The sequence below is a fragment of the Pleurodeles waltl genome, chromosome 4_1 (assembly GCF_031143425.1).
Source record: "Pleurodeles waltl isolate 20211129_DDA chromosome 4_1, aPleWal1.hap1.20221129, whole genome shotgun sequence".
Classification (NCBI taxonomy): Eukaryota; Metazoa; Chordata; class Amphibia; order Caudata; family Salamandridae; genus Pleurodeles; species Pleurodeles waltl.
The window spans coordinates 228,143,717-228,432,074 of record NC_090442.1 but is presented as its reverse complement, the minus strand read 5'-3'; the positions used below and the strand labels follow the sequence as shown (position 1 = coordinate 228,432,074).

Genomic DNA, 288,358 nt, shown 5'->3' with positions numbered 1-288,358 from the left:
AGACAGTCCACTGGGATATTTGAGGAGACCACCACCTGTTTCAGGCCATTGACCCCTCCCCATTCTAAAGTAACCATTGCCATGGGATGTACTTTTCTCTGATTGTCAGCGTTGGTGACTGTGTAAGTTTTTCCAGTCAGGTATTGGCCAGGGGAAACCAGTTTTTCTGTCACCATGGTGACACTGGCACCTGTATCCCTCAGGCCCTCTATTCTAGTCCCATTAATTAAGAGTTGCTGTCTGTATTTTTGCATGTTAGGCGGCCAGACAGCTAGTGTGGCTAAATCCACCCCACCCTCAGAAACTAGAGTAGCTTCAGTGTGGACCCTGATTTGCTCTGGGCACACTGTTGATCCCACTTGGAGACTAGCCATACCAGTGTTACCTGGATGGGAGTTTGGAGTGGAACCTTTCTTGGGACAGGCCTTGTCTCCAGTTTGGTGTCCATGCTGTTTACAGCTATGACACCAGGCCTTTTTGGGATCAAAGTTTTTACCCTTGTACCCATTGTTTTGTGAAGAGGCTCTGGGCCCACCCTCCTGTGCAGGTTTTTGGGGGCCTGTAGAAGACTCTTTACTATTTTTAGTTTTGGTTGTCTCATCACCCTTCCCCTGGGGAGTCTTTGTGACCCCTTTCTTTTGGTCACCCCCTGTTGAAGTCTTGGACACCCTTGTCTTGACCCAATGGTCCGCCTTCTTTCCCAATTCTTGGGGAGAAATTGGTCCTAGGTCTACCAGATGCTGATGCAGTTTATCATTGAAACAATTACTTAACAGGTGTTCTTTCACAAATAAATTGTACAGCCCGTCATAATTACTTACACCACTGCCTTGAATCCAACCATCTAGTGTTTTCACTGAGTAGTCTACAAAGTCAACCCAGGTCTGGCTCGAGGATTTTTGAGCCCCCCTGAACCTAATCCTATACTCCTCAGTGGAGAATCCAAAGCCCTCAATCAGGGTACCCTTCATGAGGTCATAAGATTCTGCATCTTTTCCAGAGAGTGTGAGGAGTCTATCCCTACACTTTCCAGTGAACATTTCCCACAGGAGAGCACCCCAGTGAGATCTGTTCACTTTTCTGGTTACACAAGCCCTCTCAAAAGCTGTGAACCATTTGGTGATGTCATCACCATCTTCATATTTTGTCACAATCCCTTTGGGGATTTTTAACATGTCAGGAGAATCTCTGACCCTATTTATATTGCTGCCACCATTGATGGGTCCTAGGCCCATCTCTTGTCTTTCCCTTTCTATGGCTAGGAGCTGTCTCTCTAAAGCCAATCTTTTGGCCATCCTGGCTAACAGGAGGTCATCTTCACTGAGAGCATCCTCAGTGATTTCAGAAATGTGGGACCCTCCTGTGAGGGACTCACTAGTTCTGACTAACACAGTTGGAGACAGGACTTGAGGGGTCCTGTTCTCCCTATTTAGGACTGGAGGAGGGACATTGGCCTCCAAGTCACTAATTTCTTCCTCTGTGATGTCATCATCAGAGGGGTTGGCTTTTTCAAACTCTGCCAACAGCTCCTGGAGCTGAATTTTGGTAGGTCTGGAGCCAATGGTTATTTTTTTGATATTACAGAGAGACCTTAGCTCCCTCATCTTAAGATGGAGGTAAGGTGTGGTGTCGAGTTCCACCACATTCATCTCTGTATCAGACATTATTTTGCTAAGAGTTGGAAGACTTTTTAAAGAATCTAAAACTGTTTCTAGAATCTAATTTCAAACTTTTAACAAACTTTTAAACTCTAAAAGAAAATGCTAAACAGGGACTTAACACACAAGGCCCTAGCAGGACTTTTAAGAATTTAGAAAAATTTCAAATTGCAAAAATGAATTTCTAATGACAATTTTGGAATTTGTCGTGTGATCAGGTATTGGCTGAGTAGTCCAGCAAATGCAAAGTCTTGTACCCCACCGCTGATCCACCAATGTAGGAAGTTGGCTCTGTATGTGCTATTTCAAAGTAAGGAATAGCATGCACAGAGTCCAAGGGTTCCCCTTAGAGGTAAAATAGTGGTAAAAATAGATAATTCCAATGCTCTATTTTGTGGTAGTGTGGTCGAGCAGTAGGCTTATCCAAGGAGTAGTGTTAAGCATTTGTTGTACATACACATAGACAATAAATGAGGTACACACACTCAGAGACAAATCCAGCCAATAGGTTTTTATATAGAAAAATATCTTTTCTTAGTTTATTTTAAGAACCACAGGTTCAAATTCTACATGTAATATCCCATTCGAAAGGTATTGCAGGTAAGTACTTTAGGAACTTCAAATCATCAAAATTGCATGTATACTTTTCAAGTTATTCACAAATAGCTGTTTTAAAAGTGGACACAGTGCAATTTTCACAGTTCCTAGGGGAGGTAAGTATTTGTTAGGTTAACCAGGTAAGTAAGACACTTACAGGGCTTAGTTCTTGGTCCAAGGTAGCCCACCGTTGGGGGTTCAGAGCAACCCCAAAGTCACCACACCAGCAGCTCAGGGCCGGTCAGGTGCAGAGTCCAAAGTGGTGCCCAAAACACATAGGCTAGAATGGAGAGAAGGGGGTGCCCCGGTTCCGGTCTGCTTGCAGGTAAGTACCCGCGTCTTCGGAGGGCAGACCAGGGGGGTTTTGTAGGGCACCGGGGGGGACACAAGCCCACACAGAAATTTCACCCTCAGCAGCGCGGGGGCGGCCGGGTGCAGTGTAGAAACAAGCGTCGGGTTTTCAATGGAAGTCAATGGGAGATCTCGGGATCTCTTCAGCGCTGCAGGCAGGCAAGGGGGGGATTCCTCGGGGAAACCTCCACTTGGGCAAGGGAGAGGGACTCCTGGGGGTCACTTCTCCAGTGAAAGTCCGGTCCTTCAGGTCCTGGGGGCTGCGGGTGCAGGGTCTCTCCCAGGCGTCGGGACTTTAGGTTCAAAGAGTCGCGGTCAGGGGAAGCCTCGGGATTCCCTCTGCAGGCGGCGCTGTGGGGGCTCAGGGGGGACAGGTTTTGGTACTCAGTCGTAGAGTAGTCCGGGGGTCCTCCCTGAGGTGTTGGATCGCCACCAGCCGAGTCGGGGTCGCCGGGTGCAGTGTTGCAAGTCTCACGCTTCTTGCGGGGAGCTTGCAGGGATCTTTAAAGCTGCTGGAAACAAAGTTGCAGCTTTTCTTGGAGCAGGTCCGCTGTCCTCGGGAGTTTCTTGTCTTTTCGAAGCAGGGGCAGTCCTCAGAGGATGTCGAGGTCGCTGGTCCCTTTGGAAGGCGTCGCTGGAGCAGGATCTTTGGAAGGCAGGAGACAGGCCGGTGAGTTTCTGGAGCCAAGGCAGTTGTCGTCTTCTGGTCTTCCTCTGCAGGGGTTTTCAGCTAGGCAGTCCTTCTTCTTGTAGTTGCAGGAATCTAATTTTCTAGGGTCCAGGGTAGCCCTTAAATACTAAATTTAAGGGCGTGTTTAGGTCTGGGGGGTTAGTAGCCAATGGCTACTAGCCCTGAGGGTGGGTACACCCTCTTTGTGCCTCCTCCCAAGGGGAGGGGGTCACAATCCTAACCCTATTGGGGGAATCCTCCATCTGCAAGATGGAGGATTTCTAAAAGTTAGAGTCACTTCAGCTCAGGACACCTTAGGGGCTGTCCTGACTGGCCAGTGACTCCTCCTTGTTTTTCTCATTATTTTCTCCGGCCTTGCCGCCAAAAGTGGGGCCTGGCCGGAGGGGGCGGGCAACTCCACTAGCTGGAGTGTCCTGCTGGGTTGGCACAAAGGAGGTGAGCCTTTGAGGCTCACCGCCAGGTGTGACAACTCCTGCCTGGGGGAGGTGTTAGCATCTCCACCCAGTGCAGGCTTTGTTACTGGCCTCAGAGTGACAAAGGCACTCTCCCCATGGGGCCAGCAACATGTCTCGGTTTGTGGCAGGCTGCTAGAACTAGTCAGCCTACACAGATAGTCGGTTAAGTTTCAGGGGGCACCTCTAAGGTGCCCTCTGGGGTGTATTTTACAATAAAATGTACACTGGCATCAGTGTGCATTTATTGTGCTGAGAAGTTTGATACCAAACTTCCCAGTTTTCAGTGTAGCCATTATGGTGCTGTGGAGTTCGTGTTTGACAAACTCCCAGACCATATACTCTTATGGCTACCCTGCACTTACAATGTCTAAGGTTTTGTTTAGACACTGTAGGGGTACCATGCTCATGCACTGGTACCCTCACCTATGGTATAGTGCACCCTGCCTTAGGGCTGTAAGGCCTGCTAGAGGGGTGTCTTACCTATACTGCATAGGCAGTGAGAGGCTGGCATGGCACCCTGAGGGGAGTGCCATGTCGACTTACTCGTTTTGTCCTCACTAGCACACACAAGCTGGCAAGCAGTGTGTCTGTGCTGAGTGAGGGGTCTCCAGGGTGGCATAAGACATGCTGCAGCCCTTAGAGACCTTCCTTGGCATCAGGGCCCTTGGTACTAGAAGTACCAGTTACAAGGGACTTATCTGGATGCCAGGGTCTGCCAATTGTGGATACAAAAGTACAGGTTAGGGAAAGAACACTGGTGCTGGGGCCTGGTTAGCAGGCCTCAGCACACTTTCAATTGTAAACGTAGCATCAGCAAAGGCAAAAAGTCAGGGGGCAACCATGCCAAGGAGGCATTTCCTTACAACGCCTCTTTATCTAGGCCAATCCATTACTGTACCCACTTTTTATGCACCCCCACCTCCTTCTAAGGAAGCGGAGAGACTCCACTGTCTCGACTCAAAAAGAGCATTGACTTTCTACCTTGATTGTACAGAAGAGTTCTGTGTGGATGATCAACTGTTATGTGGGTGTGAAGGAAGGTTGGGCAGTGGAAGTGGTCATAAGAACGGTGTGGTGTCCCTGAGGGTCGTCCGCCCATTGGCTACCACTGGCACTCCCTGTAACACCCACAAATTTAGTATTTAGGTGGCACCCCTGAAACCTAGAACTTACTTCCTGACAACCTGAGAAGAGCTGGACACTACAGTTGCACCAGCGACCAACTGACTTCTCCCCAGCCTGTCTGCAGCCCTTGATGATCCTGCACCAAAAGACAACCTGTCCTGCAGCCCAGTGATCCCCAAAGAAGAAACCAACTTTAAAAGAAAAAGAACTCTGCCCTGAGGAACCAGGACACCGCTTCTGGACCCACTTCTGCACCAGACGCCCAGTGCCCAAGTCCAAGTGGCCCACCGGTCTTGTGAAGGTTCCCCAGCGATTGAGTCTGAATCCACCGTGGGCTGACCTCTGCCAGTCCCTGCTGCAAAGCCTGCAGCCTCAAACCGGAGACTCCCCTCTGACCACAACCTACCTGGTAAGCTGTTCCCAGCACCAAAAGAGACTTCTGCACCAGGAGCCCCTAGGCATTGGGCAGCTGGACCTACGGTGTTCCTGCATCCCCTAGCATCAGAACTTACGTGGGTAGCTATGGGTGTTCTTCGTTCAGCTTCCTGGCCCGGGCTTGCAGCCTCTTTTCAAAACTGATCTCCCCCAGTGATTTGCATTGGGTGCCTGATGCTGTGTAGGCGCTCTGCACCCGGCTGCCCCTGTGCCGCTGAGGGTGTAAGTTTAATGCTGCCTTATAGCCCTCCCTGTTCTTACGTCAACCTCAGGAGATCGACCCCTGACACCACTTTACTCAACTGTTAGCAGCGCATCTTCATTCACCCCCAGTCTCCATTGGTTAACATTGGGCACCTGACTCCGAATTTTACCTCTGCAGCCGGGTGCCGCTTTGGGGTACACTCTTGGTAGTGGTTTGAACCTTGCCTGGTGTTGTCCTAAAACCCTGAAGAATGGGTTTGTAGGTCGTATACTTACCTGCAAAACTGCATTTTTGTTTTCCTCCTATAGGCTAACATTGCTGAACTGAAAAACTGCACTGTTGATTTTTGAAACTGCACAGTATTTATGCTTGTAATTCTACTTATCTGATTATGAAGTTCTTGGGTTTGAAACATATATAAAAAGGAATGTTATTTTTATAGATTGGTCTCAGATTTATTCTGTGTGTGTTCCATTTATTGCCTCTAAGGGTACAACAGATGCTTAGTACTACACTCTAAGCCTAACTGGTCGCCCACACTACCACAAATAGAGCATTAGTACTATTTACTTTTGTCTCCCCAATACCATTTGGGGATCTACTGGACTCTGCACAATGTACTTCGTTTTAGTGCATTATATAGAGACCCAGCTTCCTACAGTCTGTATGAAAATGTGCTATGCACTGGCCAAGAAGCAACACCCTGAGGGTTTGCGTGCTCATTCTACCAGAGCTAAAGCTGTGACCACTGCGTTAGCACGCAGAGTTCCAGTTCTTGATATGTCAGGTAGCAATGTGGGACTATCTGTACACACATATCAAATACTATGCCTGTACAGTGAGCTCTGCAGGGACGGGCACTTTGCCCGCTCGTTCCTGGATGACTTTCTTCTTCGATCTGGGATCGCAGACCCTCCAACTGAGATGGTATTGCTTTGGTATCTATTCTAAGGTAAGGAATCTGCAACTAGATGTCTTTCAGATGGACATGTTTCTTATCTTTGATAATGCCCTATCTGGCAGAGACAATATCTAGTTGCAGATTCCTTATCAACCCACCCATCCTCCACACTCTGCAAACTGATTTTTAGGGCCAGGGATTCCCCTTTCAGGGCATTAGTTTGATGCAGCAGTGGTCAGTGTTCTTCATGGCTCTATGCTTCTGGCATTGAAAGTCATTAAAAGAAGCATATGTCAGCGCACCGGGTGGCAGTTATGTAGGCCCAGCGACGCCTTATCCAGTGCGGATGGTGCTGAAAATGGGCACAGAGCCAAACAATGCCACCGGAAAGCGTGCAGAAGCACTGCTTGAGAAAAATCTCTAGGTCCAGACTGACGCCTGGAAATTCTAGGATAAAGAATCTGCAACTAGATAGTGTCCCTACCAGAGAAGGCGTTGCCGAATGTAAGTAACTTATCCATTGGGAGGAAATGAGCAAACCTGAAGGTTCTTATACACGACATGCTCGCCAGTAAACATAGTGAACACACCATGTAGCATTCCTGCTCTCTGGACACTAAATTGCCAGGGGTGGGTGCAAACAGGATTCCTTTCCATACACCTGCTCAGCATCCTACCTAGATGAGCATTTATCTATTGCCCTGTCAGGTGGAACACGCCGGCCACAAAGTAAGAAAGTGATCCTCTCAAACTTTAAGTCCTACAATGTCTACAGTCTTGGCTGGGGCACAGCAGTAAAATTTTATATTTACTGATTACCTAAAAGCACGCTTGCAAATGAAATAAAACTCAACAAGGGAGATGCTTCTGGATGCGAACAGGAAATGTAAAATTGCGCTCCTAGCAAAATACGAGGAACAGCAAGAAGAGGTGAACAATGAAGGGATACACAGAGGTTTACATGTCTGATAGCATCTCTCTTGTTCAAGCCACCTGGGAAAGGGCCTATTAAAGTGCCAGGGACCCACACTAGAGAGCTAGTGCTGCAGGGGTACTCACAGTACACCCTCTTAGACAACGATTGCATTCATTCAAAGGTACAGTAGAGTGGCTTACAGTAGAGTGGCTTACAGTAGAGTGGTGATGACTAGAGTGCTGTAGAGTGACAAAGCGGAATGGAGTAGAGTAGAGTGGAATGGAGTTGGGTGGTGTCCTATAGAATGCCATTGTGTGGAGTGGTGTGGAATGTTAGAGTAGACTGGAGTAGAATGGCATGGAGAGGCATAGAGTGCTGTATTCTACCATTGTGTGGAGTGGCATGAAGTGGGGTAGAGTATTGCATTGTGGAGTGCAGTGGCATAGAGTGGCATGGAGTGGTGTAGAGGAACAGAGTAAAGTGGCATAAAGTGGAGAGACATAGAATACCTTACAGTGGAACTGAGTGGGCTGAAGTGGTGTGGAGTCGAGTAGCATGGGATGCAATAGACTGGAATGCTGTAGAGTTAATTAGTGTTGATTAGTACAGTTGTGGCTGGTAGGGTGACAGTAACATAAATAAGAAGCCTGTATGCCTAATTAGAAAAGCGCATTGCACATCCAGGATTAATAATAAATGTTTATCCCCCCAAAAAAAGAGTAATAACCTGTACTTGGTCCATGCTTCCAGGACGAGCTAACACTAGAAAGGAAGCTAAGCCTAAGGGAGCTAAGCAATCAAAAGATTGCAAATGAGTGACAAGAAAAACTGATGGGATGTTGTGGGTGGGTTGTAAGCCCACTGAATTATAAATAATGCCTAGTGCATGAGTTGCATAGACATGACCTAATCATAGCGGCCATATGAATGTAGTAGCAGCTGACGTTTTGGGTGCCATAAACTAAAAAATAACTAACACCATGCTATTACTATTTTATAGCATGCCTTATAATGTTTATAATCTGTGCGGTTTTTGAACAGCATTATGCAAAAAAAAAAAGTGGTGGTACAGTTAGTAGTCTCATACCAAATGTATTTCCTTTCTTAGTAAAGAGGTGTTACATGATTAGTAGTCAAGCCATGTGTTGAGGCATTACGGTCATACTTGAATGCAATACTACCTGGTCCACTGGCGTATACATATGTCATTGAATGTGCAACTGTTAATACACACAAATACTGTACATAGAACTGTACCAATTAAGGCATACAGCACTGCTTTGTGTGTTTTTTTATTTTCCTCTGTATAATGAAATGATACTTTGAGAATGAAGTCAATATTGGTGCACTACATTTCATGTGGGCATTCTTTATTAGAAGAACTGACACAGTTAGCTAAAATATAGTTTAGTAATTAGTTTGCAAAGTATTTCGATGCAATTAGGCTTAATTAAACTAACAGCACAACTTGCACTCAGTGCAGGGCACCATCATGAGGGAAATAGTGTTTAGTCAGCTGCGACTTAGCACACATTAAGGAAAGGTGAGTGTTTACTTGGAATTATGCGTGAAAGATCCATGCTTAGACATCAAAGGCAACAAGCATCATTCAGCAGTTAACCGATTAGTAAACTTGAGAATTTCCCACTGGGCACCAACATGTTGTCTTTGTACATAATAGTTGTGCATATGTAGGAAATAGGTTCTTCCCATTTTAGTACCCCTGGATTTTTCCCATTTGACTTCACAATTTTTGGGCTTCTACTGCAAACAAGTGGACTGAGCATGCTGACTGCCATTGTCCACCCTTTAAGATAGGGTCACTGCTTCATAGCTAGAGTAAGAGGTTATAGGTTAGTTACATATTAACACGTATGCAGACTGCATGTGTGTGACTACAGACTTGCTCAGCCCATTATCTGTGCACAGGTAACCTTGCGCGGAAGGTGCTTTACAGGTATTGGTAGGCCTTCTAATGTGGGGCATATTTACAGTGTACTTCTGTAGCAGTTTCACTTTAAAAAGACCTTACAGGGTCCAGAAGGGTACCAATCTGGGGTAAAATATGTACCAGAGTATGAATTGACAGTACCCAAAGTACCACTATATACTTGTAATTTTTCCCTGGCTCAGTTCAAAATCACATTCCAAGCCTTTGTCTGACTATTGGGTGACATTAATTACTCACCTCCCTAGCAGAGGGATTAAAAAGGCTTCCCCACACAATAGGGCAAGTAACAGTCCTTACCCCGAGAAAGGAAGGGATGGGAGGGAAGCTGCATCTATTAATTAGTTTTTCACATTGCATCTGAGCTGGGAGAGCCTAAGCCTACTGGAACAGAGGAGGAGGGCCAAACCCCTAGAGCCAACACAGGAAGGGTTTGCCTTAGATTTTTTTGGTGGGAAGAGATCAGGCAGCTGTATCATCAAGGGATGGAGCAGAGGTTCCTCGGGGGAGCTCTTTCCACATGCAACTTGAAGTTGCCATTCTGGATTTTCCCAGAATGCTGTGCAGGAGGGTGAGGATGGGTGGGAGAGATAATGTAGCATCCTACGATTGGCCAGCGGTCCCTCCTTCCTAGATCTCTGGCCTTTAGCTTTGTTCTTAGGATAATTTGAAATACTACTACCATATGCATTACATCAGTCTTCTTGTATCTGCCTGTGATCATATTATCTGTTATCATATTACCATACTACTCTGGGCATCAAATGGGGCTTTGACGTCCATTTTTAGCATCTGGTAGTGAAAAATGCTTCGGGCCTTTGTGAGGCAACTTCTCACATCCCATTGCTGTATCAAGTTTGTGCAACATAAAATGGGATTTCCTACATTTGCATGGTACTGTGTCTCAGTGGAAATAAGGGAATGATTGTGTACCTGAGCAATATTAAAGATGCATGCACACCGATAAATAAGTCGTAGATAAATACTCTGTGCGTCACTTAGGAGATATCTAGCAGTTCCCCACTGTGTGAAGGGGGTTGAGGCTCAGGTGAGCAAGCCATTAAAACCTTGAGCCAGCTTTAGGGACCTGCTTGTGTATGATCATGAAGATCCTTGTGCCAAAAATGAGCCAAGCTTTCTTTCTTCTCCCTACATCATGCCACCTTCACACAACACTTCAAGTTCCTTAGGTACAGCTGTGAAGGTGCAGTTCAACTTTTTGCATTTTGGTTAATATTCGGGGAAAAGAAGCTCAGGCCTCTGGCTTATTTGTATTTTGATTATGCTGGTAATAAAGATTGAGAAAGTCCATGGTACTGGCCACTCATCTTCTACAGCACCCAGGGGGCTTCTCCAGCACAACATACTTTTTGCAACACTGGGAAGGCAATGTATATCACAGAAAGAAGCAATGTAGAGTCTGCATGGTTTATCCTGTGTTAAACGGAATTCCCAGTTTGCTATACTACAGTCCATAACCATAGAAGACTAAATGTGTCTGGGATCCCTTTGAATTTTGTACAGAGGAGTAAATAGAAAGGAGAAGAGAGAGGGGAGAGAAATAGAGGTTGAACATAAAGTTAAGGGGCAGCAAATGGGAAATATCAGAAAAGGAGATAAGGTAATAGTTTGTGGAATGTGAGTGAAAGCAGTGCTTAATTTGTAAATAAGGTGCCGGTGCCCAAAACACACGGCTGCTGCAATTAAATGTGTGAACACGGAATATTGAGGCGGCGTAATCCTGAAGCCTTCTCGGCCCTCTTTAATCCATTAAAGACACTCTCTGCTCCTTCAGCTCACTCTTGCAGCTTTCTACTTTCTCCCTTTGTTACGCTTTTTCGTTTTTCCCTTCATCAGTCTTTCCCATATGTGTCTTTCCTCGCAGCAAATGTTTGAGGCAGAAGAATAAGCTCCAGCCCTAAAAAATAACTGCCAATGCTCAGCACCCGAAACAAAAAGCACAAATTAAGCACTGAGTGAAAGGCAATATGGGCAGTCTTAGATAAGTACTACTTACTATATCCAGACACCGCAGTTGGCTCTGGCTCTTCCTATGAATTCTCCGGATTGCCTTCTAAGCTAGGTTCCAGTTCCCCCTGCCAAAACAAGGCAGTGATTGCCCAGTAATAATAGCAGTGCTGAATTTCAGTGGTTTCAGGAAGTATATTTTTTCAGGGTGGCACACATTGGGCCACAGATAAATGCTGTCTGTTAATTGCTGTGGCTACTAAATGCATGTGTGTATATATATTTATGTATGTGTATATGTATATGTGTGCATGTATATAAGTCTGTATGTGTATATAAGCATGTGTGTGTATATGTATGTGTATAAATAAATAAAACCCAGAGGTGGCCACCACTGGGGAGTTATAGTTAGGATTGCTCTGCCATAGACAAGACTTTTTCGGTAATAACTTTGTGCCATTTGATGAAACTTTCCATTAAAAAAAAATTGCTTCCTAGAAAGTTTTGGCTTGAATAGTCAAGCAGGAACCAAAAAAAAAAAGGGGGAAGGGTTCAAAAAAGCAAATGTTCCCATGCATTTTTCATAGATTTTCTTTAGGCAGTTCTACAGCAAAAAGTGCTGAACGGAATTACACCAAACTTGACAGGAAGCTATTTCTTGATTCACAGATTGTGTATTTTGTGATTTGGTGTAAATCTGTTCAGCAGTTTTTGAGAAATTAAGGGCCATAAATATTTGTATATGGTTGGGTTTGAGGGACTCTCCTGAGTCCCTTGAACCCAATTTTTAAAAAATACAGCATTCTGAATGGGACAGGGATCATTATTTCCCTGTGTGCCACTTTGCGCTCAGTGGAGATACGCTACTGCGAAGCAAGTGCTTTGATTGGATCCAGCAACATGAGGAAAATATTGCTGGTAGCCCTTACAGGACTCAGGGACTTAGTCATCTGTCCTGAAGTTAAAACAAATTATATAAATAACATAAAGGAGCAGGGTAGGGATACACAGAATTAAAAAAACAAAAACAAAAAAAAAAAACTGAGAAATTCACTTTTAAAAAAACAAAGGTTGCACAGGTGTTTTTTTTTTGTTTTTTTGCAGTGAATGTATACTTTTTTACGTAAAGTAATTTTCATTACTATACGTTAATCCAACCACTATTGGGCACGGCCTTCGTCCATGCACAGCACTGGTTAGCAGCAAGGCTTGCTGCCAACCCCTATAACCACCCAACCCCCTGCTGCACACAGCCTTCGGCCATGTGTAGCAGCATTACATTTACACTGATGCCCCGGGGAGGTGGTGGCCCTCTGCATTACAATTACTTTAAAGCCCTGTAGAGGTGGCGGTTACTGGCGCTGCGGGGGGGCCAGGCGCCCCCGCTTTGTATTTACTGTGATGCCCTGGAGAGGTGGTATCCCCTGGGTTGGGGGGCATGCGCCCCCCATTATATTTACTTTGATGCCCTAGGGAGGTGGTGGTCTCAAGGACTGCAGGGGGGGGTGAGTGCCCCCTATGCATTTCAGTAGAGACAAGCCCTGGGGAGGTGGTAGTCCCCGGGGCTGCAGGGCAGCCAGGCGCCCCCCCAGATTCAAAATTGTAATGCCAGCAGTACCTGGCCCACCTGGGGGCTGAAGTTAAACCAGACCACTTGTTTTTTCTTTTTTGAGTTTTTGGCAGATCCGCGCATCTCCTGATGAAGATTCCACTTCCTCCATCAAACTGAGCCAATGTTTATAGCAACAAAAAAAAAGAACAAAAAAAAATGCCTTTTCTATAGAAACTAGGTCCTAACTAGGTCTAGTGGCGACCGCCACTAGTGTGTGTATGTGTATGTATGTGTGTGTGTATATATATGTGTGTGTGTGTGTGTGTGTGTGTGTATATGTATGTATGTATATATGTATATATATATGTATATATATATAAAATAAAGTGTGTGGGTTTTTGTTTTTTTCCCATGGAACCCATGCTGGAGGGATGCCAGGTATGCTATTGCAGGGAAGGTTGGCATGCAGGGCCTTTTTGGAGCCAGGGACCCCATCCCATAAGGGTTGTATTTAAATCATAAAGGTGAGGCGGGTCACAAGGCACCCTATCCGTAAGCCATAAAAATAATAAAGCCCTGGAACCACATCCCCCAGGGCCGTATCTTTAATCATAAAGGAGGGGGAGCACATGGCCCCTGTCCCTCAGCCTTTAATGGTTCCAGGAACTCCACCCCTGCCAGGGCCAGCTCACGTAATGTGTCTGGGGCACAGTAGTTTACCTGCCTTCATTGCCAGGGGCAGGGAAATGTGGGTGCTCCTGTCTGGAGCATTTTTAACTGGGAGCAAATAGTAAGTCTGCTCTCAGCTGGCCAGAGAGATTTAAAAATGTTCCTGCTGTCTGGGAGCATATTGTGTTCTGTTTCCCACATAACATATATTGCTCCCACCCATGGAGCAGCATAAATAGCTGCTCCCTCCAGGCAGCAGGAATGCTGTCTCCCCCCACCACGTGGACAGCCTGCTGGGGCCATGGAGGTCCTGGGATCACCCCGCAGCTCCAATGTGCTTGTAGGGGCCCTGGACGGGCACTGGGGCACCCACCCATTTATAATACAGGCACCAGTGGATGGTGTCCACAATGTCAAAATATGCTGAGTGGAGGAGGGCTGCCTGGCCCCCATCTCCTTTAAATAATAAAAAAATAATAGAAATTCACTGGAAAAAAAACAAAGGTTAATAAAATAGGTGAATCTTGGTAACATTAGCGTTTTGAACTGGAACAAACCCACAAATTTACCAATGGTGGTTAGTTGAGCTAACTATAACTTTAATGAAGCCCCACCATGCACCACTTATGACCTCACATATTACATCACTCATGACATGTTCTATGACATCACTGAAATATTGGATTACATTGTTGATGACACCATCCAATTAGTTTGTTTTATAGATTGTTATAATCTATAAATCTCCATATTCTCCTGGAGGTCGCCAGTATGTAGTTATAGTTGTGTCTGTTTTTTTTCATAAATAGAGCGCTTTTTGGCTTGCTAATAACTTTGGCCCTGTTAGACGAATCTCCACAAAACTTTCCAAAAAAAGGTTCATGCACCCAAGTTTCTTCCTGGAAAGTTTTGGGGGTCATTTGTCAAGTGGGACTGAGGAAAAAAGGGGGGCCAAAACGTAAAGTCTCCATGCATTTACCATAGACTTCTTTGAGACAAGTTTTAGCAAAAACTGCTGAACAGAATTATACCATATTTGGCAGGAAGCTAGATTGTGGTCCAAAGATTGTGCCTTTTGTATTTGGGTGTAAATCAGTCAGAAATTAAGGGTAGATATAATTGTATAATTTTTGGCAGTTGAGCTTGCGAGAGACTTGCTGGAAACGTTTTCTGCAGAACCAAAATACTTGTGAGGAACATAATGAACACAAGTCCACTGCCACTTTAAAAAAAAAAAAAAGATTTATAGTGTGTTCAATATGTCTGCACACCAAAGATGCATTAGTAGCACATGCATTTTGTAAACGTTATACTTATTAGATGGCCACAGGCGGTACAAAAGTAGGTAGAAAAGCAGCATGGTAATTACCTGCAATTGTGTAAACTATAAAACACACTCGTTGGATGGTGTCCTCAGTGATGTCATTTGAGATGTCATCAGTGATGTCATAGAACATTTGACGATGCACCACTGCTCCTTGTTACTGTGCTGTGGGGCTTCACACCAGATATTCTAATTCCCTTGGTTAGCATATATGTTGCACACACTGTTAATTTGTTTTATACGTGGCTCACAGCCATGAGCTGAGTTTGGCATCCCCACTGATGATGGTGGGTGCACTAGAGTGCAAATCGGAGCAGTCCTCATTGGCATTTGGGCCCTTCGCTTGCAATGTTTATCTGAAATGAATAAGATAAACACATCGTGGCTTTATTGTCTATTGCCTTATTAACAAAGCTTCATATGGTATGCTGAATGCAAACAGAGCACTATCGTACATTTTCATGTTAGTCACCGTAAATTAGCACTATTGCCCTCTACATCTAGAATATTGCTGAAGCGGTACTGGATGGATAAATACCTATTTTTCTTTTTTGCAGGGAGATTCAGGGGGACCTTTGATTTGCAAGAGCAATGGTTTCTACAAGGTTGTTGGAGTCATAAGCTGGGGTAGTAGTAAATGCGATACAGGAGTACCAGCAGTCTATACCAGAGTTCGTCCGTTCTTGTCATGGATCGACGAAGTTATGAGTAATTCACAGAGTGCTGTCGGTCACCATTGAAAACAGTGAATGCATTGTGCTAAAAATATACTCTGCTGGAATAAATATTTGCTTTTAAAGTGTATGAATGTGTGTAGATCTGTTATTACTCTACGTATAGGGTTTTGACTTCAACTTGGGAACTTTTTTTTTTACCCAGACGTCATTGTATACACCAAAATGCAGGCATTGTGCGCAATTTAATGCAGTACCACGCTTAACACTCATTAAGCCTTGAACTTCGGCAGAGGTTATCAAGTGAATTAATCTTCATTCTGAGAATAAGTGGTTCAAGCATTTCCACAGGATCCCCTTATCTCACTACCACAACGTATTGGCACTTGAATGTAAACATATGGGCAGATTATGAGTTTGGCAGACTGAAACATCTGTCCTCCAAACTCCTGACGGGGAGGTCACCGCTGTGCTGGCGACCTCCCCACCGGTCCCATTACGACTTTCCCACTGGGCTGACCGACTGAAACAGGCTAGTGGGGAAGGTGTGTCAGCATTGCTCATAATGAGCCGGGGGCAATGCTGCCGCACACAGGGGGCACCAACACTGTTGAAATGTGCACTGTCTGCCCAGCAGACAGTGCACATTTCAAGGGTGCTGGGCAGGGGGACCCTGGGCATGGGCAGTGGAGGGGGTTCCTCCTGTGACCCTCCTGCACCTGTTCTCTGCCAGCCTTTTTTTGGCAGTGAAACAGCTATGAAAACCCTGGCGGAGAACAAGGTTGTAATCAGCAGGGCGGTGATGAGTTCAGTGCCATCCTGGCTGAGCCCTGCCATCAGCCCATCTGGATCTAGGCGTGGACGGCAGTAGGTTGACGGGTCTGCCTGCCAACCTTGTAATGTGGATCTCTGACCGTCACAGCAGTGGCGGTCTGACCGCCACCGCAAGTCTGACGGTCTTAGGTCTGCCAGACACGTAATTAGGGCCAAAGTCTCACTTCTGCTTCTAAATAATATAGTTTATAATAGTCTTCTTTTTGAGAAACTCTCACTACTAGGAATCATTCTAAAACATAGGTTCTTGCCATGCTTCTGACCTATGAATGGTATCCATGTGTAGTTTCAAACTAAGGTGGTGGTAAGTTCTGCATGTTTTGTACTCGCTCACTGGATCATCCACTAATGAGACACCAGTTTCTTAACCAGAAGAAATTAACAGGAAAGATCAAACTACCAGGAATGACATTATTCATGTAGTGTAGTCCCTCGCAGTACACAACACATTTCCTGATTTTAATGGGCTTCAGCATTATCATTGTCTTAAGGATTTTTGTCACCCTGGGCTTGAGGTATTTTGAGGCCCATCGTTCGAAAAAACTTTGGATTTTGTTACCTATACTGCCAAGCATTCATGATGCCCAACAATATACTTTAAATTTTAACTCAAAAATATCTGAAATAGGTTTTGTCCAGTGCCCAGAAATAATTTAAAATGACACTGGATCAAGAGAAAGTCGGAGGTAGAGGCAAGAAGATTCTGATAGGGAACAGGAGTTAGACTCAGGGAGAGAACTGAGAAATCTCACCTTACCAGGAGTGCTATGAGAAGGTGGTCGTCCTGGGCAATTGCCCACTTTACTCATGCCTTAAAACATCTCTGGTAAAACAAAACATATCAATCTTTCAAAGCTGCAGGAAGCTTGTTTTTATTTTTCTCTAATATTTGTGCACAGCAAACCAATAAGGTGGATGGCCGTGTCACCCATAAAGTGACAGTGAGCATCCACTTGATGATTTACATCAGCTGCTTAAGGTATGTATTCTGTGGCCACCCAAGAGAACCTCCCATCCACCCAGTTTTACGAGCAAGAAGTAATGTTTTCAGTATTGCAGGTGCGGTTGCAGGGTAATCCTAGTTAAGTACAAAACCCACAAGAATGAAAGATGGCGTTGAAAGTTTGACAAAAGGTGTATGGGACTACGCTTCAATGTAAAAGTACTGTATATGTGGGGAAACATTCTTTACAATGCTGTCTTCAGCCCATGCATCCATTACCAGGCATTGCCTTTACCACACAAGTCTTTACCACACATATGCCTTTACACCAAAATAGTATATATCAGTAAAGTGTGTGTGTGTGTGTATATATGTTTATATGTACACCGGGTATACAACAACGACACATTAAACAAATTTGAGTCCTGAGAATACACTAGCTATAAAATGTTGACACAATGAAACTCAAAATAAAAACGAATTTTGGATATAAAAAAATGCTAAATGGAAACTGATCCATAATATGGTAGTTTGTATGCTGAAAAAAGAGTAAATGGATATTGAGAATTGTATGCCTAAACCTATGAAAATGGTGATTAAACCTTGATTTATATGAATATATTAAAGCGTGGGCAATAAAAAACTATTTCAAATATTAAAACTAATATGAGTACCAGAGAGGCTATAAAATATATTGTTAAAAAATTTGTAATTATAAACAGCCGCAATCGGCCCCAATAAAGAAAACAAGCCTTGGAACAAGAAGAAAAAGACAACATAAGTCCAGAATCATTACATATGCATAGCATGCATTTCTTAAACTGGAAAAAGTTGTAATATAAGTTAAACATATTCATTAGTTTTACACAGTAAGTACTAGACTAAATTCACAAAAAGTTGCAAATCTTTACATGTGTGGCATGCTCATACTCATTTAAGGCAGTTTACCCAATTCCAAAATGCTGGACTAAATGGATTGGAGGGGGGAGGAGGTGGTGGTTTAATGATCAATGGATACAAATAAATCACTTTGGAAGTGAGTGGTCAAAGTTCAAAATAAAAGAACAGGGCATCAAAAGAGTTACCCTGTATGCTCCTAATGGCATGGGTAATGACTGTAAAAGCTCATGTCCAAAACTCACCCTGGTTAAAATACCAAGGAAAGTGTACTCATTCAAATGGAATGAAGACCTGCATGAATGAATTTAAAAAAAAAATAGATACCTGTGGTAAGTAGTGTGAATAATCACTTTAGGACAAGCCCCGTATAAAGACAATTATATCAAGGCACTTGCCTCTGAGAAGAAGAACCTGTGATGAATAGAACGCGGTGTTACAAGCAGTTTGATGGGGATCGCGGCCTGTGGTTTCAGGTACACAGACCCACCCGGGGAGAACTGTACTTCTAATCGGCGCAGCACGAGGGCAATCACTGTCTTCTGCCAAACTAGGGAGTTGGCACGCGCTACTTCGGAGAGAGAAAAACTGCTCCAGAATGAGGCTTGGAGCCTTGCATGCATTTCCGCCATTGTTAGTATCACATCGGAATAAATAATGATGGGTCATGATGGAAATGAGAGGAAGCTCAAACATGAGGGTGAAGAAGGAAAGGGTCATACAGGTATATACAGAGTAAAACTAAGGATACACTTCGGTACAAAATCCAAATGTACAGCCAGGTACATGAACAATGCTTATGAAAAGTACACAAATAGAATATCTTTTTTTTAAAGTGTGGTTTTCGCCGATGCAGTCAGTTGACATATCGGCCCTTTTTGAATCCTTATTGCCAGTGAGGAAGAGAGTTGTCCATATTCATGACAATAATTTGTCCCTTCGATAATGACACTACATTGAAGCCAATCTCACAGCCAGTGATATCAGGTGGTCAGTACTGGATGTGGTGCCGGTACCAGAAAGAGAGGAAGTAACATTATCCTCATTCTACAAAAACTGGAATGCAAATGGATAATGTTGTGTGGTTCAAGTGAACAAGGATTAAACTCCCATAAACAATGGTGTGGATTTGTCACTGTGCCGCGTAAATCAGTATTGGGCCAACTGATGTTATTGCCATGAATATGGACATCTAATACTATCTGGCAATAGGAGTTGCATTTAACTTTTCAGCCACATGTCAATTGAATGACAAGTTGCCTATGACAATGAAGCCAGCTTTACACGTGTGCTTGTGAAGGAATTTAGTTGCTATGTGTGCCATTTACACTGCATATTTGGAGTTGGCAGGTTCCCTATGTCAGTGGTGTCCTGGATTTCCATTCCACTGATCAGTTTCAGGGCAATAACTGGCTACTTTCTCTTCTATGTCACTGAGCTGGTTTTGTATTTCAGGACTGCCATGGCTGCTGTGAGAAATTGGGTTACTGGTTGATGTGTTGAAACCCTTCCTGAAAAGGAACCACAATCCTTGTCGTGGTGAAATCGCAAGCACCAAATTAACCTGTGCTCAACCCTCTGGTAGCCTGGCACATGGTAGTCAGGATTAACTCAGAGGCAATGTGTAAAGTATTTGTCTAACACTTCAAACAATAATAAAATGAAAACACAAGATAAGGATAGCCCCACACCAATTAAAAAAAATTAGAGTAAATTGTAATAAATAATCAAACCAAAATGACGAAAATCCACTCAGTAGTACTGGGGATAGGCAATTTTAAATATTTAAGTGAAAATGGAGCAAAAATGCACAGAGCACCAACTGTGGTTATTTGGTCACACTGCACCTGAACACAGTCCCAAGTTCAAGTCGACCGTGATCCAATACAGACTGGCTACTTGGACCCACTTAGACCCTCTGCACGCAGTACCTTAATCTGGTTGTGAAGAGATGCGGAGTCCTGTGTTGGAGCCATCATGCAGCAAAGGCAATGCGATGTCCTTGCGTGGATGTCACACAGCGGCGGTTCTGATGGGCTGTATTGGGCAACACTATGTCTTTGTGTGGAGATGCATCAGCTCCGATGGGCGATGCAAAGTCCTTGTTTAGTGGAAGTCCACACAGCAGGCAATGCGTCGGTTCTGAGGCCAAAGCGTCAAGCAGCAAAGGCAATGCGCTGGAGGAGATGTGTTGGTTCTGCTGGATTCTCAGGTGGGTTGGCAAAGCATCTTCAGGCCAACTTCTGAGGGTACAGGACTGGGGCAGCACCACTTGGGAGGGAAGGACTTGCAGATGGCAGAGTCCAGCTGCTGGGGTCAAGGTTGTTGGAAGCCTGCTATGTCCCTGAGCCATCTTATCAGAAGGCCAGGCAACTAGGCCTTGAAGTCACTCTGGTGCCCTGGGTTTAGAGATGCAGGTCCAGTCCTTCTCACCCAGGCAAGAGGCCAGAAGGGCAGCAGTCCTTCAGAGCAGCAGTCCAGCAGAGTGGCAGTTCTTTCAACAGCACAGCCCTTCCTAGCAGAGTCCGGTCCAGACATTTACGGAAGAATTGGGTTAAAAGGTCCAGTGTTTATACCTGATGCCTACTTTGAGGTTTCAACCCCACTAAAGTGTCTGGCATCCCCTTCCTCCCTGTCCTGGCCCCAACATGTCTAGATTCACAAAAGACTAGTGACAAACGATCAAGAAGAATTTAAGTTGATATGTGGATGAAGTCAAGTTTATTGTTACAATAAGTGTGCGCCAATGTCTGCTCGGGAACTTACAACTGCCTCACTGATCACCTTAGACAAACATTCAATTCCAGCCTTCCTCCCAACATTCTAAACGGTTATGCAACTAACTAATGGGATATGAGGGAAAGGGGCACAAAGGGAGGATTGTACCATTTGGATATTACGTTACAACACATCTACTTTTCCAAAATGAAATTTGCAATGACTGGATGCAATGCAATAAATTCAATCCATTTTGTAGTCCTTTTGCCAAACAGGAGATTTTCTCTCTATTACATTCATTGCTAGGACCAGCAGAAGACACACGGTTTATGGGGGTGGGTGGACTTACTGCTTTCGATTAAATGATTTTGGACATCTAGCAATTGTATCCATACTCCAGGTACATCCATCTTCTAGAATTACCATATTTTCTTTCACTTGTTTAATCCTTATGGCATCAGAATAGGATTTAAATTTGTTCTCTGTAGTGCACAGGTTTCTTACAACTATCCACTGGTTGAGTAGTTTAGTTCAGCCCCTTTCAATGTCTTTAATGCAAAAGCAATAATCCTTTCCTCCCCATTGACAATTTAGGTTACTGAGGTACCTACTCCTTTGTTACTGGCATAAGTGTTTATTCAAGTTTTGTAGTGAATTGCCTATGTTAGGGTCATTGATAATAGCTTCTTTGATCTTCGTAAATGTTACTTGACATTCATCAGCCCATTCAAACGAACTCCTTGTCTTAAATAATTTTTGTAAAGGTTGCACTAAATCAGCAAAATATTTTAATATACTTAGACATATACTGATTTCAGTTCTTCCTTACGTGTAGGAGATGGTTCTAATTTTTACAGAGTCTACTAAACTGTATTTTGGTTTAATTCCTTCCTCTGTAATGGTGTGCCCTAAGTATTCAACTGACTTGACCCCTATTTTGCACTCAATTTTTATGATGAAACCTGCATTCTTCAGTTTGTCTAGAATTAATCTCAGGGTGCATGTGTGTTCTGTTTCAGAATCCCATAGTTCAAAATTTCATCTTGGAAATATAAATCTTTATATGCATTGTAATGCTTGCTGGAAACCTGCAGAAGATAGCCCAAACGACATCCCGTGAAACTGAAATGTGACAAATAGTGTTACAAATAACTTAAGTGATCTAGAAATAGGATGGAGAGCTACTTGGTGATAAGCTGATGACAGATCTAATAGACTAAAATGTTTGCTCCAAGAATTAGACTCCACATTTATATTTGGGAATGGGTGTCTTTCCACCCATATTTTAAAACTTAAATCTCTGGGATCCACACATAAAACACATGCTACTTCCTCCATTTAAAAAAAAAATTAACTATGGAGGCTAGCCATTCCAAGCACTTCATTTTCTGAATTACTCCCTGAGATTTCAATCTGACCTGTTCCCTGCTTAGATGTTCTTTGATCAATAAAGGTACAGGTCTCACCTTGTGCACTATTGATTTAGCATTCAGTTTCAGTTTGATTTTGTATAAAAAAATCTTTGAGTAGACCTAGTTTGTCACAGGAAACTTTTCTCACAAACTTCCATTCCTGTGATAGATCTATCATCTATGCAAACTTGCTCTACTGAATTAGGATCCAGTTTGGTCCCTGATAGAAATGGGGTCTCTAGTTGACAGATGTCTACAACCTTGTCTACGTAGGGACCACAATTCTAGTCGGGGTAAGTCACACACCATCCAAATTATCCTGTGCCCACCCTCTGGTAGCTTGGCACTGAGCAGTAAGGCTTAACTTAAAAGGCAATGTATAAAGTATGTGTGCAATAAATCGTACAGTGACAGTGAAAACATCACAAAAATACACCACACAGGTTTAGAAAAATAGATATTTATCTGGATAAAATAAGGTCAAAACGACAAAGATCTAAAAGGCAAAAGTTGAAATAGCGCTTTTTAAAGGTTTAAAGGAGTCTTAATCCTTAGAAATGAACAGTTGTCTCTTTGTTACATACAGTACCTGGTGTGCGTCAAAAATATCACGCATGGAGAACGGAGAGGAGGGGATGCGTGGAAAAATAGGGTGTTGCGTCGAATTTTCCAGTGCAACACAGACGATGTGCCGTTTCTTTTCACGTTGCAAGGGGTTGCATCATTTTTCGGCATGCAGTCTTGGTTCCTCACTGCAATGCAGGGATATTTTCATGCCCAAGGACGATGTGGGGAAAATCCTTGATTTGCTGGAAGAAGATTTGTGTGCTGTGTCGATCCGGTAGGTGATGCTTTGAATTTTCCTTCGCAAGGCAGGCGCGGCATTGAATTTCCGGTCAGGAAGTCGGGGCTGCGTCGTTTTGGTTGGCTGAGGGGATTTCTTGGTTGCAAAGCAGGCTTCACATCATTTCCAGCAGGTGGTGAGTCAACTTTCCTGAAAAGATGAAGTATTTTTGGCCCCGAGACGTCAGAAAATAGGGGTCAAGCTCAATTCAAGCCCTTTTGGGGAGGGTAGAGTCCTCAGCACAGTCAGAGGCCAGCAGGGCAGCAGTCCTTCTCAGCAAAGCAGTCCAGATGAGTCCTTTGGGCAGCCAGGCAGTTCCTCTTGACAGGGTGCAGGTCCAGAAGTATCTGAGTTGGTGAGGCCAGAGGCCCAGTTTATATTCCCAAAAACACCTTTGAAGGGGGGAAAACTTCAAAGAGTAGTTTTGAAGTGCACAAGTTTCCCTTTCAGGGCAGTCCTGTCTGCCCTTGTCCGAGTAGTGGGTTTGGCAGTCCATTGTGTGAGGGCAGGCCCCTGGTCTTTGAAATGTAAGTGTCAGGCCCTCCACCTTTACAGCCCAGGAAGACCCGTTCAATATGCAGATGAATGCAGGTGTGACTGAGTGTCCTGTGTTTGTGGTTGTCTGCACAAGGGAGCTGTCAACCAGCACAGATCAGACGTTGATTGGAGACCAGCTGTAAGGCACAGATGGTTTTAAGTGCAGAGAAATGCTCACTTTCTAAAAGTGGCATTTCTAAAATAGGAATATAAAATCCAACCTCACCAATAGGCAGGATTTTCTATTACTATTTTGGCCATACTAAACATGAACTGGTTACAACTTCCAGATCAGAATCTACCACTCAAGAAGTATGAGGGCTGTCCTAATGCTCTTCTATAAAAGGAGCAGGCCTCACAGTAGTGGAAAACAAATGTAGAAATGTTTCACTACCAGGACATATAAAACACATATGTACATGTCTTGCCTTTTACCTACACAGCACCCTGCCCTACGGGTTACCTAGGGCCTACCTTAGGTGTGACATATGTAGAAAAAGAGGAGTGTGAGGCTTGGCAAGTACTTTTAAATGCCAAGTCAAAGTGGCAGTGAAATTGCGCACACAGGCCTTGCAATGGCAGGCCTGAGACATAGTTAAGGGGCTACTTATGTTGGTGGCACAATCAGTGCTGCAGGCACACTAATAGCATTTAATTTACAGGCCTTGAGCACATGTAGTGCCATTTACTAGGGACTTATAAGTAAATCAGATATGCCAGTTGGGGATGAACCAATGTTACCATGTTTAAAGGAGAAAGCATATGCACTTTAGCACTGATTAACAGTGGTAGAGTGCGCAGAGTCCTAAAACCAGCAAAAACAGTGTCAGAAAAGTGGAGGGAGGCAGGCAAAAGGTTGGGGGATGACGACCATAAGGCTGTCAGGTCTAACAATCCCCAAGTCTTTTTGGTGCTTCCACCTAAAAAGGTTTGACTCTTGTTTGAAGATGCATCTTTTCCCTAAACTAGTTCTGTCTTTAAAGGCTATATGGATTACCAACACTCCCACTAAAGGAATAGGATCTTTGTGGTACCACCCCCCTCCCTGGGCTTGATATCCAGTGACAAAGTATACGCTTTATTGGCAATTTTTTCTTATATATTTCTTCATCAATCAAGGTGCATGCAGAGGAGGAATAAGCAAAAACGTTAAAAGACCTCCTGTTAGAACTTGGGTCTCTAGTTTCCAGAGGTATGCACCCTCTCCAAGTCGGGACCACAAACCTTGTCAGGGTAAGTCAGATACACACCCTAAATCAACCTGTGCTCCCCCTCTGGTAGTTTGGCCTGGAGTAGTCAAGCTTAAGAGGCAACGGGTAAAATATTTGTGCAACACATAATTACAGTAATACATCAGAAAACACTACAAAAAAGACTCCATCAGTTTAGGAAAATAGAGAATATGTATCTGAGTAAAATAAGATCAAAACAACAAATCCAATAAGTAGAAAATGAAATACAAATTTTTTAATGTTAAATGTGTAAACAGTGCTGGCGCAGTGCTAGTCACTGGCGATCAAAAGGTCACTTGAGGTAGTCAGGGACCGGTGCAAATCCAAAGTTCAGGTCAGCTACAGAACCCATGCAGGGTCCACTGAAACAGTACCTTAGATGGGCCAAAGTACCAACATTGAGGGCATGATGTGTCAGCTGCAGAAACTACTTCTGAGGCCCAAGACAGGAGGGTGGCATCTCAGGCAAGGGTAGGACTCAGATGTCAGAGTCCAGCAGCACCTGGAGAGTTGCGGGCAATCATTGATGTCCCTGAGAAAGCAGGAGAAGAGGGGCAAGTCATGACGCCCTTGGAGAATCTTGGGTTCAAGGATGCAGAGAACAGGTCCAGTCTTTCTCACTGCAGGCAAGAAACAGCAGGCCAATACAGCAAAGTGGCATTCACTCCAACAGTATGCTGTAGGCCAATACAGCAATGCAGTTGCAGAGTGGCAGTCCCTCCTGGCAGCGGAGCAGCCATTCTTCCTGGCAGAATGTCCTTGGTTCCAGCAGCATTCTGACTTGGTGGGGATCGGGGTCCAGTACTTATACCCAAATGTGTCTTTGAGTTGGGGGAGGCTTCAAAGAGGCCTTTGAAGATCACAAGGTCCTGTCCCTGGCTCCAGACGTTCTACAGGGGGTTATGCAGCCCTTTGTGTGGGGAGAGGTACATCCCTATTCAGGTGTGAGGCAGTGCTATGCTCTGCCCCGACAGGCCAGTTAAGTCACACCTAAGCTCCTGATGTGTGACACTGTCTGGAGGGAATGCACAGAGCCCTGCAGTCACCAACCGCAGGCATGTAGTCAGACACAGGCAGAGGCGCAAAATAGTCAAAGTAAGAAAATGACAACTTTCTAAAAGTGACATTTTCAGACTTACAATTTAAAATTCAACTTCATCATAATTTGTGATTCAAAATTGTGAGTCTAGAGACACCAAACTCTGAATGTTTATATTTTCCCAATTAGAAGTTCGACTTAAATGCTGCTTCAACTTAATTCCAATGTTTTTCTATGGGAGAGATAGACCTTGCAGTAGTGACAAAAAAATAATTTGAGTTTTTCACTATCTGGACAAGTTAAACCTAAAAGTACATGTCCACCTTTTAAATAAACTGCACCCTGCCATTTGAGCTAGCTAGGGCCTACCTTAGGGGTGACTTACATGTAATAAAAAGAAGGTTTGGACCTAGGAAGTGGGTACACTTGCCTGGTCGAAATGGCAGTTTACAACTGCACACTCAGGCTCTGCAGTGGCAGGCCTGAGATGTTTCAAGGGCTACTGTAGTGTGTAGCACAATCAGTGCTGCAGGCCCACTAGTAGCATTGAATTTACAGACACTGGGCACATCTAGTGCACTTTGCTAGGGACCTAGTAAATTAAATGTGCTGGTTTTGGCAAAGCCAATGTTACCATGTTTAGCGAGAGAGCACAACCACTTTAGCACTGGTGTTAACAGTGGTAAAGTGCGCAGAGTCCTAAAGCTAACAACAACAAGGTCAGAAAACGAGGAGTTGAAAGTCAACATTTCTAGCGGTGACCCTGCAAAAAGGGCCATTTCCAACACACCCCAACAAGAAGAATAATAAATCTGATATGAGGTTTCTACTTTTGTTATTGACCTGGAAGACAAACTTTTCGTTAGTTTTAGCCTCATTTAGAACCACTTGCACACTTTCATTTTTTAGTCGCATTTCTCTGCATACGGACAAGATATTGTTTCTTGTTACATTTGCTGCATACTTCTACGTATGTGACTAATTAGGGTTGTTAGCCAGCTGTTTACTGTTGACAAATCAAAAGCATTTATTTTATCATTCAGGATCTTTTTTTTGACATTTCAACCACAATTACTTTGCCATCTTCTTTAGGATTTACAATATTATTTACACTGACCTGTCATTAGATATAGTGTCATTAATTTCTTATCTACACAAAGCAGTGTATTCTACACTCCATGCTTTGTGCACAGCTTCATTAAAGTTAGAACTTTCTGCTAACAATTTCTCTTCAACTTTCATATCATTTGTGTACCTTACTAATTGTTTCTCGTTAGAGTCCACTAGTGGTTTAAACTCACATGTGACTGATAAACCTCTAAGAGCTACAATATAATTAACAACTTTCTCATTCTTCCCTTGAGTTCTAGAACAAAATCTGTCTAACACAGCATTGACAGCTTTCACTGAACTACTGTTCCAATTTTTTTTTTAAAGTACTCTGGAAAACATCTGATAATCCATCACCATGAGATTCATCACCACTTCCACCATCTTCATGATCTGTCAGATCATCAAATATTTGCCTCACATGTGTCCCTGTAATGTGTAATATGTGCTCCTTACATAAGGGCGAAAAAACGTTCTGTTTCTATGGCAGTTAAGTATGATTCAAAGAGTCTTACACCTTTTCCAATGTAGGAAAGGTCCACCGCTTTCATTAAGGAATGGTGGTGGTTGGGACATACTGGATGAAGCATAGTGAGGAAACAATAGGTTATTATAACCGACCTCACAATTATGAAGAATTAGGATTCTCCATCTAATCTTATGAGGTGTACTTGAGTAATATTTGAATGAAACCACTCCACAGCAGACTGAATAATTACTCAAATTCTACCACATCAGGCTAATAATCTTGTTAATTACAATTTCAAGCAGTGTCTATCTTAAAATTCTTCAGTGTTGTACGGCCCAGTGTTGATCAGTTTGTTAATAATAAAGCTCACAAACAGCTGGTCTGTGCTTCCTTTCTTACCACTCCACGGAAGAAGACAGGGTTGGTAGAATCGCAGCCACCAGCTGTCACGATAGTGACTGGAAGGACGCTGTTCTTCGATCAAATGTACATGAGGATGTCAACATGGCGCTCTAATCCCGCAGTGTCGGGTTCCCCTTTGCCTGCGCTGAAACTCAAGTTCACAAAACTCGGGCTCACTGCATTCTCATGTGCTTCGAAATGAAACTTACAATGCGCAGGGGCGACTGGACACCACTTCTCAGCTGTATAAAGGTGCGAGACTGCTTGCAACGTGGAGCTGATATGGGTAGTACTTTCCCTCAGCTGAAGGCGCGGCTGCGACGGGACTCGAATTCTCCTCATCTGTGCTGGGTCCAAGAGAAAGCCAACAATGCCCAGCCGAGATATAATGGCACCTTCCCTCAGCAGCGTCAGGTTCTTGTGCAGAGGAAAAATCTGATTATACTGTCCTTGAGTGGACCAGCTCCTTCTAGCTACACTGTGTTCCTTCGCACTTCAAACTCCAACCAGTCTCCTCAAATCGAACGCGCATCCGTCTCAATGGGACCTAGGGCTTCAGTTGAAGGCGCAGTCACTTCAGCCTCTCGTAGTCTGTGGGCTGCAGACGTGCAACTGTACAGAGTTCTCGGGAAGATTCCCTGTGAAGTTTCAGCATTCATCTGCCTGCTCCTCTCCCGGCGCACCGGAAGGGGTGTAGGTGATGAAATGAGACTATTCGTGTTCACGTAGGGTAAAAAGCTGCCTTCCCTTGAAGAAATCTTGTCAGAGAGTAAAAGGGCAGGGGTGGAAACACACATCTGTCCATGTCTCAGCATCCTATATTTCTTGCCATTTTATTGAGAAGAATGAGAGTCGAAAAAGAGATGAAGGATAGTTTATGAGAAGAATAAGTGTGCTTCAATCTCTGCTCAGGAACTTGCAGCTGCCTCATCGATCAATTTAGGCCAACATTCTATTCCAACATTCCTCAATGGCTATCCAACTAGGAATATACTAATGGACTAAGGGGACACAAAGGGAAGATTGTACCATTTAGCTATTACATTACAACACAAACCCTTGTGAGAATGCTCAGGCAGGACCTTTGTAATGTGCAAGTATGATAGGTGACAGCTCATCCCCTTGTTAACTTAGAGTGGCCCATCCTGCCAACACATATCTTTCTTTTGTCTTTTAAAAACTGTTATAAAAGCACCAAGTTGTGCTGATAGCTTGTGTAAAACTAAACGCAGGACTGTCAAGGTGTATCCAGTGAACACTTGTAAATAAAATAGTGAGCAAACTGTGAATCACTAAACTGTGGCAACACACAAGACATAGCAAAGATATACTAGATACTGCACACAAAACAAGGCATTTATATCCATGTAAAAATAAAGGGCTCTGCCCCATAGATCGTCAGGTGGCTAGACGAGCCTGTAGTAACACACTGGTAAAATAAATTGTTAAAAGTATCTGTTAGCAGTGAAGAACATCCTGTCTCCTTCATGCCCAAATGTCAGCTATGCAGTACTTACTACGCCAAGGTTCAATCACCTACTACTGCATCACCGGAGTCCCAATATTGACTAGCCTCCCATTCCAGGTGCTTTTATCTAGAGAAAGGCAAGAGACCTCTACACACGCATGCAGCACGTGACTGGCATCCATCATGAGGGTGCCGAAGAACTAGACTGCGCGCCTTTAGAAGATGGTGGCCAGGAACAGTACCACTTCCTGATACCTGATTCAATGGAAATACACAATGAAGGGTTCATCACCAGGACCATAAAGGTGCACAACCTGAAAGATCCACGCACCTCTCGGAGGGGTACGGCCTTCAGGTTCACCTGCTCAACCCGAAAAGCCTAATTACAGCCAACATTCTTCAACCCTCTTGATGAATCATTGGGACAAATACTAGCAACAATAACTTGGTTGCCATAATGTTTATGTATTATGTATATGTGCTACTTAGGAAAACACTACGTTGATCCCAACAGGGAAAATAGCCATTAATATTCCTGATAGGTGATACTCAGGTCCTTAAATCTGTATATATGTTGAGTCACTGTCTGTGTTTGGATGCCTAGTATTTGTGTAATCAGCTCTGATATATGGGTACACCCTTTCATGGGAGAATTTACTGGTATCTTTGCGGAGTTTATGAAATTTGTTCTGTTTTAATGTAACCTCAAATTCTGTCATGGTCTTATGTTCTTCTAGCCTCTTTTTTAGGTTAGTAATCGATTACTAGAATTTCTGTTTGTCTTCTGGTAAAAGAGCTGCTGTTTTTATAATCAGAATTATCCAGTCTTGTGTTCAATGCCACAAGATCAGTGACCAAATCATTTTAAATGTTTGGTGCCTTATGTGTCTTAAAAGGGAAGGTTTCGGTCTGGCAAAAGGTTTACTTTGTGAGGTCGAAATGGCAGCTGTAAAACTTTACACACAGGCTACAATTGTAGACCTGAAACATGTTTAAAGGGTACTCAAGCGGGTAGTACAGTCAGTGTTGCAGGCTCACTAATGGCATTAATTTACAGACCCTGTGCACATGTAGTACCACTTTGTTAGACTTTTCATCCTTGGCGTGGTCTCCCTTAACTTTTTTGCCTCTGTTCCCTTGATGTATGCTGGACTCTGATTTTACTGTTTTTTTTTTTTTACTCTGGGCACTTTACCACTGCTAACCAGTGCTAAAGTGCAACTGCTCCTTTACAAAATGTGTATGTGATTGGTTTATCCATGATTGGCATATTTGATTTATTAGTAAGTCTCTAGTACAGTGCACTAGAGGTGCCCAGGGCCTGTAAATCAAATGCTACTAGTGGGCCTGCAGCACTGGTTGTGCCACCCACATAAGTAGCTCTGTAATCATGTCTCAGACCTGCTACTGCAGTGTCTGTGTGTGCAATTTTAACTGTAAATTCGACTTGGCAAGTGTACCCACTTGCCAGGCCTAAACCTTCCCTTTCTTACATGTCAGACACCCCTAAGGTAGGCCCTAGGTAGCTCCAAGGGCAGGGTGCAGTGTATGGTTAAGGTAGGACGTATAGTAATGTGTTTTATATGTCCTGACAGTGAAATATTGCTAAATTCGTTTTTCACTGTTGAAAGGCCTGTCCCTCTCATAGGTTAACATGGGGGCAACCTTTAAATCTGATTAAAGTGTAGATTCCCTTTGGGAGCGGATGGACATGTGGAGTTTGGGGTCTCTGAGCTCACAATTTAAAAATACGTCTTTTAGTAAAGTTGATTTTAAGATTGTGCGTTTGAAAATGCCACTTTTAGAAAGTGAGCATTTTCTTGCTTCTACCATTTCTGTGACTCTGCCTGTTTGTGGATTCCCTGTCTGGGTCAGTTTGACAGTTGGGCTGGTTGCACCTCACACTAGACAGTGACACAAAGGGAGCTGGGGTGTAGCCTGCATATCCTGATGAGCTATCTGTGCTAGGAAGGAGGGGAGGAGTGGTCACTCACACCTGAAAGGGCTGTGCCTGCTCTCACACAATGCAGTCTCCATCCCCCTGGTGAGTGTCTGGGGCCTGGCCTGGGCACAGCAGGATTTCACATTCCAAAGAGACTTTACTTTGAAGTAGGCCTACTTCAAAGGAAAAATTGGGTATCAGAAGGGCACCCAAAACCACAGACTTGAGAAACACTTCTGGAACCAAGAGGAACCTCTGCCTGGAGAAGAGCTGAATAGCTGAGGAAGAAGAGCTGCCCTACCTGTGACTGTGCTTTGTGGAGCTATCCTGCAGTTGCTGCTTCTGCCAGAGTAAGAGGGCAAAGACTGGACTTTGTGTGCCTTCCATCTTGAGAAGAAATCTCCAAGGGCTTGATCTAGAGCTTGCCTCCTGTTGTTTGAAGTCTCAGGGACAGTAAAGACTTCTCTCTGCCAGCACCTGGAGTCTCTGGAGATACTCCTACTCTGCCCTGTGGTGCCCATCCAGTTCCTGGGACCCTGAAAGGAGAAGCTGGCAGCCTAAAGAAAGAAAATCCATGCACAGAGCGCCGTGCGGGGAAAAGATTGATGCAAATCCGATCTGTGGCTGAGAAAAACGACATGCTGCCGGCTCCGCAGATGAGAAACGACGCTCGCAGGAAAGACGACCGAAGAATCGACGCACGCCACAGGAGAAACGGCGCACAGCATCGCTGACGGAGGCTGGGAGATCACAACCTGCACTGCGGGATTTTTGGATCATGGTGCGGCTGGATTTTCTACTCGCGTACCGCCGTGTGGAGTTATTTTTGACGCACACCCGCCCGTGCGGGGTTATTTTTGATGCGCACCAGGTACATTTTCACTCTAGCAGCGCTAGTGTGTATTTAAAACTACTTAAAGACTCTTTTTGATTTTTAATTGATGACTTGTGTATGGTGGATTTTTGTCGTTTTGGTCTTGTTTTGTTTAAATATTTCCTATTTTTCTAAACCTGTGTTGTCATTTTGTAGTGTTTTTCATTATGTTACTGTGTGTGTTGGTACAAATACTTTACACCTAGCACTCTGAAGTTAAGCCTACTGGTCTGCCAAGCTACCAAGGGGGTAAGCAGGGATTATCTGAGGGTGATTCTCTTTTACCCTGACTAGAGTGAGGGTCCTTGCTTGAACAGGGGGTAACCTGACTGTCAACCAAAGACCCCATTTCTAACACACTTTTGTAGTGGTTTACAACTAAATAGGTCAGTTGGGTATAAGCCAGATCTACCATGTTTAAAGGAGAAAGCACAATTATCACTGGTTAGCTGTGGTAAAATGCGTGGAGCCTTAAGGCCACCAAAAACAAAGTCAGCAATACAGGCGCATTGAAGGCAAAAAAGTTAGGGGAGAACCACGCCAAGGATGCCAGGCCTAACAAATGCTCTGTGGTTGTTATTTTGCTTTCCTTATCTTATGACCGAGCTGACAAAACTTCTCTGGAATGCACTTCTTAGTTTAAAGAAGACATTTATTATTATTACTTCACCACGAGGTTCCTGAAAGACGAGATTAGTCACACGTTTTAAAGTAGTCGCAGCAATGAAAGCAAAATATATCAAAGTACTTCTCAATTGCAATGTACCCACAAATACATGTCATTATATTATAGCATAACTTCAAAGCAAAGCATAAAAGTCAAAATTTCATCACCGTACGGCCTATCACTGCTTGTCATCTTTCTCATGCCAGCAAGTTGATGACTCCTGTTCAACTGCGAGAAAGAGATTGTCCACCCAAACGGGAGGCCAGGCAGCTGACGTCCACTCCTGACTGAAGTCCTGGAAAATTTCCCCTTACTGCTGCCCAGGGACACCGTTAAAAAGCCTGGCCCCTTCCTCTCACAGTTGGGAAATAAACAAGCCATTGGAGATTGGCCAGATCTCCTAAGCCTCTCCTCTTCTCAAGGCTGAGTAGAAAGGAAAACACAAAATATACGCTCTCTTATCACGTTAGGGTTCGTGTGAATTCAATTTGAAAAACAGCTTAGTCTACCATGTGGAAAAACACAGCTCATCTGCAATGTCTCAACTGCAATGTCTAACTCCACATTAAAGCCAATAGGCAGCTAAACTGAATACAGAATGTAATGTCTAATGCCATGTTAAAGCCAATAGGCAGCTAACCTAACTACCAAATGTAATATCTAATGCCACGTGAAAGCCAATAGGCAGCTAAACTGAATACAGAATGTAATGTCTAATGCCATGTTAAAGCCAATAGCCAGCTAACCTAAATACCAAATGTAATATCTAATGCCACGTTAATGCCAATAGGCAGCTAAACTGAATACAGAATGTAATATGCTCCTAATGAACATTGAACAACTAATATGCGCAGTGGTGAAACACAAAGTCATTGGTCAAACACAATTAATGGCATAACACTTGTGTGCAAGTTTCTCCTTTGCCCACCTTGTAAGGTCATGCCACCTTCTTGAAATTTCCTTGACTGTCCTGCATATGGAGGCAACATCATTGTCCTCGTACACTGTACTGGTAAAGTGATGCCCCATCTCCCTGCAGAATGTCGAGGTCCCGGAGTCTCCCATATCTCACAAATATTCATTGACCTTGGGCAGATTGGGGTCCTTCTGAAGGGTTTAGGGCCCCTTGAAGGGTTGGAGGTGACACTCTGCACTGCAGGGGCTTGTTTCACCCCTGTCAAGGATACCAGATTACAAAGCAGCCTTATTTACAGGAGGAACTTTGAGGACATGCATAGCTGGTCCTAGAATCTTATGATTTCCAATGTCAACATGTTGACCTCATCCTTTATATGCTTTGTTTAGTGCTTCTTTCATTCAGAGGTTTGGGTTGTCTCCTTATTGTGGCCGTATCCTGCCTGCTGGGATTTGCCATTGTACCTATTTCCACAAATCTCTAGGACAGTGGTTCCAAACCTTTTCACTTCTTTGGACCCCCATTTTATCAATACTGGAGCCCGGGGAACCCCCACTGAATCATTATTGGAACAGGGGGACCCCCACTGAGTCAATACTTATAGCTGGCACCTAATATTACATTTTTTAATCAGCCGCAGACTCCCTGATGAGGTTTCGCGGACCCCCAGGGGTCCCTGGCCCACAGGTTGGGAACCACTGCTCTAGGACTGCTCCTTGTGGTTCAGTATGGTGCTTTGCACAACACCATTTACACACTGTGTGATGCAGAAGACAAATCACACGATTTTTGTAATAGAGTTTAAACATGTTCATCCCCAAAGTGGTGTACATTTGGTGCTGCACGAATTCTCTTGTTCGCACAGCATTTTTTTGCGTGCATCACTGAGGCTGGGATTATCCAAAATTTGCACAGAGTGAATTTTTTTAAATATAATTTATCCCGTTTTGGTACTTATAGTTCTATTGTCATCATTGATACCTGCACGGCTTCAGATGTGATTGTGCCCTCACTAACCAGCTTCAGTTTTCTAACAATCATCCTGAAAACATCTGAGGAGCCATTACAAGCAATAATTAAATGATATAACATATTTACACCTAGCTTGACACCACTTTAGCTGTCTCGCACAGCTTATGCCATCACTACACCGAAAGTGGCGCAATATGGTAACGTCCATCGGTCGCTGCGTCATTTACATGCTAATCAGTTCACATTACTGCCATTTCTTGCAGCTGTCACTAATGGGACGTTCAGCTGCGACTGCACGTACGCTCGCATGTGTTCATCTCTGGTAACGTGTAGAGGGAGAGTTTTCTTCTTCCAGTTTCAATTGACGTTAGCAGCAAAAGCACAACCTCTAGAGCAAGTGATGCGTATGGGTGCTAAGAGTTCATGTGGGGGTGTCAGCTGTCCTGCTTGTGGGCCACTCCTGCTGCTCTGGTGGGCGTACAGAGGTGAGTAGCTCAGCCACTGGTGGTTGCAAACATCATTCAAATATCGCCAGATAGAATGTGTGTAAACAAAGCACTAGAGCGCGTCAGAGCCTTAATAAGTAAACTTACAAGGAGATGCATCTACGTCGAGAAGCCTTTGGACCACGTTTGGAGACTTCCCAGTACGAAGTATTTTCCTTCACAAATCATCAACCAACAATATCAATAAATAATCAATAATGACAATCACTAATCAGTGAACAATCAGTAAGAATCAAAAGTTGAACGCACCATGACCTTTCAGTCATGAATAACCACACCAGTTTAATTTAGTGTTAGGATATTTATTTCCCTATTTGTTACAATCTAATATCATGTCTAATAGTCTCAATAGCAATAACTCATCAGAAAACACTATCGATTAGCAATCAGAGCACAACTTAATCAATGCATCGGCTATATTAATTCAATATTTATGCACATCATTAATATGAATCAATTTAGCAACGTGTCATTAGTACATGAATCAACAAAACAAGATCTCAATCATTTGTCTATCTGCACAAGTGTTAGTGAATGCCTTATCTAGCCACGAATTAGCATTAGCATGTTTTGCTTCATGCAAAACATTTAGTGAACACAAATTTGAAAAACATCTAAACTAAGGCCTCTATCAAAATAGCAGTTGGTACCTAGAAAGAAAAGGCAAACAGACAATCACAATTTGCATCAGATAGTTACCAATCCAACAGATCAGCAAGCAGTGTCGGTCTTCATCCTCAGGACATCAGTCGATTCACCATCAGCAGAGATAGGATGGGCCAAAGTCTCATGATAGCATAACTAAGGAACGGATTACTTCCCTCAGATGGAGAAGTTAGCATCAGACAAGAATGGGGCTGAGGATGGTCTGAAGTGTCAGGACAGGTAAACTATTATATGGAAACTAGCAAAAGTCCTCTAGCAAAAGTCTTATAGCAAATGGCAAGGGTAAGAGTCAAAGTTAAAGTGTAAGTGTGATTGGAAGTGTTCCCGTTTTCCTCGGGTTACGCCGTTAAATCAAAACGATCTAACTATTTCCTAATTCCTCATTGGATAAAGTTTGGTGCATCATTATCTCTGACCAATAATTTGGTAAGCACCTTGCTAGAATTTTCCACAGTTCCCATGTCACAGATTGGTCCATGTTATTGACTTCTTCAACGGTTGGAATGTCAGGTAAAAAATGTTACACTTTGCGCTCCAGTCAGTGTCTTCATTGTCTTCTCCTAGTACGGTTAACCTTGCACCTGTTACAAATTACACTGTTGCATCTAGCAAGAACATTGCCTTGAGCAAGCCGGTTCTCATGAGAAAGAATTTACTACGGCTACACACATAACTCCTGGAAAAATACAGCTTCGTGTCCTTCAGGAAAAACAGCACACTACACGTTAGAAAATGCAATTCAAGATGAGGCCAGGCAGCTAGGCCCAAGCCCTCGCTATTTTAATAAAGCAAATTCTTTAACCCTGATTATGATATACTAATACAAATTCAAACATTATTGCATAATAATTCAGAATTAACAAACCTTTTCATTAGTCTTCGTAAACATTGGTGACCACTCCCCGTGGGCATATTTCAAACATGTGCATTATTTTCTATGTCAACACATTTTCTGTGCAGCTTCATCACACAATATATTGCAAGCTTTTCCGCATTAATATTACTTTTTAAAAGGCACACTCCAGCAGTCTCTTCTGGGCCATTATAACAGTTCTGAGATACAAAACCAGCTCAGCACCATGGAGGAGTAGTGGTCACCGTTATTGCCCTGAGCTGGCCAGTGGCATTAAAAGCCAGGACGCCACTGAAGTAGAGGAAATGCCAACTCAAAATATGAAATTTAACAAGGCACAAGTAGTGACTAAATTCCTTCAGAAGCGCTTGTAAAGCCGGATTCATGCCCATATGTATTTAGTCCCTCACACGCAGTTTACATGTTGCTCTTAATTGCACTCTCCTCGACTACTGAGGAGCACTGCCAGTGAATGGTCTACTTTGTGTTTAGCAACTTCCCCAAAGAAATGGTCAGTTCTTACAAGTATCACCTTATGTATGCATGTACATATTTAAATACAGTGTATACTCACTTATACCTACAAGCATGTAACAGCCATCAACAAGAATACACGCACTCACAGACATAGGTGCACATACATAAAGTCAGACACAGTTGAAACGTTGCCATACACAAACAACAAACACAATAACCCCCAGTTACTCGAGCACAAACGGGCACTAGTATACACCTGGGTATAAAGTATGGCCAAGCACACACACAGGAGAACATGTACACAATGGTACATATTTAGGAAGAACGGGATTATACATACACTGATATAAATGAGGGCCTGTGCACAAGCTACCACATTCACACCCTAACACTGTTTCACGCACAGAGCGGCGCAGGAGCTCATGGACGCATAATCTCATATCCTTCCCTCTGCCCCTTCTCACAGGACCACTAGAACGTGTACAAGCTCTCGACTATAAGTTTACCACACTATACTGCCTTGTTTTTGTGCATTGCTTTCTTTTTAATGTTATCACCGAATGTGTATTTCATAACACAGTGCACACATGTATCCCTTTCTAGCTGATAGTTTTCCTCTGTGCAGTTTTGTGTGAGACTGGCACCGCTACCATGCTCTTATGGGCATGCCACTTGTCTGTTCATTTGTTTTGTTTTTAAAGTGACAAGCCGGCCACGTAAAGTGATGCAGTTTAATTAGAATGGAAGATTGTGCATAAATACCAATGTTAGCACATCGGTCCTTAATAAGTAAACCTACAACGGCATGCATAAATGTTGATGAACCTTTTGACTCATTTAAGATGTTCTTACCATAGCTCCAGAGCAGAAACAATAATCAATACACAATCATTAGTCAAATCAATTGAGTTAATAATTGTCATACACCATGACTTTTCAGCCATGAATAACCAAACCTTTAATGTAACTTTAGTAAGTTTATTTCCCTCATATTAACAATACTAAAGTCATGTAGATTAATCTCAGAATCAAATGAAACACCTAGAAGAACAATACTGGTTGACAAATTATGGAAGAAACACAATCTAATCGAGGCTTCAATCATGACACATTCTAAGGCAACAGTGCAAATCAGTAACAAAGTCAACTGCAACAGTGATATGATACATAGAATTCAGCAACATAGCTCGTCAAACATTTGTCCCTACAATTCGTCAAGTCAATAGTCTCATCTAACACAGATCAGCATCAGCATGTTGGGCTTCATGCAAAACAATTTAGATATGAATTTAGAAAACATCTGGCTAGGGAAAACTATTAAAACAGCGCAGTTGGTACGTAGAAAGAAAAGGCATAATAATACAATTCAGTCATATTGTCATATCTACCTATGCACGATATGGGTCAGCAAGCAGAATCGGTCTTCGTCCTCAGGTCATCAAACGATCAGCAAAACATCAGGCTCTCAGTCATAGAGCGTATGATCCCAATGACAGAATCTCAAATCTCTTCTTCTCCCAAAGTCACTCTAGATCTCTGGTCTTGTAATCTGTCTAAGTTCCCTTTGTTGCGTTGTTATATCAAAGTCACCTAAAATATCTCCTAATTCTCAATTGGTCAATTAATTGTACGTTATTACTCTACCCAATAATATTTCTATACCAAATCTATGAATTCTAATATTTCGCCCATCACACGACATTGATTGATCCACTTTACAATGTTCTCATCATCCGGCTCGTCAGGTATCGAATTTGTTGCATTTCATCTCCAGTCAGTGTCTTCATTGTTTGCATCCTGGGAACGTACTTCTCACACACATTATACACAGCTTCTTACAAGTTTTAGGACACTGTCTCCTGTTAGTTGGTTCTCATGGAAAGCTTCTGCTAAGCATTTTATTAAAACAATGAACATTTCACAGTTAGTTCTCACTGTCAGCATTTTCTATTAAACGCTAAGAAATACAGCTTCTGCATGAAGCCTGGCAAAACTAGGCCAAAAAACTAGCTAAGTTAAGGCCTACAATTAACAAGAAAGAACATACTTCATCTCCCTAAATATGACATATTACTACATTAATCTAATACATTTTCAATATTTCATAAGTTTTAATCATTCATTAGTTCATTCGTGAACACTGGTGGTCATTCTTCAAGGTCACAATTTCAAACGTGTGCATTATTTTTCTCTGTTGTTTGTTTTCTACATAATTTAATACTCAAATACATAAACACTCATTAATAAAGCGCCATCCGCAATTGCTCCAAAATTCTCAAATTGAACGTCCCATTCTCGGAAACGCTGAGCTCCCATTTTTCTCTGTCAACTTGCACCATTGCTTTAGCCAAAGACATGGTGCAACACCTCTCTCCTCCATTGCAATTTAAGCCGGTGTAGGCTCCCCTACATTCGCTCTAATGTACTTATCTCCCCTTAGGGCACTTTTAAACACCTTGAAAAACATAATCTTTTCTACTTTTGTTTATTTGAATCAAATCAGGAAATTACTTTTACTCCCAAGATTTTTCACCCACGTTCCCAACCAATTGCCTCTCACGGACGGCTGCCAATCTGTGTGCGACCCTTCTCCCTAACCAACCTATCCGAGCGCTGCTCAAATGATGTAACACTCACACACACTGCGGCTGACAGTCTTGCGGCTTGTCCTCCTATATTCCAATCCACACAAAACTAATACAAAATATTGCAAGCACTAATCAAAAAACAAAGAACCAAAAACAAATCTGCTGGTTTACTACAGGAAGGTAACACAATCGCTTCAGAAACCTTACGGATTTTCACTGATTTCTGTGCAGTTTTGTGTGAGACGGGCAACGCGACCTTCCTCTTATGGGCATGCCACTTGTTTGTTCTTTTTGTTTTGTTTGAAAGTGACCAGCAGGCCACGGAAAGTGATACAGTTTAATTATAATGGAAGATTGTGCGTAAATACCAATAACAACTTTGCTCATTTGAACAGGAAGAGGTTATTGTGATAAAAGTACCCTGCATGAGCTCGAAAAACGTTGCATCCCTGCCTTTTTATATTTGTCTGGCCCACTGCATTTATTTCACTGCATATTCCCCTGGCAAACCCAATTATTGTGCTAGCTCACTGAGGGTCATCATTTTCAACTGACCCGTGGGTGCCCCTGCTACTCTGAAAACAATATCATGACTGGTGGGCTCTTAGATACAGGCCCCTATTTGACAATAGATGGACTCTTAGGGTGACCTGGTTGAACCCTTAGCTAGTCACAGTTCCCTACTAGCCCATTGCCTTCTAGACTTTGGACTCCAGTGACTCTGCCATCACACGTGGCACTGACTCTAGTTTGAAGTGCCCTGGTATCAGGGCTCTCATGTACCATGCACCCAAGCTCAGAGTAGCTGCATTGTGCTTTAGAGTTCTTCATTCTTTTCGTTAGTAGGTAAGCAGTAGATATTGTCTGAAAGGTGTGCTCCCTTGAATTCATTCAGTCATTCGAACTGTCCCAGAGTCAGTGGACTCCAACTGGCTCATGCAAAAGCGTTCTTTCATATTGCTTTGAAATCTAGTGTTGACTCAGTGTGGATCTCTCTATTTTCAAACCACTTTTTGTCTTCGATACAAAGAGGCATATTTAAGAAAATTGGAGCTACACACAGTGCAGTGCCACTCTTCTTGCATCCCTTAGCGCCCCCCTAATGCCACCATGTGTGCACTGTATTCAAAATATGGTGCACCATGGCAGTAGTTAGGGGACTAGCGTCAGACTTTTTTACGCTAGTCCGGCGCTTTGCAGGATTAGCGTAAAAAATTCTGACGCTAATCCTGCAAAGCACCAAGAGACCCAATGTAAGAAATGGAAGCCTCCTTTTAACGCCTGCTTAAAAACAGGCGTTGAATGTGCCAAAAAAAATGGCGCAAGGAAATGTCTTAGATTTCCATGTGCCATTTCTTTGCCCCCCCCCTCTAACGGGGTTATGCCCCTTTTGCATACATTATGCCTGGCACAGGCATTATATAGCGCAAAGGGTTACAAAGTGGCGCAATGCATGCATTGCTCCACTTTGTAAACATGGCACAGCATTTTTGGCCTTCTAACGCCACATCAGCGTAGAAAAAATTATGCTAATGTGGCATTTGAATTGTGCTAGGGGCTCTTAAATATGCCCCTAAGACTGCTATTTACACCACTGGTTTCTCCATTACCCCCTTCACCAGCAACAACAAACAAAATCCTGCTGACCTCTAAAATCCACAAAACACTAGCTCAGCAGCACATGAAACCAAAACCTGCTACGTCTCCTGTTCTGTATTTTAACAGGTATGCATGAGTCCAATTATCCAGAAGACAGACTTAACATGATACTCTCTGATGTACATCTAAACCCGTATTTAAGAATAAACGGGTAAAATGTGAGCTCTAAGCTATAACACCTGAACCACTACATTTGTGCTCTTTGGAGTCCGAGCACAATCCTAAAAGCCCTAAACTGAGTGTTCTCCAACTTCCAGCGAGACCACGAGAATCCCACAGAGAGATGGCACCAAGCTCTCCTGCCAGGCTCAACATTTCTGAGAGAGAACTTATCCTGCTGAATCTCTTCTTACAGTTTCCTACAAATATTTTAACCTGGTAATTCCACTGCAGTCACATTTACAATAGTTCCTCCAGTGTCTATAGTCCATTACACTGTCACCCTATCCACTGTTAAGCTTTAACATCCCTTGCACAATCTGGAGAAAAAATGTCTTACTTTTGGGAAAAGAACACCCTTTCTGTACGCCACCTACACATCCTGGACAGTCACCTGCAGGTTTTCTGTGCAACAAACAGCTTTTAGGCCCTAACTCAATATGCATCATAATCTGCATAAACAACCAAAATACACCCACCATCAACATTGACCTCAATAAGATCATCTATCAGGATGTTGAATTGTACAGGACTCGTGGTGTCCCATTCTCTGTAGCAAACACTGTGTCTACAGTCACTCCTTCCAAAAAAACATTAATACATGAACATAATAATCACTGCCATAAGAAGTTTAATCAACTGTCCATCTCTCTAACCTATGTCCTACATTTTTTCCATGTCCAAAAACATAACTTACACTTGACCGCCATCACACAAAGCTTCCTCAAGATCTGTAGTCAACCTCACAAACTGGTCCATTGCCAAACCCCACCACATTTACCATCTCCGTAACAACCCCAACAAAGTTCTAGCATAACTTACTGTTCAGAGTACCCCATCATATCTTTACATTTGTCCCATACTTTCCTTGCATTCAATTCATTCCTCTAGTGTTCCCATTTCATCAATCTCATTGTCCCGGGAGCTAAAGCTTTTGTTCACTTATGCACTGGCTGCTTTTAGCCAAGTTGTCACTTTGTTTCATTTCCTCAGCCTGAGCATTAACATTGCTCATTCCACTAAGGCACCATAGCACAAAAATATGGCCACTGTTTCCTTTATTCCAATACCAGACCCTTATTTTGGCACACACGACCTCCCTGCACTGAAGTCTAGCTGAAACTGATTAACCCTGTGCAAACATCAGTCTTCATGCCACTCTTAATATTCAGAAGGTACAGACCCAATTCTTCCACCACCAACAGTTCCAACCTCCTAATATTATTATCCATCTAAGGTCATTGAGATCTCCGCAAAATATGCTAAACCCTTGGGGCACTTCACCACCCATTCCAATATCCTGACCTTTCAATCCTTGCAGGGGTTACAATTGTTCAGAAACAACCTCCCCATCCCCATTTCTGATTACGAACCCAATCAGTTCAACAGATCCAGAGAAATCCAAGTAGCTACATCTGATCCCATCTCAATTGGCCATATGCACTACAGCTCTGATCCCTCTACCTATCTTTCCTCAGCAAGCAAAAATCCCAGAATCTGAAAATTCAGCCTAGCCTTCAACCACGCGTTCAGTATATAGATCAATCCACAAGTCCATCTAAACTCGAGCTTCCGACAATCCGCTAAAAAGCTCCTTGCATTCTACTGCCAAATTGCTAATTCCCTAATCTGTTGTTTCAGATGCAGAATTCATCCTTCTGTGAATGTTCTTATGACTTGTATAACCTACAGTCAGGTACAACTTGAATTCAGTCTGGTTCAGTTAAGAATTTTGCTGCCATGTCGCCAACTGAAATTCTAAAGCACAGGAGTTACCATTTTTTGGTTATATTTCTTTATTGTTCCTATTACAAAGACATGAAGATAAAAATAGCATAAACCAATCCTTCAATCAAGACTCGTTACTGCAGCACCCATCTTCTTGCCTAATCATATATATCGGGGCAGCACAGTGTTATATTGTATTTTAAGATTAACGTTATCAAATTGAGAACATGGATTTTTCCAATCAACTTTGTGTTCCCCTATATTATGCCATATTGCACAATGCCAAACCTATATAAACATCTCATCTCGCCCTTAAATAATAGAAGCACCCATTCACAGTCTCAGGCTTGCCTGTCATCTGAGGGATACAAGAACTTTGGTAAAACGATTTCCAAGACATGTGGTTCTTTTCTCCTGTTACTAGCTAGCCTTTGCAATCTCTGACCTTCACGTTAAGCTTCTGACCATTTTATCATATCTGCCTCCCTTACCGACCACTGAAAGAACTCTCGGTTGTTTCCACGCCACTGCTGTCCGACTCTCAACTAAGGTAAGTCTGAGTGCCACAGTTTTTAGGCCGAGCGTAAGCATATGGCCTGTTGTTTACTTTAGTATACTGCTTATGGACTTTGAGCAGTTGTATTTGTTAGTTGCAGTGTCCTTTAAAAATCCTTGCTTGCTAGTGGTTCCCTTGGCTCTTTGTCCCTCCTTTTTTCTATTTCAGAGCAGTGACCAACTACTGTATAGTTCCACTTTGGTTCTTTATCTCTTGCTTTGACTGACTACTTCATCATTTCTTTGTTGCTCCTGTTACATTGTGGGAGTTTCAGGGCCATAGCTGCTTGAATTTAACTGCAGCATTTGTCCTTCCCACCTCCTCTTAAGCAGGAAAAGACCCGCTGTTGTGCTCCAATCCACGCTGCTGTGATGGTGGTGCTCCTCAGTCAGTGCAGGCACGCTGTCTCTTTTAACGTCTTTTAACTCTGTCTGGCATTTTCAGTTTCAATTCAGGGAACTATTTTCACGCCTTGTTCTACTACTGGGGCACTCAGTCATGGGGTCAAATCCAGACAACTGATCTCGCTTCGCTCTCCTCTACAACGTTCTTTGGAATCTAAACATGATCTGATCTGACCTGCCCCTGCTCTGCTGAAGTGCCTTTCTTAAACTAAGAAAGTTGTCCTTCCTTCTACTCAAATGGGTTTCATAAATAACTTTCCACCTTGTACTGAAAATGCTTTCCGTAGCCTTGCTCTTAGCTGACAGTTGTCCAAAGCTGTATGTTCGATCATGCTTTTTAGGATCGAGCCACCATACGTAATGCACCAGATACAGATCAAAGGCCGACCATTACTATTTATGTCCTGGAACATTGCGGGAGCAAAAGCAATTATTACAGAAGGATTTACAGTAATGTCCAGTTGCAACTACTCGATAATAGTGCTGCAAGAAACATGGCTGGTAGACCCGATAGAACTAGGAGGCTATTCTCTACACCACATTGGAGCTGAAAAATCAAACAAATCAGGCAGGGCAAGCAGTGGTCTAGCCACATACATCTCTACGGCACTTCAGGTCACAACAGAACAGCTGGCCTTCTCATCAACGGACTTACAGGCAATAAAAATCTATTTTAGTTTCAATCGTCACGCTCCACTAATTATCTTTAATGTCTACACTCATCCGCGGAAACATCGCAAAGTACTTCTCTTCGAGAAGTTACTACAAAAGGTAGAAGAGATACGGTGCGCTAATCCAGCATGGGACATCTTAGTAACAGGTGACTTTAATAGCAACCTGATATATACTCCAGAACCGGACGAGCAATTGGCAGCAGAAAACGCAATTTGGTCAGTGCTACCACAGTTACCATCAATACAGATGAAACTGGATATAAGGGGCAAGCAATTGGTCGAGGCCTTAGAACATCTGAGTATGAGGGTGCTAAACGGCAGGGTGAAAGGTGATGTCCCGCCCAGCTTTACTCATCATAGTGCAAAATCTGCAACTACAATTGACTATACTGCCGTCTCTCTTCCCCTGCTTGCACATGTTAAAAAATTCAAAATCATACCTACTCTTCACAGTGACCATTTGCTTCAGCACATAGAATTGACTTGGAACACTCCGTGTTTTCTTCCAGCCATAAATGAATTCGGTACAGTAACCTCTGTCAATATAAACCGCTTGTTTTGGACAGAGTCCTCTTTACCACAGCTGTGCAAAAATATAAAAACCCTGCTTCAATCAACAGCATGCCAAGATCTCTCAGCTGGGGAAGTGTGGGCCAGCTTTCTACAGTTAGTACCATCACTTGGCTCGGCCAGGCGTCAAGCTCCAAATCATAACCGGAGGCCACTAACTATGCCACCAAATATCTTAGAATTAAGAAAGGATCTGAGACGTAAACTCAGATCCACAAAAGATAGACCTCCTACAGAATATTTATGTGGCCAAATAAAAACCCTTCGGAAAAATTATAAGAAACAGCTATGGCAAATACGAACCCAAAAGGAGGAGGATTTCTGGATCAAATTACTTTTCAACTTAAGAAAGGCTAATACTAGAGAATTCTAGATGTCAGTGAATGAAATGGACCGAAAAGCAAGAGTAATGAACTGTACTTCAATTTCAGAAGATAAATGGGTGGATTACCTGTTAGACATCTTTTTTAAGCCAACCCCTCCTGTAGAAAATCAGCAACTGAAGGCTTCACTAAAACCTACAGACGTTCCTCAGAGTGATATGAGATTCAGTGCCAATAAAGTAGCCCAGGTGATCAGAAGGAGCCATAGGGACGGGGCTCCCGGCCCTAATGGTCTCCCCCAAGCCATATTTAAGGCGGATATCGATTATTGGTCAGCCACTCTGTCAATATTATATGCTGAAGTCGAACGTAACAGTACCATTCCTGATAGTTGGAAAAGATCCATCATTAATCCTATATACAAAGGAGGCAGCAGGGCAAACCCAGCTAGCTATAGGCTGATAGCTCTAATTGACAGTGAGACCAAATACTTTGCCTCTTCAATCCTAGCAGACCTGGTCTAATTTAAATAACTTGGTCCCTATGAATCAAACTGGTTTCCGGAAGGGCTACGGCACAGTGACTAACATTCTTGCGCTAGGAGATATAGCCAGCCGAGCAAAGTGCTTAAAGAAAAACTTACACATATGTTTTGTGGATTTCGAAAGTACTTTTGATTGTGTGGACAGAGCAATTCTCTGGAACAAACTACGGAGTTGGGGTTTGCAAGAACGTATTTTGAGGTGTATAGAATTGCTGTATGACAAAACTTGGGTACGAATCAAGGAAGCAGACGGCTCAAAAGTTTCCAGGAGAATACCAACAAATATAGGATTAAAGCAAGGCTGTGTGTTGTCCCCGCACCTCTTTAACCTCTTCATGGCAGATCTCTCTGCAAAACTAGACGCAACCAACTCACATTCTCCAAGGATGGGAAGTCTGGCTATACCACATCTATCGTATGCTGATGACATTGTTCTGTTAAGCCACACAAAAATAGGGTTGCAACGACTGGTTACTGCCTTGGGCGAATTTGCAAAGACAAACAAATTAGAGGTTAACACTTCAAAGACAAAAACAATGTCAATAGGCTGCTCTTTGAATCCTGCAAACAAAATAAAATTGAACGGTTTCACTCTCGATACGATCTGCAGCTACAAATATCTTGGATTTACAGTAGACAATGAGATCAATTTTGTGCCGCAAAACCAGTATATTCTACAGAAGTCCAAAGCCTTGGCGTTCGCTTTCTGCACTCTTGCTAAAAGACTAAAGGGCCCATCATATAAACCACTAATGTTGGTTATGTCGGCTAAATTCCTTCCAGCAATTACATACGGAAGCGCAGCCCAATACGGGAAAGATGCTAGCCTTCTGGAAAGGCAGCAAATAAAAATCTATAAGCAAGTCTTCAATCTTCCTCGCTCTGCTTCCCCTGCACAGATAAGGCTGGAATTTGGTCTAACACAACAGCAGCTCAACAGGAAGGCCCACACAATAAAGATCTGGTACAAAATAAGTAAAAACACTGTCAGCCCGCTAGTAGCGGCACTATGGAGTTCAGTAAACGGCAATCCTAATTCAGTATACAACAGATACCTGAACAACTCCTTGCAAGAGACGAATACAAAGTACCTATGGGATTCCAACATGTTGTATTCCCTTTTGTGTCGAGCGATAAAAAAGGAAATAAGTATCCAATCTTTTCTAGATGATAAAGCTAAACTTGCGCAACGCTCACACGCCTGGCTGGTAATGCACACTTATACCACCATGGCCCCATCACAATACCTGGCCGAAACCTTCGTACTTCATATCAAGCATCGCTTCTTGACTCTGCGTTTGGGAGCATCTCCTGCTAGAGCGGATCAACCATCGTGGAAGAATAGAGGAGAGACTTCCTGCAGGCTATGCAAAGGCCCGAAAGAAGATATGGTTCACCTGATTTGTATTTGTCCAGCCTTAAAAGAAGCCCGCAGACAACTATTAAAACCGCCTTTTATGAGAAATGGGTCCCGTTCCTGCCGGTCAGCGGTGATGTCAATTTTTGATCCTAATGATGCACAATCAATATGCAAATTTATCAAATTCTTGACTACACACACCAAAGACGTAAACCTGCCATCCGGGATGCATACTTAATCACGCACTTTTTTGCATCTTAGAATTAAGAAACTGAATTTAGATCCTCGCATGGTTTCATGGCCAAGGACTTTACGGAATTTTATAGAATTTTAGAGATGTTTTATCTTTAAACACGTTGTATTATGAGATGATTGTTATGGTTTTTATTAACTAAACAATAAAGATTATTATTATTAACTGCCTACATAGCATGCGCTTGCGCATGCCTATCGCTTGCGAGATGCTGTAGTAGTTAGAAAAGAGCTTGGCGCCCCACCCATGTCACGTCAGTGTCCTTCATTGGTTTGTGGGCTTGCCTTTTAAAATCTGCTTGTTTTCATTAGTGGAAGGCATGCATACGTCATGCCTTTTCCGGTGGTTAGCCCTCCTCGAGTGCAGCGACCAAGTACTGAAAACATACGAGGCTCGCTGTTTTCCATCCGGTTTGTGGACTACTTTCTCTTTTTTCGCAGCGCGATCTCGCTTTTTTTTTTCTTTCCATTTAATGAGGCAAGAAAAGTCCGGTTGGGAGTTTACAACTGCTAATAGCTCTAACTCGGAGAAATGCGAGACCCGTTGCATTGCAAATGCTTGTTTCATAGTAAAGGTAGCCTGTATTTCGACATCTCAGAAGCATTTTCCACTCAGCCACAAGAGGGAACCAGTGATCTTTGAATCCATACAGCTCATGGACCAGTTGACTGAAATCTCCGGCTCCATTGTTTTGCAGTAGGCCATTTAAAGGCTGACATACTCTTCCTACTTTCCATAAAAACTAACCCAAGTTAATTTTATTTATGTTAATTACTATAAGGGACGAACTAATGGCCTACAAGACCTTACCATTTCCTTCTATCACTACATATGTGTAAAGCTGACTTTGGTTTACCTTCACGAGCATGTTTAGCATGGTATGGGAGGTGCATGTGCTTAGGAACTAATTAAAAGAATGCAAATGTGATCATACTTTGAGCAAAGCTGCAGAAGAAGGAACACAAATTATGTCGGCAAGCCACTAGTGGCACAACTGTACGACCACAGCTCCTTGACGTCATGGACGGAAGTCTCTTTGAAACAGGCGTGGCCTCGGTTAGTTCCTGCCCTGACAGTATAGACGGGCTGAAAGCATGCCTTCCAAACACTTGTCAGAAATCTGACTGCTCTGACAAGCTTTTATTCAGGGACAGTGACATATGTATCCACCTGATTTACAAAGGACAAGTCACTCACTACACCCACCTGCTTGGGGATCTGTTTGAAATGCTGGCAGGTTTGCACTGTGCACAGTGAAAGGCAGACTGGTGGCTTCAAGCAGCCAATCAGCCTTTCCCTTATGTGCTTGTCCCAGAGCAAGCATGAGTTTGCACTGGGAACCGCACGTTCAATGTAATAGGGGGCACTGTACTGCTCTGTACCCCGTTAAAGGTGCGCTGCAGTGCAGAACGGGGCAGCGCACCCTATTTGCAATACAGGCCCTTGTGACCATTTCTTATCACCTAGATCCCCTTTTACTGGCTAAAGCATTGTATTTACATTTATACCCCTTCCCAGAAAAATATGATCCTTTTTGGTAGTAGAACCCTTCCCTCACCCCCTTTAGGGAGTTGTATAGCGCCTTGGCACTAGGGAGTGAGTGGGCTCAGTTTGTGTAAACTAACCCCCCAAATACAATCTATCTCACTGGAAAAACTTGTACATTAAATCAGGAGCTTCGTATACTGCAGTTCTACCCCATTTGCAGACCCAGGACAAAAATGCAGTTCTGTTCTCGCATCCTTTTCCACATAAATATGAAGGCTCACTTTGTGCTGAGTGCAACACTATATATTTTAGACAATCTATTGACTGTAGAAAGTAGAAGCGCGTGTTTATAAAATGTCTGTTCACTTCCAGGTAAGTCAGTCATTAATTATTGAAGAATAGCGTTTTGGATATGTAGGATATGAACAGTTTCATTTTTTTTATGCATTGGTGTTTCTCTTATATTAATGTGTATTAAAATGTCGAAATAGCTGGAAAATAGTGCCACAAAAGCATAACGCATAATGTGCCTTCATTTAATTTTTCAGATTTTTTTGCACTATGAATTTCTTAAACATGGCATTTTTTTCATCTTGGTCCTTAATTTGTCCATTGTTCTATTTTTTCTGTACTTTGTCCTCTTCACACTTATTCATTGTACCAATTCATTAAGTGTAAGTGAGGTCTTTGGTTAAAAGTGCTATAATAAATCCTGAATCTCAAACATGTACAAATAAAATCCCCTATCAAAACAATGTGCATTTTCCTTCCTTTACATAATATTTTATTACATTTGCATGATGTGGCTGCCATTAATGAATGCGCAAATGAGGGCTTACACTCTATGCAAATGTCTTCATGTACAGTAAAAGGTGGGGTAACAGTTAGCAAGAGGTGGTCACACCTGGATGCATCTATGCAAGTTGAGTATTGACAGTGAACTGTAAAGATGAGGCTAAAGTGGATGTCACTGGCACACTGGTCATGAGTCAGTGTGGGCAAATAAAATATCAACAGGACTGGCACATTCTTTCAAGTTCTGTTACAAAACTTCAAAGATGCTGAGGGTGTACTTCTCAGTTTAGAGCTGGTCTCATAAGAAGAAACTCTAAAGTCGGGTACCATCTGGGTTGTTCTCTGGCACAGCAGTGTCACATCTCTAGCGGAGTAAAAAACGTATCTAAACCACTGAATACCTCTCAGGCGCAATACCGGGATCTCCATGGCACCACCAGGGCCTTCACTTGCAGAAGCAGTGTGCCTCCCTGTGGCACACTGCTGGCCATTACCCTCGCAGACCATTATCTTTCTTCCTGGCATGACTCTAGTCGCCGTCCTTGTAGCACACTAGCCGCCTGAGAAACATGGCATACGACTTCCCAAGCATATTCTAAGGCTCATACGGCTGTGGCACAAAACTATCACATCTGGGCACAACACCCACCCATAGGACTCTCCCCACCAACTCCCTACCCAGTGCTTCCCATGTAAGGCAGCCAGTATATGTTTGATGATTCCATTACTGACTTCAAGACGTTGCACAGCTCTTTCAAGCACACTTTCCAACTGATGTCTATATTCCTGGCTGCCTTACATGTTTCACGTTACGTTACAGTTGTGCCACATGGATGGTTTACTCGTCCTTCATCAAGTCACCTGGCTGGTGTCATCATGAATATTGAATGTTTATACTGTCCTGAGGAAGACCCTGCCCATTGCTGCATAATGGCTCAAACGGCCTTGCCACTGTAGTTACAGGTTGTATGTTTTGTTGAATATTTTGTGCACACAACTGTAACGACCCCCATCTGTTTATTTTATTTTTAATTTTACTTCTGATCACTGAGTTGCTGCAATTTGTTTTGCCACCTTGATTATTCTGAACACAGTATATTTCATATTAAATGGTTAAGAAATGCAGGCTAATTTCGCTATTTTTGCCCAACTGGCACATGTATGCCATGGTATCTGCTATGTGACACTTTTCTGTAAATATCAATTGCCTGACTTAGAGTTTGGTGAATGGGTACTCTGTCACAAACGAGACGGATACTCCGTCCACTTTATTCCAAGTGCATTAAGATGCAGTACACTTGTAGTAAGGGACGACGCAGAATATTCATCACGTTTGTGATGGAAAACCCATCCATCAAACAGTCCATCAGGCCCCACGTTGTCCATAAGGGAAAAGTCTCTCTTTTAAACAGTTCACATAGGTACTCAATTGGAAGACAGAGGTCCTAAACGTGGAGTTACTACTAACAGGAAAGGCCAAAAAATGTGCTCTTTATTTTAAAATATAACAAAACTAAGCTCTTTGGTCCTTTTAAAAAACGAACACGCATACACCCTACTAAATCACAGCTCTTACGCCTCACACAAAGCTCAGCACTCCAAGATTTTCCCACAGAACCTAAGTTCAAATAATCAAACAGAATTAGAAAACCCAGGCCAGCCAAAAGACTAGTCTTTTGCACCCACCCACAGGATCAGCACTTTTCCACCAACATATAGACAGGGAGATCTTACACTAATCCCCAGAGCCACCACTTCACAGACCTCATCATGCCAGGGTCATCACTCTTAGGCCATCCCAAAAAACACACTTACTTCACCCATACATACACACAACCAACATTTTTACAACATCCCTCATAGCATGTACTTTTACACCAATGTGTAAACACTGGACATTTACCAATAAACAACGTATTATTACCCCTTGCACCATAACTACCAACAGTGGGGCTTACACCACCACGCACAACCAACATCCTTATATCACCCTTCAGAACTAAGCCAGAGAGTCAGCTCTTTTACGGATCTATTGCTTTTGCATTATCCCACAGAATCATGGCTAGATTGTCATCTCACAGATCCGGCATTCTCACATCATCCAACAGAACCATTAGCGCTCAGGAACAGCTTCATTTCTCTTTCCTCAATTAGGGTTCATCAACACTGTGCACCCCTACATACCAGAATAGACGTGCGTACTGTCTGCACAGTTATGTGATTTATATACTTTCGTCTCCATAAGAGTGAGAATACCTTGAGGTTTAGAAATCATACAGCAAGCATTGGCATAGCCAATAGGTCTCACCTCTGGGACCTTATGAGTGTTTAACCAAGCGCCCATGTGCTGCATGGTTAAACACTTGCAAGGCCCCAAAGGCGAGACATATTGGCTATGCCAATGCTTGTTTTGGTTTGCTTCCCATTCATTTTCACTGGATTATCGACAACTAGACAAACTCTTTGTGATGTTGCAATATTCCATCTTGACAGTTTTTATAGTATGTTGACGTTTTTTTCACATTATTTTGGATAATCACACAATTCTACCAACTATGAATATGAGTGGCTACGCCTCATGCCACATCTGGGGTACGGATCAGTGTAATCTGCATTGTGTTTGTGCATGAGGCATGGAGTAAAATACATCCGGTGTACACACTCGTATGAAACAGGTTTACCATAGAATTTGTGCCTCTCATCGGCAAAAATAGTAAATTTTTTGACATTCTATGTATTTGAGTGTTGCACCAATATTTGATTTACAGCTATTGTTAATTTTTATCCAGTTGCTTTTTTTTCACTGGAGTGACGGTCTGGCTATTCCTTCCTTATACCAGCCCTTAACCCTGCATTTATCAAAAAACCCACTTGCTTCACCTTTCGCTATGTACAAAACTCTGCAAAGCCCTTCAGCCTACCATCGCTAATTAAGTCGCCCAAACTGGTTGGGTACCGGTCATCTCTAGGCTGAGTGACACAACAGACTTAGTAGTGTGCAACATGGTATACCATATAGCTAAGTGGGGCATCTACATATACTTGTGTCCTTCCATTTGCCTGACAGTCACTGATAATATATGTAGCTGCACTGCACAGTAATAATTCTGAAATCCTGGGACCAGCATCTCCCAATGCCGGGTGTATAACCTTGGTGTTTCCAGAGGTGTTCTGACCACCTCCTTGTTCTGCCACAATAGCATCAGCAACATGGTGTCTAGTTTTCTCAAACATTGCTCAGTAATCAGTGTGGGAATATACTGTAATATGGATTGTACATGGGGTGTTATTATTTTAGAAAGTTCAATACGCCCCAGCAAAGTCATCAGACATGAAAGCCATTGCTTACCAGATTCTTCCAATTTGACCATCATATGTAATACATTGTATTGACATGTTTCAGCTGGGTCTTCACTTACATACATACCTATATAAATACTAGACGATGATGTGCTTACTTTGAGGGGTAAATGTTTCAATTTCTCTGCATTGTAGTTGCGAAGTAGGTATAATGTGGACTTGTTAAGACCAAACTTCAAGTTCAGTTACTTCTTCTCTTGTATTACATATATTTAGCTCTGATGTTGCTGTATCTTTGATGTACAGTCAATCAATCAATCATTGAATTTATAAAGCGCTCTACGGACCCGTGAGGGTTTCAAGGCACTGGGGGGGGTGGGGTGGGGTTGTTACTGATCGAAGAGCCAGGTCTTGAGGAGTCTTCTGAAGGTGAGTAGGTCTTGGGTCTGTCGAAGGTTGGTAGGGAGCGTGTTCCAGGTTTTGGTGGCGAGATATGAGAAGGATCTGCCGCCGGAGGTCTTTCGTTGGATGCGGGGGACGACGGCGAGGTTTGCAGAGCGGAGCTGACTGGTGGGGGTGTAGAAGCTGAGTCTGTTGATCAGGTAGGCTGGTCCGGTGTCGTGGAGTGCTTTGTGAGCGTGGGTAAGAAGCTTGAAAATGATCCTCTTGTCCACGGGGAGCCAGTGAAGGTTTCTCAGGGGGTGGGAGATGTGGCTGCGGTGGGGTACGTCGAGGATCAGCCGGGCGGAGGTGTTTTGGATGCGTTGGAGGCATAGTAGGTCTTTTGCTGGGATGCCTGTGTAGAGTGCGTTGCCGAAGTCTAGCCTGCTGCTGATGAGGGCCTGTGTCACCATTCTTCTTGTTTCTGTCGGGATCCACTTGAAGATCCTACGGAGCATGCTGAGTGTGTTGTAGCAGGAGGAGGAGACTGCGTTGACCTGTTTAGACATGGTGAGGGAGGAGTTGAGGACGAAGCCCAGGTTGCGTGCGTGGTTGGTTGGTGTTGGTGGGGTTCCTAGTGCGGTAGGCCACCAGGAGTCGTCCCAGGCAGAGGGGGTGGGTCCAAGGATGAGGACCTCCGTCTTGTCCGAATTGAGTTTCAGACGGCTGCTTCTCATCCATTCGGTGATGGATTTCATTCCCACGTGGAGGTTGGTTTTGGCTGTGCGCAGGTCTTTGGTGAGCGAGAGGATGAGCTGGGTGTCATCGGCGTAGGTGAGAATGTTGAGGTTGTGTTGTTGGGCCACTTGTGCGAGGGGGGCCTTGTAGATGTTGAACAGCATCGGGCTGAGGGATGAGCCTTGGGGGACGCCGCAGATGATGTTGGTGGCTTCGGAGTGAAAAGGGGGAGGCGGACTCTCTGGGTTCTGCCGGAGAGGAATGAGATGATCCAGTCGAGGGCTTTTCCTTGGATTCCGGTTTTGTGGAGGCGTGTTTTCAGGGTGCGGTGGCAGACTGTGTCGAAGACGGCAGATAGGTCCAGGAGGATGAGGGCTGATGTTTTGCTGTTGTCCATTTGATGTCTGATGTCGTCTGTGGCGGCGAGAAGGGTGGTCTCAGTGCTGTGGTTTCATCTGAAGCCGGATTGGGAGGGAGCCAGGATGTCGTTGTCTTCGAGGTGGTTGGTTAGTTGCATGTTGATTTTTTCAATCACCTTCGCTGGGAAGGGGAGTAGGGAGATTGGTCGGAAATTCTTGAGGTCGTTGGGGTCTGCTTTGGGCTTCTTGAGGAGGGTGCGAATTTCGGCGTGCTTCCAACTTTCCGGGAATGTCGCTCTTTCGAAGGAGATGTTGATGACCTTCCGTAGTTGGGGGGGCGATGGTGGAGTCGGCTTTGTTGTATACGTGGTGGGGGCAGGGGTCTGACAGAGATCCTGAGTGAATGGAGTTCATGATCTTGCATGTCTCTCTGTCGTTGATGTTGGTCCAGGAGGTCAAGCGGTTTGCACAGGTGGAGCTTTCGGGGGTGAGGTCTGGCGTGTATCATCAATGTACATGAATAGTATATGGGATGAAATCCCAACTGTGGCTTCCTTTCTTGTATGTCTGTTAATAATCGGCCTAGCAGTTCGCGAGGTAAGTGGGAACATTAAATGTAGTGTGTGTAACCCTATCTAGTACTCTACATTATTGGCCAAGACTCCGCGATTCGCCAACCTCACGAACCCAGGCTACTGCTCCACTATGTAATAACATTACTTATAGTGTAAAAGAATTGCCTTGCTCTTACCAGCATAATACCTCTACCGTGCGTGATAGGTATGTGCTAAGCGCCATGCGTACACTCAAGCTGGCCATCTTAAAGGTGGTGTAACACTCAGTAGATAATCCTGCAGTGAAAAGGCTCTCCTGATATTATGGGGTGCGGCTGGTTTCCCCTCCTGTGTTCACCTAACTTTGAATAGCCTCTACCCACAATCATCTTAACTACATTACTCATTCATAAAGTGCAACAGGACTTCCATAGTCGCTGGTTTTTCCCATTTTAGGAGTAAGACAACTATCAGGGCGTCTCTCAATGCTTGTAATAACTGTTGTTTCCCAGGTGCTTCATTATGCGTATTTACTAGCGACGTCCCAAGTGTTGCACGCGCTTTATGAGATTCTGCCAGCAGCCCGTCATAACCTGTGGCTTGGACTGAAATTACCAACGCTATGTGCCGCCACGCGCTTCCTGGCTCTCTAGGCTTATTTAGTACCGCTCCTTCCTCGCCCAAGCAGGCAGATCTGCAGGGATTACATTTTCGAAGTATCTGCATTTCCTTGGCCTTTGTATAATTTCTAATAATATTATGCAAATCTGTTATTAATGCCATTGATCTGTCTGCATTTCACCCGTATTATCCACTACAGTCACAACACGCGTGTGATAGCACGTCCAGCCCATATAAATTACTTATACTTGGACACGCTGGAGGTCGGTGAACCTTTTAACTGAGTTGGGCTCTCCTCATCCAAGAATAGTCTGATCAGTCAAATCAATAACCATTGTAATCAATACCAAATACTCAATTAATAGATCAAAATAACACATTAGGAATCAATAACAGTCGGTATTTTGACGCACCATGACCTTTCAGTCATGAATAACCACACCAGTTTATTAAAAGTTAATGAGTTTATTTCCCTATATTAACAATGCTAACACAATATATAGGTCTCAAAATCAAATGATATATGTATACGAACATTACTAGCTGTCCATAACGACAGAAGAAACGCAATCTACGCAAAATCTGGATTATAATGCACTCGGTTATAGCAATGCAAATCACTAATATAAGTAACTGAATTTGACTAATTGCATACATCGGTCAGCATAACAAGATTTCAATTTAGCATGGTGCATCAGATGAAAACCTCAACTAACCTCTAATTAGCATTGGCATGTGGGGCTTCATGCAAAACGAATTTAGTCAACACAAATTTAGAAAACTTCTAGCTTGGGCCCTATAAAATTAGCAGTTGGTACCTAAGAAGGAAAACACAATGCATAATACAATTATCCTTTCATAATTACCAAATACAATCAGCATTCAAGAAAGTCTTCGTCCTTCAGGTACCAGTTCGAACAGCATGGGGCAGATTTCAAGGGGGCAAAGTTAAGGGCAAGTTTCCTTGCGACAGCAAGGAGAATAGGGTGAAAGTTACTGCATGGGCAATGCGGGGCAAGATTAAAGTTAAAGTCTCTAGGGTGGGAATTCTTAAAGTCTCTTTCTCTGGAATAGAGAAAAGGGCATCAAGATGTCGTCTAAGATGGCGTCTGGCATTTGGCTTCAAAAATGGCATCAAGGAAAAATGGCTGACTTCTCTTTGTCCAGTGGGTTTAAGTAAGAAACATTCCAAATTCTTCAGGGTCTTCCATTGGAGGGTTCATAGGGAGGCTTCAATTTGACCAATGAATAGTGTCTTTCTCCTAGTACTCATTTTTGTATACATTGTCCTTGGAGCCTTGGAACACAAGTTGCAACAAAGTTTGCCAATTAATTTTATCTTAGTGCCTTTATTGTCTGCACCTGCAGGAGCTGACCTTGCATCAAAGAGGATGAAACTGGCCTAGCACGAAACCTTAAGATAAGTGTAATAGTCATCTCTACTGGAAAAATACAGCCTTAAAGTAAAATAATGTCTTTGTTAATATAAGTGAAAACCACGCAGTTAAAATTTGAGACCAGGCGACTAGGCCAAAGCCTCTGCTAAATTTAAGCTAAGCATATAACAGTTTCAACAAGAAAATCACAGAATACTTTTGCAATTATGACGGATTACTACATTAGTCAATTCTTCATGATTAAGCCTGTTTATAATAATGGTGAACTACCCCATGGGCACAATTTCCCACGTACATTATTTTTCTTTCCTAAAATCACACTACCTTATATGATTTTGGTTACATGATATATGAATATCTGTTAGTCCTTATTTTTCCGCGTCATCAATCCCTACTCTGATGACTAATTATGTCATCACATCAAATCTTCCACCACAAATTTTATTTCATTAAAATTCTGTTTTAGTAATTTGGCACTTCAGTCAATTCCCTCTTCCTTTTGGTTCCCTTTGATTTTTCTCTGTATATTTCTATCATTTTATTTTGTTCTTTCTCTTCTCTTCTCTTCTCCTCCTTTTGTTTCTTGTTTTCAATATTTTAATAGCTTTCCAAATTCTCCAAATACCTAATAAGCAAATTAATGTTATTAATATTCCTTTTACTATTTTCAGTAATAGTCCGTTCCAAATGTTGCTGAGCCAATTTCCCACAGAACCAAATCCTTTTCCAACCTTCTCCCATACTCCTGGTTCTTTCAATTCTTTCAAATCTGTACTCTCGTTAGTTAAATTTGTAAGCATTTTTCTAATTTGCCCGCTGTTGTCCGGAATATAAGAACAACAGTGACGTGCACTAAGCATTTTGCAAACGCCGCCATCCTTTGCTAAAAGAATGTCTAAAGCAAGCCGATTTTGAAGAGTCATAGCTCTTTCTGCAGCAAGTTCAGCATCCATCAGGATTATAGCTCCTGAGAATTTTGTCAACATGTTATCCACAATAGTAGACAACTTTCGTATTTTAATTGAATTCAATATGACTTCTATAGAAGGAATCATTGCTCCAAATATATCTCCTACCACACCAGAAGCTGTCTCCCTTTTCTGAACATGATGTGATTCAGACAGCTTTGGAAAATTCTTTGTCGTCCAATTGATAAATCTTTGGAAATACGATTCCTAAATAACATCTCCCATACCATCCTTTTGGAAGACGATAATAGGCATCGAGTCCACAGATATAATATATTCCTGGAATAGCTGGATCTAGGCCATTTAACATGAACGTCCATTTAGCTTGAAACAAAAAAGTATGTTTACATTCACTTGTTCCCACAAAGATTGTGTCATAGTATGATTTAGGTCTATATATACAAAGCCTCCCTACGTGTATTGCATCTAAAGCTAATTTCCTTTGTGTCTTTATTGCGGCAAAAGCATAGTTATTTACAGATGTCCTTTTGTGTAATTCCCTTTCTAATTTCTCCTTCCCCACTTTCCTCCTATCGTCAGTGTGATCTAAAAAACTTTTCTCTATCGGTGAAAGCAAGCATGTAAGGTTTTCTCTGCGAGCGTAAGCTGTGGAAAAAGGTGACAATGGCTCAAAGAAACCCCTAACTAACTTTATATAATAATCTCTTGCTACTTTACTCAGGTACTCAATTATGGGGACATATGAAAATACAACATCATGATTGGAATAAAAATAGTGAATATACTCCTGGCCATAAAATCTGGTTAGTAACAAACTACATGAAATTCCATACGTAAGAGTCATGCTATGATATGTCACTCCTATTACTGAGGTAGGTATTTGTGTGCACACAACAATCTTTCGCATCCATTGTCTCGACATACTCATTCAGCAAGCGATAGAAAACATTAGAGGATAATTCTTTCTCGTCGTGTAAGTATTTCTCATCTTGTTTGAGCTTCTGCAAAGGAGTTAATTCAGTAGTAGGTTTAGAAGTAGAAGCATCATTCGCGTCTCTCTCATTCTCTCCATGCATTCCAAGAACTATTGCTATAATGATTAGTACACATGCAGTTGTTAGACCTATACACAACACTTCATTTTATGTCCCTTTGTAGTACTGCTTGGCATGATCTATATAGAATCAGAAAGTTGAAGACACTTTATCAAATCAAATTTGCAGATATATATAAAGCTGAACGAGTTAAATGTTCACACAGTTTTCTTTAGCAGCTTAGTCTCTTATCGGTTTAGCAGCTTTGTCTCAAGATCGGTTTCAAAGTCAATCAAGTTAGCAATGTCTTATCCGGTTCAAAAGTCAATCAGGTTGTCAATGTCTTATTCGGTACGGTTCATGTAATTTCACTTTTCAGGTACCAAAGTGTTGTTCTGCTTCTTCGTTCTCAAGACTGAGAGATAGGAATTTGTCTGACCAATCGTTAGTGGCTATGTATGCCCACTCCGGACCAGAATATCTTCTGCTCGGTATTCTTTTCCTTTTCAATTTTGCATCTCCTTTTGATTCTCTCTCGCTGGTGCCTTGTTCCTTGGCTGGGTCTTTCTCTCCACTTGGTGTTATTGCGACAGACACTTCTTTTCTTTTCTCTTTCAACTTTGGCCCTTCACTTTCGTTTAATATTTCTTTAGTCCTTAATTTCACTGGCGATACGCTTTGTCTCCGTTTCGCACTGTTTTCACCTGATGGACCTGCAACCGGTTCTGGAAGAATTTGAACAATTTCACTCTGTCCTGTCTTGTCTTCTCCCCCTAGGAGGTCAATCAGGTTTTCTTTTTCTTTTCCTGTATCGTCTGCTTCTGGGAAAGCCCTCCTCTGATCAGGCTCTCCTGCTCCTTCACCAGTCGCAGCCTCTTTGTCACCTTCGGGATCTTCGTCACTTCCTGAGGCTTCTCCTCGGTTCTCCTCAAATGGATCATCTGTTTCTTCCTCAGAAAATATTTCCCCTTCCTCTATTTCTGCTTGTTCGCCTTCAGGTTCTCTTTGTCCTGTCTCGGTGCCTGGTACTCTCTTGTCAGTCACTGGTGATTTCAGCGCTTCAACTTCCTCTTCTGTGGGGCATGTCACCCTTTTCGTGTGAGTGGCGTGAATCCAGTTGGGAACTCCCGCACACTTCACAGCGGTGGTAGTTGTCAGAATCACTTGGAAAGGTCCTTTCCAATGGGGTTCCAGACACGACTTCCTCACGTGCTTCTTTACCATGACCCAGTCACCTGCTTTCAGGGCGTGTCCTGGACCTTGAATCGGTGGCAAGGTTGTTGCCTCCACCTGGTGAGAAAAAGAGCATACCACATCAGCCAGACCTTTGCAGTAGTCCAATACCATATCATTGGTAATATTTACAAGAGCATTTGCAGGAACTGCTGGAAGTCTCATGGCCCTGCCCATGAGGATTTTGTGCGGTGATAGTCCAGTCTTTCTATCAGGGGTGTTTCTCATTGACATTAACACCAAGGGCAATGCTTCAGGCCATTTCAAGTTTGTTGATGCACATATTTTCGCCATCCTCGATTTCAATGTGCCATTCATTTGCTCCACTAGTCCTGATGCTTCAGGGCGGTAGCTACAATGCAACTTTTGTTCAATGCTGCACACAGTAATTTGATTACTTCGTTATTGAAGTGACTTCCCCTATCTGATTCTAAAGAGATCGGGAATCCGAAATGTGGTATTAATTCTCTGAAGAGTAGTTTTGCAACTGTAAGGCTATCATTTTTACGTGTGGGGTATGCTTCAATCCAGTGACTAAAAATGCACACAATCACCAACACATATTTCAAGCCTCCATGCACAGGCATCTCAATAAAGTCCATCTGCATCCTGCTGAATGGCCCACCTGCTCTTCCAATGTGGCTCAAATTTACTACTGTTCCCTTCCCTGCGTTCATTTGTTGGCAAATGACGCAACAATGGCAAACTGCTTCAGCAACTTGACGGAATTTGGGATTAAACCAATCGATTTTGAATAATCTAATCATGGCATCCCTTCCAAGGTGGGCTTGTCCATGATACAATCTGGCTAACTGTGTCAAAAGACTGTCTGGCAGAACCAATCTCCCTTCACTTGAAACCCACAAATCATCTGGTTTCTTTACTCATTGTAATTTGCTCCATGAGAGTTTCTCATCTTTACTGACATTATTTTGTAGGAATTTCAATTCTTCAATCATATCTACAACTTTTAAAGCAAAGGCTTCACTTGGTTCAAGTTCTGGCTCATTTATCAGGTTCCATTAGTCTCTGAGCAATATACAGTTCAATGCGCAAAACCTCGTGACTTGATCTGCATATCCGTTTCCCAAAGAAACAAAGTCTTGTGATTTCGAGTGTGCACTGCATTTTACCACTGCCACTTCTCCTGGCAACTGGATAGCGTGTAACAGTTCTCTTATTCTTTCACCATTTTTCACTGGTGACCCTGAAGAGGTAAAGAAACCTCTTTGTGACCACAATTGTCCAAAATCATGCACTATTCCAAATCCGTACTGACTGTCAGTGTAAATGGTGACTTTCATTAATGCGGAAAGTTGGCAAGCTCTAGTAAGTGCTACCAGCTCCGCTACTTGTGCAGAGTAAACTCCTTGAAGCCAAGATGCTTCCAGAACACCTGTTATTGTACATACAGCATATCCTGCTTTCAATATTCCTAGTGCATGTCTTAAACATGAACCATCAACAAAAATAATTTGATCATTTTCTTCCAATCGGGTGTCTTTGATATCAGGTCTTGGTTTTGTACAAAATTCAGTCACCTGAAGACAGTCGTGCTCGATGGCTTCAGCGTTCTCAATTTCGACATTTTCACTGGGAAACAATGTTGCTGGCTTCAACGTAGTGCACCTTTTCAGCTGCACATTAGGTGAACCCAAAATTATTGTCTCGAACCCTGTAAGCCTAGCACCGGTCATGTGCTGCGTTCGGGAACGTGTCAAAAGTATCTCGACTGAGTGAGGGACCATGACTGTTAAGGGATGTCCCATCACTATTCCTTCACTCTGATTTAGGCTTATACCAACTGCTGCTACAGCACGCAAGCATCCTCGTAAGGCTGCTGCGACTGGATCCAAAGTAGCTGAAAAATATGCTACTGGCCTGTTTACGCCACCATGGGCTTGAGTCAAGACAGACAAGGAACATGCATCACGTTCATGACAAAACAATGTGAAAGGCTTTGTGTAATCAGGCATACCTAAATCTGGAGCTCTGCACATGCATTCCTTTAATTCAATAAAAACATCCATTTCATCTCTTTTCAACACTATTTCATCTTGCGCATCTTTCTGGGTCAGTTTCAGTAAAGGTTTTGCTAGAGTTGAGAAATTGGGAATCCATTGGCGACAGTAGCTCACCATTCCCAAAAATGTTCTCACCTCTCTCCTCGTCTTCGGTGGACTCATTTGAAGTACGCTTGTTGTTCTCTCTTTCATAATTCTTCTCGACCCTTTCTCTATTTGGTGACCCAAATATTTCACTTTCTTCTGGCAGAACTGTAATTTTGAAGCCGACACTTTGTGTCCGTTCCTTCCCAAATGGTTCAATGGGGCAATGGTGTCAACCATACAGTCATTTTCTGTCTTGGATGCGATCAGCAAATCGTCAATCTACTGTACCAAGGTTGATTCAAAAGGTAATTCCAATGATTCCAAATCTTTCTTTAGAATCTGATTGAAAATTGATGGTGACTCCGAAAACCCTTGAGGAATTCGACACCAACTTTAGACTCTGTCCAGGAATTTGAAGCAAAAGAGAAATTGGCTGTCCTCATGAAGAGGCACAGAAAAGAATGCTTGTGACAAATCGATGACTGAGAACCATTCAGCATCACAGGGAATTTGAAACATTATCACAGCTGGATTTGGTTCTACGGGACAACATTTGACTATTATGTCATTTATTTTCTTCAAATCCTGAACAATCCGGACCTTTCCACTCGGTTTTATTAATCCCATGATTGGTGAATTACATGGACTACTTAGCACTTCTTTCAGTACTCCCTGTTTCACAAACTCATCAATGAGTTGGGCGACTTTCATGAGGGTGTCTTGCGACATGTGGTATTGTGGTGTCTGGGGAAAATTTACAGTGGGTTTTACGGTCACTTTCACTGGTTCTACTCCTTTGACCAATCCTACTTTTTTCCCTGTCATATCCCACACTTCCTTTTCAACTGTTTCCTGTAACTCGGCCGGAATATCTGCTTCAGTGAACACTGGATAAAGAGTAATCAGGGGATACTCTTCATCAACAGTTTCCACTTCGTCCCCTCCTAAACTGTCCTCTTCTTCCTCATCACTGTTTGTCTGAATTTTAATTCCATCATTTGAGCACATAATCGAACATCCCAATTTGCACAATAAGTCTCTCCCTAATAGTGATATTGGGCTCAGTCACACACCACAAATTTATGTGACCCTTGATAGTTACCAATTCTGACTTGCACTGGATCTGTGATTGGGTTTGTCAGATACCTATTTGCTGCTCCCACTACTTGAACTGTTCTCCCTGAAAGTGGCAAATTTGGTACTTCGATGCTTCTGACTGTAGAGCGTGTAGCTCCGGTGTCAACCAAGAATGAAACGCTGTGACCCATAACTCTTCCTTCCACATACGGTCCCTTTTGATCAACTTCCAAAGATGCTGCAAGCATACAATTTCCCTCCTCCTCTGAACTTTCACTCTCCCACGCATCATTTATTCCATTCTCACTGTGTAACGGTAATTGGTGTACTGTGTCATTTTGGTTCATTCCTTGACCCGCGACCTGTTGAGGAAGCATTACTTGTTGCTGATTCATTGGTGCTAAGGGTATTTGCATTTGCTGATTAGGTACCATAGGAAACTGCTGTTGTATTGGCTGCAACTGTGCCATTTGTACACGAGGCATTTGCACCTGCTGTGGTTGTACGGGTTGTAAACCCTGCATCTGATTTACATTATTTTGAAAATTTGGATTTGGACCTCTCAATTTCGGTCCTCTCATATTCTGAAATGTATTGGCATCATTGTTTGCTGACCTACACCTTCCTGCACCACCATTGGGCACTCCCGTTTCCAATGCCCGACGATTCCGCACGTGTGACATGGCATCACCTTCTTCATTGCCTGTATACCATTTGGAACCACAACAGTATTCAAATCAGGACCATTATTCACAAAACCTCCTCGGCCTCTGCCTCTCATCTGTGGCTGGAACATAGCATTTCCCTGCTGTTGCAGCTGCAGCAATTGTTGTTGAAAACCTTGCAAACCTGTCTGAGCTGCTCTAAGCTGCATCACCATCACTTTTTCCTTCAACTTTTTCTGTTTCGTCTCAATCTCATCACTGCAGTATTTTGCATAATTCAACACTTCATCGATCAACTTTGACTGCCAACAAATCAAATGCATTTTAATCATCTGGCTAATCTCGGGTCTCAACCCTTCCACAAATCTGAACACAAAATGGAGCATGTCCTTTGGCTCAATTGTTTCCGTGCCACTATAATTTTTAAACGCTTTCAACAATCTCTCATAGTATGCATGTATCAACTCTTTAACTTCTTGTGCTGTTCTGTCAATCCTCTGCCAATCCACATTTTTCGACGCAACCTTTGTTTTCAAGTGCTCAATCACCTTATGGTATAAACTCATTACCGTAGGTGATGGAGCACCTGTCTCCCTATCTCTTTCTGGTTCACTTGTTGGCCAACCTACAGCCCTTTTTCAATCTTCCCACAAATCTGCCGGAACCACAATTTCGAATAAAGTATTCAGGTCTTCCCAAAGACATTTAGCGAGTTTCACAAATCTATCTGTTTGTTGACACCATTCGATCGTTTTTTCTCTTAATTTAGGGAAATCATCCGTAATGGATTGAATATCACACCTGTGCCATGGTACATGGACAAGCTTTCCCCCTGCTGTTTCTCTAATTGGTAACATGGTTATCAGGTCATCACTCTGTTGTACTTTTTCATTCCGATCTGGGGTACTTTCTTTCTTCTTATCCTTTTTCTTAACCTACCTGCTTTCCCACTTGTCTAGACATCTCCAAACCTGCGCGCTTTGCAGTATCTCTTTAAGGTGTGTTTTCATTCCTGCAGATCTCATGTGTTCAAAATATTTTGTCTCAAAGTCTAGCCTGTAACTTCTGCTCAAGTGTTTGGTTTTATCTATGTCGACTTTGTTTCTGTCTGCAGTTTCTTGTAACTTCTTATGTATGTTGCTTACTTCTCTTGTAATTCTAGGGCACATGCATCTCAGCTCTTCTTCTGTGTATGATTCTAACCTGTTCAAACCCATCGTTCCCGCTACTAGTTCATCTGCTTCCATGCCCAATCTTATTTTATTCAAATATTCTTCTCCCTTCCCACTGGGTGTACTCTGTGGGGAGTTTAGGCTGTTCAACCACTGTGTTAACTGTTGCGCGTTCAGTCCCATCAATGTAGCACTTACATCAACTGCTACTGATGGTTTTTGTAAAGTTTTTGAAGTTAGCGGTACTATTAGTGGTGGACTTGACCTTATCACAGTTGACGGAGCACAAATTGTAATTGAACTAAATTCCAACAAAGACCCAGATCTATTTAGCAGTGTGCCTACCGGAGTTGTTTCTGGAGTATTTTCTATGCATCTCCTTTCTGTCTCATTTTGTGTCATTACCCCTTGGTCGCATACATTCAGGTTTTGTCAGAGTCACCAGATCCTCGGGGTCTGTGCACGTTCCCAACACTTCCACCACAAGACAGCTCCAATACTCTGATTAGATTTATCACAGAGTCTAAGAGAGTCCAAGTGGGGAAAAGGGGATTAGGACGGCAACAGGGGGAAGGAGACCTGTAGGAAGCAAAAGGTTAAAACACAACATCAAAATTACATCTCATGAAATCAGTTCCATGCTACAACTCTAAGCTTCGTCTTTTCCGAAAAAACATGAACAACCCTAGAATAGTCCTAAAACTGACTAGGCTTTAGATGACCGAATGCCTGAGGAGGAAACAGGAAAAGTTCAATAGGACTTTCAGATTCGAGTACTTTCTTTAGCATGAGAATCAGGAAACACTCTGAGCAATTTCTAAACAACCACATGAATCTCCTTTTAAGAATATATATCAGGAACACACAGCATTATATCTAGAACTCTGGTATTGTTGTGTTCATTTCAGAAAAAACATTGGGAAGTGAATTGCACACATTGCAGATTTTTATATGAGTATTAAACATCATAAAGGATTGTGCACCATGAAATCACACAACGTAGATTCAAGGAATAAATCACGCAACATGTCAACTTGAAATGCTACCAAGAAAATGTCTTAGAATAGTAGCGCACAGTAATTTACATTATTTATACATGAGGAAAGAATTGCGCGTCTTGCCGATTCAAATGCCACCATACAAATGCCAAGAAATGGTAGCGCACAATGAACAACATGAAAAGCACTCAGGGAAAGAATTGCGCGTCTTGCCGATTCAAATGCCACCATGCAAATGCCAAGAAATGGTAGCGCACAATGAATAACATGAAAAAACACTCAAGGAAAGAATTGCGCGTGTTGCTGATTCAAATGCCACCATGTAAATGCCAGAAAATGGTAGCGCGCAATGAACAACAAAGTTAAATGCTCATGAAACGAGTTGCACGTCTTGCCAACTTGTAAAACATCATGTAAATGTCAAGAAATATCAGCACGCAATGAACAACAATGTAATAACGAAGTCAAATCTTTATGGAATAAATTGCGCATCCTCTCTATTTGCAAACCACCATACAAATGTCAAAAAATGGCAGCACACAAGTAATCTGTTATTCATTTAAGAATTAAAATCAAGAATATGAAAATTCTCAATTACGGTGTTTGGAAATGTCCAAACACCGTCTTACCGCATGGAAACTGTGATCACCAATGAGAGATGAGTGCAGAAGACTGGAAAATCCAAATAGGCCGCCGGGACAGGAGCTCAGGAAGAAGCTGCTGCTCTGCACCGGGACCTCTGAATAGTGAGCACTGGAAGTTGGGCTGACTCTCTTTTATAGAGTCTTGGCCCAGCCTAGAACCACGCCCAAGCATGTTGCAGGGAAAGTCTCTAGAAGGCCCTGGAAAGGGACCACACCCTAACAAACTCTGAATGTCTGCAGCAATACATTGCAAAAGTACAGTATTTATAAGCACCTTAAAAATGAATCTTTTGGATGGAATTCTGCAATGCAAAAGGTTAAACAATAACATATCATCACAATGCATAAATTACATTATCTTGCGAGTGTTGGGTTTTTGCATTCTAGATGCCCGTAGAGCCCGTACTGTCCTGGTGTTGACAGGTTTGCCTGTATATACAATGGCACTGGCGGCCCTACAGTGATAGGTAGAGATATTGCGTCTGGATTCTGTCTGTTCCCCGAATTCTGTGGCATGTTAATTCCCACATTATGGTTCATCATTGCTGGCATACTTAACTGTTTTTCTGCTATTTGAGTGTACCTCAGCACTTCTTGCATTTGCTTTTGAGGCATCAAAATTTGTGTTGATTCGCCTTGAATCAATGTCGGTCTTTGATAATTCTGTCCTCCCTGCGTTATTAAATTAGAAGTCATTTCCAGATTATGCTCATCACAGTAGCGCCTTTGAACCTGCGGCTGATAATCATTGACAGGTTTCAATTTAGGCATGTCAGGATATATTCTCTGAACTTGTGGTATTTGTGGTGTAAAAGGCATATCGGAACTGCTCTGCCTCTGTGATATTCTCAAATTCGGTGTCACATTACCTTGTATTGGTTCTGGAGGGGCAGTACTAGTGCTTGAGCCATTTTCGCTTTCCACATATGGTGGCTGGCGATCGTTTAGCAATTGCATAATGAACTCCTCATCGTCTGACTCGTCTGACCTTTTCGAATTTCTGTTGTTTTCTCTATCTCTGGACTGACTCCTGTTTGTTTTATAGGTAGCTTTCCTTCCTTCCGTCTCTGCTTCGTCAGTAATTGCTGGAAACAATTTAATTCCCTGCAATACGTCTGATCTCCAAACCTTTTGTGTGCTATCCCATCTAGCATCCTCTAGTGTCTTTTCTACTTTTCTCACTCTTGTCTCAAATTTCTTTTGTTGTTGGTTTCTAGCCATTAGCTCCCAAATTGCTAATGCTTCAAATTGTGCTGGTCTTGGAGGTACTTTCATGTCGTATAGTGCGAATCTTAGATTCTCCAAAACTCTTAGATTAAACGACCCATGGATAGGGAACGCTACACTTCCATGCTTTTCTGTTAATTTGCACCATTGCTTAAGCCATAGACTTGGTGCGACACCCTTTTCTTCAATCACGATGTAAGCTGGTGTACCCTCAGGCGGTGTTTTGTTTCCTACATTTGCTTTAATATATACATCTCCCCTCAAGGCACTCTTAAATGCTTTGAAAAATTTCATCTTTCCGTCTTTTATTTTTCTAAAATATGTAGTCAATAAGTGACTTTAATTCCCAGGATACTCTTCGCTTGCCTTTCCCCACCAATTGCGCTTCACGGACTGTGTCCAATCCGTGCGCGACCCTTCTCGCCAACCAACCTATCCCAGCGCGGCTCCTAGTGACGTCACACCCACACAATGCGGCTGACAAAGTCCCGCGGCTTGTCCTCCTTCATTCAGCTTCACTCAAAACTAATTTCTGCAATATATTGCGAGCACTAACCAAAAAGAAGAAAACAAATCTGTCGGTTTACTACAGGAAGGGTAATACAATCGCTTCAGAAACCTTAGGGATTTTTCACTAGCCTCGGCAGTTATTTCATCTTTCTCGGTTTCCCACTTTTGCAAGCAAAATTTGACCCGCAAACTTTACTCTCAACTGATCAATGAACTATTCTAGCGCGCCTTAGAATTCGTCAAATCTCAAAGTCGAAAATGTTCTTTCATTCCTAAATATTCATACCGACTTGTTGACCACGCCCGATCAACCTACTAAACCGAACAGATTACAACATCAATCAAGTGTCTCATACACTTTTCAACATACTCAGGAGTCTCTTGACCTCGCAGGGCCCGTCTCAACATCAACAACCACGTGGACAATTTTTCCTGCACAAAGCGCTACACACATATGAAGTTCGACGACTTCCCTACTCTCACGCTTTGGAGTAACACTCCTCTAAAATCTTTTTATTGGAGTTCGTAACCCCCTAGAATCCTCACAAACTTCGCAATTAATCTGCGGCAATAAGCTGTGCAAGCGCAAAACCCTAACTTCTCACATACCGTCACTAGAAACGCCGGAAACATTCTCACACCTCCATTTCCTCCATTCGCAAGCTCTGAGATTCCGGGAAAGTCATTGGGGATTTAGGGCATCATCATCTCTACAACTTGTTTTATCAAAGAAAATTCTAACTTAAATCCGACTATTGTTCGGATGGGGTCCCAAAGGGCGAAACCATCAATCTCTGCTACCATCTACTGGTAGCGCGTCCAGCCCTTATAAATTACTTATACTTGGACACGCTGGAGGACGGTGAACCTTTTAACCGAGTTGGGCTCTCCTCATCTAAGAATAGTTGGATCAGTCAAATCAATAACCATTGTAATCAATACCCAATACTCAATTAATAGATCAAAATAACACATTAGGAATCAATAACAGTCGGTATTTTGATGCACCATGACCTTTCAGTCATGAATAACCACACCAGTTTATTAAAAGTTAATGAGTTTATTTCCCTATATTAACAATGCTAACACAATATATATAAGTCTCAAAATCAAATTATAAATGTATACGAACATTACTAGCTGTCCATAATGACGAAAGAAACGCAATCTACGCAAAATCTGGATTATAATGCACTCGGTTATAGCAATGCAGATCACTAATATAAGTAACTGAATTTGACTAATTGCATACATCGGTCAGCATCACAAGATTTCAATTTAGCATGGTGCATCAGATGAAAACCTCTAATTAGCATTGGCATGTGGGGCTTCATGCAAAACGAATTTAGTCAACACAAATTTAGAAAACTTATAGCTTGGGCCCTATAAAATTAGCAGTTGGTACCTAAGAAGGAAAACACAATGCATAATACAATTATCCTTTCATAATTACCAAATACAATCAGCATTCAAGAAAGTCTTCGTCCTTCGGGTACCGGTTCAAACAGCATCGGGCAGATTTCAAGGGGGCAAAGTTAAGGGCAAGTTTCCTTGCAGCAGCAAGGAGAATAGGGTGAAAGTTACTGCATGGGCAATGCGGGGCAAGATTAAAGTTAAAGTCTCTAGGGTGAGAATTCTTGAAGTCTCTTTCTCTGGAATAGAGAAAAGGGCATCACTATGTCGTCTAAGATGGCGTCTGGCATTTGGCTTGAAAAATGGCATCAAGGAAAAATGGCTGACTTCTCTTTGTCCGGTGGGTTTAAGTAAGAAACATTCCAAATTCTTCAGGGTCTTCCATTGGAGGGTTCATAGGGTGGCTTCAATTTGACCAATGAATAGTGTTTCTCTCCTAGTACTAATTTTTGCATACATTGTCCTTGGAACACAAGTTGCAACAAAGTTTGCCAATTAATTTTATCTTAGTGCCTTTATTGTCTGCACCTGCAGGAGCTGACCTTGCATCAAAGAGGATGAAACCGGCCTAGCACGAAACCTTGAGATAAGTGTAATAGTCATCTCTACTGGAAAAATACAGCCTTAAAGTAAAATAATGTATTTGTTAATACAAGTGAAAACCACGCAGTTAAAATTTGAGACCAGGCGACTAGGCCAAAGCCTCTGCTAAATTTAAGCTAAGCATATAACAGTTTCAACAAGAAAATCACAGAATACTTTTGCAATTATGACAGATTACTATATTTGTCAATTCTTCATGATTAATTAAGCCCGTTTCTAATAATGGCGAACTACCCCGTGGGCACAATTTCCCATGTACATTATTTTTCTTTGCTAAAATCTCACTACCTTATACGATTTTGGTTACATGATATATGAATATTTGTTAGCCCTTCTTTTTCCGCGTCATCACGTGTGCCCCTTCTGTTTACCAGCCCGGCGGGTGATTGTCCCTTTCTATGCCTCCTCCTTGCTGTAATGCGTCGTGCTTTGCAATCATGCTTCCCTGAAAGCTCCACTGCCTTCAATTGCTCTGCTTTGACCCTTAGTGTCCGCTGTGTCCCTGTTTGCAGGACCTCGCGTGTTCCAGAAACTGCTGCGCCTGCATTCCCCGCTATGTTGAGCTCTAAGGCCTCCCATATAATTCATGCAGATACTACGGAGTCTTCATTATGCTGAAAATATTTTCATTGCCTCAGCTATAGTTTGTCTATATAGTCCATTGTGGAATGCGCCGACTTGTAATCTCTGGATCAGGGGAGGGGTTCACCAGACTGATACCAGGTAACATTGAGCAGTACATGGTCTATCTCACATATTCAGTCACTCTCAATCTACCCGCATGACTCGGCTGAGACTGTGCAAATTCAAGTTCAGAGAAAGAATGGGGTGGAGAGGAACAAAAGGTTATCCTCTGCCATTCCCATGCACCATGTAATGGCATTGGTGTTGATTTGCTTGCGGCTTTCCTCCTGCTCTTGAGCTATCCAACGTACTAATCTGCAGTTCAGAGCTCCCATCCTTATAACTTGCTAGTTTGTGTGTTAAAAATATGTGACTGTAAGTGTTCGGGGCATAAGTGTTTAAGAACACAAATCTTGTGCATGCATTGATCCTGCAACCCCCACATTATCTCCCATCTGCATATTTAAACGTGGAATCACCTTCTAGAGCATGGGTACTCGCAAACCTTTTCTCAGGGGCCGAAAAGTTTGGTCTGTGATGTGCCTGGGGGCCGCATTGATGCCAGGGCAATGGCGGTTGGGTGGTTAGGGGGATTGGTGGCAAGGTAAGTGTAGGGGAAGCAAAGGATATACATTTAGTGGCTGAAATAAACAATAGGAAACCAGAAAACCTAGAAATAATCCCGGCTTACCAACTTTTCCAAAGTGTGTGATCCTAGCCAATTGTTTAATCTCACTTTCCCTCCTTCTTCTGCATTATCACATTTAAGAGGACCTCAAAATACATGATTCATGGTGTGCGCTACACAAAACCTGCTTCTATGTTTGATTTATTAAACTATAATTTTGTTGATGTATGATAGGAACCCAGGGTACCCATAAAGTGCACATACCAAGTGACTTGTCTCTTTAATTTACTATTGGTGGTGTAAGGGGAAGAATTAATGTTTCCAAATGTATGCTTGAAAACTATCACTTTTAAATGAATACATCTCAATGCACTGATAAAATAAATTGTACTAAGGTGAAAAGGTTCTGCATGTTAACTAAATACACTTTTTTAATTTTGAAGAGACTGTCTTAGTTTTACACTTATAATGCAAGATGTCTTTAAAAATGAAGGCGTTTCTAAAGTTAAGTGCAGGAGTCCCTAGTTACTTCCTTTCTTTAACACCAATTAAGTTTGAACTAAATGATTGTGTGTCTATTTAATATGTTTATTGTTAGTGCGGTGGAGTAAAACAGCTGCCCAGTGCTCCTGTTGCCCAAAGGGCCGCATGTAAAGGTCCGAGGGGCCGCATGAGGCCCGCGGGCCGTACTTTGAGTATCCAGGTTCTAGAGGGACAATCCTGCTTAGCAACATCAATACTCAATTTTTGGAAGGACTGAACATTTAATACTAATGCTAACCACCCCATTTTGATTTCAGTTTGCTGTGCTCCCCAGGTGTCATTAGCGTGTCTTGTATCAATACCACCCCAAATGTGCTGCCTGCATTGATAGTTCCAAATCGTATGCCTTTTCATAACCCCATTTTTCTGCAAACCTTCCATGTTAACGATGTGTAACGCAGCTGCAACAAATCAATAGAACAAGATCTTTAGGCCCAGTCTTCCTCTATCTATCCCTTAGTAAAATACATCTATCAGCACATGACCTCATAAACATTCATGGGTCGGATTCTACCATGTCTGTGCCACAGGAATTGTCTGAAGGTGCAACACCTCAAATAGATCTTGGTTTCAAACAAAGGCTATGCAAATATATCAAATGAATTATAACATTAGCATTGTGTGGACACCTCTGCCCCACATTGCATGATTGATACTTTCAGACTTCAAAACTGAAGGACCCTGTTTCTGAGAAATAATGTGATTACTCATGTCTGTTACTACAGTGAAGCCTGCTATTGCCTTACTGTATTAAACAAGTTATAGTCCCACCAGTGATTTGAATTATTGTAGTTCTTCCTCTGTGCACTTAAAAACTCTCTCTCTCTTTCGCAAAAACATTGTTAGGCTTTTTGGTTTATCTCTGTACTTTTGCAGATAGCTCATTTAGAGTGGGGCTATAGGTAGGTCTCTGTGTTGTAGTCCTATGCACTCTATCAACCTGAATGTCATTTAGAGTTTCCTCACAATAGGGCTTCCCTGTCCTCAAACAAGAGTGGCAAGAATTTTAATCAATCAGCGCATACGCTATGGAGATACTCCAGGCTCAGTCATCTCACCCTGCAAGTCATGACTTCAGTCGACTCCAGGCTGCTTAGTCACCTGTGAAGGTGCTGAGGCTCTCATCCCTCCAAGCCTACAGGTGAGTCAGTAATCACCTTTCAAAGGCATCAACTGCTGTAAACATTGCCTGTTGACTTTGTAAGGATGATTTAGGGGCATCTGTATTTGCAGTGTGAAGGAGCCAGGAGCTGCAGTGTACCTCAAGGCAGCCATCTTGGTGCCACTACTAGATTTCCCCATTTTTAATCTCAATCATGCCATCGTGTCTGTGGAACTTCTCTTGTGCCCTATTCATGACTTTTTTTCCACCTGTGCATCTTCATACGTGCTAAGATCCATCCTAGACTCCTTGACCTGAGCCACTGCAAATGCATGAATTATCCTATGACTGAATTTGGTATGCATTACTTGTTAGGCCTCTACAAGCTTAATTTGCACCTAAAGAAGGGCACCACATATGCCTTCACAATTGAACACATAGGGGCTTGCTCTCCCTGATCGCCTTACCATCACGATCCTTGCTGCATTTCATGCTCTTCATATTGGCATGACATGTAGAATGTTTCCAAATTTTTGAAAATAATACTACCTCAATGGCCCCAGCACATATTGTTTAACCCTGATTTGATACCACATTACCCCAAACACACACAAACTACTAAAAATTCCAGGACCTTCAGCTTCTGAAAATATCAGCACATCCATTATTGTGAAAAACAAATGTTTTATCCATGTTTCTCTTACTCGGCCACCAAGGATCCACTTCTCCCTTCTGACTCAGAGTGCCCAGAATATCTGCCTCAGTCCCCTCTACAGGAAGTCCCTACATTACACATTATACACCTCGCTCCTCTTACTACTACTGCATTACACAACACTTTTTCTGGATTTAACACCTTTCACACTTGTACACAGGCTTCTGAAGAGAGGAGTTGTGTCCCAAACAGTACGTATGCAAAATTTCCTAAAGATTGGGGACAAAAAGACCTGCATGTATTTTCTCCATGAGTATAGAAGACAGTGGACAGCCAATGGCTATGTTGAGAAACAAGATGAAGTACTGAATTTGCTTGTACCAAATGAGTTTGGAACGCCTTCATTACACATAGGTAGATACAGGAGCGGCTAGGGTTGGTTGTGGGCAGGGGGAGGGGAAGTTGATGGCGTTGGCCAGTTGGAGAGTGGGAAGGTACAAGACATGTCTATGGGAGTGAGTGTTGAGCTAATTAAAAATGACATGTTTCTAACCAAATTGATGTCCTCTTCAGGATGTTGTACAATGAAATGGCCACCAGTATGGCTTTGGAGAAGTGGCCACTCAGTTGAGAAGTACTCAGAGAAACATGCAGAAGGAAGGAGTTGGGTTGTTTATGTCTGGCAGAAGAATCAGGATTTTTTTTGTTGGTGTCTAAAACACATTAATTAATATTGAAGGTTGGTTCTGCAACGTGGTTATCATCCACTGTGGCGCAAAAGACTTAGAAAAGACTACAGGATTTGTGGTGATTAAAGTAAATAACATGATGAGAATAAAGGTGGGGGGTGATTACCACAAAAAAACACAAGCCTGACAAGAAAACAACACTTGAATCATCACTGCAGATGTAAAGAAAGGAGTATAAAGATAGTACACAAATTCGGATCTATAAAGAAAGTATAAACCAAACTACTGAAATTTGCCCTAGTCTAAAAGTTAGTCATTTAGTACTTGGCATCAGTAGTTGCCATTGCTAAAGTAGATCAAAGACCTGAAAGTGAATTCTCAGCATAGCAAGCTCCATTAATTGTTGCCCCAAGTTTTTGAAGTGTGGGAATTTGCTCTCGAAGCTGCCAACAATGTACCACCGTATTGTGGCAGAAATCTGAACGAACAAAAAACTCAACTCCACAAGCTCTAGTGAGAGAACGAGCTATTTGAGAAATTGACTGTCGCAAAATAAAGTTCATAACATATATTAAAACTGCTCTAGTGCTGTGGGCCATCCTATTTGACGAAATGGGAGGTGATGAGCCGTTTGGATCATGCAAACCATATCCCAGTCACTCAGCTAGGGGAAAGCTTCTCTAAAAAGTCAATGTAACCTCTCTGGTCATCGTCCTCACTTCCCTCGGATGTTCTCAAAAGACAGAGGCTGTTCCCCCAAGATCAATTGTCCAAGTCCTCCAATCTAGAAGAGAGGCCATCCGTCTGTGTCTTGTGTCTGTAGACCATTTGTTTGTTTTCTTTAACAGTCTCTTGAAGAGCTACCTGCCAGGACTAAAAGTCTCCTTAGAGGGTATGGAGGATATCCATGTTACTTGAGAGCTTTCTCAAGACCACCTTTGTCTTTAGATGTGCTGTTTTAATAGAGTGTCTCCTTCCTGTATTCAACCCCTTTGGAGCTGTATGAGATCATAGATAGCAGATAATGTAGAAGTAGGAGATGATACATGGGTAGAGCCACTGGCTTCTTATTGAGGTCTATTAGCTGAATGTGCCATTAAATCAAAGCTGACCTTATCCCCAACACCAGAGTCATTTGGAGCAGAAGTCTCTGGCAGGGATCAACGTGATGGAGCCTCCAAATTCAGAGATGATAGTTTGTTGGTGTAAGCTCCACTCCCTCAGGATGTCAGAGCAGCTCTTCCTTCTTGGATAAGACAGGATCTAAGTTATCTTGAATGGAAGCTTTAGTCACTGAATCATCCAATCGAACTTTTGAAAGGACCCCGCCCTTCCCCTCTTCAGAGTTACGGCCTGCCTAGTTGTGACCCCTTTTATATCACTATAACATAGCTCCTTGAGGTTGGGTTTAGAGCTAACATCATTTTCCTCTAGGCCAGAGTTAACATCATCAGTGTCTGAAAAGCTACCAGCCTCGCAAAGTGAACAGAAGACTTTCTGGATGTCAGACAAACCAGGTTTTGGTAGCTGGAGGGCCTCAGTTGAGAGCTGCTGGCCTTCATCTACAGGAAGAGGACTCGCCACCCAAGCCTTTGGTTCCTCTGTAGAGCCCGAATTGGGTTGCCCCTTTACCAGACCTCTCTCAATGTCTCCTACTACCACATCGGCTGCCCTGTCTAAGTTAGTCACTTTAGAGATGGTTTCAGAAACCGAAAGATTGTCAATTACTTCAATACCCTCTCCATCCTGCCTTATTGATTATAAACTTCTTAAAACAATCAGAGACCCTCTAGTAGAGGGTATACCTACAGTTGACGTGGAGATAATAGGTTGACAGACCCCAGAGATGTTAATGCCCAAGCCCCCACCAAAGTTATACTCTGAGTTGACCTGGTTTACTTGGGATACAGAACTATTAGGGGGGACAAACTGGTCAAGAATAGTGTGTGAGAAGGTAACTAAGGCTTGCATGGAGGGGGGATGCCAGAGCTAAGCATCTCTCTGAAATTTTTCCGCATGCATCTTTCCCACTTTTCCCAACTTGAATGATTCTTATCCAGCCCCCATTTGTGAATCACGCAGGGTAGTTGACACCGCCTTGTTATTGGCTTTCATCAGCTCCTTGACTCTTCCTGCCTCCACTTTCTTGGGACCACCCTTCCTGTTGTTGGCTTTTTCCCAGCCTTGCTGCAAGTGTTGGGAGTGTGCGGACAAACCCCGACCTGCACCATCCCATGCTGCCATGCAGTGCAGTGTTGTGTGCTCCACACTGATAAATAAGAGGAGGGTAAAAACCCCCTTCTGATAGCCACATACCAGGCTGAATGAGACTCCCCTCCACAGTACTGGCTGTTTCCAAGCAATTTTAGTAGGTACTGAGAGCAGGTGTGTCCCAAATCCTTTATCAGAGGCTCCAGATAGAAGAGATTGGGATGCTTTATCCACCATATGTGGCAAGCCAGCATGGCCACTGTTGGATCTGCTCGTGATTGGGGTGGAGTAGACATGGGGAAGGAGGAGCGGTTAAAGAAGGATGGTCGGTGGAGAGGTCTGTTTTACAAAAGTGCAACAGGTTAGTGGAGAACAGCGTAGGGAAAGAGGGAGCACATTGGAGGGTTGATCAGAAGGAGGAGTCAGCCTTGAAAATTTTGAGACACTGCAGGTGACTTCAGGGTGGGTCAGGAACATGTTAGTGACAGATAGTGGGATGGGTCGTGGTCGACATCTCCAAATTCTCCTATGGAATATGAACAGCATGAGAGCACATAGCAAACATAAATTAATCAAGAAAGAGCTTAATTCCCTCAAACCACACCTCATTTAGTTACAGGAGATGCACCTTCTCTATGAGCAAGCCTCGCTCATGGGAGAATTGGGATATAATATTTTGATGTCCTCTGGATAGTGCTCCTCTCAGCGAGGTGTGGCCCTCTGTCTAGGATAAAAATCGGTAGTTCTGACTACTAAGCACAACATGAGGGGGGTGCTGGCTAAGCACCTTGACCCAACTCGTGGGTAAACAATTTACCATTTGTACAAACTGTGGGCCACGTGAAGATGACCCCTCCGACTACAATTATCTGCTCTCAGAACTCCATCAGTTGCCTGAGCTCTTAGTGTTATCCTGTGATTTTAATGTGGTTCTACGAGCTGGGGTCAATTCGTCATCAGTTGACTCACGGTTTACAGCAGGAGAAAGGAAACCTAGAGAGGACTTGAGTCAAATTCTGACCTCCTAAGCCATAATTGATGTTTGGGGCAGTTCTAGACCCAACGACCCTGGTTTACCTTCTACTCAACCCTCATAACTCTCTTTCCCATATTGATATGGTTTTGTCAGCCACTCACACCACTTATCTGTGAATGTCAGACTGAATTTGGGATTTATTTCAGATCACAATTGCACTGGTCTACTCAGCTCCCCAACCTATGCAGGTGGACTTTTCATTGGAAGCTGCTGCTGGACAGCGAATTTGCGAGGGTAATGAATGACAAGATTGCAGAATACTTACCAATAAATATGGGTTCGGCCTCTGATTTTTGTATGGGATGCACTTAAGGCATTTTGTTGAGGCCAAACATTAAGCTTCTCCTTCTCTCAACAATAGTAATGGAAGGAGACGGATTCTCATATAAGGGTGCCCCCTGGCCAAATAGAGGCAAACTTAGCACAGTGTGTACTTGTTCAGGATGCAAGGAGGCTGAACGTTGCAGAAAATTATCTGAGATGGAGTCAACAAAACGATCCGGGCTAAGCAAATTTCATGCTTTGAAAACGAGGAGACGGGATGACACTTAGCATTTGGTCTCAAAGACATAGCAAGCTGTAACATTATACAAAAGATCATCAATGATAAACGGGAGAAAATCACGGATCAGGCACAAATCAAATGCGAATTTGGGGAACTCTATCAGAATGTATGAAAAGAGGATTTCACTATCGAAAACTGAGTCTGCATCAGTGTAAGCGAAGAGCGGCTTGAAGAGGGACTCAAGACTGCAGAAGTAGAGAGGGCTATTGGGCAGTTGGTGAGTGGCAAAGCAGTGGGTCCAGATAAAATTCCCCTTGAATTTTATAAGGCTTAACCTGCTTGTTAAAGGGCTTCAGGATCTGTTTAACTCTTCTAACTTGTTGGGTAGGGTCCCTTGTTTCTGGGGCGAAACTAATAAAGCTTTCTTCTCCAAAAAAAAGGGAAGGATCCAACAAGATGTGGTTCATATCGGCCAATCTCCCTGAATAATTCGGATTCTAACACATATACTAAGATTTTGGCTAATAGGTTAGCGATAGTCATTTCTGATCTAGTAGATCGGCACCGTTTTATCCTGGGTAGGGACACAACCGCATGTGTTAATACTGTGGCAACTGCATTGGAAGTCGCTTCAGTAGAAGTAGCCCCCACTTAGATGATACTGCTGGACTCCGAAAAGGAATTCAAGAGGGTGTCATGGTGATTCCTTTGGGCAGTTATGAGGGCCTCAGGTTTTGGGACGGGGTTTATCTCACAGGTCTGCTGTTTGTTTAGTGGATTGAGTGGAAGGGTCTTTTCCAGGGTTGTTATATCTGACTCTATTGTTTTCACACAAGGCATACAGCAGGGTTGCCCTCTGTCTTCGCAACTATTTGCCCTCCATCTAGAGTCTTATATTCAGGCTCTTCCGATGTCAGTTCCTATACAAGCTCTTCTGTGACATAAGGCCGAACTGAAAATTCTTTCATATACTCATGATGTGGCGATTCTCACCTCCTCACTGGCCGCAGACTTGATGGAGGTTGAAATGTTAACGTTTGGATGTGTATCCGGGTACTAGGTGAATAGTGAAAAATGCATGTTATCAGCAATTTACCCTGCATGGGTCTGGATAGAAAGGATGTGGAACTGTCAATGACCTCTGATGAGATTATAGAGCTTATCTTTGACGAAGTCTTTAATCATTCCGTGGATGTCTTTAACAAATGGAACAGACTACATCTCGGAGTGACTAGGAGATGCAATGTTATCATGATAATTATCCAGCCTCGCTACTTGTACCCGTTTAGGTGTATACCACTCTACCTTCCTGAGACTTTTGTCAGAAAGGTTGACGCCAACTGGCAGAGGTTTATACGGTCTCAAAGGAAAACCAGGTCTAACATTCATCTCCTTCATCTTCCACGTGAGAACTATGGCATGTCTTTACCAATACTGTGGTTTTATTTCTTTGCTGCGCTTATATCTCATCTCACTAAGATGATGCGCAAAGATCCTTGGCCCCTGGGCTTTGTCTTTTTGGACTATTTGCCTTTTGGGAGGTTAAGCAAGCCAAATCTAAGTCTGATTGATGCAAAAGTATTTTAAGAGGACCAGGTACAAAACCTTACAAGTCTATCATCAAGTCTGGTCCTCCTTACAGAAAGTATTTCCTGATATCACTCCATACAACCAATATACCCTGTTGAGCTATAATCCAAAACTTGCCTTTGTGCAGTCATGATAGTTTTTGGGGGGAAGGGGTGGGCGGAGACGGACATGTATACATTTCGGAAACTATTAATGGGGCTGATAGTATTGTCATATGAGGAGTTGAAGCATTGGTTCTTTCTTCCACAACAAGGTTTTTATGGGTACCTTCAATTACAGATGCATCTCCCTGCTGGCAGTGTGTACTTGTGACCACTTTACAAGCATATGAAGAGCACTTGGAACTGCTCCTCGAGGCAAATGGTCCGGCCCACTAATCACGTCCCAGTAGCAACTTACCCAGCCAGCATTTGCTCTGTGGTGAGAAGGACACAGGTCTGGGAGGAAGTGGGTGTATGAAGTCCCCTGCTGTTTTTAGAGCTGGGATTCCGTTTCCATTACAGGAGGCCAGAAAGGTATCACCTTGAGCCCTAACACATTAGCTGCTTGCATTTACAAATACTGTGCCAGTCTAACCTGACCCGAGGGTGCATTTAAAACGTACTTGTAAGAAGCTGGCCTGGTGTGTGGTGGGTATCTAAGCTAAGTACCATTAATACAAAGTCCTAGGCACTCAAATATAATTATAAATCAAAGGAGTTCAATATTGCAGAGTATGCACAATATATGTCAATGATTCTAAATACACTTAATATATGCAAATGAACAGAGATCCAGTGGAATCTGTGTGACGTGAACACTTCATCTTTTAATGTGACGCAAGACAGCTTGAGGACTCAATCATTCAAAAAAACATAAAACAGCCAACACGTGTTTCGTCATGGGAGGGAAAAAGTCACGGGGAGTATTCCCTCCCATGACGAAACACGTGTTGGCTGTTTTATGTTTTTTTGAACTCCTTTGATTTATAATTATATTTGAGTGCCTAGGTCTTTGTATTAATGATTTGTATATCTGTGGTTTCACAGTGTTGGAGGTAGGGGAGATTCCTCCTGGAGCGGGAGCACCATCTTTTACTCTATGAGGGGAATGTTGGGAGCGCTTTTTTCCCCTTAATGCTTCTTCCCTTTTGTGACAATATAAGCTACGTACACCTTATACCAGGTAACCCCTATTAGTGTAGTGTAGGCAGTGTCTAGAAGCCAGGCTCTCTAGAGGTGGCTGTGGGTGAGCAGCCAAGGCCTATCTAGGAGACATGCAAAGCCCATGCAATACCACTGTAGTCACACAGCACTTACGCACATGAAAGAAAATACTCTGTGTTACAAAAATAAATGTACTTTATTTTAGTGGCACAATTACCAAAAAGTACTAGAGAGGCAACCCTTCAATAGGAGGTAAGTAACACACTAGATATGTACACTAGTACTCAGCAATAGGCATAGAAAGTGTTAGAAAACAGTGCAAATAGCAATAGGCAATAGAGATCGTAGGGGGAGCCCAAACCATATACTAAAAACAATGGAATGCAAATGCAGGACCCCCCACCTAGGTAAGTGGAACGTATAGAGGGAAGCCGTGGGTACTAGGAAAGCCCAAAGGTAAGTACCAGCGACCAGGAAGAAAGGAGTAAGTTACTGGATTTTTCCCAAACCACCCAAAACAAAGGACAAAAAGGAGATGCTGTGACCTGTGGATGAAGGGGACCAAGTCCAGAAGTCGCAGAAGAGTCCAGGGGGAGCAGGAGCTACTACCGACCCAGCTGTCGTTGCAGAAGTATGTTAATGGTAGGACGAAGACGGTCAGGAATGGAGCCCTGGAGCAGGTGAAGAGTTTCTGGAGGATGCAGTCAACATCCTACGCCGGATGGATGATTGCAGTCAGTCAGTGGCGTGGAAGAGCCATCAACAACCCTTGGTAAAGGCAGAAGTTGCAGTACAGCAAAAGTGGAGCTGCCGGGGACCATCAAGGCCCAGGAGGACCCAACCCATGGGGAGAGTCCAAGGTAGACCCTTAGCAAGGCAGAGAGTCCACAGAAGAAGAGGCAGCCCCCACAAGAGACCCACTGGAAGAGGAACCAGGAGTTGCAGAGGGGCCCACAGAGCAAAACTGGAAAAGGGTCCCATGCTGCAAGAGAAACACACAGGGGCTGCATGTCACAGGAAGGAGTGCTGGAGGCTGGGGCTACATGGAGCCTGAAGATCCCTTGGAGGATATGCCAACAAGCCTTGGTAGCTGCAAGAGATGCAGTGCACGGGAGTACTGTCCTGCGGGGGAAGGCAAGGGCTCACCTCCACCAAAGTTAGACAGCTGGCAAAGAAGACCAAGAGTACTGCTCCAGACTATGACCTGTGATGCAGGATCTACGCAGCTTAGGATGAGAGGAGATCCACGTAGCCAGTCGTCGTTGTAGTTGGTGCCTGCGGAAGCAGGGGAGTGACTCCTTCACTCCAAGGGAGATTTCTTCTTTCTTCTCATGCTGACTGAAGACTTGCCACCCTCAGAGGATGCACAGCCTGGTAAATGTTGCAGAAGCTTGAAGAAGCTGCGGAAACAATGTTGCAAGCATAGTCTTCGTTGTGGATGCAGATTGTCAGTTCCTGGAGGGTCCAGTCGCGGTTCCAGTGGCTAGAAGTCAACGTAGAGGTTGCAGAGGAGTCCTGCTGGAATCTTGCAAGCCGAATCTGAGGACTCACCCAACAGATAGACTATAAACAGCCCTGAAAGGGGGACAGGTCACCTAGCCAGGTGACCAATTATCAGGAGGTGTTTCTGATGTCACCTGGCCACTCAGATGCTCCCAAATGTCCCTGCCAACCTTGAGTTCAAGATGGCAGAACCCAGGGACCCTCTGGAGGGGCTTTGGACCCCCCTCCCTGGGGTGGTTATGGACAGATGAGTGGTAACTCCCCTTTCCATTGTCCAGTTTTGCACCAGAGCAGGGACTGGAGGTCCCTGAACCGGTGCAGACTGGTTTGTGCATGGAGGGCACAAAATGTGCCCTTCAAAGCATGACAGTGGCTTGGGGAGGCTATCACTCCCAAGCCATGGAACACCTATTTCCAAAGGGAGAGGGTGTTACCCTCCTCTCCCAAAGGAAATCATCTGTTCTTCCTTCCTAGTCTTGAGCTGTTTAAGCAGCAGGAGGGCAGAAACCTGTCTGGGGGGCAGCAGCTTGGGCTGCCCGGGAAACCCCCAGAAGGCTGGTAGGAGCAATGCTGGGGATCCTCTAAAGAGCCCCCAGAGTGCATGGAATCATACTTCCAATCCTGGCAACATTGGGGTATGATTCCAACATGTTTGATACCACACATGCCTAGGTTCGGAGTTACCATTATGCAGCCGGACATAGGTAATGACCTATGCCCAGAAAACGCATAAAATGGCGTCATCGCACTCACGAGGTCCAGGAAAATGGAACTGGAGTTTGTGGTGGCACCTCTGCGAGTGCAGGGGTGCCATCACACACAGGTACTTGCATCCTACCCTCTGGGCTAGGAGGGCCTGCCATAGGGGTGACTTACAGTGACTTGGCTCAGTGACCTGTAGTGAAAAGGATGCATGCACCCTTCCACGCAGGCTGCAATAGCAGGCCTGCAGATATACTTTGCAGGGGCTCTCCATGGGTGGCATAATACATGCTGCTGCCCATGGGGATCCGCTGGTACCCCAATGCCCTGGGAACCATATACTAAGGACTTATATGGGGGTATCAGTATGCCAAATGTGGGGTATAAGTAACCAAGTTACACAGTTAGAAGGGAGAGAGCATAATCACTGGGGTCCTGGTAAGCAGGATCTCCGTGAACACAGTCAAACACACTGATAACAGGCAGAAAATGGGGATAACCATGCCAAGAAAGAGGGTACTTTCCTACACGACTCCCCACGGGGGACACCATGCTCACCCAGTTCCCTTGCATGACTGATGGCTAGGGAGTGGTGTTAATCCTTTAATGTATTTGGCTGCCCCTGACTGAATCGGTTTCTTGTTGTAGCACTCTAAATGACAAATTCAGTTTAGACACATGGAACCCATTTGGAGTGCCACGAGTGACGGAGATACAAGGTTTAAACCATGAAGGTTTATTTTCAGATTTAAGTCAAACAGTAATCACATCATATAATCAATCAGTTAATCAGAGTGCAAAGCTCAGTTAGAATATAGAATCAATCAGAGAACTCAGTAAAGTTCAGGTCAGCAAAATACAGAGTTAAAAATGGGAGAGCAATCCAGCATGAATTCACCTCCTAAGGTCAGTAAGAAAAGTCCCATAACACATTTAACAAGAGGATTTTTTATAAGGTTCTTAACTAAGGATTTTATACATTCCGAACAATTGTACATGGTTCCCACAGAATAAACCAATCAGATTTAACTTGAGTGAAAGAGTTGCAAGAAAATACATTTAAAAATTAGTTTATAATTCTACAACATGGAGCTTGTCGCAAACACTACCTGTACTAGAACATATATTTCAACATCTTGTGTGGTTCTTATAAGACAGTTAGATAAAACCTTGAACCTGTACAGTACTGCTGAAACAACATTTTAATATTCTTGTGAAGATTGCTGTCTTGTCTCTGTGAAAATAATATTTTTATTCAGACATGAAAATACAAATTTTCCACTTGATACAGAATATTTACAGCACACATCACAAACAATATGGATTATGAGGCCTACAATTGCTATATTAGCAAAAGTTTGAATATTCATTGATGCAATGCATTTATTTTCAGAAAACAAACCATCCACTCACCCACCTCGCTAATGATACACTAGAATTATCACATCTAACCCATCTAAAGAAGCTTCACAAAACAGAAGTCATCAGTTTTGAATTCTTCTAATTCCCTGATTTCACCATAAATATTAATTTGGAGGTACTTCATTTCCATACAGTTGAGGACAGCTTCTTTTTCCCACCCTTTGATGAAATATATCCAAAAACATTTAACAAATAATACAATACACACTACTCCAATTAGGACTAATATTATGGGGAGGACAAGTGTGATTACTCCTCCTCCTACATTTCCAATCAACTCACCTACTTTTACAAACCCTCTTCCAGTGGATCTAAATAGAGAAGCTCTCCCATGTCCAAGTCTCCTCTACTTCTTTGACATCATGAGTGATATTGGTTATGTTAATCACAAAATTGTTAATCCAGTTTTTTACTTGAGGTATGAATGAACGGCATTGCCGTAAGCAAATCATGTGGCACACTCTGCCTATTTTTGCGAGTGACACATCTAATGTAAGGCGATTTTGCATTGTCATTTGTTAATGACTATTAGTAGCAAGCCTATCCACTAAAGTGGCAATTTTCCTATCTTCACATCATTCAAAGCTACTCCGACAGAAGGCACGAAAGCACCAAATATATCTTCCTGCACTTACTCCAACCTAACCCTACTCCCTCTAATCAAGCCACCTGCATGGAATATCCTCGGAAAGACTAGAGCTACATAGCAACTTCCCATCCACTAGTGTGGTAATTGAAAATATGCAGATTTACCAGAAACAATATATTCCCCTTTTACAATTTTCTTGTCTTGTTAATGCTGGATCCCTCATTAAATACCTCTGATCACAATTGCTCCAAACCACCATTTCTGTAAACTTGTTTCCTTCTCTTTCATGAATGATGCACGATTCTCTCTTTGCAAATCCAAGTTTAACCTTGGGTGTATTTCTTTCATTTCCTGCCTCTGTTCTGACTTACTCGTTGTTCCTCCATTTGAACTTTCCTTCTCCTACCTTATTCTTTTGTTAAGTTCATCTATAAAAAAATAATTTCAGCATTTTTAATTTTACATGAAAGCTCACTTGCAATTGTATTAGTTGTGTTAGTTTGGAAATGCCTTTTAGAGTCAAGAAATAAGTTTAGTCATCAATGTTTACATGTTTGAAGACTTAGTGATAGACACTGTTTCTTAAGGTGATTCATAATTGGAAAGAAACAGCTTAATGGTATCCTGATAAAACAAATTGAAAAACACACTACAGGAGAATAAATAACACCAGGGAAGATGAGAATAAGTAGTTCCCTCAGCCACAAAGGCAGGTAAATAATAACTTACACGTTCATGCCGGGGAGTTTCACACACACTCCTGAGACCTTACTCTTTGTCTCTTCTATACCTTATACCTCTAGATAAGACGGAGGGCTTACACGTCCTTTTTCTCTACATACACGCCAGCTTAATTATCCGTGAGCAAGACACAGCGCCCCCAACACAAGAATTTACCCAAAAGAACTGTTTCGTTTATAGATCGCACCATAAAAGATTTTGGTTCATATGTGCTTACTTATGAGTACTCCCTCACGAAGACTCTGGGATAATAGTGTTTTGCTCCCGTCACATGATTCCCACTACTCTTTCTCTATTGCCCTGAGGAAGTCAATGAGATTAATTTCTCGGAGACGAAACATGTGTTGGCTGTTGGATGTTGTTGTGATGACCACATATGGAATCTTTCTGATGTGATGAACATGTATGAAAACCTCGTACAAGAATAAAGACACTGAACTTTAACTCTGTTTGGATTATATATTGATTTTCCGAAGACCAAGAACCTAACTGTACAGACTCTTATCTTATTTCATACGAGTGCCCTGGCCTTTTGAATAAGAACATACATGACCGTTTTCTACTTTCATTAGCCTTATGTACTCTTTTATCTTCAGTTATAACATTTATTTAATAATAAACAGTATAACTAAAGAAACAACTTGTACTTCGATCTCGTCGCAGTTCATTGTTTAGTTGATTAAGTCCACACTCCACACTACAGTTTTTACGCTATCTAGATTCTAATCTGACCGTCCTCATCTTCAGCTGGATACCACTAAGCTCTACCTGTTCGACGTCGTCTTATTCTTCTAGCTGTCTTTCCTTTAGTCTCTGGTGTTCTTGATCTTGTCAGAACTTCATTCTCTGGCCATTTGTCTGCATGATGCACACTCTCTCATTTGCGGTACTTGTCACTTCAGACTCATGGAGCTCATTTTCACCTTTGGGGGTCTGGATTTACTCTTCCTGCATCATCTTCAACTGGCTGTGTATGGGTTCCTGCTTTGTTTTCTGTTCCCCAGAGCTCGCCAGGGACTCAGCGGATTTAGAGTTTCAGTCCTGGTCTCTCTATTTCTGCTTGAACTGTGGAGACCCTGATCCTTCCCGTTGACTCTGCTCTGGCTGCTGTCCAGGCAGGTGATGCTGTGAACTCTCAGGTAGGACCTCTTCTCCTTCCTCCTCAGAAACCTTGAATTTAGCTGGACCTGGAGAATCAATGGATGTAGTCCCCAGTTCTGCAGCTCATCTCACTCTTTGGGAGAGAGGCATGCATCCAGTAAGAAAAGCCTTCACAAGTCACGGCAGTTGGGGCTACAAGAATTAATTGATGATGTCCTCCCCAGCACGCTTCCACCTATATCAACCTCTGTACTGACTATTGAAGTTCCTGTATCATCCTCAAAATCTTTGGCCAGTTCACTTCCTTCTGCTGTACCTTTGTTTTCAAATGTGCAATGACGGCATCATTATGTAGCTCTGACTAAGGGAGAAGAAGCATTTGCACTCTCTACTCTTTCTGCCTCTTTGCTAGGGTAATTTAAAGCTCTACATAGTCTATAAATCTTTGAGACCCACCATCTCAAATAACGTCTATATCCTCCCACAAGCCCTTTGAAACAGTGGCAATTCTATCCACTTGGGTGAACCATTTGTCAAGCTTGTCTCACAACTTTGCAAGACTATGAAATGGAAAAATTCTGCTCAAGTTGCCGAATGTGCATGTATGCTCCTCCCTGTACCTCTCTTAATGGGAACACTCCTGCACCTCTGGTACTGGCAATTTTCTTTCCTGTCCACATCCTCTTCTTTCTCATCTTAAATTTTTTGACCACTGCTTTCTGATTTATCTCTACAACTCCCCTCTTCCTGATACAATCCACCAAGGGCCACATGTACAAAGATCCGGTTTTGCGACTCGCAAACTGCGAGTCTTAGCGACTTGCAATTTGCGACTCGCAAAACCGGATGTACAACCATGTACTTTACACTGTTTGTGATTCCCAATGGGGCCATAAATGACCTACCTCATGAATATTCATGAGGTAGGTCGCAATTTGCGACCTGATTGGGAATGTCTGCCCTCACAGGGATGGTGGCCTGCTGGAGACAGCAGACCACCATGTCTGTGACTGCTTTTAAATAAAGCAGTTTTTGAAATGCAGCCCGTTTTCCTTAAAGAAAACGAGATGCATTTCAAAATAAAAAATGAAGAGTTGTCTTAATTTTTTCAGAGCAGGAGGTGGTCCATGGGATCACTGGCTGCTCTGAAAAAATAATTTCGCTGCCATTGACAAAGGGGAAGGGGTCAATGGCCATGGGGACCCCTTCCCGTTTGCGAATGGGTTAACACCAGTTTGAAACTGGTGCTAACTGCAATTGTTTTTTTACTACATTCACAGTCACAAAACAATCCGACATCGCACTGTGACTCGCAATTAGGAAGGGAACGCCGAATCACAAAATAGGCTCTGTACATACCAAAATTGTTTTTTCTGTCGCAAACAGTCCGATTCTGCAAATCGGGCCATTTGCGACAGGAAAAATGGTACGAACATGTGCCCCCGAATTCCTTGATGTGCATTTTCAAAACTCACAATTTTATTGCTTTTAAATTCTTGTCACTCGGCCATTATAAAGGTCTTTTGTAATTTTTTTAATTTTTTTTTACAACAAATCAAACTCCTCAGCTAAAACATCCCACGAAGCAGGTACCTTGCACATATATGCCAATTCACTCGCTGTGGTGTTTCAGAAAATGTATGCCAAGACTTCCCTTCAAAATCTCAGGTTTCAACTGCGTAATGTTAATCTTTTGGGTGACATTCTCTTTAAGCTGGAGTAAGGATCCAGGTGCTGCAGCCACAGTGGCCCTATTTGTGGCAAATGCATCAGTATACTCTTCCCAGGGTCCCTGGCGCAGGACGAACACCTATACCTGCTGGTGTCTGTGGGGCATTTGTGATTGCCTGTCCCTGGGGATTGCTCGTAATTACTTGCATCAGGGGAATGCTTGTGCTTGCTAAAACTTGGGAAGTGTCTGGGGCAGCTGGCACTGGGGGAGCACTTTCGACTACTGGTGTCTGGGAAACACTTTCATCTTCCACAAACCACAAATTCATATGCAGAACAGGAATGGTTCTCGTAAGGTGTAAGTCAGGCTAGTCAGATTGTTGTCTCACTGTTTAATTTTACAAACAAGTACCTCCCTGTGGGCAGGAATGTTCCGCAAAAGAAAGATGTGGATGATGGGGTGGCTATGGTTGAAGATGTTTTAGACTCTACTAGGCTAATATAACTAACTGATTGGTTGCAGCAGAGAAAAATGAGGTGTTCAAGAAAGTATGGCTCAGGGAAAGATCTTAGGCCTGACCTCTTAAACCTTTTGCATACATAGGAAGTGAATTTTCCATATCAAGGAGAGTTGTGATGATGTATGTATTCCACCTTCTTCAATTTGTGAAGTTCTTATCAAAACAGCACGTGAAGGACACCTGGGGGTGGGTGGAACTCCCTAAAACCTGAAGCATTATTTGTGGTAACCATGGATGGGTGCTCAGATCTCCAATTGGATAGCCAACTGTGACACATGTTTGGCATCTGATAAACACTGAAAGACTTAAGGTTATGTAACACTTTGCAGGCCTATTTGAAACACTAACCAGTGACAAGAGATACTTATTAGTTTTAACGGACTACTTCTCAAAGTGAGTATATTTTGAATTCACAGCTCTACCTACTACCGTATATCTAATCAATTTTTTATGGAACATCTTTGACATAAAAGGCCCGCCAAATGCACTGGTGACTGTTAAAAGTACACATTTCATCATTAAGGATGAGAGATTTCATTGAATCTTTTCATATCAAAGAGTTAAGCATGGCATTGTATTCCCTAACTTCCAATGGATTAGTTGAGAGAATTAAGAAGTTTCTGAAGGAGGGTATCTACTCTGCATTTGCTACAGGAGCTCCAGTGAGGACTTCCTCAAAAAGAAGTTATGAACATACCTAGTCACTCTACATCAGACCACATGCATTCTGCTTTTTTGACTTGAAAAAGAGACCCCAGATTAATGGTCAAGAGTTTAAGGTCAAAGGATTACATTAGCTATAGTAAGTATTATAAAGACATTGCAGATAGCCCTGTGTCAACAGGCTATGCACAAATCGTATTTTGATAACTGTAGGAAAGTACCCTCTTTTTGGCATAGTTACCACCACTTTTTGCCTGCTGTCAATAAGCTTAGACTGCTTTCACTGGGATCCTTCTAACCAGGACCCCAGCGATTGTGCTCTGTCCCTCTAAATTTGGTTGCATAGGACTTTGCACACCCCACATTTGGCATACTGGAGCTCCCTTATAAGTCCCTAGTACTTAGGTACCCAGAGCATTGGGGCACGAGGGGTTACCCATGGACTGCAGCATGCATTATGCCACCCATGGGAGGCCAAGCAAAATGTGCCTGCAGGCCTCCCATTGCTGCCTGCGTGAAAAGGTGCATGCACTCTTTCACCACAGGTCACTGCACCAGGTCACTGTAAGTTCCCCCTGTGGTAGGCCCTGCTAGCCCAGAAGGCAGAGTACAGGTCCCTGTGTCTGAGGGCACCCTATATTAGCAGAGGTGCCCCTACGAACTCCAGCTCCATTACACTGGGCTTTGTAAGTGCGGGGAAGCCATTTTACCCATGTACTGGACAAAGAACACTACCTGTGTCCAGCTACATAACAGTAACTCCGAACCTAGGCATGTTTGGTATCAAACGTGTAGGAATCATACCCCAATACTGTTGCCAGTATTGGTTGTATGATTTTATGCACTTTGGGGGCTACTTAGAGGACCCCCAGTGTTCCTCCTACCAGTCTTCTAGGGTTTTGCGGTTAGCCTGTGCTGCTGCCACTCCTCAGACAGGTTTCTGCCCTCCTGCTACTTGACCAGCTCAGGCAGAGGAAGGCAGAACAAAGGATTTCCCTTGGAAATATGTGTTATATGTCTTGGGAGGGGGTATCCTCTCCAAGCCACTGATTTGTTTTAAAGAGCACATTTGGTGCCCTCCTTGCATAGACTGGTTTGCACCAGTCCAGGGACACCCGGTCCCTGCTCTGGTGCAAAACTGGACAAAGGAAAGGGGAGTGACCACTCTCCTGGCCATGACCACCCCAGGGGTAGTTCCCTGAACTCCTCCAGGTGGCCACTTGATTCTGACATCTTGAATCAAAGATGTGCAGAGGCCCCTTAAGCATCTGAGTGGCCAGGTCAGACAGGTGACGTCACAGCCCCCTCCTGATAGGTGGTCACCTTGCTAGGTGACCAAACCCACTTCCAGGGCTATTTAGGGTCTTCTTCTTGGGTGGGTCCTCAGATTCAACATGCAAGATTCCAAAAGGACTCCTCTGCATTGTTTACTTCATCTTCTGGCCACTGGGACTGCAAATGGACTCTTCAGGAACCAATAATCTGCAACTTCAGTGGTGACTCTACTTTGCAACATTGTTTCTCCAGCTCCTTCCAGCAACCACAACATTTCCCCCGCTGTGCATACTCTGAGATCAGCGAGACGTCAGCCTGCACCAAGAAGAAAGAAGGAATCATCTTTGGATTGAAGGAGCCACTACCCTCCATCTGCAGGCAGCAACTGCAATGATGACTGCTGCATGGTTCTGCTCTCCTGTGGAACTGCATGGATCCTGCATCACAGATGGTGGTCTAGAGTGGTCCCTTGTTCCTCTCTACCAGTTGTCCAACTTGGGGATGGTAAGCCCTTGCCTCTCCTTGCAGGACAGTACACCTGTGCACCGCGTCTCTTGCATCTACCAAGGCTTGTGTGCCCCTGCTCCAAGGGATCTTCAGTCTCTGTGTAGCCCTGGCCCCCAGTACTTCTTCCTGCCTTGTACAGTCTCCTCTCTTCTGCTCCAGCGACGTGAGACTCCTCTTCATGTTTGCTGACTGGGCCTAACTGCGACTTGCTGTGCGTGCTGCCAGTGAGCTGCCTGTGGGGGCTGTGACTGCTTCTGGTGACTCTCCCGACTGCTGAAGGTCACCTCGGACTTTCCTCCAAAGGTCGAGTCCCCTGGACCTAGCTGATCCTCTTCAGCCTTGCAAATCTTCTTTTTCTTCTTTTGAATTTGTCAAGGGTTGCTGTTGGTTCTTCGGCACCACTGACCCACTGCGACCCGACAACTGACGTGAGACACCATCTGCATCATTTCAGGAACTCCTCTGCATCTCCTGTGCTGCACAGCTGGTCTTCTTCTTTCTCCGTCAACCTGGTCCTGCATCCACAGAAGGGTGGGTAGTGGCTCCTGCTACGACCGGACACTCCATCACAAACTGGACTTCGTCCCCTTCCTTTGCAGGTCCTCTTCTGTCAGAATCCACCTTTGAATTCTTCAAGTCTGGTCTGATTCTTGCACAATCCTTTTCTTAAGTACTCCTGTTAGTTTTGGGGGAAACCAGGTACTTACGCCTGCTCTTCTGCTCGCTGGGGGTCACTCTGGTACTTACCTCTTGGGGTTCCTAGTTCCTCTAGCTCCTGTCTTAACGACTCCACATCCTGGGGTGGGAGACTGTATCTTGCATTCCACTTTTAGCACATGGGTTGGCCCTTCCCTAGGGCCCTCACTACTTTCTAATACTTTTGCCAATGCTTGTTGGTTTTATGCGCCTTAATGATTGATATTGTGTATATAATTAGTGTGTACTTACCTCCAGTTGGGGTGGGGGGCTGCCTGTAAGTATTCTAGTGTTGTGTTACTATAAGAAAGTACCTTTATTTTTGTAACACTGTGGTTCTTTTTTGTGTGTTAGTGCTGTATGACTGTAGTGGTATTGCATAAGCTTTGCATGTCTACTAGATACGTTTTGGCTGCTCATCCACAGCTACCTCTAGAGAGCTTTGGCTTCCTAGAAACTGCCTACACTTCACTAATAGGGGATCCCTGGGCCTGGTATAAGGTGATAACACTATAGGTGCTCACCACACACCAGGCCAGCGTTCTACAATAACACTGTGTGAAATATAAATTAAAGGTGGTGATTTGGTCTTAATAAAAAGGCAAATAAAAAAGTGACATTCAGTTTACACTGAACCTGTGCAAATAGTCAAGGTGATGAAATGTTCAACTTTGGTTGTTAAATGTTAACAAAGGATGATGGAGCAAACTATGTTTAATTAAACTATATCCCATAACAAGCTAAACAACTCATTAGTTGTAAAGGAAGGTTAGGAAGAACAATTGTTTCAAGCTCATTCTTGGTTTACAGAAAGTGATAATATCAATGGACCTAATGTGTAAGAGGCAACTACATCCAACCTACAATTCAATTAATGTAGAAATAATGGAAATTCTTGATTATCTGAAAATACCTCTTCAGGTTCTTCTCTGTAGTATCCAGTAGTGGTGAGGTTGAAGATAATCGGAGTCCCTCTGATGAACAGTTATAGTTTGATTTATCCATGCAAAATGTTAGAGCCTTGGACAATGTCTCCATGCCTTCAAGGTTTATTAACTTTATTCACATTAACCAGGCTATAATTTTATGGTTTATTTTCTGTAATGCTGCTTATACGATCATTTCTCATTTGTTTTGGAAAGGAAAATGTTGATCTAGTGTGTGGATCTGCAGGGTGTTAGAAACTGGGTCTCTAGTTGGCGGAGGCATGTACCCTGTCCAAGTGGGGACCACAATCCTAGTAAGGGTAAGTCACAACACAACCTAAATTATCCTGCACTCACCCTCCGGTAGCTTAGCACAGAGTAGGCAGGCTTAACTATGAAGACAATGTGTAAGGTTTTGTGCAATAAATCATACAGTAACACAGTGCAAACACCACAAAAACTATTCATACCAGTTTAGGAAAATAGATAATTATCTGAATAAAATAATACCAAAACGACATCAATCCAATATGCACAAGTCAAGATATCACTTTTTAAATGTTTAGTTCAGTCTTAATCCATAAGAATCAGTGATTGTATCCTTTTAACACACAGTAACTGGGATGTATCAAAAATAATGATGCAGAGGAGGAGATGCGTCAGAAAGTAAAGCAATGTGTTGTTTTTTTTGGTGTAGCAGAGATGATGTTGATTCTTTCCTCAAGGGTTAGGTGATGCGTCGATTTCTGGACGCACAGCATTGGTTCCTCACTGCCGTGCAGGGAAAATTTGATGCCGAGGGATGATGCATGAAAAATCCAAAATGAGCTGGGATGATAAAACAGATTTTGTGCTGATCCGTAGGTGATATGGCAATTTATCAGCCACAAGACAGGCACCTGTGTCTATTTTGGCAGGCGTTGTGTTGATTTTCTGGTATGGTGGTTTTTCTTCCTTTGACGGCCCTGAGACTTCTTAACAGGAGGCAAGCTCAGTCCAAGCCCTTGGTGATCACTTGTGGGGGAAGGCAAAGTCCATCCAGCAGAGTCAGGTGCAGCAGGAAAACAAGCAGGAGAGCAGTCCTTCCAGAAAAGCAGGCCAGATGAGTCCCTCTGACAGAGTCAAGTTGTAGGTCCTGAAGTGTCTGGTTTGGTGGGGTCACAGACCGAGTATATATACCCAAATGTGCCTTTGAAGCAGGGTGAACTTCAAAGAGTGGTTTTGAAGTGCACCAGTTCCCCTTTCAACCTGGTCCTATATGCCAGGAGATCTGTGTGGGTTATCAGTCCTTTGTTGAGATCAGGCCACTAGCCTTTGAAGAGTTATGTGAGAGCCCCTCCACCCTTCTTACCTATCAGTATGTAGATGAATGCAGATACAGCTGAGTGCCCGGTGTTTATGGCTGTCTGGTTGGAGCTGTTAACTAGCACAGACCAGATGTGGATTGGAGGCAGACTGTAAGGCACAGAGAGCAGTAAAGAGAAATGCCTACTTTCTAAAAGTGGCATTTCTAAAAAAAAGTAATGTTAAATCCAACTTCACTAGTATGCAGGATTTCTCACGACCATTCCAACCATACTGAACTTCACAATGACACTCCTTTCAGGTTAGAAATCGCCACTTAAAAGTATATAAGGGAATTTCCAGTGCTAGCCTAGGAGAGGAGCAGCTTTGAAATAGTGAAAAACGACTTTGGGAGTTTTTCACTACCAGGGTATGTAAAACTTATAAGTACATGTACTTCCTTTTACTTTTATAGCACCCTGCCCTATGGGCTACCCATGGCCTACCTTTGGGGTGACATATGTAATGAAAGGGAAATTTAAGGCTTGGCAAGTAGTTATAAATGCCAAGTCAAAGTAGCAGTGAAACTGTGCACACAAAATGGCAGGCCTGAGACATAGTTAAGGGGCTACTTTTGGGGGTGGCCCAATCAGTGCTGCAGGCCCACTAGTAGCATTTGATTTACAGGCCCTGGGCACATATGGTGCACTTTACTAGGGACCTATAGGTACACTAAATTTGCCAATTGGATAGGAACCAATGTTACCATGTTTAGGGGAGAGCGCACATGCATTTTATCACTGGTTAGCAGTGGTAAAGTGTGCTGTCCTAAAACCAGCAAAAACTAGATCAGAAAAATGGAGGGAGGCAGGCAAACATTTGGGGGAATACCACCCTAAGGCTGTCAGATTTAACACAGAGCTTTAAGTGGGATGAAAAAACAGGGTGTGGCATAAATCATGAGAACTAGAATTGTGTTCATTTAACAAAGGATAATAAATAGCAAAAAGTTACATGAGACCTGTGCACAGCACAGCCAGGAAGGAAACACAGATTAGCATGTTTAAAACAATAGTGATGTAGGCAGTGTGTCATGGGACCATGTGCAAGGAAGGACGTGCTCCCACGCTGCTGTTTGAACTGTGAAATCCAGTGATAATCAAAGCTCAGTGGACCAATCAGGGCTTTGCGCCCTAGTGCCAATGCACCTGATACATCAATGGGAGCTATACTCCTTTATTTAACAAGTGTCAGACGTTATTCTTATATGTACTTAACATCATGTCAAAGTGGGTGGGATCGGAGGGGTATGACGTGCCCATACTTTTATGAATTATGAAACACTGTTCCCCTACTTTTTGTTAAGACAAAAATCCTGGGATGGTTACATTCAACAGTTTAAATGCCTCAGCTGAATGTCATTCAGTGAGTCTCCTGTGCAGTGAAACCAAAGCCAAGGGTGCCTGCTTGCCTAAAGAAATGCAAATGTTCGCTACGAGTTAATCTGCAAATGTAAAGGATACTTTGGAGCCAGTACTGGCTTTAATTGACCTAATCACCCAAAGCTTTGTGAGAACAAAGATTTGTTCTTTAAGTGGTAGTGTAAAAAGTTCACAACTGGGCTGTGAAGTGCATGCTTTTAATTGTTATTGTATTTATGCGCTTACTACACCTGGAGATGTTGAAGGGACGGTAATGTAAAAAACAAAAACAAAAAAAAAACGCATTACGTACATGCAATACTCATGTTTACAGTGCTTTTTGTCACAGGCTGTGACTTCGTAGCACTACAAATACATGTAACTTTTCTCCACTGCACCAACCAAGACTTAGGGCCTGATTATGAGTTTGGGGGTCCCAGCTCCGTCGGGTTGGACCCCCTTATTACGATGGATGCGGTTCCATGAAGCAAAGACCATCCTGGTCCCGCCGGCACCGTCGGGCAGCACAGATGGTTGCGAGGCGGGCTGACGGAGCTAGTGTTTCCACTGGGCCCATTAGGATGTGCACTTCCTACAACATGACTGTGGTGGTCCAACCACCATGTTCAAACTGGCGGAAACAGAGGCATAAAAGTCAAGCACTCACCTGCAGAAAGCGTCATACGTCCTGTGCTGCAATGGAGTCAGTTTTACACATCCTGCTGTTGCTTATGCTCATAGATGAAGCCCATAATTCATGCCGCCGTGGACACCAATGACGTATGTCAACACAACCTACACATGTACACAAAAGCAACAACCGAATGCCGCGCTGCCATTCACTTGATCCCATGACCCACTTGATCTGTGGGTCATGGCCTGTGGGCAAAGTACAATCACCATGTGCTCTGGGTCAAAGTTGCATACAACGTAAGAACCATACACACCACCATGGCGCCACCTTTTGGGCAGGTCACTTACACTGCACTATCATACTACACAAAAACACGTCTGCGTACCACAGTGTCATGGACAGTGAAGTGTATAGAACATGGGTACTCGCAAACATTTTCACAGGGGCCACAAAGTTTGGTTTGTGATGTGACCGGGGGCCGCACTGATGCTAGGTGGGGGGCGGAGGGTGCAGTATGGTGGGCGAACTGCATAATGTGAAACCAGAAAACCTGGTATGAATCCTAGCTTCCCCACTTTAGCGAAATGTGTGATCCTAGACAATTCTTTTATTTCACTTTCCCTCCTTTTTCTTCATTAGTGTATACAAGAGAACTTCAAAATACTTGACTTCAGGATGTGTGCTGTGCAAAACCTCCTCCTGTGTTTATTTTAATAAACTATACTGTTCATGTGTAATAAGAACCCAGGCCAATCATAGAGTGCCCATAACAACTGACTTGCTTCTTAGTTCACTATTAGCATTGTTTTCAGGGTAGGTGGTTGTGAATGTTTCTGGATTTATGTTTCAAAACCATCACTTTAAAAGAAAATACTTCTTATGCACTGATATAATCTGATGTACTAAGTTGAAACGACTCTGTATGTTAATGAAATACAGTTTTGATTTTTGAAGAGACCTTATTATATTTATACAATTTTGCTGCATTATGTCTTTAAAAATGAAGGCTTTCCTAAAGGTGCAGGACAACCTAGTTACTTCCTTTTTTGCCTCCAATTATCATTTAAATAAAGTGTTTCCTTTTATTTAACATATTTTTAATTATTGTGAGTAAACAGCAGCCCAGTCCTGCTGTTAAGCAGGGGGCCGCACGTAAAGGTCAGGAGGGCCGCATGCGGCCCCCAGGCCGTACTTTGAGTATCACTGGTCTAGAACATTGGGTCAAACAACACCAAAAGCACATCAACATAACAGATATATCATGACACCCTCACACTACTCACATGCTATGGACTGTTGTGATGTTAAACACATACTTGTGTGGATGTTTCTGGCAAAACAAACACATCTCACATGAAAAATTACAGTGATGGACCCACACATATCACCCACATTGTAAGGTCAATGGGCCGCACAATATTTTGTGAGACAAGTATCCAAAGCCCACATTGTTTACAATACTTGTGCAATAAGTATGGGGACATCAGGGGCACTCCAGGAAGGATGCTACCCTGGGACACATTGCACATGCTCATTTAAAACATTTTGCACAGGAACTGGTCCCTCATGTATCACAGGGACAACCAATAGTAGATCCAACTGATAGGACCATCTCCTAAATGTGTTAGTACAAGTTGTTAAAGCAAATACAACAGCATGGGTCACACACCTAGATTAAATAGCTGCATGGTAAACACATCAAAATAGACACATGGTCAGACAAATATACATCAAGGTCGCACTATTGAACACCCTCCATGTGTGGATATAGAAGACTATAGCTTGCACATGACACAAATGTCCAGTATACAGGGGGACACATTCAAATACAATACATGCTGACATTGGCCAATCCGAGCTGAAATACTTATAATAGCACACAAAACACAATGCAATGACACCCCAATTGGATTACAACCCACACATATACGTACAGCTAAGATCTACCCTTGTCCTGGGTGACACCACAACTGCCCACAAAGTCAAATCTTGCTCAACACAGCTAATGGATCAGCAATCAAAGGGAAACACACACAACTGCACACATACAACTCATATTATTCAGGAACAACATTAAGGTGCTAAATTAATGGTAGGACAAATGTGTAACCAAACAAACAACCACTTGGGTTTATTCCAAAAAACAGAAACTTAAAGGCCATTAGACAGTGTTACACCCGGCAGCTTTTTGGCATGTCTCCCCTGTCTTTTTGCCTTCTGACCTCCTTGTTTTGGACCACTGCTAATCATTGCTAAAGTGCAAGTGCTCCCTAGGTAAATTGTACTGTTGATTGGTTTATCCATGATTGGCATATTTGATTTACTGGTAAGTCACTAGTGAAGTGCACTGGAGGTGCCCAGGGCCTGTAAATCAAATGCTGCTAGTGGGCTTGCAGCACTTGTTGTGCCACCCACATTAGTAGCCCTGTAAACATGGCTCAGACCTGCCACTTCAGTGTCTGTGTGTGCAGTTTTAAACTGCCAATTCGACTTGGCAAGTGTACCCATTTGCCAGGCTTAAACCTTCCCTTTTACTACATGTCAGGCACCCCTAAGGTAGGCCGTAGGTAGACCCCAGGGGCAGGTGCAGTGTATGTTTAAGGTAGGACATATACTAGTGTGTTTTATATGTCCTAACAGTGAAATACTGCCAAATTCGGTTTTCACTGCGCAAGGCCTATATCTCTCATAGGTTAACATGGGGGCTGCCTTTAAATATCCTTTAAGCGCAGATTCCCTTTGACAGCAGATAAAAATGTGGAGTTTAGGGTCTCTGAACTCACAAATTAAAAAAAACATCTTTTAGTGAAGTTGTTTTTTAAATGCCACTTTTAGAAAGTAGGCATTTTCTTGTTTAAACCATTATGTGACTGTGCCTGTTTGTGGATTGTCTGTCTGGGTCAGTTTGACAGTTGGGCTGTTTTGCACCTCTCTAGACAGTGACACAAAAGGGGGTGGGAGTGTAGCCTGCATATCCTGATGAGCCATATGAGCTAGAGAGGAGGGAGGATTGGTCGTTCACACCTGAAAGGACTGTGCCTGCCCTCACACAATGCAGTCTCCAACCCGCTGGTGTGCGTCTGGGGCCTGGCCTGGCCAAGGAGGGAACTTGAGACTTTGCTTTGAAGTCTGCCAACTTCAAAGGTAGAACAGGGTATAAGAAGAAGACCCAAAACCCCAGACTTTTAGAATCTTTCTGTAATCAAGAGGAACCTCTGCCCAGGAGAGGAGATGAAGAGCTGAAGGAGGAGTACTGTCCCTTTGCTGTGTTGCTTTGCTGGCCTGCAGTTGCTGCTTCTACCTGAAAAGAGTGCAAAGGGTGAACTTTGCTGTGTTGCCTGCTTGAGAAAGTTCTCCAAGGGCTTGCCTCCTGTTGGAAGTCTCAGGGACACCAAAGACTTCAGTTTCCTCGACCTGCAGCTGTCAAAGACGAGAAACCACTGCTACACCGCTAACGAAGCCGCTGGCCGCACCGTGACCTGCTGACGCCACACGGAGCCCCACTGCCCGCTTCGCACCGCGACCCTGGTCTCACCGATGTCGTCATCAGACAACTTCAATGAGCCGCTGCTCGCACCACGACCTGTGGGCTCCGCACTCTGGCATCACCTGCTCACACTGCAGACTGGGCCTCCCTGGTGATGACGCTCCTGCTGACACCGGCGCCGCTGCCTGCACTGTGGCCTGTGGACACCGCTCGTAAGGTACATGAAGCACCGTCCCGCACCGCAGCCCCGATCCATCGACGGCAGCACCATTGACTCCAGTGTCCTCACCAGGCATTTCTGCCTGCACAGTGGCCTGTGGACACCGCTCGTGAGGTCATGAAGCACCGTCCCATTCTACCGACGCCTTAGATCTACCGACAACAGCGCTTCAGCAATGATGACGCCGCAGCCTGCACTGTGACCTATGGACACCACAAGTCGCACCATTCCGCTTCACACCGCAGCCCTGGTCTCACCGACGCTGCTGGACATTGTCACTGAGCCACTGCCTGCACCGTAACTTGTGGGCACCGCCCGCAAATCGCCCTGCTTTGCACCGCAGCCCCGACGCCATCCACATCAGCGCTCCTGACTTCATCAGCCCAGAGTCCCATTTGCAGCGCGTGTGACCTCAAGGGCCCGACGACTCTTGCACCTACTCCGGAACTGACAATGCGACATCAGCAACGCCTCTTTCCGGAGCTCACCGCGAGGATCACGACGCCCTGCAAATCCAAGGTACTGTTTGCAGGTCTTCCCAACACCGCAGCTGGCTCGCGATGCTGCGGCAGGCCTGAACTATTGGTTTTGTTGATCACGGCGCCGTGATAGTCCCAGGTGGAGCTATTGACTTCAAAAAACTGTATTTTTAAGATAAATCTTACAAAATTCAAATCTTTAGCACTGTATGGTGGATTTTTATCGTTTTGGTCTTGTTTTACACAGATAAATATTGGCTATTTTTCTAAAAATTGTGTGGTATCCTTTTGTAGTGTTTTCACTGTATTACTGTGTGTTATGTGCAAGTGCTTTACACATTGCTTCTGAGATAAGCCTGACAGCTCGTGCCAAGCTACCAAGGGGGTGAGCAGGGGTTATCTGAGCAGATATCTCCCTTATTCTGACTAGAGTGAGGGTCCCTACTTGGACAGGGTGCAAACCGACTTGCCAACTAGAGACCCCATTTCTAACAGCCAGTCCAAAGTCTGTGCACTGGCACAAGTATTGCAGCCCAGCTTTACTCCAACCACTGCCAGACAACCTCCACAGGAAGGAGCATAAAGTTACAGAAAGGAGCGTAAAGTTGGCAGGCAGGCACCTCAGAGATCATTCTTAGGTGGTGTGGGGTTCGATGGGGAGAGGGTTTGGGTTGGGAGGGGTGGGCTTCTTCTTAGGGGGAGTGGGTTTCTTCTTTTGGGTGGGAGGGGTAGTGAAGCTTGCAGGAGGCAGCAGGGGAGGACTCGAGAGTGGAAAGGATGGTTCGTGATGTCGGTCAGGTCCTCTTGGGTTTGGGAAGGGGAGGACACAGGGGGAAAGGGCAAGCTCAAAAAAGGAAACACTCCTCGGGAAAACAGGATGGACTTTGGAAGAGGTAAGGATTTTGGAGGTAGACGGAGTGCTTGTTTTGCCTGTGTGTGTTGAGCCTGCTGGCATGTGCATGTCTGATGTATGTTTGTGTTTGGGTGCTGTCTGTTGCGTGAGTGTGGGCTTTTGCATTTCTTGGGATGCAGGGAGGGGGGATTCTGGGTGAGGTGAAAGTGGTGGCTGTGGATGTTGAGGTGGTGTCTGCGGGTATGCTGGATGTGCTGTCTGTGGCTGTTGTGGGTGGTGTCTGCATGTATGCGAAATGTGCTGTCTGTGGGTGTTAGCGTGATGTCTGCTAGATGTGTTGTATGTGACTGTGGGTGGTGGTGTCTGTAGGTATGGTGGGTGTGGAAGATGTGTCACTGGGTGGTGTCTGATGTGGTGGGGGTGATGGTGGGAATGGTGTTGGTTGTGGTCTGTCTGAGTGAATACTGAATGTCTGTGTGCTTTGTAGTGTCTGTGCTTAGGTGTGCTGCTTGTGTGTGTTGAAGTGGGTGTGTGCGGATTTGTCAGTGTGCTTGGGACAGGTAGGGGATGAGGCACTTTAGATTGGGAAGAGGTAGGTGGTCGGGGTGGATTGTGGGGGTGGATGGCTGCCGTCATTGAGGAGGCCATAATTTGGAAATATCTCTGTAGGCCAGATATTGCACTATGAATGCCTTCCAGGTATGCAACAATCTGCTGCAGCTGGCTGCCCTGCACCTCAATGGCATTCAGAATGGCTGTCTGACCTACAGAGATACTCCTCAGGAGGTCAACAGCCTCCTCACTAAGGGCAGCAGGGGCAATGGGGGCAAAGGAGACGCCCACCCTCTTGGGTGAGTGGGTACGGCCAACCGGGTGGGGAGCAACAGGGAAGGTGGAGATGGATATGGAGTGGCAGACAAGGATGGAACAGGAGCAGGTCCTGATGGGTCCGTCACCACTAGGGAGCGGCCACTAGAGGAAGAATCTGATGATGAAGATGTTGATCCAGTGTCCTCCGTGGAACTCCTCTCACCCTCTGGGCCCCTCCATGTCGGTGGTATCATGACTGGAGTTACCGTGGCCAGATGCTTCCGCACTTGGCTCTGCCCTGTTTACTTTGCTTGCCTCTGCCAAACTTGCAAAGAGAAATAAGGTCAACACATGTGCCTGATCACACTTGTACAACAGCTGTGATTAGAAAATATCATCATCACATACAGTAGCCACCAGTCACAAACCTCAGCATAGTGGATACAACATTTGCCACAACATGTACATGCATGCTCAATGAACTGTCAACTGCTGCCAACAGTAAATGCAGAATCACATACAACTCAAATTACATGGCAGGAGTTGTGTAATCATAGTAACCACTGCCCTAGTAGGTAGGAGATATCATCACCTTCAATGGTTTGCCTCATGTAGCATCAAACAGTCACCTGATGTCACAAACAGTAGGCGAATATCAAGTTCCAGTCCACAGAGCACAGACCGAGTCATGCATAGAGCAATATTACATATGCCCAATGCCACATCATGAAGGAATGAGGGACAAATAACCCTGCTGTGTTCCTGAAAGCAGTACAGTAGCTGGAAGAAGGTGATATGGAAATACCCATGTCAGGCTTTTCAGAATTTTGTAAAAATGTTCACTCCACCATATGTACATGGTGTAAATGAACCCCTGAATGAAGTACAAATGTTGCCCAAAAAGCTGACACATCTTGCATAGATGTACACCGGAGAGAAGTTGGTCAAAATGTCAGAGCGTAAGTCTACTAATTCCACACTACAATGATTCCGGTAGCCCAAGAGAAATCACCACTCATGATTGGTACTCAGGGCAATGCCATACACTGACTGCATCAGTAAAAGTCAATGGTACGTTGAATGTTGCAGAGACCCAGGGATTCAAGTACTCATACCAGGCACTTGTCATGTTGCCCAATGGAAATCCATGTCACTGTCTCTTTTTTTTGCCATGCAAACACCATTGACCTAGGATGAATGGTTGGACTGCAAGTCAATCCATGATGCATGTCAACACTTGGGGAAAATTCCTTCAACACTTCACAAGTGCAAAGCATTTTGATACATGTTTACATCAATGGCATCAAAATGGGCCTTGAGGCGGTGAACTGTAGTCCTAACTGACATATTCTTCATTGATACTGTAACTGTGCCTCCAAATTAACTTGCAAAGATGGCAAAAGGCATGTGTGAGCCAACAATCAATGGTGACACACTCCTGTCTGTGGCACAATATGAACTGTAGCTCAATGACATAGGTCCAGTCCTAAACATGTTGGCATGAACACATATGTAAGGGAATTCAGACATCATCCCATGAAGACAGGCACACCATGCATGAAACAGCAGCTGAAAACAATTGGCTACATGGAAAGGTACACATGCTAACATTTTGCCACAAGGAATGATGGTAACACTGGTGGAAACAAAATCATGTCAATGGCATTCAACACTTACCAAGCAAGAGTATTGCTCAGTGAGTGCATCCAATGAGAAATGTATATCCTGTTGCATGTGTGATGGGCACCTTCTTATGACAGATTGTAGTGAGCCACAATCAGTGGTAAAACACTAAGGACAAATGGCATTTAGGGGACAGATGCCTAAATACTCACTTGAGCAGACACATGGCTTAGGACAATGTTCCAGCATCTCATGTTGTTTGGGCTGTTACACTGAAGAGTAGTGGACTGTTGTGTACAAAATACACACATGACTACCAACATGACCTAATTGATCAATGTACTCAGCCATGTGTTGGCCCCGGAGAGTGTATTGGTTGTGGATTGTACGTACTCTGCTGTATCCTAAGACACTGGGCCAAGAGGCTAGGCACTCACCGCAAGGCACTGCAAGGCATTCACCGACTCCCAAACCTACACAAACAGATACTCATCTTGTGAGTCACACTTGGGCCATCTCGAATCATCAGGGGGAGATGGCAGAACGTTACATATCAGCATAGCAATATTACAGGCAGGTATATGCACACGACTCAATTCCTTGTAGCTGCTGTGCTCCTCTCAAATTCCCTTCAAGCTCTGGGTAGGCCACCACCAGGATGCTGGTCATTAGGGGGATCAGTGTCCAATGTGTGCCCTGCACACATTGGGAGGACAGCCCGAGTTGGACGACCACGATCTTCTGGGCCCAGCGTCTCAGGTCCTCCCACCTCTTGCAACAGTGGGCATTCCGCCAACAATGGACCTCCAGGGTCTACACCTTCCAGGTGATGGCTTTCCAGATTCTTTGCTTCTGATGAGTATTGACCTGTATGGATGCAAAAGACAAAAGAACAGGTCATTAATCCACTTTTTCAGAACAAATGTCTGTGATACACACATTTAAGAAACCCCAAACACAAGCATGTCCTCATTTTCAACATACCACAAGTGTAAAGCATACATGCCCACAGACACAGGGACACAGATACACCCTTTTGGAGTCATCTGCACACTAACCCACTACCCTGCTCAGGCCCTACACTGACTGAGCAAGCCCAATAATGTTAGTTAGCCCACAAACAGGGAACATGGACTCTGATGTGAGTCACAATGGAACACAGCACACCAGTGTGACCTTCTGCAGGCAAACTACTTGGCCATGACTGGACAGACATATTTACATACAGCTGCTTTCAATCAATGTTTACAGTCCCTACAAGCAAATACCATAGTACACACCACCCCTGAAACTTATGTGACATGAGAAGGACTGGCATGTGTGTCACAGAAAGCGTCTATCCTGTGCAAAACTGGACACGTGGGCTACCCAATGGAATGACAATACCATTCCTAAATGTGTCAGTGTGGTATGTACTGGTATCCCTGCACGCATGTTAGCAAAAGTTTAACACCTACAAAAATGACATCAAACATACCAATTGATACTTTTGCGGGTTTAGCTGCATGTAACAAAGCAATTGGTCCACATACAAAGTGTGCACTCGAACAACTAACCTAGCTACACTGTAGTTTGGTAAGTTGTGAAATACATCTGTACTGTACATATGACCCATGAGCAGGAGGTTTGTCCTGAGTCAATGACATACATTGACAATGGTGCTCGGGAAGACATATTTAGTAGGTCATGGGGGAATCAAATAACCCATTCCCAATGAGGCAAAATGGATAAAGGCATTATTGCCAAGTCTTATCTCTGCAACACATTTTGGCCACATTCAAGGATCAGCAGGTCTACAGGAAGTGGTCCAGGGGCTTGGGGCATCCCCACAGCAACAATGACCAAGTCTGATCCATGTCACATATTGGGAGCACCTCTGACAGTCCTTGTCCTCTGCAGACTGAGCCTGCAGAACCAACAGGACACTCCCATTTACAGAAATTGCATGCATAACATCCTCTGTGAGGCCATCCTCTTAAGTACAGGGTTGTGTGGCACTCAGAAGGGCACTGTAAGTCTAACATGCTTCTTATACAGCAGTTGCTTGAGACCAAATGTGTCCTGAGGGACCTGTAGAACTATGCACATGTGACCAGATCATGATAAGACACACAGTATACATACCCAGCTCATACTGTAATGCAAATACATGTTGGCCTTCTTTTTCAAGGTGTCGTGTAAACATACATAAGTGTCTACCTGTGAAGTCTGTTTGACTAGACATATGTATGCAATAGGAGGGGGATCAGTACCTTCCCACACAACACAATAGAAATGTCACCTACACAGAGTACAACCCTCCACTAACAGCACCATCTGCATCCTATGCCTGAACTAGTGTGTGTCAATAGGCACCCCATTCAACTCACTGCCACTCAGAGGCACATTGTAACCTAGGTAGAAGGGGGGGGGGGCATTGGACAGAGGTGAATATGCCTACGAGGGCCTTACCTGCTCCTCTGGTGAGCCACAGAGTTGGTCTTGTAGGGAAGGACCTCTTCCACAAGCTTCTCCAGCTCCTCTGGGGCCCTTTCCCCTGATTGGCCGGGCATTATGGTCTCAGAGGCAGCACACAGCAGCTGAAGTGCTGGAGATGTTGATGGCAGCAGTGTTAGGAGTCAAGTGATTGCTTTTGCACAACTGATGTACACACATGCAGTAATCACCACCGACTGACACAGCCATTGGTGCACGACTGTCACAGACAGCAACGTAAGCCTATGGCTGTGTCCACCGTAGTCATAAACCCCCACTGCGTGGTCAACTTCCGCCAGCGGCTGCGGGCGGGCCCTAATCTCCAAGGTAGGTGGGGGGGGGACAGGCATCTGCTATTTTGGTGGCTGGAACCACATTTTTCGTGAAATTAAACTGATCACAACATCTACAGAGGTGTCAGGACCTCTCAAAATATGTGCAGCAGCCATGCAATGTCCAATCATGGACACAATCATGAGCATGGTGTCATGCTGGTCACAGATGGATACAAACGGTGGTTTCTGGTTTACTGCCGGTGATGTATTTTTTGGCAGTTGGTACCGTCAAATTTAGTTGGGCACATGAGTAGCAGATAGTTGGGTGATGTCCAAATACTTGCTGTCACAAATGTGAAGCTAGCCATGGGAGTAATTTGGCCTTGTGTTGTAGACAGCTTTGATGTGTACTGTGTGTAATGTCGGTCTGGTCATACCTGCTTTGTCACATGGACCTCTCTTTTATGCCAAATGTGTGTACACATTTGCTAACACTCCAGATCATCTGATGTCATGAATAGGTCCCCTTGGAGAGGGAGGATGCAACAGGCTCCAGTCTACCATCCGCTGCCAGACCTACAGGCCATAGAAGAGTGCCATGTCATCAAGACAATCCATTTGAATCAGCAGACAATTGTGGATCTGTGTCATCAGTTGGAGGCTGGCATAATGCTTAAAAACAGAAATCCTACATGCACCTTACCCATTGTGAGACTCATGGCAGTGTTACACTGACTGATCACAGGGTCCTTCCAACATACAGTGGACATTGCTGGTGGAATGTTGTACCATCTTCAGTCTTGTGTGGAGAGATGTGCTATCAGCCCTGCTGAAAAACCTTGACAGCTAAATCAGGTTCCCGAGACGTGACAAATTGGCCAATATGAAGGCTGAATTCTATGGTTTGGCTCGGCTCCCAACATGGTGGGAGACACTGATGGGATCCATGTTGCATCTGTGCCACTGCAAACCAGTGAGAAAGTCTATCGGAACATGAAGAACTTCCATTCTATGAATTTGCAAGTTGTATGCCTCTCCGATCTCTACATTGCAAATGTTTTGGTCTGGTTCCCTGGATCAGCCCATGATTACTTTGTCATGCAGGACAGCACCGTTCCCTAGCTGATGTCAAAACAGCAACCAGAGAGCGCCTGGCTGGTTGGAAAGTCACATCTATCCTGATTTAGTATGTGCAATGTCAGGTGCTAACAACATGACGTGTATGACTCATTGTGGTACCCATGCCTCATTCCATAAGAGGAGACTCAGCATACCCAAACCGACCTTGGTTGTTAACACAGCTGAGGAATCCAACTACGCCAGGGGAAGTCCACTTCAATGAGGCCCAAGGGAGAACACAGCAAGTAGTGGAGTGGGCTTTTGGGCTCCTAAAGGCCAGATTTTGCTGTCTTGGCCGGACTGGTGGAGCCTTCCTCTACTCACCCGGGAAAGTGTGTTAGACCACTGTGGCAGGCTGCATGCTCCACAACCTCACCCTCCGTGGGATATCCCTTACATCCCAGGGGACAAGGAGCCTGCAGTTCTACTGGGTGAGAATCCTGAAAAGCCAGATGGAGATGAGTGAAGAGGAAGGAGCTGACTTATGATAAGATCTCAACAGTTTCGTCACATGACTGTAAGTATATCATGTGATGTCATGACTTGGATTGTACAGTGAACTGTAGCTAGGATGATGTGGATAGTTATGTATTCGAACTAGCTCAAAGATGATGCACAGGCAAAGTCTGCCACAGATAGCTTTTGTCACATCCACATCTTGAAGATGTTGTTTTGTTGGTTAGATTTGTTGTGATGAACTTTGTTATCCAGATGCTTGCCATTTGACTTGTGTCATATGTATGGATCCATAACTATACTCCTTGTTTTGTTCTGTGTTCAGGTACCTTCACCAATACATCTTCATGTAGGCATTTCAGAGTTGGGACACTGGCAGGTATGAGATGCTGTTTGCACATACAATGGGGACATGAAATGTTCCATGGAATGTAGGTCACAGACTTTGAGTGTAGGAGACCTGTGCCAAGACAGCTTGCACAGCGATAGGATATAAGTGTAGTAGACACCATTAGACGTGTTCCTGGTCATGTGCTGGCCCTAATGCTCATGTGTCATCATGTGCACAGAAGAACATCTTGTTGTATGTAAAAATCATGTTAGTTTCCCTTTATATTGGCTAACAATCATTTCGTAGCTGTGGACCTGTCAATGTTTTTCAGAATTGTGGGCCAAAATTCCTGTGGCACATCAGTGACATTGGTTTGTGTCATACCACCAGATGCACAATCACTGGAATGTAATGACCCCTCAGTAACTTTTATACTGCCTTCTGTCTGAGTCATGCAATATGTCAATTAGGATTACTCTTGTGTGGTGGGTGATATGGCTCCAGCTGATGACATCAACCACTCAGATGTCAGACAATTCTACAGGACAATGTCTGATACATCCCTTCCTTCCATGGTCTTGAGTTCTGTGCCTGTGAATTTGTACATTTACCCACTATGACTGTTACATGTGTGTTTTGCTAAGTTGCAGATATATTGATAGCCTATGTGCTGATCAATGTTATTAAACTGCAACTTTGACAAGACACTTGTATGCATATTTGTGTGGAATAGTTATGACCCTGAGCTGAAGAACACTATGTATATGCAACATATCCTTGCTTGCACAAGTACCTTGGATCATCATTGTATGGTTCACGTGATCTGACACATCTACATGCCAACCTGTGAAATCAGTGAAACCAGAAAAGAATATGTGACGTGTTTATTGCATGGCACAAAGAACAATTGGGTTTGGTGCATGAAACGGAATTCAAAGGTCTGGAAAGGGGTACATTGTGGTGGTTGACATCATTGGAGTGGAAGCCACATTACTGGTAGTCCAAAGTCCACAATGCTCCTCCCACTAGAAATGATAAGAGGTTCAGAATCAGCCAACGGAGTGAATGTGTGGTCCACAAAGGAAAACATCATGGAAGAGGATGTTTGCTGGCAGTGGTGGGTGTTTTGCCATCCACATCCCCTGGAGTCTTTGCAGGACGTCCTGTTTGTGAAGGGGGGAATCAGCTACTGCAGAGGCAGGGGTGTCTGAGGGTGGTTATGCCTCTAGCATGGCCTCTCATCCTGTGGCTGCTACAGATGTTGTTGTGCCTGCTGTACCTGGGCCACAGGAAGGGGCTGATTGTGGTGAAGAAGCCCTGCTCAGGGTGGTGTTAATGTCCATCAGCACCCCTGTTAGGGAGGCCATGTTTGAATTGTGGGCCTCCATATGTTTGTTCATGTCTTGGTGCATTTCCTCTCTGCAGCTGCTTCATTTCCCGGAGTTCTGTCAAAACCTGGCCCATCACGCCTTGGGACTCCTGGTAGACCCCCAAGATGTGGCTGATAGTATCCTGTCTGATGGCAGCCCCAGTGGCCTCACATTGCTGGCCCAGAGCATCCCTCTCATGCACCCTGCCCCGACGAGCCTGTGCCCTTGGCAGAGGGTGCCCTCTCCAACTAGGCCCTTTATCCTCCGTGTCAGTGGTATCAAGCTCAACCTCTGGATCAAGGACTGGGGGGTACATGATGGAGGACATTGTGCTAGGTACCTAGGTTGGGAGCGCACTGTTCCCTGAGATGTTGCTGCAACAAGGCTGGGAGGTGGTGTTTTGGGCACAGTGTGACTCACTGGTGACATCTGACCAGGTAGCCCTGATGGGCTGGAACTTCCTCCACGTCCACAGGGCCAGGAGTGTTGTCCTCACTGAGGGCTTCATCCAGGGGGGAAAGTGGGTATCTGATAGCGGTCCTCAGTACAGTGGCAGCTCGACCTCTTTAATGAAAAAAGTGCGCTGTTATTGGATTGAAGTGTGGCATCTACCTCCACAGCTTTTGTGTCAAAGTAAGCAGAGACACTGGACATTCATAACTTGTAGGTTAGGCTTTCGTGCCATGTTACCAGGGTAATAATCAATTTGACATGGTATGTGCAAAGCTTCCCTGTACTATTGGACTCAGACAGCTGATGAGATGTGCTGATCATTTGTACTTTGGAAGAGGGCCTATAAGTGAGATCTTACCAACACTGAGTCCAACACAGTGTGTAATCAAGACGTGCCTTTGTCCATCTTGAGGCTTAGTTGAGTGAGGTACTGCAAATGCAGTGCCTTGATGTACATGTGACTGCAGTCATCATGTGTGCAGTGGTGTGTCAATGTATTTGCTGCTGCTACCAATCTGGTGCTGGAACTTAAGACCTTAGGTACACTTGGTATACACACTTGGCAATCAATCAATCACTGCATTTGTAAAGCGCGCTACATACCCGCGAGGGTCTCAAGGCGCTGGGGAGGGGGGGGTGCTACTGGTCGAAGAGCCAGGTCTTGAGGAGTCTTCTGAAGGCCAGCAGGTCCTGGGTCTGTCGTAGGATGGTGGGGAGAGTGTTCCAGGTCTTGGTGGTGAGGTAGGAGAAGGATCTGCCGCCGGTGGTTTTTCGGATGCAGGGGACTGTGGCGAGGGCGAGGTTGGCTGAGCGGAGGCTTCGGGTGGGGGTGTGGAAGCTGAATCGGTTGTTGAGGTAGGTGGGTCCGGTGTTGTGCAGTGCTTTGTGTGCGTGGATCAGGAGCTTGAAGGTGATCCTTTTGTTGACGGGGAGCCAGTGCAGGCCTCTCAGGTGGAGTGTGATGTGGCTGCGGCGGGGGACATCGAGGATGCGTTGGAGTCGTCTCAGGAGCTTGTTTGTAGTTCCTGAGTAGAGGGAGTTCCTGTAGTCGAGTCTGTTGGTGATGAGGGCCTGGGTAACGTTTTTTCTCGTGTCGAGGGGATCCATTTGAAGATCCTGCGGAGCATACGGAGGGTGTTGAAGCAGGACGCGGAGACAGCGTTGACTTGCCTGGTCATGGAGAGAGTGGAGTCGAGGATGACCCCCAGGTTCCGTGCGTGGTCCGTGGGTTTCGGGGCTGTGCCTAGTGACGTGGGCCACCAAGAGTCGTCCCAGGCTGATGGGGTGGGGTCCGAGAATGAGGACCTCCGTCTTGTCGGAGTTCAGCTTCAGTCTGCTGTCCTTCATCCAGTCGGCTACGGCCTTCATTCCTCGGTGGAGGTTAGCTTTGGCGGTGTGGGGATCTTCGGTGAGGAATATGATCAGCTGGGTGTCGTCGGCGTAGGAGATGATGTTGATGTTGTGTTGTCGTGTGACGTGGGCGGCCATGTAGATATTGAACAGTGTTGGGCTGAGGGAGGATCCCTGTGGGACGCCGCAGATGATCTTGGTGGTTTTGGAGCGGTAGGGTGGGAGGCGGACGCTCTGGCTTCTGCCGGAGAGGAAGGATGTGGTCCAGGCCAGGGCCTTCTCTTGGATACCGGCGTCATGGAGGCGTGCTGATAGGGTGCGGTGGCAGACCGTGTCAAAGGCTGCTGAAAGGTCCAGGAGGATGAAGGCGGCTGTTTCTCCTTTGTCCATCAGGGTCCGGATGTCGTCAGTGGCGGCGATGAGGGCGGTCTCGGTGCTGTGGTTACTGCGAAAACCGTATTGGGAAGGGTCCAGGATGTTGCTGACTTCGAGGTAGCGGGTCAGCTGTTTGTTGAAAATCTTCTTGTCACTTTTGCCGGGAAAGGGAGCAGGGAGATGGGCCGGAAGTTCTTGAGGTCCTTGGGGTCCGCCTTGGGCTTCTTCAGAAGGGCGTTGATCTCTGCGTGCTTCCAGCTTTCTGGGAAGCTTGCTGTCTCGAAGGAACAGTTGATAGTTTTCCGGAGGTGGGGCGCGATGGCTGCGCTGGCTTTGTTGAAGACGTGGTGAGGGCAGGGGTCCGATGGGGATCCGGAGTGGATGGAGTTCATGGTTTTGATGGTGTCTTCGTCGCTGACACTGGACCAGACGGTCAGGCGACTGGTGCGAGTGGTAGTCGCAGGGGTGGTGGACTCGGTGGTGGGTGCGGGGGGGTCGGGGTTGAAGCTGTCGTGGATGTCAGTGATCTTGCGGTGGAAGAAGGTGGCCAGGGAGTTGCACAGGTCTTGAGATGGCGGGATGTCGTTGGTGATGGAGCTGGGGTTGGAGAGCTCTTACACGATGCTGAAGAGCTCTTTGGTGTTGTGTGCGTTGTTGTCTAGGCGGTCCTTGAAGGCGGTCTTCTTGGTGGACCTGATGAGTTGGTGGTGTCTGCGGGTGGCGCTCTTGAGGGCTGTGTGGTTGTCTGGTGTTCGGTCGTGGAGCCATTTCTTCTCCAGCTTCCGACAGGTGTGCTTGGAGATCCGGAGGTCCTCGGTGAACCAGGCGGCTTTCTTGTTGGTGTGGTTGGTTGTAGAGGTCTTGAGAGGGGCGCAGTCGTTGATCCACTGTGTGAGGTTGGTCGTGGCGGTGTCGGGGTCGGTGGGTGGTCTCAGGGCGAGGGCGGTAGTCAGTTGGTCCTCTGTGACCTTGCCCCAGCAGCGCCGTGGTAGCTGTTGGGTGCGGTGGTGTGTGGTGGGTTTTCTGAAGGTGAAGTGGTGGCATCTGTGGTCAGTCCAGTGTGGTTCGGTGGTGTGGTTGAAGGAGACGTGGGGACTTGCGGAGAAGATGGGGTAGAGCGTGTGTCCAGCGGCATGAGTGGGTGTTGTTACTAGCTGTTTGAGTCAGAGGTTGGCGAGGTTGGCGATCAGGGCGGTGGAGTTGGTGTCGTCGTTGTTCTCGAGGTGGAAGTTCAGGTTCCTGAGGAGGATGTAGTCCGTGGAAGCGAGGGCGTGTGTGCTGATGAGGTCAGCGATGGTGTCCTCTGAACTGTGGGTGGGGTCCAGGAGGTCTGTAGATGAGAGTTCCTCTGAGGGTGGTGTTGGGGTCGGTGTGGATCTGGAAGTGCATGTGCTCGGCGGTGGTGAGGGTGTCATCGGTGTTCATTGAGATTTTGATGGAGTCTTTGTGGATGATGGCGATTTCTGCTCCCACTCTGTTGGTGCAGTCGCTGCGGGAGATCTTGTAGCCCTGTGGGATGGCTATGGCGATGTCTGGTGCTGAGGTGGCGTTCAGCCAGGTCTCCGTCAGGAAGGCGACGTCGGGGGAGTCTAGGAGGTCCCAAAGTTCGATGGCGTGCTTGCGAGCGGAGCGGGTGTTGAGGAGGATGCAGCGGAGGTGGTTGGCTTTTCTGGCTGGTGGTGTGGAGGGTTGGATGCTGGTGAATCTGCAGTTCCGGCAGGTGAAAGGCCCCTGTGTCATTCCTTTCCTATCGGGACATCTTGTTTGGGGTCAAGGGCAACAAGTTTTTATGTTTACTTTGTCCTTGGGACAAGTGGGCCCAACCCCCTACAGCACAAACCCATTGGCTGCCTGTTTACAGAGAGTGGAATTCTCTGCAGTTGAGGTAATGTTTCCAAAAGATAATGCTGTTCGAACTTGTATTTATGGTTCATTATTTGAAAGCCTTCATTATTAGGGTGAGTGCTGTAAATAAATGTTTTAAGGTCACACTTCACTACTGACGTTGGTTCCAGTACAAAAAAAAAAAAAACGTGTACACACGTTTGAAAAGTTTAGGCTAAGAGGCTAAGTATAATGCTCCCAGAATGCTCTCTGATTATATGAAAATGAAGTGTCATTTAGTAAAATGTGTTGATGCATGCTAGTATTTCCCAAAAATATTTCTAATGGAAAATCAGTGTAACCATTTTCAACACGATTATGGGAAGCATGAAAATAAACAAACACTGACAAAGCCAACTGATCTGACATATTTTTATAAGTCTTTTAGTTTCATCAATGCGTGTCTTGTTTTGACATGGCTTTTGTAACACTTTATTGTTGTGGGAGCTTCCAGGCCCTCAACATTGTAACAAACATTGGCAAACCCCCCCCAAAATGTTTTTGAACTCTTAAAGCACACGTTGCCACCAGCGGCATAACAAAGGCCCAGAGCCGCCCTCCAGAGGGCCCCTTCAGCACAGCACCTGCCCTGAGTGAGTCTGGAGAGGGTGCTCCTCCATGTTCTTTGCAAAGGGGCACCCTCCAATTTCGTTACGTCACTGATTGCCACTGTAGTTCCTGACACTGAACAAAACTACTTTGTGTGCCAATATGCTCCTTGTGGAAGAGCAGAATGCGATCACTCACAGTAAAGCCAGCCGAAAGAGAGAGAAATAGAAGTTTAATAAAAACAAAATGTCTTTGTTAACACCAGACCTAATTAGGGACCAAGACCCACATGTAGGTAGATTTTTGCATGTCGCAAACAGCGACTTTCGCTGTTTGCGACGTGCAAAAAGCACATTGCGATGCACAAACCCAGTTTTGCGATTCAGTAACCTGGTTACCGAATCACAAAACGGGTTTGCGACTCGCAATTAGTAAGGGGTGTTCCCTTCCTAATTGCAACTCGCAGTGCAATGTAGGATTGTTTTGTGACCGCGAACGCGGGCGCAAACCAATCGCAGTTTGCACCCATTTCAAATGGGTGCTAACACTTTCGCAAAAAGGAAGGGATCCCCATGGGACCCCTTCCCCATTGTGAATGTCACTGTAAACATTTTTTCAGAGCAGGCAGTGGTCCACTGCCTGCTCTGAAAAAATGAAATGAAAATGTTTCATTTTTCGTTTTTGTTATGCATCTCGTTTTCCTTTAAGGAAAACAGGCTGCATTACAAAAAAAAAAAAAAAAAACTGCTTTATTGAAAAGCAGTCACAGACATGGTGGTCTGCTGTCTCCAGCAGGCCACCATTCACGAGGGGGTCGCAAATTGCAACCCACCTCATGATTATTCATGAGGTGGGCATTTGTAAAGCCCTTGCGAATCACAGATGGTGTCAAGGACACCATCCTACATTCCGATTTGCGACTCGCAATTTGCAGGTCACAAATCTGAGCCTACCTACATGTGGCCCCAAATTCTTAAAGAAAGTCACAAAAGTGCACCCATGGTATATGTCGTACCCCTATAAAATATTTGTGAACTGTATTTTAGCATGGGTAAATACGATGTGTAGATTTGCTCATGTGAAAATCTATTGAGCATTTGCAAGTTAATTTTCCCTCCAGCCACTTTCTTCCCAACCCTGGAAGAAGTTATAATTCTGCCATTGTCAGGAGTAAATGTCCAACCTTTCTTATTATGGGAAAATATTAGAGAGTAGCTGGTAAAAATCTTTAACACATGCAGGTTAGTAGGTTTGCAGACTCAAAGGCATTCCAGCCCTGGAACTATTGCTTACTGCTTCCTCCAGCCCCAGTATGCAGATCTGCAGAAAGGTGGCAAAATAAGGAAATTGCTACAGTAGGGATTGAAACTCCAAGTATTCAAGCCCTACTATGGTAGTAGCCCTGGCATAATCAGAGAGGCTATTAATTGCTGCCATAATTTGTCGCCACACTACATGGCACCAAAGGGACAAGTAGATCTTTTTACAGGACAAGTAGATTTGAGAATCAACCTGTCCCCTGGACAAGTAGATATTTTAATAAATTCCACACCCCTGAGTGCAATCTTGGGTATGGGGTCACAATGGAGCTAGGCAGACAGACGCATCTCTGAGTTGAGCCTGATTTGTATGTTGGCCACACTCAGGTGGCTATACTTCATTTTGGTATTTGTCAGACAGGGCTATATGGTCAGCTGAACACTGGGCTGGTGTTTGTAGTTTCAGGAACAGGGTCTATTGGGAGCCGTATTCAGCTCACTGCCTCTACTACACACACTACCAATGGTACCCCACCCAGGTGAGTAGACTTCATTGAGAAGTTAACAAACAAGCGTATTTGGTGTACTAAACAATGTGCTGGTGGTTTGAGTCACAGTAACACTGCCTATTGGGAGCTGTAGTTGGGTCACTACCTCTACTTCACACACTCTACCAATGGTATCCACCTAGGTGAGTGAATTCAATTGCGACTTTAAAAAAAACAGGTGCATTTGGTCAATTGAACACTGTGCTGGTGTTAGACCTGGCAGCCTTAGGGTGGTAACCCCTAACTTTTTGCCTGCCTCCCTCCACTTTTTGGACACTGTTTTTGCTGGTTTTTAGACTCTGCACACTTTACCACTGCTAACCAGTGCTAAAGTGCATATGCTCGTTCCCTTTAAACGTGGTAACATTGGATCATACCCATTTGGACTACTTAATTTACTTATAAGTCCCTAGTAATGTGCACTGTATGTGCCCAGGGCCCATACATTAAATGCTACTAGTGGGCCTGCAGCACTAGTGATGCCACCCACTCAAGTAGCCCCTTTACCTTGTCTCAGGCCTGCCCTTGCAAGGCCTGTGTGTGCAGTTTCACTGCCACTTCGACTTGGCATTTAAAAGTACTTGCCAAGCCTAAAACTCCCCTTATCCTACATATGACACCCATAAGGTGTGCCCTAGGTAACCCCTAGAGCAGGGTGCTGTGTGGGTAAAAGGCAGGACATGTACCTGTGTAGTTTACATGTCCTGGTAGTGTAAAACTCCTAAATTCGTTTTTACACTACTGTGAGGCCTGCTCCCTTCATAGGCTAACATTGGGGCTGCCCTCATACATTATTGAAGAGGTAGCTGCTGATCTGAAAGGAGTAGAAAGGTCATATTTAGTATGGCCAGAATGGTAATACAAAATCCTGCTGACTGGTGAAGTTGGATTTAATATTACTATTGTAGAAATGCCACTTTTTAGAAAGTGAGCATTTCACTGCACTTAAATCTTTCTGTACCTTACAATCCACGTCTGGCTGGGTTTAGTTGACAGCTCCTTGTGCATTCACTCAGACACACCCCAAACACAGGGTACTCAGCCTCACTTGCATACATCTGCATTTTGAATGGGTCTTCCTGGGCTGGGAGGGTGGAGGGCCTGCTCTCACACAAAGGACTGCCACACCCCCTACTGGGACGCTGGCAGACAGGATTGAACTGAAAGGGGACCTGGTGCACAGTCTCCCCCACTTCAAAGGCACATTTGGGTATAAAACAGGGCCTCTGCCCTACCACCTCAGACACTTCCTGGAGAAGAAACTTGTAACCAGAACCTGCATCCTGCCAAGAACTACTGCCTGGCTGCCCAAAGGACTCACCTGACTGCTTTCTCTGAAGGACTGCTGCCTTGCTGTTGCCCTGCTGCCTTGCTGTTCCCTGGCTGTGGTGAAGAAGTGCTCTCCAAGGGCTTGGATAGAGCTTGCCTCCTGTTCCCTGAAGTCTCAGGACCAAAAAGACTTCTCTCTTGCAACTGGACTCCTTGCGCGGTGAAAAATTAGAGGCACAGCTTGCTCCGTGGCGAAAAATTCACTGCACGCCGACCAGAGGGGACGACGCTCGACTTCGCAAGGAAAAGATCAATGCGGCGCCTGCGGTGCGACCGGAACTTCGACGCACAGCCGACCTGGGACGACGCCGCCCGACTCCCAGAGGGGAAATCGACGCCGCGCCTGCCGTGAGGGAGAAATTTCCCTACATCACCCACCGGAACGACGCAGAGCTTGCCAACAAGCCCAGGATTCCACGCACAGACCCCGGGGCGTCTGAAAACCCCGCAACCCGAAGAGGAGGCCCGTCTGTGTGCCGGAAATCGAAGCAACGTCTTCCCCGCGTGGAAAAGAACCACACATTTCCGTGTGTGAAGGGGTGAAACCGACGCACACACCATTTTCCATGCATCTCCTCCTCTGCGGCCCTTTGCAGAGATTTTTCACTCAACCCAGGTACTTTGTGCTAGAAAGAGACTTTGTTTGTTTTTAAAAGACTTATGACACTTTATATCACTTTTCAGTGATATCTTTACAATTTCTTATTGCATCTTTGATTGTTTTTGACCTGCAAATATCCAGATAAATATCATATATTTTTCTAAACACTGTGTGGTGTATTTCTGTAGTGCTATATTGTGTCATGGTATGATTTCTTGCACAAATACTTTACACATTGCCTTCGAAGTTAAGCCTGACTGCTCAGTGTCAAGCTACCAGAGGGTGGGCCCAGGATAATTTGGATTGTGTGTGACTTACCCTGACTAGAGTGAGGGTCCTTGCTTGGACAGGGGGTAACCTGACTGCTAACCAAAGACCCCATTTCTAACAAATTTGAATAGAGTGAAAGCGGTCAAAAGACATTTCAAGAAATTAAGAATGCGATTGTAGATGCCCCAGTGTTACATAGTTATGATCCAAAAGCTTGTTCTATTATCACAACGGATGTGAGTGGTAGGGGACTTGGAAGTGTTTTAACACAGATTGATAACATGGGTAAAGAATGTGTTGTTGCATATGCATCCTGATCTTTATCACCCACAGAGGAAAAATACTCAGTGATAGAAAGAGAAACTTTGGCATGTGTGTGGGCTTTAGAAAATGTATTTAGGACACAAATGCATCATACGGTCCGACCATAAACCTCTTACAAAATTGTTAACTACAGAAGGATTATTTAAGGCATCTGCTAGAATAGCAAGATTATCTATGAGACTACAAGATTTCTTATATGGGGTACAATATGTTCCTGGTGTGTAGGAAGTTTGGTGCTGTATATACTATCTCAAAGTAAGAGATAGTGTGCACAGAGTCCAAGGGTTCCCCTTAGAGGTAAGATAGTGGCAAAATTAGATAATTCTAATGCTCTATTTTGTGGTAGTGTGGTTGAGCAGTAGGCTTATCAGAGGGTAGTGTTAAGCATTTGTTGTACACACACAGGCAATAAATGAGGAACACACACTCAAAGACTTACTCCAGGCCAATAGTTTTTATATAGAAAAATATATTTTCTTAATTTATTTTTAGAACCACACGTTCAAGATTTGAAGTAAATACATAAAATGCAAGGTGCTCTATACAGGTAAATTAGGAAATTTGAATTAGAGCAATAACATATACAGTTTTTGTTAAAATAGCAATAAGCTATTTTAAAAGTAGATAGTGCAAAAATCAACAGTTCCTGGGGGAGGTAAGTATTGGTTAGTTTGTGAGGTAAGTAAGACACTTACAAGTCTCAGTTCCTGGGCATAGGCAGCCCACCGCTGGGGGTTCAGGGCAACCCCAAAGTTACCACACCAGCAGCTCAGGGCCAGTCAGGTGCAGAGATCAAACAGTTGCCCAAAACACACAGGCGCCTATGGAGAACAGGGGTGCTCTGGTTTCCAGTCTGCCAGCAGGTAAGTACCCGCGTCCTCGGGGGGGGGGACAGACCAGGGGGGGATTTGTAGAACACTGGGGGGGGGGACAAGTAGGCACACAAAACACACCCTCAGTGGCACAGGGGCAGCCGGGTGCAGTGTACAAAGCAGGCATCAGGTGTTGTGTTGGTTTCAATGGAGGGACCCGGGGGTCACTCTAGTGGTGCAGGCACAGGGGGCTTCTCGGGTCAGCCACCACCTGGGCTAGGCAGAGGGTCACCTGGGGGTCACTCCTGCACTGAAGTTCGGTTTCTTCTAGTCCTGGGGGCTGGGGTGCAGTGCTGGTTCCAGGCGTCGGGTTCCTTGTTACAGGCAGTTGTGGTCAGGGGGAGCCTCTGGATTCTCTCTGTAGGTGTTGCTGTGAGGGGTCCAGGGGGTCGTCTCGGGGGTACTCACGGGGTCGCAGTTGCCGGAGAGTCCTCCCTGTGGTGTTGGTTTTCTGGATCTCGAGCCGGGGGCATCTGGTGCAGAGTGTTAAGTCTCACTATGCCGGCGGGAAGAGTGAAGTTCTTTAAAGTTGCAAAGTTGTTGTTGAAATTGAGCAGAGCCGCTGCTCACTGGAGTTTCTTGGTCCTTTGGTCCAGGGTAGTCCTCTGAGGATTCAGATGTCGCTCGTCCCTGTCGGATGCGTCGCTGGTTTTAGGTTTTCGAGTCAGGAGACAGGCCAGTAGGGCTTGGGCCAAAGCAGTTGTCATCGTCTGTCGTCTCTGCAGGCTTGTAGGTCAGCAGTCCTTCTTCTTTAGTTCAGGTTGCAGGAATCTGATTTCCTGGGCTCTGGGTCGCCCCTAAATACTGAATTTAGGGGTGTGTTTAGGTCAGGAGGGCAGTAGCCAATAGCTACTGTCCTGGAGGGTGGCTACACCCTCTTTGTACCTCCTCCCTGAGGGGAGGGGGCACATCCCTAATCCTACTGGGGGAATCCTCCAAAACCAAGATGGAGGATTTCTAAAGGCAGGGGTCACCTCAGCTCAGGGCACCTTAGGGGCTGTCCTGACTGGTGGGTGACTCCTCCTTGTTTTTCTCATAATCTCCCCTGGACTCGCCGCCAAATGTGGGGGCTGTGTCCAGGGAGCGGGCATCTCCACTAGCTGGAGTGCCCTGGGGCATTGTAACACGAAGCCTGAGCCTTTGAGGCTCACTGCTAGGTGTCACAGTTCCTGCAGGGGGGGGAGGTGTGAAGCACCTCCACCCAAGGCAGGCTTTGTTTCTGGCCTCAGAGGGCACAAAGGCCCTCACCCCAGGGGGGGGTCAGAAACTTGTTTCTCAGCAGCAGGCTGGCACAGACCAGTCAGTCCTGCACTGAAGGATTGGGTAAAATATAGGGGGCATCTCTAAGATGCCCTCTGTGTGCATTTTTTAATAAATCTAACACCAGCAACAGTGTGGGTTTATTATTCTGAGAAGTTTGATACCGAAACTTCACAGTATTCAGTGTAGCTATTATGGAGCTGTGGAGTTTGTTTTGACAAACTCCCAAACCATATACTTAATATGGCCACACTGTACTTACAATGTCTATGAATAGACTTAGACACTGTAGGGGCATATTGCTCATGCAGCTATGCCCTCACCTGTGGTATAGTGCACCCTGTCTTAGGGCTGTAAGGCCTGCTAGAGGGGTGACTTACCTATGCCACAGGCAGTATTTTGTGGGCATGGCATCCTGAGGGGGATGCCATGTCGACTTTGCCTTTTTCTCCCCACCAACACACTTAGTCTACAATGGCAGTGTGCATGTGTTAGGTGAGGGGGTCTCTTAGGGTGGCACAACATATGCTGCTGCCCTTAGGGACCTTTCATGGCCACAGGGCCCTTGGTACCTTTTACAAGGGACTTATCTGTGTGCCAGGGGTGTGCCAATTGTGGAAATAACGGTGCATTTTTTGTGAAAGAACACTGGTGCTGGGGTCTGGTTAGCAGGATCCCATCACACTTCTCAGTCAAGTCAGCATCTATATCAGGCAAAAAGTGGGGGATAACTGCAACAGGAAGCCATTTTCCTGGATGGTGTTAAAAATGTTACTGCATATTTTGTAAGTATAATGTCTTTACCTTTCTGATGATAATACTCTAAGCTCATTGCAAAAAGAAGAATGGATGAAAGAGTATGAGCAGGATGATGTATTGAAAGAAGTGAAAAGCAGAGAGATGCTTGGGTGGAATGATGATGAGAAAGTTAAAAGCAATGATGATTTAAGAGCCTTTTAGGAAGTGACAGATTGATGTGGAAATTGAAAGGTTTGTACGTGACTGTGTGGAATGTGAGAACTGTGACAAAGTAAAAAAAAAAACACTGAATCCACCAATGTCATCTTTAAGTTGTCCTAATTTACCATGGGATGAGGTTGCTTTAGATATTATGGGCCCTACTACTTGGCATGATGGTACATGAAAATATATTGTGGTATTAGTGGATTTGTTTTCCTGGTGGATCGATTTTTCTGTAATACAGACGACTGATACAAAGACAGTAATTGATTTCTTAGAGGAAATATTTTTACAGGGAAGGTTTTCCTAGGATTTTGTTGACGGACAATGGTGTTCAATTTAAATCAGAGTAAATTAAAACTTTTGCCAAAATAACTGGTATAGAGCAAAAGTTTACAGCATTGTATCATCCCAGGGGAAATGCTGTTGAACGTATAAATAGAGTTTTCAAAAGCATCATTCAAATTGCAAAGAATGGAAACAAAAGGAATGTGGATTCTGAGCTAAAGAAAATGGTATGGGCTTACAGAGTAATACCTCATGAAACCATTGGTCAGAGTCCGTTTGAACTGATTGAGAGGTAGAATTTCAATTTCGAGAATTAATCCAGGATGGATGCATAGAAGTAAACAAGTGTTTTGGAGCAAAGAAAATGTAAGAAAGTGCATAAAAGGTTCGCAAAAAAAGAATAAGCGGTATTTTCAAAATAAAGATGGTACTAAAGAAGTACATTTGCATGTAGAAGAATAGGTGAGAGTGAAATCTGTAAGGAAAGTAGGCAAGGGTGAGAGCAAGTTCAGCAAACCAATGAGAATCAAGAAAGTAATGAAAAATACTGTTCAATTGGAAGATGGAAATGTATGTCACATGAGTCGCATTGCCAAGCCTTGCAAACAATATGAAGAAATGATAGAGGATAACTTGCTTGAAGATAATAGTAGCAAACATTGGTGGTTACAATGTGAAAACAAGCGTTTACAATGCAATGGGTCTCGCATTTGCTCAAGTTAGAGCTTTGAGAGATGTAAACTCCTAGCCACTCTTCTTGACACATAAATTGAAAAATAAAAGTAAAACAGTTTCACATAAGCTAGCCGATTTACAGCTCTACGGCCGCTATTAGCACCAGCAAGAAGAGACACACAAAAGGAAAAAGAAGTTTGCTTGCAGTCAAATTTATCGGCAAAAGTACAATTAGCCTTGTAACAGGGGTGATGACCAAGGCAGTAACAAAACCACCCCAAGGAGGGACAAACGTAAACCATTTACCAATGCCAGCAAAGGATTTTTGAATGGCAAGCCCACAAATGAGTGGTAGTGATGGGCGTTGATACATACCAACACGCCAGAAAAGCAGCGCATGTGCGCTGCATTGCTCGACCTAAAATTAGGAACAAAGAAACAAGTACTGCCGTGGGATTTTATGCAATTGGTAATCAAGAATGTGGTCAGACAAATAGATATGGATGGAAGTGAATGTGAAGTGAGTGAGGGCCAGATGTACCAAAGGATTTTACCCATTCTGTGTCTTTGGGAAGCTTTTTCGTACATATGGCCCTGAGTGTGAACAGGATAAAAATTTGAAATGTAGTGAAGTGAAGAAAAGATTTTTTGGAATTGTTCTAAGAAAACCTAAAGTATTAGAAAACTTTGTGTGCGATGGAATGTCGGGGAGAGTCAGTGATGCGCCGTTTGTATCTGTTCATGTATCTCTGTTTAATTTACAATTTAACTTATAAGTAAAAATCCGCATACAGGAAACGAAGAACGAGTCAACATTCTTCGCGGCACACTTCGACCGCTGTATGAACTACATTGTTCCACTTGCGATAAAAGTGTTACTCAAACGGCACTGAAAAGTCACATAAGCTGCGCTCAAAATATGGATACGTCACACGAGCAAAGCGAAAGCTTGACACTATATTGGGCTCCAGAGGGTTAGTGCGCTCCGAGAAGATGCTCGTGTCTAGCCTTAGTGATCACCTTCCTCTCCGTAGGTAACCTGCTACTAGAGTCGTCTCTACTCGTCCATGAACCCCTCAGTCTGAGGAGCTTCGTTTGCCGTAGGCGATTCAACAGAACTCGCGCCGACGGCATATATAAAGAACGTTTTCCAAAACAGTACGAGGACCAGAGCTCAGGGTACAGATGCCGACAACTACAAGCAAAAGCAAACTGTATAGGAACGCGTAGTTGTCTTCGATTGGTGGGTGGCCAGAAGTTGTGTGATTGGTTAGTAGTTCGTAAGCTGCTAGGTCCGCGGAGTAGTTACATGGTCCGATAGGCTGGCGAGGCATTTCCTGCGTGTTCATTGGTCGGTGTAGAATTACTCGCCACTCTTCCGTTTCTCTTCCGGTAGTGGTCAGGCTAGTCGACCAGGCACTTTACCTGGACTTGTCAGTGAGTCGACGCTGAGCACAACACAGATGTAACGCCCCTACGACCTATGCATTACTGGACGACTGCGTGTACGCTAAAACTTAGCCTCGTCGGGCAAAGTATAACCAGGTACTGTGGCGCCGTCCGTTGCGGACAGCCACCCGGCTTCAAATACGTCAGAACTTGTCGTTTCCTGTATGACGCCCCGCCCCCTTGAGCACCGTGGCTCCACCTAGTACTGTCCCAGCAGGGTGACACCTGTGTGGAAGTGCTGAGGCCGACTGCAGGCCACCTTGGGGCACGGAGAGGGCGGTGAGTGTTTCCGCAGTAACGGGCTCAGAGCAGCCTCGCACCAGTGATCCACGGGGGCGGTGTTGGACTGCCTAGTTCATTACTCGGGATTTAATGTTTGTGATTAGCAGAGTGTGTGAACAGCTGCCCACGATACCATGTGCATCTATTGCAAAGTTACAGTCCTTTAGTGTGAGCCTCGGTGTTTTAAAGAGTCAGTAACCCATAGCTTTCGGTGTCATCTGTCTTGCGTACACGTTATTCACAGACGCCGGGTCGAATGCGTGGAGCTGAAGGAGTGCGCAGGGAAAGAGTCCTGTTGTGAGACTAAGAAGGCGTCCTGTCTGGGAATGTTGCTACGATATAAGCGCTGTCGCGTTCCTCTGTGCTCCTGGCCACCTTGTGGGATGGAGACAGCTCCAGGCTCCTCTTGTGAGGCAGTGAGTGAGATGCACATTTGCAGGGCTCTTTTCATTAATGTCTTCTCTGACATGATGCAAATGGATGAAATACGGGGACATCAACATATGTTTTGAGTTTGTGTACTTGAGCAGCTGTAGGACATTGCGGGAGATAATCACTATTTGGAATTAAGTGTAGAAATAAACTTTAGTCATTGTTTTGAGCTGGTGAGCAGTTCTTAAAGTACAACCTGTGTGTCTTGTAAACAGTGTTCTAGTAGGATGTTTTCATCCCCCAGTGTGTGGGTTGTCAAAGGTTGGGCGTTGATTGTTTATTGCATCCGAGGAAAGTTATTGTTTTCGATCTCCAAGTTTATAGTCAGTGATAGTATTAAGCAATGCTGGAGAAAGTTCCCTGAAGGAAATAACTAGAGTAATGGTTAAACCTAAATAACTAATTAAGAATACAGCAGCAGATAAGACAAATGCTTTGTGAGACCTAGAAAATTAGGTAGCACCAATAAGGAGTAAAAGTCTTACTAATTATACAAAAAAGGTATTAAAAAAATAATCATGGGAGCAACAACTAATAAAGCAGACGGGCAAAGTGTATGTAAATATTACCTTAGTCTGGCACCTTACTATGTCTGGCTTGTTTGTTGACATAGACTAGTTTTTGATGATGTTGAATGCTAGGGTAGTGTGTGATGAGGCAGGAACTGTTTAAAACTGCTTTTCTGGAGTATGTAGACGCTTTAACTCCGCCATCCTTGGGCAAACAGCCATCATGCTAATATAACGGACCATAGTAGTGCAGACTGTGGTGCCTTGATGGAAGACATATGCCGTCTGGTTGGCATATGTTCTCTTTTAAAGAATGCTCGTGTTTATTTTTACTGACAAATATTTTTAGCAACAGAGGCGTTAGGACCTGTATGGTGGCTATAATAAAAGGCCTTAATCCATCTGACCCTCAGATTAACTGCAAACTGGTGAAATTCCTGGTTTGATAAGAAACATCTATGTACATTTTTGGAAACCAATTTCAACTCCGGGGGACACATTAATTCAATCCGCTAATAAACTCAGATTGCTTCAGGGGAATCAGTATCGTGGCACTTACAGATGGCCACGTCCACACCTTTCAATGGTTTAGATGTTATCAACTCAATGCATTTTATAGTAAAGGGAAGAAAAACCACGGCAGGTCGCAAATTCGTAGAAGTGTCAATTTATTCTCCTGTGGTGTATCAGAAAAGACATAACCTGACCCAGTGAGACACCTCGACCATTTGTCTCACTGGGTCAGGTTATGTCTTTTCTGATACACCACAGGAGAATAAATTGACACTTCTACAAATTTTCGATGTGCCGTGGTTTTTCTTCCCTCTACAAACCAACTGTGGACCTTCCAAGGCGACAGTTCATGCACCCTGTGGCTGGGTGTTAAAACCGCTTGGGCACTCTCTTTCAACATTCAGTTGACACTTTATGGCTTACGGACTCTGAATACATGCTTGAGCTTATTTTCCGGAAGTGCGCACCACCTTTACACAGCCACAATTTTTTGTTGTTATTCTCGTAATGCATTTTATAGTAAGTTCGAACCGCGATGTGGCCAAATTTCATGAACCTTATCATCAACATGATTGTGGTTGATTCCTGGCATATGAAAATTGTTTGAATAAAGTATTTTATTTCTGGAGCCACATTTTAATACCAGGAGTACTTGATCCGTCAACAAGCTTGATGGTTCCATAGGCTAACCAGCACCATGACATTTTACAGGCAATTACCCCCATCAGTGATTTATCAATTTTATGGCACTGAATAAGCTCTACTATCCAGTTTTATACTAAACGTAAGCAGGGTCGGACCTCACCATGTTTACAATCCCAAGAACCCATTAGTAATTATGTATTACATTACACCAAGTTTTCGGGCAAAGGGGGTGAGTCCCGCACTTTATGATGCAGAATTATGGGGCACATAAACCTTGAGGGGTTAGAGAAAGCCAAGAATGTCTCTATGAGGTCAGTTCTGGGCCTGCCCAGCAATACGCCCTTAACCCCATTGTGTCTGGATTTTGGTTTTCGTAATATAACCCATGTTGTGACCCTCAGACCCTTAGTTTACTGGCTACAAGTTTGGTACAATGATTAGCAACTTCCGATGAAGGAATCCTTTTTTAGAAGTAATTGAACTAAACCGTAGAGATTGTAGTACCTTGCTGAAATATGTTAAAACTTGGCTATTGAATCTAGATATGTATGACCTGTGGACAAACCCCTCCTAGTATCAACAGAAATTTTGTGGCATGTCTTAAGGAAAGATTTTAGGGCTACATACGTGATTCTTGGTTAACTCAGGGGAATATGGGGGACTTATCAAATAATGTGTTGCCATTAAACAATTTTGCAGTAAATGGAATGGGTCAACCACTTCTTCCCAATGTCCACTCTTCCAGGAGAGCTGTGAAAACGAGGAGCATATTTTAGTTTTTTGTCTGCATTATGCTAGGCTTGCAATGGTTTTTATTAACTTAAAACAATACAGTTTGTATTTTAACACAAAGCTTTAACTAGATCTTTTATATACCAAAATGGGATTGGGTTGCTGTGAAGTTAAAGGAAATAGTGAAGTGGAAGACAACACACAACCTAATTCAGTAATGGTTCAATTCCAGGAAGTTTTATCACTGGTCATTACGGTATAATCACATAGAAAGCTTCATTTAGAACATTTCAGCAATAAACATTTACTTACTGGTTCATGCATTCAAGGACAAGTTGTTCATTTCTTGTTAAGAGTTTTCAAAACCGTCAGTACATTGCAGAAAGACAAGCCAGAAAGGCCTTTACAAGGTAGTGAGAGTGTCGAGGAGACACCTGTGTGTAACGTAAATCAGTTCAGGCAACCTCACATTTCGTTTCAACATTTGTATAACGAGAGAACTGGTATTCTAGAGCTAATCAAAATGTCCATGTGTTTTTTTTTATTATGTCTTCAGTGGGTAAGATGAAAAAATTAGGGTATTCGGTTGCTTTGCTCTAAAGTGTGCCAATCTTTTTGTTTAGTTGCTCCGCTTTAATTTGTATTAAAGGATATTTCGCTGCCACAAAGAACTTTTGACACAATTCTACCCAATGTAGCTCCTCAGAACAAGGATCTGGTGTTTCCTCTTAAGGGCAAGGATCTTTGTGTCCCGTTATACTCAATTTTGGTGAGTTTGTTGAGGCTTAAATGTCTTTTGTTCCCGTGGTCCCCAAGGTCTGCTAGTCTCCTTATGGCAGTATTTCCACAAAGTTGTTCCTACACCTTCCTCTGATTTGGCATCCTTGCAGGCAAATACAGATCCTAGCACATAGTGCATCACGTAGCTGATAGCATTTTCTCAGCATGGAGTCAAATGTGCTTTGGTTTGATTGTAAGCCACAGTTAATGTGTTTTGTTAGCTTTTATTTTTGGGAGTGAGGCGTGATTAGGTCTCACCTGCAGTCAACTTGTACGAGAATGTTGTTGAAAAACCTCTTGTAAAACATCCTAAAAACTTGAAGTGGCTTTAGTTATAGCTCACTGCTTACCATTGGTTGACTTCCTTGTTCCTCACCGAATTAGAAGAAAGCAAAATAATATCTTTCTTCTTTTTTTGTCTTTGTCCGTTGCCTATGGGATCATTTAATATTTACCTTCCTTTTGAGTGCAAAACTTGTCGTCACTTTATGGTAACTACTTTTTTCTTTTTCTTTCCACGATCAGTGAGAGTGCATGCGTTTTCTAGGTGCTCCCTCATGTGCTATTCCCTCTTCACACGCTCCACATTGTAACCTTGAAGCCTCCCAAGCTCGCCAATTGCTCCCCAAACCCTTCTGTTTTTGTTTTTTTCCCCCTCCATGCCTCAGGTGCCTCAGTTCCTCACTCCTCTTTGGTTCCACCTGCTTTCAATTGTCCCCCCAAGCGTTCAACTTTTGTTGCTCCTTGTTAGAAATTAAGTTTCTGGTTGACAGAGACATGCACCCTGTCCAAGCAGGGACCACAATCCTAATCCGGGTAAGTCAGGTACACACCATAAATGAACCTGTGCTCACCCTATAGTAGCTTGACACAGAGCGGTCAGGCTTAACGTACAAGGCAATGTGTAAAGTATTTGTGCAACACTTCAAACAGTAAAATAATTAAAACATCACCTACAAAGACACCACACCTGGTTAGAAAAATAGAACTTAATGTTAAGACCAAACCAACAAAAATACAATAAATAGAAGTCGAGATATGAGTTTCTAAACAATAAATGTGCAAGTAGCGCTTAGAAGCAGTAAGTGCCAATTGGGATATCTGGTCACGCTGGACCGTTGGCAAAGTCAAAAGGTAAGGCCGCCCGCGATGGAGCCAGGCCAGCTTCAGGACCCATGCAGGGCTCACCTAGCAACAGTACCTTAATCCTTGTTGCAGCACAAGGTGCGTGGATGATCCCCACGCAGTTGGGGTATTGCCCCGGATTTCTCAATACAGCTGCAGTGATGCACCAGTTCTGAGTGCAGTGCACCAGCTCTGGGTGCAGTTGTTCTGAATACAATGTGCTGGGTTAATTCATGCTGGAAGGATGATGCCTTGGTTCCAAAGCAGTGATTCCTGAGGCGATGAGTGGTCAGCTCTCAGCAGCAACAGTGATGTCGATCTCGCAGCAGGCCATGTGCCGGTTCTGAGTGGCACAACGGCATCGATGCGCAGGTTCTGACACAGGCAGCACTTTAGTCTCACTTCCAAGGGCCCTGGTCTGGATTGGAACCACTTGCCAGAGCAAGACTTGCAGCAAGCAAAATCCAGATTCTGTTTGTGGGTGGAAGTGAAGTCTTTGATGTCCATGAGACTTCAGAACTGGAGGCAAGTCCTTGGAGGCACTTTGGTTCTGTGATGTAGAGACGCAGGTCCAGTCCTTCTCACTCCTAGGCAAGGGGGCATCATTTAGCAGGTCATCTCAGCAAAGCAAGAGTCCAGCAGAGTAGCAGCTCAGCAGAGTGGCAGTCCTTGTAGCAGCGCAGCAGTCTTTCCTGGCAGATTATCCCCAGGTCTAGAATTTTACTGAGTTGGTGGTGTCAGAGGTCCAGTACTTATACCCAGTTGTGGCTTTGAAGTAGGGGAGACTTCAAAGAAGGGTCTTTGTTGTGCACAGAGGCCCTCCCTTCTTGCTCTGGCTCTAGTTTCACTATAGGGGGTGGGGGGATAGGCACCTCCTTGTATGTGGCTAGACACTTTCCTTTCAGGTATAAATGTCAGCTCCGCCCACCCATCCTGCTCAGGATGTTGATGGTTGCACCTGAGCTCTTTGTTTCTGGCTGTCTAGAGGAAATGAACAAACCCGGCTGTCGCCCCACCACAGACGTGTACTTGAGAAAGGCATTAAGGACCAAAAAAGTAAGAAAATTAAACTTTTCTAAAAGTGGCATTTTCAGAACTGAAATTTAAAATCCGACTTCACCATGAGTTGTGATTTTAACTTGTGAGTGCAGAGACACCAAACTTGACAAATATATCTCTTCAAGATTGGGAATTACAATTATAAGATGCAATAAGGTAATTCCAGTATTATCCTATGGGAGAGATAATTTGGCTATTTTTCACCATCAGAGCATGTCAAACGTAAAAATACATGTCCTGCCTTTTACATACATTGCACCCTGCCCTTTGGGTCACATAGGGCCTACCTTGTGGGTGACTTATAACAAGCATTTACAATGCAATAAATATTGCATTTACTTGGGTTGGAGCTATTGGCATTGTAAATTTATGACTGAGCTTCTTTTGCCACATTAATTGGTCATCCCTGATGTATAGTTCGGTCCTTTCTGCCACATAATTCCAGTGGCCATGTATATAAATAAAGGGCTAGTAGGCCTACTGGAATATTTTTTCAAACAAGGCCCTTAAAACACAAACTGCTCCCAGGTGCAAAACAAACGTTCCAGCCATAAGAGAGCTTATGAATACACTGAATGGTGGGATGGTTTATTATTTTGGTATCCCGACTAACCTAGTGTAGTGACCCAGAGATGATCTAGATGGAGCAAGTTGTGGCGAACACATTTAGAAGGTGGCCCTGTTGTCCTAGAACCACCAAAGACTGAGTTATGAGCAAACATGTATTGTAAAAGGAATGTCCTGCATAGCATTATGGGGCGAGTTTCCGAGTGCTTTGAATATTGTAGTATGTTGACTGTAATGCTCAGAACAGCCCCTAGAGGACACCACAATAAAAATAGCATTTCTAAGAAACATGGTCATGCAACCATATAGCTAGCCCCTATAGGGCATAGCCATATGAAAACGGAATGGCAGAAAATGCAGTGCAAGCATATATTTAGCCCCTAGAAGACGTAGTGTATTACACATTTTCAGGGTTTTGCAAGCCTACTGCAACAATATTACAAACAAGGCCTTTAAAACATTAACTGCTCCCAGGTGTAAAACAAACGTTCCTGCCACAACAGAGCTTAAAAAGACTCTGAATGGTGGTAGGGGTTATTTTGGGGTCCTCACTAACCTAGTGTGGGGGACCCAACGATGACTTAGACAGAAGGAGTGTGTCGTGCTGAACATTTTGATGGTGGTCCCATTGTCCTAGGACCACCACAGGCTGAGTTATGGGCAAACATGTTTTGTAAAAGAATGCTTGAAAAGCATTATGAGCGAGTTTCCAGAGACCATCATATTTAGAGTTGTTATCTATCAAGATGACCAGCCTCTAGTTTTTCGGCTCGTTATTATTTCCTTTCCTATAAATTAGGGAAATAATTGATCCCCTCCAGGATGCTGGTATTATTTCTGTTTGACGGATTTCGTCAAATACTGGTTTCAGTGCTTCCAGCCAGTAAACCTGGATGTAGTTTTAATAGGACCAGTGGAACCCCTTTGGTCCTGACGCTCCCTCCCTCCTGCCTTTGGCTATCCTCTTTTTGATCCATTCGTCCGCAATTGTCTGAGCGTAGTTTGGATCTTGTGTGGTTTCTTTCATGTGACATAATATCCCTTTTTCGTACTCACTACTAGGAGGTTCCATATGAAAATGGTGCTTGGGAAAATTGACCCAGGCCTCATCTGTCAAATGAGAGCTAACTCATTGAACTGAGGGGTTCAATATTCTGTTTACTGTTCACCAGAATCTTGTACTCTTGTTGCTTTTTGTGTTGTGGAGTAACTTAACCCAGAGCATCTCTTCTGTTTCTTTTTCACTTGCCACATGATCCTTTTCTTTTTCATTTTTAACTGCCTCAACTCCTTTAGTGCAGTGGTATCCGGGCTGGCTAGGCAAAGTCTCTGCCGTGATCTATTTATTGCTTTCTTGAGAATTTGAATTTGCTTGTTTTGTGAATTGGGGGGAGAAGGGCTGGTGGCTAACTTTGTTTTTCTGGTAGTGGGGTTCTCATAACGTGGCCGTTCATTCGCTGAGTTAGCCTCTCCCAATAATTTAATGACGTTTTCCCAGCTTTGGTTTCTTTTGGGCCAGTCCTGCCCTTTTATCCCCAAAGATTCTTCACAGCAGCCTGCAGTCGATCTGGATGATGGGTTTTATATTTAGTCCTTTTGTTGTTTGTAGGAAACTAGCTCTGTATATACTATACCAAAAGGAGGTATAGTGAGTACAGGGGTTCCCCAGAGACTTAACAGAGGCTAAAGTAGATAATACACATTTTTTATAGGAAGCAGTAGAGTCGGGGGGGGGGGTTGGGGGGAGGAGTGTTAGCACAGTTAACAGGTAAGTCCACGACTTACGATTCTAGTCTTCTGGGGTTAGGATGTCCACAGGTCAAAGTTTAGGCTGACCCCAAAAGTGCACCATCAGCAGCACAGGGCCGACTGGTGCAGAGGTCAAAGTTGGCATCAGGTTTACAATAGAATCCTATGAGGACTGGGGGTGCTCGGTAGAAAGCAGATTGCAGATAAGTACCGCGGGTCCAGGACACAGTCCTGGGGAGTTTAGGTCAGCACCGGGGGTGAGGGGCCACAGGATCACCACAAACGCACATCCTCAGCAGCACAGGGGTGGCTGAATGTAGGGTGTAAACACACAGCTGGGTGCCCAATGCTTCTCAATGGGAGGACACCCGGGGGTCACAAAACGTGCTGCAGGCTGGGTCCAGGGGGTCAGTTCCGGAAAACCAAAGGCTGGACAGGTAGGAGTGGCACCTGCTGGACGTTGCTGGACCATTGGCCAGATTCCCCAAGGCCAGGGGCTGGGGGAGCAGGGGTCTCCTTGGGTCTCGGGTATCTTCGTCGGATCTGGTCGCGGTCAGGGGGGTCCTCTGGATTCAGGCTGCAGGCGTCGTCGTGTTGGCCAGGAGGGGTCAACCCAGGGTGGATTCGGCTGGAATCGCCTGGGGACGTTCTCTGGACTGGTGAACCACCTGGACTCAGGCCGTGGGCGTCGGGTGCAAAGTGGGCAGGGCTCACGGGTCCGTGGCAGTTCTGGAGTCCTTTTGGAGGGTTTCTTCTGGACAGGGCTGTTGTTCTCGGGAGATCTTGGTCCTCTACTGGGCAGGCAATCCTCTGGGGGTTTGTAGAGGCCGCTGGTCCTGTAGGATGCGTCGCCTTTTTGGAGGAGGGCCTTCGAAGCTGCAGGCAGGCCGGTAGGGCTGGGGCCAAGTCAGTTGTCGTCTGAAGTCTTCCCTGCTGGGGTCAGCTTGGCAGGCCTTCTTCTTGAGGTTGCCACCAATCTATTGTGTTAGGTTCAGGGAAGCCCCTAAATACTAGATTTAGGGGCGTTACAGGGCAGTAGCCAATCGCTACTGTCCCTGAGGGTGGCTACACGCTTCCTGTGCCCACTCCCTTTGGGGAGAGGGCACATTCATAACCCTATTGATCCCTATCCTCCGAAGCAAGATGGAGGATTCTCCTAGGAGGAGGTCACGTCAGCTCTGGACACCTTAGCGGTGGTACTAGCTGCAGTTGTCACTCCTCCCTATTTTACCTAATTTTCCCACCAGACCTGCTGCCAAATGTGAGGTGGGCATCTCCACTAGCTTGAGTGCACTGGGGCACTGTAACAGGAGTCCTGAGCTTTTGAGGCTCACCACCAAATGTTGCAGATACTGCAGTGGGGGGGTATGAAGCACATCCACCCAGAGCAGGCTTAGTTCTTGCCCCCAGACAGCACAAAGGCTCTCACCTCATGGGGTTAGAAACGTGTCTGTTAGTGGTAGGCTGGCACAGACTGGTCCGCCTTACACGGGTAAAATACAGGGGGCATCTCTAAGATGCCCTCTGTGTGCAATGTACAATACATCCAACACTAGCATCTGTGTGGGTTTATTGTACTGATAAGTTTGATACCAAACTTTCCAGCCTTCAGTGAAGCCATCATGAAGCTTGGAGTTCGTAATGACAAACTCCCATCCCATGTACTTTACATAGCCAGACAGCACTTACAATGTCTAAGAATGAACTTAGACACTGTAGGGGCATATTGTCAATGCAGCTGTGCCCTCACCTGTGGTATAGTGACCCTGCCTTAGGGCTGTAAGGCCTGCTAGAGGGGTGACTTACCTATGCCACAGGCAGTGGTTTGTGGGCATGGCACCCCTGGGAGGGATGCCTAGTCAAATTTTCCTTGTTCTACCCACCAGCACACACAATCTGCAGTGGCAGTGTGCATGTGCTTGGGGTCCCTTAGGGTGGCACAATACATGCTGCCGCCCTTACGGACCCTCCCTGGCCGCAGAGCCCTTGGTACCACTGGTACTTTTTACAAGGGACTTAGCTGTATGCCAGGGGTGTGCCCATTGTGGAACCAATTGTACAGTTTAGGGAAAGAACACTGATGCTGGGGTCTGGTTAGCAGGATCCCATCATACACTCAGACAAGTTAGCATCAACACCAGGCAAAAAGTGTGTGTGTGGGGTGTGATGAGTAACCATGCCAAAAGGGTCACTTTCCTACATTGTTCACTGTATAAATGGAGCTAGGATGGATGATTTAAAACAACACATTGCACTCTCTTTGTGATTTGCTATGGAAGATGGTTGCTGTAATCTTTTGCTCCTAATTGAAAATCTCTAACTTTACAAATCAAAGGAAGAGTTACAAAGGTATAGTCTATTGTAGTGCTAACTAACGAATTGTGAAAGGAAGCTGCAGGAAGGCGATTTTCCCGGGAAGCACCCGCTATGGAGCACAGACTTAGATGTTCCAGATCTCGCCGCAGATTTTTTATTAATTTAGTTTGCTTTCCCCACTTTCCTGGTATGGGATGTTCCATGAGGAAAAATGTTCTTCCAAGAGGTAGTCATATTCCGATGGGCCCAGCAAGTGCATGTTAAAATCGCCCGTTAATACAAAATTTGGCGAAGGCTCCTATTTATAATCAAGGGAAAAACAACAATACAGTCAAACTAGAGTCAATGTTTGTGAAGCAACAACAGTATGCATACCTTACTCTTTGGCCTAGCCCAGTGACTGCTTTAGTCTCCCCTCAGAGTAGAATATTCATCCCTGCATTCTAATGTAGGAAGGATTGGGGCAAGACAAGGAAAGGAACATACCAAGTGCAGAGTGGGACAGAAAGCGGGAGACGGAAACAAACACATCCCGTACATTTATATAACTCATGATTATTTACAGTTGGTGCCAGATACAGACCTGTGTAACATATGATGTACATATGGGCCTGTCATCAAAATAAGAGTTCTTATTTAGAATACAGCATGTCATAGATCATGCTTAAAAATACCTCCGCCAGCTTCCACACACTTTCATCTTGCAGAACTCAGGTACAACCTTTGACACATGGATATCTATGATAACATCTGTCAGTTGTGCTTCCTGAATTTGGCAAATTGCTTACAGTTATCACATACTGTGCCCCCTTAATATGAACTGACAATATTGATGGATCAAAATATTACAAATAAAATATCAACAGGTAAGCAAGTGTAGATTTTCTATACCTAATGTAGACTAATTCAGTACATATAACTTCAAGGCGTGTAGATTTAGAGTTAGAATTGGTAAATCTTGTACTTCCTGCTCAATATTTTGTCCCTCAATATTCTTTTCTGGGCATTAGTACACCACAATATTGTTGGTGTCAATATTCAATAGTACAATCCTGTTCCAGCTGGTGTACAGTGCTGTAGATTAAAAAAAGTAGAAGCTGACAGTGACAGGCTGGTCTGCACTGATTGGGAGCGTGTCCTGAGGCTATTTGAAGATTATTTTCATTCCAACAATTGGTTGACACATTAATCCTATGGTTTTGACTGCTGGCAGGTGTAGGCAGTAAGGCTGAAACAGTGGAACAGTCAGTCACCAGCAGTGCAGTCTTTCTGCTTGGCAGCACTGTCCAGGAGACCAGAGCACTAAACCGCAGTACCTTCACCAATTACCCAGATAACTGGAGCTCTAGGTTAACTCCTACTGTCCTGATTCCATAGCAGCCCAGCTGCAACAGCTGCTTCCAGTAAGAACCGCAACATTCCAGGTGGACCTGTGCAATGTGAGCGGCACTAAATGCATTAGAGATTGTGATGGATTTCAGGTTGTAGGATTGGAGAAAGAACCTGAGTACCCGTTCCCGATTTCCATGGTTATATAATGTATCTACTCTTGCACTTTGCTTTGTCCGCAGCCCCGCCTTTTTGGACTACATGGAGTGGTGGTGGAGGAATTAGAGACATGCTCTCCATTTACTAGCTAGTGTGTGGGGCCATTATTGCCATTTACACCCCAGCTCATTTGCCTAGTAATTTTGATTCTGGGACAACTGAGTTATGCCACAAAATCCTGTAAGTCTGCATTGGACCTTCACCACCTGTATGTGTTTACAATTTCTTTGTTAATAAAAATAAATAGCACAATCCTAGTTCTGCATTGTACAAGACTACGAACTAGTACATCATTCATTTTGAAACTCCCCTAATGATCAGTGGAGGAGAGTGAAATAGTAAGGCTCCACCCCGCCCACTAGTGCCCTGTCTTTGGAGTGGAAGGGTATAATCTACTCAGACCAGAATCCAAGATCTTGTATGTCTGTTGAAATAAATAAAAATGCTTAAAGAGGATGACTGAATGGTGAGGGTAGCGAGATGGCAATAATATTTGGGGGTTTGTGGTGGGCTAGTGAAAATTAAGAGCATAAGAATCTTCCCACCTCTTAACAGTAGTTAAATGAGTTCCTTTGAGTTAAGCCCTTGTGTTGTCTATTATTATTGTTGGTCTGGTTTCGTTTCACCTTCGTCAAACAACTGTTGTCCATTCAGCATAGCAGTTTTGGGTCTTTGAGTATATAGAGGCTCAATTAACAGGGCTCCAGACTGAAGTTTTTCCACAGGAGCCAATGGCTCTCAGTCGGAGCATCGTAAGTGCCAATGCAGATTTTTCAGAGCCACCAGTTTCAGATAAGTGGAGACGCTAATATAATAGTGTAAACGCAAAAGCATCTTCCCAATACAATTACCTCTGTTTTCTGCAAGGTGCACCATAAATTCATTGACACGCAGTTTTCTTGCATTGTACATTACAGTAATGAATTTCATTCTCACTCCTTTTCATTGCTCTTCCTTTCTGCTTTGTAGTAGAATGATACATTTAGTTGTTTAAAAAAATAACTGGTATTCCGTACATTAGTCCCCAAGTTTTGTTTTTTTTGCCTGGTTTTTAATGACTTTCTCCAAACACAAGTCACAGAAGACTTCCCTCTTTACAATGACATGTAATTTCAGCCATTGTGTATGGCTTTACAAAATAGGCACCACAGTGAACACTTCTTTCTCCTTGCAGACTTTTCCAAGTCTCAATATGTTTGAGAAACTCATGTTAAAAATAGTCACTTGAAGTGTTATAATTGCAGTAAAAAATGTCCTCATTTAAATATCATCAATACATTTTCCTTGCACTTCTTTAAAAATGTTAACAATCGAATGTCCAAATAGGAAGCATGGGTGAGATAATTTATTTGTACTAATAATCTTATTTAAGGTACTGAGAGTCCAGTGGAAGCAGTGAATATTCATCTATAATAGACCTACGTACACCAAGATCTGTCTGAGTCACTGTATATACCCGAGCCCTTTGTATAGTTCTGTCTTGGTGGATGCTGAATATTGCAACTTTTGGTAGCAGGATGCTTGATATTGTTGTGGCATCTCAGTGGACGTCTTGGGTTTGAACACAGGCCCTGTAACTACTTCATATCTGGATGTGCATCCACTGCTATATTTTGTATTGATGGATCCTTTTAACTTGGCTTGTACTTTTGTCAGCCCCATGTTATATTTGAATTTACTGATTTTTCCCAGGCCCTTTCAGCATTCCACCAGGACCCCGCACCAGATTTAACAGCAGCATCATGGACTCCTCTTCATCAGCGCCAGCACCTTCATCCTCCTCGGAGACATTAACTTCTCACCTATAAGACTGCAACATCTTCAGTTCCGTGGCTCTTCTAGAAAACCTTGACCCCACCCAGAACATTACCAAACTCGCCCTCACCACCGGAGACCTATTACACCTGATTTTTTTTCCTCAGTCAGAAATATTATAGTTGACAAACCCTGACCTGAATAAGCCAGGCCCTTGTTAATTTCAGCATAACTGTCCTGTAACACCTACTTCCATCTATCTCCTCCGTCACTGCTGGGAAATCATCACAGAAGATGACTGGACTTCTGCACACCAGCAGCAACATGCCAAAAGTCATCAAGAACCTCAGCAGCTGGTTCACTGCATGTTCCAACACCCTGGCTCCCCTCAAGTGCATCCCAGTACAGGTGCCTAGCCTCAGGACAGCTGGTACACAGAGGAACGCAGACTAATGAAACGCCACTGCAAGCAACTGAAGCACAAATGGAGAACAAGTAAAGGCACCATGGATAAAGATCTTTTCAAATCCGCCCTAAGACGCTACCTCCAGCAGATAATGAAAATCAAGCTCGCTGCTCTTGCAGATCACATAGAGGCCAGGGTAAAAAACTGCAGGTAAATCTTCGCCATTATCAAATATTTCCCCCTGCCGCCTCCAGCATCATCACCCCCTCACTACACCTTTGCAACAATCTCTCGGAATTCTCCTACCAACTGTTATGTGGTTCCTATTTCGGTAATAAGACTGCATGTTTAGATTGGCAGCACCACTGAGTGTTGGAGACTGAGTCAACCCCACACTGCTTTGACAGCTGTCTGACTAGCTCCAGGCTAGCTCGTAGTGCCTTACCAAACCCTTTCTGGAGAGAGGTGATTTGTGGCAACATAAACCTGAGACTCTTGCTCCTCAGGGAAGTTGTGAAAACAGATCATACCATTTTGACTCTGTTACTATGCTACTCATGCATGCCGAGACAAGACACAAGATGCAAACTGAATTTCAATACATTTATTGAAGCAATTGCATCATAGTGTAAAAAGCATGTGCTGCAGTAAAAAGGCAGATGAAGCAAAGCACTGTAATCATCCCTACAACCAAAGTGAAGAAGATGAACAACCTCACCATTCGGTGAGTCTGGGGATTCCTACCAATACCCTACGCCTAGATATGAGAGCATAGTGGTTGTAACCCTTCTGCCTTGCCCCACCTAAAGGATCAGCCCCAAACCTATACCTGAATAGAATAGCAGGGGTCAGCCTGTTCTCTCGATGGCAATCCTCTTGGGAACCTAAAGTCCGCACCAGGATCAGCAAAGCTGTCTGTCGTGTGGTACGCATCCCAGGACGGTCATGACCGGAATGCCCACTACCTTCCTTAGGTCTATGTATTGTTTATATAATAACCCATACATTGTTTGGAGAACAGGTCTGACGTAATGATGTGTCTCCAGGATAGAAACTGTCTCCTGGGTTGGCAGTACAAGTTAGCATATCATGTACCGTTCATGGCAGCCTTGGCCAACGGTATGGATCACATGTCGTGCAATGGATGATAAAATGTGAAGTGTGAACTATATCTTCCTAGAAGAGGCAGCTGATAAAATATGTAGAACAATTGCTGGAAGCAAGCCTTCTAAAACAATATGAATAAAACATGTATGAGTGTAAAGGGCACAAACCTGGGAACTAGGCTAAGCTAGGGATGCCCAACCTAGGTACTAAAGTGTGCCCACAACGCAGCAAAATCACCTCAATATATGGCGACATTGACCCTCAACCAGACCCCATCACCATTTCAACTTAACTTCCCATCACGCCTGAAAAACAAACCCTGACCTTGTGGCCTGCTGTCACAACCATTGAATCTTCTGCTACCATGAGGACTGCCCACTCGGGGGCCCCATCTGAACTCTGCCATCACGCCTGACCAAAGGACTCCTACTGATCAGTGAAGCACTAACACCCACTCTCTGCATCCATTGATTCTGCCACATTCCCAGACATTTGGAAACATGCCACAGTCATGCCTCTGGTCAAGAATCCATCCACTGACCCAGCCACACTCTCCAACTACAGACTCCTCATTCCCAGCTAAGGCTTTAGAGAAACTAATCAGCTGACGCCTTACAGACCACCTCAGCAGCCACCAGTTCCTTGACCCCACACAGTCTGGATTTGGGCTGAAGTCTGGATTTGGGCCCAACCACAATACAGAGACAGCTGCCCTTGCTGCAGTGGATCACATCTGCATGATCCTTGAACGAGGAGACACAGCAGCCCTCGATTTCCTGGATGTCTGCAGCATTTGACACAGTATTTTACCCTGTCCTCATCAGGAGCATGTTCTCCTCTGGATCTGATCCTTCTTAACACATAGAACGCAAGCTGTCACCCTGGTACCTCACTCCTCAGAAGCCCACAAACTCATCTGCCGAGTGCCTCAAGTTTCATTGCTCAGACCCACCTTCTTTGACGTGTAGATGATCCTTCTGGCCCTTGTCTTTCGCACACACAGCATCAAACTCCCTGCTTATACCTTGCAGGTCATACTTGCACTCTGTCTGCATGACCAAAGTAGTGAGCTTTGGCAAGAAAACCTTGCCATGGGACTCCAACTAGGGGCTTACCGAACGTGGACCCACACCCAACACCCATGCCAGGAACCTCGGAATTATCATCGACAGCAAAGAGGACATGACCGCACAAGACAACACTATCACTGCATTCTGCTTCCACACCCTGAAAATGCAGAGGAAGACATTCAAATGGCACGCAAACAACACCAGGAAAAATAGTGATTCCCATCCTTGTTACCAGCAACTTGGACTGCGAGAACACCCTCCAAAATGCGACAGCCAGACTCATCTGCAACCTCCTACACATACTTCTTATCACATCACGCCTCTGGGTGCTTGACTAGCTCTTGATATGCTGACGTGCTCATTACTTACACACAGACACTCAATCCCTCTCCCTAACTCTTTCTCTTTCTCTCTGAATCTCTTCGGGACTCTTGCTTGCATACATAACACACATGGCTTGTGAATGTGTAGGTTTTATGCATCACCTACCACTGTTTGGTTACATCATGTCTAATTAACTTAAATTTGTATGGCCACCTTTTCAGATTTCTCCCCTTAAATCTACTATGAATGGCAGGCTAAGAGTATTTAAATATATGGTAATAGCTCTTAGTTTAAAAGGTAAAAACAGATCCACATTGGGCCTATACATCTTTTGGTGTCTGTATGAAATCTACTGTAGTGTTTTTGTAATTCTAGGTGGATATGTTCTGTGTAGACGGCCACCTACGAAGCCATATTGAAACTTGCTTCATGGACTACATGACCACACAGGAACAAATCAGAATTTTGTCTTATGGTAAGTCTTACTACAACTTTACCTCTGTGCTTTTGGTGATAACGATTTCGCACATCTGTTTATTATGCTCTTCCATACAACAGAAACTTTATTAAAACTATAGTACCCTTTTGACTCAATGTAACATTAATTTGGGAGTGAATCCTCATGCACTTAGCAAATCACGTTTCAACATTCCCGAAATTTCGATTGCTATCATAAAAAGTGTATTCTAGTAGTTTGGTAGCAGTGAGATAAAGCACAGTTGCTTAGGAAATGTTATCTTCTTTTTGGTCAGCTTGTAGCTCACTTAGAAGTTGAGTAGCAACTGTATAGTCACTGAGACTATTCTGTAATCTGTTTTAAAAAGTTTTGTTCTAAATGGCAATTATGAAGCAGACAGTTATCGATCATAATTTCATCTAAGTATCTTCTTTTCAAACCATTTTATTTAAATCATAGTACCTATGTACTACTTACCTGCAAAATAAAATCCTGTTCTCTTTTTAAATAAAGCACTGATTGCACTTTGTGTCATACGGTCTAAGTTTCCAAACCACTTCACCCAGTGTAGTGAGCTATGCATGTTCATTCTTGTGACACTGATGATATAGTGCATATAATGAATCACTTGTTTATCCAGTTTGAGTGCATTAGTATTGATGCCCTTATGAATGAGAGATGTGGAGATCTTCAGCTCATTATACCCCATTCTTGAGCTTTCTGTCTATTGGAATGTGGCACTGTGGCCAGTGTTTCCCTAGTACAGCGCATGGCACGTTTTGGTGAAGATATTAAGGAAGTTATTTTCACATCAGATGCATAACAATTTCTTGTTCCTTAGTCTTCACTGCTAGATAGCCAGATGCAGCTTATATCTGTGTTTTATCCACGCACAGTTCATCAATAAATTTCTTACCTCTTTGTGTTCCTTCTTTGATGGATAGAAAACCAGTATGACTGACGTTTTCAATGTGTACTCTGCATTAATTCCATGTTTTACACTTATACATGGATTCTCACTTTTCTTAGGCAAATGCCAATCTTTAATGGTGTTATTACATCTGAAGTGTAGTATGTTCCAATGTAATGTGCAATTGTTGTTGGATATTACGTCCCTAAGAGCACCCTTGTTGCAGATTAGTATCTTGTATGGTGTGATTCTGTAGCTGACCTGGTGTAATTCTGGGATATGAATAGATAACATTTATATATTTGCACATTCAGTACAGTCAAGTCTCTTCTCCTCTGCTGGATGTCTAGTGGACTAGTTTGAGCCTTGGAACTGTATACCACCTTACTTAGAGGGTGTGCTTTGGTCACCACCATCCTGCCTTTCCTCATCTTCTGTGCTGTGGTACAGTACATTTCATTATGGGAAGTAAATACTAAATATAAGGACTTGGTTTGTGCTTATTTGAAAACACCTAAACTTTCCTACAGCGACATTTTGCAGAATGGCCTAGGAAGGGCAATTGTTTACATTGCTAAAATGTAAAAAACATGAAGCTGTTTGTTTCTTGTGAAAATCCAATATAAATCTTGACAATAAACCAGTGCTGACATACTCCACTAAGCTGTCATATTAACCTAGGTGTTGTCAAATAACTTGTGTTGTAACTGCCCAAGAATCTTTACAGCTTCAAATGGACTTCAACGTTTTTGTCACTCTAGAATGAATGTGAGGGAGAAGCTGGAGGAACCTGCCGAAGATGAGGCGATTGAATCGGAGGAAAACCTTAAATTTAGTTAAAGAGCTTGATGCTTTTCCCAAGGTTCCTGAAAGCTATGTGGAGACGTCTGCCAGCAGGGGAACAGGTAACAACAATTAAATAAATTATGTTTAGTTTCATTATTTATTAACTTAAGCCAGTTTTTATCATATCTGGCATTAAAGCTAATTTGCATAAATTGCCAGCAAATTGGGGCGCCACTTGGCACTATATTAAACAAACGAACTGGAAGACACCACTGTAAATTACTTTTTCTTATTCTGTCTTTCACTCTCCTGTTCTTCTGTGTTTCCATACTGAGAGCTACTACCAGCACAAACTGAAATTGCCTATGTGACTGCAGAGACCCTTCACTGGCAAGGTAGATAGAAATGTGTGACACTGGAGCATTACCCTCATTCCCCTGCTTTTTTAGATGAGCAGTACTGGGTAGGTCAAAAAATAAATGGATGTTCTTTCGATTGTGTCATGGTCTATATATTATATTGTGAGAAAATGCCCATATTTGCATGGTCCCCAACATAATATTGATTTTTATACTCTGCACGCTGGCGCAGTGTTGCCCATTGGCCACTGTATATTCTCTGACCCTTAAAACAGAATTACATTGTCTTATCCCTACTATTTATCTTGCTCATAAGTCTCTAAAATATGGTATAGAAAATGTATCTGGTCCCACAGTTAAATGCCACTGGTGGACTGCATCTTTATTGTGCCATCCACAGATTGGGCTTCGGAAGACCTATCCTCAGTAGCCTTACAGCAGCAGCCTAAACCCTGCTGCACAGACCTGTCAAAATCTCCCTTTTCACAGGCAGGAAAACCTGATTTAAAATATTTCAGTAAGTCACCCCAAAGCACACATTTCTGCCTACAGGGTTGGGTGCATGATATGTAAGAGTGTAACATTAGAAATGGCATGTTCTTCCAGTGACTTGGCCCAGAATGTTGGGCCTGTAACAAGTTCATGATTTTACTAGTTGTGGTGGACTATCATCCACCCCAATTAACCATTTGATGCATCAGCAAGACACCCACGCCACCAACTTCAGGAAATGCAGCCAGCTTACAAGAGAGGCTGATATCGAGAAGAATGGCCATTCCTGAGCCACGGGTCAAGAGTCAGGGTCTACAGTTTCCTAAAATACCACAGGGCACTCTTGATCATCTGGGCTGGAACCTTATGAAGAGGGGAGCTTCACTCTTGACTGTAGAATGTAGGTCTTATTTAGATAAACATCAGTGTTTACATCCTTGTGAAGAAGGATTAATCAGTCTCCAAGGCTCTTTATAAAAAGCTGAATATTTTGAGCTAGACCCAAATTGACTTAGGATGGCTGCTCCTTAAGAGTATTGGGAGCCTGTAATCCTATCTTTTATGTTTTTATTATTAATATATAGTTGAGCTAAAAATAGATACATTTACACTAGATATCTTTCATACAGTACCGATCTGGAGTGAACTGGTGATTATGAATGGGAGTGTTTAAAAAAACACATATGGTGTCCTCATGATCTGTCACTGCAGCGTTATCTGGACGGCGAACTCAGTGACTGAATTCCCAGAGCACAAAATTGGGGAAAAGATTCTAGCTGAATGGAGAGCAACTGAAGGAGGCAATTTCCGACGTCTGGGGCACTAAATCGCCTATTGGCTAATAGTACCTGTAGATGAGTGCAATGGAATGCAGGGTTTGATTCTTAAATCTGGTACATGTGTTTTTCTATTCAAATGATCTAGCCTTGCATCAGAATACTCGTCTTGCACCATTGTGGAAAAAGTGTTGTTGATCCCGGTACCAAAGTTATTGTGAAGTGCACTAGATTACAAAAATCATACACACCTTGATGTGGTATTTTGCGCTTAATAAATTGACATATTGGTTATTTCCCGAACCAAAAGGGCATGATATACGACTGAAGTGAAGTTCATCATGATAGTGTGAAGTGTCAGATTATGCACTCAATAAAATAAATGACCTCAATACAACTTTGAGTCCTGAATATTGGCCTTAGGACCTGACTTGCAAGATAGTGGTTTAGGTGCCCCATTGTTCATGCTAACAAAGAATATGCCTATATAGAATACCTTCTGGTGGCTTGACTGCTTAGAATAACCCATCTTTTATGCACAGCTCCACTTTCATAGAAAGTCTGTGCTTTACTTTTTAATACTAACTTGTTTCTTTGCAATGAAATATAGGTGTGACAAAGAGAACCTCATCTTAGATTAAGTGAAGCCCTTGTGTTCTGTTTTTCTCTCCCGTATGAGATAAGTATATTGGGAGCCTCCTGCACACTATCTCTTCTAACTCTTGCTTTCCATTTATTTTTGTTATAGAATTCTTTCATTTCAAACAGTTCGACACACAAAAAATAGCAGAATAACTTCTGCATTGTTAGTAAATGAATGAAATAATTTCCGATATGTTTACTGAAGCTCTCCACGTGTGAAAACCGTGTCCTTTCCATATACTTATGCCTAGTGTGGTTAGCTTGCAAGCAGCACTAGTTCGACAATAAAAGCTTATGGACATTTTTTGAAAGGATAAAAGACTAAGGGCCTGATTTAGAGTTTGGTGGCTGTTACTCCATCACAAACGTGACGAATATCTCAACTGGCATGTAACAATTCCATAATGGGGATCGTAATATGGCAGATGGGATATCTGTCATGTTTGTGACGGAGTAACCCGTCCGTCAGGCTCTAAATAAGGCCCTTAGTGTACACAGCTTGTGGCACAACTCAAGCTTATTCCTTTTTTAATCTGTGGTGTATTTATGTTGTTACAAACTGAGCGCTATATTAACCTACATGTTTTGGTTTTTTTTGTTTGCGGTTTTCAGTTTCTATCCTAGCCTTCACTGTCATTCTTGTGTTGACAGTCATGGAGTTTTTTGTGTATCGGAACACATGGATGAAGTATGAATATGAAGTAGACAAAGATTTTGCAAGGTAAGAGCCACCCTACTACCCCCCGCCCCACCCCAAAAATAGCCTTTTGCATTAATATTTTTTCCAAGCTCATCATTTACAACCTTGCTGAATAACCTTTGACCTTGTTCCATCCGATGAAAACCTGACCAAACGTCAGCTGTTCTACCCTTGTTTGTGAATGATCTTGAGGTACATTTTATGGTTACTCTGCATCCTTGAGTCAGCTCATTTGAAAACTATGCTTGTAACTTACTCACTAGGGATGTCTTCAGTGTGATCTGACGTGCAAGTAGCTGTGTTCCTGGTGTGATTTCAGGCAACTGTTCAGCTGGTGACTGTGAAGTGCAGGGTCTGATTTCACTCTCTGCCCTTTGCAGTCTCTTTGGTTTCTTCCATACCTTTTGGGTCTGTGTGCCAATGATCATTGGGGACGTAAACATCGAGTTGCAAAAAGGCCTGGGCAGAGTTTGCAGAGTTCTGCTACGCGGAACTCCACAAAGTGCAGAAAAAACTCCACCGCGCTACATAGAGTTCTGCGAGCGCTGAAATGTGAGTAAGTTGCGCTGTTCGCATTGATTTTTAGCACTGGGGTTTTCTTCCGCACTGAAAATCAGTGCGAACAGCATCACGCGGAGAGCCAGAGGGCGCCAACGTCTTTCTGCCGCTTGAGTAGACTTTCTACTCGAGCAGCAGCTTTTTTTAACGCGAGCAGCAGCTTTCTCATTGAGAGCGGTCACGGCCTACTGCTCACGTCCAGAAATCTCGCTCGCCAACGTAACGATTTGGCTTGCTAGCTAAGTTAATGTTTTTCAGAACTCTGTACTCTGTGCGTAGTGGTGAAAACTCTGCTGACGGAGCGGAATTCACCACACACCCCTAGTCTCAAAGCACTTCTGTTTCTAGTTTTCAGGCATTTACACAACATGTCTTATCACCCATCCTTCCTGTATGTGACGTTTTACAGGAGCTCATTACAACACTTTTCTTTAATCACTTTCACCCTATCTACTAAAATGTATTTTCTAATCCTAAATCTCTACTCCATAAATAATTAAAATAAGTAGTAATGCCTCATGTGACAGTGACATTCTGAAGATCCATAGACAGTTGATAATTTCTCATGCTTGCCATTACTCAGTTGGTTAACCAGTCACAGGTTTATTGCTTCACAACACAGGCTGGAGTTTTATTGTGCTTGTTACCACTGCAGGTGTATTGCATATAAAGTTAGGTCAGATATGTGTATTCTTGGTTGGTTACTGCTTTGGGTGCCCACCAATAACTTGTAGGTAACAAGTTACAGTCTGGCTTAAATACAGAGTTATGCGCTTTCTACAAGCAACTGCATGTAACATACAAGGCAGAAGTGTGTTACCACCCAATTGAAAGAATTGAGTAAAAACCTGGAAGGATACAAATATGCAAAAGGTAATGGGAGGAATGCTTGAAATTCGTCTAACCACTGGCAATGGCTCAGGTAGCATCCAACCCGTTCTGTTGCCCAGCATGCCACCTCAGTTCGGAACCAGTCCTGTGCAAATCAGCATTGAACCTGCTCCTCGTTGAAACAGTCCAGCCCGAACTGCCGGACCAGTCCCTACTGAACCCTAACACACACAATCCAGGGCCCGTTTTGTCTTAAGGGACAGTGAAGTCCTTTAAGAATTCCTGGGATCGCAACCAGGGCAGGACGCCCCTCTATCAAGGATACCAACAAGAGCTACTTACGTACAATGAAAATAATCCCATGCTACTAATATTATTAGCCTTGTAATTGTGACCACATCTGACAAGATTATATTAGTAGCCACACTATACAAGACTACTGGCAGTGATCACCTCAGTGCATCAGACAGGGTTGTCAGCAATAGCTTAAGTCTTTGCCAATTTGGAATCCCTTTACATAGATAATACATAACAGCCGCAGCTGCAACGCTTGAGTCACCAAGTTAATAACATTAGTAATAAGTCTCTCCAGCGCCACATGATTTATCACTCTGCTTTAAAACTATTTTGGAAATTCAACAATGTATTGCCAGACATCTTATGAGTTCTGAAAATACATGTTTTCATCTCGAAAAAACATGTTTCAATTTTGGTACAAAAATATTAATTCAGCCAAGCAAACATTTCTAATTTAAAAGGCTGAGCTGTAGACAAGAGCTACTCAATGATAACTGGAGAGCTACCAGTAGTTCACAAACTACTTGTTCGAGAAGCATGATCTAGAAGCATTTATGGTATTATTAGAAGCATGGTAATATGGCAAAACATGGATACATAATTAGCAGGTAAACATCCGGTTGCATTATAGATAATTTTGGTCACCTACCAAATATTCTGTCCCATTAATGAGTAATAACGAATGTAGTTGAAAGCTTACTCTAATATAAAGGAATTTTTCCAGTTTCAGTTCTGCCATCAGTCTGGCTGCAAGACTATCAAACTGCTGTCATATTTTGCACACAGTCTGATTCCATTTCACTGATTAGCTTTACACTATACTTTGCATGTGGCATTGTTCCACTTTCAGTATTACCAAACAGGATACACTTCAGAACTGCACATTTCTTCACAATACAAACACTTTTCAAGTTGCAGTTACTGATAGCTGGCTGCTACAATCAGGTCTGTCCACCTTCATTCACTAGATGGAAACCTAACATCCGTATGACAGCATCACTCACATCAGCCTCAAAGGAAGCATGGTTGACAATATTAGGAACTCACATGTGGTAGTTTTGCCTTTCAAAATATTATATTTTGCTGAATCTTTAAGCATAACCCCGCATGCCATAAGTGAAACATGCCAATGTCGTCATTTTTAATATACGTTAAAGTTCAGTGCCTAAAATAACATGCCTGCTCGTCCTAGGCACGTAAAGTAAGAAAAGTTTACCATCTCAAAACAAAATACTATAATCGGGGGCATATCTTGGCATATATTGTTGGCGCGGTGAGAGTCTGCGATCTCCCAGTAAGCATACCTAACTCCGAAGGGCGGGGGTGCGCATGTGACAGGATGCAGTGTTTGAGAAGAGTGGTAGCAGTCCTGATTCTGGTTCAAATAGCTATTTTTGAGCTGAAGTGAAGCCAGCCCTATTGAATCCTTCTACATTTATATCGGTGAAGAGAACCATGTTGCGGTGCCCACACATACAATGTGTGTGTACTGTGTGGAGAAGCAGCCTGCAGGGAGCAGAGAGGTCCATTTTTACCTCCGTCATGACTAGGCGCCAGAAATACTGGGTCCTATTCTGTGTGTGGTTTTCCTATTCCATAGAAAATAACAATCCCAAATAGGTCTTCATTTACCACCAGTTTTAATCAGGAGGTAACTGGATGTAGGATTTTTTTGCCTTATGATGGAGGTAACCGTTAGTATGTGTCAGGGAGAGAATCATGAATAGAGGAGAGCCAGAGAAGCATTTTGTGTTTCCCTCCCCGGCTGCAGGAAGAGTGCAAGGTGCTGCAGTTGGCCACAGCTTTAATAACTCATCTGTCAGGTCCAGTGACTAAGGGCATGAGTGGTCCAGTGACTAAGGGCTTGAGTTTAATGAGCCTGGTCTTTGCAGGTAAAATTCAAGAGTGAGACACTGAAAATCCTGTAATTGCCCAGATGGGTATCCCCCTGAGATACTGCTATGGGAAACTTATATAAGGTGCTTAAATTGCGTTTGTTACTACCCAAGGACACATGCTTGCAATAAGTCTAATCACTGGCAATCACTCGGGGAAGCATTGCAATCCATCATTCTTTTATCCATCATGTCACTTCAGATTAGACCAAGCTATATGCAAATCAGTTCTGACTCTGCTCCAATAGGAACATTCCAGCCCCAACTGCCAAACCAGGTCCTCTCTGAGCTAGAAAATAGGCAGCCCAAGACTTGTTTCTCACTGTGCTTCAGTTCCATAAGGACGTGGTATGGCATTTCAGGCTGGACTGTTTCCACGAGGAGCGGAGTCAAAGCTGATTACAATATGGCTGGGTCCAAAATGAGGTGGCATGGTGTGAAAAAGCACCTTGCCTTGTCCACACTCCAGTTGCTGTTCTCCCTATCAAAAGCTTTTGCCACATCTAGAGAAGAGCATGGGGTCTGATCATAGTGTCTTTAAAACGAGCTTCTTTTTTCAGTGACCCAGTGTAGTCTTCAGAGCCAGAATGATTTAGATTATACTATACTAGCGACTCAGTAAAAGCATACAACTCTAGACTGGATCGCCCATCTGTATAACACTATCGATAGCTGGGCAGTTGTTCAACTTTTTCTGTATTCTCCACCATGAGTCTCTTTTCTTCTTTGATGGTGACTGTGTTTGACTGGATCAAGAGTTTAGTTGTCTCCCTGAACTCTTTATAGAACGTTTGTTCCACTTAAATATGGTTTATTGAGGTCCAGTATTCTAAGTTGGCCTTGTATACACAGGACATTACTCAAGTGTTGTAATTGAGATTTTATTTTCGTAACGCTTCGGCTCCCGCACTTCAGCCTGTAGTCTCCTCCTCCCCAGCTCTTCTCTGATTTCCTATGTGCGTGAGCCTTCTGCGATCAAACCAATCTCTCACCACTGCCTTCAGGTGATCCGAAGTCCTCTCTAAATTGTTGCCCATAGCATTAAAACCGAGAACTCCCACCTTTGTGACAGTCATGCAAGCATGTATTGTTGATCCTCCTAGTTCATCCTTGCATCGCTGCATGAGTGACCCACTTTAGACGGCATTTTACCATGACATGGTTAGATTGTGAGGTAATTCCATGCTCCAGCCCTATAGTCATGTATGTATGTATGTATGTATGTATGTGTATGGACTAGAAAGATCATGTTTAGTCTTCCATAAGATTTATGAGCTGAGAAAGGGTGAGAAATGACTCTGGTAGGGTTACATGACACCACCCCTCCACCAGGTATTTATAGGGCTTAAACTTGAGGGACTTTGTACCAGAACTCTTGACGGTGGGGTGGGGGGTGGTGGTAAGGGGTTATGGGGAGGCGGCAGCACATGATAGGAGAGAGTAGCTTCTGGAGTGTAGCTCTGAGAAACTGTTCCTGACCAGAGTTAGGCTCATACACAAAGGCGATAGATACTTCCATGTCCCCTTAAAATTAAAAAGAAGTCAGTTGGCCAAAAACCTGGGTCACCTTCCCTGCTGTTAGCTTTTAAGTAAACAAAACATTAGGTGAGGAAAAAGCAAGAGCATGGTCTCCAACTGGCTTGTTTTAATAAATGAGTCTCAAAGAGGTTGTTTTTTTCACTGTAGTTCCTCCTTGGGGACTCGTGTCCTTTCTGAGATTATCACAAAAACCTCTGCTACTGGACCAATGCTGCAGCCTTCATGTCTCTTTTACTAACCTAGGAAGCATGAATTTGACCCAGATGGAGTTCAAAAGCTGAGGAAGGGGAGACCCACACCACGTGCTGCCGAAACAAGATCTCGAGGACGAAGGAAGAATTTCCATCCAAGAAACAGACTCAGATGAATCCGAAGGTGAACAACCCTCAACAGTGCAACAAACTGTGAGTGAACCTGCCCCATCCAAAATCCAGGGTCACACCAAAAAATTCAATGCCACGGGGACGCCAGCAGGCCATGGCTCAACCCACAGAAGGGAAGGTGACCAGATTACATCAGCACCGAAAAAGGCCAAAGAGTTGCCAAAGACTTCCGACTCCGGTCGAGATTCCGGCACCGAAAAACTTCGGCATCGAGTTATTGAATCGAGCAAGCCTGAAAGAGCTCCTCGGAACCGAAAAAGACAATTACATTAGAAATTTCGGCACCGAAAAAAACGGCTTCAGAGCCGAAACGATCATCATACACAGAGGAGCAAGGGCTTTTGATGCAACTCAAACAAAGGCCTAGATTTGAGCAAGATCTGGATGTAGAAAAACCGGACCAAACGCAACAAAGGTTACAAATCCAGAAGGATACAGGGAAGATACAGACCATCCCTCCACTCAAATCTAAAAGAAAAATAGCCTTTCAAGATTCAGAAATGCAACCAAAAGCCAAAGTGGTTAGAGACAGGTCACCACCACCACAGGTCTCACCACAACCATCCCCACTGCATTCACCACAATTGTCATCAGTGGGTACACCGATAACGCAGTCACCCACACATACTGGGATGACCCAAGATGATGCGGATGCATGGGATCTATACGATCCACCTATATTGGACAACAGCCCAGAGTGTTAACCAACCAAGCCTTCACCACCAGAGGACAGTACAGCATATACGCAGGTACTAGCCAGGGCAGCTACGTTCCACAACTTAACAATGCACTCTTGTAAGGAAATGCCTCCTTGGCATGGTTGCCCCCTGACTTTTTGCCTTTGCTGATGCTATGTTTACAATTGAAAGTGTGCTGAGGCCTGCTAACCAGGCCCCAGCACCAGTGTTCTTTCCCTAACCTGTACTTTTGTATCCACAATTGGCAGACCCTGGCATCCAGATAAGTCCCTTGTAACTGGTACTTCTAGTACCAAGGGCCCTGATGCCAAGGAAGGTCTCTAAGGGCTGCAGCATGTCTTATGCCACCCTGGAGACCTCTCACTCAGCACAGACACACTGCTTGCCAGCTTGTGTGTGCTAGTGAGGACAAAACGAGTAAGTCGACATGGCACTCCCCTCAGGGTGCCATGCCAGCCTCTCACTGCCTATGCAGTATAGGTAAGACACCCCTCTAGCAGGCCTTACAGCCCTAAGGCAGGGTGCACTATACCATAGGTGAGGGTACCAGTGCATGAGCATGGTACCCCTACAGTGTCTAAACAAAACATTAGACATTGTAAGTGCAGGGTAGCCATAAGAGTATATGGTCTGGGAGTCTGTCAAACACGAACTCCACAGCACCATAATGGCTACACTGAAAACTGGGAAGTTTGGTATCAAACTTCTCAGCACAATAAATGCACACTGATGCCAGTGTACATTTTATTGTAAAATACACCACAGAGGACACCTTAGAGGTGCCCCCTGAAACTTAACCGACTATCTGTGTAGGCTGACTAGTTCCAGCAGCCTGCCACACTAGAGACATGTTGCTGGCCCCATGGGGAGAGTGCCTTTGTCACTCTGAGGCCAGTAACAAAGCCTGCACTGGGTGGAGATGCTAACACCTCCCCCAGGCAGGAGCTGTGACACCTGGCGGTGAGCCTCAAAGGCTCACCCCTTTGTCACAGCCCAGCAGGGCACTCCAGCTTAGTGGAGTTGCCCGCCCCCTCCGGCCACGGCCCCCACTTTTGGCGGCAAGGCTGGAGGGAACAAAGAAAGCAACAAGGAGGAGTCACTGGCCAGTCAGGACAGCCCCTAAGGTGTCCTGAGCTGAGGTGACTCTAACTTTTAGAAATCCTCCATCTTGCAGATGGAGGATTCCCCCAATAGGGTTAGGATTGTGACCCCCTCCCCTTGGGAGGAGGCACAAAGAGGGTGTACCCACCCTCAGGGCTAGTAGCCATTGGCTACTAACCCCCCAGACCTAAACACGCCCTTAAATTTAGTATTTAAGGGCTACCCTGAACCCTAGAAAATTAGATTCCTGCAACTGCAAGAAGAAGGACTGCCTAGCTGAAAACCCCTGCAGAGGAAGACCAGAAGACGACAACTGCCTTGGCTCCAGAAACTCACCGGCCTGTCTCCTGCCTTCCAAAGATCCTGCTCCAGCGACGCCTTCCAAAGGGACCAGCGACCTCGACATCCTCTGAGGACTGCCCCTGCTTCGAAAAGACAAGAAACTCCCGAGGACAGCGGACCTGCTCCAAGAAAGGCTGCAACTTTGTTTCCAGCAGCTTTGAAAGAACCCTGCAAACTCCCCGCAAGAAGCGTGAGACTTGCAACACTGCACCCGGCGACCCCGACTCGGCTGGTGGAGATCCAACACCTCAGGAGGGACCCCAGGACTACTCTAAGACTGTGAGTACCAAAACCTGTCCCCCCTGAGCTCCCACAGCGCCGCCTGCAGAGGGAATCCCGAGGCTTCCCCTGACCGCGACTCTTTGAATCCTAAGTCCCGACGCCTGGGAGAGACCCTGCACCCGCAGCCCCCAGGACCTGAAGGACCGAACTTTCACTGGAGAAGTGACCCCCAGGAGTCCCTCTCCCTTGCCCAAGTGGAGGTTTCCCCGAGGAACCCCCCCCTTGCCTGCCTGCAGCGCTGAAGAGATCCCGAGATCTCTCATAGACTAACATTGCGAACCCGACGCTTGTTTCTACACTGCACCCGGCCGCCCCCGCGCCGCTGAGGGTGAAATTTCTGTGTGGACTTGTGTCCCCCCCGGTGCCCTACAAAACCCCCCTGGTCTGCCCTCCGAAGACGCGGGTACTTACCTGCAAGCAGACCGAAACCGGGGCACCCCCTTCTCTCCATTCTAGCCTATGTGTTTTGGGCACCACTTTGAACTCTGCACCTGACCGGCCCTGAGCTGCTGGTGTGGTGACTTTGGGGTTGCTCTGAACCCCCAACGGTGGGCTACCTTGGACCAAGAACTGAACCCTGTAAGTGTCTTACTTACCTGGTAAAACTAACAAAAACTTACCTCCCCCAGGAACTGTGAAAATTGCACTAAGTGTCCACTTTTAAAATAGCTATTTGTCAATAACTTGAAAAGTATACATGCAATTGAAATGATTCAAAGTTCCTAATGTACTTACCTGCAATACCTTTCAAACAAGATATTACATGTTAAATTTGAACCTGTGGTTCTTAAAATAAACTAAGAAAATATATTTTTCTATACAAAACCTATTGGCTGGATTTGTCTCTGAGTGTGTGTACCTCATTTATTGTCTATGTGTATGTACAACAAATGCTTAACACTACTCCTTGGATAAGCCTACTGCTCGACCACTCTACCACAAAATAGAGCATTAGTATTATCTATTTTTACCACTATTTTACCTCTAAGGGGAACCCTTGGACTCTGTGCATGCTATTCCTTACTTTGAAATAGCACATATAGAGCCAACTTCCTACAACTCTGAATCAGTGGAGGATGACTTCCTTTACAACACTCTGGCATCCACTCACGCATCCTATCAAAGCCTGCCAATGTTACCAGGCATGCTCAAGCATGCACAACAGGTCTTCCAAGAGCCTGTAAAGGGAAGAGCTATCACGCCGAGGGTCGAAAAGAAATATAAACCACCCCGACAGACCCAGTGTTTATAACGCAACAGCTCACCCCGGACTCAGTGGTTGTGGGGGCTGCAAGAAAGAGGGCGAACTCACAATCATCAGGGGATGCCCCACCACCTGACAAAGAGAGTCGAAAGTTTGACGCAGCTGGCAAGAGAGTGGCATCACAAGCAGCCAATCAATGGCGTATTGCAAATTCGCAAGCCCTACTTGCACGCTACGATAGGGCACACTGGGACGAGATGCAAGACATCATCCAGCACTTGCCCAAGGAACACCAAAAACGTCCCCAGCAAGTAGTTGAAGAGCGACAGGCCATATCAAAAAATCAGATAAGGTCTGCATTGGACTCTGCAGATAAAGCAGAACGAACTGTCAACACAGCTGTAACTATTCGAAGACATGCATGGCTGCGAAGTTCTGGATTCAAACCAGAAATACAACAAGCGGTACTAAATATGCCGGTTAACCAACATCAATTGTTTGGGCCGGAAGTCAATACAGCGATCGAGAAGATGAAAAAAGACACAGACACAGCCAAAGCCATGGGTGTGCTCTACTCCCCACAGAGGCACCTTTAGGAAACCACAATTTAGCGGGGGGGTTCGGCAACAGACATCTGAACCATCCACCTCCCAAACAAAACACACCTACCAGTCACAATACCAAAGGGGTGGGGGGGCTTGTGGTTCCTATGGAGGGCAATTCCCAAGAGGAAGAGGGAAATTCCAGCCCGCCAAACCAAGCCCTAGCAAACAGTGACTTCAATGTCACACTACCCCAACACTTGACACCAGTGGGGTGGAGGCTAACCAAATACTACCACGATTGGGCACACATTACCACAGACACGTGGGTCCTATCAATTATCCAACATAGTTATTGCATAGAATTCACAACATTCCCTCCAGATATTCCACCAAAACCACACAGATTGTCTCCACAACACTTAGACCTATTACATATAGAGGTCCAAGCACTACTACAAGAACAAGCCATAGAGCTAGTACCTTATCACCAGAAAGGAACAGGCGTTTAATCCCTGTATTTCCTTATTCCAAAAAAGGACAAAACGTTAAAGATGATCTTAGATCTCAGAACACTAACTCTCTTCATCAAATCAGATCATTTCCATATGGTCACACTTCAAGACGTAGTTCCCTTACTAAAAAAAAAAGGTGAATACATGACAACACTGGATCTCAAGGATGCGTATTTCCACATACCCATCCATCCATCTCACAGGAAATACCTCAGGTTTGTAATACAAGGCAAACATTATCAATTCAAAGTGCTACCGTTCGGAATAACAGCCCCCAGAGTATTTACAAAATGCCTAGCCGTAGTAGCAGCTCATATAAGGAGACAGCACATGCACGTATTCCCATATTTAGACGATTGGCTAATAAAAGCCAACACTCAGCAACAATGTCAAATTCACTCACAATACGTCATAGAAACTCTACACAAACTAAGGTTTTCTATAAATTACCAAAAATCACATCTACAACCATCCCAACTACAACAATACTTGGGAGCAACACTCAACACACAAAAAGCAACTGCCACTCCAAGTCCACAAAGAGTTCAGTCGTTCCAAAATGTAAGATCAAGCATGCAACCAAACCAACACTACACAGTAAGGTTTGTAATGAAACTACTAGGCATGTTGGCCTCATGCATAGCTATTGTCCCAAACGCAAGACTACACATGCAGCCCTTACAACAGTGCCTAGCAAAACAATGGACGCAGGCACAGGGTCAACTACAAGATCTAGTGTTGATAGACTGCCAAACACACTCCTCACTTCAATTGTGGAACCCTGTAAATTTAAACAAAGGGTGGCCTTTTCAAGACCCAGTGCCTCACGCCATTATTACAACAGACGCTTCCATGGTTGTGTGGGGAGCACACCTCAACAATCACAGCATACAAGGTCAATGGGACAATCGGCAAAAACTACTTCACATAAATCACTTGGAACTGCTATCGGTGTTTCTAGAATTAAAAGCGTTTCAACCACTGCTAGCCCACAAACACATTCTTGTCAAGACAGACAATATGACAACAATGTATTATCTAAACAAACAAGGGGGGACACACTCTTCACAGCTGTGTCTCTTAGCACAAAAAATTTGGCATTGGGCAATTCACAACAACATTTGTTTGAAAGCACAATACATACCAGGCATTCAAAGTCAGTTAGCCGACAATCTCAGTTGAGATCAACAGCAAACTCACGAATGGGGAAATACATCCCTAGATTCTACAGGATCACTTCTACCGCTGGGGGACACCAAACATAGATCTGTTTGCAACAAAAGAAAACGCACAATGCCAATACTTCGCGTCCAGGTATCCACACCCTCAGCCCAAGGGCAATGATCTATGGATCAGCTGGTCAGGGATATTTGCTTACGCTTTTCCCCCTCTCCCGCTCATTCCTTATCTGGTCAAGAAACTGAGACAAAACAAACTCAAACTAATAATTATAGCACCAACGTGGGCTCGCCAACCGTGGTACACCACACTGTTGGACTTGTCAGTAGTACCCCACATCAAACTGCCAAACAGACCAGATCTGTTGACACAACACAAACAACAGATCAGACACCCAGATCCAGCATCGCTCAACCTAGCAAACTGGCTCCTGAGGACTTAGAATTCCGATATTTAAACCTTTCAAAAGAGTGTATGGAGGTCATTAAACAAGCAAGAAAACCCACAACAAGACATTGTTACGCGAACAAATGGAAAAGACTTGTTTGCTACTGCCAGGCTTATCAAATTATGCCACTAGACGCCTCCACACAAAACATTGTAAGTTATTTACTACACTTATAAAAGTCAAATCTAGCTTTTTCTTCCATTAAAATCCATCTCACTTGAATATCTGCTTATCTGCAGATTAAACATACAATATCGCTTTTTAGAATCCCAGTTATTAAAACCTTAATGGAAGGACTAAAAAGAATCATACCCCCAAGGACACCACCAGTACCTTCGCGGAATCTTAATATTGTATTAACACGACTCATGGGCCCACCATTTGAACCCATGCATTCTTGTCAAATCCAATTTCTAACTTGGAAAGTAGCCTTTCTAATAGCCATCACATCACTTCGAAGAGTTAGTGAAATACAGGCATTTACTAGTCAGGAACCCTTTATACAAATACTTGAACATAAAGTGGTTCTCTGTACAAATCCAATTTTTTTACCAAAAGTCATATCACCATTCCATCTAAACCAAACTGTGGAACTCCCAGTATTCTTTCCACAACCAGACTCAGTAGCTGAAAGGGCATTGCATACATTAGACATAAAAAGAGCGCTAATGTATTACATTGACAGAACGAAACAATTTCGTAAAACGAAACAATTGTTCGTAGCTTTCCAAAAACCTCATGCAGGTAACCCTATATCCAAACAGGGCATTGCCAGATGGATAGTTAAATGCATTCAAACCTGTTACCTTAAAGCTAAAAGAGAATTACCCATTACACCAAGGGCACACTCCACTAGAAAGAAAGGCGCCACAATGGCTTTTCTTGGTAATATACCAATGTCAGAAATTTGTAAGGCAGCCACTTGGTCTACGCCTCATACATTTACTAAGCATTACTGTGTAGATGTGTTAGCAACACAACAAGCCACAGTAGGACAGGCTGTACTAAGAACATTATTTCAGACAACTTCAACTCCTACAGGCTAACCACCGCTTTTGGGGAGATTACTGCTTTGTAGTCTATGCACAGCATGTGTATCTGCAGCTACACATGCCATCGACCGGAAAATGTCACTTACCCAGTGTACATCTGTTTGTGGCATGTTGGGCTGCAGATTCACATGCGCCCTCCCATCCCCCCGGGAGCCTGTAGCCGTCTTAGTTGCATTGAAATTGTATATATGTAAATATTTTTTACTTTAATACTCTATGTACATACACATTTACTCCATTGGATGGGCACCTCTAGTATCCTTACTTTAACAACTCCTACCTCACCCTCTGCGGGGAAAACAATCTAAGATGGAGTCGACGCCCATGCGCAATGGAGCCGAAAGGGAGGAGTCACTCGGTCCCGTGACTCGAAAAGACTTCTTCGAAGAAAAACAACTTGTAACACTCGGAGCCCAACATTAGATGGCAAGAACAGTGCACAGCATGTGAATCTGCAGCGCAACATGCCACGAACAGATGTACACTGGCTAAGTGACATTTTCTATATATATATATTATAATCTCCTGGGTAGCTCTCCACCTAACTAAACTTGGGAACTATCCAGACTTATCTCTTCTTTTTTTGCATAATTTGTGTCACTCTAACCCTGAAAGGGTTATATGTACCTGCTGATTTTATGACATCTGATATAGGGTATAGGCTTATATGTAATGTGGATGATGTATTTATTAGGCGTTGTTATGGAAACGATCTAGTGATTGTACATACATTTAATAGCCTTGTATTGATTTCAACTCATGAAATTCTACCTTTTAGATCCTGTTTACTTAAGTTACATTGTTCATTATTGTAAGCTAATGTTTCAACTCTCTCTTCCGTATAAAAGTAATTTATAAATATAATAAGCAGATTGCTTACTGGGTTTGACCTAAGAACCTTTTTTTTCTTTCTTTTTATTTTACAGCAAATTAAGGATTAACATAGACATTACAGTTGCTATGAAGTGTCAGTGTAAGTTGAAAGCCATGTTAAAAATTGGTATTTTGCTCACACAGTGAGGTTTGTTTTATTGGAATGGTTGTTTTCTAAGTTTCGATGTAGCTAGGTTTTTGGGAAATAAACTTCATATGTATAATTTTGGACAGCAGTAAGCAAACGGGGAGTCAGTAATTTAGGGCACCCAACTGTAGCTTAAGAGTTCAAAAGAGCAATTTGCTATTTAAAATGCTGCTTCCTGGTCCACAGATCATGATAATTGGAATTTTCAAGGTGTATTGCCAGTGGAATAAAATACACCTCAAAGATCGCTTTTCCTTAATCTTAAATTGAAGGCTAGGGCAGGAGATAGAACTTTGCCTGGGCTTGTCCATACAGAATACAGTGAACACCCACATACTCATAACACTTGTGATTATTGAAAAACAATCTGCAGGTAGGTTTCCACCCTGGAAGTGCGTAACAAACTACTATTAAATATTGGTACAGTTGGATTGTCCCTTCTTTAACTTGGTGCCAACACCTGTGTTAGATGAAAAGGGTGCATGGATGTTGGCAGTTCAGTGTCCTCTTGGAGAGTTGTGACCTCTGCAAAATTGTGCATCCCTCTCATCCAGTCCTAGGAGTTGGTAGCGTTTGTGATGTTGTCCTGCTTCATAATACTCAGTTTGGAGCTTTGATGTGGCTTAGTGGTATTGGCAGGGTTTGGATAACAATATATTCTCAGTGTACTCCGCAGCGATAATGGAATTCAAGAGCTACTTTGCAAATGGTTGAACTGGCAAGTCCGAATTTGTTGAGTTCTGAGCTCTTGCCCTCCCTTATTACTACACTGAGAAGCCTTTGACCGCTCACCCCTGTTACTTTGAGAGTTAATTGTGGATGAGGTTGTCCTAGACCCAGTTTTCAAGCCATATGGACCTGTCCAGTGGTGCTCCAGTGGGGTGTTAAAAGATGGCCCTAATTAGAGGTTGATAAACTTTTGAAGGGGATGGGATGCACATGTAGTAAATACCAATTTTATTACTAGTCTCTCTAAAATTAATTTGTTTTACTTCAGGCTTGTGTTGTGCAGTTTCCATTTTTCTTGTACCTATGAAACAAATGTTGGTTTAAATTACTGTTCCTTTATGCACAGATGTTGGAGCAGATGTTTTGGATTTAGCAGAAACCATGGTTCTGTCCAGTAGTGGGCTGATTTACGAACCGGTAAGCCTTCTTATAACTAAAACTGATACATCACCTCAAGAAGGCCAGTGAAGGTGCTTTGATATGAATGTATTTACATGTGGTTCTTAAAGTTGATGTTTAGTATTCGCCTTGCTGGCATGAGAGAAATTACATTAGTTGTCCAGTATCTTTTGACCTGCATGGCACAGTTTTCTTTTTAATTTCATGTTGTTTTTTGGTTCACTTTGTTCTAGGCTTCATCGATAGGTGTTGATTTTCCAAGTCTTGCCCTTTCTCCATTTGTCTAACAATTTAAATTTGTCTACTTACTATATCTAAATATTATATGCATGTGGGATGTATTGTATAATGAATAATCAATCCATAAAGAAGTTTTGTCGGAAACACCTTCCCACTGATGATAACCTACACTACTGGTCTTATAAGGAAAGCTGCTGCTAATCCTTTTCTTGATCCTTGACTTCTAGTGTCATATGCCAATTTTGATATCCGACAGTTGTAAAGAAAATTCTAAAGGGGCTTCAAGTGAGCACCCATTGGCCATTGATTTCTTTTGGTCAGGCCACTTCAACTGTTGCTTTTTTGAAGTATCTAACATTTTTGCTCCGCCCCCAGAAGAAATATATTAGCTTACCTATCCTTTTCATCTGTGATTGACAAATAAGATTGGGGTCAGTAGTGGGCAGATACAACCACCATGTTGATCGTGGCAGCCCCTGGGCAGCAATAGAAGCCATGCTGCTTTCCTCTACCTCATTGGAGGACTCTTGAAAAGCCAATATGACTACTTGATGTCTCTTTGCTTCTCTGGTCTGCTGCAGCTGCAGTGGAGCAGGACGATGGGCTGCTGTGCCGAGGTGCATCCCACATTACCACTTCCTAATCCCCAGTATCCCAAATCCCGCACTGCGTTGTCTGCTTCCCCCAGTGCCCACAGTGTACTCTGAGTCTAGATGTCCCCCTCTTCATCCCCTAAACCATCAGTTTTTGCATCAGTCCTTGTGAAATAATGTTTGGTGCAGCCATGTAAACGTGCTTTCTATTTTCAGTGCAATTATTGTCTGGATTCAATCAAATTCTGCAGCCTGTTTTAACCTGCTTTGGAAGCATTTTTGTGCCCTTGCTTCACATTTTTCTTTCTGCACATTATTTAGTCATTGATCATTTTGTCTTGATTTTGCCTTGGTTGTCCTCCGTCCTCATTATACTTTTAAGCAAGGATAAATCTGTAGTTTGGTGTGAATTCTTTTTGCTTTATGGAGCCTTACATTTTGCACAATCCCATTTTTTACCGGAATCAAACTTCCTTTCCCCTCTGTTAAGCTACCTTAGCTATTAGTTGCTAAACTATTTTTGATGCACACTCTTCATGTTGTATTATTGATCATTAGTTCCTCTTGGTGTAAGGCAGTGCAAAGCAAACAGATGGCTCTTTTCCCTCACCCCCTCGCCCTATTTCTGTCTATCATTATTTGTGTCAGTCTCTCTTTCTTTGTTGCTCTTACTCTTTTAGCTTTTTTTGCTTTCCCTCTTCTCTGGGCACTGGCCCCCTCTCTGGCTGTTTCTTATGCCCCATCTCCTTCACTTTCCATTCCCCTGCTGTGTCTACACTGCTCCCTGTATCTCTCCCTCTTGTCCCTCTTTCTCTGTCTGCTTCGGACTTTATGTATCTCTTTGTTTGTGTACTGTGCAGAGAGACTGGAAATCCACACACTGCATCAGATGGCCCTTAAAATAAAGTAATGTTTCCACTGCTGCTGTTAAATGGCCATATCGTTTCCTTTAAAGATGGTAATTAATTTTAAGTAGTATAGAGAATTTTTGGTTTGTGAAAAGTAATATCATGGTGAATTTGTGATACACTAGCACTAAGGTATTTAAAGGTAGTTGCTCTCATTTTGGCAGAGGTTAGTCTGGGCATTGGAGGAACTGTAGGTAAGCAGTTAAACCATAAAAACCGAAGCTTGTCCATTATTGCTGTTGAGTTATAAGGAAAAATTACTTTTGATAGTACCCCAGGGGCCTGGATATCTGGGATCAAGAGGAAGAATGCTGCTAAGAGAATGCAAGTGAGATGGTGCAGTTAAAACTTCTCCTTGTTGTAACCAAACTCCCTCTAACCTTTTTATGTTCTCAACCCTTCCCCTCTGCATCTCCCACATTGGGATTCCTGTAGTTTTGTAATATGCTGAGATGACCAGTTCACAGTCAAGTAGGTAAGAATATCTATCCAGCTTTTACAATGTTTGAATATTCATCTCCAGACACCAACCAATTTAATTCAAAGTCTTAGTTGTCCTTTGAGTTCACAATACTTTCTTTAATATAGAAGGGAACCCTCAATTGAAGGACATGGGATTTTCAGCTGTCTTGTTTGAACCAGAAATAAACTGCTTCAAAATCACCGGTATGGAGTTTTATGTAAAAAGTATACCCTCCAGGTATAGCATTTCTTAATATATACTAACCTTGTCCTCCTGAAAAAATAAGGTGCAGACACCCCCTTCATCTTCACATCCCTTGGAAAGCTTTGGTGCAGGAGAAAACAAGATCCAAGGTATCTCTGCTTTCCAAGGCTAGCTCAAGATGTTTTCTTGTCTTCTAAATCAACGTCTTCCAAATGAACTTCCTTTTCTTTTACTTCTAAGCAGTCTGTGGATTTTCAAAGGTGGCTGAATGCTACTCTCTTGATTGGTCTTCTGTCAACCATCGTAGGAATTGGTTGATTAAAATGAGGTGTCCTCCCCAGATATCTACCTAGACTAGTTGTGAGTTTAGGTCACTATCAGAGGTATCAAGGGCCAGGCCGGCTATGAGAAAAATAACATTAAAAATAGGCTCAAATCAGAGCCCTGTTGCGTTCTAAACCTGCTAATGGCCTTTATGTGTAAAGATTCGTGGTGTCGGATGTCCCTAAATGGAGTTTTTAAAAGAATGCTGTTTGTTCTGTAGGGATTCCTTGATGTCATCCATACTTCTCTCTGGATGGAGGAAACCTAACTAAATTGACTGTTGGGGCAAAGAGCGTAGCATATGAATTTGGAAGCCATGTAGGTTCAGGTTTCATAAACATCGTTGTGGATTTTGTACCTCTTTCACAAGCTTAATACTGGAGTGTATGTTTCATGGGTAAATCAGACCTTTTGTAAAATAGATGGGATGCTCTAGCCTCTGTAGTACGTAGCACCTTCATTCCTTTAGAAATTAGACATGACTAGCATTAGCCTGGCATGTCTCCGCAGTAAACAAACTGCACAGAGGCCTTGTTGGCCTCTAGGCACCACTTATAAGTGACTTAACTGATGTTGAGGAGCTGTAAAACACACCAAAAGAGTTATTTGTGCTTGTTGCAACTTTGGTTTTCTGAATAATATGACAAGAAGAGAGGTCAAGTGTGGGGGAGAATGCTGAAAAGCTGAGCCCAAATGCAGGACTGAGGAGAGGTGGGACAGCAGAAATAAAAGTTGGGTGCTGGCAAGTGAGAAGGGCATCAAAAGTTAGGTAGCAACTGGAGACAGAGAAGCGGTAGAATTGAGATCCTGTAGGTGATTGACTAGAGAAACTGAAGTTATTGGGACAAGACTGAGACTATGGAGGGTTTGATAGGAGAGAATAGCATTGACAAGAGAAGCTAGGTACAGTTGGACATTCGCTGTAGAGTTAGACATTAACGAGACATGGTTGATGGAGGACATAGGTCACAATGGAGGGGGCAAGCAGCAACAGAAGGTTGACACAGAGTGGAGAGGTGTATGTTTATAGGAGAAGTGGATGCTGTTTAGTAAGTGAACAGTGACGGGAGCGGTGGGCAGTGATAAGAGAAGTGAATACTGACTGGATTAAGGGGCAGTGACGGGAGAGAGGTGGGCATGTGAGAGGGGCAGTTTTGGGAGAAGTACAAAGTGACAGAAAAGGTGGATACTGACAAAGGTGGAAACTGATATATGAGAAAGTAGCCTTGATGGGGTAGAGAGGGGAAGTGTGAGATACCTGTACGTTGACATAGGCAGTTACGTGGGAGGTGTGCTAAGATTAATGATGGGACTGTGATCGGACGGGGGGGCCGTTACTGCAATAAATAAGACCAGCCCAGATTATTGAGAAGAGGTGAGGAGAAGGGCTCAGTTCTATATATGTATTGGCCCACAAAATTCTACAATCTAGTATCATTCATGCTCCCCATCTACCAAAGCCTGAGTGGGGCCTAACAAAAATATTTGAAGCGGGGGGAACAAACCTATAAAGTTTGTAGACCACTGCGGTGCAGCTTGAGGGATGCTATTCAGCATCGCTAAAAACCATTGACAAAACTAGTATGTCCCAAAGTTGATTTGGTATTTTAGAGGCAGTAAGGTTTGGTTGCGTAAGTCTGGCAGTGAAGTGTAACATTTGTACCCCTCAGCCCCTGCTCGATATCCCATTCTGAATTGGGACCACATTTGAAGATGTCAGTTGAATTCCCCAACCTTGTGGTCGTTATTGGCTACATTTCTTTTGACAGAAGAATGTCTGTTTAAATGATTTTGTAATGTGACAATATTTTACCATTTGTTTCCCTTTTATAGGTAATATTTGATCTTTCGCCTCAGCAGAGACAATGGCAGAGGTATGCAACTTGTTTAAGTACCATGGATAGCAGCTGAAGTTAAATAACCTGTTTCAGATTTTGCATTTATGTATGCAAAAGAGATTGATAGAGACTCATTTGTTTTGTTCCTGTCGCAGCCCACAAGTATAAACTATAAGGTTTGGTTCTGTAGCTATATTTAATAGGAACGTATGCAGTAGACATGAATGAAAATGAATGTAGCGTAGCAGTAAATATAGAGCAGCATGAAAAGTGAATGCTTGAGTAATCTTAGCAGCTTTTAATTACTCTTGCAGGCAGCCCTCAAAATGGCCACCCTTTTTGTATTACATATAATGGGGGGAAAAATGTGTATATTTTTGAATACCTGGCATCTTCTATTCAGGAGTATGTCCAGCCTTATTTATTTATTGAAAAACTGTAATAGATGTTTAAAGTTTTGCCTGTTCGTTTTTCTGTCAGTTTATTATTTAGTTTTGAAGTTTGTTTTGGATTGTTTATTTTTATGCGTCTGAAGTGTTCGGCTTTTCGTGGTGGGATGGCTGTTACATATGCATCTAAACACCGCACCCGTAATATCACTGTGTTGCTTATTCATTTTATTGTCTTCAGGATGCTACAAGGAATTCAGAATCGCCTGCAGGAGGAGCACTCTCTTCAAGATGTAATTTTCAAAAGTGCAATTAAAAGTGCTTCAACAGCTCTGCCCCCAAGGTGAGAATGGAACATGATTGTATTTTGCATGGACATGCTTTGTTGCAAGCCTGTTCTGGTTTCCATCTTGATATGTTGCAATTTGTGTTTGACTTGTGTTAATTGTATTACATGACTGAAATCACTTGGTTGTTGCTTGAAGTAAAATTTACAATAAATATTTAAATGTTCTTGCTTATGATGATGACGAATACAATTTATAGCACGCACAGCTACTCCGAGGAGGGTCCCGGCACGAAACAGCGAGTTTACACAGAAGAAACCGGCTTAGATTATTGCAGCACAAAAAGCCATGTTTCTAGTTTTTTCCTGAACACAGTTGTGTCCATCACTGCATACAGCTCTAGCAGTAGCTGATTTCATAAAGTTGAACTCAGATAGGTGAGAGATCTTCCACCTGCTCTAGCGTGCTGGTTTCGAGAAATAACTGCCATTAATTTATTTGCGGATCTCACGGTTTGTGTGGGCTTATAGAATTTAAAGCTGGCTTTGAGATAAGTTGCACCTGTTTGGTACAGGGCATCATGGAGCAAAACGAGCGATTTAAACTGGATTCTCTACCTAATTGGCAGCCAATGTAGCATCCACAGGTATGGGGCGATGCATGTTCTGACTGGGACGTTTAACAGGAGACGGGCTGCTGTGTTTTGGACCACTTGTAGCCTCTCCAGAAGCTGCTCTGCTAGTCCCAAATATAGGGCTTTACCTTAGTCAAATCTAGAGGTTATTAAGGCCTGCACCACCAATTTTTTGTATTTGAGAGACAGATAGGGGAGTACTTTCTTTAAAGACTTCATGATTCCAAAACAGAAGCCTATCGATGCTAATCAGGGGTCGGGGGGGAAGGGGGCGGGGTGTCAAATGATAAGCTGTTATCAAATTTGATCCATAGGTTTTTTTACTACACCCTTCTGGGATCCTGGAGAGGAGGCATCTTCTGGACAGAAACTTTGCCAAAAGTCTGAAGGAATATTTCCAAAAAAGATAATTTCTGTTTTATCTTCATTGTGTTTCAGTTCATAGTAGGCAAGCCAATGAAAGACTGTTTTTTGCCAAGATTTGATCTTAGACTTAAAGCTATCCAACTCCTCACCCTTGCCCCAATAAAAGAGCAGTTGAGTGTCATCTGCATAGGATGCCACTTTTGTTCTTAAAGCGTCTGCTAAATGGGCCCGAGGGGTGAGCTAGCTATTGAAGAAGGTAGGGCTTAGGGCCCAGCCCTGAGGGACACATAGGTCCATAGCTTTTCCAGCTGAGAATGGAACATAACTTGAAATGCACTGTTTTCGAAAACATTGTTTTCATTTATACTCCTCTGTGCTCTACAATAGGTAGAACAATAGTGTTAGACCTAACATCCTTTGCTTGGTCTCCTCTGACTTTTTGCCTTCTCACCTCCTGTGTTGCTGACCTCGTTTTTGCTGGCTTGAGGACTCCTGGCACTTTACCACTGCTGACCATTGCTAAAGTGCATGTACTCTTTCCCTAAAACATAACATTGGCTTATCCACAATTGGCATATTTAATTTACTTGTAAGTCCCTATGAAAGGGCACTACCTGTGCACAGGGCCTGTAAGTTAAATGCTACTAGTGGGTTCACATCACCGATTGTGCCACCCACAGCAGTAGCCCTTCAAACATGACTCCGGTCTGCCATTGCAGAGTCTGTGTGTGCAGTTTTAAACTGCCATATGGACGTGTCAATATAACCCTCTTGCCAGGCCCAAACGTTCCTTTTTAATACACCTATGGCACCCCTAAGGTAGGCCCTAGACAGCCCCAAGGGTGCGGAATATTTAAAAAGTTGGACATGTACTTTTAGGTTTTTCATGTTCAGGTAGTGAAAAACTCTGAGATTGTTTTTGTCTGCTGCAAGGCATATCCCTCCCATAAATTTGGGACTGCCTCATTGCAATTTAGAAGTGTAATTTCCAATTGGGAAGAGAAGGGACCCCCAAGTTTGGTGTCTGTGGAATCGCAATTTAAAATCACAACTTTTGGTGAAGTCGGATTTTAAATTGTAATTCTGAAAATGCCACGTTTAGAAAGTTGCCGGGTGGGTGCCAGCTGGGCTCTTGCGCATTCCCTCCAGACAGCCACAGAAGAAGGCAGCTTATGTGTGACTGAGTGGCCATCTGCATATTGATGGCCCATTCTGGGCAGGATGGGAGGGAGTAGCTGACACCATTGAATGGGCTGTGTTCTGAGCCCTCACAAATGGCTGCATAGCCCCCTGTTGTGTGTCTGGAGCCAGGGAAGGATGAGCAGGAACTTTGTGCACTCCTAAGGCCTCTCTTTGAACACTCCTCCCACTTCAAAGGCACCACTGGGTAGAAGAACTGGACTTCTGACCCTACCAAATTAGTACACTTCTGGGCCTTTGGACATTCTGCCAGGAAGAAGGACTACTGTGCTGCTGAAGGGTCTGTCACTCTGCTAGACTTTGCTGGACTCCTGCTTTGCTGTTCCTGCCCTGCTGCCCTCCTTGCCTGAAAGTGGGAAGGACTACACCTGCATCTCTACATCCCCCACAACCAAAGAGACTCCAATGGCCAGCTGGCTTGCCTCCTGCTCTGAAGTCTCAGGGACATCAAGTTCTTTGCTCACTCTTCTACAGCCTCTGGACTCTGCCAGCTGTGAGTCCTGCCATGCCAAGTTGTGCCAATCAAGTCCTGGGCCCTTGGAAGTGGGTCCTGCAGCTGTTTCTAAAAAAAACAAAAAACTGTGCATCACTATTGCTGCACCAATTGTAACCATCGCATCTCCCCTCAATGATGATGCATCGCCCTGAGGACGAGGACATCGCAGCATCTGCTGCGCAGCTCAGAATCGATGCATCGCCCTCAGTCCTGACGTTGTACTGCATCCACGGCTCTGCAGTACAACAACGCAGCACCTTCATCGCAAAGTGTTCAACACCACACCCCTGCTCGAGGACATCCTATCGACTAATGCGTGACCCGGTGATGCATCCCTGACTGGGTGAATCGGAACCGAGTGCATCACTTTTGCAGTGAAGTCTCTGCTCCAGGCATCAGATCATCGACGTTGACACACACCTCCATACAAGGTACTTTTTCAGCAGAACAAAGCTGGTCCCATTACCCGTCCCACATTCAATTGCAGTCAGCCTGAACATTTGTATTTTTCCCCATCTAGCGTGACCTGATAGCCCTGGTTGTTGCTTTAGGCTTCCAAGCACTATATTTGCAGTAAATGTTTAAAAATGTATATCTTGACATCTATTGATCGGATTTTTGTCGTTTTGGTCTTGCTTTTTTTCATTAAATTAAGCTCTATTTTTCTAACCTGATGTGGATTATTTTTGTGTGGTATTGTCACTGTTTAAAGTGTTTGCAAAAATACTTTACACATTGCCTCCTAAGATAAGGCTGCCTGCTCTGTGCCAAGCTACCAGAGCGTGAGCACAGGTTAATTTATGGTGTGTATCTGATTTATACTGACTCAAACTGTAGGTCCTGCTTTGACAGTATGCATACCTCTGCCAACCAGAAACCCAATTTCTAACAAGTAATATTTCCTTAGCAGATAACTATACAGTTAATTTCAGTATTCCTAAAAGTGTGCTGTTGATGTGGAGGTTAGGCATCATGGCATAGCCCTTATAAGTAAGATTTGTTAACACTCCTTTTGTAGTTTGATTTCGGTAGTCCCAATATATTGCTCCAGGGTAGCTCTGGGGTAGCAAAGTGAGAGAGTTAGAGTAAAGGCAGAACATAGAGTTGAGCATAGCCAAAAATCAAAAGGGCATCCTTCCTAATTATCACTTCTTCTTTTCCCCTCTCTTCACTATCCCAGTGAAGGGGAAATATACCAGATTCTCCTCATAGTTCCTCTCTTCTTCGCAATTGTCCAAGGGTTGCTTTCAAACTATCCTGTTTTTTTTTTTTTTTTTATATATAGCACGTTTCTTAAGACTTCTTATAATGTAATGTCTTGTATAATGAAACCTTCTTTGTCGGACATGGAGGTTATCAACTGATTGAAGAGACTATATTATAATTTCAAATCTTTCACTTTTTTCTATCCGATATGAATTGGAAATTGTGCAAACAAACGTTTATCAACAATTGTTTTTTGAGATGATAATGTTGAAACTCTTGAATAAAAGCATTCTTAAGTGGAAAGGTATGCATTTACTAATATGCACTTTTCACAGATTAAGCAAGGGGTACCTTACTGATTTTATTTTATCAGATGTGCTATGTTCTTTTTCAAATAGGGAAGACTCTTTGTTGCAACCTCCAGACGCATGTAGGATACACGGGCATCTCTATGTCAACAAAGTAGCAGGGAATTTTCACATTACAGTTGGCAAGTATGTTCTCTACGTAAGCATAACAGTATTTTATTTAATGTAAAGTACTTTTAAGTGAGTGTCCCTGTTTTTCGAACATAAACTCTTTTGCAAAAAAAAATAAAAAAAGATTTCTCTGTCAAAGGGCAACATGTATTCCATTATATATATTTTTTAATCCCTGTAATATGGTTTTTGTGTGTGTTGGGGGCAGGGAGGGGGGGCTTGAAACGAAACTGGTTACTCTAGCAAACATTTAGTCTTGTCACTCCTCCTAAGACGTTAACCTATCATGTCAGTTCTTGGATGTTTTGTTGCCTTATTCCTTTTGTTGGCAAATGTTGCAGTGTAATTTATCCGGAGAGGTTTTCACATCCATTCCAAGCTCACTCACAGATTCATATTCATTTGATTGTAGTGGGATGAAATGTGAATAATCTTGAGTGTGTACGTCAAAATGGGTTTTGTTCTTCCTGCTCACTTGAATAGTCCACTTAGGCTAAGCTGCAGATAATGTGATATGTATCTTGCGCAAAGGCCTCCATTAAGCTGTGTTCATATAATACTTAAGAAGTAAGGAAATACATGAACTTATAAAGGAAGGCATTCTAGAGTTGGACTATCCTTATCTGACATTGAGTTCTACCTGCAAGCTTGGTTTCCAGGTGATTAAAAACCTGAATATCATTCAACAGAGTAGATGATGAAATATGATTCTCTGAGGCAAAACCTTTGCCATTGGGGCATTAAGATTTGTTCTCTTTGTTCATTTTTGTATTAAATAGACATCCTAACAATAATAAAGCATATGATAGAAAGGGTGTCTTATCACAAACTTAGCTTCATGCAAGAAAATCTACAGTTGTTTTAGCATCTACCCAACATAAAGGTGTCCTAGTGCTATGCTAAGTGCAATGACTCAGTCTGGATTGATAAAGAAGCCTAGTGTCTGGGATTCTCCGACAGATGTTCCTTCAGACGTTTCTGAAAACTGACAATGCCCTGCCACCCACCGGGGCTTGGTGAAAGTGTGGTACAATGCACCATGTGAAGTTGGGAAGACAAAGTCCTATTGTGTTGTAACACATACAAACATGTACACAATTAGCTAGGGGATGCTCCGTAGTGAGCTTTGTGACAGAGAGAGATTTGAAAATTGATGTTTTACGAATAGACAGGCAGTGTATTGATACCAGTTGAGTTGTGCTAAAAGCTCTTCTGTTCATACCAAGCATCAGAGGTGCAGTGTCAGTATGTATGCTCTGAGTTCTTTCAATAAGACGACCAGACCGAATGTGATAGAGTTACAGTAGTCTAGATGCGATGGAATAAGCAATTGAACAACCATGTTTGTAAGACCTGAAGCATATAGAAGCAGGTGTCGGGCAACTTGACTGTTGTGCAGACAAATTGCTTGGCTCATAGTACACTAATTAGTCATTGATGCATCAATAAAAGTGCTAAATTCTTTGCTAATTTTAGAGTGAAAAAATCAGGAAGCATCTGACCAAGGAAATTGAAACAGGGTAACTGTGGAATTGCCAGCTGGTGAACAAATTACCTTTCTTGTAGAAATGTGTGCAGTGATGTGTGAGATCATTTGCTTCTGCATTATTGGAGTGAAAACTTGTAACTCTGTGCAAGTTAATGTTTATTGAATGAGATCCAAGCGGACATTTACTGGTATTGCCTCTGACCAAAGTCCAGTTGCCATTTGGGTTTACTTATGATTTTTTGTGTCTACGTTTGTTTTCAATGCAAACTAACTTCGCAGGTTGCTTAACGGTTGCATTATGTCATTTTCACATCCAGTTTTACCTTGTGTCCCAGTATGTTATGCTGCTACAAAGTTTATATCTAACTTTTACTACTAAGTTGACTTGTAGTTGTGATAAGTTAACCATGATCTTGACACAGTTTAAGTGAATCTCACCCTCACCTATGTTAAAAGTGGCCATGGCTATGATCACAGAGCGAACTTGAAGCAAGGCAAGGAACCTTTGATTAACTTACCTTCACTGGGCAGTTTTCATTTAACAGTGATGACCTCCGTATATAGATTTAGTGCCTTTATAGTAGTGAGGGTAATAGTTAAAAGAATGCAATTGAGAACAGTGAACTCTGGTATGTTAGACATACTTATTGGGTGGCCGTGAGGTGACAACTATGAGGAGCGGTGCAAGTTCAGTCTCGTTCTATAAGCTTAATAAAGAAATAACAGAATCACTGCAAGACAGGTTCCAACACAGCTACCAGTGAACAGATGATGATAGAAAAGCTTGTGTTTACTTCATAAACACTCATAGGCCTTAAAATGGTTTTAGAGTCTCAATGTCCATCCATTGGCTGTTTGGAATAGTTTTTTTCTGAAGTGTTGTAAAGCACTTTTTGAGTGCTAAGCCTGAAATTCACAAAACTGGAGAAGGTGGAGTAACAATAATTCATAGAATCTCCATTCTCAATTTTATATACTTCAAAAAATAGGAACCGTTCTCTATGCTATTTTCAGATTCATGACTATTTGTAGAAAGACAGAATAGATAGGAACTCCCCCAAATTGTAAGTTCTTTCTTAATATCTGACAACCTGGAAAAGGCAACAATCTTATTATAGAGACTTTGCCTTATTAAATGGTCTTTTTCGGATTAATGCATAAAATATTTTGACATGTTAGGTTTATTTTCTTCTATTAGCAGTATACCTTAGTACGGTTTAATGCTGAGTCTCTCTTGCTATTACTGCTACAAAGCTTCTGTGCCTGTAAAACTACCAGAAACGCACACACAGATACATTAACAGATTTCTGCCCACACCTTTCAGACCATCTTACATGTGTATTGATAGTGCTTCTTTTCTACTTTTGATAGGTGAAATAATAGGACTTGTATGTCAGTTCTTGAGATTTGAGTTGCTGAAGGTGATGGCTTTTATCTTAGCCATTTAAAATGCCACCCAAATCAAGAATAAATTCAAGAATAAATGAACTTTTATTATTGCAAGGTGCTAGCACAGTCTTAAGCTAAATATAAATATTTTAAAATTGTTATAAACTTGTCACGTGCTGTGCTGAAACGGGCATTTCTCTTGCCTCGTGCGTAGATTTCTTGATTTGCTACTCATCCCTCTCATCACTTCATTGCATTTTCCAGAAAGAATCTTGTATCCAGGCATGGTAATGGAAATTCCTTTTGTCCATCAATAGCAGTCACATGTAGGATTTCATAGGTGGGTTTGCCCAGCAAAGCATTTGAGGTCAAAGAATCAGGTGACGGAAGTAAAATGAGAACATTCACTTCACTTCCGAGATCCACGTCCCAGCCCTCAAGTATTTGGCTTGGGTGTTTGGGGGTACATGAGGCGGCACAGGGGAACAGCAGAAGGGAAGGCAAGCGCTGCACATCCAGCCCTCATCCCCCTAGACTTGACTGTTATATTCAAAAGTGGTTATATTGAGTGAATGAACTTGTAATAGTGATTGTTGCTTTATTCCTCCCCTTACGCACCCATCCACCTTTCCTCATTGGAGGACCTGAGGCGATGCAGACTCCCCTGTATTGAGAGCATGGTCTTCCTCCCTTCCAATAAGCTCGCATCCTGGCCAGTTCTTAGTAATTGTACATCTTTCTCAGCTACCTCTAATCGTCATCATCAGGGTCCTGTTGCCACACACCAGTACTGGCACTTCTTTCCTATTTATCACATTTCATTGTCACTCTTCAGTTAGCACATGCTTGGCATAGCCAAGTAGGCAGACATAAGCCTGTACCATGTGTCTTTTTTCCTTTTTTGTTTTAAACCTTGTTAGGTCCCATTTAGAAGGCACTTGCTAGTTTCTGTTCATCAACACCTTGCCTGATCCCACTTTGCACACTCCTGATCTAACTTTCACGCCTTGGTTCTGTGATTCAGATGGGAGATACTGGCTTGTCCCTTATACTCCTGCCAGTGGCCTCATCATCAACAGTTGATTATCAGCAGGTGACAGGCTTGGAGCAGTGCACCACGCTCTGTACCCCCCATCTGTCTAGTACCACCTGCAGGTTATCGGTGGAGCTTGTTTTAAGCCTGTAAATGAGCGCTGGATTTCTCCTAGAAACCCTCTAGGTGCTGGTCTTTGGTGTGAAAAAACAAGTTCCTGGAAATAGCCCAAAAAGAAAAATGGACAGATGACCGTGTACACAGCATATTTGAGCATACACATGAAAGCATTGGGGGATTAACAGCATTCATATTTTTGAATTTAAATGTAAATATTACTGCCATTGATGAATCCCACTCTCCTAGTATTGCAAATGTTTGTTGTATATGATGTTTACAGTTTGCATTTATGTAATCATTGCTTTACACACACAGTACAAGTCATATTTTCCCATTATTATGTTAATTGAGATAATACAGCATTTTCTTACTGTTGTAGGTGGAAATGAGTTGTAAGCTAAAAGCATAAAACTGGGCATATGTTTTGGGGACTGACTTTGTCCTTTTGTTTAATACATTGTGTATTTTTCTGCTCCACATGTCCATCTCCTCTTCCTCCTTAGGGCAATTCCTCATCCACGAGGCCATGCACACCTGGCAGCACTCGTCAGTCACGAGAGTAAGCTTTACTTCTTTCCTGTCTTTTGATTTTATTTTAATTGTCTTTTTGTTTGTTCACACTGTAAAATATAACTTATCACACGTCACTAAACGGATGCTAAATTTAGAAAGATGTCTATTTTTCTGCCGGGCTCTTGCTGGATTACAATTTTCAGTTGGTTATAAAGTAGATCAATAGGGAGAGCATTCCAGAGGGAGGGAGTCTACCCCAGGAAACCTCAGCCATTTACCTTCAAGATTACTGCTTAGAGCCCGGGTGGAGACTTGCTTGATAAAATGTGATTTAAGAAAACGTGGAGCTCCACCATAACGAGGGCAATACATGAGGCCTCACAACCTTGAAAGAAATTCTGGCCTGAATGTGAAATCAGTGAATAATGAAAATATTATCATGACTGTAGATATTATCTTACGAGGTTCTGGAAGAAATACAGCACCCTCTTCTTTTAGGGACATTTCTTTTAGAACAAAAAACACCTTTATTTTTATAATGGATATTTGTGTATTTTTGTTTTCTTGACGCCTAAAACATATAGTTTCAGGGTGATGGGTTTTTTGGCTTGAAAAATTATGATGATAGCTCAAATCCATGAGACCACGCAAATTGGAAGTTGGCAACATCTATGGATCTTTTGGATATATGCTTCCATATTCCAGCAAAGGAGGGGCATCACCCATACAGTGTCTACTATTCAGGCTGAATTATGTTCCAAGGCTTTTCAATAAAGTCCTTTCAGTGATGGCAGACCATCTTTGCCTTTAGTGGATATATTTGTTCTTCAGTTTGGGGCACTGGTTGGTCTAATGCATCTTATCAATAGCCGCCATATGTTTTTTCCCAATTTTACTATTTTGGGTTTGCACCATCGATAACTTAATTATTCCATCCCTGTGAATTTACTTTATTGGAGAAGGGCTGGACTCTTCTGTGGTTCTTGTGTTTCATCCTCTGCAGAATATCCCCTTCCCCAGTCAAGAAGTGTCACATTTTTTAGTTCCTTATTGGACTTTAGTGCTGTTATTGTTGAGGTGTTTCAGCAATGTCTTTATGGGTTGCCTTTTGCATCCATGTTGTTTTTTTTTTTTTTTCTCTTTATATTACATTTTATAGCATAGTCAGGCTCCGTTTAGTCCTTCGAGGATTAATTGAAAAAGATTGTACTCAGCTTCATATTGGAGTGTGAGTGATTGCAGAATTCAGCCAGCTAAATGAGGCCGGTTTAGAGCTCCAGCTACTTACAAAATGATGACTGTAGATTCGCAGACTCTGAGTTTACTGACTTGAGATTTGCATTTCATTCTCTTGGAGCGACTTCCTTCCATTCCTTCTGGGAGAAGTTGCACCAGTCTTCCTAGACAACATTGCTGCAGTATTTCACCTACAGAAGCATAAAGGAAGCTATTGTTTCCTCTTTGGTAGCTGGATTGAAAAAAAAAAAAAAAAAAGGCTAAAGTAACGTTATAGTTGTGCCGTAAGATAACTAACTCGCTACCCTGCCATGCAGTTTTCTCATCAGTAATTTCATTGCAAATGTTACATTGATACTATCAGTGATATTATAGAAGATGGCATGAGTGTTGTAATATGTGGGGTAATGAGCAGTGCATGGCGAGGGCGCGGAGAATAGTTGCCTCAGGGCACGACTTATAGTTTACGTTAGGGCACAAGTTATAGTTAGTTGAGATAACCATAACTGGTGAATTTCTGTGTTTTTGTTTTAGTGCAAAATGTTATGTTGTTACTGAACATTTCACCAAACTTTAATGTTACTTTAAGCTTTGTTTTTTTCCTGTGGATTTCTAGTTTTTTTTTTTTTATAACATACCTAATAATTACCATAGATAAACCCAATACCCTGGCATAGATAAACCCAATACCCTGGCCGCAGGTCCTAGCCTGCGGCCAGGCTAAGCGTCAACCCCCCCCTCAGGCAACCAACCCCATGCTCTGCATGGCAGCCAAACCCTCACGCTGCACACAGCCTTTTGTCATGCATGGTGTAGGGTTGGCCGCAGGTGGCCACCCAGGGGCAGCCAATCCCCCCCGTTGTGCACGGCCAACCCCCGAGTAGGCTGCCAACCTCACGTCCCGCACAGCCTTTGGCATGCGTGGCGTAGGATTGGCCATCAGACTCTAAGGACTCACATCTCCCTTCCTCAAAGCATATATATTAAGGGGAGAGGGGCATGCAGCCCCCTTCGACAAGCCTTTCTCAATCCCCAGGGACCCCATCCCTAGGGCCGAATTTCTTTTAAAAATTGAGAGGGCGGCATGGCCCCCCTCTCTGAGTCTGTTGTGGCTCCAGGGACCACATCTTCTTGGGCCTTTCTAAATTACAGCTGGGTGCTTGGAGCACCTGCCAAACAACACTTAGATTAAGGGCGAAGGGGACACGCGGCGCCCCTCCACATGCCTCATTAGCCCCCAGGGACCCCATCCCTGGGACCATATTCAATTAAAAAGGGAAGTGGGGGGGGGGGGGGTCTGTTTGGCTCCCTCCCCGAGCCTCATTAGGGCTTGGGTATCCCATCCCCCATGGCTAAATTAAATTAAAAAAGGGAAGGGGGCCCTGGGGGAGCAGCTATATATATGCTTGCTCCTCTGGGTGGGAGCAATATGTGTTCTTTTTCTCTGTGGGAAGTTTGCTTTCAGCTGGTGGAACCATGTTTATATCTCCCAAGAGGAGGGTGCAGGTTTGAATATTTTAGATTTAAAAATGCTTCTGCCTAGACGGGAGAAATCACTCCCTTTTATTTACTGTGGTGGCCCGGGGTCCCCAGACCACCTTCTTTTTTTTTTTTTTTTCTTTTTTTTTTAATGCTCAGGGAGCTTTTTTGAGACCAGCACGGAGACCACACTTGAGACTTGTTTCTTTTTTTTTTTTTTTAATTGTCACAGATCCTCCAAATTTGCTGCAAAATTCCTGGTTGATGTGGTGGCAACCAATGAGATCTGTTGCCCCACGGATCATTCACAGCGTGATATACACATTTTTTAACCTCCAAAAGTACTGAATGGATTTATACTAAAACACAAAAGGCCCTTTTTCTAGACCAAGATGTAGCTTTCTGCCACATTTGGTGTAAATCCGTCCAGCCGTATGGGCTGTAGCTGTGCCTAAAGTTCCTATGGTAAAATGAATGGGGAATCCTCCTTTTGGGAGCCCCCATTTTCTCAGTCTCCACTTGACGAATTCTCCTGCAATCTTCCAGGAAGGAGCTGAGGTGACTTCTTTTCTTAATGTTTTGTAAAGAATCAGCAAATGGCGCCCAAGATATATGCAAAACAAAAAATGCTTTTCCCATAGATACATAACATAACTATAACTACCCAGTGGCGGTATATACTAGGGACTAGAGTGAGGGTGTTTTTAGCATTTAGGGGTGGCTAAGGGTATAGGGTGGTTGGGGTGATTTTAGCGGTGGTTGAGGGAATTGAGTGGAAAGGGTATTTTTAGGGTTTGGGAGTGGGTAAGGGTATAGGGTGCTAAGGGTGTAGGGTTTTGGGTTTTGGTGGTTGATAAGGGAATTGGGTGGTATGGGTGTTATTACGGTCTACGGGTGGGTAAGTTATTAGGGTGGTAAGGGTGTTTTTAGGGTTTAGGTGTGGGTAAGGAAATGGGCTGGTAAAGGTTTTTGGGTGTTTTGGGGGGATCATAGGGCTGGGCAAGGGAATTGGGTGTTAAGGGTGTGTTTAGGAGAGGGTAATAGAATGGGATGGTAAAGGTGTATTTTAGGGTTTAGGTTTGGGTAAGTGTTAAAAATTTGGTCTCTACTTGGCAGAGGCATGGAGCCTGTCCAAGTAGGGCCCACAATCCTAGTCGGGGTAAATCAGATACAGACCCTACATTAAACTATGCTCACCCTCTGGTAGCTTGGCAAAGAGCAGTATGGCTTAACTTGAGAGGCAAAGTATTTGTGCAACATACACACTGAAACAGTAAAAATGTAGCTGTTGCCTATCACATGCGTGTATTCGAGACAGGCTGCAAGGCACACACAGTACTAAGAGCAGAGAAATGGCCACTTCCTAAAACTGGCATATCTAAAATAGTAATGTTAATCCCGACTTTGCCACTAAAGAGGATTCATCATTGCCACTCCAGTGGTATGAAACATGATGTAGCTACTTGTAAAGTAATATCCACAGGAGAGGCTCAGACGTAACTAACTGCAATACGACTGAACGTCTGGAAGAGATTACGACAAGCTAATGGGGCTGGATCGCAAGGACTATCAAGCGGTCCCGAAGTGAACCTGCCAAGAACAGCCAGGCAGCCCTGAACCCAGAAAACCCACTTTTTGACTCTGCTCATGGAACATACTGTTGTGAGGTTATTTTAGCATTTACAAAGGGCACATAATTTATCTCTGGGCCTGAGGCCTGTGCCCTATCACATGGTTACATTTTGCTTTTAATTTGTATTATTTTAGCAAAGCTGAATTTCAGTGGAGATGTCCTTCCTTGCAGAATCTGTTATTCATTTCTTTGCACAACATTTTCATCCTATGCTCAACCCAAGGCTGTACATGATGTATACCGGGTACGGTCGGTCCGAAGGGTGCATTGTCTACCCTACACAGAAAAATATGTGTTGTCAAGTCAGGGCAGTTTTTAGAACAGATATGTAATTATAAAACATCACACTGCCCATACCATCTTGGAGGGGACATTCCAGGCAGTTTGCAAACTTGCGCTGCACGTTGTCGCAGTTTCTGCTGAAACCTTTGGTTCCTCATCACCTCCGTGGAAGGACTCTCAGAAGACTAACAGACCTCTTTTTTACAACCTGAACAAAGGTTTAGGGCTACCACTGCTACTTGCTCTCATGTAGTAAATTAGTAGTGTAGGTACGGATGTTAGACACGCTATTGTGACAATATGGTTTAACTCTTCTTGTGTTTCACTTTCCCGGTTGCTGCTGTAATAACTCTGTGTTTCATTATCCTCATAGTTGCAATTCATGCCATTTTTACATAGAACTCAGCTGCTTCAATAAATGTATTGAACCAAATCCTGCTTCTGTTTGTCTTTGCATGTATGAGACGTATACAACTGAGAGAAAGGGGTAATATCTATTCCACCACTACTTCCCTGAGGAGTCTGAGTGTCATGCGATAGACTGCCACAAATCACTCTTCCCTTTGGTATTGGTATAGCTAGCTGGAAAGGGTTAGGCCGATAGCTATCACACAGTGTGGGCTCCGACTCAGTCCACCACGCTCGGTGGTGCTGTTGCCCAAAATCGAGGAGTTTTGTTACCACAACTGGAGTCTACGACAATACACAGTCTGGCGGATAAGCTGGATGAGCTGGATTTGTTAAATTACCTGCAAACCTTTGCTGTGGTTGCTATAAAAGAAACAAGGGCCTTGGAACCCTTATGAATCACTGGCTTCTCCCACGGTGTAGTGCCAGCCATCAACGATATGAACTTTGGCTGCAGCAGAGGGGGGCTTACAATTTATCTGTCAACAGCCATTAAATCCACGAGCAAAAAACAGTCCCCAGTAACCTACAAATTTTGCACGTACCACTGGAAACAAAAGGGGAAGTTGCAATGGTGACACTGATAAACACATATATACCACCCAATTGCAAAGATCGAACAGACAGCGGAAAAAATGATTAAAAACATCTTCAAAGAAGAGTTGGGTTACCCGAACTCCCTTGTAATTGTGGCAGGAGACATTAACATAAAATTGTTAGGTAAACCAATGAATAACAAAATCTTAGAGGCACCGGAGTGCCACTGGGATATCCCCATTCAAGCATTGATAGATCTTGGGAGAAAGGGTGAAAAGGGTCTTAACCTGCTTGGCAAATTAGAGCATCAGGGTTCATGGGTCCTCAGCGGCAGATTCCTAGGTGATATCCCTCCAGATCTGTCCTTTCACTCCTCCATTGGAAACCGTTTAATAGACTACATGTTGGATTCCTTGCCCATGTTAAAGTTTGTCCACTCATTTAAAATGGGTGTAAGATCCGAGAGTGAGCATCTGCCTCAGGAGCTAGGACTGGAACAAACGCGCAGCAGAACCTAAATGGTTACCCCCTGACTTTTTGCCTTTGCTGATGCCAAGTTATGATTTGAAAGTGTGCTGAGGCCTGCTAACCAGGCTCCAACATCAGTGTTCTTTCCCTAACCTGTACCTTTCTTTCCACAATTGGCACACCCTGGCATCCAGGTAAGTCCCTTGTAACTGGTACCCCTGGTACCAAGGGCCCTGATGCCAGGGAAGGTCTCTGAGGGCTGCAGCATGTCTTATGCCACCCTGGAGACCCCTCACTCAGCACAGACACACTGCTTGCCAGCTTGTGTGTGCTGGTGGGGATAAAATAACTAAGTCGACATGGCACTCCCCTCAGGGTGCCGTGCCAACCTCACACTGCCTATAGGTATAGATAAGTCACCCCTCTAGTAGGCCTTAAAGCCCTAAGGCAGGGTGCACTATACCATAGGTGAGGGCATATGTGCATGAGCACTATGCCCCTACAGTGTCTAAGCAAAACCTTAGACATTGTAAGTGCAGGGTAGCCATAAGAGTATATGGTCTGGGAGTCTGTCATACACGAACTCCACAGCACCATAATGGCTACACTGAAAACTGAGAAGTTTGGTATCAAGCTAAGCTGAGGTGACTCTGACTTTTAGAAATCCTCCATCTTGCAGATGGAGGATTCCCCCAATAGGATTAGGGATGTGCCCCCCTACCCTCAGGGAGGAGGCACAAAGAGGGTGTAGCCACCCTCAAGGCTAGTAGCCATTGGCTACTAACCCCCCAGACCTAAACACACCCCTAAATCGAGTATTTAGGGGCTCCCAGAACCCAGCAAGATAAATTCCTGCAGCCTAAAACGAAGGACTGCTGAGCTGAAAAACCTGCAGAGAAGACGGAGACACCAACTGCTTTGGCCCCAGCTCTACCGGCCTGTCTCCCCACTTCAAAAGAACTGCTCCAGCGACGCGTTCCACAGGGTCCAGCGACCTCTGAAGCCTCAGAGGACAACCCTGCATCTAAAAGGACCAAGAACTCCCGAGTACAGTGGCTCTGCTCCAAGAAAGAAGCATCTTTACAACAAAGAAGCAACTTTGAAAGAACACACGTTTCCCGCCGGAAGAGTGAGACTTTGCACTCTGCACCCGACGCCCCCAGCTCGACTTGTGGAGAACCAACGCTACAGGGAGGACTCCCCGGCGACTGCGAGCCCGTGAGTAGCCAGAGTGGACCCCCTGAGCCCCCACAGCGACGCCTGCAGAGGGAATCCAGAGGCTCCCCCTGACCGCGACTGCCTGCTTCAAAGACCCGACGCCTGGTAAGGACACTGCACCTGCAGCCCCCAGGACCTGAAGGATCAGACCTCCAGTGCAGGAGCGACCCCCAGGTGGTCCTCTCCCTTGCCCAGGTGGTGGCTACCCCGAGGTGCCCCCCCCCCCCCCCCCCCCCTTGCCTGCCTGCATCGCTGAAGAGACCCCTAGGTCTCCCATTGAACTACATTGCAAACCTGACGCCTGTTTGCACACTGCACCCGGCCGCCCCCGAGCCGCTGAGGCTGTACTTTTTGTGCTGACTTGTGCCCCCCACCCCCGGTGCCCTACAAACAACCCTCTGGTCTGCCCTCCGAAGACGCGGGTACTAACCTGCTGGCAGACTGGAACCAGGGCACCCCCTTCTCCATTGAAACCTATGTGTTTTGGGCACCACTTTTACTCTGCACCTGATCGGCCCTGAGCTGCTGGTGTGGTAACTTTGGGGTTGCCCTGAACCCCCAACGGTGGGCTACCTTGGACCCAACTTTGAACCCTGTAGGTGGTTTACTTACCTGCAAAACTAACAAATACTTACCTCCCCCAGGAACTGTTGAAATTTGCACTGTGTCCAGTTTTAAAATAGCTTATTGCCATTTGTGTGACAACTGTATATGCTATTTTGCTAATTCAAAGTTCCTAAGTGAAATACCTTTCATTTAAAGTATGGTTTGTAAATCTTGAACCTGTGGTTCTTAAAATAAACTAAGAAAATATATTTTTCTATATAAAAACCTATTGGCCTGGAGTTGTCTTTGAGTGTGTGTGTTCCCCATTTATTGCTTGTGTGTGTACAACAAATGCTTAACACTACCCTCTGATAAGCCTACTGCTTGACCACACTACCACAAAATAGAGCATTAGAATTATCTCTTTTTGCCACTATCTTACCTCTAAGGGGAACCCTTGGACTCTGTGCATACTATTTCTTACTTTGAAATAGTACATACAGAGCCAACTTCCTACATACTTCAGTAAACACATTGGCACAGTGGCAATACTAGCAGCTAAAAGGGATGCCTTTCCTTAGGGAACGGCATGTCAGCTGTTCTGCCTGATAACGAGGATAGTGCTCTATGCATTTGTTGAAAACGCAACACACTAGCAGATGACTAAGAGTAGAGCCACTGGAGCCCCAGTACCAAACGGAATCCCCCAGGCCATCTTCAAGACCCACCCAACTAAGTGGGCAGGAGTCGCGAACCCAGCATCATGGAATGGCTCCATTATATTGTCCATATTCAAAGGGGGCGACCCATCAGGTGAAGAGAACTACAGACTGATATCTCTCATAGATAAGGAGGCAAAATACTGTGTGGACATATTACTGGTCCACCTTCTCAATTGGGCGACCACAATCTTGTTTATTCCGATTAATCAGACTGGGTTCACAAATAAAACTGAGACATCAAATATCATGGCCTTGTCACGACTGTTTGACTCCTTGAAATCTTCCAAACTTCCTCTTTACTTCTGCTACATTGACTATACAGCAGCTTTTGACTGCATAAATCGAAGCAGGCTCTGGAGGAAACTAAACAATTGACTCATCCATCTGGTACTCCTATGAGCAATTGAAAATCTGGGCTCAATTACTTGGGTTAGTGTTAAATTGGGAATTTGAGCCAACCTGTCTATGGCAAGTCCAGCCTTCCCTGGAATTAAACAAGGGTGTGTTCTGGCCCCTACACTTTTTAATCAGTGTTTAGCAGATCTACCCCCATATCCCTCAATCCCCCCCCCCGGCCAGGACCTCCATCAACTCTCATGCCCTGAAGCTTGGTTCCAAACTCCGTTCAAACCTTTTCATTGAGGATCTAGGCCCTCATTACAACATTGGCGGTAAAAGCCGCTTACCGCCGTGCAGAAGACCGCCAACACACCGCCGCGCCCACAAAATTCCGCCACAGCTAATATGACCCACATTTCAGAATCCGCCAAAAGTCAAACACCCACACAAGTCTGCCACACCAAAGGTCAGTGATAAACTGGCGAAAACAAAACCTCCACCGTCACGCCAACAGAAATACGCCCACGCTATCACGACCCACGAATCCATGTGGCGGTCTTTCAACCGCGGTATTCCATTGGCGGTACACACCGCCGCGCTCAAAATACACACACTCTTACAAAACACAGCCACATTGGACAATTCAAAATACACACACCTGATACACATGCACACACCACTCCCACACACCCATTACAATATAAAACACACACCCACATCACCCACAAACCCCTACGACCAAAAATTCCAAAAGAAGGCCAGAGAGACAGCACCAGCAAGAACAACAGCATCCACAGGCACACAACACCATCACCCACAGAACTTCCACGCACCTCACACAACACACCACTACATATCAGCACACTTATCACCACACACTCCACCCCACACATCACCTACACCACCCCATGGCACGGCAAAGACACCCCAGGTTCTCGGAGGAGGAGCTCAGGGTCATGGTGGAGGAAATTGTCCGGGTAGAGCCACAGCTATTCGGATCACAGGTGCAGCACACCTCCATAGCTAGGAAGATGGAGCTATGGCGAAGAATAGTGGACAGGGTCAACGCAGTGGGACAACACCCAAGAACTCGGGAGGACATCAGGAAGAGGTGGAACGACCTACAGGGGAAGGTGCGTTCCGTGGTCTCAAGACACCACCTGGCGGTTCAGCGGACTGTCAGCGGACCCCCACCTCCTCCCCCACAACTAACAACATGGGAGGAGCAGGTCTTGGCGATTCTGCATCCTGAGGGCCTCGCAGGAGTAGGTGGAGGAATGGACTCTGGTAAGACAAAGCTTGACTATTACATCACCCACCCTACCTGCATGCTATCACATACCACCACCCTCACCCTCTCCCCAGCACCCCAACTCCTCACATATGTCCCAACATCACAAACCACACATCCCAACACCAAGCCCTGCATGCAACAACAAAGCATGGACACCCATCACCAAAGCATGCCCACTGCACATACCCATACAACCCCCTAAACCATCATCACACAAGGTCCCACACAGGAATGCAAGCACTGGGGTACACAGTCACCCACCCATTGCACACCATGACACACACAGATGTGTTAACCATCCTTTTAAACCCCTGCAGGACCCCTACCCAACGTCACCGGACAGGAGGCTCCACACATGTCCACACCACCAACAGAAGAGGCCCACAGTGATGACAGCAGCTCTGTCCAACTGGATCTAGATGACCAGCCCGGCCCATCGGGGACCTCGGGATAGTCGGTTCCCCTCACCCAGTCACAGGCCACCACAGAGCTTCCCCCCTCTGGAAACACCAGCACAGCACCCACCCAGAGGGCCCATACCTCCGTCCCCAGGACACGTCAATCAGCTGTGTGTCCACCACTACAGGGAACCCAGGATAACCCACCCCCCCAACAACAACAGGGACCTGGGGGAAGTGGCAGTGGGCACATGGTCCAGGGGACAGAGGCCCAGGAACACAGGGGAACTGGGAGGGCTGCTGTGCGACAGGGGGCGGACAGGCCAAGGGAACCCACTCTCCACGAGGCCCTCTCCTCCATCATGGGAGCCTACCACCACTCCCAGGAGACGATGGCAGCGGTACTGGCCAAGTTTCAGGAGACCCAGCGCCTGCAGGAGAAACAGTATATGGGCTTCAGGGAGGAACTCAGAACCATCAGCTCCACCCTGGGCACCATCGTAGGGGTGCTGAAGGAACTTGTGAACACCAGGAGGGACACTGTGGCACTACAAGGGGCCCCTGACACTAGCATGGACGATGAACTGCCCACCACCCCCGCCGGCGCTAGTGGACAGGATCCCCCGCCACAGGACCACCACACCAGCACCCCACCCCCTGCAGAGGGAGAACCACCCCGTAAACGGTCCCTGAGATCCAGGACAAGACAGAGCACGATGCCAAGACCCCTGCCAAGAAATGAGACCACCCTGATTGTCATCCTACTGTCCCACTTTGTCACCCTGTCCATAGTTAAACTGCCCCAGTTCCACTTCCTATGCCCATATGGGCAATGCACCTGTGAGGCTAATAGACTGGACTCTGCCATGGACGTTTCTCCGCCATCACCCCATACCATTTCACTACCCCTCCAATGTTGAGCACTTAAACACACTTAAAGCACAAAACAATCTGGAGTCTGTGATTTCGAAATACTGTATTAGCAATTACAGTGACAAAATGCTCTTTCAATTTTAATGTCAACAAACCTATGTCACACAGCTCTAGTCCATGAGGAATCTAAGCAGATGTCACACAGTAGGACCCACATCTGTGAAATAGTAAGGGAAAGTGACAACTCAGTGACCATACACTGGGTGAAAACGACACAGTAGAGAGGTAGTAGTGTTAAAGTACATGTAGTAGGCAGGTCTGTAATCTTACCTGTGTCTCACTGGAAATATTGCTGGATCACGGAGTCCCTGTTGTTCATGTCTTCTTCCTCTGCTTCCTCATCTTCACTGTCCACAGGCTCCACAGCTGCCACAATACCGCCTTCTGGACCATCCTCCTGCAGAAAAGGCACCTGCCGTCGCAAAGCCAAGTTGTGAAGCATACAGCAGGCCACGATGATCTGGCACACCTTCTTTGGTGAGTAGAATAGGAAACCACCTGTCATATGGAGGCACTGGAACCTGGCCTTCAGGAGGCCGAAGGTCCGCTCGATCACCCTCCTAGTTCACCCATGGGCCTCATTGTAGCATTCCTCTGCCCTTGTCCTGGGATTCCTCACTGGGGTCAGTAGCCATGACAGGTTGGGGTAACCAGAGTCACCTGCAAATGGTGAGGGACAACTGTTAGACATGCACTAACCTGGAGGGATATCCCCAGACCCAGACAACCATTCCCACTGACTTGCTTCCAGGTGCTCACCTAATAGCCACACACGGTGCCTCTGGAGTTGAGCCATCACATAAGAGACGCTGCTATTCCGCAGGATGTAGGCGTCATGCACTGAGCCAGGGAAAATGGCATTCACATGGGAGATGTACTGGTCTGCCAAACATACCATCTGTACATTCATGGAATGATAACTCTTCCGGTACACCTGTTCACTCCTGGGGGGGGGGGGGGGGGGGGGGGGTGATGGGGGGGGGGTTACCAAAGCCACATGTGTCCCATCAATGGCACCTATGATGTTGGGGATGTGTCCCGGGGCATAGAAATCACCTTTCAATGTAGGCAAATCCTCCACCTGAGGAAAAACTATGTAGCTCCACATGTGTTTCAGAAGGGCAGACAGCACTCTGGACAATACGTTGGAAAACATAGGCTGGGACATCCCTGATGCTATGGCAACTGTTGTTTGAAAAGACCCACTTGCAAGGAAATGGAGCACTGACAGCACCTGCACTTGAGGGGGGATTCCTGTGGGATGACGGATTGCTGACATCAGGTCTGGCTCCAACTGGGTACACAGTTCCTGGATTGTGGCACGGTCAAGCCTGTATTTGATAATCACGTTGCTCCTCCATTGTCGACAGGTCCACCTACGGGTCGGTACACCGGAGGGTGCCGCCATCTCCTCACATGTCCCAGTGGACGGTGCCTATGCCGGACAACAGCGAGCACAGAGTCAAACAACTCAGAGGTACGTACCCACAGTTTACACAGAACACCATTCATACACAAAAGATGGCCTGTATGTGTATAGAATCTAGGCCTAGGTATGTGTGACGCAGTTGAAAATGAAGCCATGTAGGCCCCTGAAATGGCGGCTGCCTGACCTCTAAAGTGAGACAACGGGATGTGAGGTAACTGCGCTGGCGTTGTACACAGTTGCGGTAGGCGGTCGAAGACCGTGGCGCAATGCTGCATTGGTTAACATTGGACCCTATGGGTCCCAGGAGCCAATGACAATGTACGCCGGCGGTGACGGTACGCACTGCCGTGGACATGACCGCTATTTTCTATCTGTTCAATCACTCGATACCTGATCTTCGACAGGAGAGGACCTACACTGCATGTGCTGCTGTGACCTCGGTCTGGAAGAGACAATGGCTCGAGTGTCTGGGGAAAGGGTCCCTGCCTTCACATCGGAGGAGTTGGAGAAGCTCGTGGATGGGGTCCTACCCCAGTACACGCTACTCTACGGTCCTCCAGACAAACAGGTCAGTACACAGGGAGCATGTTGTATGTGCCATGCCTGTGTGGAGAGGGCTGGATTTAAGAAGGAAGCGGTGGAGAGTGCTGCATGTATGAAAGACGGTGAATGCATGTGCCACATGGCAAGGGTAGGGATGGGGACCAATCACTTTGACGGTGCAGTTGGTAATAACTTCTCTTTTTCCCCTGTACATTTCATGTAGGTCAGCGCCCACCAGAAAAAAGATATTTGGCGTGCCATCGCCAAGGACGTCCGGACCCTGGGGGTCTACCACAGACGGAGCACCCACTGCCGTATAAGATGGGAGGATATTCGCCGCTGGAGCAAGAAGACGGCGGAGGCTCAGTTGGGGATGGCCTCCCAACGTGGGAGGGGTGCCCGTTGCACCATGACCCACCTGATGTTCAGGATCCTGGCGGTGGCTTACCAGGAGTTGGATGGGCGCTTGAGGGCATCACAGCAGCCACAAGGGGGTGAGTACACTCTCATTCTGCTGACTTTGCGCGCAGTGGAGGTGTCTGGGTGGGGGAGGTGGGCTGTGGGTTTCCCTAGGCCAGGGTGAGTTCCGTAGCCAAGGCCCCTCCGTAAGGCAGGCCATGTGGCACCCCAACCCACCTCTGTAGAGTGCCAAGTACACCTAGTCATGCCCCTGTGTCATCTATGTTTGCAGATGTCGTCCATAGCCGTGTAGGCCATTTCCCAGGAATTGAACTGTGGACCCCAAGAGCGCGGCGTAGTGCAGGGGGCTTCTGTGTCTGTCGTGTCTGCCAACGGTAGCGGTAATGCATGCACTCAACATGTCTTTCTTCTGTCGTCCCCCGCCCTTTTTGTGGTCTCCCTGTTCTTGTGTGCATTAGCATCATCAGGCGGAGAAGCAGTGGCACCGGAGCACGAGGGAGCTGCATCCCACATGGCCCTGGAGGGCGAGACTACGGACTCAGAGTTCACCAGTGGGACGGAGGGCGAGGGGAGCTCCACGGCAGGGACAGGAGCTGACACCAGCGACACGGACTCGTCCTCTGATGGGAGCTCCCTTGTGGTGGCAGCAACCTCTGTGCCCCCCCCCCGCATTTACAGGTACAGCCGCCACCGCCCCCCTACCAGCACCGCCCTCCCAGCAGCCCCTCTGCCTTTTCCCCGTGCCCGCTCACCCTGGAGGGTGGGCATCACCTTCGCCCCAGGCACCTCAGGCCCTGCCCCAGTCACCCCTGCTGCCCTCAGTGAGGAGGCCATTGACCTCCTCAGGTCCCTCACTGTTGGGCAGTCTACCATTTTGAATGCCATCCAGGGTGTAGAGAGGCAGTTGCAACAAACCAATGCATTCCTGGAGGGCATTCATTCTGGTCAGGCGGCCCTTCAGCGAGCTTTTCAGACTCTGGCCTCAGCACTGATGGCAACCATTGTCCCTGTCTCTAGCCTCCCCCCTCCAACTTCCTCCACCCAGACACAAACCCCTGTACCTCAACCTATCCCAAGCACACCATCAGACCAGCATGCACACACGTCAACACACAAGGGAAGCTCTGGCAAACATAAGCACCACACATCCCACAGGCACTCACGCAAGCCTCTCACACATGCAGACACACCGACATCCACTGCCTCCACTGTGCCCCCTCCTCCTTGTCTCCCTCCTCCCTTCCAGTCTCGTCTACAATCACACCTGCATGCACTACCTCTACAGCCACTACGTCTCTCTCCAGCACACCCACCACCACACCCCGCTCACGTGCAGTCACCACCCCCACTACCATTCACACGTCCCCTGTGTCCTCTACCAGTGTGCCTGTGACGCCCCCTCCCAAGATACACAAACGCAGGCACACACCCACCCTCCAGCGCATGCACCTTCACCCATAGTCACCAAACGTACACCTCCTACAACCGCCACCTCTTCCTCCACTCCCAAACCCCCTCCAGCTACCCTTCCCAGTGTCTCCCAAAAACTTTTCCTGTCCAACCTTGACCTCTTTCCCACACCTCCCCCACCCCGTCCGTCTCATAGTTCCCGAAGTAGCACCTCAGCCACAACATCTCCGGGACCAGTGGTGCCTGTAGTCACTGGAATCTGGAGTGCACCGGCCACCAGGGCAGCCAGTGTGGCACGGAGCCACAGCACAGACAGTTCCCCGCCTGTGAAGCATCAGAAGTTGGCCAGTGCCCGGCGGGAGAGGGGGAAGACTCCAGCCACTAAGGCCACTCCCAGGGGTCCCGGTGGGAGTATGGAGTCAGCTGTTACACCTTCCAAGGTGGGGAAGGGCCACAAGAAACCCTGCAAGTCTGGGAAGAGCAGCACGGCGGAGAAGACCGCCATCATCCCCGATTGACCCGGATCCCACCTCCAGCACAAGCCCAGCTGCCCAGGACAGGACCGCCAGCACCGGCCCATCGGCCCATGAGGCCACCGGCACATCGGCCCAGGAGGCCACCCCAGCACCAGCCCAGCTGCCCAGGAGGCCACTGCCAGCACCAGCCCAGCTGCCCAGGAGGCCACTGCCAGCACCAGCCCAGCTGCCCAGGAGGCCACTGCCAGCACCAGCCCAGCTGCCCAGGAGGCCACTGCCAGCACCAGCCCAGCTGCCCAGGAGGCCACTGCCAGCACCAGCCCACCTGGGCCATGAAGGACCGCCAGCAAAAGCCCTGCTGGGCCATGAAGGACCGCCAGCAAAAGCCCTGCTGGGCCACGAAGGACCGCCAGCAAAAGCCCCGCTGGGCCATGAAGGACCGCCAGCAAAAGCCCTGCTGGGCCGTGAAGGACCGCCAGCAGCTGAGACCCTGCAATGGAGACCGCCATCTCAAGCACCGCTGCACAGGGCACCGCCGTCTCAAGCACCGCTGCACAGGGCACCGCCGTCTCAAGCACCGCTGCACAGGGCACCGCCGTCTCAAGCACCGCTGCACAGGGCACCGCCGTCTCAAGCACCGCTGCACAGGGCACCCCGCCGTCTCAAGCACAGCTGAACAGGGCACCGTCATCTCAAGCACAGCTGGGCCATGAGCGGCAAGGGCACTGACGCAACTGAGTCCGTCACGGGGTGAATGATGCACTCTGGGGACCATGCCCCCTCCAGAACCAGTGGAGATTCACATCCACTACCTCAGTCCTTGGCAGGATGAAGCACTCTGGTCACCATGCCCCCTCCAGAACCAGTGGAGAAAGGCATCTACTACCTAAGTCTTTGGCAGGCTGAAGCACTCTGGGCACCATGCCCCCTCCAGAACCAGTGGAGACTGTCATCCACTTGTGAGACTGTGGCTTTGCACTCCCCAGGATGGAACAGTGGGCATGTGGCCCCCTCGTGGATTTGGCGTCATGCACTCAAGCGGCTGAGGTGCACCCCCCCTGAGGTGCCTGTTTAGTTGCTGTCAGATGACCCTGCAGTGTTCTCTCTGTCATGGTCGGGGATCTTGTGTGGGCCTTGCCCATACCGTGCGGTCCCAGTGTTCCACATACTCTCTTAGAGCACTACCTGGACTACTATGCTTGGTATATATTATGTACATGGTGTGTATATATATATATATATATATATATATTTCTGCCTACTTGCTTTTAATATATTACAATGGTTACGCTCATTTTCTATTGCATTCTTCCAGGGGGTTTGTGGGGTGTTACTGTGATGATTTGATATGCATTAGTGTGTGTGTTGTAGTGGGTGAGGGTGGGGGTGTTGCGTGTGTGTGTCCCTGTTTTTTCCCTCCCCCCCCCTCCCCTGTATCGTAGGTGCAGTACTCACCGTGGTCTTCGCTGCCGGCGTTCGTGCTCCTGGTAGAGGAGCAGGAAGACTATCGCAGGGAGAATTTGAAGTTCCAGGTCCATGGCATCCTCGTGGGGTTTGTAGAGGTGAGCGTTTTCCCTTCGGTATTCCTGTTTCCGCCTTGTTTTTATCCGTGGTGAATCCGCCCCGGAAAAGGTGGCAGATTGGCCTGTCATAATAGTGTGGGCGGTACATTGTCTCCCACCTGTCTGTTGGCGGTGACCGCCGCGCTGTTTGTCTGTACCGCCATAGCGGTCGGAGTGTTAAAGTGGCTGTCTTTGTTGGCGGTTTCCGCCACGGTCGTAATTGCTATTTTTTTACTGCCGGCCTGTTGGCAGTCTTACCGCCGCTTTAACACCGACCGCCAGGGTTGTAATGACCACCCTAGTGTTGATCAGTCAGAAGAAGGTTGGCCTGCAGCGCCTCCAGAATGCCACCCAAGAATACTCCAGCATGAATGGCTTAACAATAAATATGAAAAACAAATATCTTGATTTGCTGCAGAAGAGCCATGGGAAAGGTTCGTTGGTTTCTTGACTCAATTAAGATTCATGAAACTATTGAATGAATATAAACACCTCAGTCGTTATTTGACAGCAGTGGGTCCTTTCAGTCCCAGAAGGAGGAAATAAAAATAAAAGGGATCACTCTGGCAGCATGACTAAGGGCCCTATTTAGAAATCTAAACTGCCTGTCACATAGCCCCATTTTGGAAATTGCCAAGGTGGTGCCCACCCTGGCATACGGAAGCAAAGGCCTACGGGGCAGAGACAGAGACAGAGACTCAAATGTAGCAAGAATATATCAGCAAATCTTCTGAGTCTCCATCTGTAGATCTCCTGCACATATCAGGCTGTAGTTTGGCTTAGTAAAACAAACAGTCATCTGATGGGCTTACACAACCGTCCTGAGGACTTGGAATGGGACAACGAAGAGTGTGGGCTCCGCGAGTGCTCTTGGGACCTTCCTCTACATTGAAACTGGGATCAACGTGCTGCCAGGCTGAAATAACTTTAGGGACTGCTTCTTCAAAACCTTTGGTTCATGGCCCATCACTTGGAGCACAACTTTGGGTCATGGCTGCGCTCCAAACACCAGAGACACACGAGGTGCAGATCTGTCACTGACATCGTCCGGTGACAGGAGTCCCAAGGCTTGAAGACGGTATTCCGGGACGACATCTCGATGCACCAGAATGTCACAAAAATAGCTTTGACAAAAGTCAAAGTCAAAGTCAAATCAAAAAGTGGCTGTGGGGTATCTCTTTTTCGGATCTGTGTGTAGGCTGGCACAAATAGAAAAGAACTGGCCTCAGCGCCTCAGATGGTGCCTATTTAGGACCTGCAACATCATATCGTGTGAACCGGACGTGGAGTCGACTGATGCCACCTGACGGCACTCAGGGGTACTGCTTGAGAAAAATCTTGTGATCCAGATTAACGCCTGGGGGAAATTCTAAGGTAAGGAATCTGCATCTAGAATATGTTTACCAAATAATTTGTTACCGAAGATAAGTAACTTGTTCGTTAGGTGTGCAGAGTTTGTCAGCGCTTACTACAGACTTAAATGTTCTGAGGAAAACACCACTAATTACAGTGTATGGCTAGAAATGACCAATCAATCAATCAATGAGGTGTTTATTAAGCTCTACTATAGGAAAATGCCACTGTTGGCATAGTTACCTCCTAACTTTTTGCCTTTTGTTGATGCCAGCTTTGATTGAAAGTGTGCTGGGACCCTGCTAACCAGGCCCCAACACCAGTATTCTTTCCCTAAAACTGTACCTTTGTCTCCACAGTTGTCACAGCCCTGGCACACCGATACATCCCTTGCAAATGGTACCCCTGGTACCAAGGGCCCTGTGGCCAGGGAAGGTCTCTGAGGGCTGCAGCATGTATAATGCCACCCTGGGGACCACTCACTCAGCACATGCACACTGTTTTACAGCTTGTGTGTGCTGGTGGGGAGAAAAATATTAAGTCGACATGGCACTCCCTCAGAGTGCCATGCCCACAACCCACTGCCTGCGGCATAGGTAAGTCACCCCTCTAGCAGACCTTACAGCCCTAAGCCAGGGTGCACTATACCACAGGTGAGGGCATAGCTGCATGAGTACTATGCCCCTACAGTGTCTAAGACAATTCTTACACATTGTAAGTGCAGGGTAGACATAAAGAGTATATGGTCTGGGAGTTTGTCAAACTTCTCAGCACAATAAATCCACACTGATGCCAGTATGTGATTTATTGAGAAATGCACTCAGAGGGCATCTTAGAGATGACCCCTGCATGCCAGCCCAACTGCTAGTGCTAGGCTGACTGGTCTCTGCCAGCCTGCCACTTCCAGACTAGTTTATGTCCACAGTGGGTGAGTGCCTTTGTGCACTTTGTGACCAGGAACAAAGCCTGCTCTGGGTGTAGGTTCCTCACACCTCCCCCTGCAGGAACTGTAATACCTGGCAGTGAGCCAGCTAGTGGATATGCCTCCCTCTCCCCTCCCCCCGACACAGCCACCACTTTTGGCAGCAAGTCCGGAGGAGATAATGAGAAAAACAAGGAGTCGCCACCCTCCAGCCACAACAGCCCCTAAGGTGTCCAGAGCTGAGGTGACCTCTTCCTTATAAAATCCTCCATCTTACTTTGGAGGATTTAGCCGAATAGGATTAGGGATATGCCTCCTTCTCCCCAAAGGGAGGAGGCACAAGGAGGGTGTAGCCACCCTCGGGGACAGTAGCTATTGACTACTGCCCTCCAACCCTAAACACCCCCCTAAATCTAGTATTAAGGGGCGACCCTGAACGCAGGAAATCAGATTCCTAAGGACTTAACAAGAAGAAGAACTGCTGACCTGAAAACCCTGCAGAGAAGGAGGAGACGGCAACTGCTTTGACCCCAGCCCTACCGGCCTGTCTCCAGATTCAAACACCCTGCAACAGCGACGCATCCAGCGGGCCCAGTGACCTCTGCCAACTCAGAGGACTACCTTGCAAACTAAAGGACCAAGAAACTCCCGTGGACAGCGGCTCTGTCCAAAATAACCAAGAAGAAACCATATTTAAAGGGACTCCTACCTCACTCCTGAAGTGTGAGTCCCCAACACTCTGCACCCGACGCCCCTGGCCCGTGTCCAGAGAAACCAACACCGCAGCGAGGACCCCCAGGTGACTCCCACAACGTGTCCACCCTGAGATGACCCCCCTGCATCCCCACTGCAACACCTGCAGAGTGAATCCAGAGAATCCCCTGACCGCGACTGCCTGGTAACAAAGAACCCGGCGCCTGGAAGAAGCACTGCACACGCAGCTCCCAGGCCCGAGAGGAACCAACTACTGGTGTGGGAGTGACCAGCAGGCGACCCTCCTTCTTGCCCAGTTGGTGGCTGGCCCAAGAAGCCACCCTGTGCCCTTCCTGCATCGCCAGAGTGACCCCCTGGGTCCCTCCATTGTTTCAACACAAAACCCGATGCCTTGTTTGCACACTGATGCAGCAGCCCATGTGCCGCTGAGGGTGTATTTTGTGTGCCTTTTTGGGACCCCTTCCCCCAGTGCTCTACAAAACCACCCTGGTCTGCTCCCCGAGGATGCAGGTACTTACCTGCTAGCAGACTGGAACCGGAGCACCCCTAGTCTCCATAGGTGTCTGTTATTTGGGCCCCTCTTTGACCTCTGCACCTGACCGGCTCTTTGATGCTGATGCTGGATGTTTGGGGTTGACTTGAACCCCCAACGGTGGGCTCCCTATGCCCCAGAGACTGAACTTTTAAGTGCTTTACTTACCTGACAAACTAACCTTTACTTACCTCCCCCAGGAACTGTTGAATTTTGCACTGTGTTCACTTTTAAAATACCTGATTGCCATTTTATGCCAAACTGTGTGTGTTACTGTTTTTATTCAAAGTTCTATATTTACCTATGCCAAGTACCTTACAATTTATGTACTTACTTCAATTCTGAATCTTGTGGTTCTAAAATAAATTAAGAAAATAATATTTTTCTATATAAAAACCTATTGGCCTGGAGTTAAGTCTGAGTGTGTGTTTTCATTTATTGCCTGTGTGTGTACAACAAATGCTTAACACTACTCTCTGATAAGCCTAACTGCTCGACCACACTACCACAAATAGAGCATTAGTGTTATCTATTATTGCCACTATGAACCTTTAAGGGGAACCCCTGGACTCTGTGCACACTATCTCTCACTTTGAGATAGTGTATGGAGGGCCAGCTTCCTACAGCAACAACTTACCCACAAATGGTGTCAAGGTTCTGCGGGGTGGTGGAGGCGGTATAGCATCAATCAGTGAGGCAGTTCTTCGAAAAGCCATGTCTTCAGCTCCTTCGTGAACTAGAGGAGGGGGGTAGTTTGTCTAAGGTGGAGCGGAAGGGCATTTCAGAATGTGGCTACGAGGTGGGAGAAAGAGTCGTCCCCCCTGTTCTAGTTTTCTTGATGCAGGGTACTTTTGCAAGAGAGAGCTGGACTGAGCGTAGGGTCCTGTGGGGTACGTAGAAGTTGAATCGTTTGTTAAGGTAGGCTGGTCTGGTGCTGTGGAGGGCTTTTCGTGCGTAGGTGAGGATCTTGAAGGTGATTCTTTTCTCTATGGGAAGCCAGTGTAGTGTACACAAGTGTTGAGAGATGTGGTAGTGTCGAGGCAGGTCGAGGACCAGTCTGGCGGAGGCTTTCTGGATGTTCTGTAGTTTACGGGTGAGTTTATTGTTGATCCCGGCGTAGAGCGCGTTGCTGTAGTCCAGTCTGCTGGTAATGAGGGCGTGTGTGACGGTCTGTGTGTGTTCGTGGGGGATCCATTTAAAGGTCTTGCGTAGGAGGGGGATGGTGCGGAAGCAGGTGGATGTGACTGAGTTGATTTGGTGGGCCATGTTGAGTTTGGAGTCCAGGATGATCCCAAGGTTACTGGTATGGTTTGTGGGGGAGGGTGGGCTTCCGAGGGTGGGTGGCCACTAGGAGTCGTTTCACGCGTTCGGTTGAGGCCCCATGATGAGTACTTCTATCTTGTTTGCGTTGAGTTGAAGGCAGCTCTTTTTCATCCAGTTGGCGACTGCTCCCATGCCTTTGCGGAAATTGCCTGGTTGTGTTGGGTTTGTTGGATAGGGAGAGGATGAGTTGGGAGTCGGTGTAGGAGACAATGTTGATTCCATGGCTTCTGACGATGTCAGCCAGCTGGGCCATGTAGATGTTAAACAGTGTGAGGCTGAGAGAGGAACCCTGGGGAACTCCGCAGGTGGTAGGTGTTGGGTCCGAGAGGAAGGGGGTGAGTCTCACTCGTTGAGTTCTGCCTGAAAGGAAGGATTGGATCCAGTTGAGTGCCTTGTCTCTGATGCCGGCTTAGTGAAGTCTGCATATCAGGGTATGGTGGGAGACTGTGTCGAAGGCTGCCGAGAGGTCTAACAGAATGAGTGCTGCCTTTTATCCCTTGTCCAGCAGGGAGCAGATGTGGCGGCCAGGAGGGCCGTTTTGGTGCTATTGTTTTTTTCTGAATCCAGATTGGGAGGCTTTGAGGATGTTGTGGTCTTAAATAAAAGTGGCGAGTTGGCTGTTGATTGCTTTCTCAATTCTGTTCCCTGGAAATGGGAGCAGGGAGATGGGCCTGCTGAAATTCTGGAGGTTGGTGGGGTCTGCCGAGGGTTTTTTGAGGAGGGGGTTGATCTCTGCGTGCTTCTAGTCATTGGAGAAGGAGGCGTCAGCTAGGAAGCGGCTGATGGTGAGGCGAAGCCTGGGGGGGGGGGGGGGCGATGATGTTAGTGGCTCTGTTGCAGATGTGGTGGGGGCATGGTCCGTAGGGCCCCTGGAGTGTATGTACTTTATTGTCTTCAGTGCATCTTTGGTGGTGAGGGCGGGGTCAAGTTGGTGATCGTTGGTTTGTTGGTGTTGGGTTCCGGTGGAGGGGGTTCTGCGCATAGGTTGTCCTGGTTGTCCTTGTTGAAGCTGTCATATATTGTCTTGATTTTGTGGTGCAGGGGTGTGGAATTTATTAAAATATCTACTTGTCCGGGGGACAGGTTGCTTCTCAAATCTACTTGTCCTGTAAAAAGATCTACTTGTCCCTTTGGTGCCATGTAGTGTGGCGACAAATTATGGCAGCAATTAATAGCCTCTCTGATTATGCCAGGGCTACTACCATAGTAGGGCTTGAATACTTGCAGTTTCAATTCCTACTGTAGCAATTTCCTTATTTTGCCACCTTTCTGCAGATCTGCATACTGGGGCTGGAGGAAACAGTAAGCAATAGTTCCAGGGCTGGAATGCCTTTGAGTCTGCAAGCCTACTAACCTGCATGTTTTAAAGATTTTTACCAGCTTCTCTCGAATATTTTCCCATAATAAGAAAGGTTGGACATTTACTCCGGACAATAGCAGAATTAGAACTTCTTCCAGAGTTGGGAAGAAAGTGGCTGGAGGGAAAATGAACTTGCAAATGCTCAATAGATTTTCACATGAGCAAATCTACACATCGTATTTACCCATGCTAAAATACAGTTCACAAATATTTTACAGGGGTACAACATATACCATGGGTGCACTTTTGTGACTTTCTTTAAAAATTTGGGGCCACATGTAGGTAGGTTCAGATTTGTGACCTGCAAATTGCGAGTCGCAAATCCGAATGTAGGATGGTGTCCTTGACACCATCTGTGATTTGCAAGGGCTTCGCAAATGCCCACCTCATGAATAATCATGAGGTGGGTCGCAATTTGCGACCCCCTCGCGAATGGTGGCCTGCTGGAGACAGCAGACCACCATGTCTGTGACTGCTTTTCAATAAAGCAGTTTTTTTTTGTAATGCAGCCCGTTTTCCTTAAAGGAAAACAAGATGCATAACAAAAATGAAACGTTTTCGTTTCATTTTTTCAGAGCAGGCAGTGGTCCGCAGGACCACTGCCTGCTCTGAAAAAATGTTTACAGTGACATTCACAATGGGGAAGGGGTCCCATGGGGATCCCTTCCCTTTTGTGAAAGTGTTAGCACCCATTTGAAATGGGTGCAAACTGCGATTGGTTTGCGTTCGCGGTCACAAAACAATCCTACATTGCACTGCGAGTCGCAATTAGGAAGGGAACACCCCTTACTAATTGCGAGTCGCAAACCCGTTTTGTGATTCGGTAACCAGGTTACTGAATCGCAAAACTGGGTTTGTGCATCGCAATGTGCTTTTTGCATGTCGCAAACAGCGAAAGTCGCTGTTTGCGACATGCAAAAAGCTACCTACATGTGGGTCTTAGTCCCTAATTAGGTCTGGTGTGAACAAAGACATTTTGTTTTTATTAAACTTCTATTTCTCTCTCTTTCGGCTGGCTTTACTGTGAGTGATCGCATTCTGCTCTTCCACAAGGAGCATATTGCCACACAAAGTAGTTTTGTTCAGTGTCAGGAACTACAGTGGCAATCAGTGACGTAACGAAACTGGAGGGTGCCCCTTTGCAAAGAACATGGAGGAGCCCCCTCTCCAGACTCACTCAGGGCAGGTGCTGTGCTGAAAGGGCCCCCTGGAGGGCGGCTGCGGGCCTTTGTTATGCCGCTGGTGGCAACGTGTGCTTTTAGAGTTCAAAAACTTTTTGGGGGGGTTTTGCCAGTATTTGTTACAATGTTGAGGGCCTGGTAGCTCCCACAACAATAAAGTGTTACAAAAGCCAATGCAAAACAAGACACGCATTGATGAAACTAAAAGACTTATAAAAATATGTCAGATCAGTTGGCTTTGTCAGTGTTTGTTTATTTTCATGCTTCCTATAATCGTGTTGAAAATGGTTACACAGATTTTCCATTAGAAATATTTTTGGGAAATACTAGCATGCTTCAACACATTTTACTAAATGACACTTCATTTGCATATAATCAGAGAGCATTCTGGGAGCATTATACTTAGCCTCTTAGCCTAAACATGTATGTACACGTATTTTTTTTTGTACTGGAACCAACGTCAGTAGTGAAGTGTGACCTTAAAACATTTATTTACAGCACTCACTCTAATAATGAAGACTTTCAAATAATGAACCATAAATACAAGTTCGAACAGCATTATCTGTTGGAAACACATTACCTCAACTGCAGAGAGTTCCACGCTCTGTAAACAGGCAGCCAAAGGGTTTGGTCTGCAGGGGGTTGGGCCTACTTGTCCCAAGGACAAAACAAACATAAAAACTTGTTGCCCTTGACCCAAAACAAGATGTCCCGGGCGTCTGTCGCAGAGGTCCTATGAGGTTGGGATGTCCGTTGTTTCACTGTTGGGTTGGGCGAACTTCTTAATGATGCTGAAGAGTTCCTTGCTGTTGTGTGCGTGTGAGGAGATTCTGTCTTGTATTGCTTTCTTTTTGGTGCTCCTGATGAGTTGGTGGTGTGAGGTGTTGGCGGCTCTGAAGTTGCTTTGGGCTTCTGTGAATTTGGTGTTTCTCCAGATTTTCTCGAAGAGTCGCAAGTGCGTCTGGATTCTTTGAGTTCTTCGGTGAACCAGCTGGCTTTCTTTGTGCGGGTGCTGTTCCTTTTGAGGGAGGCTATGGTGTGCAGTTGGTGATCCATTTGTGAAAGGTGCATGCTGCGGTGTTCTGGTCGTCATGTGCGATGGAGGGAAAGGAGTTTGGGAGGGTGGCAGTGAGCTGGTCGTCAGTGATTTTTGCCCAGCTCCTGCGAAATGGTTGGTGTTGGGGTCTGAGGACGGTGGATGTGTTGAAGGTGAAATGGATCCATCGATGGTCTGTCCATGGAAGTTCGGAGGTGTGGCTGAAGGTGACGGCGGTTCCTGTTGTGAAGATGGGGTCCAGGGTGTGTCAAATGCGTTGGTTCCGTCACGATCTGTCGGAGCCCTATGCTGAGGAGGTTGTTTAGGAGGGATGCGGTGTTGGGGTCTTGTAGGTTGTCTATCCCAGTAGATCCCACTCACCGCTAGAGAATATTTAAATGCAACTCGGTTTAGCAGCAGTATGGACTGCATCAGCGAGCTATGTAAACTTTAAAAGAGCTGTCAGCAAAATGTCTAAACTTTTATCATCTTTAGACGATATAGCAATACTAGAGAAACAGCTATTAAGCCCCTGCAACCGCAGTAATGTCTGGGAGAAGCTTTCAACAGCAGGATAAAAGGATATTATTTGATGCACTGACTAGGGATTTTACCTTCAAGCACACGCTACCCCCTGTTCGAGGTCAGTAGGAAAAGGAGAATGCAGGTTGTGTGGCCACCATAAAGAGGACATAATTCACGTCCTGTGCCTTTGTAAATCTATCCTTAACCTTCGCTGACATTGGGGGGCGGAGCTAGCCAGCGGCAAGATGGCCGGCACTCCGTGACTCTCTGCTCCGGCGGGGGCCCAGTTTGCTAAATTATCCGGTCAGGACAGAGCTGGCCGGGCGATGAGAGGATGGGGGGACGCCTGGAGTTAACGGCTTACCCCCGTTGCAGCGGCGGCAGTTGTGGTGCGGTGTGGGTGCCGGGCTGGCCTCGTAAGGTCGTGGCGTGCTCCCGGCCGCCGCGCTGAGTGGGCCTGGCCTGCGTTTTACCCCCAGGGACCTGGAGGGCCTCGGGGCATCGATCATTGGGGTGCTTGGGGGGCCGTATCGGCGGTGGTGTCGTGCCGCAGCCCCCCCCATTTTCCTCCTCCACGATTGAAGGCCTTCTCTCGCCGCGCCTGGGGATCGCGGCCTTGCCTTGAAGGCCTAGACGGCGTGGCCTTGGAGGTAGGACGGCCGCACGGACGACGCTGGGTGGCCTGAGAGCCCCTCCTGCCGGGAAGGACTGGTGGCATAGGCGGCCGCCTTTGGAGGGAGTGTCGCTGGGGCGTCGAGGTGGATCCAGGGAGCCGCTTGCCGGTCAGGTCGGACCGCGGGGGGGGCCTCCGCTCTTCCCCCGTTTGGGGGGTCTGTGTGGGTGGGGGGAGTGGGCCTTTGGGGCTGTTGTATTGTGTGCTTTTCTGTTTCTCATTTTGTGTTTTGTGGTTTTGGGAGATTGGCCGGGATGGAGGAGTGATGGAACTGCGCTGTATGTTCGCTGAGTATAACAGATGACACGGATGAGAGAGACTCTGATTCGCTGCTTAACATGGAATGTGCGTGGCTTGAATAACAGACGGAAGGTGCGCCTTATGTCGGCATACGTCAAGAGGCAGAATATAGATATATGCATGCTACAGGAGACACACCTGGTGGAGAGTACCTTACATTATTTAAAGGCAGGATGGATTGGGGAATGCCACGGGTCTGTGTATTCGAGCTATGCTAGTGGCGTGGCGATTTTGTTACGCAAGGGGTTGCAGTGGCGCACTCGTCGGGTGATTGTTGACCCATTGGGGCGGTATGTTCTGCTTAGCGGAGTGCTGATGGATAGGCCGTGTCGCCTCGCGTCGGTGTACGGGCCTAATTCGGATGATCCTGAGTTCTTTAGTGAGGTCTGGCGACTGATCGAGTCTCTGGGGGGAGGAACTGTGCTTTGGGGAGGAGACTTCAATGTGATCCTTGATCCCATTTTGGATCGAGAAAGTTCGGCCCAGACACAGCGTACTTCTGCTGCTCGTGTTTTATCTGCGATTATGGACGATGCGACGCTGGTAGATTTGTGGCGGATGAAACAACCTGTGGTACGGGAAGGCACTTGTGTTAATTATGTACACAATAGCTGGTCGCATCTTGACCGTTGGATAGGCTCTCGCGATGTGGCTTTATGGACCCGCTCGGTCGATCACATGGCACACACGCTGTCTGACCACGCCCCGGTGCACGTAGAGCTGGAAATACCCGGCGGACCTGCTCAGTCCTATATGTGGAGGTTGCCACCTGGGGCACTTAGAGACGAGTTGTTCCGTGAGGAACTGCGTTGCAATATCAATCTTTACTTTGAACAGAATGTGGGCACAGTGGAGTCGGCTGGTACGCTGTGGGAAGCCTTTAACGTGGCTGTACGCGGGATTTGCATTTCAAAGCAGCACGGTGTGCTGCAGGTGTTGTGTCGTGAGCTGGCTGAGTTAGAGGGTCGGATTGCGGAACTGGAGGACCGACTGGTGTTGGACTGGTCCGGACCCACATTGGTGGCCTTGAGGGCTGCGGTCTCCGCGTATGAAGAGGCTTCTTTGAGAGAAGTACACTTTTTGGGGAAATTTGCACGGGCCAGGCGCTATGGAGAGGGTGATAGAGCCGGACGCACTTTGGCGAATCTATTCCGCAGGCCGTGGGCTAGTGGCTATGTGACTGAAATGGATGATTCGAGTGGGGAGCGAGTGGCGGGTACGTCTGAGGTTTTGAGTGTCTTTACTACCTTTTTCCAGGATCTTCATTCTGCTTCCTCTGCGGTGCCTGAGGAGGTGATCCGGGGATATTTCTCTGACATTAGCCTCCTCTGGTTTGACAGGGTAGACAGGGAGTACTTTGATGCTCCATTTACTATAGAAGAGGTGAAGGCTGCTATTCGGAGCCTCCCTGGAGACAAGGCCCCTGGGTTGGATGGATTGACTTCGGCATTTTATAAAGAGTTTGCAGATATTTTGGCACCCTATCTGCTGGAGGTTTATGACGAGGCATTGCGGAGTGGAGTGCTCCCGGCCTCTTTGCGCGAGGCGCTTATTGTCACGATTCTCAAGCCTGGGAAAGCTGCAGCTAGCTGTGATTCGTACCGGCCCCTGTCGATGATTAACATTGATAATAAGATATTAGCCAAAATGATCGCGGCGCGACTGCGGCCTCTTATGACGAAACTGGTGCTGCCGGATCAGTCGGGGTTCATACCGGGGCGGTCCACGGCACAAAACTTACGTACATTCTTTGCTGTTGCTGGCTCAGTTCCCGTCGATGATGGAGCTGTGGCGGTGTTTTTGGACGCCACTAAGGCGTTCGACTCATTGCTGTGGCAATATCTGTTTGCGCTCCTGGAGAGAGTGGGGATGAGTAGTCGTTTTGTGAACTGGATACGTTTGCTATATTCGCAGCCAGTGGCTCGCTTGAGGGTGAACGGATGCGTGTCGGAGCCTTTCAAGGTGGCGCGTGGAACTATTCAGGGTTGCCCCCTGTCACCATTGCTTTTTGCGATTGCGATGGAGCCGCTGGCGGCCTTTCTGAGACAGCACCACAGTGAACGGGGACTGCCGTTCCGCCAGAGAGCTATTCTGATTTCCATGTACGCTGATGACATGGCACTGTCTGTACGGGACCCTGTGCGAAACCTGGATGTGTTGCTGGATGAAATTGTCAGCTTCGGAGACATATCTGGAGTGGCGATAAATTGGTCTAAGTCGGTTGTGCTGCCTCTGACGTCTGAAACGGCAGAGTGTCGGTCCGGCTACCCTATTGTGTGGGCGGACGGTCCTGTTAAATATTTGGCATCTGGTTGAGCTGTGATGTTGACACGCTCTGGCTTGCCAACTATGGTAGGGCCATGGCCTGGCTGGACGACAGAGTCACGGCATGGCGCTCCTTGCCATCGTCCCCTGACTGGACGGATTGCGGTGGCTAAGATGCTTGTGCTGCCTATGTTTTTGTATCTGTTTCTCAACCTTCCGCTGGTGCTTACGGACAGTTTTTTGCAGCGCATTCTCTCCGCGCTGATCCGATTGGTGTGGGCGGGTGGTCAGCCTTGCATAGCCTGGAAGACACTAGTGCTGCCATTTGAGCTTGGTGGTCTTGCGGCCCCTGATCTAGAGCTCTATTATCTCTGTGCACAGGCTCTGTTTGCCTATTACTGGATCAACCTGATACGCTATCTGCCACACCTGGCTCCCGAAAGCGATGCGGTGTGGCCGGAAGGGCTCGAACGAGTGTTGGGCAATTTGGACAGAGCTCGCCCTCGGGGCATTGATACAGTGGCCTCCACGGTCCGGGCTTGGTCGGGTTTGCTGAAGCGTTCTGGGATAGATGCGCCGTTTGCACCGTCAATGCAAGTGGTGGCAGCGGGAGATGAGGTGATGTTTCAGGACTCGCGGCTGCAGAACTTCCTACGGGACTTTGATCTGATAACCCTTGATGATTGGTTTGTTGATGACAGATTGATGTTCCTGGAAGAGATCCTGGGGGATAGACCGGCCACTGCCCTCCATCGGTTCTACGTGTTGAGGATATGTGCTATGCTATGCGCTCGATACCCCTGCTTGCCCGCGACCCCAACTTCTTGCCGCGCGTTGGAAGTGCTGTGGAGTGTGCAGACGCCTGAGAGGCTAATCACTAAGCTGTATGGCAGTACGCAGGGGCAGGGAGAGGGGACGGGGCTGTCTGTAAGGATGAAATGGGCGGAAGATGTGGGTGAGAACATCGCAGAAGATGTTTGGAGGATGTGCTGTACGCATATGAAGGAGTTGTCACCAAACTATAGATTACGCCTCATACATTTTAAGTTTTTGCACCGTCTGTACTACACCCCCAGAAGTTTATGTGCTATGGGGCTGCGAACAGATGATTCCTGTGTAAGATGCCAGGCCCCTGCTGCTGATTTTATGCACTTGGTGTGGACCTGTCCGGCAGTATGTGCCAATTGGGTAAGGGTCTTTCGTGTACTCTCTGAGATGATTGGGCTGGAGATTCCTCTGTCTCCCTTGATGGCGCTGCTGGGAGGGGTGAGTGAGGTGCAGACTACAGTGCGGCGCCTGGTTGGCATGATGTTATTGTTAGCTAAGGGCAGGGTGGCAATCTGTTGGGGCCGGGCCCGGTCTCCCCAGATATCGGATTGGCTGCGAGATGCCGCTTTTTGCCAGGAACAATTAACAAATTACTGGGAGTTGACTCCGGTTGGCTCCAGGCAGCGAGACATCTGGGCACCGCTTCGATCCTATCTTGAATCTGCGTCTGTCTGAAGAACCTGCTGCGGATGGGTATGTTGAGGTGATGAGTGCTGTTCACTCTACAATGGGATAAGGATGTACAGAATGGTTGCTGAGAATTGTGCTTGCTCCTCCCGGCCTTCACTCTCTCTTCCTTTATCTTTGAAGTTTCTGCTTTCCTCTTTTCCCTTTTTTTCTGCCACATCTGTTTGGTCCTGCCTTGGACTCGATGACCTGTTAGGTCCCTCCGACAGGGGCATACTACTATATGGACATTCGCAATGTTTTTTGATCTCCCTCATAAGAGTTACTGAGACGTGGCGAGTTTGGAGAGCCGAAGATAGATTAAAGTGATCTATTACTGTAAGGACCAAGGTGGCAATTCATTTTATGTTGTTTACATAAAACTATAAATAAATTAAGAAATAAAAAAAATAAAAAACCTTCGCTGACATTGGCTGTGCCCTCTCTGGAATCAGTCTGGGGTCACTCCTGCAGACAAGCGATACTGGTCTGCCTCAATTCAGCTGAGCCGTAACTGATCTCTCAGGCAGTGAAATACATCTAGGGTGTTGAAGGGGTGTTCTAAAGAAAACATTTGATCAGACTGAACAAAATTCTATGCTCTAAAACTCGCTTGTTAAGAAAAGGAGAAGACACATCAGTGTCCAAATAAAATTTGTAGACAAGTTCAGGATCTCAATTGTGCACTTTAAACTGTCCCTTTGCACCTTCTTCCCTTTCTTTCAGTTCTTACTTTACTTCAACCAGGGATGTAATAAAACCACTTTAACCTACTTATTGGAACTAGCAGCCTTGTGGGACAAGTTGTTTTAGAGACCGTAAAGCAGGGCTTGTGTGACCACTTATTGTCTGTATTAGCACTTTTTAACTTCACTGTATAAAATAGCGACAATCCGCATTGCTATAATAGACCATTTGCCAATCCGGTTGAAAGGGCTAAATCTCTCTACGCACTTGTGCTAACATCTTAGCTTTATATGCGAATTAAAACTCCGTCCTGGGTGGGAATGGGAGGATACATCAACTAGTCAATCCAACCAGTACGGAGGTAGTCAAGTTTTTGCATTTTAATCGCCCCTCACACTATCGCCCCTCCCCCCATTAGTTCTCGGCCCCTACGTCCCTTAGGGGGTTAACCAAAGCACTTTAATGTATTTAACATACTCAAGAGCAAAACGCCAGTACAGTTAATTAACTGGCACAGAGGGGGTTGGGTCGATACATTTTAATCTTCTACTTACACCTTCTCCCCCCCAAGTTATCCCCAGCCCAACCTTTGTTCGGGAGCTAGCCAAAGCACCTTAATGCATTTAATAAACTTAAGGGTAGAACTGGTGGTCTAGTATGCCGTGGCTGAACAAGGTTGCTTAGTTCCCCTTTAGGGGCTCACCACCTTTTCCCCTGGCCTCTTTTTCACACTCCTCCTGTCCCTTGCTCTTTACTGCACAAAAATGGGACAACCACCGTTTTTTGCTGTTTTAAAATGTTTTATTGGTATTAATCCTGTGGATGTGTAAGGTCTTTAATATTCCTGCATTGTGAGGTTTTACATGGACTTAAAAATAAATTGAGAAATTATTCTTCCTCTATCTCCCTGAACACTATTACTTTTTTGTCAAAGGAGGCATTACATTCTAGACCCTTGCAATTTTACTTGGAAAGAACAAACTCCTTCAGGATCTCTGAACATGTGCCTGTAACATATGGCGCTCTTGCACTGGGCAATAAAGCATCAAAAGCCATTATTACCAGGTGGATAGTATTTTCAATTTTGCATACAAGTTTTCAGACTTCATGTTAAGTTATCACTGCAAAGATACTTGATCTTTTTAGTGGACAGTTTTGGTTACTCTGCCTCAGTGCTTAATTTGTGCTTGTTGTTTCCGGTGCTGAGCACCGGCACTTATTTTTGAGGGCCGGCACTTATTCTTCTGCCCCAAGCATTTACTGCGAGCTAAAGACACGTGGGAAAGACTGAGGAAGAGAAAAACAAACAAAACATCGCAATGGGAGAAAGCAGAAAGCTGCAAGAGTGACCTGAAGGGGCAGGGAGCAGCTTTAAATGGATTGAAGAGGCCCGAGATGGCTTCAGGATTACACTGTCTCAGTATTCTGTGTTCCCACATTTAATTGCAGCAGCCGCGTGTTTATGAGGAAGGCTTTGAGCACCGTCACGTTTTTATTTACAAATTAAGCACTGCTCTGCCTGCTTTTCATAAGTATTAATCCGAACGTATCTTAGATAGAATATGCATCTTTTACTCAGAGGTGTTGCACAGTATGTGCTTGAGGATTGACCAGGCATAACATGCTGCCTCCCCTCCTTGTGTCCTGTTCCCAACCAATTGAGAAGGAGGGGAAAAAAGGGTAACACAATAGGGGAAAAAGGATCTTAATGGTAAATCTAGCACCTATATTCTCCTTATCTACACAGATCCTGCCATCCACATACTTTACATGCACAATACATCATTTTTGCCTGCAGGGTCAAACGTGTATGAGCCGTGCATGGGGGTTGCATGACCCCAAACATGACAGCGTTCTTTTTAAAGGGTCACTATCTAGTCTTTCCGACCAGTTGTGAAGGATGGTAAGCTAAGACAAAGACCACCAAAATCACCATGACATTCATCTACCCTAATTCAAATTATCTAGTTTGTTGAAAAATGTATAAATAAAACCTGTTTGGAGGCGATTACCTTTGATCCAAATTTATTTAAGCCGGTCAGAGATGTCTGGTTCTCCCTTATGCATACTTACAATGTTAGTATTTTTTTGTAACAAAACATGATGTTTAAGTATTTTGTGTACTTGTAAACTTGACTATCATCCTTGCAGCAAAAGAATGTTGCAGCAATCCATCTGAAAGTTTTACAGACAGAGTTAAGTTTAAAGATTTGACAAAAGTCCTCAAGTTTTTTCATGTAAAAGCAAATACTTCTATCCAGTAAGTAAAATCCCCAAAATAGATATATTTGTGGCACCATCTTGTTTATTGTCCCCGTTCACTAGTTATTCTATAAAAATTGCATACATTACAATTTGTACAACGCTTTGGGGGTCATTACGACTTTGGCGGACAGAAGACCCCATCCGCCACAGTCCCGATGGGTAGATTGCCGCCAGTGCGGCTGCCTCCCCGCCTGCCCCATTACGAGTTTCCTGCTGGGTCAGCGGGTGGAAACAGAGCTTCTGCCTGCTGGCCCAGCGGGAAATGGCCTACAGCATTGCTGCCGGCTCATAATGGAGCCGGCGGCAAAGCTGTGGTCCGTGTGAACTTTGCAATGCGGCTGGCTCCTGCACCGCCCAGAAACCACTGGTGGAGAAGGGGGTCATAATCCTTGTAGAGCTGCCCTGGCGGATTAGGACCGCCGGTCTGTCCTCTGAAGTAAAATTGGCAGTGCTGGGGATCTTACCGCGGCACTACTGCTGCGGTCATAATGTGCATTATATTTTCACAGATGTTCCTCCCATAAGTCAACCTAACATTCCCATGATTGTTTCAATCCTGGAACAGCATCCTGCAAAGAGCTGACAGAATGTGGAAACAATCTAACATCCTTCTTTAACAAAAAAAACGTTGGTATTAGACTAAGAGATGACTAGATAAATGGATATCTGCACTGGAACATGCAAGCGACTGCGTATGGGAAGATCCTTGGTCCATGTGTCCCAAGGATTTCACTTGTGAATAGTAGCTTTAAAAGTGTGTACATCTGACAACCTGATATAATTTGGGCATTACATTGTATTATTCTTAATAATTCTATTTTTATTACTTTTACAATGTGACTTTTCATCAGATGCCTCTTGCCGTCTGATATCGGTCTGGTGTAATTTGACCAACAAATTGCTACCATTCAGCTGTCATCTGTAGTGCAAAGGTGCATGTAGAATGTGTCATAAATGACATTGTCAAATGTTATTTGTTTTTAATAATATATTTTAATGCTTTGTCTTGTTTACAGCCTACAACTTTTCTCATCGAGTCGACCATTTATCATTTGGAGAGCCAATTCCTGGCATTATTAACACCCTTGATGGAACAGAAAAGATCGCCTCTGATCGTAAGCGTTTATTGTGAAGTTAAACATTTTTTGTAATGTTCTGTTTTTGATCACTGCAAAATGGTAGTCCTCAAGCTAAATGGTTGATTTGAAACTTTCACATAGCTAATTCGTAAATTTAGCAAGATTGTATTAGTGCTCCAAGTTGGATAATTTCTATGGCGAAGGACGGATTCCAGTGAGTACATCGAGGGGCCTTTAAATCATCCGCTAAAAGAATGTTTTGCAGGTTCCCCCTGGGTTCGTACTTTATATACCATACAAGTGTACATTGCTTGCTTCTTTGATTAGTTCATTTGACTTCATGTCTTAACCCTATGCTGACTACACTCACTTGTTGGCATGATCGTGATGTTTATACCCTTTGTAATATCTGAAAATGTATGTTAACAGTGGTAGACTGCTTCAGGGCAACACAGGTGACTCTAAGGATACTCTTGCCTCTCAGATCACTGGTGTCACAGCTCTCTTGCCTCTCATATACAAGAAAGCAGTGGTCAAGCACCGTTTGTCTCATTTGAACTATGGAAACTCCTTGTATGTAGGCCTTTCAAAATTTCTGCTAACTGTTTAGATTATGACTCCTAGACTAATTCTGGGCCTAATTATAGAAGATCCTCTTGAGCCTAATCTTGCTAGGCCCCACTGTCCTCCCATCCAGAAGTTTTTTTTTTTTTTTTTTTTTTTTTTTTTTATGTCTCTTCATGGATGGTTGTGCATTCTGTAACTCAGGGTGAAAATACATGTCTGCCCGTGCTCTGAGATCCAAAACGTTGCATCTATTCAGTATCCCCACAACTTAAAAAAGTGGATCTAGTGACAGGCTAAGCACTGGAATCCTCCTCTGCTAGAGATGAAAGTTTCACTACCAATTTAATAAACTGCTGAAAATGTAGCTAATCAAGCAACTTTTCTTCTCTTCTTTACTGGTTTCAGTTACTGTTTCTCCTGTACTTTTTGTCTTGTCAACAGCGGGATGCCTCTCAGGGTCAATGCATGTGCTTGATAAAATTACTTTCAAGTGCATTGAACCTTGCTTTGAAATGTAGTCATCTAAGAAATTATAACACGTTTAAAGAAGACTATCCAAAGTAAACTGTCCCTTATTATCCTTAAATGAAAGTGACTTCAAAGTATTTTTTGTAGGCCATGTCAAGGTTGTGTACAAATACATTAATGGTTATGCTCAGCAATTATGGCTTATTGATTGTGTGCATATAATACTTGGACATTAATTGAGGTAAAGAAGAGTGGTATTGTTTCTGAAACTATGTGTTCACCATCAATGGCTCATTCTTAGATTAACAAGTTCTTTATCGGAGTATATCTCTGGTTTAAAGTACAGCATGGAGGATGTTTTTATCCGGGTTCTCTAAGATTGACACACTATGGGAATTCGACCAGGACGTGATAGGTCACATCCTTGAAGAAAATGGGAGTGAGGAGAATAGTGGTGATAACACATTTCATGGAAATCTGTGCCATGGCTGAGAACTCTGGTTTTGTCTCAAAGGAACCCCTTCTGAGCTCAGAGAATCTCTTTGGATGAGCAGGTGTGATTTATTTCTACTTTCTTTCCATATGAGGGATCTTAGCTTTCTGAAATACATCAACAGCACAATCAAATTTCCTATGGGGGGGGATGGGAAAGGTAATTGATCTGTTTCGTTGATGTTTAATACATTATGGAACGCTTGAAACTGTGCAGGATTCATACTAGTTAACATTTTTTACCAAAGCAAAATCTGTTTGGGACTTTGTGTTGTCTGAATAGGGATAATTATGTTTGTGACAAAATTCAGAGGAAAATGTAACTGCTTTTTTTCCATCCAATCCATGAATCATGTTTGCGTAGCCAGGTAGTTCCCAATGCCACAGGAAAGAATGGAGCATCAGTGATGTCACATGTGATAGGCTCCAAATGTCTTGACTGGGTAACCATGATTACTGCTTTAGTTTCCCATTCAAAAAAAAAAAGTCTCCAAAAGTCATAGGGCTTCTGTCAGTGCCTCATATGAGTTCAAACAAAATATTTTCTTGGATTAGAATCTCTGCACGCTTCCAGAAAAAGGTGTTAATAAAACCAGAGGCCCTGAAATCTACCAAGACAAAAATATTCACAGTTCCAGCCGGTGTGGTTAACTGCAAAATGAACCATATCAATGATGCATCGGCAACGATTGGACCAGAGGGCTTCCATCTTGGTGTAGGTTTGTCATTGAAGAGTGCACTGACTCGTTTCCATCCAGTTGGACATGTACCTACAGTGTCCGCATTTGACACAGTATGACTCTAGTCCAGCCCTTCAGTGTCTTTTCTTCCAAAGACATGGGTTTCTTGAAGTTGCTTATTTGCATAGGCCCTACAGTAGGTCTTTGGTGATTCAGATGTGCTTGAATATCCTAATAACTCTCTAGAATACATTAGCCTTATTCATCCATCCAGTCTCTGATAGTGTATTAAGCTGGATCTCTTGAACCATGTTTAGTGTTGGCAATACCTTTGAGCTTCTTGCGTTGGCTGTGTTCTAAATAGGGCATGGAACTGCTGAATAAATCTTAAAGAACAATTCTTAGTTTGCAGGTTAATGATGTGGCATCTACCATTGCATCCTTTGTTAAATATGTTAGTAAAAAAGGCCACCTTCGCCTTATCTGAATATTGATGCGGTCTTGTTAGGTAATGTAGATTACACTGGGCTACAAATAACTTACCATGTATGGATCTCCTACATACTTATCCTGATGATCCTCCCAAAGAACCTCTTTCCCTTGAATATTAATGGAGGAGGAAGTAGTTGCAATCTCCCTTGCCACCTAAGTTGGAATGCTGGTATGTGTGGGGGTTGAGGAAGAGCCTACTTGTAGTGAGACTTGAGAGGGAAGTTGGATTTACTTTGCATAACTAGAATGCCCTTTCTGGGTGGGCGGTTTAGAAGGTATCCTGATTCTTAGTTACAGCGTGCACCATTGCTTAGGGGTATTGTCTCAGAGTTCATACTGTGGGGCTTGGCAAGCTTTCCAGATCAGAACGTGCATCAGCCAGGAGAGCACCTCCCTCTTAATCTAGATCATGCTTGGGTGAGAACATGAGCGTGGTAATAGATCTCGGAGAGAAGGTGGGAAGGGAGAGTACCTAGTACCAGACTGGGGTGTGCATGTTCAAGACGGTGTGTATCAGAGTCTGCTGGCCTCAGGCCCTCTCCAGCTACTGTCAGTAGTCCAGTATTTGTATGCTATTATATAGGGACTCAATTTAAAAATGCTCATTTTGGGAATAAACCCCATAAAGCACAGCAATACATCACATTTAAAATATTTATAAATACATAAAAAATGTCCACATTGAATATAAAAACTTGCCCACACAGAAAAACAATTGGTGCACTATTAAAACACCTTTGGGACTAATTAGGACACTTAAGGATTATAGGACTCTTAGCGCTGTTGCGTTCTGCATGAAACCCAAGTTGACACATAATGGCTCAGTCTACTTTTTCCTTGCAGATAAATATGGGGGCCATAAAACAGAACATGATCAATATTTTACATTTTATTACATGTTTTACAAAACTCTTCATCAACTCAGCAAGTGTTCCATTTACATGTAAAATTGTTAACGACTAGAATCCCAGTTTTAAGTTTTACTTGCAACGTTTTTTCCTAATGGGGTATGTTTTGTCCCTATAGGGTTCAAAGTACGGGACAGGTTTAATGTCTAAAAAGTTATCAAAGAGGCTACAACCTAGCGCATTATGCCAGAAAGTAGGCTCTAGAATTACATTTGCAGCCTGTTGGATCAAGGTTGGATCAGACCACATGGTTTCTAACCCTAAAACACATAACCATGGCAGGGTAGGAGTCCTATGTAATTTTAAAATCTCTGGTAGCCCGTCCTTATATGATTTCTGTTCAGGAGTTGACCATAACCTTACCCAGAACATGAACGGTCTCAGAGCTGCAAAGTTGTATATTCTTTTAATTAAGCCCAATGGAAAAAAAAAAAGCGATGAGACAGCAGTGCTTTGTGGTAAATCATGTCAATTTCTTGCAAAATTGTTTACTATCACTGGTTGGAGAGCAGACTGGCTGCGACTCCCCCTTAAAGTGCACGCTCTCTCGCCGGCAGCATTGGCGCCCATAGCCGACCACTGGTTCCCCTCCTTAACCCAAGAGGGGGCGTGCGTGGAGAGAAATCTGGGACGCTAGACACATGAAAGCAGTGGTGTGTTGTTCCTTTGTTTCCGTTAGAGTAACCCAGTGCGGAGCGGATTACCAGTAAGGTCTCTCTTCCTTCTTTTGTCCTGAAGAGGCCCGTAACATTATTGGGCCGAAACGTGTTAACATATACAGTGGAGAAGCCTTTGAAAATTAAACGATAGCACTTCCCAAGACTATTGCACACAGACCAAATTAGTGGAGACAGAGGAATCTTGTGTGCATCATTTTGTGGACTGCCTTCAGCTGTGAACTTGACACTTATGTTTTTTTGTATTTAATACAGCCTCAGGCACACATAGAAACTTAGTAGGAGGGGGCTAACCTCTCATACCTCCATTTAATGTGACAGTTGTGTATATTATACAGCTTGTAATCTAATGTTGTGTCATTATGTGATAATGTAATGTGGTGTAATTGTGTATCTTTGTGTTCTTATGATTTAGAAATGAGACAAGTATTTTTTTTAATTGCTTTAACACTGTAGTATATAAAGCACACTCACTGCTGCCCTATGGTAACTCAGAAAATAAACTGTTTTTGAGAGAACAAAGTGTTTGTGTTAAAATAAAATATTAGAAAAGAAAAATGTTCCAGTAATTGCAGTGGTGATTCTTAACCATTTTGCCAAGTGATTAATTTGGGTTTTAACTTTGTGACTTTTTAGGTTTTTCATTAGTCCCCTCATCTGCCCTTTTGCTTTTCTTTTTCTGTTGTATATTTCCCAGGGGATGAGGGGTTATAAGGGAAAACCGTTGGTATTCACCAATGGCATATCATTGATAGCACTCCTTGCAACCAGTACAGGAACCGGCTCAGATATTTTGCTGCTTCATAGGATGTGGTTGCAGCCACGACTGTGCACACCAACTGCAACATCAGTCCTCTTTTTCTTTCTCCCCAAACTTGCTTTCACCCCCCTTCCAATTCCAACATCCATACAGGAAATGTAGGGGTGATTTCTTGTGGCTGGCATATCCTCAGTGGCAGTACTTGTAAGCAAGTTTGGAAATGGACTCTGATATTTTGCAGCTTCATAGGATGTGGTTGTAGCCAAGACTGTGAACACCAACTACAACATCAATCCTCTACTTCCTTTTCTCCAGCTGTAGCAGTCTCCAAGCCACTCTGATTTCCCCTAGCAGGACCACACGTAGCTGGTAGGGGAGCAGGAATTCAATTTTTTTCCCCTTCTGGAAGCCGTTCACTTCAGATCAATGGGGCTACACATCGACCAAAGAGGCTGCATCTTACTTTTCATTGTATTCCTTTAAACCCCCTGTCCAGTCTCAAGTTGACAGATCGTGCTACCTTCCTTATGAAGGAGGTAAATTTACTTGTGGCCAGAGATTCCATTGAGAGAGTGCCAAACTCCGAAAAAGAAGAGTGATGTTACTCTTGCTACTCTCTTGTGCCCAGGATCCCATTCTCGACCTCCACCTCTGTATGCCTTCCTACAGAAGGATGAATTCAGAATGCTCCCTTTGGTTCTGGGCCCAGAGCAATGAATGATGTCTTTGGATTTAAAAGATGTGGACGTTCATGGAACGGGCACAATGCTTAGATTTTCTGTTCTTCCGATTGCCCCCTTCTCGCATCTTTCGGAAGGTAATAGCAGTGGTTGTGGCTGATTATTGCAGATCAGGGTTACACGGAGTTCCATAACTCGACAAATGGTTGCTAAAGGCAGGCCCACAGCAGTCAGTCATGGACCACTTTCAGATAGCAGTTGCCCTTCTGTCGTCCCTTGGGCTTTCCATCCACGATTTAAAGTTCCATCTAAATCCTATACCAAGGATTCCCTTCATAGGGGCTATCCTGGATACAGTAGTTTTCAATTCATTTTTTTTCCTACACAGCGAGTCCTCGACATTCAGGATGTCATACCACTGTTTTAGGCTTAGTCCCGGGTCTTAGTGAAGATAGTTTTGAGGCTTCTTGGGCTCTAAACATTGTACATCCTCCTTGTGCCAGATGGCACACACAGGCCTTACAGTGAAACCTCCAATTCCAGTGGTGCAGTACTGAGGCAGTCTCTCTGACACCATTTGTATCTCAGATAGCCTGGGACTTTCAGTGGTTGCTGATAGGCACCACTGTGGTTTATCGCAGGTCATTCTCCCTATTTCACTGTTAACCCACAGAGGTATCATCTCTGATTTGGGGAGTTCACCTGGGAGAGATGTAGAGATCAGGGGTCTGTGGTATCCAGCAGAGCCCTAGCTCCATACCAGCCTACTGACGATTCATGCCATCAGATTCACCCTAAAAGCCTTTTTACTGACAACCAGGCAAGTTTGATGCAAGTCCTTGGATACAGCAGGGCTGCCAGGCTGTACTGCAATGAGCATGGTGAATGGGGGTCCTAGCTTTTGTGCCGGGGGCTTGGCACCATTGGAGTGGAGGTGGCTGGATCAACAGGGATCTTCCTGAGGACCAATCAGCTTGCAGGGCCTCTGACCTCTAGAGTGGATGGACTGAGCGGTTTTGGCTGGTGAATCTCAAATAGGGTCTTCTTCCCCAGGGTGGTCAAGGACAACTTGGACCAATGCTGCAGGCCTTGGCTCAATCTTTTCACCACTTTTGCGGATGTGCCATGTTGAGACTACTTTGTGCTAAAATGTCCTCCAGGAAGGCCTCTGTGGAATGCATTCTGTCTGCAGCTGAACACGGGCCTTCTGTGCTCAATTACACCATTGCCTCACCTGCCTTGAGTTTTGTGGAAGGCCAGGATTAACTGGACCCAAGTGATCTATCCTGTCCTAGTTTACACCAGGAATGTGTGGTATCCCTGACTGTTAATCCGAATTATCCACCTCTTTGGTATGACCTCCTATCTCAGTAACAGAGCATGGCCCTAAACCCAAATCTCTATTATCAGCACCTCTATACATGAAGCATGAATGATGAAAACAGGAGGCTGAACTTGCCATCTGAAGTGGTGGATGTTATCCTTGCTGCCAAAGGGTCTTCAACAAAATCCATTTAGACAGAACATTGGGAAACGTTTGTGGCCTGCTGTAGGGACAGTCATGTGTCCTTGTAGGCCAAGTTCAGATATATTTTTTTGTTTTGGCTTTGGTCTATCAAGTCTTTACAGTAGACACAAAGATTTTAAGCCACCCTTTCAGTCTTTCTGTGTTTGCCTCATTAATCTTCCCTCCAGCTCATCAGTTGTGATGCATTATCTGAAAGGTTTGGCTCACGTTTCCTGCAAATCTTTAGAATGCTGCCATAATTTGTCTCCACATTTCTTATGGGCATACATTTGTAGCGCATGCACAGGTCTTTCCTCGCTGCTGCTTATCGTTAAGACAGTATTCATTATCATAATCACTTCTACGCTCTGTGAGTGAAATGGAGACTCGGTCAATGCAGCACACTACATTCTTTTGAGACAAATTCGTACTGAGGATCCAGTCAACTGTCCTGCCTAAGTTGGTTTCGCCTTCCTGTGTGGGTCAACTAGTTACTCTTTTCTACATCCTTCGAAGGACGAGGAGAGGCTTTGATAGCTTGATGCCAAAACCTTTAAGCTTTTATTTTTAATGCTTGGAGAAATATCTTATTGATGACCAGCTCTTGGTTGGGTTTGTCGGTGCCAAGTAGGTGAAGGCTGTAGAGAAAAGGACCCTATCATGGTCGATGGTCCTATTTATTAAGACATGCTATGCTTTGGCCTAAAAGGAACTTCTCCCCCACCTGATGGGTCTATGGGCCCATTCAATCAGGCCTAAAGCTACTTCATTAGAAAGGCATGTACTTTTACTGGATAGTTGTCAGGCTGCAACATGGATGCCCATGCACAACTTCACAAAGCATTACAACATCATGTGTTGTCTGCGTAGATTGCCGTTTTGCCTGCTCATTTCTGCTGCACGTTTTTGTTTTTACTTCACGTCTCATATCTTCCACCTTTCGTTAGGTATTCATTTACTACCTAACCTACAGGTGAGGTTAGAAGTATCCATAATAAGAATGGTGTACCTATTAGAAGGTCCCAAGTTAGTCTTTTCAGCACATGCCAAATCTAAAGTGTCTTAGCCGATCCGCCCCTGGGGCTGCTGAAAAAATCAAGTTAGAAACTGGTGTCGGCATGCAGTAGTGGTGCCTATATGTGTTTCCGTTACAAGATGGTCACAAGGTTGTTGCAGAGTCAGGTAGCGAAACCTTGCAGCACACAGGAGCAATTGCTTTAAATCCAGTTTGTCTAGTGGGAATGTTCCAAAAGTATGGGGATAGATAGATTCTCCACCAGAAAGAGCATTACTGAAGGTAAATAACTTGTTCTTCTGCAAGCAGAATTAGATTCCAAAGTAGTGGCGGCAGTACCTAAAGAGATCAGTCATAGCCTCTGACAATGAGACTGTTGATTATACTGTGCGACATGAAGTCTTTGTATATAATAGTCATACTATATACATGTCTGGCTTGCATATAATATGCAGTGAGACAATGGTCACAGAACAAGGGTGAATGGAACAGTCTAATGACTGTTGCAAGCATGATGCAGAAGGAGGTAAAAAGATGGAGGAAAATAAACATGACCAAAGTCATATGCTTCAAAACGGCTCCCCCTTCTGTGACCAGAGGGACACACGAACAACACATAGGCCGTCATTACGAGTGTGGCGGTCTTAAGACCACCACACTTGCTGTGGTGGTCTAACCGCCGCGGACCCACCAGTTAAGACCGCTGCATTACGAGTTTTGCGGTTTGGCCGAAGCCAAATCGACATAGTGCCGCCAGTCCTGCCGGTCTGGTCAGACCTCCGTAGCCGGTGGTGAGGCTCTGCGGGCCGGGGGCGGCAGCAAACCGCCAGGCTTTTCGCGGCAGTCTCCCGCCACCAAAAGCCTCTCGGTAACGCACCTGGCGAAAGGAATCCCCATTCCTGTTGCTGGCACCTCTGCGCCCCTTCCCCCCCCCCACACATCCACACACTTGCAGACACCCCCCCCACCCATCTACACACTTGCAGACACACCCCCCCACCCGTCCACACGCATACATACAACCATCCTCACTCGGTCTCACACATACCCACCCCGCATTCATGGACGCCCCCTCCGCATTCATTCACACACTCCCCCATCACGCATGCATACATGCACACTCACCCCCTTCATGCACGCATAGTCACACTCTCCCCCTTCACGCATGCATACATACACACATTCACTCTCCTTCACGCAAGCATACAGTCACCCCTTCATGCATGCATACATGCACACACTCCCCCCTTCATGCACGCATACAGTCACACAAGCATGCACACCCATTCCCATACACACACACACACACCTGACACACACACACCCTCTCCTTTCAGTCGCTCCACCTACCTGTCTGGGCCGCACAGCAGCCCACATCGAGGTGGTCGTCCGGGAGGGGGTAAATGTCGGCGCTTCCACCGCCAGTGCTGCACTGCCTTGCCATATTACTGCTCGTAATGTGGCGGGTGGGGTCCTTGCGACGTGGCGGTGCTGGCAGTGGAACCGCCTCTCGGCCGTCCTGGTGGTGTCGGGTTTATGGTTGTAATCTGGCGGTCTTCAGTCTCTGACTTGTAACCGCCGACACTGGCGGTCTTTTGGCGGCCGCCAGAACGGCGGTCTTCCAAAAAGACCGCCAATGTCATAATTAGGGGCTCAGTGTTCAGTTCATACATTTAAGAATATGGTCACTGGACGACAGAATAATCTGCTAAACACAAATGTTTTATAGCTAAAGACCTGGTTCCTAGTGCTAAAATCTTTCCAGTCACAGGTGAAGGGAAAGGTAGCACAAATACCTGAAAAACTGGGAGGATATGAAACATTAAGTGCTAAAGTGGCTTAAAAATGTATTGTGCAGATAAAAGATAGATGGATAGATAAAAGATGGATAGATAAGAGATAGTTACATAGATAGATAAAGATAGGTAAATGATAGCTAGGTAAAAAACAGATTAAAGATAAATATAGAAGATAGACAACATAGATAGTTATATAGAAAGATAATATAGATAAATGATAGACAAGTACGATGTAGTGTCGCCGTTCCACGGAAGGGAGGAGAGAACAGAAGGCAAGCCCGACTAGCCTTTATCCGAATCTGCAGAAAGTGAAGATCAAATAGTTCAGAGGTCTGCAGCCATCGGCTGACATGTTGTCAAAGGAGCCACACACCCGTGTAGAAAGCAGGTCGCATGTTGGGATGGTTGCTCAAAATAGAAGAGCAAGAAGTGTGCTGCCTTTAGGAGTCTGTGTGACTCTTCAGAGAGGCATGTCACATAGGATAGTTTCCTTGAAGGTTTGTAGAATAGAGGGCAAAGCTCGCAAGTTTTTTTTCCGCCCCCCGCAGGCACGCATTTTAAACAGTTATAATTAAACGGGCTTACTGTTAAAGAAGTCCGTGGTCATGTTAAAGAGTTAATGGCCATCTGGTAACAGTCTGCAGTACGCTCCCTCCAGTACACGGCGGACCCAGGAGGCCGCAGCTCCAACCCGAGTATCCTCTCTTAATAAACAGTGTGCTCTTCGGTCTAACTTTGTGGGCCTCGACTTGCACTAGTCAAAGCCCAAAGTAAATTATATCGCGCCTTTTCCTTCATTACTCACTATATAAAACCGGGCAGCTAGCAAAACGTGTTCAAAAGGTTTATACTTTCTGAAAGACATTTAATTGAAGTATTTTTTTTGTTGGCTTTTTGGAGGGTGCCTTATTAATCTTTTAAATTGTGTAGTCGGATGTGATCATTTTAGGGCACATCCGATTATCTAAAGTGAAGACATGCAGTTTCTTTATTTGTTTAGTGTTCAGCGCTTTGAAGCTGTAATAAGCACAGTTAAGAGCACTTTATAAATAACAGACAAGTGCCTAGCACGGGCCACTACAGCCCCTTTAGTGCGCGCTAGTACCACCTTCTCGAGGGCCCCATGTGGCTTATAAAAAATATGTGACATCGGTGAATCCCAGGAGGTGCCATCAATTTGTTACGTCACTGATTACAAACATGCATATAATAAGGCAGAGCCAATGTGTGCTAAGAGACTAGGATATAGTGGGTGTGAGGGGAGGGCACGACTCATAACAGGATATGAAACTGGATTTCAATAGAAAGTTAATAATGTGACACCAGGAACGGCTGTGAAATGAAGGTCTGTTTTCCAGGGGCACCAAGAACACGCAGTGTTGTCAACCTGGTCAAAACCCAGTGAAATACTAACAGTGCACACAAATATCTGCAGAGCAGAAAAAAACAACCAAAACTTCCAGCAAGAGCTTGTGATTGTTTCCACATCTACCATTCCCAGCCCCTTTACTTCCTCCGTGTGCTCAGAGGATCACAGCAGGTAGTCGTGGGGTAGTGGCACATACTTTCCAGGAGCCAATAAATTCAAGACTCCTAAAATGGAGAAGAATTAAGGGGGACCAGTGGTTTGCAAATGGGAGTGGTCGAACGAAAAATGCTTATTTTTATCTTTACACAACCACTCCCAACTGTTCCATGCACCATTAAAAAAACAAAAGTTAGTACAAGCAAATTTAATACTAACTAAACTCTTTCCCTGAATTAAACAATGCCCCTTGTTCAAACAAAATGATGTGCAAATATGTATTTCTTCATTATTTTTTGGGGTTACAAGGTTATTTGCACATAATTGGGTTTGAACAAGGGGCTGGGTAAATATCACATGCGCATTAAACAGTATTCGGTGTATTAGTTTAGATAATTTGATGTTCATATTAAATAAATTATGTTTTTTGATGTTTTTTTTTTCAATACCGTAGCTATCCCTGAAGAAGGACTGTTATCCCGAAATGCATTGGATGAATAAGTGTGCGATTACCCAAGATGAAATGTGATTTCTGATGTGCTGCAGAATAAAGCCTGGATGGGCATGTCTTCAGCTTTGAAAATGTGGAATCACGTTGCATCTGAGTATTTTTTTGAATTTCGGAAGAAGATTGGAATAAAAATCGGGATTACATTTTGGATTACATTGAAAGAATGGTTATAGAACGCTTATGGCTGAATGCCAAGATGGCAGTGCGGCTTGAATCTGATGCGCGACGGTGCACCATCTGGTTTCAAAAGTTTTTTGTTTTTTTTCCATGTTGTGATAGCAGTTTTGACCCTGCCAGACTAGGCTGCAGTGGCACGCCTTGGATCTCGTTTTCACTTTTGCCATTGTAGTGGTAGCACAATTAAGTGCTGCAGTCCACTAGTGACAGTTACCTTACTGTCCCTGGTTACCGCCTTTATCATATACTAGGGACAACTCATACAGTAAATTATGTAATCCAGTCAGGTATTAGCTAAATGTACACATACTTTGAGGGTCGGGGGTAAAAAGACATGCACTGGGGCCTGGACAGCAGGGCCTAGTGCTCTACAAAGTTGAAAAACCAACAGCATCAGTACAAAAACTTGGGGTTGGAGGAAGAGGGTGATCATACGAAAAGAGGTCCTTTCCTCCAATAAGACTTCAAGAAAGAGAAGTGTTGACAAAGCCAATGGGTCACACCTTTGAAAAACGTTAGGCTGTTTTGCTTTGCCAGTGCTTGTTGCTGATGCTAAACAATGTCTGCAAAAATAAGCTAAAAAGTCTGACTCCAGCATGATCAATGTGTATGAATGTGTTGTGATATTGAACAGTATTGAGAAAAAAAGTTTGTCCATCCATTCAGAAAACAAGCATGATCTAAATGTAGTCATGCATCATCATGTATGCACACTTATGTCATGACACTGACCCTGCAGCAACCATTTTTGCTCCCTGATATGAGTAAAGGAATGATACACGTCATACAATCCAGGGGTGGGACAAAAAAAAGTAAAGGTAAGACAGTCATTACATAAGAAGCAAGCAAATGAGGGTGCCAAGAAAGCCAACCAGTACTAAAGGATGGGCGGACCCAATACATGCTGTAATTATTGGTATTCTTCACAGTAGTTTTTTTTTGACAATACACAACTAAAGCGGATTGTAGACCATACTTAACAAAGGAAATCTAACAATGAAGGTGACACATAGGGCCATTGTGAGTTAATTTTCCAACGTCAAAGACTCTTCCTAAGGTTGATACCTCAAATAGAAAACTTTGGTATTATTCCTGAATCCCACCATTGGACGGCGGAGTAATACACAGAATGCAATTTTGAAACAGTTTCAAGCTTAGAATTATTGTTACAGGTACGAATATGGGCCCTCATTACGACTTTGGCGGTCTCAAAGCTAGACCGCCAAAGCCATGGGCACCAGAAGACAGCCACTGGCAGTCTTCTGCCCGCCATAATATGGATACTGCTGGATTTCCGCCAAATTTTGGACAGAAATCTGGCAGTAGCCATGCTGGCAGACAAAGTGCAGGTGGAAGCACCGCCCCGACAGTAGGACACCGCCAGCCGTACTTTGACCATGCAAACGGCCTGGCGGTGTCCTGCTGGCGGGCCACTGCTGGCAGTAGTAGTGCCCCTTTCCTGCCAGACGACCTCCTTTCCGGACAACCTCGCCGGACAAGGTAAGTCAGGTGTCCGTCAGGGGAAGGGGTGGGAGGTGTTGTGTGTGGTGTCTGCGTGTGTATATTAATGTGCGTGTGTATGCGTCTGAGTGTTGTGGTGTATGCGTGGTTGTATGCATGAGTGAATGACTGTATGAATGTTACAGTGAGTGCGTGTCTGCATGTCAGTGTGAGTATGTGTGAGTGAAAACGTGTATGGAAGTGGTGGTGCATGGGTGCATGCGTCATGGGTGTGGCTGTGCATGATTGCGGGGAGAGGGGGTTGTGGGGTGCTGTGATTCTAGGGGAGGGGTGTTGGGGTTAGGTGATTGCGGGGGAGGGTGGAGGAGCCTTCTACCGGTGACAAGGAAGGAATTCCCTGTCACCGGTAGCCCTACCACCATGGTTTTTATGGTGGTGGTACTGCCGCGGAAAGTATGGCGGTAGGCAGGCTCTTAAGACCGCCAGCCCGGAGATGTGCATCTCTGACCCCATGGCCTGTGAGTGGAGATATGGTGGGTTGGCTGCGGCCAACCTGCTACACTCATAATGTGGAGGTATACACCACCAGCCTGTTGGCAGTGATACCGCCACTTTAACCCTGGAGGTCAAAAGACCGCCAAGGGCCATAGTTTCTTTACTGATAAAGGAAATTGGAATTGATTTCTTAAACTGATTTCCTGAACCTTACTGTAAATTATCTGCACTATTTGGAATTGAACATAATGATGCAGATATTTAATTTGTCAGTAGTTTTTGTAGTTTGAAGCACTTCAGCATAAAGTCTAGTTTACAAACGACTTGCAACACAATGTTTTCTTGTAATGGTGTGCATCATAATGTTTTCATGCAACATAGCTCCTTGGGTTACCAGTTACCATTAAATTCTCTACAATGTAATGCACTTTAATTGTTACTAACCATAAATTTGAAAAGTCTTAAATTAGCAAAGTGTCCTAGTGTTTAGTTAAGATTTGATCTCATGAAAAAATGTTTGTTTTTGAATAGCACACGCAGTACTGCAACCATGAATAAGTCTAATTTTTAAGTGTTTTCGTACTGTCGCTGTTTAATCTGAAGCCATTTATTCTTTTAATAGACAACCAGATGTTCCAGTATTTTATCACAATTGTGCCAACAAAACTCAGAACTTACAGAATCTCATCGGACACTCATCAGTTTGCAGTGACTGAAAGAGTAAGTCAGTTGATCTGTGTAGAGATATTCATGTAGGATGAACAAGCGGTGGCTCTTGGTGCTAAACGTTTATAAATGATATAATTTGTCCTTTCAGTATGTTGACTATTTGATCCATTATTTTGGATGCCTTCTTCATACACCTGAAACATCAGGTCTCCATACATATCAAATTGCGAGCCATGACAGATTGCCACTAAGAGCTTTGTGTGTTTGTAGCTGGTGGTGGGTAAATAGATCAGTACCTGCTGGATCGAATAACTAATCGCCTGCATAGGAAATCCTACCACTAATCAAGTGAAGTATGAAATTTACTAGTAATAGAAAAAGGGGAGTGATATGAGAAATAGGAAAAAATAAAACATATCAAAATGACCACACCAAGTAGTTTTGATACCACCACCATTCAAAGAAAGTACACAAATAGACGATACGTAGAAAGATGGAATGGTCCGCCGCTCCACTAGAGAGGGAAGTCACTAATTCCAGTGCTCTTCTAAATAGGTAAGGTCCCTACCAATGGGAGGAGATGTAAGAGCGGATGCAGCATCTCCCTGACCATCAGAAAAGAGAGTGAAGACAATAGTTCAAGAGGGTAAGACAGTGGGAAACACCTGCTTTAAATGTGCTCGAGTTGCAGCAGACGCATCCAGCACACAGGTGTACATGGACACCACTTTACGTAGATAGCCTGGCTAAGACTATGAGAAGTCAAACAATCAGTCCAAACCTTTACCATAAGTGTGCCTTTCATTGTGGAGGGATTCTTTTGTGCTGCAGTGCATGATGGACAATGACACAGCGAAGACAGCGGGGACCCTACAATTCAAGGGATCATTTAGAAACCGCAATACTTTTTGCTAGCGACTGATTAAGCGAAAGGGTTGCATCACACTCCAAAACAAACAGAACTCACAGGGAGTCATTGTGCAGGGAACAAGCACGTTACTGCAATATCCAGTAACACATAGACTTCCAAGGTATAGCCAGGAAAAAGGGCCAGACCATTAAAGGGTTGGCCATAGCCATCAAGTGGCTCCCAGAGAAGAAAGCCTTCATTTAAACACGTACAGGAGGCAGACTGGGATGTTTCCTCTTGGAATGGTGACAAATCACATGTATTAATGCTTACCATCATAAACTACAGTTACCATATAGAGGTACAAAATATGCCACCAAATGTTAATCCAAATAAAAGGGTTTTCAAAGGAGAAGAATTTTGACTTTTAAATCGGGACATAAACTACAGTTACCATATAGAGGTATAAAATATGCCACCAAATGTTAATCCAAATAAAAGGGTTTTCAAAGGAGAATAATTTTGACTTTTAAAGCGGGATCTCCTACTAGAAAGAACGATACAGGAGCTGTCAAAAGAGGAACAGAACCAGTAAGTGTAATCTGTATACTTATTTATTCTTTACACAGAGGCCCATCATAGATCTGAGATTCCTGAAAATATTCATCAGGACCCAAGTTCGAGTTGACCACATTTCATGAAGTCATCACACTGGTAAAAGAAGTGGACTACATAAAATAGCTCAGGGCTGTGGTAAACAACTCACCTTACCAATTCAGTGTTACCCATTGTTGTAAATTCAGCATCAAGAGGATTTACAAAATGTCTTGCCACTAGCAGCTTGCATGAGAAGGCAGGTGGTGCATGTGTACACCTACTTAAACATGCGCCTAGTAAAGGCAAAGTCAGAAGATCAGTCTAAGAAAGTGTACCAAGAATGACAGATACAATGCACAGACTGGGCTTCTTGAACATTCAAAAATCCTAAGCCATGAAGGTAAAGGTATTTTTGAGGACAGAGTTAAAGGTTGTGACCCCAAAAGCATAGCACATTCAAGAGCCCTAGCACTGTCGGAACAAGTTCACCTGTGCCAGAAGGTACGGTCTCTGGCCGTGAGAACAATGATAACATTGCCAGGCGTGATGGGCTCTTGCTTTCCTCTAATCCCATTTGCCAGACTCTGCAAAGCCAATGTTAACAATTGATGGGGGACTGGGAGAATCTACACAGAAGAAGGTGAAATGGTGGACAAAAGAGAACCTCACAGTTGGCTAAGCATTCAGACAACCTCTCCCCTCAGTGGCCATCGCCACGGACTCATCCTCCTTTCCATCCCAGTGTACTGAGAAGGAAGATCACTCTTCCAGGGTCCCTCTTTTCCCCTTTCCATGTCCGTGCCAGTGCTGACATCTTAGAGCCTTCCTGCCAGTCTCACGTCCTCCAGTGATTTGGCAATTGTTACCTCTTTTTGAAAAGACTCCCAAAGTGCTCCAAAATTGGATCTTGTAAAGAGCGCTGTTATAAGAAAGCGAGTTTATTAGTTGCATAGGATATGAGCCGTTGACAAGAAATACGTCTGTTACTTCTACTTTACTCAGAAGCAAGCGCCCCATTGTAACACTTGACTCTCGGGTAGCAAAGCATTGGAGTCCAGTCCCTTCTTGTGAGCTGGGGTATGACTCAGTACTCCCAGATCGCTGCGAGGCAACAACACTCAATGAATCATTGTCCAGTTAGTGCTTTTGTTATAAAAAAGAAAAGTACTTTATTACACGCACTCTGCTGCTAAATACTTTGCATTCATATACAAATATTTACAATTAGGTAGTTAGAAATACCTTTGGTGACATCCTCAGCAACGTTTACACCCCAACAAGCCCTGAACCCGCAATCGCTTACCCGTACTCTTACTAGATACACTATCACAACAAAAGGGTATGCCAGTATTAATAATGCAGGCCTACTTGCTTTGTCAGTGTCACCATATTCACAAAAGCAGAAGACCTGCTATAATCTACTATTGCAAGACCTTTGAAATCAATGAGAGTAGGACCAAGACTCAGTGATATTCTTTTTTAACCTAACACTTTACATTGTCAATTATTTAGTCACGCATTACAGTGAATCACGTGTCCCAAAGTCTTATTTCTACTCTAACTATACTACCTCTGCAGCTTTAGGGCCAACAAACTGGATCCTGCAGACCTTAGAGTCAACAATCCAGCTCCAGGAGTGCTGTAACCAACATGGAAAGCTTCTTCCTGGTTCGGTCGCTTGAGAGACTTGGGGGCATGTTTTGGGAAAAAAGTCCTGAATGTGGGGCTGCTAAATTTCCGCCCGTACCCGAAAACTCTAAAAACAAAGTTGGTGGTGCTCCTGCCCTTCCTGGGGCATCACAAAGAGCATACGCACGTTTTTGTGCCCCATGCAGGGACTTATAGGGCTTTGTCTCACCAGAGTGTGCATATAAGCAAACAAGCTTTCTTTTTTCTTCTGGAAGCAACTTCGCTCTTCTGTATTTGGCTTTTATTTAGTGCCAAGTGCCCCAGCCCATTTGATGGAGCACCTGGCATGGGGCAAGACTAAGGCTGTGTAGACAGTCCTCTCCATAACTGGCCAGTTGGCTCATTCTGTGCTTCTGCTCGCGGGTTTCAGTGCAGGCAGGAACAAAGTTCACTGGTAGAGTGGTGCTGGTGGCGTGAGCCCGCTCCCCCAGACAGACATGGGGAGCAGGGAAGCCTATTGCCTTGTTTCCGATGTTCTGGTCGGCCCTGGGAATATCCTTACTCCTTGCTAAGACTTCCCCGGGGAATCGGCTCCCCCAGGACAATCTTCATGGGCCGGAGAAGGGGGGGATACAGTCCCTTGGGCCAAAGATTATCTCTGGGAGTGGGCCTCCCGCCCATGAAAAATAAATAGTTGGATGTTGTGCGAGCCCTCTCCAGGAGAATTTCTTGTGATGCTAAAGTACCGAAAATTGCATCTGTTGGTGTAATTTGGGGCAAAATTGGCTACCCAAGTGCACAAGAATAGAAAGCGTGTGGCTGCTGCTGCTGCTGTTGCATTTAGCACTATTTTCTCAGCACTGAATGCATCCTCTGATTAATTTTTGACACAGGTGCATTGTCATCTCTGAGAATAGTACTAAAGGCATAGTTACGCGCCTTGTATAATTCACCATAACTTTGGTGTAATTTCGTGCAGTTACGCTACAGAAAACTATGTGAGTACACCAACCCTTAGTCCTGAAACCTTCTCCATTTTGGGAGGTGTCTTCCACAGCCCCTCCTCATCCACTCAAACAGAACGCCCTCCCGGCCTCACTTCTCAGGTCCCACAGCTTCTGGGCTACTTGTGTGTCAGCAGAGTCAAGGGCCAGTCAACAGAAGTGCCTGGGTAACCATCCAGGGTTCCCCCAGCAGGTCCATTTCCGAACTGTTCCTCGGGGGCCAGTGCCACTGCAGGTGGAGAAACCTGTCCTAGTCCTGGGTGCCAAAGGAAAGTCAAAGTCATTCAGGTCATTTTTTCAGTGCATTTAGGTGAACTCTCCTTTCAGCTGGTCATCATTACTCCATCACAGCCCCAGATGTAGTGTCCTACTCTCTCTTGTGCAGGAGTTTTTGAGTGAGGGTGGAAAGAGTTGGAGGGTGAACCAATTAGAGGATGCCACATCATCACTCGACCCCTGCCCAGCCCTCCTGCACAGAATTCTGCGACATTTCAAAATGGCACTTTCACGTGGTTGATAAAAAGGCCTTTTCTGGGAGCCTCAGCACTGTCCCAGCTGACACAACTGCCTGATCCCTTCCCAGTAAAGCTTCAAAGGGGAGCCACACCGGTGTTTGGTTCCAGAGGTCAGGCCTTCCTCCTTCATTTATGTGACCTTGTACTTGCCCTGGCCAGGTGCGTTGTGAGGAGTTAATTAACACTTGCCGATTTCCTCCCCACCTCTTACTTTCCCAGGAACAGAGTCAAGCACGTTTAATAGTTCTCTGTGTTGTGAGGCCTTTGATCTTCCTGCTGGCCAGCAAAGTAACAAACTTGGCACAATAGTGGTGGTGGGTAGGAGTCAGGGGCCTGGAACATGAATATACCTGAGCCAGAAAATATGATACATTTAATTGTGCCATATGCAGTGTAGATGTGATGAAAGTGATTTGGATGCATGTTTACCCTAAGATCAATACCTCGTTCACCCTGTAAGCCTAAGCAGGGCAAAACTGTACTTTGGTGCTGACTTCGCATTTAATGTGTAATTCAGTTCAGGACCACAGACTTTCAGTAACCACTGCAGATCTATAGTATGAATGCTAACTAGCATTATAAGACCTAAACCAAGTCGGCACAAATTCCTGAAGAGTCCATTCTGCAACAAGCTACCTTTGCGCAGATATCAAGCTGAGCTAGGCTGATAGTCTCACATGTGAGCACACATGTTTGTGTGTAACCAATCCAGAGGTGCGGCAGGGCGTTATCTTAAAAGGCATGCACTGGTGGTTAGTACTCAGTCCAGTTCCACAGAATTTACCGTGTGAGACTCCATAAAAGTGAGACACTGTGTGAGACAGTAAAAGTCCAAAACCCGGGTTGTCAAAAGCAAATTAAGGAGGATGAAATGGAGAGAACTAATTTCCTAGACCCAATATCTACCTTCACATCAGCAAGGTGTATAGGGAAGTTGCAGGCAGTTACTACAGAAGAGCCTTTCCTTTGATTTACCAATGACCATCATCTTAATAACCATCCCAAACTTTTTGCTTAGAGTTTCTACTGACTTCATTTGAATGAACTGGTTCTCTTTTTTCCTCTTTACCTAATCCAATATCATCTGCATAAAAATATTTGCACTCCCTGATTGTCTTCAGGTACGTTAGATTTTACGTGGACGAAAAAAAGACCTGTGTACATCAGGCCAGCTGTCTGTGTCTTGCAGCCATCCAACAGAAGACCTCTCATGGTTAAATGCCAGTCTTTATCCCCTTTGGCCACAGCAAAGCAAAGCACCCACTCATGGGAGCAATAACTCATTCCACTAGAAGCGTGGGTCAGCTTCTGCACTTAATGCTGCAGAGCCTGTTCAAGATATTTGCAGCGCAGCCCCGTGGAAAAAGTTGGCACACTTTCACGAAGCAACACTGCCTGGATGTGAATGTGATAGTTGATTCAGCACGGGTGCAGGCAGTTCTTGTAACCTGTTTCAGTAAAGCTGAACTTCCTTCTCTTTTTATTGAAATGTTATGATCTGCTTGCTACTCTGATTCATGCATGTGAATATATGAAGGATCCAATGCAGGAGAGTAAATTAGTTAATGGCCTGTAACTCTAGATCTCCAGCGTTGATATAATGCAACCCCCCTTCATCCCCTGACAGAGGTTCAGCCTTATCATATGTACTGCTCACTCTTGTGCTATGAAAGTTACAGAGGATTCCCAACCTGACAATGGGGAATGATTCCTGCAGAGATCCCAACAGTGGAAAACTGGAGTTACAGATGAGTAGTTAATTTCTTTTTACTCCTTCCTACGACATTGGGTGGCCTGTCAGAAACCACCTTTACTGCACTGGGGAAAACCATTATCGAGTTTCCCGTACTTCTCAGTCATTAAATTTGCTGGCCCAGGACCTCACTTCTTTCATGATTGCCTTTTAGTGGCGAACGAGTGCCTCTGCCTACTCACTTTCCTGCTCGGATGGTAGCAAAGCAGATTATGTAGTACATGCAAATGAAAATAGATGGATCCCTAAAACAAAGACTAACATCATTTGCTAAACTGGAAGCACACAAGATAGCAGGACTGAATAATTGTTTGAGGAATATTAAGCAAAATAAAAAACGTGTACACAAACTGATCGAATTTTTCTAGGTGGCAGCTTTCTGTAGAAACCAATGAAATGTGAGTCTTGTGTACATAAGTTCCCCCGCCCCCGGGAAGAGAGAGGGCAAGAGTGTTTGTTAATGTGTGTGTTAGTGTATATAGTGTATGCTATCTGTGTGTGCATGCACCAGACGAGGGCCTGACCTATTGGCTGTGCATATTATTTATCTAAATGGTGTAAAATGACACATGCTGTACTCAATGTTTATTTTGTAGAACGGTCTCAATGTATTATAGTGATGTAATTTTGCTCCTTTTAACTCCTCAGTTGTCAGGCAGCTTATGCCACTTTGATCGTACCTGCAAGTTACCATCCAACCTGTTCCTCCTCCATGTTCATTAGCTGTGTAAGTTAAGAGTACGAGATGGCTACTTGACAGATACTTGAAAACCGAGTTGAGTCATTTTTGTGTTCCTGCAGCTAGTTAGGCAAGCAGGTCTGGATTCCTTTTATTACACTATATATTGTCTCAATTGTTGTGTGAGTTGCCTGGATATTATTGACAACCCACCAGAGGTTTGGGTTTACAGCTCTCGGTGGGGGATCAGATTACCATAACAGCTTGTAAAAACAACACATTACAATAGGTGTAGATTTGCATGTTGACAGATGTAGAAACAGTTATCCCTTTGCAGGTGATAATGAGTAGAAGCCATAAAAACTATTTTGCATCTGCCTTTATTGGCAGTTGCCTCTTAAGCTCTTGCTATATTGTCTATATTGCTTTTAGCAGGCTCATCTCTGCTCCTTATATTGCACATACTAAACATTTACATATGGCAGCCTTGTTATTTGTTTCTTTTTTCATTATCCTATTCTGAAGGGGTTGTTATTGTGCATCTGTCTTCCATAGACCGCTTTTGTTTTTCCTTTAATCGTTTCGTCCATTTGTAGCAGTGTTCGGATGTGGCACTCTTCTGCTGTTTCTCCGGGTGCAGCAAAGCTTCTTGGAGAAGGGTCACCCAGTGCTGTTGACTCGTGGTGGTATTAGAGCCGTGCAATTCTTTCACCATTTGAAAGTTTTTACACAATAAATGAACTGTGAAAGGATATGGTGTTTTTATTTGAAGCTTGCTTTGTTTCCAGAGCCATGATACAAATGCTGATAACAGGCTGGTTTTACTGGAGAGGGGGGAATGGGAGCAATAGACTCGGGTTTTGGTTCTGGATGTCCCCAGTGTGTGTTTAATCTACCCTGTCCATGTAATAGCACATGTACTCTAGGATCAAACTCAGTATATAATGGCTCTCCTCTGCTGTAGCCACACCTAATATACACATTCATTCATCGAAAAAGCTTGCACTCTACACAGACCCCAAGACACGCTGGCACCACATCTGTCGTGCCCATCATAATCCCCATACCCTTGATATGGAGCATCAAGCGTCGTCCTACACACTACATTTGCCAATTGCCTCGATCTCCTTCTGGGTGGGCAGTGCGACCTCCTTCCACCTTGTCAGACTTCTACATTCCCTCTCTTGTGGAACACCATGTCCCCCCCCCCACCACCACCGACACCACCGCACACACCACGTCTGGCTCATCACTCTCAGTGAAGAAAAAAATTGAAAGTCAAAAAGGTATGCTTGTGCCTTGCTCATTTAATGTATGAAAGATGTATTTAACTCCCCATCTGGCAAAAACCAAACTGTTATCCTAGTTTAGGGACATGCGCCCTACCATTCTTTCCTATACAAACAATCTTATTATAATGCATGCAACTCCAATTAGGCAGTTCATTGCTATGATTAAACAATTTGAATGTAACAAACTACTAATATAAGTTACTAAGACTTAAATCATGGTATTTGGGTGAGGTAAGACAATTTTTCTTTGCTCGGCAGTGGGGTGAAACACAAGCAAGTCACCACTTACAAATATCTGGGAGTGATTAAATAAGTTGTTTACTTGGAAGCATCATTAGAACGTTATTGTCATATTAAGGTATTTCCATGACCTAAAACATTTTACTAGACATTGTTCAGGTGATATTTAAAAAAAAATAAAAAAATAAAAACATTTTAAGGCAGAAGTCAATACTAGCCTCTTATATTGCTCACCTGTGTTTTCACCTAGGAATCAAATTAAATTCGATAGAATTGAATGTAAAGGGTTATGTAAATTATTAAGTATGGGTCCATCCACATCTCAAAGCTTGGTACATTTAGAATTCTGTATCTTAGTCGCAAAAAATGTGTCTTGGCAGTGATTAATTACACCAGTATGCTAAAACTGTTAGAGTTTAAAACATCAGCCTCCTTAATTTGAAGTGTCCTGCACAGCATCAAAACAGTTATGAAATGTAAATGTAATCAGATCTTTAAATATAAAAATATAACTTCTGAAAAATTAGATATTCACAGGGCTCTCTCAAATTAAGGCTAAACTAAACAGTAATTGAGCAAAGCTTTTCTGATGATAATAATAATGAATTGTCTAGTGACAGATACCTCACAGCAGGGTTACAATCTGTGCAAAATAGGTTCCTAAAAATAAGGTTTACGCAAAATGATGTCCTAGACATAACAGCTTTGTGTGATGCATCTTTGCGTCAAAAATAAAAAATATTGATCTGATAGAGACTTCTAGTTGTAGATTCCTTAGAATTTCACCCAGGTGCCTGTCTAGATATGGAGATCTGGCGCACCGCCAGGTGGCGTCTGTCGACTCCGCGTACGTCGTCTGGTTTACCAGATATGACATTGCGGGTCCTATATAGGTGCCACCCCGGCACGCTGATATCGGTTCTTTTCTTCCTGTGCCCCCGTATGTGCAGATCCAAAGAAGGGCTACCCCAGCAAATGTTTTGACTGAACTGTTCGAGTTTGGTCTAAGCTTTTTTGTGACATTTTGGTGCATCAAGATGTCGTCACGGAAGGCCGGCTTCATACCTTGTTACTCCTGTCACTGAATGTTGTCCGTGACAGATCTGCACCTTGTTTGTCTCTGGTGTTTGGAGCACAACCCAAAGTCGTTCTCCAAGTGCGCCACGTTGCTCCTGGTCAAGAGGAAGGTCCCGAGACCACTCGCAGAGCCCACACTCTTCGTCGACATTCTGATGAGCACAAGAAGTTCTTTGACTTCACCCCGTCGGTCGGATGACATGATGTAGGAAAAGGAGCGTCATTGCTCTAGGCCTCCTTCTTCGTAGCCTACTTCTGGGTCAGCTCCGCACCTCCCCGAGTTTCTAAGAGCTGGAGTCGCCTCTGCCCGACTCCGTGAGTTCTGTGAGGCCATGCTCCTCATCTTTGGGTAGTCTGACCGTGCTGGAGCACCTTTGGGCCCCTTGAGGTCGACAAAGGCCCCCTTGGGTTCCGCGCCGGCAGCTTCAATCTCTGCTCCGGAGGGCACAAAGGGATCGGTTTCAGGATCCAAACCGGCTCCAGTCATGCCACCGCAACCTTCCCCGATGACTGTTCCAATGCTACTGATGCTGCCCGGGCCCGTGGTTGGCATCAATCCGATACTCATTGCCGACTCCAGACACAGACGCTGACAAGCGTTGCTCGTTGCCGAATCTGACTTCAATGGAGACCTGGCTCCTTAGGTCAGATCCTGACCCCTGTGTTTGTGGGTACGTGTAGGGTGAGAGTATGGAGGGGTCGCTGGACACTTTAGAATACAAGCTTGATGACCCCATGAACTGGGCTCAAGACCCGAGTGAAGCCAGTGGTCTTGGCGTTTCCCCTGATGCTGGGATGCTTTCTCCCCATACCTTGCATTTTAAGCATTGGATCAGCACAGTGCTATCCATGCCGAGCTAGATAGTGACAAGCAAGGTTGATACTGTGTCAAACCTATGCTTAAAGACTTTGGTATTTTACCAGTCCAAAGCTGTAATACTGTGCCTGGAGTGGTAAATGGCTTTTGTCATTATACAGCTCGGCAAGGTTGACACTGTGTCAAACCTATGCTTAAAGGCTTTGCTGTACAAATGGCAAAATACTTTGCCACTATCTAGCTCGGCATGGATAGCACTGTGCTGATCCAATGCTTAAAAACTTTGCTAGATAAACAGACATTTGAGGTGAGCAAATCTAGAGTGTTGCTGTTGTCGTAGGGTGCTCCTTACTAGAGCTGCTCTCCACCTAAACTTGAGAACTACCCAGAGTTCTCTATTCTTTTTTGCATATATATATATATATATATATATATATATATATATATATATATATATATATATATATATATATATATATATATATTCTGTGGCATGTGTAGCTGCAGATACACATGCTGTGCATTATCCTGCCATCTAGTGTTGGGCTCGGAGTGTTACAATTTGTTTTTCTTCTAAGAAGTCTTTGCAAGTCACGAGACCGAGTGACTCCTCCCTTTCAGCTCCATTGCGCCTTGGCGTCGACTCCATCTTAGATTGTTTTCTTTCCGCCATCGGGTTCGGTCGTGTTCCTCTTCGCTCCGTATTTCGAATCGTGAAAGTTAGCTAAATTATAAAAAATTCGACAGTATTGTTATCGTTCGGTACCGGGTTAGTGTTAGTGTATCGGCACCGACATCAAGAGCGCTCCAGCAGCCCTTCGGGGCTTCCGTTCTTCACCGAGGCCTGGTTGGCCCGACCACACCCGTCGTCCCAGACTAATGGACCGAACCCCTTTCCGCTTCTGTCCTAAGTGTCGTGCGAAGTATCCTTATACACACCAGCACCGGGTCTGTAATCTGTGTTTATCACCTGAACACAGGGAGGAAACTTGCGAGGCTTGTCTAGCTTTTCGATCGAAAAAGACCTTGAGAGATCGACGCGCAAGAAGACTACAAATGGCGTTGACACCGAAAGAGCAACTCCACGTCGGAGAGGAGGAAAGCATTTCCATCCAGGGGACGGACTCTGATGAATCCGAAAGTGAACGACCCTCGACGGTGCAGCGAACAGTGAGTAAACCTGCCCCGTCCAAAACTCACACAAAGACATTTAAGGCCATGGGGACGCCACCGCCAGCAGGCCATGGCTTAACCCACCGAAGAGAAGGTGACCAAACATCGGCACCGAAAAAGGCCAGAGAAGTGCCGAAGACTTCCGACTCCGCTCGAGATTCCGGCACTGAACGATCTCGACACCGAGAGTTTGATTCGACCAAAGTAAGGAAAATATCTTCGGAACCGAAAAAGACTACCTGAAACCTTGGTACCGAAAAAAGCGGCTTCGGAGCCGAAAAGAAGCTCTTATACAGAAGAGCAAGGACTTTCCAGCCAATTAAAGGAAAGACATAGATTTGAGCAGGAGTTAGGTATGGAAGAACCAGACCATACACAAAGGAGATTAGATATCCAGAAGGAGACTGGAAAATGTTTAACTTTACCTCCACTCAAATCCAAAAGGAAACTTGCATTTCAAGAGACAGAAATGCAACCTAAGGCAAAGGTGGCTAGAGACAAATCCCCACCACCAAGGTTCTCACCACAACCGTCCCCACCGCACTCACCACAACTGTCACCAGTGGGAACACCTACTATGCAGTCACCCACCCATACTGGGATGACACAGGATGATGCTGACGCATGGGATTTATATGATGCACCAGTATCGGATAACAGTCCGGATTGTTATCCAACAAAGCTGTCACCACCAGAAGGCAGTACTGCATATACGCAGGTACTATCCAGGGCAGCTACGTTCCACAACGTAGCAATGCACACAGGGCCTGTGGAGGATGATTTCCTGTTTAACACTTTAGCATCCACCCAACCCTCCTATCAGAGTCTGCCAATGCTCCCGGGCATGCGCAAGCACGCGAAACAGGTCTTCCAGGAGCCTGTAAAGGGAAGGGCTATCTCACGCCTAGAGTCGAAAAGAAGTACAAACCTCCCCCAACAGATCCTGTGTTCATAACACAACAACTTACACCGGACTCAGTGGTTGTAGGGGCGGCAAGAAAGAGAGCAAACTCTCAATCGTCAGGGGACGCTCCACCGCCTGACAAAGAAAGCAGAAAGTTTGACGCAGCGGGCAAACAAGTGGCAGCACAAGCAGCCAATCAATGGCGGATTGCAAATTCTCAAGCCCTACTGGCTCGCTACGACAGGTCACACTGGGACGAGATGCAACACATAATACAGCACTTGCCCAAGGAACACCAGAAACATGCCCAACAGGTAGTGGAAGAAGGACAGGCCATATCTAACAACCAAATAAGGTCCGCACTAGACGCGGCAGACACAGCAGCACGAACTGTTACCCACATATTATCAAAACTGGGCAAATATTACCACAGACGCATGGGTCCTATCAATTATCCAACTTGGTTATTGCATAGAATTCACAAAAATCCCGCCAGATGTGCCGCCAAGAACGCACAATCTGTCCCAACAACACTTAGACCTATTACAAATAGAGGTCCAAGCACTACTACAAAAACAAGCAATAGAGCTCGTACCCAATCATCAGAAAGGAACAGGCGTCTACTCACTATATTTCCTAATTCCAAAAAAGGACAAAACGTTAAGACCTATCTTAGATCTCAGAACACTGAATCTCTTCATCAAATCGGACCACTTCCACATGGTAACACTTCAAGACGTGGCTCCCTTAGGAGGAATACATGACAACATTGGATCTCAAGGATGCGTATTTCCACATACCCATCCATCCTTCTCACAGAAAATACTTTTGTTTGTAATGCACGGCGTACACTATCAATTCAAAGTGCTACCGTTCGGAATAACAACAGCACCAAGGGTATTCACAAAATGCCTAGCAGTAGTAGCCGCTCACATAAGGAGACCGCACATGCACGTATTCCCATATTTAGACGACTGGCTAATAAAAACCAACACTCAACAACAGTATCTTCTTCACACGCAATACGTCATAGAAACTCTACACGAACTGGGGTTCTCTATAAATTACCAGAAATCACATTTGCAACCATCCCAAATACAACAATATTTGGGAGCAACACTCAACACACAAAGGGCAATTGCCACTCCAAGTCCACAAAGGGTCCAAGCATTCCAAAATGTAAGATCAAGCATACAGTCAAACCAACACTACCCAGTAAGGTTTGTAATGAAACTGTTAGGCATGATGTCTTCATGCATAGCCATTGTCCCAAATGCAAGATTACACATGCGGCCCTTACAACAGTGCCTAGCAAAACAATGGACACAAGCACAGGGTAAACTTCAAGATCTAGTGTTGATAGACCGCCAAACACACTCCTCGCTTCAATGGTGGAACCCTATAAATTTAAACCAAGGGCGGCCATTCCAAGACCCAGTGCCTCAAGCTGTTATCACAACAGATGCTTCCATGATGGGGTGGGGAGCACACCTCAACAAGCACAGCATTCAGGGTCAATGGGACAATCAACAAAAACAACTTCACATAAATCATTTGGAACTGCTAGCGGTTTTTCTAGCATTAAAAGCATTTCAACCACTGGTAGCCCACAAATACATGCTTGTCAAAACCGACAACATGACAACAATGTATTATCTCAACACACGGGGGGACACACTCGTCACAACTGTGTCTCTTAGCACAAAAGATTTGGCATTGGGCAATTCACAATCACATTCGCCTAATAGCACAATACATACCAGGCATTCAGAATCAGTTAGCCGACAATCTCAGTCGAGATCACCAGCAAACTCACAAATGGGAAATTCATCCCCAGATTCTACAGGATCACTTCCTTCGCTGGGGAACACCAAACATAGACCTATTCGCAACAAAAGAAAACGCAAAATGCCAAAACTTCGCGTCCAGGTACCCACACCCTCAATCCAAGGGCAATGCACTATGGATCAGTTGGTCAGGGATATTTGCTTACGCTCCCCCCCCCCCCCCCCACTCATTCCTTATCTGGTCAACAAACTAAGTCAAAACAAACTCAAACTAATACTCATAGCACCAACCTGGGCTCGCCAACCGTGGTACACAACACTGTTGGACTTATCAGTAGTACCCCACATCAAATTACCAAACATACCAGATCTGTTAACACAACCCAAACAACAGATCAGACACCCGAATCCAGCATCGCTCAATCTAGCAATTTGGCTCCTGAAGTCTTAGAATTCGGACATTTAAATCTTACACAAGAGTGTATGGAGGTCATTAAACAAGCGAGAAAACCTACAACAAGACATTGTTACGCAAACAAATGGAAAAGATTTGTTTGCTACTGTCACACTAATCAAATTCAACCACTACATGCCTCCACAAAGGACATTGTAAGCTACTTATTACACTTACAAAAGTCTAATCTAGCATTCTCTTCCATTAAAATCCATCTCACTGCAATATCTGCCTATCTGCAGATTACACATATAACATCACTTTTTAGAATCCCAGTCATTAAAGCATTTATGGAGGGACTAAAAAGAATCATACCCCCCGAGAACACCACCAGTACCTTCGTGGAACCTTAACATTGTATTAACACGACTCATGGGCCCACCATTCGAACCCATGCATTCTTGTGAAATGCAATATCTGACTTGGAAAGTAGCCTTTCTAATAGGTATCACATCACTTAGAGTAAGTGAAATACAAGCATTTACTATTCAAGAACCCTTTATACAAATACATAAAGTGGTTCTCCGTACAAATCCCAAATTCTTACCAAAAGTCATATCACCATTCCACCTAAACCAAACTGTGGAACTCCCAGTCTTTTTTCCACAACCAGACTCAGTAGCCGAAAGAGCCTTGCACACATTAGACATAAAAAGAGCACTAATGTATTACATTGACAGAACAAAACAATTTTGTAAAACAAAACAATTGTTTGTAGCTTTCCAAAAACCTCATGCAGGTAATCCTATATCCAAACAAGGTATCGCCAGATGGATAGTTAAATGTATTCAAACTTGCTATATTAAAGCAAAAAGAGAATTACCTATTACACCAAGAGCACATTCCACTAGAAAGAAAGGCTACCATGGCTTTTCTTGGGAATATACTTATGACAGAAATCTGTAAGGCAGCCACCTGGTCTACGCCTCATACATTTACTAAGCATTACTGTGTAGATGTGTTAGCAACGCAACAAGCCACAGTAGGACAGGCTGTATTAAGAACATTATTTCAGACAAGTTCAACTCCTACAGGCTAAACCACCGCTTTTTGGGGAGATTACTGCTTGGTAGTCTATGCACAGCATGTGTATCTGCAGCTTCACATGCCACTGAACGGAAAATGTAACTTACCCAGTGTACATCTGTTCGTGGCATGAGACGCTGCAGATTCACATGCGCCCTCCCACCTCCCCGGTAGCCTGTAGCCGTTTTTAGTTGAATGAAAATTGTAAATATGTAAATAAATATTCTTTTAATACACATTAGGTACATACATAACTACTCAATTGCATGGGCACCTCTAGTATACTCACAACTCCTACCTCACCCTCTGCGGGGAAAACAATCTAAGATGGAGTTGACACCCATGCGCAATGGAGCCGAAAGGGAGGAGTCACTCTTCTTGTGACTCGAAAAGACTTCTTCGAAGAAAAACAACTTGTAACACTCCGAGCCCAACACTAGATGGCAGGATAATGCACAGCATGTGAATCTGCAGCGTCTCATGCCATGAACAGATGTACACTGGGTAAGTGACATTTTCCATAAATGTTCGATGGCATGTGTAGTTTTTCTTTGGAGAAGTCTTTTCGGAGTCACAGGATCAAGTGACTCCTCCTCTCGGTCATACTGCGCATGGGCATCGACTCAATTGTTAGATTGTTTTCATTCCGCTGTCGGGTTCGTACGTGTTTCCTCTCGCTCCAATATTTTGGATTGGAAACTTTAGAAAACTCCTTTAATCGTCGGTATTGTTTCCATCGCATTTCCATCTAGCCTCGAACCGATAGTACCGTCGGAATCTAGATTTCGCCCTCCTGGGTGCTTGCGCCAGACTCTAGCCTGTTCGGGCCTACCGCTTGGAAGACTGATGGATCGGACTCCATTTCGATGCTGCCCTCAGTGCCACGCAAAGTTTCCCTACCCAGACCAACACCTGGTTTGTAATCTGTGCCTTTCTCCCGATCATAAAGAAGAAGATTGTGAGGCCTGTTGATCGTTTCGATCCAAGAAGACCCTTCGTGATTGGTGAGCCAGAAGGTTAGAGATGGCGTTGAAAAGTACAGAATATCTCGACGTCATGGAAGAACAGGCGCAGACAGCGGTCTCTATCCGAGACACCAACTCCGAACAAGAATTGGAAGAAGATAGGCCTATCACTGCTGGACAGCACGTGAGTACGTCTGCCCTTATGCCCATATATAAAAAACCATTGAAGGCCTTGGGTACACCACTGCCAGAGGGCCGTGGCCCAGCTCGAAAAAAGACTCGTCGACCGACCTTCGGGTTCGGCACCGAAAAAGGCCACTTCTCCGTCGACATCGGAGTCGAGTAAATCTGTAAAGACTTTTGCCTCGGACTTGAGTAAGAGTCCTCACTCCTCGGAGTCCAAGCCTCGACGCCCTGCTTCGGAGCTGAAACAACAGACTCCATTTTCGGGACGAAAAAAGTTTCAATCTTTGGAACCCAAAAAATCTTCTTACACAGAAGTGAAAGGACTTTCGAGCCACCTCTAACAGGGTTCGAAATCACTGCAGGAATCTTACGGACCTTCTGAGGAAGACACTAAGATTCAGCCTACCCTGGAGGTTATGGATGAAAGACAAGCCAGGATCCACATCGACAAAGAGACTGGCAGAATTGTTACTGCACCTCCTCTGAAAACCAAAAGGAAGCTGTCTTTTCAGGAACAATTATACACTGCTCAACCACCAGCAAAAATTTATAAGCAGAAGAAGCCAGTACCTGCCCCTACTTCTCCTTCTCATTCACCACAGTTTTCCTTTTCACCTTCACCAACACATTCACAGTACTCACATGGGAGTACAGTGGATCCTTGGGATCTATACGACCCAGATCCTATTCCTGATAATGACCCTGATTTATACCCCTCCAAGCCTTCTCCACCAGAGGACACTTCTGCATACATGCAGGTTGTTTCCAGAGCAGCTGCTTACCATGGGGTGCTTATGCACACTGAACCCCTAGAGGAGGATTTCCTGTTTAACACTCTATCCTCCACCCACTCTGGATATCAGTGCCTTCCTGTGTTACCTGGAATGGTCAAACATGCATACCAAATTTTTAGTGAGCCAGTCAAAGCTAGAGGAATTATTCTGCATATTGACAAAAAATACAAACCTGCTCCTACAGACCCGGATTACATCACACACCAAGTTCCTCCAGATTCAGTAGTAGTGAGTGCGGCTAGAAAGAGGGCTAATAGCCAATCCTTGGGGGATGCTCCTCCCCCTGATAAGGAGAGTAGGAAATTTGATGCTGCTGGCAAGAGTGGCCGTGCAGGTGGCAAATCAATGGCGAATTGCAAATTCGCAAGCACTTCTAGCCAGATACGATAGAGCCCACTGGGATGAGATGCAAGAACTCCTACAGCATCTCCCAAAGGAACATCAGAAAAGGGCACAGCAGATTGTAGAAGAGGGTCAGGCCATAAGCAATAATCGGATATGGTCTGCCCTTGATGCTGCGGATAAAGCAGCCAAAAGTGTCAATACTGCCATTACTTTAAGAAGGCATGCATGACTACGTTCTTTTGTTATTAAACCAGAAATCCATCAGCCAGTACTTAACATGCCTTTTGACAAAAAACATTTGTTTGATCCTGAGGTTGATACGACCATAGAAAAACTGAGGAAAGACTCAGACACTGCCAAAGCAATGGGAGCATTATACACAACACTGTATAGAGGCTCCTTTCGCAGGCAGCAATTTAAGGGAGGCATTAAGCCACAATCCTCAGAGGCTTCCACCTCACAAACAAAGCAAGGACAACAAACCCAATATCAACGAGGTGGGTTTAGAGGTTCCAATAGGGGTCAATATTTCAGAAATAGAGGTAAATTCCAAACCTCTAAACAGACAACAACACTACCTAAACAGTGACTTCCGTCCCCCCCTTCTACTCCACACATCTCCTGTGGGGGGAATACTACAGCAATTCCACTCTCATTGACAAAATATCACCATAGACAATTGGGTATTATCAATTATCCACAATGGCTATTGCCTAGAATTAATCTCCACCCCGCCAAACATCCCACTGCGATATCGCAAAGTGTCCCCGGAACATACAGTTCTGTTACAACAAGAGGTACAATCTCTACTATTAAAACAAGCAATAGAATTAGTTCCACATTCTCAACAAGGAACAGGAGTATACTTGTTATACTTCCTGATTCCCAAAAAAGACGGCACCCTCAGGCACATCCTGTCAGAGCATTTTCACATGGTAACTCTGCAAGATGTTATTCCACTACTACAAAAACAAGATTATGTGACTGCTCTAGATCTCAGATGCGTATTTCCACATACCCATTCATCCAGCTCACAGAAAATACCTCCGGTTTCTCATAGCAGGATAACACTACCAGTTCAAGGTGTTGCCATTTGGCATAACAACAGCTCCAAGAGTGTTCACAAAGTGTCTACCAGTAGTACAAGCATCCACATCCATGTCTTTCCATATCTAGAGGATTGGCTAATAAAATGAAGCAATCTTACACAATGCCAAATACACACTCATTATGTGATAGAAAACTTACACACCCTAGGGTACACTCTAAACTACCAAAAGTCATACCTTCAGCCAGCACAAGTACAACCGTACCTAAATACTCAACTAGCCCTATCTTATCCAAATTTACAAAGGATACAGGCCTTCCAAAATCTATTACCACTCATACAGCCAAATCAACAATATTCTGTAAGATTTATCATGAAGATTTTAGGAATGATGGCACCTTCCACAGTGATAGTCCCACGTGCAAGACTAAACATGAGGCCCTTACAGCAGTGCCTTTCACAACAATGGTCCCAAGCACACGATCAACTTCAAGATCTAGTGTTGATGGACCTCCAAACACATAATGAAGGGGCGGTCATTTCAAGACCCTGTGCTTCAGACCATAATTACAACAGATGCATCAATGATCGGTTGGGGAGCTCACCTAAACAATCAGAACTTTCAAGGGCAATGGGATGTCAAACAGAAACAGCTACACATAAACCACTTAAAATTATTAGCTGTGTTTTTTGTCCTAAAAGCGTCTCAACCTCTTCTCAAACAGAAGAATGTTCTCCTAAAAACAGATACCATGACAACCATGTATTACCTCAACAAACAGGGCGGGACACATTCATCTCAGCTGTCCCTTATAGCCCAAACAATTTGGAAATGGGCAATTTACAATCAAATTCATTTACTAGCACAATATATTCCAGCGATAGACTATCAGATGGCAGATCTCCTCAGCAGAAATCACCAACAAACACACGAATGGGAGATTCACTCCCAAGTACTTCAAAAGTACTTTCAAAAGTGGGGAACACCAGATATAGATTTATTCGCAACAAGCGAAAACGCAAAATGCCAAAACTTCGTATCAAGACAACCACATCCCCTATCCAAGGGCAATGCTCTATAGATCAATTGGTTAGGGATATTTGCTTACGCTTTCCCCTTCTCTCACACTCTTTCTTTTTCTAGTCAACAAACTACGTCAAAAGTCACTCACCATGATACTCATAGCACCAACCTGGGCACGCCAGCATTGGTACACAACACTCCTAGATCTGTCTGTAGTACCTCATTCCAAACTACTGAACAGACCAGATTTGTTAACACAAAACAAAGGTGAAATCAGGCATCCAAACCCCAATGCTCTCAATCTAGCGATTTGGCTCCTGAAGTCATAGGATTTGGTTACCTAGAACTTCCACCAGAATGTGTGGAAGTAATTAAACAAGCATGTAAACCTCCTACTAGACAATGCTACGCAAACAAGTGGAAAAGATTTGTCTACTATTGTCAATCTAAAAACACTGTTCCACTTATACAATATATACAAGATATTGTATGCTATTTACTTAATTTGCAGAAATCAAATTTGGCTTTCTCATCTATCAAGATACCTCTTACTGCAATATCTGCATACTTACAAACTATTCAACATGCTTCTCTATTAAGAGTTCCAGTTATTAAAGGCTTCATGGAAGGATTAAAACGCATTATTCCACCTAGAACACCACCTGTTCCATCATGGAATTTAAATATCGTACTTACCAGACTCATGGGACCACCTTTTGAACCCATGCACTCTTGTCAGGTTCAATTTTTAACATGGAAGGTCACCTTGGACTATATAGACAGAACTAAAGATTTTAGAAAAACAAAGCAACTTTTTGTAGCTTTCCAACAGCCATATACAGGAAATCCTATATCAAAACAAGGTTTAGCAAGATGGATTGTTAGATGTATACAGACATGCTATGTCAAAGCAAAAAGACAATTTTTAATCACTCCTAAAGCACATTCTACAAGAAAGAAAGGTGCGTCAATGGCATTTTTAGGCAACATTCTAATGTTTGATATATGTAAAGCAGCTACATGGTCAACTCCCCATACATTTACAAAACACTACTGTGTTGATGTTTTCTCACAACAACAAACCACTGAGGCCAGGCTGTCTTAAAGACGTTATTTCAAACAACTTCAACTCTTACAGGCTAGCCACTGCTTTTTGGGAGGACTAACTGCTTTGTAGTCTATGCATAGCATGTGTATCTGCAGCTACACATGCCATCGAACGGAAAATGTCACTTACCCAGTGTCTGTTCGTGGCATGTAGTGCTGCAGATTCACATGCACCCTCCCTCCTCCCCGGAAGCCTGTAGTTGTTTGTTTACATTTGTACATATGTATATACATTTACATTTGCATGGACATCTCTTTGTATTTCTATACTCTATCACTCCTTCCTTCACCCTCTGCGGGGAAAACAATCTAACAATGGAGTCGATGTCCATGTGCAATGCAACCGAGAGGAGGAGTCACTCTATCCCGTGACTCCGAAAAGACTTCTTCGAAGAAAAACAACTTGTAACACTCCGAGCCCAACACTAGATGGCAGGATAATGCACAGCATGTGAATCTGCAGCGTCTCATGCCATGAACAGATGTACACTGGGTAAGTGACATTTTCCATAAATGTTCGATGGCATGTGTAGTTTTTCTTTGGAGAAGTCTTTTCGGAGTCACAGGATCAAGTGACTCCTCCTCTCGGTCATACTGCGCATGGGCATCGACTCAATTGTTAGATTGTTTTCATTCCGCTGTCGGGTTCGTACGTGTTTCCTCTCGCTCCAATATTTTGGATTGGAAACTTTAGAAAACTCCTTTAATCGTCGGTATTGTTTCCATCGCATTTCCATCTAGCCTCGAACCGATAGTACCGTCGGAATCTAGATTTCGCCCTCCTGGGTGCTTGCGCCAGACTCTAGCCTGTTCGGGCCTACCGCTTGGAAGACTGATGGATCGGACTCCATTTCGATGCTGCCCTCAGTGCCACGCAAAGTTTCCCTACCCAGACCAACACCTGGTTTGTAATCTGTGCCTTTCTCCCGATCATAAAGAAGAAGATTGTGAGGCCTGTTGATCGTTTCGATCCAAGAAGACCCTTCGTGATTGGTGAGCCAGAAGGTTAGAGATGGCGTTGAAAAGTACAGAATATCTTGACGTCATGGAAGAACAGGCGCAGACAGCGGTCTCTATCCGAGACACCAACTCCGAACAAGAATTGGAAGAAGATAGGCCTATCACTGCTGGACAGCACGTGAGTACATCTGCCCTTATGCCCATATATAAAAAACCATTGAAGGCCTTGGGTACACCACTGCCAGAGGGCCGTGGCCCAGCTCGAAAAAAGACTCGTCGACCGACCTTCGGGTTCGGCACCGAAAAAGGCCACTTCTCCGTCGACATCGGAGTCGAGTAAATCTGTAAAGACTTTTGCCTCGGACTTGGGTAAGAGTCCTCACTCCTCGGAGTCCAAGCCTCGACGCCCTGCTTTGGAGCTGAAACAACAGACTCCATTTTCGGGACGAAAAAAGTTTCAATCTTTGGAACCCAAAAAATCTTCTTACACAGAAGTGAAAGGACTTTCGAGCCACCTCTAACAGGGTTCGAAATCACTGCAGGAATCTTACGGACCTTCTGAGGAAGACACTAAGATTCAGCCTACCCTGGAGGTTATGGATGAAAGACAAGCCAGGATCCACATCGACAAAGAGACTGGCAGAATTGTTACTGCACCTCCTCTGAAAACCAAAAGGAAGCTGTCTTTTCAGGAACAATTATACACTGCTCAACCACCAGCAAAAATTTATAAGCAGAAGAAGCCAGTACCTGCCCCTACTTCTCCTTCTCATTCACCACAGTTTTCCTTTTCACCTTCACCAACACATTCACAGTACTCACATGGGAGTACAGTGGATCCTTGGGATCTATACGACCCAGATCCTATTCCTGATAATGACCCTGATTTATACCCCTCCAAGCCTTCTCCACCAGAGGACACTTCTGCATACATGCAGGTTGTTTCCAGAGCAGCTGCTTACCATGGGGTGCTTATGCACACTGAACCCCTAGAGGAGGATTTCCTGTTTAACACTCTATCCTCCACCCACTCTGGATATCAGTGCCTTCCTGTGTTACCTGGAATGGTCAAACATGCATACCAAATTTTTAGTGAGCCAGTCAAAGCTAGAGGAACTATTCTGCATATTGACAAAAAATACAAACCTGCTCCTACAGACCCGGATTACATCACACACCAAGTTCCTCCAGATTCAGTAGTAGTGAGTGCGGCTAGAAAGAGGGCTAATAGCCAATCCTTGGGGGATGCTCCTCCCCCTGATAAGGAGAGTAGGAAATTTGATGCTGCTGGCAAGAGTGGCCGTGCAGGTGGCAAATCAATGGCGAATTGCAAATTCGCAAGCACTTCTAGCCAGATACGATAGAGCCCACTGGGATGAGATGCAAGAACTCCTACAGCATCTCCCAAAGGAACATCAGAAAAGGGCACAGCAGATTGTAGAAGAGGGTCAGGCCATAAGAAATAATCGGATATGGTCTGCCCTTGATGCTGCGGATAAAGCAGCCAAAAGTGTCAATACTGCCATTACTTTAAGAAGGCATGCATGACTACGTTCTTTTGTTATTAAACCAGAAATCCATCAGCCAGTACTTAACATGCCTTTTGACAAAAAACATTTGTTTGATCCTGAGGTTGATACGACCATAGAAAAACTGAGGAAAGACTCAGACACTGCCAAAGCAATGGGAGCATTATACACAACACTGTATAGAGGCTCCTTTCGCAGGCAGCAATTTAAGGGAGGCATTAAGCCACAATCCTCAGAGGCTTCCACCTCACAAACAAAGCAAGGACAACAAACCCAATATCAACGAGGTGGGTTTAGAGGTTCCAATAGGGGTCAATATTTCAGAAATAGAGGTAAATTCCAAACCTCTAAACAGACAACAACACTACCTAAACAGTGACTTCCGTCCCCCCCTTCTACTCCACACATCTCCTGTGGGGGGAATACTACAGCAATTCCACTCTCATTGACAAAATATCACCATAGACAATTGGGTATTATCAATTATCCACAATGGCTATTGCCTAGAATTAATCTCCACCCCGCCAAACATCCCACTGCGATATCGCAAAGTGTCCCCGGAACATACAGTTCTGTTACAACAAGAGGTACAATCTCTACTATTAAAACAAGCAATAGAATTAGTTCCACATTCTCAACAAGGAACAGGAGTATACTTGTTATACTTCCTGATTCCCAAAAAAGACGGCACCCTCAGGCACATCCTGTCAGAGCATTTTCACATGGTAACTCTGCAAGATGTTATTCCACTACTACAAAAACAAGATTATGTGACTGCTCTAGATCTCAGATGCGTATTTCCACATACCCATTCATCCAGCTCACAGAAAATACCTCCGGTTTCTCATAGCAGGATAACACTACCAGTTCAAGGTGTTGCCATTTGGCATAACAACAGCTCCAAGAGTGTTCACAAAGTGTCTACCAGTAGTACAAGCATCCACATCCATGTCTTTCCATATCTAGAGGATTGGCTAATAAAATGAAGCAATCTTACACAATGCCAAATACACACTCATTATGTGATAGAAAACTTACACATCCTAGGGTACACTCTAAACTACCAAAAGTCATACCTTCAGCCAGCACAAGTACAACCGTACCTAAATACTCAACTAGCCCTATCTTATCCAAATTTACAAAGGATACAGGCCTTCCAAAATCTATTACCACTCATACAGCCAAATCAACAATATTCTGTAAGATTTATCATGAAGATTTTAGGAATGATGGCACCTTCCACAGTGATAGTCCCACGTGCAAGACTAAACATGAGGCCCTTACAGCAGTGCCTTTCACAACAATGGTCCCAAGCACACGATCAACTTCAAGATCTAGTGTTGATGGACCTCCAAACACATAATGAAGGGGCGGTCATTTCAAGACCCTGTGCTTCAGACCATAATTACAACAGATGCATCAATGATCGGTTGGGGAGCTCACCTAAACAATCAGAACTTTCAAGGGCAATGGGATGTCAAACAGAAACAGCTACACATAAACCACTTAAAATTATTAGCTGTGTTTTTTGTCCTAAAAGCGTCTCAACCTCTTCTCAAACAGAAGAATGTTCTCCTAAAAACAGATACCATGACAACCATGTATTACCTCAACAAACAGGGCGGGACACATTCATCTCAGCTGTCCCTTATAGCCCAAACAATTTGGAAATGGGCAATTTACAATCAAATTCATTTACTAGCACAATATATTCCAGCGATAGACTATCAGATGGCAGATCTCCTCAGCAGAAATCACCAACAAACACACGAATGGGAGATTCACTCCCAAGTACTTCAAAAGTACTTTCAAAAGTGGGGAACACCAGATATAGATTTATTCGCAACAAGCGAAAACGCAAAATGCCAAAACTTCGTATCAAGACAACCACATCCCCTATCCAAGGGCAATGCTCTATAGATCAATTGGTTAGGGATATTTGCTTACGCTTTCCCCTTCTCTCACACTCTTTCTTTTTCTAGTCAACAAACTACGTCAAAAGTCACTCACCATGATACTCATAGCACCAACCTGGGCACGCCAGCATTGGTACACAACACTCCTAGATCTGTCTGTAGTACCTCATTCCAAACTACTGAACAGACCAGATTTGTTAACACAAAACAAAGGTGAAATCAGGCATCCAAACCCCAATGCTCTCAATCTAGCGATTTGGCTCCTGAAGTCATAGAATTTGGTTACCTAGAACTTCCACCAGAATGTGTGGAAGTAATTAAACAAGCATGTAAACCTCCTACTAGACAATGCTACGCAAACAAGTGGAAAAGATTTGTCTACTATTGTCAATCTAAAAACACTGTTCCACTTATACAATATATACAAGATATTGTATGCTATTTACTTAATTTGCAGAAATCAAATTTGGCTTTCTCATCTATCAAGATACCTCTTACTGCAATATCTGCATACTTACAAACTATTCAACATGCTTCTCTATTAAGAGTTCCAGTTATTAAAGGCTTCATGGAAGGATTAAAACGCATTATTCCACCTAGAACACCACCTGTTCCATCATGGAATTTAAATATCGTACTTACCAGACTCATGGGACCACCTTTTGAACCCATGCACTCTTGTCAGGTTCAATTTTTAACATGGAAGGTCACCTTGGACTATATAGACAGAACTAAAGATTTTAGAAAAACAAAGCAACTTTTTGTAGCTTTCCAACAGCCATATACAGGAAATCCTATATCAAAACAAGGTTTAGCAAGATGGATTGTTAGATGTATACAGACATGCTATGTCAAAGCAAAAAGACAATTTTTAATCACTCCTAAAGCACATTCTACAAGAAAGAAAGGTGCGTCAATGGCATTTTTAGGCAACATTCTAATGTTTGATATATGTAAAGCAGCTACATGGTCAACTCCCCATACATTTACAAAACACTACTGTGTTGATGTTTTCTCACAACAACAAACCACTGAGGCCAGGCTGTCTTAAAGACGTTATTTCAAACAACTTCAACTCTTACAGGCTAGCCACTGCTTTTTGGGAGGACTAACTGCTTTGTAGTCTATGCATAGCATGTGTATCTGCAGCTACACATGCCATCGAACGGAAAATGTCACTTACCCAGTGTCTGTTCGTGGCATGTAGTGCTGCAGATTCACATGCACCCTCCCTCCTCCCCGGAAGCCTGTAGTTGTTTGTTTACATTTGTACATATGTATATACATTTACATTTGCATGGACATCTCTTTGTATTTCTATACTCTATCACTCCTTCCTTCACCCTCTGCGGGGAAAACAATCTAACAATGGAGTCGATGTCCATGTGCAATGCAACCGAGAGGAGGAGTCACTCTATCCCGTGACTCCGAAAAGACTTCTTCGAAGAAAAACAACTTGTAACACTCAGAGCCCAACACTAGATGTCGGAAGAGCTATGTATAGCATGTGAATCTGCAGCACTACATGCTCGAACAGATGTACACTTGGTAAGTGAAATTTTCCATATATATATATATATATAGAGAGAGAGAGAGAGAGAGAGAGAGAGAGAGAGAGAGAGAGGTATATGTATATATATATATAGATAGATAGATAGATAGATAGATAGATAGATAGATAGCTGGCTCTGTATATACTATATCAAAATGAGATCTAGTGTGCAGAATCCAGAGGTTCCCTAGGGGCTAAAGTAGATAATAGTAATGCTCTCTTCTGTGTTAGCGTGGTCGAGCAGTTAGGCTTATCAGAGGGTAGTGCAAAGCATTTTTTGTACACACACAGGCAATAAAGGAAGAACACACTCAATGACTAACTCCAGGCGAATGGTTTTTATATAGCAAAAATATATTTTGTTACTTTATTTCTAGAACCACAAGATTCAAGTTGCAGGTAAGTACATTTGCAAGTAAGTATCCAACATATGTATCAATACCACTTTGTCTCAATTTGGCAAGTTAAATGGTGAAGGGTGCAAACACAGCGTCAGGCTACCAATGCTTTCCAATAGGGGGACCCTGAGGATCACAAAAGATGCTGCAGGCTGGGTACAGGGGGTCGGTTCCAGAAAACCACAGGCTGGACAAGGAGGAGGGCTGTCTGCTGAACTTTGATGCACCGGAGGTCAGATTCCCCAAGGCTAGGGGGCTGCGGGTGCAGGGGTACCTTTTGGCGTCAAGAATCTTCATCTAATTCTCTCGCGGTCAGGAAGGGTCCTCCGGATTTAGGCTGCAGGCATCGTCGTGTTGGACAGGAGCGGGTCAATCCAGGGTGGACACTAGGTCAGAATCGCCAGGGGACAAGTTCTAGTCAGTTGGGTCACCTGGACACGGGGTGTGGGCATCTGGTGCAGAGTGGTCAGGCCTCACGGATCCGGGGCGGTTCTGGAGTCCTTTGTTGGAGTTTCTTTTTGGACTGGGCCGCTGTTTATGGGAGATCTTGGTCCTCTGGGGTGCAGGCAGTCCTCTTGAGGCTTTTAAGAGGTCGCCAGTCCTGCAGGAATCGTAGCCTTTTTGTAGCAGGGATTCAGAAGCTGGAGACAGACCTGGAGGGCTGGGGCCAAGTCAGGTGGTGTCTTCAGTCTTCTCTGCTGGGGGTTAGCTTAGTAGTCCTTCTTTTTTTCGTCTTCTTGAGGTCACCAGGAATGTAACAAGCTAGGTCTAGGGGAGCCCTTTAATGCTGGTTTTAGGGGTGTTGCAGGTGTTAGAGTACAGTAGCCAATGCTACTGTCCCTGAGGGTGACTACACCCTTCCAGTGTCCACTCCCTTTGGGAAGGGGAACACAGACCTAACCCTGTTGATCCCTGTCCTCCAAACCAAGATGGAGAATTTTGCAAAGAGGGGATCACTTAAGCTCTGGACACATTAGGGGTGGTCCCAGCTGAAGTGGTCACTCCTTGTTTTCCCTAATTTTCCCACCCGACTTGCTGCCAAAAATGGGGCTTTGTCCAAAGGGCAGGCATCTCCACTAACAGCAGTGCCCTGAGGCACTGTAACAAGAGGCCTGAGCCTTTGAGGCTCACCACCAGGTGTTAGTTCCTGCAGGGGGGAAAAGTGTGAAGCACCTCCACCCAGTGCAGGCTTTATTTCTGCCCAAAGGGAGCACAAAGGCTCTCACCCCATGTGGTCAGAAACTCATCTGGAAGGAAAAGGCTGACAGACTGGTCAGTCCTGCACTAGAAGTTGGACTAAAATACAGATGGCATCTCTAAGATGCCCCCTTGGTGCATTTAAAAAAAAAAATCCAACACTGGCATCAGTGTGGTTTCATTGTGCCGGGAAGATTGATACCAAACTTCCAGGACTTCAGTGAAGCCATAATGGAGCTGTGGAGTTTGTAATGATAAACTATAAGCCCAAATACTCAGTATGGTCACATTGCACTCACAGTGTCTATGAATTAACTTAGACACTGTAGGGGCATATTGCTCGAGCAGCTATTCCCTCACCTGTGATATAGGGCACCCTGTCTTAGGGCTGTAAGGTCTGCTAGAGGGGTGGCTTACCAGTGCCATAGGCAGTGGTTTATGGGCATGGCACCCTGAGAGGGTGCCATGCTGACTTTGTCTTTTTCTCCCCACCAGCACACACAAGCTGCAATGGCAGTGTGTGTGTGCTTGGTGGGGTGTCACCCAGGGTGGCATAATGCATGCTGCAGCACTTGGGGACCTTCTGTGGCCACAGGGCCCTTGGTACCTTGGGTACCTTTTGCAAGGGACTTAACTGTGTGCCAGGGATGTGCCAGTTGTGGATCAAAGGTGCAGTTTTTAGGGAAAGAACACAGGTGCTGGGGGCTGGTTTGCATATTCCAGCCCACACGCAGTCAAGTTAGCATCAGATATCAGGCAAAAAGTGTGGGGTGTATATATATATCAGCTTGGCTATTGGTAGCACTGTTATTAACTTCTGGCCAAATGACAAGTCTCATAACACTTGGGCAGAGACAGGATGCCAACACAAAAGATGATGTTTGACATTCTATTATACCACAATGTGCAGCTCGGCTGCATGCCGAAATGCAGCCCTCTAGACTGAATGATATTTGGGGGCCGTCTCCATAATTACCTACTCAACATGGACACTACCCCACATTCAGACACAGTTTTTGCTGTGGACCAACCTCTTAATCCATTTAGATCCTATGGTATCATTTAGGGATAGGTATAAAACGACTACACTTGCAAGTTATGTTGTACAACCATAGATAACACCCTACAACAGTGCTGTCAGCTAATGCTATATTAGAATTTCTGCTAAGTTGTGTAAACTGCTGTTGTATTATGTAGGTTACTTGTGTGTTAGGCTTAGATATTTATGACTTGGGATGTGCATATCTATATCACCATCAAACACGTAACAGTCCTGTATGCCAAATGAGTGGTGCTCCATATACATTCATGATGCACTTCTGCTTGAACAGTCAGGTTAGTCAAGAGGAGCGTTTTGACTGTTTGGTCCTCCAGGATTTTCTTGTTTGAGCCTGTTCGCAGACCCACCTCCAGGGAAGGTTTGCTCGAGTATCTATTACGAGATGAGGAATCTGCGGTTAGGAGTCTCTATGAGATGCACAGATTACTTACCTTCGGTAACGCCTTTTAGATTGAGTCTGCAGCCAGCGTACTTGAAGGGCTTTTAGCCACCCAATACTTTCATTCAGTACCAAAGGCAAGACCTATTCACTTTGTCAATATTTTTTGCCATGTTGTACAGCATCCTACCTGCATTTGCCAAGGCTTGTTTGGTGGTCCTGCTGACCACTGACCTCTCTGCAATTCGACGACCGACTTGGGACCTTTCCTGCCACATAATTCCAGCGGCCCTGCATATCACAAGCACTTCTATTTAACTTCTTCCTCTATCTGCAGCAAAAAAATTAAAATGTTGCCATTTAGCATCCTAATTTAAATCTGCCTTGCTAATTCCAATAGAATACCACTTTCGCTGCCACACCTTCGGAGTTGCTGGCTGACACAATAAAAATAAATGAGAATTAAGTAACACAATTAAAAGATGCCAATAAAAATTCAAATGTTGATTACCACTTTCTGTACACTTCTTGTGCTTCATAAGACCTGACCCAGAGTGACATGTTCTTCATTAATGCTGTTTAGTTCTATGAGGAATGGACATGTTATTCGCCTGATGATCTGAGGCAGTGTGTGATTGCTAATCTGTAACCGCCCTTTAACTAAAATCCGGCAGTGGCAGTAAAACGCAGTGGAAGTTGAGAGACTCAGCTTTACTAATAACATGGGTTTCCATAAACGAGACGCTTCTAAAGAAAACGCAATTTGTATTCAGATATACAAGATGCGGTGAACTCATGGACTTGTGTCAGCCATGCTCATCATTTTAAAGTTTAAATGATTTTAAATGAAAACCCTGTCCTGTAAAAATGAAACGGCAGCCAATAAGGACAATTGCCAAAGAAGTAAAACAACAATTACGTAAACAAATGCCCTTGTTCCTTCTGCAGTTTAATGTACAACTCAAAAACATTTTGGGTATGTGTCTGCCATCAACTGGGGCGTCCTACAGTTTAGGAGCTGTTATGGGGATGGCAAACGCATGAAATATGTCACTCCAAAAAGTCACAATATAGCAAAAAGAAAGCAATTCACATCACAACCACAGTTTTAATATCAAAATAAGCAAAAGCTTAGTAACAGCAGCTCTGGGATAGCTTTATAGAGAGCGTCAAGCACAGCTTACTTTCAGCCCAGCGCACAGCCTATACACATAGCTAACTTTTCAACTCCAGGTAGAATAAAAGCAATGAGCATGTGCAGGGGGGCTCTTTATATTATTATTATTATTATTAATAATAAATACACACAAACAAAAATGCAAAATCTGTTCTCTCAGAGTGGCCGTTTATTCCATGTGTTGAAATGGCACCTTGCATGAGTGCATTGTGCTCTAACGATAGCATGTGTGCTTAACAGCCTTATTCTCAAAGCGCTAGAAAGCATATCTTGCCCATGAGCTCAGCGATGTTTATCCCAGGATTACTTATCTATCAGATTTCAAAACACTTCAGGAATGATGGAAATCTTCGTTCTGCAGAAGTCTGTTGCACTCTAAAAGTAGCAACAGTTATGCTGTCAGACCAGTCGCTCACAAGTTGTCATTAGGTTTAGGAAGGGGGTTCTGCTGGAAAATGAAACATCGATATCCATAAAATAAAGAAAACGCCTATATGAATCCCCACCTTGTGATTCCAACAGGAAAAGAGCAGCGCTATTAAAATAAATAAAAAAAAAAAGGAAGCGGCTGCAGTTTATCTGCCAGAAGTCAAATTTGACAGATTATTGAAGCACCAAGCCATTTGTTTTTTTTAAATAGAAGTTCTTTGAACAGACTCGTGGTGTCTGATTGCCATGCTGCAGTCATTCAGGATGTCATTTCCAGTCACTCCTTTAACTTTCGGACTGCACATGCTATCTGCAGCAACCCCCCCGAGTCTGACTGGAGCTGGAAATGGCGTCCTGCAAAACTGCAGCGTGGGAAGCAGACACCTCGAGTCTGTTCTATAAAGTACCCGCACATTTTCTCCACCAAAATAAGCCTCTTAACGTTTGTCACCGGCAACGCTTTAACAATTTAAGTACCCGCACTGCCTCCTAAGACTGTTCTTCTGCTGTGAGTGTGCTGGGCTGATTTCTAATGTTGATTCCCGTGCTGGATCCATAATGTGGGACCTTCGTGGAGGCGGACGGGGCAAGAATAACAATGCGGGGGAGGGAGTTAGGAGTGGCCCAACAGCAACAAGAGGTGGGGCAGGCAACGAGAACTAAGCAAGCAATGACAACGGAGCAAAGAACAAACAGAAAAACACAATGAATAAAAATTAAATTGAATTGAAGGCCATCTTATTCAGAAGCAGTGTTAATTTCTCTAACCTCAATGTGTCTTCCTTCCTGCAGGAGAGAAGCCCTTTTCGTGCCCACAGTGCAACCGAGCGTTTACCGACATGTCTAGCTTAATGTCACAACCTCCCTATTGTGTACATGATGGGTGACGTTCTGCGGTCTAAAGCACCAATTATGCCATTTCCCTGCTGCTCTTTATCTAGTGACCCAAAAAGAATAACTCGTATTAGAAAGTAAAAAAGTTTCTTTCTGTTCATTGTTCTGCATCCTTGAAAGTGGCTAGGAATTCCGGTTCAGCCTCTTTAAAGCACAAGGGGTAGAAGGTGGTGGCACGGGGCGATCAAGAAATAATAAAAAGCCAGCAGCGACATGAGGAAGGTGTTGGGGTGGGGAGAATGGCACGGACAGATGAGGTGATTCACATATAGAATTAAAATTAAGTAACTGCAGGCAGGGGATTGACAACAAGCTTGGAGGAGATAACGTAGCCTCCGGCTCAAAAAGCACTCAAAGCAACAAGGAAAAAATAGTCCCTGACACATATGTTATATAATGGTATAAGTAGAAGGGTACAAGTACTGGGGGCTTGCTCAGTGGGAGTAGACAAAGTAGGATAAGGTGGGACAAATAGGAAAGATTAACCACTTAGAAGTAAGGATTTTTAAAGTACACTGATAAACTAATAAGAAGCAGTGGGCAGGGGAATTGAAGCTCACAAAGTACGATGTATTAAAGTATATACAAGAGGTCTCAAATCCCTGACCTAAAAAGTTACCCTCTACCCAGACCATGATAGGATCAGTTTCCTCAGGGAGATGATCTTGTCCCTTGTGATTGAACTGCCTCAGAAGAGCTTGGGCCTGACATTGCAGAGCTTTTGGGAGCAGGGGACCCCCCCAGGGAGGAACAAAGTCTAGAGCAGAAATTCTGCCCCTCTCTTGAAGGCCTCACACAGCAGGCTGCAGCAGAAGAGGCAGGGGATGTCTGTGCATACCACAGGATCAACTGGGAAAATGTCCACCTTTACTCTGAGCCTAGATACCTCAAGCCTGGTGCTACCAGGAGGTTGGTCATTCCTCAGACGCTTAGGGAGTTCTTATTGAGCTTGGCACATGGCATTCCTCCTGCAGGACATCTTGGGCAATGCAAGATTTAGGACAGACCTTTCCCACACTTTCACTAGCCCCACATGTGTGAAGGCAGTAAGGAGTTTTGTTGCTTCTGTGTCACCTGCCAAGCCAATGGCAAGTCAGGCAGCACTACAAAGGCCCCCTTAATGCCAATACCAGTGGTTGGGGTTTCCTTTGAGAGGGTAGGGATTGATGATTTTGGTCCCTTAGACCCTCCTTCAGCCTCTGGGAACAGAATTATTCTGGTGGTGGTGGACCATGGCACTGGGTAGCCAGAAGTTACTCCCTTAGGACCACTGCAGCACCTGCAGTGGCCAAAGCTGTCTTAGGAAACTTTTCCAGAGTGGGTTTTCCTAAGAAGGCAGTGCTAGACAGAGATGCAAACCTCATATCTGGCTACCTAAAAGCAATGTGGATGGAGTGTGGGGTAACCTATAAGTTCACCACCCCCTACCATCCACAAGGAAATGGGTAAGTTAAAACATTAAAAAAAAAAAAAAGGTGTGATTATGGGACTCTGCAAAACTCAGGGGGAGAGGGTATGCCCTTCTACCTTGCCTTATTTTTGCTTACATAGAGGGTCCAGAAAGGAGTGGGTACAGTCCATTTGAGCTTCTGTTTGGGCATCCAATTAGGGGGCCTCCTTGCCTTGTGAAGGAGGGATGGGAGCAGCCTCTCAAACCTCCCAAGCAAGACATTGTGGACTATGTACTAGGCCTGCGTTCCCTCATGGCAGAGTACATGAAGTTCACTAGAGACCTTGAGGCCAGCCAAGAACTGCAAATGTTATGGCATGCTCAAAAGGCTGTGCTGAATGTTTACCAGCCAGGACAGAAGGTGTGAGTTCTAGAGCCTGTGGCCCAAAGGGCACTCCAAGGCAAGTGGAGTGTTACCCACACAACGGTGGAGAAAAAGGGCAAGGTCACCTATTTGGTTGACCTGGGCACTCCATGAATCCTTCACAGGCTGCTTCATATGAATCGCCTAAAGCCATATTTGAGAGGGCTGAGATGTGCTTGCTCATGGTCACTGATGAGGGACAGGAAGAAGAGAGTGATCCTCTCCCTGACCTCTCCCTCAACCCTGTTGATGGTTGAGTGGATGGGGTAGGCTTTGCGGACAGCCTCACTGAACAGCAACAAGCGGACTGCAGACAAGTCCTCAGTCAGTTTTCAGAACTCATTTCACTGACATCCAGTCAGACTACCTGGTGTGCCCATGATGTGGCCACTGGTTAAAGTCTGCCTGTTTAAAGTAAAATTTACATGTAGCCTGACCATGTCAGAGAATGCATCAGGGCAGAGGTCCCAAAGATGTTAGAGTTGGGAGTTATTGAACCTTCAGACAGCTCTTGGGCAAGTCCTGCAGTACTTGTGCCCAAACCGTATTCCCACGACGGAAATTAAGAGATGATGTTTTGAGTAGACTACAGAGGTTTCAATGCAGTCACTAGGACTAATGCCCATCCTATTTCCAGGGCAGATGAGTTGGTTGCTACTCTGGCTGCAACCAAGTATCTCAGCACTTTTGATTTGACTGCAGGCTATTGGCAGATCAAATTACCTGATGCTGCTAAACCTAGAATTGCATTTTCCACTCCGAGTGGGCACTATCATTGCACTGTGATGACCTTTTTTTTTGTGAAATGCACCTGACACATTCCAGAGGCTGGTGAAACAAGTTCTGGCAGGCCTGTAAGACTTCAGTGCATAATATCTTGATGATATTTCTGTCTTTAGCTCCACCTAGCAGGAGCACCTGGTCCACCTCAGGAGTGTACTTGAGGTCTTGAAAAAGGCAGGCCTCACTATCAAAGCCAGTAAGTGCCAGATGAGTTAGAGCCAAGTTGTTAATTTGGGCCACCTGGTAGGTGGAGGCCAAGTTCAACACTTACAGAGCAAGACACTTCCGTAACCTCGACACTGGAACAGCTGCATTGCACAAAGATTGCAGGATTTGTGGGAACCAGCAAGGTCCAGGTGATCCAGTCTTTGCAGGTAGGTCAGGGCCAGATCTCAGCAAGCAGGAGGGCCAGCAGGAATTGATGGAGCCCCCAGCAGGACCCTCTGGCGTCAAGCACAGGGAGTCACAGGGAGGCCTCAGCAGCACAGCAAAGAGGGATGTTCATGTCGCAGGTGTTGCAGAGAGTTCGTCTTTCTTGGAGCTGGAGAATGCCGGAGGCCGGGGCTTCTTGGAGCTTAGGAGGTCTTCGGACTGAAGAGCCAACAAGCCTTGGTAACGACAGACTGACACAGTGCACAGGAGTTCCAGCCAAGCAGCTCCAACGAGATACCACAGGCTTCTCCGATTCAAAGAAAACGAGTCAGACCTCTGGAGAGCTACAGAACCACCACTTGTGTTGTGGAGCCTTGAGGAGCCCGTGGGACAGCAGGATCCACAAACCGGTTGTTGACGTTGAGGTGCCTGCAGATGCAGGGGAGTGACTCCTTCACTCCCAGGGAGATTCCTTCTTGCTTTCCTAACTGCAGGCAGAGTCCTTGTGACTCTAGTGGATGCACGGCCATGGGGGTTGCAAAAGTCTTGCATAACTTGGAAACAAAGTTGCAGTAGGAGCCCTCCTACTGGTTATAGTCATGCTCTCAGTCCCAGCGAAGTACAGCAGTGATTCTGGTGTCCAGGTTGCAGAAGTGTCTTGCAGAGGAGATTTGCAGGAGGATCTTGAAGCCTTGCAGATGAATCTGAGTCCCACCCTCAGGGGAGCCCTTTAGTAACCCAGGAAAGGGATTGGACACACTCTGCATGGACCCCCTCTATCAAAGGGAACGTCACTCAGCTGGACTAACCAGATGCTCCCAGGGGGCTCTGCTAATCTTATTTCCAAGATGGCAGAATCAAGTGGCCATCTGGCAGAGTTCTGTGCACCTCCCTAGGGGACTTTGGGTGGTCACTCCCCTATCCTTTGTGTGGTTTCGTGCCAGAGCTGGAGCCGGGGGCTCAGGCACTGGTGTAAACCAGTCTCTGCATGGAGGGCACCAAATGTGCCCTTCAAAGCAGTCAGGTAGCGCTCAGAGGCGCCTCCTACCCCACCCAATGACACATATTTCTAAGGCAGAGGTGGTCACACCTCTCTCCTGCAGGAAATCTGTTGTTCTGCCTTCCCCTGCCTCAGCAGCTGGAGGGCAAAGTAGTGTCTGTGGTCGGCAGCAGCACAGGCTGGCATGCAGACCCTGCAAAGCTGTACAGGTAGACATGGGGGATCCCGTCAGGAACCCCCATAGTACATGGTGTCATGCAACTAGCACTGGAATCGGTCTAGATGCATGATTCCAACATGTTTGATACCAAACATGCCTACCTTTTGTGAATACATTATGTAGTTAGACATCTTCTGTTGACCAGTATCTACTACATACCTTAAGGTGGCTTCCCCACACTTGCAAAGCACAGAAGATGGAGTCTGGGGTTTGTAGGGTTACCCTCACACTGAGAACCAAGCACCCGCCCTTGGGCTGAAGGACCTACCTTAGGGTGACTTATAGGGTCAGAGTACAGTGACCATGATGTAAGGCACATCTTCTATCTGGGGTGAAAGTTGCATGCACCAATTCACACAGGCTGCAATGGCAGGCCTGTAGTCACAGTTTGCATGTGCCCCCATAGGTGGCACAATACATGTTGTAGCCCCTGGTGTACCAATGCCCTGGGTACCTAAGTATCATATACTAGGGACATACATGGATGCACCAGTATGCCAATAGTTGGGTGTAAAAGTTATCATACAACTAACTTTAGAGGAGAGAACACTGACACTTTGGTCCTGGTTAGCAGGATCCCAGTACACTACAGTCTAGACCCACTGACACCAGGCAAAAATTGGGGGTAACTATGTCAGAAAGGTGCTACTTTCCTACCTCTTCATTTACTATATTTTCTGTACAGAGATGACTAAGCTCTCCACACACATAGATATGTATGTTTGTAGTAAATGTGGGAGAGACCAGGGGTACTGAACAGAAAGTGTGGAATAGTTTCTACTAAACAAGAGGGCTCTAGGGAAAATTAAGGAGGGATTTAAGGAGGGACAAGCTAATACAAACCAGTACTCACAAAAGATTAAGTCTATTGATATTCACAAACTACGCTTCTAAAGTTACTACAGACCTAAAAGTGTCAAAACTCGCTCAGACTCCCCACATGGCCATCCACAGGTACTGCGACTCACTCCCACAGAAAACAAAGGAGGAAGGGAAATAAAATAACACCCCATAGGACTTAAATTAATTTACTAATTCTGGTGTTATATATATTATTAACTATTTTAAAGTTTTAAAAAACTTCATTTTAAAAAGCAATATTAAATGTTATCTAAGCTGTCAGTTTAAAAAAAAAAAATTACCTATTAAATTGATATTTTAATACACATTTAATTTCATGAGTTAATGTACTGTAACATTTTATTTTATTAGTTCTATGTATTTTAAATTAATCAACTTTTATATTCCTCTTCATTTTTTAAGTAATAATGCCCTTGTATAATTTTCTCTGTACTTTCTGATAGAGAGATCTGGCACGGTGGCGTAGATCTCCACCTATGTGTGAAAAATATATTTGTAGTACCTTTACACTCGTAAATCATGTTGTAGGGGGCACCACCTCCTGATCTGAGGGAGTGGAAGCAACCAAGTCTACACATAATTGTAAATCTACTCTCAAATGGTAAATAGGAAAGAACCGTGGCATTACACCTATGTGTAATATTAATTCTACATGTGTATATTTTGCTTTGGGGGTAGGCCCCTAGATGTTTTTGTGCATATAATTCCATTACTGACATTCAGGGCAACCAGTCATTCACTCTACCTGCAGAAGATTCTTTCCACACATCCTGTCAATTTCTTTCTTCTTAGTCTCTGTTTTACTAAAAGGGGATCCTGGACATCTGGACTGAGAAGTATGTTTTTTGTTTCCTTCATATTCATTTGCACATGTTCTCGTGTAAGACCGTCAGGAGGAGAAAGTTCTTTAATGGAGCATGCAGATACTATGAAGACATTACACTGTTGCCATGTGCCCTAATTCTCCTGTTAATGCTTTTGCATTGCAGCTTGGCTTTGGGAAGGTGTTCAGGTTCTTTTTATGCTATATGTCTAGTGTATTGCAAGAAGCAAGGTTGTATGTATTAAGTTGGAAGCTACCTTCCTCATGCTGTTTAGTCAGTGAGTTGATTTCATTAGGATAATCATAATTCTACAGATTTATAAAAGGCTATTTACTTTGTCTTGTTTAGCATATTGGGTTAGTAATTTCGATATGAGAAATCATAATGTTACAGGCTTCTTTGTATTTGTTGATCATTTGAAATCTTTTGTCTCTATTCAGGAACGTGTGATTGATCATGCATCAGGCAGTCATGGCGTGTCAGGCATTTTCATGAAATATGACATTAGTTCGCTAATGGTGACTGTGACAGAGTCTCATATGCCATTTTGGCAGTTCTTAGTGAGGCTGTGCGGTATTATTGGTGGGATTTTCTCAACAACAGGTAAGTCTTTTAGAAAACAATTTGCTTTAGTGTGTAAGCTTATACTGACAGTGACCCATTAAATGAATTCATTTTCACAGACTCTGTATGCTTTTTGAGAGAATGGTTTTTGGACTTGAAGAAAGTGTTAAGCCAAATAATGCCCAATTGTTGCTGGTATTATGATTGAAATCTGGATAACCCATATACCATGTCCCATTTCAGGAGGAGTCCGGAATGCGACCTGTAGTATTCAGATTTTGTGATTAAAAAAAACTACCCTGACGTGTATTTCATTGCCTCCTTTCCATTTTTTTTTTATATCAACCCGTTGTGTGAACATTGCTACATTTAATGATAGCTGCTCCTCATTAATCCTCTGTAGTAGCTGGGGGAGCATGGATAGGTTGGTCTGATAACTGGACACATCCCGAAAAGTCAGCATGTATTAGCTGTAAAATTACCTAAGTTGTCCAAGTAACAAAGGGACTGTAGCAGATGCACTAAGCATTTACAGTTTCGCTGTTCTACTCGTGTCCTTACAGATGCCTGGCTTAATCTTTGAGATAAGCATATGCGACAGGCAGGATTAACAACTACAGCTGACCTCAAGGGATGCCTGCATTTATCAAACCAAAATGTGGACTTGCTCAGCAGACACAAATGTGTTTGACCAACTTTGAAATAAATGTATTGTAATCTATGAAGTAAGGGTGTAGAGTTCTTCTCCAGGTTATTGGATCTTCATTACTTTGGCTGCGGGTGGTCAAAAGACCACTATTCTACTAGTGTAGCAAACGACTAAGGCTGTACTGCTACAATAGAGACCTTCTATCGCTGACATCAGAAGTACGAAACTGCATTTCTGAAACTGTTATTTCTTCTGGTTCCTTGGCTTAGAGGCAAGCCAGGTAGTAGTGGAAGGTGGCAGGAAAAAAGTGTTGATGTGAGAAAATCTATGTGCCATTGTACATGCTATTTTCTTTGTGTGCTTATGACTGTTTGGTGTTCCTTCCATTGAAAACAGTGGCCAAATTCCTTTTGATCAAAAGACCACTACTCCACTAGTGTAGCAAACAACTAAGTCTGTACTGCTACAATAGAGACCTTCTATCGCTGACCTCAGAAGTACGAAACTGCATTTTTGAAACCGTTATTTCTTCAGGTTCCTTGGCTTAGAGGCAAGACAGGTAGTAGGGGAATGTGGCAGAAGAACATTGTTGGTGTTATAAAATTGATGTGCCATTTTACATGGTTTTTTTTTCTTTGTGTCCTTATGACAATTTGATGTCTCTTGAAGAGTGGCCACATTCATATTTGTTTTTAAGGGTATAAACAGTGTTTTCATAATTTTTAAGTGCATTAAAAAGAATCAGTCGATCATTGGCACCGTAAATTCATTTATCACTATGCAGCAGTGCGAAAAATATGAAAGAACTGCATCTTTTTTCCACCACTGCAATGCCCCTTCTTATTCTCCATTCCATTTGGAATGTTTCGCACAATTCCGACTTTGCCTTTTGCTTCCTTCGTACTCCTATCCACACCCAAAACATGTTGTATGGCTAAGCAGTGCACACAGACTCGGCAGTGAAGGGTCTGTGTGAATTCTTGTAAAAGATCCAATCGGGCCATTGTTCTCCTCTACAGTGGAAGGGGGATCAGAGCCCTTCTGGAGGGTATGAGTGTTGCTGTCTCTTGTGGGTGATCAGTTATGCTCATACTCTTGGCCAAGCCACCCTCCACCACCTTGCAAGTTATCCAGTGTGATGATGTTCTTCTGGAGGAGTGCGAGGAAAATGTGGGAGCAAGGTACTTACTGGTGGAAGCACAGGCTCCTGGGAGTCCTGTGTGAGAGGATACCCACCGGAGGACTCTGGAGGCGAACTGCTGGGTTCTCCTGTGTTGGGGAGGGGGACGACCCATTGTAGCCAGCGATGACTTGTTGGATTCGTTCCCACATGAGAAAGTAGAGGTTCCCTGGACCAGAAATGGAATGCCCACATGAAGACCTAATGGGCAGCTGAGGCGCAGCAGCATTGAGTTGCAGGATACTTTCAGAGAATCTGGTAAATTATCTACTTCCTGTGGCGCATTGGGGCTTTTGATGGACCTTGTGGATTTCACAGGTGCTAGCCAACGTTTGTAAAGTGCAACTGGGCTGTACAGTGCGATGACTAAGATGGTGCAAGGGGCACACTGCACAGAAAAAGGTGATCTGCAAGCTATAGAGAAACAGCGTCCCACCGGGCCAGTTTTTTCCCCCAAACCTCTTTTTCTCCACACTTCTGCGTCAGTGCAAAGAGAGACGTTTCTCATGGCCTTGATGGGCATGATCTGTCATAAGCAGGACCTGATAGGAAAGTGTAGAAAATCATGCTGGATCATATGCCTTCCTGGGGGAAGCTAAGAAAAGAAGTGGCCGTAACCGAGGGCAAGATGGCATTCGGACACCCACGAGCAGGCAATATAGCAATTGGGTATCACCTAATTGAGATCTGATTTTTTTCCAGCCTGTGCTCGCATATCTATTTCTTTTCTAGAAAATTAAGGTAATCCACTTATGAAACAGTGGTGCTCGGACACTATTCGATTCTTAGGGTAGCCCACACTGGGGAACAAAATTGGATCTGTTGAAGTTGTTAAGGTGTCCTTGCAACAAGACACTAATACATTTTCCTTGAAGCCTGTCGTGGTGATGAAAGCAAGGCTGCCAAGAAGAAGAGTCCAAAGGGACAAGGGCAATGCAGGAGTGGTTCTGGTTGCTCTGGGCAAGAATGTCGTTTGAGAGACGATCTTACAATCAGCCACCAAATTCTGCTTCTTTATCTTAGCCTCTTTACCTTGATTGGTTCCAGGATGGATGCAGGATAAAAGAAGAAAAAAAGTAGCAGGTATGGGCCTCTATTGTGTTCCCTGCTCAAAGAATATGTGTGAGGAACATAACCTATATGTATGCTCAAGTGTAAGTGAAACAGCCTTCAGTGAACTCCATGGAACACCAGGGAACAGAGAGTCTTCGAAATGGTAAGGCATCCTCCCCAAAGATGTGCACTGTCCGTCTGAGCCCTTCAAATGTTAGTCAATGATATACACCTCAGTGTGGTATTTTCATGTAGGTTTCCAATGGGCCTCGCACATCAATATTTTTATAGAATCTTGTTTTACTGTAACTTTGCTCCCCCCTTGCCCCACGTAGCCAGGTTCAAATAATAACTTGCTGATGACTGCCAGGATTCATTTCTAAACCCCCTCCCTTTCATCCCCCATCCAGCATTTTGTGTTAAGTATGCAGGCTTTGTTTTTGATGTCCAAAAATTCTGTACTCTTCTGCGGATACAACCCCCACGTCTGTGCTACTTCTTTTCCCATCCCGGGTGTGTATTTGCATGGTGGGTTGCCTTTTAGCCGACCAACCCCCCTTTTTAAACAAAGAGCACCGAGATGCTCTTCACCCGTTGCCCACTCCGAAGAAGCAGTAGTGGGCCCCCCTACAGCAAGGTCTTGGCTGTGAACAGCTAATGATGATAGCATTCCACCTCAGGCAGGATAACCAGTTAGTTGGTACCCCAGACTGCTTTTGTTACTCCTCCCAGTACACTCACTGGTGCCTTTAAAACTAACCACAAATAATCGGGTGGAGCGAAGTTGCCTGACTTGTAATCAGGCCTGGGGTTACAAGCCTATTTAGACCGGGCCACAGTGCCCCAAAATTTCATTCGGTAGTCCTGTTTTAGTTTGTGTATGACGACTAACGGTCACTAGAGTATAGATTGAGCGTGAACCCTTCTGACCACAGTGGTTCATTCCATGTTAAAAACTATCACTCATGTCAGACCCACAGTCCTGTAGAGTCCAGATACTTAATTCAGTCTGTCTATTGGCTGGATCTTTATTACATCTCTTATGCGGGTGGTGAGTATTTAATTGAACTAGTGACTGGTTATTAATTGCTTCTGTTATGAAGGTGGTCAGATATATTTTGGGAAGTGGAATCACTCTTCTGTCCTTCCCGTCTGGTCTTGGGATAACATTTGCTGTAATAAAATGTTTTGTGGCTTAAACGAAAAAGTGCCCTTTATAAAGAAAGAACTCTTCAGTCGCAATGTTTCTCAACACTGCCATCTTGTGGATGACCAACCGCATATGTATTAAATGGGTTTTTACATAGTGTTTCCCTGCCTCTTGCGAGGAGCATGTGGAATGTCCACACGTGCTCATCTGCTCTGTGCTCCAGTGTAGCTTCTGCTTTCTATGGATTCTGTGCCGGTCCAGGCCCCCTTACCTTAGATTAATTAATTCACTAGACAAAGCAGTGCCACAGCCGTGGCTCGCAGCAGAGATGCATGGATCAGCGCCTCTTCCGTTTTTTTTATTTTTTATTTCATTTTCAGTTTTATTTAATCGACTTCCTTCTGTTTTTTTCTGTCTCTTCACTTTCAAAATGGAAACTCTAACCGCCTTGATTCAAGAAGTGCAGGGCTTCCAAAGAGCAGACCTTGTTTTCCTCCCTGATTTGCCGTCCTTGCCTTGGATACCGCAAACATATGTAGCATTCTTGGTCCACTTGTTGAATGGTGGCCCATTCTTCGTGAAGTGGTGCCGCAGCATGGACTGCTGTTTACTGGTAATAATCCTCTCTGAGTACCAGACTTCTCGTCACATTCGTCACAATATAAGGGTAAGTACTCATCCTGTAGTCAGGATAGAGTGCCTTCAGCACCACGAGGCATAAATCAATCACCTATTCCAAAATGGTAAGGTTTTACTTCTTGTGCAGAACTGTCACAAAGTATGAAAGCACTTTTGTATACATTTCTGGAGCCAGGAAACCTCTGAATGAATCAGTGGTAGGGGCACTTTTGTAAACACCTGCAGAGTAGGAAACCCCTGTATGAACAGGTGGTGGGAGCACTTTTGTAAACTTTAGCACTATTGTAAACTCGCGTGGAGCCAGGAAACGCCTGTATGAATCAGTGGCAGGGTCACTTTTGTAAACACCTGTCTGAATCAGTGGAGGATCAGTTTTGTAAAAACCTGTGGAACCGGGAAACCGCTGTTAAGAATCATTGGCTGGAGCACTTTTGTAAACATCTGTGGTGCCGGGAATCCCTGTTTGAATCAGTGGCATGATCACTTTTGTAAACATCTGTGGAGCCGGGAAACCCCTGTTTGAATCAGTGGCATGATCACTTTTGTAAACATCTGTGGAGCCGGGATCCTCCACTCATTCATACAGATGGTATGAATGAGTGGAGGATCACTTTTGTTAACACCCGTGGAGCCGGGAAACCTCGGTATGAATCAGTGGCGGGAGCACTCCTGTAAACACCCGTGGAGCCGGGAAATTCTTTCATAAATCGGTGACGGGATTGACTTGGCACCAGTGCGAGGCAGCTGAAACGTTGGTGATTCATGTGAGTTGGGATAGGAACGGAAATGTTTGTGCAGCCAAGCGCTGACCTGTGAAAACAAAAATGCCCCCTGTTGCCTTATTTTACTCCCCATCAGCAGTGAAGGCGCCTACTAAGGGTCTGCCCATGGCCGAGCAAAGGTCGGCCCTGAGCCTGTGTATGTTGACTTTTGTTTTCGTGTATGCCCAAAAAAGGAGTTGAGTGTTCTCTTTAGTGAACGCCATTTTTTGTTTCACTGCATGTCCTTACGAGGTTGCCCTTAGTGGGCACCTCCACTTGTCTTAGCAAAGTTAATACACAAATAGTGATTTCCTGTAGAATCCCAAGAGTGTTTTCCTTGTGCAGTTATAAGGAAATCTCATTTTATTTCTGCAGTTGTTTTGAAAGTGAAAAACTTAGCTTGTGTTCTTTTTAGATTTGTTCACCGGTGTACCTCCATGCTGCTATGCAAGAAATGTTTAAAAGGCTGCCCATGTTTACTTTTATGACAATGTGAGCTTGTATGCAAAACTGAAGTATTTTTACATTTTGTTTTTTATTGCAGGCATGCTACATGGAATCGCAGAGTTTATTGTAGACATTGTCTGCTGTCGTTTCAAGCTAGGAGCATACAAGCAACCAACAGTAAGAAACTTCTGTTTTTCAGTTACATACAATTAACATTTAATTAAACAAAAGTAAGACCATGAGCCTAAACACACCATTCTGTAGACATCCTTTAAGAAGAATTCCCCGTTAATATGGCCTTCCTTTTCCTTGCCAAAAGAAGCTAGAATAATCCTACATATTACCTTGTATTGCTGATTTTCGAAAAAGGTTTTTGTGGAACTTGTTAAAGCGATCACTTTAATAAGACGTGGTTCCCCACTGCTCTGCTAAACAGGACTTGACTGATATCTAGAAGCGTCTTTTGAAAATACTATTTGTATATCCCCATATAGTGCGAAGGTAGCGTGTCTGATGTTTGGAGGCTTTCATGAGGTTGGAGGGCTTGTTAGGGGATGCATGTGTGCTGGGGTGTAATTTTACAGAAGTGTACAGGCACTGGTGGGGAGAAACACAGGAGTCTTACAGCCCATCCAGCTGTACAAGCAGGCCCTCGCCCTGCATCCTACTGGGGGTTTCCTTTGTCTCGTAGGGGCAATCCAGCATTCCTCCTTGAAGCCTTTGATGAACCATTAGGAGCAATGTTTTCTTAGTCGTATACTTTGATTTACTTGTGCCCCACATTCATTTCAGCCATTGGTTTGAAAAGAACATCATGAGATATTTGGGAAGAATTGTTAATTCTCCAGATTATGATGTGATCTCTGACTCCTCTTCGCCCCCCCCCCCCCCCCCACACTTAATTACAAAAAAAAAAAAAAAGTGTGCCTTTCTATTTTGAATCACTTGAAACTGTTCAGTAATACACTATTATGCTATTGGAAATGTTTTTACGCATGCTGTAACAAGGTGCTGAACACCCTTCACTGTTAAATAAAGGGTACTAAAATATTCTGTCGCATTAGGGGCATGTTATACATACTGTCTCTAATTGTTAATATGAATATACACCTAGTAGATCAGTGCTTAATTTGAGTCGGTGTTTTCCAGTGCGGGGCACCAGCACTTATTTTTGAGGGCCGGCACTTATTTTTCTGCGTCAAGCATTTACTGGGAACAAAAGACACATTTGGGAAACACGGAGAACACGGAGGAAGAGAAAAACGAACAAGCGTCACAAAGGGAGAAAGCCGAAGGCTGCAAGAGTGAGCTGAAGGGGCAAGAAGCAGCGGTAAATGGATTAAAAGGCTCGAGATGGGTTCAGGATTTCACTGCCTCAGTATTCTGAGTTTGCACATTTAATTGCATCAGCTAAGTGTTTAAGAGGAGAGCTTTGGACACCTGCACGTTTTTTTTTTTTTTTACAAATTAAACACTGTAGTAGATGCTATCTTCAGTACAGAAGATTGTTGTGTTGCTATGTTTAAAGGTATCTGGGCATAATATACTATAATCTGCTTTGACCAAGATTGTTGTCCTATTTTGTGTAGGGTGGTGACAGTAGGGTTTTGGCAGTGGTGAGTGGGCATAGCAGGAGTGTAGATGAGTTTTATATAATGTTTTTAGTATTATGGAGGCTTGCCCTCCAATGCATGGTCCTAACTCTGTCCTCAAGGCATTGATTTCAGTTACCAAAGGAAAATCTCCCACTCCCCCTTTCACAGGTTGCAGGCAGAGCTCCTTGCTCACCCTGATAAAATGTTTGGTGCCTGCCCTAGTTGGAATCATTACCTGTTTGTGAATGCTGTCCAGAATTCGTCTCCAGAATTCTCATGTCTGCTCCCAACCTCCTCCCTTTGCCCCTCTCTCACCTTCCTTTGCCATTTTGCAGCATTTCTCAGTGTCCAGTAGAGAAGTATGTGAAAACTACCACAGAGTAAGAAGTTTACCGCCGAGCTTCAAGCCAGCTGCCAGTCAGTTACGTATCAATAAGTGGTTCAGCTGCTTCTGGAGTGGCGATGCCGCTGTGACTGGGACGGGCTCTAGGGAGCTGCTCTGCAATCAGACATGCTAGATTCTCGAGTCTGTGTCCTCCACCTCAATCTCTACCATGAAGATGAGTAGCTTGGAGGGAGTGGAGAGCGTCTCAAACAGTGATCCACACTCTGCATGTTCATGTGGTGAGAGTATCTGGGAGTATGCGTGTGATCCTCGTTGACTGCCCTTAGCCAAAGTGATCTTAAGCACACTACTCACCCAGTAGGGTCTCAAGGCGCTTGGGGGGGTACTGCTCGAAAAGCCATGTTTTGAGGTGCTTTCTGAAGGTTAGGAGGTCCTGGGTCTTGCGTAGGTTGGTGGGGAGGGAGTTCCAGGTTTTGGCGGCGAGGTGGGAGAAGGATCTGCCACCAGAGGTGGTGCGTTGGATGTGTGGGGGACTGTAGCGAGAGTGAGGTCAGCAGAGTGGAGCTGTCAAGTTGGTTTGTGAAAGTTGATTCGTTCGTTGAGGTAGGCCGGTACGGTGTTGTGGAGGGCTTTGTGAGCATGGACAAGGATTTTGAAAATGATCCTTTTGTTGATGGGCAGCCAGTGTAGGGATCTGAGGTGGGCGGAGATGTGTTCGTGGCGAGGGAGGTTGAGGATGAGACGTGCGGCTGCGTTCTGGATTCGCTGGAGTTTTCTTTGAAGCTTGGCTGTGGTCCCTGCATAGAGGGCGTTGCCGTAGTCCAGTCTGCTGCTTATGAGGGCGTGGATGACCATTCTTCCTGTTTCTGAAGGAATCCATTTGAAAGTCTTGCGTAGCATGCAAAGGGTGTTGAAGCCGGAGGATGATATGGCGTTGATTTGCTGAGTCATGGAGAGAGATGAGTCCAGTATGATGCCGAGATTGCGTGCATGGGTGGTGGGTGTTGAGGGTAGTCCAAGGGTGGTGGGCCACCAAGAGTCGTTCCATGCTGTCTTGTTGGGACCTAAGATGATGATCTCTGTTTTTTCTGAGTTCAGTTTGAGGTGGCTCGCTGTCATCCAGTTAGCGATGGCGAGGAGTCCGGCGTGTAGGTTATTCTTGGCAGTAGATGGGCTCCTCGTGAGGGAGATGATGAGCTGGGTGTCGTCAACATATGATATGATGGTAAGGCCGTGGGGGCAGATGATGTTGGCGAGAGGAGCCATGTAGATATTAAAAAGGGTGGGGCTGAGGGAGGATCCTTGGGGGACCCCACAGATGGTCTTGGTGGCTGTAGACCGGAAAGGAGGGAGGCAAACTCTTTGGTTTCTTTCGGAGAGGAAGGAGGTGAGCCAGTCCAGGGCTTTGTGGCGAATTCCGGCATAGAAGAGGCATGTGCTGAGGGTTTGGTGGCATGAGGTGTCACAAGCTGCAGAGAGTTCTAGGAGGATGAGGGCGACTGTTTCACCCTTGTCCAATCTGGTCCTGATGTCATCTGTACAGGCGATGAGGGCGGAATCGGTGCTGTGGTTTTTTCGGAATCCAGACTGAGAGACGTTGAGTATGCTGTTGTCTTCTAGGAAGTGAGACAGTTGTATGTTTACTATCTTCTTTATGACCTTTGCGGGGAAGGGGAGTAGAGGGATGGGTCGGTAGTTTGTGAGGTCTTCAGGGTCTGCTTTGGGTTTTTGGAGAAGAGCTTTGACTTCGGCATGTTTCCAAATATCTGGGAAGGTTGCGGTCTCGAAGGAACTGTTGATGACGGCCCAGAGCTGGGGAGCGATGATTTGGCTGGCCTTGTTGAAGATGTGGTGGGGGCAAGGGTCTTTTGGGGAGCCTGAGTGGATGGAGCTCATGGTTTTGCCGATTTCTTCGTCGTTGGTGGGGGTCCAGGTTTTCAGTAGGTTGGTGTGGCAGGGTGCTGTGGTGTTGGTTGTGTTGGTGGTGGTGATGGTGGGTGATGACGATGTGAAGCTGTCGTGTATGTCTGCGATCTTGCGGTGGAAGTAGTTGGAGAGGGAGTTGCAGCGGTCTTGGGAGTGTGGAGGGTCGATGGTGCAGGATTTGGGTTCGGTGAGTTCTTTAATGGCAAAATGTTCCTTGCTGTTTTGTGTGTTGTCGTCTATGCGTTCTTTGTAGAAGGATCATTTGGTGGTCCGGATGAGTTGGTGATGTTTGCACATGGCTGATTTGAGGGCAGAGAAGCTGTTCACTGAGGGTTCTTGGCACCAGGCTTTCTCTATTTTTTGGCATTCTCGTTTGGAAGACTGAAGTTCTGTGGTGAACCAGCGGGCGGACTTGATGGTGCAGGTGTTGTTGGTTATTTTAAATGGGGCGAGGGAGTCTGCGCATGTTTCTAGCCATCGTGTGAGGTTGAGGGTGGTGGCGTTGGGGTTGTTGGTACTGGGAGGTGGAGCTTGTGCGAGGTTGGAGATCAGTTGTTCTTTGGAGTTCTTGTTCCACTTGCGGTAGGGGGTAGGATGTTGTGGGTGGGGGGGTTTCAGGAAGGAGAAATGGAGGCAGTGGTGGTCAGTCCAGTGGAGTTCGGTGGTGTGAGTGAAGGCGATGTGGACGCTGGAGGTGAAAATGGCATCTAGCGTGTGTGCGGCTGAGTGGGTGGGTGAGGTGACCAATTGCTTGAGGCCGAGGTTTGCGAGGTTGTCCAGTAGGCCGTGGAGTTGCAGTCGTGGGTGCTTTCCAGGTGAAAGTTAAGGTCACCAAGGAGTAGGTAGTCTGTGGAGGTGAGGGCGTGGGAGCTGATAGTGTCGGCGATGGTGTCACAGAATGGGGGGGCGCGGTCCTGGTGGTCTGTAGATGAGGGTTCCTCTTATGGTGGTGTTGGCGTTGATGTGTACCTGAAAGTGTAGGTGCTCTGCGGTGTCTAGGGTCTCATTGGTGTTGGTGGAAATCTTGATGGGTTTGCATCCTGGTCTACAAGGAAGATTTGGTGGGAAGGTGTGGACCTCAAAGAGTTAGCTTAAGAATGATAGTGAGCAACCTAGTGAGTTGCTCATTCCACCTGAGGGTAACGTACTTGTTAGTTGCTCAAGACCTGGAAAAACTTGTGGGACTCTACAGACCAGCACTTAAAAGGTAGAATTATTTGAATTTACCCAGGCGTTGCTGAGCTGAGGTGAAAACGTTATGATAAAACACTGGTATCTCAAGAGTAATGTTTCTATAAAATTATGTAAGATGAGCTGGCAAACAACTTGTTTAGACTGCAACTACACCGGTAGCCACTTATAAGTATGTAGTCTTTCAGTAACAAGTAGACTCCTTTGAGATCCTCTGTGCCCTAACACAAGGATGGCTTGTCTGTAACATTTCTCAAGGAAACAGAGGGCCAACTGAAACATGACCCTGGAGTCCATCCAACAGAAGTGATGCTGCAGCCTCAGACCCCACTCTAAAAACGGTCTGTAATGTCCACTGAGGAGCAGTGATACTGGAACTGAAGGAATTGAACATCCCCAGCGCCATGAGACCCTTGCGGGTGATTTGCCATGCCTGTTAACCTGCTGTTAAATTGTGTTCCCTTGGAGTTATAATGCTACAACCGAAAGAAATCAACAGACCACACTCTTAAAACATCTGTGGTGCCCCCATTAATGAGTAGTGTAGTAACAATCATAGGAATTCATCAGATCCCCATATTTTTAGGTTCTGTGGTGTCCACCTGAGAACTGTACTCCCATGGAAAGAACATGATTGGAATGGGGAAGATGAGAGGCAGTGCGCGAGATTCAGAGGTTATTAGCCAGTATTTCTTGGGCAGATGTTCTGACCCTATCCATTTACAGGCCCAAAGAGGGACACGTCTTCCTTGGATGGAAAAGGTTATGTAAGCAGAATGGCTGTGACTCTAACAGGGTGGTCCAGTGAAAACCTGGTCAAATTACCTTGTGGGGAAGAATGGGTCAAGTGAGTGACTGCAGGCTTGTTGAGAGACAGGAGAGGGCAAGGGACTTGAAGAGAAAACTTGTAAGACAAAAACAAAGAAACCAGCAGATATAGGGCAAAAGACTAATCATACAGCAGCGTAACAACACAAATATGCTGTTCAGCCTCGGAGCAGGCAGGTTAGTGAAAGATCAGTGTTTTCAACTTCCTGTATAACGAAAAGATTCTGAGTAACACTGAGGACTGGCTCATTTGGGCCAAACCTTCAGAAATGCTTTCAGAGATTTACACTACCTTCTATACTCTCCACCACTATGGAGGATGAGACTCTACAATTTATATAGGAGGATTATGAATCTGTAGCAGATTGCTTGCTGGTTTAGGTGTTTGTAATTGTTGTGTCATCCTGCTTACTCCAGTATTGGAACTTTCATAGATTCACATGCTTGAATCATTCCTCGTCATCGAGATGGGAGTCCCCGGTACCTTAAAGACAATGTCCCAAAGACATAACATGTATAACAAACAAATTCTCTTTGTTTCAGTAACCCTTCCATGTCTTTATGTAAAAAAAGGACCAAACTTGAACCTTAGGCAATCGGAGAGTACCACCCTTTAGAGCCTTCCTTAGAGAAGCTCCAGCACCTCAGATTTTCTACCGCACGTCGTGCTAGGGAGTCTCCTCTGAGCTCTGCTCAGTTTATTCTTGTGAGAGAAGATTTTCTTGATATATTGGCATTCCTTTTGCTTATATGTGTCTCTGATACACACTGAGACCTTATGGAGCCTGTTATAACAGCAGGATGTCAGACAGGGAGAGGGAAAAGTCTATTTAGAGCCTGCAGCACTTGTGGAAAGAAAAGGCTCCATTAATAGGACCCTCATACAGAGTATATATTGCCTCTATCCTGAACACTCTGCTGCTGATTGTAAGGTATGTTGTACCTTTTCATCAAAGACTTTGAAAGATAGAGAGGGGAGGCTGTTGATTTGTCTCCAAAAGCTGAAGACAAGAAAAATCCCTGCCTCAGACTCTGACAGTGAGGAGTCTTCATGGTCGTCAAGGAAGTCTCAAAAGAGGCATAGATCACCTCAATCCGAAAAGGGTTTGAGAAAACCCTCAAAGACTTTTAAAAAGACCTCGCAGGGGTCTGGTCAAGGCCGCAGTCTCTCATCTTCACCTCAGGAGAAAAGTTCCTCCTCTAAAACCAGCCATCAGCCTTCAACATCGAAGGAGGTCCCAAAATCCTCTTTAGAGCCTTCTACACCCCCTCCAAAGGTGTTGACGGCGTTTAGAAAGCCTACTTCAGCCTCTAAGGATAGACCGTCGACGACGATTCCACCATCAACGAGATCATAGCAGCTTTGTCGGCAGTGACGACGACAACTGTAACCTCTCTGGGAATGGTGACTTCTTCCTCGTCGTCGATGATGTCCACGGCGACGCTAACAAAATCAAGACCGTCGATGCTGAAGATCAGAACGTCAACGACACCGTCGACGGGAACCCTTAGATCGGAGACGACGAAGAAGATGATGATGCAGTCTGCGTCTGGATGTGGAAATATTACTTCAGGAGCTACATCCCCAAGTAAGATCACTCCATTAATCCCAACTCCTCTTCTAGAAGAGGATTCAGATGATGATGGGCCGTTCGGGGCAGCCTATAGACCTTCGCAGCTTCACGTAAAGTGCCAAGAGGATGATGAAGAATATTACCACCAGTATTATTCTCCTCAGCGGCAGCAGACCTATGTTCCAGAGGAGATGGTTTGTGTTCAGAGTTCCCTTATATCTGATCTGCAGTCTATGTTGTCAGATTACAAAAGGAGATTTCCGTCAGTGCCGCAACCTGATATTCAGACAGCGCCTCCTCCATCCATACCTGCCACTCCAGTGCCACAGCCTAGAGCATCCCCTAGATGGGCCAGAAGTACCCCACAAAGGTCCTTCATACAAGTTACAGACTCTTCGGATGAAGAGAGAGAAGAAGGGGAATTGCAGGACAACTTGGATTGGGACAATTATATATTGCCAACACCCTCCTCTCCGTCGCCTACCCCTCTGGATTCCCCCCTGGAGATATTGGGGGTTTCCACAATTTGCTTGAGAGGGTGGCAAAGAAATTTGGGCTACCCATGCCATCTGAACAGATGGATTATTTTTTATACGACTTCAAGGAGCCGTATCAGAAGAGTGTTCGTTCCATACCTATTGTTGGATACATCTGGGAGGAAGGTCCCAAGGTATTGAGAAACCCGGCTACGGTAACAGCAGTCTTGCCCAGGTTGGACAAAAAGTATAAGGGCTCGAAGGACGCTCCAGCGTGTCTTGTTAGTCACCCGAAACCAGACTCCGTTATAACCCAGGCAGCGCAGAGGTGTTCTAAAAATCCATCCAAGCCACTTTCAGGTCCCCCGGACAAAGAAGGTAGAAGACCAGACAACATTGGAAAGCATTTTTCTTCTGTGTCTGGCCTCATAGTAAGAGCAGCAAATTCGTTAACAATCATGGGGAGGTACGACAGACAGCTGTGGGCGGATATTGCCCCGTACCTGGATCACGTCTCAGAAGAGTCTAAGGCAGAGGTAAAAAAGATCCTCTTGGAGGGTGAGCGCACCTTGGCTGAGGTGATTGACTGCGCTATGGACACTGCAACAACAGCGTTTCAACAACTAGCTGGCAGAGAAGTCCTGAGGCGTCAGGGTTGGTGAAGCGCAACATCCTTCTGTCCGGAGGTTCAGAACAAGGTGTTGGACCTCCCTTTTGATGGAGAAGCATTATTTGGCAAGCATGTGGATGAAGCCTTACAAGCTATCAAAACAGATACTGACACCGCAAGATCTTTAGGGACACTTCAATTTAAAGAGGCTCCTCTTCGTGCTTCCAGAGGTTGGGGAGTCTCGACTTATCGAGGGGGTTACCAGTCGTTTCGTTACCCCTCCTACGTTACACAACAGTTTTGGCCTCAATATACCCAAAGGCAACCACCTCAGGTGCCAAATTCCAGACCCCCTCCTAGGGGAAGATCACGTCCGGGTACGGAGGCATCCAGATGACTTGCCACAGAGCAGGAAGATAGGAGGAAAGATATTGCATTTCTACAGGAAGTGGGAGCCAATTACATTAGACCAGTGGGTTTTAAACATTGTTTGATTTGACCATACTTTAGAGTTCGTTCAACGCCCACCTTCTTGCCCTCCTCATACCTTCGTGCAGAAGCATCTAAAACAACTCCGGCTGGAGGTTGTGACCATGCTCAAAAAGGGAGCAATAGAGAGAGTTCCTTCTTCGGAGAAAGGCAAAGGTTTTTACTCCCGCTTCTTCCTGGTACGCAAGAACGGGGAATCTTGGTGTCCCATTCTAGATCTCAGGGGCCTAAACAAGTACCTCAAACACCAAACCTTTTGCATGGTCACATTGCAGTATATTCTTCTCCGCATGAACCACAGAGATTATATGACGTCCCTGGATCTCCAGGACGCATACTTCCATATTCCAATTTCACTTGCCCACAGGAAATCTCTGTTTTGTGGTAGCCGGCAGCCATTTCCAATTCAAAGTCCTTCCATTCGACTTGAAGTCCGCCCCCAGGATCTTTACAAAGTGCCTAGCTCCAGTAGTGGCTTTCCTAAGAAAGGAGAAAATTCAGATTTGTCCCTACTTAAACGATTGGCTCATCAAGGCTCATCAAGGCACGATCGTCTCAAGCAGCTCACAAATCAACAACAGCTTGCATAGACTTATTTGACGAGCTGGGTCTCACTCTAAATCACAAGTCAAACATCTTACCTACAAGGGTAACAACCTTCCTAGATGCAAAGATCGACACCATCAGAGACCGAGCTTTCCCGTTGATAAAGAGACCAGCGAAACTTGTTTCCTTGGCAAGCAGAGTGCAAAGAAAAAAGTCTCTTTCTGTACGCACTTACAAATCGCTTCTGGGGATAGTGTCTTTTTGCATACAGTTAGTCCCTTTTTGTCGCCTAAAAATGCGTCCCCTGCAGGAGGAATTCGATTTCCAGTGGATACAGAGAGACAACTCGTTCAACGATCTGATCAGAGTAACTCCTCGGATGGTCCAGGATCTCCACTGGTGGAGAAGTCAGCGGAACCTCGCAGTAGGTCTTCCTTTCCTACCACCTCAGCTCCCATTGGTCATCACCACGGACGCTTCCGTAGAGGGCTGGGGAGCACATCTTCAGGATCTTCAAATCAGTGGGAAGTGGAGCAACTCCTTCCAAAAGTATCATATCAACTTTCTAGAGTTGAGAGCGATTTTCTTGGCCCTGCAGGCTTTCCTTCCAAGGTTAGAGCACACAGCAGGACCGACAATACTGCAGCCATGCATTATTTAAGCAAACAGTGGGGAACAAAATCTCTCCTTCTGTCTCAAGAATCGCAGACGATTTGGGATTGGGCCATTCGCAATGGCATCAGTCTATCCGCAGAACATCTACCAGGGAGACAGCAGACACTCTCAGCAGACTGACGTCCTCCTGTCACAAATCGGAGTTTAATCAGGACGTGCTCGACCAGGTCTTCAGAAGGTGGGGGAAACCCAAACCAGATCTGTTTGCAACCCCGCAGAACACCAAATGCCGCTATTACGCAAGTTGGATTCACCATCCGGGCTCTTGCAGGAATGGTTTTTCGGTGGCATGGTGCGCAATATTTGCCTACGCTTTTCCACCCATTTCTCTAATATTAAGGGCTCTTGCAAAGATCAAGCAGGAACATTGCAGACTCATCCTAATAGCTCAGTTTTGGCCCTGCCAACATTGGGTCTCGGAGCTCCTCCTGTTTTCGGAGGCAAATCACATTCCGCTGAAAGTGTCACCACAGCTCTTGATGAGGAATGAGGGCCAGGTTCCACACCCAAACCCTGTATCACTCAAGTTATCAGCCTGGCTCCTGAACACAATGAAGTATGCCCATTTAGACTTTCGGCCTGAGTGTCTGGATATTTTGGCAAAGGCAAGAGCGGAGAGTACCAACAAATCGTACTCGTTGAAATGGAAAAGACTTTGCTTGTGGTGTCAGAGCGCATTGATCCACTATTGGCACTGCCCGAGCTAATACTACCCTATCTCCTCCATCTGGCATCGACAGGCTTGGCATATGCATCCATTAGGGTGCACTTAAAGGTGATATCTCGCTACAGGCGTTCACCTACGACGCCATCTCTGTGGTCATCTAGATTAATGAAGCAGTTTCTCAAGGGGCTCTTTTAAGTTTTTCCGCCAGTAAGGCCTCCTCCACCGTTCTGGCAACTCAACACGGTTATTTCTCAACTTATTAAGCACCCATTTAAACCGATACACAGAGCGGATCTGAAGCATTTGTCGTGGAAGGTGGCTCTGCTTCTAGCCCTTCTTCCAGGCGGGTCATTGAGATCCAGGCGTTCACTATTCATGAGCCTTTTCTCCAATTTAAACAAGATAAAGTCACACTTCGCACAAACCCCAAGTTTGTACCAAAGGTTCCTTCAGACTTTCATATTAACCAACTGGTGGTTCTAAAATCTTTCTTTCCGAACCAGACGTCTCCGGCGGAGAGAGCTCTCCATTCGTTGAACATCAAAAGGAACCTTAAGTTTTACTTGGAGAGAACCAAGAGTTTTAGGAAGCTACTCAATTATTTGTCGCATACAGTTCTCCTAGGAAAGGGCAGGCCCTTTCTAAGCGAAGTATAGCCAGATGGATAGTTGCGGCTGTAAACTTTTGCCACCAAGCAGCTGGAAAACCTTTACAATCCTCAGTGAGGGCGCATTCGACGACAACTGTCTCGATGTCCATGGCATTGTTTGCAGGTGCAGGCATTTGCAGAGCAGCCACCTGGAAGACAACTCACACCTTTACGAGACACTATTATCTGGATGTCATTCCTAAGGGAGATGTAGCGGTTGGTCATGTGGTCCTGCAACATCTGTTCCAGTAACAGTGAGCTCACATTGCCTCCCTCCATCCTTTTTTCTTCTTCGCGCATTGCACGTTTTTAAGTTTGCTTTGTGGTCTTCGCATGTTTTCCTTTGCCATAGTCTAAAAGTATTGGGGAAAGTTTAGAATGTTGCGTATACGGAGTATAATGTGTTTCATGCTATTAAGTATAGCTCGACAATCTCTGATTGAGGCATTTGAATGTACAATTAATGCAATGTGCTCTTACTACTGCTTTTTAGTCTGATTCAAGCATTTGAATCTATGAAAGTTCCAATACTGGAGTAAGAAAATAAGTTACTTACCCTTAACTATAATTCCACAGTATTGGAATCCTTCATAGATTTACATGTGACCCACCCGCCTCCCGGGGGAAGCTCACCTTGGCATATCATATGTTTAACTATCGATTAGTGCACTAGTGCTTAGAAAATCTGAGGTACTGGAGCTTCTCTGAGGAGGGCTCTAAAGGGTGGTACTCTCTGATTGGCTAAGGTTCAAGTTTGGTCCTTTTTTACATAAAGACTTGGATGGGTTACTGAAATGAAGAGAATTTGTTTGTTATACATGTTATGTCTTGGGGACATTGTCCTTTTTAAGGTACCTGGGACTCCCATCTCGACGACTTGGAATGATTCAAGCATGTGAATCTACAAAATATTCCAATACTGGAGAACTATAGTTACAGGTAAGTAACTTATTTTCTTATTCCACATCTGAAGAAATATCCACAGCTTTCTGACCTGCAATGTTTTTTTTTTTTTTAATCAATTGTTTTTTAAGTGATAAGCACTGCCCCAAATTGTGACTGTCAGTTTACAATATCCAACAGTGAAAGATCTGCTCTTTCACAAATGTTCTGCATATTTTTCCTTGTTTGTTCTGTTCTGTTCGAAACAAATTAATTTTTGTTTTTCCTTTTTTTTCAGGTTCCACTGCAACTGGGAGACACAAATAACCACATACCTCTGCTTAAAGAAAACAGTACGCATTGACATCTGCACCTGGAACCATGTTCCAATTTTTGTGATGAAAGCCACATTTTATTTAAATAAAAGACCAAAAACATTGTGTGGTATGTCTCCGAAAGTGCAAAAGTATAGGTTTTCCAATAGAAGACAAAGCACAGCAAACCAACTCATAACAAAAAGAATCTTGTTGTTAAAGAGACCCTTTAATGAAATCAGCGCAAATGGTCATGGTTTGAAAAAACTTGGATTTCACCTTCAGTTTTTCGATCCTAGTAGAGGCAGCGTTTGGTTTGGGAAATGGTATTAGTTTCCATCCCTCAACCAGAATGTGCCTTGTAAATTGTTCTTCCTTATTGTATGTCTTCGGAAGAAATCGATTGAAGACGACACTCGCCTATTTGTACCAAGGTTCAAGTAAGCACTGCCAGTTCGAAATTGTGAAGTAAAGGCATATCAAGACGAGCTAATTAGTCCAGGATCACACAACGGCGACTAGTATGGAACTTGAGTACTCACCCAGTTGGATGATTCTCAGTGACGTTGTCCTATATTTGCTGCATACAGTTGTTTCAAAGCGATTATTATTATAAACTGGAAACGCCCTTTTGAGTTGTTGAATATGTGAAGGCGCACACTGCAGTAGAGAACATTGCATTGGTCCTATGAACACAATCATTTGTATCAGGCAGATTGCAATGCGAGTTGAGTGCCATATACTATCGGGGAAGTGAAATATGTAAAATTGTTTGAAAGGCTTTTTAACTGGCTGTGTTAGCACATCGAAACGATTGATTTTATACCATCTTTGGAGTAAATATGACATCAGAATAAAAGAACGTTGAGATTTTAAACGTCATTCACAAGTTTCGGTTTTGAAGATCTACTTTTTTTTAATCTATTTTTTTATGTTTAGGTGAAGAAATCCCTTTAATAAAATGAGATCGGCTCTCGCTTTGCCAGCTCCATCTCCTTAGCATTTTCCAGTCCATCCAATTCACCACTGCTTGTTTTGTGATTTGAACTTAGCTGGAATTGTATGCAGTGCTAGCACGCATCCTTTTACAGAAGAAGTTAGTATAGTGCTCGCAGGTTATTATGGGAAGGCAGTACAGAAGAGAGTGCAAAGAGCTGCCAGGGTAATATTGTAGAACGGTTAGAAAGAGAGAGTTTGGTAGAATATTTCAAAAAAGCAAATGCATGAAACGTTTGCTCACCTCTTATCACAGGTTTCCCAGCAAGACTAATTTCTGCTATTTAAAGAAGTGACATATCCACTCAATAGCAATATCTTGTATCACTCCTGTCGGAGAGAAAACTATATCCAACCCGGAAATATTGGGAGAAAGAAGCATAAAAATAAAGCCTTTGTTCAACCGTTCAAATTGAATAGGAAATTATAAAAGTGGAACAGGTGGACTGTTTATACACTGTTTATAAATTTAATGAAGATGCCCAGGATGAGAATCTGTAGGTAAGTAATGATTCCTTCATCATGTGATCTGCATAAATATAAAGTAGCAAGCCAATCTCCAAAGAACTGGATAAAGTAAATCGGGAGCTTAAATAAAGATGAAGCTTTGCTAAAAGTATTAGAACTTGGCAAACTAAAATAGACACACCTCTCAAAAAACGTTTATTCATGGCTTAAGCATAAGACATAACATACAACTAACATTACAGTCTACTTTTAAACACTCATGGCCTTAAAATGTTTAGTATGTATGTATGGTTAAAGCAGGAACTAAGAGTGTGTATAGAGATATAGTGTGTCTAAATATCCAACGAAGAAAAATGCTCACTCAGAGAGAAGGTAGTAGGGATTTCGCTAAACACACGCATTTTGGCCAACTCTACGGCATTGATCACATGACCATTTTGCGAGGTACACAGTGTCAAATACTAGCAATCAACATAAAAAAACAGACACACATAAGTATCGTTGCCATCTGGGACTGGTGAAATTCTGGAAAAAATATAAGTTCACATACCATATATTTAAATATACATTTATCAAACACAATTTCAATGTGTCGTAGATTGTAGAAGTATTCAACTACATCCTTATACAATCTGCAATATGCACATAAGTGTCAAACAATTTAGTATGCTATTAACAAATATTCCCGACCCGGGCCACTAATATTCAAAACATTTTATTTCTTTCAAAAACCAGATCGTAGCCTTCTGGTAGCGGACAGAATAATTTCAGAGTAGGAAAATTCCCTCCGTTTTTATGCTGGACAAAGTCAAGGCGATTCTCCAGCCTCCACAGTCCTTCAGATTAAGTATACGTCACGGAAGGAAAATAACACAGGTCCAAAGTAAGTATAAATGCTAAGGTTTGTCATAGAGAACATATCAGTCCATCAATTGAGCCCAAGTGGGCAGGTTACAAAGACAGTATCTAATACAAAAATAACTCAAAAATACACAAACTATAAAGTGCTTATCTGGTGAAGAGTGCTGGTATACAAGAAAAGAAGTAGAAATGGTAGGGGATACCCAGAGAATTTAAGGTGAGAGACCCCTTCCTTGCCTCCTTTAGAACAGGAGAAAGAGAAAAAACACAATATATCAGTTGTTGTGCCATGTAAATACTCTGTAATCTGCATTCCCAGAAAAAAACAAAACCACATCAACTAATGAGCTACAGGCAACCAAACCAAGCTTCTCAAACTAGTTAAACCTGCACAGAGGAATAGTAGTACAAATATAATACTACTGTTGTAAATTAATGCTAAGTTCCTTATCCAGACTCAATCCCCCAGAGTTCAAGGTTTCAAGGTGAATAATAAGTTCAGATTATCTTAGGTCTGATTGGGATTGTGTGCAAATTGTTTCACAGCATAGAAGGAAAGTTTGTTACAATCACTACAGTGCTTCTGTTGAAAATGTCTAGTCACCGGATATTTTACATCACCATGATCGATGGCGCTCAAGTGTCTTGCACTCTTTTCCCTACAGTACATGCAGTGCTGCCTACATACCTAAGAGGGCAGGGACATGTTAGTGTGTATGTGTGTGTGTGTGTGTGTATATATATATATATATATATATATATATATATATATGTTCGATGGCATGTGTAGCTGCAAGATACACTTGCTGTGCACTGTTCCTGCCATCTAGTGTTGGGCTCGGAGTGTTACAAGTTGTTTTTCTTCGAAGAAGTCTTTTCGAGTCACGGGCCTGAGTGACTCCTTCCTTTCGGCTCCATTGCGCATGGGGGTCGACTCCATCTTAGATTGTTTTCTTTCCGTCATCGGGTTCGGACGTGTTCCTCTTCGCTCCCTATTTCGAATCGGGAAACTTAGAAAAGAATAAAAAATTCGTCGGTATTGTGTACGTTCGGTACCGGTTTAGTTTTATCGTATCGGCACCGACATCAAGACCGCTTCGGCGGCCCTTCAGGGCTACCGCTCTTCATCAAGGCCTGGTCGGCCCGACCACACCTGTCGTCGAACACTAATGGACCAGACCCCCTTCCGTTTCTGTCCCAAGTGTCACGCCAAGTATCCTTATACAGACCAGCACCGGGTCTGTAACCTGTGTTTGTCGCCCGAACACAGAGAGGATACTTGTGAAGCTTGCCGAGCGTTTCGATCCAAGAAGACCTTAAGGGATTGACGCGCAAGACGACTACAGATGGCGTCGAAGCCGAAACAACATGTAGAGGAAGAAGAGATGAGAATTTC

The 288,358-nt window shown here is 44.5% G+C and overlaps 1 protein-coding gene across 3 annotated transcripts; it reads left to right on the top strand.

Annotated features, from left to right (window-relative positions):
* The first annotated feature begins 125,572 nt into the window (after nt 1–125,572).
* ERGIC2 (ERGIC and golgi 2) lies at nt 125,573–285,519 on the top strand. 3 transcript variants are annotated; one of them, XM_069228185.1, is made up of 15 exons: nt 125,573–125,738; nt 142,937–143,036; nt 144,690–144,833; nt 147,596–147,704; nt 161,476–161,522; nt 162,646–162,716; nt 167,264–167,304; nt 167,899–168,000; nt 172,245–172,340; nt 176,861–176,916; nt 211,850–211,948; nt 226,749–226,846; nt 265,867–266,029; nt 271,967–272,046; nt 284,622–285,519. In XM_069228185.1, the coding sequence occupies exons 3-15, from the start codon at nt 144,728–144,730 to the stop codon at nt 284,685–284,687; spliced, it is 1,134 nt and encodes a 377-aa protein (XP_069084286.1). In that variant the 5' UTR covers nt 125,573–125,738; nt 142,937–143,036; nt 144,690–144,727; the 3' UTR covers nt 284,688–285,519. The 3 variants fall into 3 exon arrangements, with proteins under 3 accessions (XP_069084286.1, XP_069084285.1, XP_069084287.1); XM_069228184.1 differs by lacking the exon at nt 125,573–125,738 and adding an exon at nt 125,817–125,921; XM_069228186.1 differs by lacking the exon at nt 125,573–125,738 and having other exon boundaries at nt 142,920–143,036.
* Nucleotides 285,520–288,358: the final 2,839 nt, after the last annotated feature.

Excerpts from the sequence above, each read along its gene's own strand:
- ERGIC2 (XM_069228185.1), top strand. The coding sequence starts at position 144,728 with ATGAGGCGATTGAATCGGAGGAAAACCTTAAATTTAGTTAAAGAGCTT. Across the intron at positions 167,305-167,898 it reads CAGCAGAGACAATGGCAGAG|GATGCTACAAGGAATTCAGA; the intron begins GTATGCAACTTG and ends TATTGTCTTCAG. Across the intron at positions 226,847-265,866 it reads AGTTTGCAGTGACTGAAAGA|GAACGTGTGATTGATCATGC; the intron begins GTAAGTCAGTTG and ends GTCTCTATTCAG.